General features: G+C 43.3%; 7 protein-coding genes, 1 long non-coding RNA gene and 1 other non-coding gene across 19 annotated transcripts; 5 read left to right on the top strand and 4 right to left on the bottom strand.

Moving 5' to 3' along the window:
• Window positions 1-8509: 8509 nt before the first annotated feature.
• On the top strand, window positions 8510-20610 carry klf11a (Kruppel-like factor 11a). The gene is made up of 4 exons (XM_024377755.2): window positions 8510-8684; window positions 10689-10940; window positions 18780-19743; window positions 19884-20610. The coding sequence occupies exons 2-4, from the start codon at window positions 10698-10700 to the stop codon at window positions 20168-20170; spliced, it is 1494 nt and encodes a 497-aa protein (XP_024233523.1). The 5' UTR covers window positions 8510-8684; window positions 10689-10697; the 3' UTR covers window positions 20171-20610.
• Window positions 12489-13845, bottom strand: LOC121839969. The gene is made up of 2 exons (XR_006079257.1): window positions 13732-13845; window positions 12489-13182 (listed from the first exon to the last, which is right to left on the bottom strand). It is a non-coding gene; the product is annotated as an uncharacterized LOC121839969 (long non-coding RNA).
• A 7171-nt stretch (window positions 20611-27781) lies between the features above and the next one.
• Window positions 27782-33940, top strand: LOC112217461 (ribonucleoside-diphosphate reductase subunit M2). The gene is made up of 10 exons (XM_024377756.2): window positions 27782-28058; window positions 28312-28380; window positions 28980-29123; window positions 29216-29332; window positions 29428-29561; window positions 30162-30256; window positions 30332-30465; window positions 30648-30752; window positions 31297-31410; window positions 33336-33940. Exons 1-10 carry the CDS (start codon window positions 27966-27968, stop codon window positions 33486-33488), a joined length of 1158 nt encoding a protein of 385 aa, XP_024233524.1. The 5' UTR covers window positions 27782-27965; the 3' UTR covers window positions 33489-33940.
• Window positions 33052-33186, top strand: LOC112218144. The gene has a single exon (XR_002948590.1). It is a non-coding gene; the product is annotated as a small nucleolar RNA SNORD94 (small nucleolar RNA).
• A 1498-nt stretch (window positions 33941-35438) lies between the features above and the next one.
• lgals8a (galectin 8a) lies at window positions 35439-44963 on the top strand. The gene is made up of 9 exons (XM_024377757.2): window positions 35439-35591; window positions 36190-36278; window positions 36433-36643; window positions 41217-41336; window positions 41570-41623; window positions 41845-41871; window positions 42369-42457; window positions 42642-42807; window positions 43324-44963. Exons 1-9 carry the CDS (start codon window positions 35553-35555, stop codon window positions 43471-43473), a joined length of 945 nt encoding a protein of 314 aa, XP_024233525.1. The 5' UTR covers window positions 35439-35552; the 3' UTR covers window positions 43474-44963.
• A 5186-nt stretch (window positions 44964-50149) lies between these two features.
• Window positions 50150-107333, bottom strand: LOC112217463 (zinc finger DHHC-type palmitoyltransferase 14). Of its 2 annotated transcripts, XM_024377758.2 has the most exons (10): window positions 106693-107332; window positions 106209-106574; window positions 79774-79934; window positions 67682-67840; window positions 67285-67422; window positions 63635-63683; window positions 62086-62188; window positions 61582-61691; window positions 58787-58889; window positions 50153-51964 (listed from the first exon to the last, which is right to left on the bottom strand). In XM_024377758.2, exons 2-10 carry the CDS (start codon window positions 106451-106453, stop codon window positions 51542-51544), a joined length of 1491 nt encoding a protein of 496 aa, XP_024233526.1. In that variant the 5' UTR covers window positions 106454-106574; window positions 106693-107332; the 3' UTR covers window positions 50153-51541. The 2 variants fall into 2 exon arrangements, with proteins under 2 accessions (XP_024233527.1, XP_024233526.1); XM_024377759.2 differs by having other exon boundaries at window positions 50150-51919; window positions 106209-107333.
• Window positions 107334-116142: 8809 nt separating this feature from the next.
• On the top strand, window positions 116143-124847 carry tmem242 (transmembrane protein 242). The gene is made up of 4 exons (XM_024377760.2): window positions 116143-116272; window positions 116483-116583; window positions 123374-123511; window positions 123662-124847. The coding sequence occupies exons 1-4, from the start codon at window positions 116188-116190 to the stop codon at window positions 123785-123787; spliced, it is 450 nt and encodes a 149-aa protein (XP_024233528.1). The 5' UTR covers window positions 116143-116187; the 3' UTR covers window positions 123788-124847.
• Window positions 124848-124912: 65 nt separating this feature from the next.
• LOC112217314 (AT-rich interactive domain-containing protein 1B-like) lies at window positions 124913-234768 on the bottom strand. 10 transcript variants are annotated; one of them, XM_042300633.1, is made up of 23 exons: window positions 234573-234768; window positions 234357-234442; window positions 215776-215979; window positions 206338-206493; window positions 186083-186193; window positions 157541-157784; window positions 156544-156633; window positions 152896-153072; window positions 148241-148610; window positions 147399-147878; window positions 144233-144399; window positions 143869-143990; window positions 142203-142367; window positions 141417-141626; window positions 140897-141110; window positions 135188-135326; window positions 134862-135037; window positions 134253-134409; window positions 133871-133987; window positions 133667-133760; window positions 129783-130587; window positions 129159-129289; window positions 124913-128676 (listed from the first exon to the last, which is right to left on the bottom strand). In XM_042300633.1, the coding sequence occupies exons 2-23, from the start codon at window positions 234357-234359 to the stop codon at window positions 126913-126915; spliced, it is 6096 nt and encodes a 2031-aa protein (XP_042156567.1). In that variant the 5' UTR covers window positions 234360-234442; window positions 234573-234768; the 3' UTR covers window positions 124913-126912. The 10 variants fall into 10 exon arrangements, with proteins under 10 accessions (XP_042156567.1, XP_042156560.1, XP_042156566.1 ...); XM_042300626.1 differs by having other exon boundaries at window positions 233119-234442; XM_042300632.1 differs by having other exon boundaries at window positions 234357-234446.
• A 26691-nt stretch (window positions 234769-261459) lies between these two features.
• Window positions 261460-264906, bottom strand: LOC112218055 (claudin-20-like). The gene is made up of 2 exons (XM_024378654.2): window positions 264752-264906; window positions 261460-264203 (listed from the first exon to the last, which is right to left on the bottom strand). The coding sequence occupies exon 2, from the start codon at window positions 264050-264052 to the stop codon at window positions 263111-263113; it is 942 nt and encodes a 313-aa protein (XP_024234422.1). The 5' UTR covers window positions 264053-264203; window positions 264752-264906; the 3' UTR covers window positions 261460-263110.
• Between the last annotated feature and the right edge of the window lie 10105 nt (window positions 264907-275011).

Here is a 275011-nt window from a genome sequence, read left to right on the forward strand (position 1 = left end):
CCTAGGGATGCTGACTGTAGGCCTAGGGAGGCTGACTGTAGGCTTAGGGATGCTGACTGTAGGACTCCTGACTGTAGGCCTAGGGATGCTGACTGTAGGCCGAGGGATGCTGACTGTAGGTCTAGGGATGCTGACTGTAGGACTCCTGACTGTAGGCTTAGGGATGCTGACTGTATGACTCCTGACTGTAGGCCTAGGGATGCTGACTGTAGGACTCCTGTCTGTAGGCCTCGGGATGCTGACTGTAGGCCTAGGGATGCTGACTGTAGGCCTAGGGATGCTGACTGTAGGCCTAGGGATGCTGACTGTAGGCCTATGGATGCTGACTATAGCCCTAGGGATGCTGACTGTAGGCCTAGGGATGCTGACTGTAGGTCTAGGGATGCTGACTGTAGCCCTAGGGATGCTGAATGTCTAGTTTGAGAAACAGACGCCTCACAAGTCCTCAACTGGCAGCTTCATTAAATAGTACCCGCAAAACACCAGTCTCAACGTCAACAGTGAAGAGTTAACTCCGGGATGCTGACTGTAGGACTCCTTTCTGTCGGTCTAGGGATGCTGACTGTAGGCTTAGGGATGCTGACTGTAAGACTCCTGACTGTAGGCCTAGGGATGCTGACTGTAGGCCTAGGGATGCTGACTGTAGGCCTAGGGATGCTGACTGTAGGACTCCTGACTGTAGATTAGGGATGCTGACTGTATGTCTCCTGACTGTAGGCCTAGGGATGCTGACTGTATGACTCCTGACTGTAGACCTAGGGATGCTGACTGTAGGACTCCTGATTGTAGGCCTAGGGATGCTGACTGTATGCCTAGGGATGCTGACTGTAGGCCTATGGATGATGACTGTAGCCCTGGGGATGCTGACTGTAGGCCTAGGGATGCTGACTGTAGGCCTAGGCTATGTTGATGATGGTGGCAAACTACAGGTGAGCAAGGTAGCCTTGTCTGTGTGCAGTCTCAAATGGTACCTATTTAGTTTAGTTCACCACTTTTGACCAGGGCCCACAGGGAATAATGTGCCAATTGGGACACATCCCTTCTCCTTGTGTAATCAGAGCCAGTCTCTGGCCTCACTTCACCCCACCCCAGGGCCGTGGGCTACATTCATCCCAGTGTGTTTTAGCAAGGCCTTGTAGGTCTCTGCTCGGGCGCAACTCTCCTGACTGTGTGAATTGTTAGCTGCATGGTCTAACTGGCAGTCACAGTGCTGCCTGCCTGCATGCCTCAGCTAACCGAAAGCGCATGTGAGGGTGTGAGAGACATCCCACTGGGCTAAAACTGGTTGAATCAACATTGTTAGCTGGCCAAAAAAATGTTTTTTAAAAATCAATGCGATGACACTGAATCAATGTGGAAACTGAATGGATTTGAAAAAAGTAATCAACCTAAGTAAATGTAAAAAAAATTTCACCCAATTTGAACCTAAATCCACTGACATGGTGATTTATTTTGCGGATTACCCCTTGAATTTGCATTAGTTGACAACTCAACCAAATGCAAATCAAAACTTGTTGTTAAAATGATGTTGAAATGCCCAGTGGGATGCTTGGAGTGCTGTGTAATTGTTTGGTGTGGGTAAAATCTGAACCAAAGAGATATTTCACCTCATGGGTCAACAGAGAAGCATTCCCTTCTCCCACATACACTTCCACTAAGGGAGTTTGGGGTGAGAGAGAGCGTGGACAGTATGCAATACAGCAAGCATGTTACATCTCAGTGCTTGAGTCAAGCCCTCCCTTTTTTTGGGAGTGGGGTGACCAACATTCCAGAACCCCACCCACCACAACACACTCCACTCTCTGTTAGTTAGGCTGGCTGAAGTGATGTTCATTTTCCTGTGTGCATGTTTGTGTGTGTGGTGTGTGTGTGTGTGTGTGTGAGTTCCCCCTTGGTTGGTGAGCCCACCACTGTTCAGTGTCCCTGGGGGACGTCACATCTGTTGGCCAGAGCTCTCAGCAGCCTCTCTCTTCTCACACCCACCCACTCTGCATTGCCTCTGGGCTCACTGCGGACCAAATTAGTGACAACCTTAAAAGTTTATTTTCTGAAGTCTCTCAATCATTTGGGGATCAGCAGGGCTCTGGTCAAAAGTAGCACACTATATAGGGAATAGGGTGCCATTTGGGATGCAAGCTTTTGTGATGAGTAGGATGAGGATCCACACCTGTGAATATATAGTGCGTATTCTGTAGCATTACACTACCAAAGTTGAAGGATATTGATTGTCTGAGTTCCTGGGCTTTAGAAGTTCTAAAGGGCACAAATGTGGGGTTGGGAGTAGGCTTGAAAGCATGACTTCTGACCTCTGGGTAATGTGCACAACTGCTAGGACAACAGAACGTGACCTTAAGCACCCCTCGAGCATTCCACTCACTAAAGTCCTAATTTGCACACAACCCAACAGGTCAGCTCAATAACTAATGCAAATGATCTATTATAGATAATAAACAAACATTGATGTGGACAGCAGTTAATGATCCCATCCCTTGCCTCCTTCCTTTCTGTTTTTTTCTCACCGTAATAAGTTACTATCCCATCACATGCCAAAACACCAATCAAGTCTCCCCATTAAGTGTAGGTGGAGTCTAGCAAGCAAAGTGTTAGTTTACTCCATATTCCAGCGTTTCCAAGACAACAGCCACCCAATTAGAATTTCCTGTAGCTTGGGGTGATGTCATGTGTTGATGTCATTGTGAGATTTTGGTACATATATATCTCCATGTTCTAGAATTCTCATTTGATTCACAGAAAAGACCATCCACTTAGCTTAACATGACATGCTCCTATATAGTAAAAGCATGACTATACAAGGTAAAACAATTGAAATGTAGGTTGCTCACACTCAGAAACTGGGGTTGACATTTGGCTGTGTTGAACAATGACTTCTTTGTTCGTGAGAAATTGCATGACTTTCGTCTCCTGGCCCCCAAAGGATGTCTTGGAAAACACTACATTTCATATGTGATCCTATTGAGGTCCAAATGAATTTGTTTAAAAGCAAGGCAATGCTTTAAATATTCTGTGGTTAGAAAATACCAGAAGTGTATATATGCTGGGTCAGGAGGTTAGTGGAGGAGCCAGATCTGTTATCCCTCAGTGTATTTTAGCATGGAGCGGCTGTCAGCTAAAGAGGTTATATATGTGCACTACACTATACTACCACCCCTCTACTGGAGTCTGGAGGCATTGTGTGTGTGTGTGCATGAGGGTGTGTGCATGAGCATGTGTGCGTGAAATGAAAGTTCATTCAGTTTACCTCCCCTCCCACCAACCCTCACTCTCTCTCTTTCTCTCTAGGTCTCTTGGCTATCAGCTGCCTGCATAGCGGCCCCTTGGCTTGCAGTGTGGCGTCACCCTGCAACTCCCTGCCAAACAGCTTCCCTGCTCCCTGCCCTACACACAACATTACAATGCCTTCTACACCCACAGCCTCAACAGGTGCTATGCGTTGCCTTAAAACAACACAATCTATAGAACAAACTCACTGTGTGAACAAGGTGAGACTGGATTGATCTGGAACTTAGTGAGAAGAAAGTTGCACAATGAGAGAAAGATATGTGTGTGTGTTTGTTTTAGCGCTACAGTCTAACCCCTGCACATACATCCTCGCATGAACCGCAGGTACACTATATCTACCTGGGGTGGCAGGTAGCCTAGTGGTCAGAGCGTTGGGCCAGTAACCAAAAGGTTGCTGGATCAAATCTCCAAGCTGACAAGGTAAAAATCTGTTCTGAACAAGGCACTTAACCCACTATTCCCCAGTAGGCTGTCATTGTAAACTAAGAATTTGTGCTTACTGACAGTTGAATATCCCTTCTAAGGGTAGCTTTTCCACTCTCTATTTAATATTGCTACTGGGTTCGAAACAGGTCTCCTGCATGTCACAAGACTGTGTTAGCCCACTTAGCTTAGCTAAAGCCCAAAGGGATGAGTTCAGGAAGCTTATACAAATCTTCAAGTCTCCAGCAAGGCTACTCAGCAAAAGAGCGTGGACCTCGGTTACATTTCACCCCCCTTTGACCTCATACTCAGAGATCACAGCACCAATATAACTGACTGGGTTAGAACTCAGGCCTACTGCACAAGAACACCTTCTGTGTCAAACAGAAGCAGAAGGATCTGTGCGCCCCAATGAGAGTGCAAAAGAGGTGGTTTTCTGATCCATGCATTGTGATGAACAACCTTATCGCTTGAGACCTGAAGACATGTTAGTTTGACTGACGGGGTTCTAACCCAGGTCTCCTGTGCGCCAGACAATGTAACTTTTCAGGTCTCCCCTTGCGCAATCGAAGATAGCACGGTGAGTCATTTTTGTCAAGGGTGTCAATAATTGTGGAAACCAAAGACAATGAAATTGCCATTTATTTGACATGCATTCAGGTGTTTGACAGCTTTTCTGTGTTTTAAACGTGTAGATCAGGGGTACTCAACTCTGACCCTACAGTGTCCGGAGCCTGCTGGTATTCTGTTCTACCTGATCATTAATTGCACCCACCTTGTGTTCCAGGTCTAAATCAGTCCCTGATTCGAGGGGAACAATGACAAACCTGTGGTTTTAATTGAACAGAGCAGTCATTAAGTGCATACAAAGGATATCAAGGATTCTGTATGGAGGAATGGTCTAAGATCCTTTCCAATGTGCTCTCCAACTCAATTTTTTTTTAGAAAAAGGCTCAAATCAAAATGTATTCATCACATACAGTTTACAACAGGTATAAAAGGTGCAGTGAAATGCTTATGTGGTAGCTCTCTCAACAATGCAGTACATTCATGAATAACAACAATGAAATGAGTCAAAATAACAAGTAGTAGAAGTAATAGAAGGAGTAGTATGCATAGTAATAATGGATGTATTTACAGTTTGTGGAAGTTTGTGTGGAAGGATTGGATGTGTGGGTAGTCAGTGCAAATAATTTCTAAGGTGTATATAGACTCTCTGGTGCAAATAGTCTCTAAGGTGCAGGTCTGTGACGAGAAACAGCTGGGTTTAGCTTTTCAGAAGTCTGATTGTCTGGTGGTAGAAGCTGTCTTGGTGACTGTTGGTTCAAGACCCGATACTCCGATACTGCTTGCCAGATGGTAACAGAAACAACAGTCCATGGCTCCTTGACGATCTTTCGGACCTTCCTCAGGCACCGCCTGCTGTAGATGTCCTGGAGGGCAGGTAGCTTACCCCGGTTATGTGTTGGACCGTCTGCACCACCCTCTGTAGGGCCTCCTGGTTGAGGGTGGCGCAGTTGCCATACAGGCGGTGATGCCGGTCAAGATGCTCTCGATAGTGAGGCTATAGACTTCTTTAGGATTTGAGGGCCCCATGCCAAAGGTTGAAGTGGCGCGGCTGCAACTTTTTTACCATGTGGTGGTGTGGTTGGACTATGTGAGGTTCTCTGTGATGTGCACACCGAGGAACATTTTATTATACCCTCTCCACTGCAGCCCTGCTCCTACCCGTTTCCTGAAGACCGCGATCAACTCCTTGGTTTTGCTGATGTTATCCTCAAAAGGGGAGGTATTGAAAGGTATTGAAAACAGAGGTATCAATATTTCTGACCCCTACCTTTTTGAAAAAGTATATATATTACATGTTAAACAAAATCTCTTGCTTCTGAGCAATTGTATTAGTATAAAATAATATCATTTCCAAATGTTTTGGTGCATACAATATAGCTCAGTATTTGTATTTATTCTATAAAGACATTTTTGCTCATCTTTATCAAGGGTGTCAATGAATTGGGATCCCACTGTAGATCGAAATGAGGGTTATTTCTGTGAGCTTAATACAACCTCCAGGGAGCCGGTGGGGAATGAGAAAAAGCTCTTTGTCTGCTGCCTCTATCTCAGACTGAATGACTGATGTATTCTCTCTCACCCCTCCAAGATCGCACAACATGGAAGACTTCTGCTGCATTTCTTATTTACACAAGTGGTGCTCATTTTCTGTGGTTCAGTTCACTGTCAAATGGAGCAAAGTCCATTGGACCTGGATGTGCTCAAGCCTGAGCAGCACCAAGTGAAATAAAAAAAAGTTGTTTTAAGGGTTAATGTAATGTACAACCACAACAAAAGGGAGCTCCCTTCCAGGCCCCACCCTGAAATTATTTATAGGAAGCCTGTTACCAACCTCAATGAATAGGAGTCCTTGGGTTCACCAGCTGGAGGGGAGAAAGGAGGGAAAAGGGGGCGGGAGGGAGGGAAAGGGGGCAGGAGAGTGGGGTGCAGATTCGGGATTCAGTCATAAGAGACTGGAGAGGAGGAATACGGCACAGCGCACAGGAAGACAATAAGAGACACAGAAACAGTGTAGGCTGCTGAGGGGAGGACGGCTCATAATAATGGCTGGAATGGATTCTATGGAATGGTATGAAAAACATCAAATACGTGTTTTCCATTTGGTTGATACCATTCCATTGACTCCATTCGAGCCATTATTATGAGCCGTCCTCCCATCAGCAGCCTCAACTGCATAGAATGTATGTATATATATACCTAAACATATATATATATATATATATATATATATATATATATATATATATATATATATATATATATATATATATATATATATATATATATATATATATATATATATATATATATATATATATATATATATATATATATATATATGTATATGTATATACCTAAACACTCACCCTGTTTTACAAAAATGGTTCTACAGACAGTGAGTCATGTGCCCGTGGCTTGCTATATAAAGCAGGCAGACAGGCATTGAGGCACTCAGTTACTGTTCGATTGAACATTAGAATGGGCAAAGCGAGTGATCTAAGTGACTTTGAACATGGTATGATTGTCGGTGCAAGGCACGCCTGTTGTAGTATCTCATAACCAGCCTCCTGGGTTTTTCACGCACGACAGTGTTTAGTGTTTAGGGTTTACTGAGAATAGTGAGAAAAACAAAAAACATCCAGTCAGTGGCAGTCCTGTGGGTGAAAACAGCTTGTTGATGAGAGATCGAAAGAGAATGGCAAGAATCGTGCAAGCTAACAGCGGCCCACAAACCGGTAAATAACGCCGCGGTACAACAGTGGTGTGCAGAATGGCATCTCGGAACACACAACTCGTTGGTCCTTGTTACGGATGGGCTATTGCAGCAGACGACCATACCGGGTTCCCCTCCTATTTGCTAAAAACAAAAAGAAGAGGCTCCAGTGGGCACGCAATCACCAACACTGGGCAATTGATGAGTGGAAAAACAACGCCTGGTTTGACGAATCCCGGTTCCTGTTGTGTCATACTGATGGTAGAATCAAGATTCGGCATAAGCAGCATGGCCCTTTCCTGTCTGGTGTCAACAATACAGGCTGGTGGTGGTGTAGCAGCATGGCCCTTTCCTGTCTGGTGTCAACAATACAGGCTGGTGGTGGTGGTGTAGCAGCATGGCCCTTTCCTGTCTGGTGTCAACAATACAGGCTGGTGGTGGTGGTGTAATTGTGTGGGGAATGTTTTCCTGGCACACGTTTAGGTCCCTTGATACCAATTGAGCAACGTTTCCATGCCCCAAAGAATTCAGGCTGTTCTGGAGGCAGAGGGGTCCGACACGGTACTATATGGGTTTACCTTATAAACTGGCCACTGAGTGTACATTTAACATTTAAATATACATTGAAATAAATATAAATTACATTTCAGTATATTATACGTTCTGTAATTTGTGCATTTTAGAAGTGTTTCAGTGGGCCATTTGTTGATATTTTCTATTCTTCCACACACTACTCTGTGATCCTATTTGATCATGTTGCATAATTTAATTATTTACTTAAAAAATTGTGGGATTGTTTTTGTTTACTATGGGTATTGACGTAATTGTTCAGAATGTCATAACGATGATGCTCCATTTAATATTTCAACATATATTCCCATAGATCAGAAAATGAAAACTATCATAATAGCCTAATTGTATAATCTTATTACTGTATATATAAAATAAATGTCAAATCTGTAATATGAATTTTATGACCCGGATTGATTCACAACATTTATTTACACTTAGAGTAACATCCATTTAATACACCAGATTTTTACAATGCAATTACACTAATCGATAATAAAACAATTTAGACGCTATAAGATATTATCGGATTTATAAAATAAAAAACACAGCTAATTCTTTATTTCGAAGCCAACGTATTGCATTCTGCAGTTTCCCTATTAATTTCTTTGTGCCCATTTTGCGCATGCCCGCTTAGCGCGCGCTCTCGTTCCAAAGCAAGCCAGACGCGTGCAAGTATCTCACGATTCGCCGTTTCAACCTTTCCCCTAGTTCTCGAGCATTGAGTTCACCGGGTTTACTCTGACACCACTGACTCCTTCGTCACGCCTTCCAACAGCCACGCACCCTCTTTGCTCCAATCGCGACGCAGACACGTCCTGATCACGCGCTGCTTGCGATCTGATTGGACGACGTCCGCTACACCTTTGTTTTTGATTGGTAACATGTTACCACCCGCCAGTCTGCTCTGAATTTTGTTTCTGTTTTTTTCGTCTCCCCTTTTGATTCACTCAGCTAAGGCCAGTCTCAACAACTGGCAGCGGGAATACTTGTGTGCTCAGGGCTCGTTGAGTGGTTAAATTGCTACTGTCTCTAGTATTATTGTTTTACTCATACTTTCCATATGGTGACTTTCACATCACCCCCGAATTCATAGCAATCTTGTCGGGTAAGTTGATTGATTTTTACTTTAAATGTTAAATCTTCAGGTATTTCAAGACCATCGATAAGTTACACACACACACACACGCGCACACACACACACACACACACACACACACACACATTACAGCATTATATAACTTGAATTGAATGCATTGAAGCAAGCCGCCCAAGTTCAACGTGATGTTCTTTTAACCCAGGCAGTCTGGTTTATTTGAAGTCAGAATGAAACTAGTGTATCCCCGCGCAACGGCCAGTGTATCAACTGTGTGATCACACATTGCTACATTATATCCGCCTTATATCACTGCATTGTTACATTGTAATAATACTTTTTTCAATATGATACGTTGTTATTTTAAATTGTTACACACACACATTGTTACACAAACACACACATGCGCTCAGAACTCTCTCACACACACACGACGCTGCTATTCTATTATATACTATTTATTCTACTGCGTGACCAAGTCACTGCCCATTTTATATTTTTAAATACAGTCCATTATTAATATGCATACCACCTACTCCATTACTTGTTTTGTTTTTGACTTATTGTTATTATTGATTAATGTACTGCATTGTTGCGGGAGCTAGCGCATAAGCATTTCGTTGCACATGATATTATACCTGCTGTAAACTGTGTATGTGACGAATAAAATATTATTTGATATCGTGTTACATTTAATTGTGGCCCCTAAAAGCCAAATGGAACTGTACATCTCATTTTGCATTTTAGCGGGGCTCAACTAGACTACTGTGTTTGCTGTATTACTATGTGCCATTTATCAGTCTGCTTGGTTGAACATTTTGGACATAAATTGACGATTGATTCATAGATTAGCTAATTGATAAAAGCATGAAGATTGGAATTGGATTATGAGCTGCTTCCATGTGTGTCAATAAAACAAGTGGCTGGTTGTTTTTGCTGGAGAGTGTCCTCAAGCAGTTCAATAAGAGGCGGGGGTTCTCAATTCAACCCAATACTTCCTGATGCGGCCCACACCCCCTCCACAGTTCTTGCATGTTAATCAAATCGACTATTCTGGGTTTTTGTTGTTGATGTTGCACATTACTCACATGTCTATTTTTGGTGATGTCCAATGTTATGTGAGCTACTGGGAACTGGGAGGATTGGATGCACCCACCCACCTGCCCATCCACCCGCTCAAATGGCTGCTGTTAGCTTAGCGTTGCAGTGGGGCCCCTCTCTCTCTCTCTCTCTCTCTCTCTCTCGCCATTCCTCTAAAGCAGCTAGCAGCCTCACTACATGCAGCTGAGCATTCAGCGGATGACAACAAACTGCACTACATAGCTACATGCACATCTAGAAGAATACCCAACCCTTGTTCATTGACTACTGTCAATGTGTTTTCCACCATTTTGAGGCTTATATGGTTCATAACTTGAGCTAAAACCATCTGAGGGAACCATTGCAGTAGTAGGACTCTAGATATATTTAGTGAGATAGATGTCAGTGTTGAAAAGAGTCTGCAGCCATCAGAAGCTATTGAGCTGTAATTGTGATCAAATTGTATTTGTCACATGCACCGAATACAACAGTGAAATGCGTACTTACAAGCCCTTAACCAACAATGCAGTTTCGAAAAATAAGAGTTAAGTAAAAAATAGATAGGCCAAATTTTTTTTTTTTTTAAAGAGCAGCAGTAAGAAGTGGACTGGCTAATGGGCAGTTTGGGCAAATACCAGATGGGCTGGTCCATCTTCATTCCACTGGGCCAGTCTCAATTTAAGTTTTTGCACAGAATTTTCTTTATTTGGGGGGTGGGGGAATAAATAGACTAGAGTGCATGTTAGTATTCCTTAAACTGATTTCTGGTCTGATTAATGGTGCATCCTCGCTATGGACTCATTCTCTCCCACACTCCGTCTGATCTAATGGCCCATAGGGCTCTGGTCAAAGGTAGTGCACTATATAGGGAAAAGGGTTCCATTTTGGGACACAGATGGTGATTGGCGGTGCATTTTCCCTGTGGCCTCCCATCAGGCTGATCTAATGGACATCAGGGTGATGATGATGGAGAGGAACAGGTACGACAGTGAGCAGTCCTGCTGCAGCACCTTTGAGTACCACGACCTGGAGGCCGCCGAGGCGCTCGTCAGCATGAGCTCCTGGGGTCAAAGGTCACCAAACCACAAGCCACGCCCCCTGACACCTACCTCTGACTCCTGCGACTCTCTCCTCCTGCACCCTGAGAGCATGGAGTCCCCCAAGGATCTGATCGCACTCTCATCACTGGTGAGTTGAATCCCATTATGTAGGCCTCAGTGGTTTTGAATTTCTACTGTAAAATATCACTTTTCTATGCTAACGTAGTTAGTCTAGTAGCCTGAGTATAGAAAAATGAGTGGTTGGGACTAACCAGCGGCTGCCATTTTATTCAAAACTACAATCAGCTTTTTGCAATAGAGAATTGAATGGGTTTGTGTCACATTTGATAGTTAAAATGTTTAAAGCAGGGATACGCAGGTGGTGGGCAACCTTATGCCGCCCCACTTCTTGTGTAGTGGGTTCAAATGGAACGAAAACAAGGGGATTGAGCCCTGAGCCGTTTTGGGCTGGCCTTCTGGGCTAGGTGTGTCTGGCTAATCCCGCTGCCCCGGAGCTGGAGAGGAAGTGAAATTCACTTGCAATCTAACATTACAGCTGCCAGACACAAACAGAGCAGACATAGTCAACAGGTATCATTCTCTGTTCTTGGCTCTGAATCAATGACCCCAAAAGAGAAAAAGAAGCGAGAAATGACCAATCCAGAAACCGGATTAACATTGGAGTTAATTTTGAAAGGTGAAAGTGTAACGCCAACATGGCCACCGGTCTCATGGACTGGTAACGTTATGTACAGTGCATTCGGGAAGTATTCAGACCCCTTGACTTTTTCCACATTTGTTACATTACAGCCTTATTCTAAAAATGTATTAAATAGTTTTTTTCCTCATTAATCTACACACAATACCGCATAAAGATAAAGCAAAAAATAAATAAATTAATATCACATTTACATAAGTATTCAGACCTTTCACACAGTACTTTATTGAAGCACCTTTGGCAGCGATGACAGCCTCGGGAGTCTTCTTGGGTACGACGCTATAAGCTTGGCACACCTTTATTTGGGCAGTTTCTCCCATTCTTCCCTGCAGATGCTCTCAAGTTCTGTCAGGTTGCTGCAGCGCTATTTTCAGGTCTCCAGGGATGTTCGATCGGGTTCAAGTCCGGGCTCTGGCTGGGCCACTCAAGAACATTCAGAGACTTGTCCCGAAGCCACTCCTGCGTTGTCTTGGCTGTGTGATTAGGGTCGTTGTCCTGTCTGAAGGTGAACCTTCGCCCTAGTCTGAGGTCCTGAGTGCTCTGGAGCAGGTTTTCATCAAGGATCTCTCTCAACTTTGCTCCGTTCATCCCTCGATCCTGACTAGTCTCCCAGTCCTTGCAGCTGAAAAACATCCCCACAGTATGACGCTGCCACCACCATGCTTCACCGTAGGGATGGTGCCAGGTTTCCTCCAGACGTGACACTTGGCATGCAGGCCAAAGAGTTCAATCTTGGTTTCATCAGACCAGAGAATCTTGTTTGTAACAAATGCTTTAACAAAATGTGGATAAAGTCAAGGGGTCTGAATACTTTCCGAATGCACTGTAAGTGTTAGTTGCATTTTTAGCCTGCTAGCTACATTAGCTGCTAACCGTAGTGTGTTCAGTGTTCAAGCTAGCTAACACATACTTAGCTAGCTAGCTAACATTTTCTGTATTGACATTTTTGGTTGGAAAGGCCATTGACACTTGCGCAAATAAGGATTTCAATTTATTTGAGTGATATGACTTTTTCTTTCCAATCACCATCAACACTGTCAGTGTAACAGAACCATGGATAACTTGGACTACTTTACTGCATGATAAAATGACCACAAATCTGTTATGTAAAAATCCACATTTACATTTGAATTCACAATTAAAAACAAAAATGTTACTGATTTCTAAAAAGAAATGGGACAATTACAATGACAACTGAACACTTGTAGAACTTAAATGAAACACACACACACAAGGCAGGCCATGTACAGCTAGCTACCAGCTCCCAGGAATAAAGCCTCAAATTTGCTGAAGCGGATCACGGGAGGCCAGTACTTTCCACACACAGCAGCTTGGAATAACAACTCTGTTGCCAGGTCCCTCACCTCCAGGCCACAAACTGTTATGTGCTGTTCCTGGTTCCCACCTTTCATCTCCCCTACTAGAAGGTCATCAGAGCCGGTATAACCACAATGCATCCTTACTGCTCTGCAACAGAGGGTAAATTCTCAATGGCTGACACAAAACCTTATTTCTATCTTGAATTGAAATGTTGATTTGGTTGGGTTCTGGTGTAGCAGGTAGAACGTCACATGGACACTGCTGATGGCGACGCATGTATTGTAGCTGAAGGGTTAGGATATTCACATCTATGGCTGACTATGTTTCCTCCATCCAACAAGTCCAAGCTATCCTGTGCATTATAGGTTGACATTGGGAAAACATGAAACAAATTGTTATTTCATAGTACATGGTACAATACGTCATATCCCCATATGCTGAACATCCTGCATATGCCAAAATAAAAAGGGATTTTGATTTGATAACTATACTGGACTCGCCAAATAGCCCTTACCCAGCTATCCAGTTAGCTAAACACTCATTCAAATAACTCAGTGAGAAACAGGGTGCTGTTTTGGAAGTTTACTTGAATCACAGTGTGAAACTGCAACAAACAGTAAAGTATGTTTTCAGTTACAGTAGTATAGAGCACAGAATGTATTCCACAATAACTGCACTAAATATAAGGAATAAGAGTACTCAATCTAGAGTCAAATATAAAATAAAGTTACTAGAATGCAACTGTATGCTTGATATTACTCAGCTAGATGTCCCTGGGGAGAAATAGCACTGAAGCTAATGCAAAGTAGCTAACCGTTAACTCAATTTTCAATCTATTACAGAAGCATGAAAATGATATGTGATAAACATTTATCTTGTGTTAATAAACAAATGTACTTACAGACATGGTGTATTACAAAGCTTATATAGAAGGATGTTGAAGGATTATAACTACTCTGTCAAACATTGCTTCACTTCAGAAACTGCTTCCTGTCACATGACACAAACAGTTAAATTCCACCCTGCTGCACTTAAACTGCCACTAGGGGGTGCTAAACAACTAACAGGTCCAGAACAATAACATAATATTGATAAAATATGAGTACATTAGTGAGAACGTACTAGAGGTCGACCGATTAATCGGAATGGCCGATTAATTAGGGCCGATTTCAAGTTTTCATAACAATCGGAAATCGGTATTTTTGGACGCCGATTTTTGTTTAGATTTGTTTAAAAAAATTAACAAATACATTTTTTACAACTTTATTTAACAAGGCAAGTCAGTTAAGAACACATTCTTATTTTCAATGACGGCCTAGGAACGTTGGGTTAAAACTGCCTAGTTCAGGGGCAGAACGACAGATTTACCATGTCAGCTCAGGGATTCAATCTTGCAAATTTACGGTTAACTAGTCCAACACTCTAACCACCTGCCTCACGAGGAGCCTGCCTGTTACGCGAATGCAGAAAGAAGCCAAGGTAAGTTGCTAGCTAGCATTAAACTTATCTTATAAAAAACAATCAATCAATCAATCATAATCACTAGTTAACTACACATCTTTGATGATATTACTAGATTATCTAGCGTGTCCTGCGTTGCATATAATCGATACGGTGCGCATTCGCAAAAAAAGACTGTCGTTGCTCCAACGTGTACCTAACCATAAACATCAATGCCTTTCTTAAAATCAATACACAGAAGTATATATTTTTAAACCTGCATATTTAGCTAAAATAAAGGTTAGCAGGCAATATTAACCAGGTGAAATTGTGTCACTTCTCTTGCGTTCATTGCACGCAGAGTCAGGGGTATATGCAACAGTTTGGGCCGCCTGGCTCATTGCGAACTAATTTGCCAGAATTTTACGTAATTATGACAACACGTTGAAGGTTGTGCAATGTAACAGCAATATTTAGACTTAGGGATGCCATCCATTAGATAAAATACAGAACGGTTCCGTATTTCACTGAAATAATAAACATTTTGTTTTCAAAGCTGGTGGTTCCTTTTAACATGAGTCTTCAATATTCCCAGGTAAGACGTTTTAGGTTGTAGTTATTATAGGAATTATAGGACTATTTCTCTATACGATTTGAATTTCATATACCTTTGACTGTTGGATGTTCTTACAGGCACTTTAGTATTGCCAGTGCAACAGTATAGCTTCCGTCCCTCTCCTCGCTCCTACCTGGGCTCGAACCAGGAACACAACAACAACAGCCACCCTCGAAGCATCGTTACCCATCGCTCCACAAAAGCCGCAGCCCTTGCAGAGCAAGTGGAACAACTACTCCAAGTCTCAGAGCGAGTGGCGTTTGAAACGCTATTAGCACGCACCCCGCTAACTAGCTAGCCATTTCACATCGGTTACACCAGCCTAATCTCGGGAATTGATAGGCTTGAAGTCATAAACAGATCAATGCTTGAAGCACAGCGAAGAGCTGCTAGCAAACCCACGAAAGTGCTGTTTGAATGAATGCTTACGAGCCTGCTGCTGCCTACCACCCCTCAGGCAGACTGCTCTATCAAATATCAAATCATAGACTTAATTATAACATAATAACACACAGAAATACGAGCCTTTGGTCATTAATATGGTTGAATCTGGAAACTATCATTTCGAAAACAGAATGTTTATTCTTTCAGTGAAGTAGGGAACCGTTCTAACGGATGGCATGTACAATTCTGGCAAATTAATTACGGTCTTTGTTAGGAATAAATGGACTTCACACAGTTCGCAATGAGCCAGGCGGCCCAAACTGCTGCATATACCCTGACTGCTTGCACGGAACGCAAGAGAAGTGACACAATTTCCCAAGTTATAAGAAATTCATATTAGCAGGCAATATTAACTTAATATGTAAGGTTTAAAAATATATACTTGTATATTGCTTTTAAAGAATGGCATTGATGTTTATGGTTGGGTACACATTGGTGCAACGACAGTGCTTTTTTCGCAAATGCGCTTGTTAAAATCATCACCCGTTTGGCGAAGTAGGCTGTGATTCGATGAGAAATTAACAGGCACCGCATCGATTATATGCAACGCAGACACGCTAGATAAACTAGTAATATCATCAACCATGTGTAGTTAACTAGTGATTGTGTTAAGATTGATTGTTTTTTATAAGATAAGTTTAATGCTAGCTAGCAACTTACCTTGGCTTCTTGCTGCCCTCGCGTAACAGGTAGTCAGCCTGCCACGCAGGCTCCTCGTGGAGTGCAATGTAAGGCAGGTGGTTAGAGCGTTGGACTAGTAACCAGAAGGTTGCAAAAACAAATCCCGAGCTGACAAGGTAAAAATCAGTCGTTCTGCCCCTGAACAAGGCAGTTAACCCACCATTCCTCGGCCGTCATTGAAAATAAGAATGTGTTCTTAACTGACTTGCCTAGTTAAATAAAGGTGTAAAAAAAAATTTGTCCACAATCGGTGTCAAAAAATATTACTGGTTGTATGAAAACTTAAAATCGGCCCTAATTAATCGGCCATTGACATCTACTTTGTTTACTACAGCTAGGGGGGGGGGGGCATTACCACCAAATAAGCCAGTCACAACAGTATATTTTACATGCAGTGCATTCGGGAAGTATTCAGACCCTTTTGACTTTTTCCACATTGTTACATTACAGCCTTATTCTAAAATTAAATTAAAACAATTCTATACACAATATCCCATAATGACATATCAAAAACAGTTGATTTATTTTTGCAAAAAACAGAAATACCTTAACAAAAGTATTCAGACCCTTTGATCTGAGACTCGAAATTGAGCTCAGTTGCATCCTGTTGTTTCCATTGATCGTCCGTGAGATGTTTCTACAACTTCATTAGAGTCCACCTGTGGTAAATTCAATTGATTGGACATAATTTGCAAAGGCACACACCTGTCTTTAAGGTCTCACAGTTGACAGTGCATATCAGAGCAAAAACCAAGCCATGAGGTCGAAGGAATTGTCCGTAGAGCTCCGAGACACAATTGTGTCGAGGCACAGATCTGGGGAAGAGTACCAAAAAATGTCTGCAGCCTTGAAGGAACCCAAGAACACATTCTTAAATGGAAGAAGTTTGGAACCACCAAGACTCTTCCTAGAGCTGGCCACCTGGCCAAACTGAGCAATCAGGGGAGAAGGGCCTTGCTTGGTCAGGGAGGTGACCAAGAACCCGATAGTCACTCTGATAGAGCTCCTCTGTGGAGATGGGAGAACCTTCCGGGAGAATCTTCCAGAAGGACAGCCATCTCTGCAGCACTCCACCAATCAGGCCTTTATGGTAGGGTGTCCAGATGGAAGCCACTCCTCAATAAAAGGCACATGACAACCCACTTGAAGTTTGCCAAAAGGCACCTAAAGGACTCAGACCATGATTCTCTGGTCTGATGAAACCAAGATGGAACTTTTTGGCCTAAATGCCAAGCGTCACGTCTGGAGGAAACCTGGCACCATCCCTACGGTTAAGCATGGTGGTGTCAGCATCATGCTGTGGGGATGTTTTTCAGCGGCAGGGACTGTGAAACTAGTCACGATCGAGGGAAAGATGAACGGAACAAAGTACAGCGAGATCCTTGATGAAAACCTGCTCCAGAGCGCTCAGGACCTCAGACTGGGGCGAAGGTTCATCTTCCAACAGGACAACAACCCTAAGCATACAGCCAAGACAATGTAGGAGTGGCTTCGGGACAAGTCTCTGAATGTCCTTGAGTGGCCCAGCCAGAGCCTGGACTTGAACCCGATCGAACATCCCTGGAGAGACCTGAAAATAGCTGTGCAGCAACCTGACAGAGCTTGAGAGGGTCTGCAGAGAAGAATGGGAGAAACTCTCCAATACAAGTGTACCAAGCTTGTAGCAGCATATCCAAGAATACTCAAGGCTGTAATCGCTGACAAAGTACTGAGTAAAGAGTCTGAATACTTATATAAATGTAATATTTAAGTTTTTTATTTTTAATAAATTAGCAAAACATTCTAAACCTGTTTTTGCTTTGTCATTATGGGGTATTGTGTGTAGATTGATGAGGGGAAAAAAATATTTAGGCTGTAACCTAACAAAATGTCAAGGGATCTGAATACTTTCCGAAGGATGTGATGTTGCGCTGTAACCAGTTTAACATGTGTAATGCTAATGTGACCATCCTATGACTTTATGGCCCATAGTCTACCAATGTGTCATGCAGATGAGCCATTGTTAACTTGTCTGACCACGCTGGGTATTCAGTCTTTCTGGTGGGTAGTTCACACTAGGTAGGAATCAATGCTGTATATAGGCAGGCAGTGTGCTCAATAGGCAAACATAGCTAACTATTTTGGTCGAGTACCAACAAAATAACTATTGAATCACAAAGCATAACAAAAAATACCAACTATTTTTCAGTGAGATCCACTATTGGCTCCTTGATTAAGCTAGAAGTCGCTAGATCACGTTGCTGCGATGACATCCCAGCACCAATTTGCCTTGATGCGGCACAGCTGCAGTCCCTGACGTAGCGTTTCACCCCCTCTTCAGCCGCACACCCCCTCCCCTTGTGCTTCTCTGTCTGTGTATGCACCATTGATGTGACTTCTGTTGCACAGACAGTTTCTCCCACTCACGTTTTCAGCAGAATTGAGTGGGGAAAGTCGCTAAATGCTATCAAAACCATAGAAACCCTCTGTGTCAAAACACTCCAAAGGCAGCCTGAAAAGTAGCTGAAATTGTCGCGAGAAACCTTTCCAGAAAAGTTGCAAAATGTAACGACAAAGTCACTAAGTTGGCAACACTGGCTCCGGGGCAGCAGGGTCATTCGAGTAGGCGGTATTAGCGCAAAGACACACCTAGCCTAGAAGGCCAGCCCAGGGCTCAACCCCCTTGTTTTCATTCAAAGTGAAAACACTACACCAGAAGTGGGGCAGCATAGGGTCATGGACGACCTGCGATTCCTGCTTTAATTCATCTTTCTCTTTCTTTTTTCCAGTGCATGACCCCCCCTCAGAGCCCCATCTTTGCCGAGACCTCCACCTCCACAGCTGTCCTCACCACCACCACCTCATTGGCCAGCTCCAGCTCAGGCCCCAGACCAGTCTTAACCCGGCCAAGACTCTGTGCAGGTCTGCCCCACAGGAATGCCCCTCTCCTGGGCCAACAACTTGGCACGGCCCCCCTCTTAGAGAGCTCTGGAGCTCAAGAGCTAGCCAGCAGAGCCATGGTGACCAGCGTTATCCGTCACACTGCTGACAGGGCCCTCTCACAGCACAGTATCAACATTCCACCTCAGTCCCTCATAGGGATACAACACACCTCCTCCAACAGAAACCCTACAGCAGCCTCTTTGGCCGAGACCATTCCCATGCAGACTGAACCACAAAGCTGCAGCACTGGTCCATGTGTTAAGGTAGAGAAGGACGTTAGTCCATCCTCACCTGACAGCAGCACAGGCCCCTCCACTCCTCCCACTGAAAGTTCCCCATCCCAAGCCACAGCCACCTCCCGGTCCTCACTCCCCATCCAAAGCTCCCAGGTCCTCTGCCAGGTGTTTCCAATCAATGGGCGGACAGGGATGATCTCTGCGTTTGTCCATCGGGGTCCGGTGCAGATGCAGACACAGGGGGGGCCCAAGCCAATACTAACCCAGTCACCATCCTCCTTCCCCCAGCCACTGCAGCTGGTGGGCTCCTCAGTGACTCGCGGGACGGTGATGTTTGTGGTTCCCCAGTCCCCTGTTTCCCAGGCCTCGTCATGCCAACAGACTGTCATGACCCTCGGGAACACCAAGCTCCTGCCCCTGGCCCCAGCTCCAGTTTACATGCCCTCAGGGCAGAGTAGTAATGCCACACAAGCTGACTTCTCCCGCAGACGGAACTACGTCTGTAACTTCCTGGGCTGTAAGAAGACCTACTTCAAAAGTTCCCACCTCAAGGCCCATCTCAGAACTCACACTGGTAGGTACTACCTCCCCACCACACTTGTTAGACAATTTACTGGATATTCTAACCAATGGCAATTTGATTAATGGTCATGTTGAATAGGTAGTGGGGTTATCTTCTACTGATATAGTTTCCATTTGTCCCATGCCGTCCAGGTGAGAAACCATTCAGCTGCCACTGGGAGGGCTGCGACAAGAAGTTTGCCCGCTCCGACGAGCTCTCCCGCCACCGGCGAACACACACCGGCGAGAAGAAGTTTGTGTGTAACATGTGCGATCGGCGCTTCATGCGCAGCGACCACTTGACCAAGCATGCTCGCCGACACATGACCACCAAGAGGACCGCCACGTGGCCGACTGAAGTCAACAAGATGGCGGCATCTAAGGGTCCGTCGAGTAACTCCAGCCTTTCTCTCAGTGTGCTGGTCCCTTCCCCTAATTAGCTGGGTCTCAGGCCGTACGGTCATCTCAGGACAATATACCACCACCAACCACACAAGACCAGGGGTTTAAATTAAACAAAAACTATAGGCTGCTACTCATTCATGGACGGAGACAAACTGACCTTGCACTGGATTTTTTTATGATGCTTGTTTTGTACTTTCGATCTGTAATATGTATACAGTATGTAATGTTTAGCAAAATGTATGCACTCTTTTTGCCAAAGCCTTTGCATTGTGCTTTTCTGTTACTATTTGTCTCTGTGATTATAAATATGTATATATTAATATCTGTATATGAATGTTACGTGTATTCCAATCTGCATTTATTGAATATATGTTATTGATATTTTAAAATGTGTCAGTGGACATTTTACCTCACTGTGATACTACCTACTTTCTTGCTTTGCATATTATTTAATAAACATTTGTCTTAAAAAGTGCTGTTTTTGATAGCTTGATTGTTTTTTTGAATTACAGATACAGTATATTATTACTTAATAAATACTTTATAAAGCCTCACCATACTAATAATATGAGTAATCCATTTATGAATGAATTCTATAGATATGCCATGTCCCAATGTGTAGTTTTACTAACTTTCAATGTAGCCAATTGTAATTATTATGAGTCCCATTGTTTTTTCCCATAATAAAATACAAAATAAAATACACTAGTAAACTTGGTCTCTATATTTTCTCAATAACATGATGATGAAACACCCAATCTTGCTATTTCTCATTCTCAGCAGTGTTGGCGGCAATATTAGTATTCTGTTACACAATTGCACTCGATCCCCTTTGATTTTGAATACCAGTCTCATCCCACCACCCAGTAACAACATTCCTCAAATCACATTGCAGTATTTTAGAGTGCTAAGGGGGCGTGACCAATTGGAAAATGTCCTTTCAGCTGGAATATGATCAGAGGATTTTAACTGGCTAACACAGTACCCGCCCATTTGCCTTACTGACCGACATTCACATAAGCAAAATATTGAAAGGTCCCTGTAAGCGCTCCCACTAAAATATAGGCCAACAGCACCACTCAGTGGAAATAAATACTTCACAACGTGTGTGAATAAAGTAAAGCCTTGTCAGGTTTCCAGTTCTTAACTTTATGGACACACGACACACCAGGTTGGGCATCCTCATCAACTGGGCCACAGTGGAGACGCTCAAAAACGTCAAGTTCCTTGGCGTACACATCTCCGAGGAGTTGAAATGTTCAAACCACACGGACATCATGGTGAAAAAGGCACCACAGCAACTCTTCGAACTCATGAGGGTGAAGAAATTTGGCTTGTCCCGGAGGACCCTCAGTGTTCTACAGGAGCACCATCTAGAGCATACTGTCGGGCAGCATCACAGCCGGATACGGCAACTCCTCCGCCACTGACTGCAAGGCGCTACAGAGGGTGGTACGCTCAGCCAAGCACACAATTGGGTGCGCACTGCCTGCCCTCCAGGACACCTACAACATCAGGTGTCGCAGGAAAGCAGCCTCCCCGCTTCCATCACTCAGACACGGGCAGTCATGGCCTCATGGCAAATACTAACAGACTGGCCAATATCTTCTACTCCCAGACCATCAGGCTGCTGAAAAGCCACCACTAGTCAGCTATCTTGTGACACCTGGTGTCCTGTACTCCCTGTTCACCCATGACGGCGGGGCCAAGCACATCTCCAACTCAATCATCAAGTTTGCAGACGACAACAGTAGTAGGCTTGATTACCAATGATGACGAGACAGCCTACCGGGAGGAGGTGAGGGCTCTGGGAGTGTGGTGCCTGGAAAATAACCTCTCACTCAATGTCAACAAAACAAAGGAGATGATCGTCGACTTCAAGAAACAGCAGAGGGTGCACCCCCCTTATCTACACTGACGGGACCACAGGGGAGAAGGTGGAAAGCTTCAAGTTCCTTGGTGTACACATCACTGACAATCTGAAATGGACCACCCATACACAGTATGGTGAAGAAGGTGCAACAGAGTCTCTTCAACCTCATGAGGGTAAAGAAGTTTAACTTGTCACCTAAAACCCTCACAATTTTTTTACAGATGCACAATTGAAAGCATCCTGTCAGGCTGTCTAACCGCCTGGTACGGCAACTGCAACCTTCCGCAACCGCAAGGCTCTCCAGAGGGTGGTGCGGTCTGCCCAACGTATTACTGGGGGTAAACTATTCGCCCTCCAGGACACCTACAGCACCCGATGTCACAGTAAGGCCCAAAAAATCATCAAGGACAACTACCCTAGCCACTGCCTGTTCACCCGGCTATCATCCAGAAGGCGAGGGTCAGTAACAGGTGCATCAAAGCTGGGACCGAGAGAATGAAAAACAGCTTCTATCTCAAGGCCATCAGAGTGTTAAACAGCCATCACCAGCACATTAGAGGCTGCTGCCTATTGGCATAGACTAGGAATCACTGGCCACTTTAAGGAATGGAACACTAGTTACTTTAATAATGTTTACATATCTGGCATTACTCATCTCATATGTATATACTGTATTCTATACTATTCTACAGTCTCTTAGTCACTTAATGTTGACATATCTAGCATTACTCATCGCATGTGTATATACTGTTTTTCTATACTATTCTACTGTCTCTTAGTCACTTAATGTTGACATATCTAGCATTACTCATCTCATATGTATATACTGTTTTTCTATACTATTCTGCTGTATCTTAGTCCGTTCCGCTCTGACATCGGTCCTCCATATGTAAACTCAGCAAAAACTCTCACTGTCAACTGCGTTTATTTTTAGCAAACTTAACATGTGTAAATATTTGTATGATCATAACAAGATTCATCAACTGAGACATAAACTGAAAAAGTTCCACAGACATGTGACCAACAGAAATGGAATAATGTGTCCCTGAACAAAGGGGTGTTCGAAATCAAAAGTAACAGTCAGTATCTGGTGTGGACACCAGCTGCATTAAGTACTGCAATGCATCTCCTCATGGACTGAACCAGATTTGCCAGTTCTTGCTGTGAGATGTTACCCACTCTTCCACCAAGGCACCTGCAAGTTCCCGGACATTTCTGGGGGGAATGGCCCTAGCCCTCACCCTCCGATCAAACAGGTCCCAGGCATGTTTGAGATCCGGGCTCTTCGCTGGCCATGGCAGAACACTGACATTCCTGTCTTGCAGGAAATCACGCACAGAACGGGCAGTATAGCTGGTGGCATTGTCATGCTGGAGGGTCATGTCAGGATGAGCCTGCAGGAAGGGTACCACATGAGGGAGGATATCGTCCCTGTAACGCACTGCGTTGAGATTGCCTGCAATGACAACAATCTCAGTCCGATGATACTGTGACACTCCGCCCCAGACCATGACGGACCCTCCACCTCCAAATCGATCCCGCTCCAGAGTACAGGCCTCAGTGTAACGCTCATTCCTTCGAAGATAAACGCGAATCCGACCACCACCCCTGGTGAGACAAAACCACGACCCGTCGGTGAAGAGCACTTTTTGCCAGTCCTGTCTGGTCCAGAGATGGTGGGTTTGTGCCCATAGGCGACGTTGTTGTCGGTGATGTCTGGTGAGGACCTGCGTTACAACAGGCCTACAAGCCCTCAGTCCAGCCTCTCTCAGCCTATTACGGACAGACTGAGCACTGATGGAGGGATTGTGCAATCCTGGTGTAACTCGGGCAGTTGTTGCCATCCTGTACCTGTCCTGCAGGTGTGATGTTTGGATATACCGATCCTGTGCAGGTGTTGTTACACGTGGTCTGCCACTGCGTCCTGTCTCCCTGTAGCGCTGTCTTAGGCGTCTCACAGTACACACATTGCAATTTATTGCCCTGGCCACATCTGCAGTCCTCATGCCTCCATTCAGCATGCCTAAGGCACGTTCACACAGATGAGCACGGACCCTGGGCATCTTTCTTTTGGTGTTTTTCAGAGTCAGTAGAAAGGCCTCTTTAGTGTCCTGAGTTTTCACAACTGTGACCTTAATTGCCTACCCCCTGGAAGCTGTTAGTGTCTTATCAACAGTTCCACAGGTGCATGTTCATTAATTGTTTGTTTATGGTCCATTGAACAAGCATGGGAAACCGTGTTTAAAGCCTTTACAATGAAGATCTGTGAAATTATCTGGATATTTAGGAATGATTTTTGAAAGACAGGGTCCTGAAAAAGGGATGTTTCTTTTTTTGCTGAGTTTATAGTCTTAATTCATTCCTACTTAGATTTGCGTGTATTGGGTATATGTTGTGTAATTTGTTAGATATTACTTGTTAAATATTAATGCACTGTCAGAGCTAGAAGTACAAGAATGTTGCTACATCCGCAATAACATCTGCTATTCACATGTATGTGACCAATACAATTTGATTAGATCTTGTCCCCCCCAACAGACGTTTACCCTACCCACCGTAAATTGTAAATAAGAATAAAATGTTTCTAAATACTTCTACTCAACTTGTTCTACATTAATGTGAACGCCACAATCATTACAGATATTCCTGAATGAATCGTGAATAATGATCAGTGAAAAAGTTATAGATAAATATCATACTGTACAATAGTGAATTTGTCCCAACACTTTTGGTCCCCTAAAACAGGGTTTCCCAAACTCGGTCCTGTACAAAATGGGCTATAATTTCAAAACGGTTCACCCGATATTGATGTGGATTGAAATACCCTCAAATGAACGTTTATAGTCTGCACTTTAACCTCATAGTCAGTGTATCCTTTCAAATCCAAAGGCCTGGAGTACAGAGCCAAAACAACAAAACATTGCACTATCCCTATACTTTTGGAGCTCACTGTATGTCTCGGAAAACGTACCTCAATCCAGGGATGAGAAATGCGTTGTACTCTGAACTGTCCCATTATCCTATCTGTTACACGGAGAAGATTGAAGTTAGTTTGTCCTTTCATTCACAAAGGGGGATAACCGAGGTTATATAGCGGTTGAGAATGCGTTTGCATAATCATTTCAGTCTTTGTTTTTTCTATGAGGTATACACATACACACCCGGGAAAAAAACAAACTCTGTTCAACAGCACCATTTTGTTAGAAATAAATGTTATCACGATCAAAGTCGAACTGCATATATGTATTTCAATAAAGTAAACAGTGGTAAGACAAATAATACGTCTTTATCTTAGTTTTCAGAGCAACTTTACCTCCCAATCAATGATGAGTTTAATTCCAAACAGGACTTTGGCCAACTTCACTATCTTGACAATATTATGTCTACTTTTTACTCTTTTGCGTCCAGCAGCAGCTGACAAAACAAACAAGCAGTGTCAAAATAGGTACATGAATATGACTTCAATGAAACCAAAATAAATGTGAACAACTGTTTCAATGGAACGTTTTCATATTTATTTGGTTTCATCCAGGTCTAATTATTTATTTCCAACTGTCATCGTGTTTGAGGACTACGGAAAAGATAGGTAAAGGCACAATTGGTAAAGGCATGCCAATCTTGCATTTTGATTTTCGTTTTTTTTTTGGGTGGGGGGTGCTTTGTGCTTAAAATATCAGCAAATTTGTTACAAAGTATCAGCAACTTGGGAAAGTCGTCTTTTGTCTGCCATGTACTGTAAACAAACATCTCCCTGTTAAAAGCTACCAATTTTCATAGATAACAAAACTAGCTAACTACAGCCATTTATTTGTCGACTAATTAAAATGTAGGTTTGCTAAACAAGCCAGCTGGCTACGTCAACAGAATTGATTACATCAGTAGGCAGGAAGATAAACACAACTTGTGTGCAGGTTTAGCCTATTCTTTAATGACCACTTAATCAAAGTTGCAACAAGTAAGTTAACTAGTGTTACGAAATAGCTATAACATGAACTCAGCAAAAAAAGCAATGTCCCTTTCAGGACCCTGTCTTTCAAAGATAATTTGTAAAAATCAAAATATCTTCACAGATCTTCATTGTAAAGGGTTTAAACACTGTTTCCCCTGCTTGTTCAATGAACCGTAAACAATTAATGAACACGCACCTGTGGAACAGTAGTTAAGACACTAACAGCTTCCAGGGGGTAGGCAATTAAGGTCACAGTTATGAAAACTTAGGACACTAAAGAGGCCTTTCTACTGACTCTGAAAAACACCAAAAGAAAGATGCCCAGGGTCCCTGCTGATCTGCGTGAACGTACCTTAGGCATGCTGCAAGGAGGCATGAGGACTGCAGATGTGGCCAGGGCAATAAATTGCAATGTCCGTACTGTGAGACACCTAAGACAGCGCTATAGGGAGACAGGACGGATAGCTGATCATCCTCACAGTGGCAGACCACGTGTAACAACTACCTGCACAGGATCGTTACATCCGAACATCACACCTGCGGGACAGGTACAGGACGGCAATAACAACTGCCCGAGTTACAACAGGAACGCACAATCCCTCTATCAGTGCTCAGACTGTCCGCAATAGGCTGAGAGAGGCTGGACTGAGGGCTTGTAGGCCTGTTGTAAGGCAGGTCTTCACCAAACATCACTGGCAACAACGTCGCCTATGGGCACAAACCCACCGTCGTTGGACCAAACAGGACTGGCAAAAAGTGCTCTTCACTGACGAGTCGCGGTTTTGTCTCACCAGAGGTGATGGTCGGATTCACGTTTATCTTCGAAGGAATGTGCGTTACACCGAGGCCTGTACTCTGGAGCGGATCGATTTGGAGGTGGAGGGTGTGGCACAGCATCATTGGACAAGGCTTGTTGTCATTGCAGGCAATCTCAACGCTGTGCGTTACAGTGAAGACATCCTCCCTCATGCGGTACCCTTCCTGCAGGCTCATACTGACATGACCCTCCAGCATGACAATGCCACACGCCATACTGCTCGTTCTGTGTGTAATTTCCTGCAAGCCAGGAATGTCAGTGTTCTGCCATGGCCAGCGAAGAGCCCGGATCTCAATCACATTGAGCACGTCTGGGACCTGTTTGATTGGAGGGTGACGATGGGGCCATTCCCCCCAGTAATGTCCGGGAACTTGCAGGTGCCCTGGTGGAAGAGTGGGGTAACATCTCACAGCAAGAACTGGCAAATCTGGTTCAGTCCATGAGGAGGAGATGCACTGCAGTACTTAAAGCAGCTGGTAGCCACACCAGATACTGACTGTTACTTTTGATTTTGACTCCCCTTTTGTTCAGGGACATATTATTCCATTCATGTTGGTAACATGTCTGTGGAACTTGTTCAGTTTATGTCTCAGTTGTTGAATCTTGTTTTGTTCATACAAATATTTACACATGTTAAGTTTGCTGAAAATCTTGTTAGTTAGCCACTAGCCAGCCATCCAGCTTGTTAGTAAACTTTTTTTACTTGCTGTTCTGTAGTATTTTTCTACACATTTCTAACTTTATATATGACATTATGTTTTGTAATTCAACGTTTTAAAAACATAGTACAGTCAAAGTTTTTGGGGATAAATAATGGCATAATTCTATTGTTTCACTTTAGCGCGCCTTTCCTGACATTTGAACTTTTTCCTTTCTTGGTTAAGTAACAGTATCAGCAGTTTTCCCGCAATCTTTAAAATGACGCGGGAGAAAAGTGAAATCTGATTGGCTGCACCCTCTTAGAAATTTAAATACCAACAAATGCTTTGACTCTATTGACTGCTTGGAATCGACCGCCAGAAATGCAATAAATACGGGGAACTCGAGTCGTTTGCGTTTGATTGTGGCGTTGATCTAGGCAATGGAATTGTGCTGTTGATAGTTGTGAATATATATATATATTTTTTCAATTTTACTGACGTTTAACTTATCCTCATTGTTTCTGTTGTGTAACTCGTGTGTCTTTTAAAAATGTTTGCAACTCGTTCACCACTCGTCAAGAAAGATGAAAACGCTATCACCACTCAAATGGACAACATTTCACTCGTTGACAAGGAAAACACGGTACGTTTGAAGTCGACGAACTCTATTTATTTTACCTAGCTATTTTTTTTGATGTCCTTGGTTTTATTTAAAAGGTGGTTAGGCAAACTCGCCTCAGCTGGTTAGCTAAATGACGTTACTAGTCGTAACCTAACTAGGCAACGTTAACCTGTCACGTCTTACTTTCTGTCCAGCACATTAATCAATTGAATGTAAATTAAGGAAGCCAGTTATCTAATTTGTCAAAGGTAACGTGTCATTCCTCCCAATGCAGCCTCCCAGCCTGAACATGACCCGGATTCTGGCCTCGAAAACCGCGCGCAAAATCTTTGCAGATTCTGAGGTGCGTGAACAATGGCTACTTTTGCTTGAAGTTGTCAGTTTATGCAGTGCTCATTGTTGTAGCTCATCGACATGCGTAATTAACGTTAACATGGTAATTAGCTAGAATGTGTCCGAGGTGTTCATTTGCCGCAAATAATGTCGCGTATTCTAACTACCTGCCGAGTCATCAGATCATGATGTCGCCTATGTCAAATGTAAGCTAGCAATCGAGGAACTCAAGTCAAGCATATGTTTGAATGGTTAGTTCTAGTTAAACAAGCGGTCTACTCAAGTGTTTCATAAGGCTAACGTCAGTTGCTAGCCAGTAGCCTTCCATTCCAGCCATGTCACGAAAGCCTTTGTCTTGACTAGGTCACTAGCTAGTTACTGCTAACAAGCTAATGTTACATAGCATAACTCAACCGTCTAACGTTGTGTTGTGGACAATCTTAACATTCTACATAAACTGGTATGCCTTTTTGTCTTACTACATGCATGTATTTCTGCTTAAATTATAAGCACATTCTGTTTTTCTAACCATTGAGGAAAGTGTGTTTTTACCTTTGCAACATTTGACCAGTAATGAGATTAAACTATTTTTTTTAAATATTTTGTTAGCCTAAAGATGTAAAGAAATTCAATGCTGAAGAAGAGCCACTCCTGAAGGAAAATCCACGCCGGTTTGTCATTTTCCCTATCAAGTATCATGACATCTGGCAGATGTATAAGAAGGCAGAAGCTTCTTTCTGGACTGCAGAGGAGGTATGTCCAATTTGCTGCATCATTAGTGGTGTTGGCATAAGTAAATGATATGTGAACTTGTTCATGAGATTTTAGTTAATTTTGTTTTCCAGGTTGATCTGTCCAAAGATACACAACACTGGGAGTCTCTGAAGGAAGAGGAGAGATACTTCATCTCTCACATACTGGCTTTCTTCGCTGCTAGTGATGGCATTGTCAACGAGAACCTGGTAAATTGCTTGTGTGTGTACAATACAACAGTCAATATTTAGCTATCTACACAAGAAATCACTGATCTAATGGGAGTCTCCTGTTTCTCTACTAGGTGGAGCGCTTTACACAGGAAGTCCAGGTGACAGAAGCAAGATGCTTCTATGGTTTCCAGATCGCCATGGAGAACATCCACTCTGAGATGTACAGCCTGCTCATTGACACCTACATCAAAGACCCCAAAGAGAGGTCAGACTGTCAGTCAAGCTCTTAGTTGGTAGTGCAGGGAAGTTCTGTATTTTCTGGCAGTGGTAAAAATTGCTGATTTATGTACCTCAGCTTTTAATGGGAGCTGAGTGTAGCTGCTAGTTCTTAGCTCAGTGGGCATGTGGTCTGCTGACTGGGTGGGGTCACAACATGATATAGATGCCAGACTGTGCCTCATGATGATAAAATATACACCACCAATGCCCTTAATTCAAGACCCTACTGCAATATGCAGCTTTTAGGGTTACCTGACCAAATTTGCATAGGAATGAGTTACAGATCAGGAAATTCAAATTTAATGTGAGTCAGTTGCTCTGTTATATTTGCAGTTTCTATGCTTCTGTTACAATTTTAATCTTATTTTCAGTTTTGTACACAGCTTCAAACTGAATAGTTTTAAAGTACAATACTATACGTTGCATGTTTTGTCACATAAACTGAAATTAGTAGAACTTTGTGTTCTTAGCAACCAGAAAATGGCAGTGATTTCTACACTTAACTTTTTTGAAGTCTTAAGCATTTTATAGTTTAGCCTTCTACTTTGTGACAATGTTGCCTAATATACTTTACTTTGTCTTACAGGGACTACCTCTTCAATGCCATTGAAACCCTCCCTTGTGTGAAGAGGAAGGCGGATTGGGCCCTGAACTGGATCGGCAACAAAAGTGCCAGATTTGGTATGTACATAACTTTTTTCCTAACCTGCACATGATTGGGTGGCCAGTTGGTAATGAGCGATGTTTGTATTCCAGGTGAGCGTGTGGTTGCCTTTGCAGCTGTTGAGGGGATATTTTTTTCTGGCTCCTTTGCTGCCATTTTCTGGCTAAAGAAGAGGGGGCTCATGCCTGGCCTAACCTTCTCCAATGAGCTCATCAGCAGAGACGAGGTTGGTGTTTCTATTGCATTGATTTACCTATGATCCCAGCATGCTAACCTAATTGAAATTAAATCATTAAAACTATTTGGTTTCTAAACTGCATGATGTTGGATACCTTTCATGTGCTTGTTTCACTGAAAAAGCAACGCTCTTCATGACTAGTCTTACTAACTAGTTCCATATGAATACAGGGCCTGCACTGTGACTTCGCCTGCCTCATGTTCAAGCACCTGGTGAATAAGCCCTCAAAGGAGACTGTCACTAATCTGATCAGGAATGCAGTGGAGATTGAGCAGGTATGTTGATTAAAAGTGAAGGACATGTTTCCCTGATTGAAAGTCCAATGCAGTTTTTCTATCATTTCTGGGTAACAATTATCTTACTGATTTTCAATTAAAATTCTCAAATGCATGTCTTGGCAAACAGCTATTTTTAAAGCAGAGAATTTGCTGGGAGTGGTCTGGGGGGGGACAACTAGCTGTTGGCAGAGGTTTGGTAGTCTTATTGTTCTAACTAATTTACTGCCTGGTGACATCACTGGGCTGGCCCAAACTCCATTCCACCAAAACAGGCTAACATTTCAGTCTTTTAAAATGATTACACTAAAAGGGCATCATTTTCAGTTATTCCAAACTGTATATTAAACACAGGAATCTCGTTTGACTGCACTTGGCCTTTAAACTTACTCCTGGGCTGGGGCCCAAATGGCACATTTTGACCTAAACTGCAATACTTTTACCAGATCTATGGTTGTGCACTAAGGTGCCGTTTGGGACATTAGCTTTTTGTACCCTGCTTATAATTATTTTATTGTCTGATTGTTAATTTTGTTAATTTCAGGAGTTCCTGACAAAAGCCCTGCCTGTAAAGCTGATTGGTATGAACTGTGACTTGATGACTCAGTACATTGAGTTTGTCGCTGACAGGCTGATGCTGGAACTGGGCTTTGACAAGGTGAGATTATGGTTCATGGCTTTGTCTCCTCATCCCTATGTATTATTATTATTATTTTTTTCACCTTTATTTAACCAGGTAGGCAAGTTGAGAACAAGTTCTCATTTACAATTGCGACCTGGCCAAGATAAAGCAAAGCAGTTCGACACATACAACGACACAGAGTTACACATGAAGTAAAACAAACAGTCAATAATACAGTATAAACACGTCTATATACGATGTGAGCAAATGAGGTGAGATAAGGGAGGTAAAGGCAAAAAAGGCCATGGTGGCAAAGTAAATACAATATAGCAAGTAAAACACTGGAATGGTAGATTTGCAGTGGAAGAATGTGCAAAGTAGAAATAATGGGGTGCAAAGGAGCAAAATAAATACAGTAGGGAAAGAGGTAGTCGTTTGGGCTAAATTATAGGTGGGCTAGGTGCAGTGAGCTGCTCTGACAGTTGGTGCTTAAAGCTAGTGAGGGAGAAGTGTTTCCAGTTTCAGAGATTTTTGTAGTTCGTTCCAGTAATTGGCAGCAGATAACTGGAAGGCGAGGCGGCCAAAGAAGGAATTGGTTTTGGGGGTGACTAGAGATACACCTGCTGGAGTGTGTGCTACAGGTGGGAGATGCTATGGTGACCAGCGAGCTGAGATAAGGGGGGACTTTACCTAGCACTGTCTTGTAGATGACATGGAGCCAGTGGGTTTGGCGACGAGTATGAAGCGAGGGCCAGCCAACGAGAGCGTACAGGTCGCAATGGTGGGTAGTATATGGGGCTTTGGTGACAAAACGGATTGCACTGATAGACTGCATCCAATTTGTTGAGTAGAGGCTATTTTGTAAATGACATCGCCGAAGTCGAGGATTGGTAGGATGGTCAGTTTTACAAGGGTATGTATGGGGCGGCAGGGTAGACTAGTGGTTAGAGCGTTGGGCTAGTAACCGAAAGATTGATAGATCAAATCCCCGAACTGAAGGTAAAACATCTGACGTTCTGCCCCTGAACAAGGCAGTTAACCCACTGTTCCTAGGCTGTCATTGGAAATAAGAATGTGGTCGTAACTCACTTGCCTAGTTAAATAAAGGTAAAATAAATAAAAATGTAGGGAATTGGGGGCCATTTGGGAAACACACCGTGGGAGACTTAAATCCTCTTCCTGGAAACGAGTGTTTGTCAATTAGACGAGACAGTATGCGAATGGAGGAGTGTCCTCTCCTCCTGCTGAGGAAACGAGTATTCTACCGGAGTCATTCGCAGAAGAGGTTTGATCTGCCTCACTCCCTTTGAATCTGCTGAAAAAGCATACACATTTGAAAACTACCCTAATTTTATCTATAAAAGGTCTTGCACAACTAGCTAAATTTGTTTTTCACTTCACACTTAACTTAAAGATTCCACCCCTGTAAATGTAATTTGCCTGATGCATGCGTGGAGCAGGAGTCTTATTTCATACAAGCCCATTTGTTTCCTCTTTGCCCTTTCTCAAAAGGAGGGAGGATGAGGACTGAGTTGAGCCTTAACAATTGATAATCTTGTCCTTTGAGACAAATGTGTCCTTTGACATGACGAGTTTCAATCCAATAAAACCCCATGTTGAGTTCTAACTATTTCCATGGGTCCATGCACTTTGTTTAGAAATTCATTCTGAAATCGGCTAGCAATGATGAAAAGCGCAGGGGTACGTACCTCAGCTGATAATGGGAGCTGAGTGTTGGTGTTCTCAGCTCAGTGGGCATGTGGTCTGCTGACTTGGGGTGCCAACACGATACAGACGCCTGACTGAGTCTTGCCTGTAAAGCTATAGTAAAAGCATGGACATGTAAAATGTAGGAGCTTAAGTCTGAAAACTTTGCTATATGGCAGATGTACAGTATTTCATTTGGATTTGCCTCAAACAGAAGCATTTAACAGACTTTCCACTAACTCTTCCATTTTTAGATCTACAGAGTGGAGAATCCATTTGACTTCATGGAGAACATTTCACTGGAGGGCAAGACTAACTTCTTTGAGAAGCGGGTAGGGGAGTACCAGAGGATGGGTGTGATGTCTGGCACCACAGACAATGCCTTCCGGCTGGATGCTGACTTCTAAAGCTCTGCTAAGCTCTTGAGACATTGACACTTTCAACACTTGAAGAGGACATGGGCCTAGCTACATGTTACTGGACCACCTCATTGTAGCTCCTCATCCATTCCTAAGAATGGTTCTCAAATGGCTCACTATATATTGCATAGCTTTTGACCAGAGCTCCCATGGGTCCTGGTTTTGGGAGGCAGACTAAGTCTTAATTGCTGGGTCCACAGACATCACCATGCACATTACCATTCTCAACCCACATCTCTCCAGTGTCTGGTTTTATGATGTGTTTGTATAGTAGCTTTTTTAATTGTTTTTATCTAGGTTTCTATTTTGTAATAAATGTACAAATTCATCATATGCAGCGGCTATTTTTATAATAATTTTAGCCTAGTGTTTTCTTTTTCAAGTTTACAGATGGTAATACTGAAGAGTCAACTCTTGGAATTAAAGTTAAATTCAGCTGACCCCTGTAATTACATTTGTGTTCATTTGGAGTCGCTAATATTGTTTCAGTGGTGTATCTGTACTTGAATAACTTACTCCACTGAATTCCTAAAGACAATACTTCTTAATTTTCCCTGACTCCAAATAATTTTGAATGCTCAGGCAGGACAGCAATATGGTCCCATTCCACACCATCAATATAATGTTTTGTAATTGTTATTGCCTCACTAAAGCAACTGCATTTTGAAATGATATTTGAGTAACCCTGGACAGTTGTGTGGGGGGAATGGACTCAATTGTCATACTTGAGTAAAAGTAAAGATGCCTTCCTATAGAAAATGACTAGTGAAAGTCACCCAGAAATACTAGAGCAATCATAGATTGTCGGTACTTCAGTACATTAAATATTATTGCAAAAATACATTTCAAATTCCTTAAGCAAACCAATTGGCAAAAAAAATATGGATGCCAGAGCACACTCCATAAGACTTTACAGAGCATGTGTTTGTGTGTCAGATCAGGGGTCGTAGGGATGACATGGGGTGTTGCGTGTGAGTGGACCATTCTATCCTGCTGTGCATTCAAAATGTAACTTCTGGGTGTCAGGGAAAACGTATGGAGTGAAGTGTTCCTAAGGAATGTAAAAAGGTAAATTACAAATGCTCCAAAGCTTAACTTGTAGTACTTTAGTAAAATACCTTAAAGTACTCCACTGCTGTTCCAAAGCAATTGTGCCATCTGGTTTGACATTTTAGGTATAGCGTTTCCTTTTACTATTACTCTGGCATTTTAGTACTTTATCCATCACTGTACTGCATTTAAAACGCTTAGTATTTTTCTGGCTGACACTTAACGGAGTAATTTTCTATTAAGGTCTACTTTTACTCAAGTATGACAAGTACTTTATCCACCGCTGGCGTTTCATAGTGACAAAATGAGTGGCAAGGAACACTGGCATATCACCAAATTTGAGCCAGAAGTTGAGCAGTATAAGCAGGCTACTAAACAGTTCAACATTTATTTTAAACAAATCGTACAATGGATGGGTTGGCTGAAAACTCCAAGAAAGCTGAGCGCTTCCATTTGTCAGAAGTCCGCCTGTTTTGATTTTGGATGGCCAGATTGCTAGCAAGAATGGCACATTTCCAGGTGCGTAATCGTAAAATGGCTCATTTCAGTTTAGTTATTCTTATTAATAAGGTCTTGTTTTGATTGCTTTAATGTCAATGCTAATATGTCTCAAATTCACTAGCTATGATGTATTTGAGACGTGGTCATTGTTCAAACGTATTTGTTTTCAATAAACATTGGAAGAAGATATAATTTACATGTCAATCTTAGCCAACCTCATGTTTTGCCCCATGCTTTTGCGCGTCGTTTTTGTTGCTAAACAAACATATGGACCAAGCCCCCCAAAAAAGAAATTGTTCCAAGAAAGAAAATGTAATAAAGCGCAATCTGAAAACCGTGCCTCGACCCCAGCTGTCACATAGCGAAGGCGGGGCTTTGAATGTCATTGGCTGAAAACTTTGTTTTTACATCGTATGAGGAAGTAACCGGACGGTTAATGAAAAGCTCGGGACGTTGGCAATCTTGGGCCCATTTGAACGCTTTCTGCTGAACCACTCAACTATGTCGACCACGAACCCGAAACAAACTGTTCTGAATCCGGTGAGATGCTTTGAAAATATATATTTTTTAATTGTGATTCATACTTGCCCTTGCTCATACATCAACTAAAGCGAGATAATATTGAATTCAGCTCGGTCAGTTAGCTAGTTATCAGCTAACGTCAGTTATACAAGCGATGTCTCATCATTTATCAGGTTGATATGAAGCTGGAAAACATGGTTTGATGACGTTTGGTACACGAACAGTCCCACAAGTACTGAACCTTTCTGAAGTGTCTATGTAGGTCAGGCGCGTGCGTGCAATGTTTTTGACAGCAGGAAATAGTTCATGGATCTCATGCCGCGTTCATGACAACTGGGAAATAAGCTCAGTGTTTCCCACTTGGAAAGTGTCCGTTTCAACCAGTAGGAAGCTCTATGCAAAACTTGCAAGCACATTTTAACTCGGATGTTCAAGAGTTTCCATATTGTCTTGAATGCTGCATCAGGTCATACTTTCACTTTAGTTTTGTAAAATATGTCTATTATGAGTGTTTCAGTTTAACATAAATTCTAATTTCATGCATTCAAACAACAACCTAGTCTTGCTATCTTGCTATAGTTTTGCTATCAATAAACACATTCTACTCTACTCACAGACCATTCCCTTTGCTGGGACAATCCTGGGAGGTTTACAGCCGGGGGAGATGGTGCTCATTCAAGGCACTGTTCCCAGTGATTGTGAGAGGTATGGGGTTGATTATGGATACACTACACACACATCTCAAGAATGACATCACATTACCGTCACGTGTCTCTAGACATGCAGTCATATGAAAGAACATTTTATGGAAGTTGATGAAGTCGCTTAGGGCAAATTACAGCTGTGTGCGCGTGTCCAGGTTTCAGGTGGACTTCACCCATGGGAACAGCACAAAGCCCAGAGCGGACATAGCCTTCCATTTCAACCCTCGCTTTAAGAGATCTCCCTGCATCGTGTGCAACACACTGGAGAGAGAGAGCTGGGGCAAGGAGGAGATCCTGTATAAGAACGCTTTCACACTGGGGTCAACGTTTGAGATGATCGTCCTGGTGCAGAAAGACGAGTTTAAGGTCAGGATAACTAGTGATCAGATTAGATGCCTTTTAAGCCCATACTCGTAAATCGTCTCGTAGTAGCGGTGTTGATCTAGGATCTGTTTTGTGTATTACTAATCACAGTTAATAAGGTTAAATGGACTATGGGTATCTGTTCCTAGATCAGCACTCCTACTCTGAGATGCTTGATACATACAACTCCAGATTCCCCTGATCTATAATAGCCTTTGCCCTGGATCAATGTTCAGGTCCATAATTATTCATAACAATATTGTTAATTGAAAAGACTGGCTCGTGGTTCTGTGGGAATAGGTGTAGGTGCTTTTTGGCCTTTTTGAGAGTTTTCAACATGCAACATACTTTTCATGTAGAGAAAGGGATGCTCTTGAAATAAATGTTTTCCTCATGATCACTTCCTTTCCCTGTATCAGGCATAAGCCTGTGGACACGTCCCAAATGGCAACCTATTCCCTATTTAGTGCACTACTTTTGACAAGAGCTCATAGGGCCCTGATCAAAACTAGTTCACTATATAGGGAACAGGGTGACATTTGGGACATGACCTGTGACTCAAAGATTCACTTTCATTTCCTTGTTTTTTGTGTCACTGTTCAGTTCGGTGGTTGTATATTAAGCATGGGGGAAGGTGCTAAGTCAGTTTTGCCTGCAAGATGTGTTAATAATTCAGTATAATATATTTTTCACCTCCCTTAGTGGTTGAGGTTGGCTTCAGAAGGGTTCTTATGTTCTTATGGCTAAGGTAAAAGCCAAATACAGTGCATTCGGAAAGTATTCAGAACCCTACCCTTTTCCCACATCTTGTTATATTATAGCCTCATTCTAAAATGTATTAAATAAAGAAATGTCTTCATCAATCTACACACAATACCTGTGAGAGATGGAATCTAAAACAAAAATCCAGAAAATCACATTGTATGATTTTTAAGTAATTAATTTGCATTTTATTGCATGACATAAGTATTTGATACATCAGAAAAGCAGAACTTAATATTTGGTACAGAAACCTTTTGTTTGAAATTACAGAGATCATATGTTTCCTGTAGTTCTTGACCAGGTTTGCACACACTGCAGCAGGGATTTTGGCCCACTCCTCCATACAGACCTTCTCCAGATCCTTCAGGTTTCAGGGCTGTTGCTGGGCAATACGGACTTTCAGCTCCCTCCAAAGATGTTCTATTGGGTTCAGGTCTGGAGACTGGCTAGGCCACTCCAGGACCTTGAGATGCTTCTTACGGAGCCACTCCTTAGTTGCACTGGCTGTGTGTTTCGGGTCGTTGTCATGCTGGAAGACCCAGCCACGACACATCTTCAATGCTCTTACTGAAGGAAGGAGGTTGTTGGCCAAGATCTCACAATACATGGCCCATCCATCCTCCCCTCAATACGGTGCAGTCATCCTGTCCCCTTTGCAGAAAAGCATCCTCAAAGAATGATGTTTCCTACTCCATGCTTCACGGTTGGGATGGTGTTCTTGGGGTTGTACTCATCCTTCTTCCTCCAAACACTACGAGTGGAGTTTAGACCAAAAAGCTGTATTTGTCTAATCAGACCACATGACCTTCTCCCATTCCTCCTCTGGATCATCCAGATGGTCATTGGCAAACTTCAGACGGGCCTGGACATGCGCTGGCTTGAGCAGAGGGACCTTGCGTGTGTTGCAGGATTTTAATCCATGACGGCGTAGTGTGTTACTAATGGTTTTCTTTGAGACTGTGGTCCCAGCTCTCTTCAGGTCATTGACCAGGTCCTGTCATGTAGTTCTGGGCTGATCCCTCACCTTCCTCATGATTATTGATGCCCCACGAGGTGAGATCTTGCATGGAGCCCCAGACCGAGGGTGATTGACCGTCATCTTGAACTTCTTCCATTTTCTAATAATTGCGCCAACAGTTGTTGCCTTCTCACCAAGCTGCTTGCCTATTGTCCTGTAGCCCATCCCAGCCTTGTGCAGGTCTACAATTTTATCCCTGATGTCTTTACACAGCTCTCTGGTCTTGGCCATTGTGGAGAGGTTGGAGTCTGTTTGATTGAGTGTGTGGACAGGTGTCTTTTATACAGGTAACGAGTTCAAACAGGTGCAGTTAATACAGGTAATGAGGGAGCACAGGAGGGATTCTTAAAGAAAAACTAACAGGTCTGTGAGAGCCGGAATTCTTACTGGTTGGTAGGTGATCAAATACTTATGTCATGCAATAAAATGCTAATTAATTACTTAAATCCAGAAAATCACATTGTATAATTTTTCTGTTTGAGATTCCGTCTCTCACAGTTGAAGTGTACCTATGATAAAAATCACAGACCTCTACATGCTTTGTAAGTAGGAAACACTGCCGATTTAGCAGGTTATCAAATACTTGTTCTCCCCACTGTACATAAGTATTCAGACCCTTTGCTTATGAGACTCAAAATTGAGCTCAGGTGTATCCTGTTTCCATTGATCATCCTTGAGACGCTTCTACAACTTGATTGGAGTCCACCTGTGATAAATTACATTTTTGGACATGTTTTGGAAAGGCATACACCTGTCTATATAAGGTCCCACAGTTGACAGTGCATGTCAGAGCAAAAACCAAGCCATGAAGTTGATGGGATTGTCCTTAAGAGCTCCGAGACAGGATTGTTTCGATGCACAGTTCTGGGGAAGGGTACCAAAAAATACATCCAGCATTGAAGGTCCCAAAGAAGACGGTGGCCTCCATTATTCTTAAATGGAAGAAGTTTGAACCACCAAGACTCTTCCTAGAGCTTGCTGCCCGGCCAAACTGAGCAATTGGGGGAGAAGGGCCTTGGTCAGGAAGGTGACCAAGTACCCGATGGTCACTTTGACAGCGCTCCAGAGGTCCTCTGTGGAGATGGGAAAACCTTCCAGAAGGTCAACCATTCATTCAAGGTCTGCCGCACTCCATCAATCAGGCCTTCCTTTGGCCAGACGGAAGCCACTCCTCAGTAAAAGGCACATGACAGCCTGCTTGGAGTTTACCTTAAAGGCACCTAAAGCACTCAGACCATGATTCTCTGGTCTGATGAAACCAAGATTGAACTCTTTGGCCTGAATATCTGGAGGAAACCTGGCACCATCCCTACGGTGAAGCATAGTGGTGGCAGCATCATGCTGTGGAGATGTTTTTCAGCGGCAGGGACTGGGAGACTAGTCGGGATCGAGTGAAAGATGAACAAAGCAAAGTACAGAGAGATCCTTGATGAAAACCTGCTCCAGAGCGCTCAGGACCTCAGACTGGGGCGAAGGTTCATCTTCCAACAGGACAACAACCCTAAGCACACAGCCATGACAATGCAGGAGTGGCTTTGGGACAAGTCTCTGAATGTCCTTGCGGTGCCCAGCCAGAGCCCAGACTTGAACCCGATCAAACATCTCTGGATAGACGTTTTGCAATGGAAAACTAAAACAAGTGTTTCTCATTGGACAAGGTCTTGTAGTCCTTGTCCATCCCTTTTTCAGTCTGCTTTCTTCCATTTGCCTAGTGAATATGTCCCTGGCAAGCTAACTAGCCATCCTGCTGCTCCTATTAGGAATCAGCTTGTTACTTGGTAACCAAGATTTAACATGTTGCTTATGTTAGAGCAGAGAGACTATTGAAGCCTTTTAGAGCATGTGTCAAACTCATTACACGGAGGGCCGACTGTCTGCGGGTTTTCGCTCCTCCCTTGTACTTGATTGATGAGTTAATATCACTAATTATACTGAACAAAAATATAAACGCAACATGCAACAATTTCTAAGATTTTACTGAGTTACTGTTCATAGAAGGAAACAAGTCAATTTGAAATAAGTAAATTAGGCCCTAATCTATGGATTTCACATGACTGGGCAGGGACGCAGCCATGGATGGGGCTGGGAGGGCATAGGCCCACCCACTAGGGAGCCAGGCCCAGTCAACCAAAATGAGTTTTCCCCACAAAATGGCTTTATTACAGACAGAAATACTCAGAAACCCCTTGTCCATAAGACGATCCCACAGGTGCAGAAGCCAGATGTGGAAGTCCTGGGCTGACGTGGTTACTCGTGGTCTGTGGTTGTGAGGCCAGTTAGACGTACTGTCAAATGACATTGGAGGCGGCATATGGTAGAGAAATGAACATTAAATTCTCTGGCAGCAGCTCTGTTGGACACTTTGTGCAGTCAGCATGCCAATTGCATGGTCCCTCAACTTGAGACATTGTGTGACAAAACTGCACGTTTTAGAGCTGCCTTTTATTGTCAAGGTGCACCTGTGTATTGATCATGCTGTTTAATCAGTTTCTTGATATGCCACTCCTGTCAGGTGGATGGATTATCTTGGCAAAGGAGAACTGCTTACTCACATGGATGTAAACACATTTGTGCACACGATTTGAGAGAGATACGCTTTTTGTGAGTTTGGAAAATGTCTGGGATCTTTTATTTCAGCTCATGAAACATGGGGCCAACACTTTCAATGTTTTATATTTTTGTTTAGTATAGTAAAGAACTCATTACCTGGTTGTCTAGGTCTTAATGGAATGAGCTTGACACCTCTGCTTTAGAGGATTCTCCCACTGTTTGTCTCACTGTTATCTACCTCTCTAGGTGGCAGTGAACGGTGCTCATGTACTGCAGTATAACCACAGACTGGACCTGGATAAGGTGGACACACTGGCCATTTCTGGAAAGGTCAAGGTTCAGGCCATCGGCTTCTTCCCCGGCTCTGTAAGTAATTCATCCTAACTTCATTATTATATGTCAGATATGAAACATTTCATATTATCTAGCTATAGCCTAACTGGCTTTATGATTTCAAGGCCTGCAGCCATATGTTATGCACCTTCAAGTTGAATTCTACAGAAGACTTATATGTCCTTGCCGGAGATTTAAGTTCTGAACAACAGTTTGACCTGTTGTGACCCATGGGTGTAAAAAGTTTTTGTCACTTCAAATTGTAGAACTCCGGTCCACCTCCACCTGGTGTTGTGAACAACAGAGGCCCACAAGCCAATGTAAGGAAGTTGCTTTATCAACATGAAATAAAAGGAAATCTATTGTTGCTAAGACTGCTAACGCGGTTGTGGTGCTTTTGGAGGGGAGCCTTTTTGACTCCAAGCGATGGGATTGTTTAACACACTGCATGGACTCTATATGCCAACATGTATAACATTAAATTCAAGTCAAGTATGCTTTGCCTCTAATGAGAGCAAAACATTTACTTTCTTTCTGACAGGAAGTGCTTTCAATGTCAGATGACTTGGTAAGTTGTTATTACATTATATGATTGTAATATGAAGCAGCTGTGCTGCCGATGTAATACATCACACATTTGATTTAGAACAACATTTGTCAACTCGTTTTTTTACATTTTTTAAATTTCAAATCAAATTCAGCCCACTGGTGCCACAACAACTGGGCCTTTGGAAGTTGTCTTATTGACTCACCTATTCCAGACATGGACAAATATCCCAATAGCATTACAGCAGGCTCTGAGGGACTGTGATGTACATGTCATTTTCCACAGCGTCATGGTCATCCGAGTCTGGAAGATTTGGTGCCATGTACTGTACTACCTAGAGCCTTATATTTGCAATACAACGCTCTGCTACTACCTAAGGTTCATCACATGTTACTCTGTACCAAGTCTGTTTTGTGACCATTTTGAATACTTTACTCGTCTGACATGAACTGTGCTATTTATTTGTGTGACCTGCTGACAGAAGTAATTTGTGATTTTTGTTGTTGTTGTTGTTGCAGAGTCTGCCCTTCAGGGGCAAACTGACCAAGGGGTTGAGTGTAGGACACACCATCACAATCAAAGGAGAGACCAGCCTGTACCCACACAGGTATGTATGTAGCAGGCTAGGGGACATGAAAGGATTGTCCAAATATAAAATATAATTCACATTACTCTGTTCAAATTCCACACCATTCTTTATCCACAAATTCTCTGAAACCGTTCAATTAACATTGATGAAATGCAGCGTTTTGTCATTCGCTGCTAAATTTACTTTTGTATTTAACTTGTAGCTTCTTGGTGAACCTGAGAGTCGGTAACACGGAGGACATAGCGCTCCACCTGAACCCCCGTATGAAGGCCGCCGTGTTCATCCGTAACTCCTACCTGTCCGAGTGCTGGGGCCCCGAGGAGAACAACCTGCCCAGCTTCCCCTTCTCCCCTGGGGAGTACTTTGAGGTAACCCTTCCCCAGCCTCTCCCTCTGTACTCCACTGGAGTGTATTCATTATCAAAATGTTAGGCAACAGAAAACATTTTGCGGGTTTCTTATTGGTGAAGTTCAGGTAGTCCCTCTCTGTTTCTTTCCGTTTTCTTCTGTTTGATGTCTAGTGAAACCGATCCTGGATACACTTGGAATGTCTGGGGAAACGCCAGTACCACTTTAGGGTTTCTTGGCCTTGAAGTTGTCTTCTTTCATATCAATAGTCTTAAGACAGAGAATTTTGGTCTGAAACAGTTTTATTGTCTGCCTTGAATCATTTTTGAATGACAGTATCTGCATTAATTCACAGCAAGGCCCAACAATGGAAAGATACAGCATTATACTGAATCATTCTGAATCCCATTGTTTTTTGTCAGATAGCATGACTTTCATTCCATTATGTAGGAGTGATGCTGCCTGATGCAAGACCATGTCTGAATACTACATCTGATTCTACCCCTCATACCCTCGCCCGTTTGTTGCTCATTCTAGATGATCATCCTGTGTGAGGCCCACCAGTTCAAGGTAGCGGTGAACGGGGTCCACCAACTGGACTATAAGCACCGTGTCCAGGACCTGAGCCGCATTACTGAGCTGGAGATCCTGGGAGACCTGCAGCTGCTGGATATCAAGCTGTGGTGATCCCTGACCTTCAAGATCTGTTTTATGTCCCAATTGTATCTCCTTCCTCCCAAAGTGTGCTTTTGTTCACATTCCTTCACTGATTTGAAAGGAAATGACCGGCATGAGAAATATGGTGGTTAACTTCCTCTAGCTAGCCTATGCCTTCATCAATCCAATGCTTTTAAGGATATATTATTAGGACACACTGCTGACCTCCAAGATCTGACCCCAGTCACCCTTAGAATGACCTCCAACTCTGGCTACGTCACAATTCACAACCCTTTTCCAGAAATGTAGTAGCAGTAGCAGACCTTTCACACTCCCCGTCATGGCTTTAAAAGGATTGGTGCAAGCATTGGCTGGAGGAAGTATCCACCATTGTAAAAGCCATGCAAGAAAGTGTGCAAGTGTGCATTTTGGGAGAAGCATAGAGAATGGGCCATAGCCACCTCAGCCAGGGACTCAATATAGCTTTGCTGAAAAGCATCTTCCACTGCATGTCCTCTACCCATTTTATCCTTGATATTCCTCCTATGTGCGTGGTCTGGTTTTAATTTGGGACTCTCAGTACATTAATGGACTACTAATCAAGTATCTGACAACATATCAATTCATTTTGGGGCAGGTTGAATGTAATTGGCAAATTATCTGCGGAAGCAGGTATGGGTAACGTGACAAACGGGTAGGTAAACAGAAACACCTTTTTATTCATTTGAGGCAACGTGGGCAGGGTGTTCAGGTGGCTATTGTGATAGTATCACTATGATCCGTTTTGTAATAATCATTTTCGGCCTAACGCATCAGAATAGCAATTCGTTTGAACCTTTTCATCCCTGGCATGTGAAAGCGTTCCTATTAGCAGGTTATCTCATTTACTAGACTCTACGGCTAAATATTTTACACCACGGGCATGAAATATGGATGAAAGCTGATCTAATTTATTATAGCTCTAAGCTGTTGCACTGCTACCACTTCTCCAATCTAAAAAAATCGCATAATGTGATATGTTATACAATATACCATGTAGTACAAGAGTGAGCTTGTATGGTTTTGAATGACATTCTTGTTTACCCTTTTGCCTAGTTAAATAAAATAAAAATACCCTTGATAACTGAGCAAAAAGGTTTATTTTATGTTTACGATATACTGGGAATGGTGGCTAAACTGACAATGGCTTATATAGCAACTTAACCACTATGTAACATATCTATATAAGCAATATCTGCGCAAATATACAATTTATCAGGGAGCCTCTAACAAAAAGTTGGGTAGTCATCAACTTTCCTATGCAAGTTTCCACATAGATATTCGTGAGCTATCATTTTAAAGGCGGATTTTGTGCATATGCTACTGTGTGTTGAGTATTTTCTGTCCCCAAAACTGAAGTTTTATATTTGAATATCAACCAAGAACAACTGTAAGCATTAGCCTACAAGCTTTACCATAGGAAATGACTGAAGTATGTATAAAGTTGTGTGACCATAATAAACTAACAAATTAAAGTCGCACTCCAGTCTCCTTTTTACTTAGTTTATCACCTGATTTACTTAACAAAAGGCACATCTCAAAAGGTCTAGGTGTAGGGGTGTGTGTGTGGTACCACAGAATGAGTCATAATACCCATAAAACCTCGTGTTCAAACAGAGAAATGGTTATAATCATTTATCCCATAGGGGATTTTAAGAAACACTTCAAATGAGGGCTGTTTTGTGTAGACTTATTTACCCCCCCCAAAGAAAATGAAATGCTAATTAGCTATCATCATAAAGAACTACAAATGCAATGATGGTCTGGACGAGACTGACAAATCGAGACAAAGGTAAGAATCTCTGGATTTAAGTGTCTGTTAGCTAAATGTAGTACATTTTCTTTAAATGGACAATTCTGTGAAATGTCTTGTGCAAGTTTTAAATGAACACTACGTGTTAGCAAAGATGTCAGCTAGAGATGACGTGCAGGAGCTTGCAGAGATTTGTTGTCTTGCATCATGCCTACTTTGATACTAATTAGCATTTTTGAATCTGAGCGTAAATAGAGCTGAAAATATTTATTAAAGTCACCTTGTCCGAGAGAGATTTACCAGTGGTATGAAGTACTTAAGTAAAAATATTTAAAGTACTACTTAAGTAGTTTTTTGTGGTATCTGTACTTATTTATATTTTTGACAACTTTTACTTCACTACATTCCTAAAGAAAATAATGTACCTTTTACTCCATACATTTTCCCTGACACCCAAAAGTATTCGTTACAGTTTGAATTTGAAGCAGGAAAGGAAAATGGTGCAATTCACACACTTATCAAGAGAACATCCCTGATCATCCCTACTGCCTCTGATCTGGCAAACTCACTAAACACACATGCTTTGTTTGTAAATTATGTCTGAGTGTTGGAGTGTGCCGCTAGCTATCAATAAATAAAATAAAAAAATAGAAAATGGTGCCGTCTGGTTTCCTTAACCTCCTGAAGCTAGGGGGCACTATTTTCATTTTTGGAAAAATAACGTGCCGCTAGCTATCAATAAATAAATAAAAAATAGAAAATGGTGCCGTCTGGTTTCCTTAATATAAGGGTTTGTAAATTATTTATACTTTTACTTTTGATACTTAAGTATATTTTAGCAATTACATTTTTTTATTTTTTATTTCACCTTTATTTAACCAGGTAGGCTAGTTGAGAACAAGTTCTCATTTGCAACTGCGACCTGGCCAAGATAAAGCATAGCAGTGTGAATAGACACTTACTTTACTTTTGATACGTAAATACATTTAAAACCAAATACTTTTAGACTTTTACTCAAGTAGTATTTTACTGTGTGACTTTCACTTTTACTTGAGTCATATTTTTACTGTGTGACTTTCACTTTTACTTGAGTCATAATTTTACTCAAGTATGACAGTTGGGTATTTTTTCCACCACTGAAATGTACATGGTTATCAAAACATCACGTCAGGGTAAGCCTGCACGAAACACAGACCTTATTTAAAGTGTTTCTAAAATTCCCTATGGGAAAAATGACTGGTGGAAAATTGATTGGAACCATTTCCCTGTTTAACCGCTAGGCTACATGGGTATTATGACATCTCCACTGTTGGGCTGTACTGTTCCTGCAAGCTAGGAGTGAGGTTGATGATATTAGAGGGCACCTTCAGACCTACTCATTGAATGACTTACTCAATGAAGTGTATAAAAAAAACACTATTTTGCTCACAACACTTTTTTATTTTATTACCCTTGTGTGTGTACATTCCTGTATTTATAGGTGGGACATTCTTTTGCAGTGAGTCTTTAATCCAGCACTACTACCGCCCTTGTGAAAGCTATACACTCCTGTCTGACAGCTACAGACTCCAGAAAACCAATAATGGTGAGGGTGTTACTTGAACATGTGTCCAAATCCATTGTTCGAGTAGATCAGGCAAAGCTCTCACAACATCTGTCTGACATTGAACTGTGTCCTAGGTTTACTAGCCTGGCTCAGCAGCTACACACCACCAGAAAGAAGGCAGAGAGTGATGGCAAATGGCACATTTAGGCCTTGGTCAGAGGTCACCTCTGGTGTGCCACAAGGGTGTGTGGTTTCACCACATCTGTTTCTCCTTCACATGTCCACCCGAAAAGTTGTCTTCAGTGACACTCTAGATACTGGGTATGCGGACAATGTAGGGTTGTCCCGAGGCATACCATTAACCAGCATCCAAGAGGACACTTCCATGGGCTTGGAGGCAAAGCAGCTGGAAGAGTGGACCCCATCCAACTACATGCTCCTGAACGGATAAAAAGTCTGTGGAAATTCTGCTATGTTTTTCAACAGACCCTCCACCTCTAATCCTAGGAGGACAGGAAGTACCAGCGGTAACAATGACCAAATATCTTGGTTTTTATCTGGACTCTAACCTCAGTGGTGACACGTGGCGCAGTCAAGGCCTCAAAACGCCTGCACTTTTTGACTGTCCTTGTCAGAAATGGCCGACCAGATGAATATCTGGTCACAGTATACACTACACTGGTCAAGGCCTTCTCTGGAATACAGTGGAGTGCTGTTAGTTGGATGCAGTAAAAAGCAGCCGGCCCAAATAGACAGGTCGCAGAGGGCCTTGAGGTTCATCTCCAGAGGTTGAGCAGTGCAACTACAGCTCCCGTCACTGCAGAGCAGGCGACAACAGGCTGCAGTGCACGCTTACTTTAAAACTGCACCATTTTCTCTACTCCCCAATGGAAATGTTGTATACTTATTTTTGTTTATCCTCGATGATTCTTAATCAAGTGCATCATTTTGTATGTGTACCTTGTTTTAAATGATCAAATACATTAAACTCCAAAAGAACATGTGTAGAATTGCAGGAAATGTACTTTAAAACTAAAAACTCTGGTGGTCTCCCAACCAAGTCTCGCTTAGGTCCCCAAAAAGGCTAGGGCTGGCCCTGAATTGGCCTGCAAGCATTCAGTCGTACACTTGTGAGAGAGCACGATACATAGTCATACACTTGGTAGCATGGTACAAAAGAAGCTGCTGGAATGGCATTGTCTACTCCAAATCAGTTTTGGTCAACAGATTACAGTTGCAAAAAGCCAGTAACTTTCCCTAAATTCCCAGGTTTTCCTGAAATCCTGGTTGGAGGTATCCAGATGTCCTGCATATTCCTCCTGATTCTGGGAATCTTCCAATTGTGACGTCTGGAAAACCTGGGAATTTTGTCAACAGTTGTACCAGATTTAGCTAGCAGCTAATTTCCGTCTGCAAAGGGTATTCACTGAAAAGGGTATTGGGTATTGTGTTGCATTTCTGCCAAGTGACTGCGCACCTGGTGAAGGACATGCACACTCTTGACCACCCACTGAATGACCTGTTCCCTCCAAAAAGTGGTAAATGTACCACCAGGCTCCTGAGAAACAGCCACCAACTGTCCTGTATAACTGTCCTGTATAACTGTCCTGTATAACTGTCCTGTATAACTGTCCTGTATAACTGTCCTGTATAACTGTCCTGTGTAACTGTCCTGTATAACTGTCCTGTATAACTGTCCTGTATAACTGTCCTGTATAACTGTCCTGTATAACTGTCCTGTGTAACTGTCCTGTGTAACTGTCCTGTGTAACTGTCCTGTATAACTGTCCTGTATAACTGTCCTGTATAACTGTCCTGTATAACTGTCCTGTATAACTGTCCTGTGTAACTGTCCTGTGTAACTGTCCTGTGTAACTGTCCTGTGTAACTGTCCTGTGTAACTGTCCTGTATAACTAACTGTCCTGTATAACTGTCCTGTGTAACTGTCCTGTGTAACTGTCCTGTGTAACTGTCCTGTGTAACTGTCCTTTCAGACTGTGTACCCACTGTCCTGTGTAACTGTCCTGTATAACTGTCCTGTATAACTGTCCTGTATAACTGTCCTGTGTAACTGTCCTGTGTAACTGTCCTGTATAACTGTCCTGTATAACTGTCCTGTGTAACTGTCCTGTATAACTGCCGTCTGATCAGACTGTGAAACACCACTCTACCCACTGCTATCAGACTGTGAAACACCACTCTACCCACTGCTATCAGACTGTATAATAACTCTAGCTCTTAAATGGCCTTTCCTTAAAATTCTCTTTTTAACAATCACACATTAACATTTCAATTTCCATCATGAAAAATGTCCTTTAATGTTGTTTCAAGTGTCCTGTATTCTATTCCTGTCACGTGTTATGTATTTTAAATGAGAGTTTTGTCATTCTTAGTAATGTCAATTCTGCATTTTATCTGTGAGCAAGAATAAATGGAAACTTAATATATCCTTCATTGATTGTGTGTTGTGTATTCTCTTTGACGACAGACTGAGTGCCAGTCTGTTTGTGCTATCATGCCAACTCCCTAGCACTGATTGTCTTGACAACGAGCAATGGCAAGAGCACCAACAGATTTGGGACCAAGCTACAGTACTTTCAGTACAGACGATAAGTCTGAGGGCAAGTGAATCTCAGTCCTCAGTGTATCCACTAGAGAGCAGTATACAGCCTCTATCAGCCCTAAAAATAGCATTCACATCATTATCTCACGAACCATCCAGCCAGCAGCGGATCCCTCACAGCTGGCTTTGCCATGTAGACCTACCAGTACCTACACAATGTAAATAAGATATCAGTCACTGCCGTCAGCTGACTCAGGGCCGGCTCCAGGCATTAGTGATATAAGCGGTCGCTTGGGGCCCCCGGCCGCTAGGGGAATCGCAGGAAATGACTTTAAAACTGCAAAAATATTTCTCCAGACCATGGCAACATGAGTAGAATTGCAGGAAATTAGCTGTAAAACAGCAAACATTTTCTCTCCACCCTATGGCAAAATGTGTAGAACTGCAGAACACTTACTTTAAAACTGCACCATTTTCTCTACTCCCCAATGGAAATGTTTTATACTTTTTTAGTTTATTCTCGATGATTCTTAATCAAGTGCATCATTTTGTATGTGTACCTTGTTTTAAATGATCAAATAAATGAAACTCCAAAAGAACATGGCAAAATGTTTAGAATTGCAGGAAATGTACTTTAAAACTAAAAACTCTGGTGGTCTCCCAACCAAATCTCGCTTAGGTCCCCAAAAAGGCTAGGGTTGGCCCTGAACTGGCCTGCAAGCATTCAGTCATAGACTTGTGAGAGAGCACGATACATAGTCATACACTTGGTAGCATGGTACAGAAGAAGCTGTTGGAATGGCATTGTCTACTCCAAATCAGTTTTGGTCAACAGATTACAGTTGCAAAATGCCAGTAACTTTCCCTAAATGCCCAGGTTTTCCTGAAATCCTGGTTGGAGGTATCCGGATTTCCTGCATATTCCTCCTGATTCTGGGAATCTTCCGACTGTGACGTCTGGAAAACCTGGGAATTTTGTCAACAGTTGTACCAGATTTAGCTAGCAGCTAATTTCCGTCTGCAAAGGGTATTCACTGAAAAGGGTATTGGGTATTGTGTTGCCCTTCTGTCAAATGACTGCGCACCGCCTGGTTGAATAAATAAAACCCTTGTACATAAAAAAATGTGAATTTATTAATTATCCACAGGCATTAATGTATAAAGCTGGAAGTCAATGACAATTTCTTGGCACAGTAATCATATTACATATTATCTACATCCCAAATGGCAACCTATTCCCTATATAGTGCGCTACTTTTGCCAGAGCCCTATAGGCCCTGGTCAAAAGTAGTGCACTAAATAGAGTGTGACATTTGGGATGCACAATGATGTTTTGGCATCACATTTGAACAAAACAAAAATGAAATGCGACTGGCGTCACACAGACACCAGGACTGACTAATGAACACCACCGATTACCGCGTACAGTGTTGACACAATCTCAAACCGGAAGTGACATCATCTGTGGCCAGGGCTAACACTGATTGGCTGTGTCCATTACTACTGTATAAAAGAGTGTCACCACTCAGGACACACAACACACATGGAAACCTATAAACAAGTCCTGTATTTAGTCCTGATTCATGTCTTTCCAGCTAATCAACAGTCCTGAAGAACCAGGGAAGTATCACGCTGTGTGTGTCCTCGGATGTCAGCAAAACAAAATGGCAACTGCCTTGGTAGGTTTTAGCTGAGAGAGAGAAGAGAGATTCAGGTGATTTCCTCTACATGTCATTGGAGAATAAAGCACAAGTCATGAACATTTGGCAGAAGGCTGAACCTGTATCCAGGCCTGGTAGACACCCGGTAGAGCACCAGCTATACTACTGTGAAGAGGAAGTGGGAGTCAGAAGTGTGACTTTGGTCCTGGTCAGGTGCAGTGGAGACTGAGGGTCTGTCTGTCTGTTTGGCACTACAATAGCTTAACTCAACAGGTGGGCGCAAATCTGGGTGGGATGGAGGGAGCGCTCAGGTGAAATGTTAGGGGAAATATGGCTTTGGTCCTGAGTGTGGAGGGAAGGAGAGATAGAGAGGGGAGAGGCTACGTCCCAAATGGCAACCTATTCCCTATATAGTGCACTACTTTTTACCAGAGTTCATGGGCTCTGATCAAAAGTAGTGCATTACATAGGGAATAGTGTGATGTCTGGGTAGTGGTTCCAAAGAGCCAGGGGGAAATGGCAGCGGGGCCCAGTCTCAGACAGAGCTGAGTTTAACCAGGCCCCTGACAGAGTCCTCATGCAGAGAGTCCTGGCTGGCAGGGTCGTAGAGCTGGGCAGGGTGGATGTGTCCACCGTGGGTCATGTGGGCAGCGCAGGGCAAAGTCAGAGGCATAGGGCCAGAAGGCGAGGGAGTCTCCTCAGGGCTGGCAAAGTGGTGGTGGTGGCAGTGGGTGTCTGGGTCCCTCAGAGTCAACATGTCCCCTGCACAGCTCAGCCCGGGCATGGAGGGCAGGGAGGGCTGGCTGGGGGCCAGGGAGGCACAGGGGACCACCAAGGAACTCTTCCCAGGGAAAGGGGGTCCCCCTCCACCAATCATGACGGAGTTGCTGTGGAGCAGTGGGGTGGCGGCAGCCTGCAAAATGAATTTGGTGCTCTGAATGCAGTGCTCTTGGTCACACTGAGGAGACAGGGAAAGTGAAATGGAGAGATAGATGAAGATAAGAGAAGGGGAAAAAGAAACGGTAGGAGAATTATATGTTTTTGATGAGAGACAGGAAATGAAGGAAGGAAATTATAGGGGGAGTGGAAATACACACAAATAAAAAGGTTAACAGACAAAACAGAAAGAGGAGGAAAGAAGAAAAATAACATGAAGTTAACTCACTACTTCAACTCAAACAACTCAACACATTTTGAGATTGCCCAAAATTGATTATTTTAGTTTTTAAAAAATGAATATTTTCAACATCTCTCCACGGGCGTATGGCCAAAGTTACTTGTTCTCACAGCTGCCAGCTTCAAACAAGGCTGTATGCAAATGAGGAACCATCCAGAAGACTATGATTATTCTGCTTGAGATATAAAACACCTATTTGAAAAGCAATGCAGGGAGAGGATCCACTGACGTTGAGGGAATTATATTCATCATTATTCAGCAGAGTACCGGTGATTTAAAACATGGATATATTCAGAGTGAGGGTGATAGGAGTTCCTCATCCGTCACACTTAAAAGCAGAGTGAGAAGTTACACCCCGTTGAATGAATGAATACAAACACATGAGCTGTGTTCATTTACTATTAAATACTGCTCTCTGGATCAGATGGTAAAGCCAACAGCAGCCACCGAAAGAGAGAGAGAGAGAGAGAGAGAGAGAGAGAGCCAACAGAGAGAGAGAGAGAGAGAGAGAAAGAAGTTCAGAGCCCAATAATGGCATGGATATAGACAGATTACTGCTCTCTGTTGGCCTGTAATAACATCAAAGCCTGGTTCAATTTGTCATTTGCAAACGAGAGCCCTTGAGTGAGTTACTGACGTACAGTATTAAAACCTCTACAGGATCGGTGGGTCCCCCGCGAAACGGCTGAGGTAGCGTAGGCTAATGTGATTAGCATGAGATTGTAAGTAACAACAACATTTCCCAGGACATAGACATATCTGATATTGGCAGAAAGCTTCAATTCTTGTTAATCTAACTGCACTGTGCAATTTACTGTAACAATACAGAGGCGGATGCAAGATGCAAGCAACGATGGTTTAATAAATACAGTTTACAGCAGCAACAGGACAGACAGACTGTACTCAGACGGAATCCGACCCAGGGACTAGGGCGCATCTTCCTAAGATAGCGTGCTGAGAAATCCAGGGAGTGTGTCCGGATGGGTAGGAGGAAGCACAGCAGATAATCCACACAAGGGCGGTGAGAGATGAGCACAGACACACGACACAACCTCAGAGAAGTAACAACGATCTGACAACAAGAAACACTGGTTACAGAGCATATAAAGGGAAGATAAGTGATTCCAGCTGGCACAGACAATCAGGCCGAGATTGGGAACCACGCCCACACAAACACGGGAGAGAGAGAGAGAGAAAGAGAGAGAGAGAGAGAAAGAGGGAGGCAGTGGATTCATGAACCGTGACAATACCCCCCCCCCTAGGAACGCCTCTTGGCGTTCCCAGGCGAATTTACCTGTCGATTGAAATCATCGATAAGGGAGTGATCCAGAATGTCCCTAGCAGGTACCCAACTTCTCTCCTCCGGGCCGTAACCCTCCCAGTCCACCAGGTACTGGAATCCGCGTCCCCTCCTTCTAGAGTCCAAAATACAATTGACAGAAAAGGTGGGTTCCCCATCAACAAGTCGTGGCGGCGGGGGAACCGGGACCGGCGGGTTAATACGTGCCTGAAACACAGGTTTTATTTTAGACACATGAAAGGTAGGATGAATTCTCCTATACGCCGGAGGAAGCTTGAGCCGGACCGCCACCGGACTAATGATCCTGGTGACTCTGAACGGGCCGATAAATTTGGGGGCAAGCTTGTTCGAAATGGATCGGAGTGGAATGTTCTTAGTAGAAAGCCACACTCTTTGGCCAACGACGTATACCGGAGGCTTCGACCGGTGGCGATCGGCCTTAGCCTTGGTGCGCGCCCCCACCCGGAGAAGAGTCTCACGGGCTCTGCTCCATGCGTGACGGCACCTCTGGATGAAAGCGTGAGCGGAGGGAACAGTGACCTCGGACTCCGTACTGGGAAAGATAGGTGGCTGGTAACCTAAACTACACTCAAACGGAGAGAGACCCGTGGCTGCCACTGGCAACGAATTGTGAGCGTACTCAACCATAGAGAGTTGTTGACTCCAGGAAGAGGGATTCTTAGAAACCAAACATCGCAACACTCTCTCCAAATCTTGGTTGGCCCTCTCCGTTTGACCGTTGCTCTGGGGATGAAACCCTGAAGACAGGCTGACACTCGCTCCCAGTAACCTACAAAACTCTTGCCAAAACTTGGACACAAATTGGGGCCCCCTGTCAGAAACTACGTCCATCGGCAGGCCATGTAAGCGAAAGACGTGATCCACGACAGTTACCGCTGTCTCCTTGGCAGATGGTAATTTAGGCAAGGGAATAAAATGAGCCGCCTTCGAGAACCGGTCCACCACGGTCAAAACAACCGTCTTGCCCTGGGAGGGCGGGAGGGCGGTAACAAAATCTAGCGCGATGTGGGACCAGGGTCTCGAAGGGACCGACAGCGGTTGGAGTAACCCATCTGGGGGTCGATTAGAAGTCTTCCCAGTGGCACAAACCGAGCAAGCCAAGACAAAACTGTGAATGTCACGAGCCATCAGTGGCCACCAAAAGCGTTGCTTAACCAAAAAGCTAGTGCGGCTGACTCCTGGATGACACGCTACGTTGGAGCAATGCCCCCACCGAATAACATCGGACCGACACCCCTCCGGCACAAACAACCGATTAGGCGGGCAACCGGGCGGAGGCGTTACCCCTTCTAAGGCCGTTTTGACCCTCGATTCAACCTCCCATGTGAGTGTGGAGACCACTAGGGTCCCGGGTAGGATGCACTCGGGAGTGGATGGGCGTTCGGAATGGTCAAAAATGCGAGAAAGAGAATCGGGTTTGACATTCTTGGAACCCGGGCGATACGAGAGAGAGAAGTCAAAACGTCCGAAAAAGAGTGCCCACCGCGCCTGCCTGGAGTTGAGTCGCTTGGCGGTTCTGATATATTCTAAATTTTTGTGATCGGTCCAAACTATAAAAGGTACCCCCGAACCCTCTAACCAATGGCGCCACTCCTCCAGTGCTAACTTCACTGCCAACAACTCTCTGTTGCCAATGTCGTAGTTGCGTTCCGCAGGTGATAACCGATGGGAAAGGAACGCGCAAGGGTGCATCTTGTCGTCAGAAGAGGAACGTTGGGAAAGTACCGCACCTACCCCCACCTCTGAAGCGTCCACCTCCACCACGAACTGACGCGAGGGATCGGGAGCTATGAGGATGGGAGCCGAAACAAAGCGGCTCTTGAGTTTGGCGAATGCAGCCTCGGCTGTATCGGACCACCTGAACGTCACTTTGGGGGAGGTTAAGGCAGTAAGAGGAGCGACTATCTGGCTAAAGTTGCGAACGAAACGCCGGTAGAAATTGGCGAATCCCAGAAACCTCTGTAGGGCCTTACGGGAATCTGGGCTTGGCCAATCCACCACAGCCTTAACCTTGTCAGGATCCATGCGAATACCTTCAGTCGAGACGATGTAACCTAGGAATGGAACGGATTGTGCATGAAAAATGCATTTCTCCGCCTTGACAAAAAGTCCATTCTCCAACAACCTCTGAAGTACTCGTCTGACGTGCTGAACGTGTTCCTGGAGAGAAGAAGAAAAAATCAGTATGTCATCCAGGTAAACATATATGAACTGATCAATCATATCTCTCAGCACGTCATTGACGAGTGCCTGGAAAACCGCTGGGGAGTTGGATAGCCCAAAAGGCATGACCAAATATTCAAAGTGCCCTCTGGGGGTGTTAAACGCGGTCTTCCATTCGTCCCCCCCCCTTATGCGAACCAAATGATATGCATTCCGTAAATCCAACTTAGTGAACACGGATGCTCCCTGTAACCTTTCAAAGGCTGAGGACATCAACGGTAAGGGATAGGTATTCTTCACTGTGATGTTATTCAACCCACGGTAATCAATGCAAGGACGCAGAGAACCGTCCTTCTTCTCCACAAAGAAGAACCCCGCCCCGCTGGAGAAGAGGAAGGACGAATGAATCCAGATGCCAGAGAACCGGAGATGTATCTCTCCATAGCCTCCCTCTCAGGAACAGAGAGTGAATATAACTTGCCTTTAGGCGGAGACTCACCTGGCAATAATTCTATAGCACAGTCATAGGGACGATGCGGAGGAAGAGAAGCAGCACGGGACTTACTGAACACCTCCTTCAGGTCGAGGTATTCAACGGGCACGTTAGACAACTCCACTGCCTCCTCTAGAAACACAGAATCAGACACAGACGAACAAGCAGACACCAAACAGGACTCAAGGCACTTGTTACTCCACATGGATATAGAGTTATGACCCCAGTCAACTCTGGGGTTGTGTTGGGTGAGCCAAGGGTGGCCGAGAACTAATGGTGCAAGGGGTGAGTCCATGAGTAGAAATGATAGTGTCTCAGTGTGATTGCCAGAAGTGATGAGTGTGATAGGTTCAGTGGTGTGAGAAATGTTGGGGAGTTCTTGACCATTGAGAGCGTTGACGGATATCTTGTGCGAGAGTGAGGTGATGGGAATCTGGAGTTTGTGAGCGAGCTTGAAGTCCATGAAATTACCCTCTGCTCCTGAGTCCAGTAAGGCTTGGGTGTCGTGTGTGTGGGTGGCCCATCTTAGTCTTACCGGGAGGAGAGTAGATGATGAGGTCTTCTCTGTGGTGACACCACCCGATAGTAGCCTCATGCTTACTACCGGGCCTGATCTTTTACCGGGCAGGAGTGGATAAAGTGGCCCGCTCTACCACAGTAGAGACAGAGTCCTTGGGATCTCCGCCTCTCCCTCTCTTCCCGGGAGAGCCGAGCTCTCCCCAGCTGCATGGGTTCGTGAGCGGATGCTGAACTGGCCGTGTTCCCGCCGCTGGCATGCCAGCCCTCCGTGTCGTTATACGGTCTGTTAGGGCATGCTCGGCGGCCAATACGACTCAGACGAGCGTCGACCCTCAAGGCTAGTTCCACTAGTCCATTTAAATTCCTGGGAAGGTCCAGAACATAAATCTCCTTCTGGATCCGGTCCTCCAGCCCATGCAGGAACATGTCCCACTGCGCCTCCTCGTTCCACTGACACTCTGCGGCCAGAGTGCGGAATTGGATGGAGTATTCCGATACTGAACGGTCTCCTTGGCGAAGGTCAGCGAGTAGTCTGGCCGCCTCCCTACCCGCCACGGCCCGATCGAAGACCCTTCTCATCTCCTCGGAGAGTGTCTGGAAAGAGGTGCAGCATGGGTCCTGGTTCGCCCACACCGCCGTTCCCCAAAGAGCCGCTTTGCCTGATAGCAGTGTGAGTACGAAGGCTACCTTAGACTGTTCACGGTTGAAGGTCCGTGGCTGCAACGAGAATTGCATGGAACATCTCGTAAGAAAAGCTCTGCAATAGTCAGGATCACCTGAATAACCCTCTGGTGTCGGTAGCCGTGGCTCTAGCTGGGAATCCGGTTCTGGCGGGGCGGGTTGAACTGCCGGTGTAGGTGGCGCATCGAGACCCCTCAGATGTTGTAATTGTTGGGTCAGCTGGGATACCTGCGTCGCAAGGGCTTGTACTGCCCGACCTGTGCTGGAGATGTTCTCCTCTTGTTGATCTATTCTCGTGATACTGCGGGAAATGAATTCGGTCAGACTCGTTGAACTCGCTGCATCCATGGTCTGGTCAGATCGTTCTGTAACAATACAGAGGCGGATGCAAGATGCAAGCAACGATGGTTTAATAAATACAGTTTACAGCAGCAACAGGACAGACAGACTGTACTCAGACGGAATCCGACCCAGGGACTAGGGCGCATCTTCCTAAGATAGCGTGCTGAGAAATCCAGGGAGTGTGTCCGGATGGGTAGGAGGAAGCACAGCAGATAATCCACACAAGGGCGGTGAGAGATGAGCACAGACACACGACACAACCTCAGAGAAGTAACAACGATCTGACAACAAGAAACACTGGTTACAGAGCATATAAAGGGAAGATAAGTGATTCCAGCTGGCACAGACAATCAGGCCGAGATTGGGAACCACGCCCACACAAACACGGGAGAGAGAGAGAGAGAAAGAGAGAGAGAGAGAGAGAAAGAGGGAGGCAGTGGATTCATGAACCGTGACATTTACAGTGGCTATTCCAGTGAAAGACTACCATGCTATTGTTTGAGGAGAGTGCACAGTGATGAACTTGAAAATGTATTAATAAACCAATTAGGGACGTTTGGGCAGTCTTGATACAAAATTTGGAACAGAAATAAAATGGTTAATTGGATCAGTCAAAAACTTTGCACATACACTGCTAGTGGCCGAAATCGAAATTGCGCCTGACTAGAATAATACATTATGGCCTTTCTCTTGCATTTCAAAGATCGTACAATTTTTTAAACCAAAAAACACATCGTTTTTTCCTATGTATTATCTTTTACCAGATCTAATGTGTTATATTCTTCTAAATGAATGTAACATTTCCACAAACTTCAACGTGTTTCCTTTCAAATGGTATCAATAATATGCATATCCTTGCTTCAGGTCCAGAACCTCAGGCAGTTAGATTTGGGTATGTCATTTTAGGCGAAAATTGGGAAAAAAAAGGGTCCGATCCTTAAAAGGGGGGAGTCCGATCACATCCAGCGAAAAATGTATTTGAAAGCGTTTCTCAGCAGATTTAAATACTGAAGTGCCAACTCAGTCCTGTCAAACACTAAACATCTATTTACAGAATGCATAAAGAACCACACATACAACCTACCATGTGAGTGTGAAGCTGGGTGGAGGCGTACATGCTGCTTCCGTTGGAGTGTGACACAGGCTGGGGTGTGTCTGACTGGATGAAGCCTCTTCTGTCAATAAGACTAGGAAGAGAAGACAGGGGACATGAGCAGAGGTCTTGAAGTGTGTGTGTGTGTGTCGGCAAGAGCATGTGTGAGTTTGTTTGGGTGCGTGTGTGGGAAGCCTCCAGGCCCCATCCCTCCATGCATACTCACACACAGAGCAGACTGCAGCCACCTGTTTCCAGATGGAGAACAATCCCCAACTCATTCCCTTGAGGTAACGGCAAACGTGTTAATGATGTGTGAAATTCCCAGTGGATCCAACCCAATGTACAGGTAAATGCCAAAATAAAAGAAACACCAGCATGAAGTGTCTTAATAGGGCGTTGGGCCACCACGAGCCAGAACAGATTCAATGCACTGTGGCACAGATTCTACAAGTGTCTGGTACTCTATTGAAGGGATGCGACACCATTCTTCCATGAGAAATGCAATAATTTGGTGTTTTGTTGATGGTGGTGGAAAACACTGTCTCAGACGCCACCCCAGAATCTCCCACAAGTGTTTAATTTAGTTGAGATCTGGTGACAGATGGCCATGACATTTGGTTTACATCGTTTTCATCCTAGTCAAACCATTCAGTGGCACTCGTGCCCTGTGGATGAGGGCATTGTCATCCTATAGGGGCATAGCCATGGTAGCCAAAACAATGGCTTGCCTAGCATTATGGCTTGACCCTAAGCATGATGGGATGTTAATTGATTAATTAACTCAGGAATCACACCTGTGTGAAAGCACCTGCATTCAGTAAACTTTGTATCCCTCATTTACTCAAGCGCTTCCATTACTCTGGCAGTTACTGTACCTACCTACCGAACAAACCTTACAAATAACTCAACTACTATAACACATCCCATTGCGCAACTCTTCTCAAGTCTGTTGTAACCCATTCATGTAATAGAACTTACTAACGAATCAATGATAAATGTTGCCCCACCAGATGTTTGACAAACTAACCTGATTTTGTATCTGAGGGTATCATAATGTGTATGGAGTCAAATTAGTGGCAAAAATAACATTGACACTAAATTTACACTAATATTACTCCATAAATTTACTGGCGGAACGACATTTTCTCCTCTAGCCAGACCATTTACGCTAAACGTCATAACCAACGATATGTTGTGAGGACGCTAACAACGGAGATGTCCCAAATGGCACCCGCACTACATAGGGAATAGGTTGCTATTAGGGACGCAGAAAATGTGCTGAGCTCATCCCCAATAGCGAGTAAGACAAAGCTAGTTCAAGTTCCCTCGAAAGACGGCAGAAACAGAGTGTACAGTAATTATTCCTGGGTGCGCTGATGGATATCGTGATTGAGTGTGCTGCTTATTAAAAACAGTGGGAGGCTGTGTGATTCTCATAAGTGGAGCTCCTTCTGTCGGTGCTGACTAATGCAGAACGGGAGAGGAGTGGAGGAGGGGGGGGGAGAAGGAGAGAGAGATTGAGAGCTGAATCTAAGATCCCTTATAGCTACAGTTGTGACTGGTGAGGATGCTTAGTGCAGGGTGTGTGCTCATTAGTGCAGAGTGTGTGCTCATTAGTGCAGGTGGTGGGACCAAGTTGCTATTATTAGAGTCACAAGCAAGTCTCAAGTCACAAGTCGAGTCCCAAGTAGAACGGGTCAAGACTTGAATCAAGTCCAAGTTGTGCATTCCAAGAGCAAGTCGAGTCAAGTTCTTCAAGTCAAGTCTCAAGTCAAGTAAAAAAAAAAATCTATACATGAAACGACTTGTTCAACTACAAATCTTTGTCTGTTTATTGAGGCCACCAGACAGCCCTTTTCATTATTTTGTCTACAACACATTTTGATTAACCTATGTAATTGTAAAATAGGGACTTTGTTTATCCAATCGTGAAAGAGTCCTATCATACAAAATATACAAGTAGATTTACAAAATATACACAGACAACAGCCAAAAAGAAGGCCACGTAGCCCATTTCTATGTGCACTGAGGCACGTGCGCTCCTATTACGCACAACACAAATGACAGAGACATAGGACACAGACACACGGAACTTCCGACATAACTTTCAAGCTATTTTTACATTACAAAATACCAGTAAGCTTATGCTAGGAATGGTTACCCCATTGCTGGTGAGCTTGCACAGTTAACGGTTAATAATCACCAAACAATTTTTGGAGTTGCATATTTATTCATTATGGCAATCCTCTCTCCCTACAATTTGATGTTTGCGCTGCACCCGATCCTATAGCTGTACAGTAAATAGGCAATCCGTTTGCTAGCTCACCCGACCTGTGTTGATTGACAGTTTGCTGGTCGAATCAGAGGGCTGAGTGTGCGTTTTACTAGCCAAGGGCGATGCTGCGGCTACTGTCTCTGACTGCAAGTAAAGTCATCCACGTAGACTCTGTGCCAAAAAATGAGTGACAAAACATTACAAAACCTGGCTAGATAATTTAAAGTCATCAGTCTCAAATCAAAGTAGAGTCTTGAGGTTTCAAGTCCAAGTCAAGTGTCAAGTCATTTTATTCTCTAGAAAGTCGAGTTTCAAGTCATCAATTTTGTGACTCGAGTCCACAACTCTTGTGCACACCATGGCAAAAACGTTTTGCAAATGGAAAACAAAAGGCTGAGTTCTCATTTGATACGTTTCAGCAAGTACCCTCCTGTTTCAAAACATTTTCTCCCAACTGAACGAAAACCCAGCCTTACTGTTAGCTTAGCCCTGGCAGAGAGTAACTCACCTGGGTGGAAGAGGACCACAGAGGGCAGCACAACAGTTGGTCAGGATGTTCCCGTAGCTGTAGGGATTGTAGTTGTCCTTCGCCCGTTTGTTCGACCACGAGCCTTTAATCTGGAGAGGGAACATGACCAATCAGTGCAAACACTGCAGCTACCTCGCTCTCCAACCAAGGTTAATGAATTGAGGAGAAAACTAAAGTGAAGAGAAATTTTGAAACTCTTGGGAGGACAATGGAACTTGACCAATCAGACCAGAGAAGACAGTTAAGAAGGATTAGGGACGATTCTGGAGTGTTCAATCTACTAAAACCTCAGCAGCGTAAGTGAAAAAAATCATGCCAGCGACTTCTTACATGGAAGCCCAAGCATGAAATGACCCTTAATGTGAGACAGAATTGTTATCAGCAGTCAAAGTCTGATAGAGAAAGAGGGGGAAGAGATGTGGTGTGTGTGTGTTTTTGTTTGTGTGTACGTACATCTGTGTGCTTGTTTGTGTTCGTACTCACATCCTCATTGGTGGTCTGATTGGAGCTGATCAGGTAGGTGTGGAAGCCCGACAGACCCACAATGGACCACACCGAGAAGAAACACACCAGCACCTCCAGCACAGTGAGACAAACAGTCAAGGAAGAGAGACCACCATCACCATAACAACCTATGTGTTGTCATGGCAATGCAAAACGCATGCATGCCATGTCAAAGCCGTTCTCTGTCCTAGCACCCTAATGGTTGAGCAAGCTTCCACCTGAAACTAGGACAGCAGAGTCCCTGTCCATCTTATAAAAACATCTGAAACCCTACCTCTTCAAAGAGTATCTTAAATAATCCCACAGTGCCCCTCCCCTCAGACCCCCTCCTCAAACCTCTCCCCAAAATAAATAAATAAAATAATTTTGTGAACTAACACGCACACTTTTCCCCCCTTACTAGCTCTGACTTTTCTGATAGTTACTTTGAGAAAAAATTTAATTACTATGACTGTGATATGTGGTTGTCCCACCTAGCTATCGTAAGCTGAATGCACTAACTGTAAGTCGCTTTGGGTAAGAGCTAAATTAATAAAATGTAAATGTTAAATGCATGCATCAATCAATTAGACCAAGTTGAGATGAACGGCATCTAAATGTGGGTGAGAGATGGAGAGAGCTCTTGCACTTGAGTTGGGCATAGTTGCACGGACTACCAGAACATTGTGTTGGGGCCATTGATTTCCTCGGCAATGCTCTAAACATAACTGCTATGTCCTCTATAATGTTACATACCAGCCAATCGACTAACATACACAGTCAATGCATACACACACATCTAAAGCAACGCATGTGCCACACACAAGGCAAATCAATGACTCTCTCTCTCTCTATCATTTATTTAGTGTATTTCAGCCATCTGATTGTGTGCGTGTCAGATCCGTTGCCTGTCTGCAGGCTGACTGGGGGCCTGCGTGTGTGTGTGTGTGTGTGTGTGTGTGTGTGTGTGTGTGTGTGTGTGTGTGTGTGTGTGTGTGTGTGTGTGTGTGTGTGTGTGTGTGTGTGTGTGTGTGTGTGTGTGTGTGTGTGTGTGTGTGTGTGTGTGTGTGTGTGAGTGTGTGTGTGTGATCAAGGCCCAAATGATGCGTGACAGGTACATGATTCTCAGAAAAGCAGCGGGGTGGCTGGATGGGGACTAATGGAAACAGAGGCAGTGCATCTGGCTGCTCCCTAATGGAAATGAAATGCCGGCATCTAGCACTCCCCTCAAATCAAACCAAATCCTGCACTACAATTTACAGTGCAGAATTTACACCCTGAAAAATGGTGTTTATCGCTTCTGAGTGTGTGTTAGTGTGTGTGTGTGTGTGTGAAAGTGAGTGTGTGTGAGTGATAACCTTTAGATGACTCCCACAGTTGGAAAGAGGGAGATTAGGGCAGTGTTATCTGCCATTCAGAGATCATGCTAATGATGTTCTCTGCTAGCTCCTTCCAATTAAAGGGCGAGTATATAAACAGAAATAAAGAAGTCCAACATCTAAATGTGCGCACGCACACATACACACTCTCCCCCCAGTAAAAAAGATATCTGGCAGGGCTGTCTTTGAGTGCGCTGAGGAAGCCTGTCCGGTTGGATCCTGCGGAGAGCAGAGAGAGCAGAGAAACGACGGGGGTTTGTTACATAAGGAGGGGAACATCCAAAGGTCCACGGAGCACCATGATGATGAGCTAGTCAGTACATACACAGCATTACTTCCCACAGAATTAGAGCTTCTCAGTCCTGGTGACGGAATATCTCAGAGCTGCTTCACAGCACCCACAGTAGGACAAGAAGCTGTATGCTCCGAAGGAGATTATTCTGCCTCCGACTCAAACGCCTGTCAATGTCTGTATTTCTCATGTCTGGGAAAACATGTCTACGTGCAGTTGAAGTTGGAAGTTTACATACACCTCAGACAAATACATTTAAACTTTGTTTTTTCACAATTCCTGACATTTAATCCGAGTAAAAATTTTCTGTCTTCGGTCAGTTAGGGTCACCACTTTATTTTAAGAATGTGAAATGTCATAATAATAGTAGAGAGAATGATTTATTTCAGCTTTTATTTCTTTCATCACATTCCCAGTGGGTCAGAAGTTTACATACACACAATTAGTATTTGGTAGCATTGCCTTTAAATTGTTTAACTTGGGTCAAACGTTTCGTGTAGCCTTCCACAAGCTTCCCACAATAAGTTGGGTGAATTTTGGCCATTCCTCCTGACAGAGCTGGTGTACTGAGTCAGGTTGGTAGGCCTCCTGGCTCGCACACGCTTTTTCAGTTCTGCCCACAAATTTTCTATAGGATTGAGGTCAGGGTTTTGTGATGGCCACTCCAATACCTTGACTTTGTTGTCCTTAAGCCATTTGCCACAACTGGAAGTATTCTTGGGGGCATTGTCCATTTGGAAGACCCATTTGCGACCAAGCTTTAACTTGGTTAAATTTTCCATTCCTCATGATGCCATCTATTTTGTGAAGTGCACCAGTCCCTCCTGCAGCAAAGCACCCCCACAACATGATGCTGCCACCCCCGTGCTTCACGGTTGGGATGGTGTTCTTCGGCTTGCAAGCCTCCCCCTTTTTCCTCCATACATAACGATGGTCATTATGACCAAACAACTATATTTTTGTTTCATCAGACCAGAGGACATTTCTCCAAAAAGTATGATCTTTGTCCCCATGGCTTTTTTATGGCGGTTTTGGAGCAGTGGCTTCTTCCTTGGTCAGCGGCCTTTCAGGTTATGTCGATATAGGACTCGTTTTACTGTGGATATAGATACTTTTGCACCTGTTTCCTCCAGCATCATCACAAGGTCCTTTACTGTTGTGCTGGGATTGATTTGCACTTTTCGCATCAAAGTACATTCATCTCTAGGAGACAGAATGCGTCTCTTTCCTGAGTGGTATGTTTATACTATTATTTGTACAGATGAACATGGTACCTTCAAGCATTTGGAAATTGCGCCCAAGGATGAACCAGACTTGTGGAGGTCTACCATTTTTTATCTGAGGTCTTGGCTGATTTCTTTTGATTTTCCCATGATGTCAAGCAAAGAGGCACAGAGTTTAAAGGTAGGCCTTGAAATACATCCACAGGTACACCTCCAATTGACTCAAATTATGTCAATTAGCCTATCAGAAGCTTCTAAAGCCATGACATCATTTTCTGGAATTTTCCAAGCTGTTTAAAGGTACAGTCAACTTAGTGTATGTAAACTTCTGATCCACTGGAATTGTGATACAGTGAATTATAAGTGAAATAATCTGTCTGTAAACAATTGTTGGAAAAATTACTTGTGTCATGCACAAAGTAGATGTCCTAACCGACTTGCCAAAACTATAGTTTGTTAACAATACATTTTCGGAGTGGTTAAAAAAACAAGTTTTAACGACTCCAACCTAAGTGTATGTAAACTTCCGACTTCAACTGTAACTGATGCTAGTCACACTGACCGTACCAAAATAGGTTAAGGTAGGCCTAAATGTGTAGGCTCAATAGGCTAAAATCGCTCAAGGATTTTCTACCAGGAACTCTAGTCTTGATCAAAACACCTCTACTGTGGTTCAGCAGGGAATGTGTGCATCTCAAATGGCACCCTATCCTATAGTGCACTACTTTAACCAGGGCCCATTTGGAACACAGACAAATGACTGACAGATAATGGTTCAGAAGGAGCTCCCCAAACCCCAGCTCTAGCCTACACACAGAAACACTAAAAATAAGAACTTACCAAAATCAATACCCACAACCCGTAAAACTGATGTTGTTAGCCACAGTAATCAATGGGCCGAATGCTGATGACTGATACAGATTAAACCTGAATCCACTCGTTATCGCCGGTAGAAAAGCCATAATCACCCAGAAAAGCCATCGTGGGATTTGTGGAAATGGCTAAGAAAGAAACAGGTAAGTCAAGCCAGGACATGTGTTCGTTGCCTCTCCCTCTCTGCACAGTGAGTGGTGGTCCCCAGACTGGGGTTGCACTGTGCAAACCTCTGGGGCCGTATGTATAAAACTCAGTGTATCTCAGAGGTGGAGTGCTGATTTAGGATCAGTTTATCCTTTTAGATGAGATTACATGGGGGCTGATCCTAGTTCAGCACTGTTACTCTGAGAGGCTTGATACATACGACCCCTGGCCTGTTTCTGCTCTGCCTGATTGATCTGTGTGTACAGTAAAGCACCACAAGCACCGCTCCCTCTCTCCCTCATAGAGAGAGAGACCAGCCGTGTCAGCAGCTTTCCTGACAGCCAGCCTCCACTGGCGCTGGGAAGCAGGGAGAGAGGGAGGGTAGTATTCTGAAGAGGGGTAGAGGTAGAGGGGCGGAGGGGAAGTGGGAGGTGGTGCTGATCGAGATGAAGTGCCCAAGGAGGTAGTGCTGCTCAGGGCTAGCGGCCTTTTGTTTATGGATGTAACGGATTTCCTCCTCTTCGTCTGAGGAGGAGTAAGGATCGGACCAAAGCGCAGTGTGGTAAGTGTTCATGATGATTTTTAATTCAAACTCAGAACACTAAACAGAAAAGAACAACGTGAATTTACAAAACCAAAACAGTACTGTGTGGCCAAAACACTCACAAACCAAAAGTGAAACCCAGGCTACCTAAGTATGATTCTCAATCAGAGACAACTAACGACACCTGCCTCTGATTGAGAACCATACTAGACCGAACACAAAAACCAACATAGAAAAACAAACATAGACTGCCCACCCCAACTCACGCCCTGACCATACTAAAATACTAAATAACAGAACTATGGTCAGAACATGACAATGGGTGGATACTGCTGACGGTGAAATACACCTGAAAACCTGGTTGTGGGTAACCGTCTGCTCAACCGCTGTGTATGGGGTAAGGATAATCAGAGTTACAATTACTTGGACATTCCAGGACTTCAAAGGGCACCAACCGCCAAGTCAATAAACCATCAAGTTAGTTCTTAAAAATAAAATAAAAATTGATACTTGGAATACTTTAAAAAGTGAGCCTATACAAAAAAAACCTGATAACGTGTGAGAGAAATACCAGTGTTATGCATTCACTCATCTTGTCATTGATGATATTATCTGGATAACAAACATGTTCTGGTCACCTGGGGGACATTGTTTGGGGAAAAACAGTGTTGTGTGTATTTCAGGGCATCACCGCTTTGTGTGTGTGTGTGTGTTTCAGTCTCTGGTCGGTATTATACTCACTCAGGATGACGTGTGTGATGACGAAGGCGAATATGAATACAGTGAGGAAGGAGAGGGAGAGGATGAAGAGGTAGAAGAAACGGTAGTTCCTCTTTCCCACACAGTTCCCCACCCAGGGACAGTGGTGGTCAAAACGCTCTGCAGAGAGGAGGGAGAGAGAGAGAGAGGGGAAAGGTACGTTTAGACAAAGGTAAATAGAAAAGTGGTCGGACAGAGGTAAGGGAAAGAGTGGGAATAGAGACATAAAGAAGAAGAGAGAAGCAGATAGAAAGGGAAATAAAACAGTGGAAAGAGAAAGGGAGAGATGGGAGAGAGTAGGTGGTTTAAAAGTCATGCATATGGAGCAGCCATCGAGTCAGTTAGCTTCTCCTATTATTTTCAGGACTACAGTACTCACCCACACAGTTGTCGCAAAGGCTGCAGTGCGAGGCCCGCGGGGGCCTGAAGATCTTGCAGGTGAAGCAGTACTTGAGCTTCACCGTCTGCCCGTTGATGACCACCTCTCTGGTCCTCGGGGGCGGCCTGTACCCTGGACCACTGGGGCCGTTAGCCGCGCCTGAGGAGGACCAAACAAGAGCAAGTCAGATCTGGTTCACAAGGGAAGCATATTCCTTTGTTTTCCTATGGTGGATATTCAGTACAGCCTCAGAGCTGTATCTTATTCCTAAAGCACAGCCAGTCCGTTAGGGGCCAGACACGAGTACCTGTATCCAAGGGGGTTTGAGTTTGGGAAATTTTCAGGCTCTGTTTTTATTTCCCTGTGATAAACAAAGCAAGTCACGCCATCACATTTCAGGGGCTTCTAAACAGCTTCTACCACCAAGCCATAAGACTCCTGAACATCTAATCAAATGGCTACTCAGACTATTTGCATTGCCCCCCCCCCTCTTTTTACCCTGATGCTACTCTCTGTTATTATCTATGCATAGTCACATTAATAACTCTACCTACATGTACATATTTCCTCAATTACCTCAACTAACCGGTGCCCCTGCACATTGACTCTGTACCGTATGGTGGAAAATTTCATGTTATAATACTTTTATTGCATCAAATGGTTGTTTTATGCAACAGAATAGAGGATTCTTATAACTATTGTGTGTGTGTTCTACTTAGGATGGGCCTCTGGGAGAGAACACTGACAGGAGATTTACCATGTCTTTTGGGTGATAAAACCTAAAGAGCATTCCAAAGCATGAGTTAATGTTTCTGTTCTATACCGTACCAGGGAGACATGGCTCCAGTATGGAGTTAGAGGGCCAGACACTGGTCTCTACACAATGAAAATGGTTGACACAGCAGATACTGTCTGCTATGAATTACAGGTGTCTTTCATACAAATCTTAACCTTGTGACCCATTCTATACATCTGTTGTTCGTCATCTAGGTTGAAAGGGGTGTATCTTGGCTATAAAATACCTTTGTACTTTGTCTCGGGGCTCTCAACGAATCACTTGAGCATGAATCGTTGGCCAGCCAACATTATTGTAGAGCACTCAATCGATTCACTTTATATGTGTGTGTGCATTGTATTGACCTGCTCCCTTATTAATAAGCGATTAAAGATTTAGTTTAAGTATAACTCTGACTTGTACTGTAGGTTTGTCTCTCCTCATTTGATAGTAAAGAAATGAACCACCACAACCGGTACCCCCTGTACAGTATATAGCTTCGCTACGGTTATTTTACTGCTAACTTTAATTATTCGTTACTTTCATTCCTTTTTTTTTTTTAGGTATTTTTCTTAAAACTGCATTGCTGGTTAAGGGCATGTAAGTAAGTATTTCACCTGTTTTATTCGGCGCATGTGGCAAATAAAATTTGATTTGATTACACAGGCTTTCGGAGCTTGATATATCAGTCAGCACATTTTACTGGCTTCCTCGCTGATGTATTTTACAGTGGCGGGCCGCTGGGGAACGATGTTTACTTGGCATTACATTATTCATCTGCTCAGCAGGACCTAGCACTCCACTCAGAGATAAGAGGCACATACACACATAGACTCACAAGCAAACACTCACATGCACACACACGCATGCACGCACACACACACACACACACACACGGCCTGCTCCTCAAGCTTGGAGATGGGGGGGCAACACCTCTGCGGCTCTGCATATCGCTCACTCAGAGACACTTAATTCCCTACTCCCGTGACAGGAGGACTTTTAAAAAATTAGATTTTATTTATAACCTTTATTTATTTAGTCAGTTAAGAACAAATTCTTATTTACAATGACGGCCTACCCTGGCCAAACCCTAACCCTCCCAATCACGGTCGGTTGTGATACAGCCTGGAATCAAACCAGGGTCTGTAGTAATGCCTCAAGCACTGAGATGCAGTGCCTTAGACCGCTGCGCCACTCGGGAGCCCCAAAAAACAATACTACTAATAAAATAATACTACTTATAGCTTTTATCGTTTACAGGTAAGGTACTGTAAATGTAATTATAATATATAAAAATAACTCAGCAAAAAAAGAAAAGACCCTTTTCAGGACCCTGTTTTTCAAAGATAATTCGTAAAAATCAAAACAACTTCACAGATCTTCAAAGTAAAGGGTTTAAACACTGTTTCCGATGCTTGTTCAATGAACCATAAACAAACCATTAATGAACATGCACCTGTGGAACGGTCGTTAAGACACTAACAGCTTACAGACAGATGGTAGGCAATTAAGGTCACACTTATGAAAACATAGGACACTAAAGAGACCTTTCTACTGACTCTGAAAAACACCAAAAGAAAGATGCCCAGGGTCCCTGCTCATCTGTGTGAACGTGCCTTAGGCATGCTGCATGGAGGCATGAGGACTGCAGATGTGCCCAGGGCAGTAAATTGCAGTGTTTGTACTGTGAGACACCTAAGACAGCGCTACAGGGAGACAGGACGGACAGCTGATCGTCCTCGCAGTGGCAGACCATATGAAACAACACCTGCACAGGATCGGTACATCCAAACATCACAACCGCGGGACAGGTACAGGACGGCACCAACAACTGCCCGAGTTACACCAGGAACGCACAATCCCTCCATCAGTGCTCAGACTGTCCGCAATAGGCTGAGAGAGGCTGGACTGAGGGCTCGTAGGCCTGTTGCAAGGCAGATCCTCACCAGACGGTTTTGTCTCACCAGGGTGATGGTTGGATTTGTGTTTATCATCGAAGGAATGAGCATTACACAGAGGCCTGTACTCTGGAGTGGGATCGATTTGGAGGTGGAGGGTGTGTCAAGGTCAGGGGCGGTGTGTCACAGCATCATCGGACTGAGTTTATTGTCATTGCAGGCAATCTCAAAGCTGTGCGTTACAGGGAAGACATCCTCCTCCCTCATGTGGTACCCTTCCTGCAGGCTCATCCTGACATGACCCTCCAGCATGACAATGCCACCAGCCATACTGCTCGTTCTGTGCGTTACCTGCAAGACAGGAATGTCAGTGTTCTGCCACAGCCAGAGAAGAGCCCGGATCTCAATCTCATTGAGCACGTCTGGGACCTGTTTGATCAGAGGGTGAGGGCTAGGGCCATTCCCCCCTGAAATATCCGGGAACTTGCAGATGCCTTGGTGGAAGAGTGGGGTAACATCTCACAGCAAGAACTGGCAAATCTGGTTCAGTCCATGAGAAGGAGAAGCATTGCAGTACTTAATGCAGCTGGTGGCCACACCAGATACTGACTGTTCCTTTTAATTTTCACCCACCCTTTTTTCAGGGACACAATATTCCATTTCTGTTAGTCACATGTCTGTGGAACTTCTTCAGTTTATGTCTCAGTTGTTGAATCTTGTTATGTTCATACAAATACTTACACATGTTAAGTTTGTTGAAAATAAACGCAGTTGACATTGAGAGGACGTTTCTTTTTTTGCTTATATATATACAGTGCCTTGCGAAAGTATTCGGCCCCCTTGAACTTTGCGACCTTTTGCCACATTTCAGGCTTCAAACATAAAGATATAAAACTGTATTTTTTTGTGAAGAACCAACAACAAGTGGGACACAATCATGAAGTGGAACGACATTTATTGGATATTTCAAACTTTTTTAACAAATCAAATACAGAAAAATTGGGCGTGCAAAATTATTCAGCCCCTTTACTTTCAGTGCAGCAAACTCTCTCCAGAAGTTCAGTGAGGATCTCTGAATGATCCAATGTTGACCTAAATGACTAATGATGATAAATACAATCCACCTGTGTGTAATCAAGTCTCCGTATAAATGCACCTGCAATGTGATAGTCTCAGAGGTCCGTTAAAAGCGCAGAGAGCATCATGAAGAACAAGGAACACACCAGGCAGGTCCGAGATACTGTTGTGAAGAAGTTTAAAGCCGGATTTGGATACAAAAAGATTTCCCAAGCTTTAAACATCCCAAGGAGCACTGTGCAAGCGATAATATTGAAATGGAAGGAGTATCAGACCACTGCAAATCTACCAAGACCTGGCCGTCCCTCTAAACTTTCAGCTCATACAAGGAGAAGACTGATCAGAGATGCAGCCAAGAGGCCCATGATCACTTTGGATGAATTGCAGACATCTACAGCTGAGGTGGGAGACTCTGTCCATAGGACAACAATCAGTCGTATATTGCACAAATCTGGCCTTTATGGAAGAGTGGCAAGAAGAAAGCCATTTCTTAAAGATATCCATAAAAAGTGTCGTTTAAAGTTTGCCACAAGCCACCTGGGAGACACACCAAACATGTGGAAGAAGGTGCTCTGGTCAGATGAAACCAAAATTGAACTTTTTGGCAACAATGCAAAACGTTATGTTTGGCGTAAAAGCAACACAGCTCATCACCCTGAACACACCATCCCCACTGTCAAACATGGTGGTGGCAGCATCATGGTTTGGGCCTGCTTTTCTTCAGCAGGGACAGGGAAGATGGTTAAAATTGATGGGAAGATGGATGGAGCCAAATACAGGACCATTCTGGAAGAAAACCTGATGGAGTCTGCAAAAGACCTGAGACTGGGACGGAGATTTGTCTTCCAACAAGACAATGATCCAAAACATAAAGCAAAATCTACAATGGAATGTTTCAAAAATAAACATATCCAGGTGTTAGAATGGCCAAGTCAAAGTCCAGACCTGAATCCAATCGAGAATCTGTGGAAAGAACTGAAAACTGCTGTTCACAAATGCTCTCCATCCAACCTCACTGAGCTCGAGCTGTTTTGCAAGGAGGAATGGGAAAAAATTCAGTCTCTCGATGTGCAAAACTGATAGAGACATACCCCAAGCGACTTACAGCTGTAATCGCAGCAAAAGGTGGCGCTACAAAGTATTAACTTAAGGGGGCTGAATAATTTTGCACGCCCAATTTTTCAGTTTTTGATTTGTTAAAAAAGTTTGAAATATCCAATAAATGTCGTTCCACTTCATGATTGTGTCCCACTTGTTGTTGGTTCTTCACAAAAAAATACAGTTTTATATCTTTATGTTTGAAGCCTGAAATGTGGCAAAAGGTCGCAAAGTTCAAGGGGGCCTGTCACGCCCTGGTCGAAGTATTTTGTGTTTATCTTCATGTATTGGGTCAGGCCAGGGTGTGGCATGGGGTTTTTGTATTGTGGTGTGTTTTGTCTTGGGGTTTTGGTGTTGGAATTGGGATTGTAGCTTAGTGGGGTATCTAGCAAAGTCTATGGCTGTCTGGAGTGGTTCTCAATCAGAGGCAGGTGTTTATCGTTGTCTCTGATTGGGAACCATATTTAGGCAGCCATATTCTTTGAGTTTGTCGTGGGTGATTGTCCTTAGTGTCTTCGTTCCTGTCGCTGTGTTAGTTGACACAAGTATAGGCTGTTTCGGTTTTCGTTACGTTTATTTGTTTTGTAGTGTTTGTATTGATTTGTGTTTACGTTTTGTTGATTAAACATGGATCGCAATCTACACGCTGCATTTTGGTCCGATCCTTGTTCCACCTCTTCGTCAGAGGAGGAGATAGAAGAGAACCGTTACAGGGCCGAATACTTTCGCAAGGCACTGTGTATATATATATATACAGTGCTATATATATATATATATATATATACAGTGCTATAACTATATATATATAGTGCCTTTAACTGCCTTTAACTATATATATATATATATATACAGTGCCTTTAACTGTATATATATATATATATATATATATATATATATATATATATATATACAGTTAAAGTCGGAAGTTTACATACACTCAAACTCATTCAAACTCATTTTCAACCACTCCACAAATTTCTAGTTAACAAACTATAGTTTTGGCAAGTCGGTTAGGACATCATGACGAAAGTCATTTTTCCAACAATTGCTTACAGACAGATAATTTCACTTATAATTAATTGTATAATAATTCCAGTGGATCAGAAGTTTACATACATTAAGTTGACTGTGCCTTTAAAATGAAACGGCTTGGAAAATTCCAGAAAAGGATATCATGGCTTTAGAAGCTTCTGATAGGCTAATTGACATCATTTGAGTCAATTGGAGGCCTACCTTCAAACTCAGTTCATCTTTGCTTGACTTCATGGGAAAATCAAAAGAAATCAGCCAAGGCCTCAGAAAAATATTGTAGACCTCCACAAGTCTGCTTCATCCTTATGAGCAATTTCCAAACGCCTGAAGGTACCACGTTCATCTGTACAAATAATAGTACGTAAGTATAAACACCATGGTACCACACAGCCGTCATACCACTCAGGAAGGAGACGCGTTCTGTCTACTAGAAATTAACGTACTTTGATGCGAAAAGTGCAAATCAATCCCAGAACAACAGCAAAGGACCTTGTGAAGATGCTGGAGGAAACAGTTACAAAAGTGTCTATATCCACAGTAAAACGAGTCCTACAGTTGAAGTGTACCTATGATGAAAATTACAGGCCTCTCTCATCTTTTTAAGTGGGATAACTTTCACAATTGGCGGCTGACTAAATACTTTTTTGCCCCACTGTATATATATACAGTACCAGTCAAAAGTTTGGACCCTCCTACTCATTCAAGCACTATTTGGTAAAATACTAAGTCCATATTATGGCAAGAACAGCTCAAATAAGCAAAGAGAGACGACAGTCCATCATTACTTTAAGACATGCAGATCAGTCAATCCAGAAAAGGTCAATAACTTTGAAAGTGCAGTCGCAAAAACCAAGCCCTATGATGAAACTGGCTCTCATGAGGATGGTGCAGACGACCCAAAACTGAGGAAGGCCCGAAAGATCGTCAAGAACTCCAGTTACCCGAGCCACTGACTTTTCATTCTGTTACCATCTGGCGAGTATTGGGTCTCCAACCAACATGCTGTTCTAATATAAACTATTGATTCCACTACCCACTTTATATTGTTAATACAATGTTATAAACTGATAACAGGACATTCTCCAAACACCCGACAGGGCCAACATCCCCGTTATTTGCAAGAGGAAGAAACGCAGGTACAGGGGACACAGAGCGGAATGCCTCGTGAGGACACGCAGAATGCGAGTGGGAAAGCTGCTGTTACCGTCAATACTACTCGCCAACGTGCAATCACTGGACAATAAATTAGATGAGTTACGATCGCAAATATCCTACCAACAGGACATCAAAAACTGTAATATCCTATGTTTCACGGAATCGTGGCTGAATGACGACATGGATATTCAGCTAGCGGGATATACGCTGAACCGGCAAGATAGAACAGCACACTGTTCTAAGGGGGGTCTGTGCATATTTGTATACAACAGCTGGTGCACAAAATCTGAGGAAGTCTCTAGATTTTGCTCACCTGAAGTAGAGTATATTGTATAGCTGATAAGTTTTCAGCTATACTTTTTGTGGCTGTTTATTTACCACCACAGACAGATGCTGGCACTAAGACCGCACTCAGTCAGGTGTATAAGGAAATAAGCAAACAGGAAACCACTCACCCAGAGGCGGCGCTCCTAGTGGCCAGAGACTTTAATGCAGGGAAACTTAAATCAGTTCTATCAAATTTCTATCAACATGTTAAATGTGCAACCAGAGGGAAAAAACGAATTCTAGATCACCTGTACTCCACACACAGAGACGCATACAAAGCTCTCCCTCGCCCTCCATTTTGTAAATCCGATCAGAACTATATCCTCCTGATTCCTGCTTACAAACTAGAATTGAAGTAGGAAGCACCAGTGACTCAGTCTATAAAAAGTGGTCAGATGAAGCAGATGCTAAATTACAGGACTGCTTTGCTGTCACAGACTGGAACATGTTCCGGGATTCTTCCGATGGCATTGAGGAGTACACCACATCAGTCACTGGCTTTATCAATAAGTGCATTGAGGATGTCGTCCCCACAGTGACAGATCACGCTCTCCATAGCCGACTTGAGTAAGACCTTTAAACAGGTCAACATACACAAGGCTGCAGGGCCAGACGGATTACCAGGACGTGTGCTCCGGGCATGTGCTGACCAACTGGCAGGTGTCTTCACTGACATTTTCAACATGTCCCTGATTGAGTTTCTAATACCAACATGTTTCAAACACACCACTATAGTCCCTGTGCCCAAGAACACAAAGGCAACCTGCCTAAATGACTACAGACCAGTAGCACTCACGTCCGTAGCCATGAAGTGCTTTGAAAGCACTGAGCCATGAAAAGCTTTGAAACCCTAGACCCACTCCAATTTGCATACCGCCCAAACAGATCCACAGATGATGCAATCTCTTGCACTCCACACTGCCCTTTCCCACCTGGACAAAAGGAACACCTATGTGAGAATGCTATTCATTGACTACATACAACTCAGCGTTCAACACCATAGTACCCTCAAAGCTCATCACTAAGCTAAGGATCCTGGAACTAAACACCTCCCTCTGCAACTGGATCCTGGACTTCCTGACAGGCCGCCCCCAGGTGGTGAGGGTAGGCAGCAATACATCTGCCACGCTGATCCTCAACACTGGAGCCCCCCAGGGGTGCGTGCTCAGTCTCCTCCTGTACTCCCTGTTCACCCACGACTGCATGGCCAGGCACGACTCCAACACCATCATTAAGTTTGCAGATGACACAACAGTGGTAGGCCTGATCACCGACAACGATGAGACAGCCTATAGGGAGGAGATCAGCGACCTGACCTGGTGGTGCCAGAATAACAACCTATCCCTCAACGTAACCAAGGCTAAGGAGATGATTGTGGACTACAGGAAAAGGAGGATCGAGTACGCCCCCATTCTCATCGACGGGGCTGTAGTGGAGGAGGTTGAGAGCTTCAAGTTCCTTGGTGTCCACATCACCAACAAACTAGAATGGTCCAAACACACCAAGACAGTCGTGAAGAGGGCACGACAAAGCCTATTCCCCCTCAGGAAACTAAAAAGATTTGGCATGGGTCCTGAGATCCTCAAAAGGTTCTCCAGCTGCAACATCGAGAGCATCCTGACTGGTTGCATCACTGCCTGGTATACAGAGGGTAGTGCGTACGGCCCAGTACATCACTGGGGCAAAGCTGCCTGCCATCCAGGACCTCTACACCAGGCGGTGTCAGAGGAAGGCCTTAAAAATTGTCAAAGACCCCAGCCACCCCAGTCATAGACTGTTCTCTCTACTACCGCATGGCAAGCGGTACCGGAGTGCCAAGTCTAGGACAAAAAGTCTTCTCAACAGTTTTACCCCCAAGCCATAAGACTCCTGAACAGGTAATCAACTGGCTACCCAGACTATTTGCATTGTGTGCCTCCCCCAACCCCTATTTTACGCTGCTGCTATTCTCTGTTTATCATATATGCACAGTCACTTTTAACTATACTTTCATGTACATATGTACATACTACCTCAATTGGCCCGACCAACCAGTGCTCCCGCACTTTGGCTAACCGGGCTATCTGTATTGTGTCCCGCCACCCACCACCCGCCAACCCCTCTTTACGCTACTGCTACTCTCTGTTCATCATATAAGCATTCACACTTTAACCATATCTACATGTACATACTACCTCAACCAGCCTGACTAACCGGTGCCTGTATGTAGCCTCGCTACTTTTATTTTACACTGTCTTTTTACTGTTGTTTTTATTTCTTTACCTACCTATTCTTCACCTAATACCTTTTTTGCACTATTGGTTAGAGCCTGTAAGTAAGCATTTCACTGTAAGGTCTACTACACCTGTTGTATTTGGCGCACGTGACAAATAAACTTTGATTTGAAGTACAGTTCATTATTACTATGCATATTATCCCTTGTACATCTGTTCTGCTTTTTTTCTGGAGGAGGAAATTGAACATATGTAGCCAACTCTGTATGGCTTCATTTAAAAAGGAGGATACTTTAAACAGGGTTTCATTGCCATCACTCAGCATCACTGCCTTCCTTGGACAAGTATTTTCATACACTGTGCCACTGGTTTATTGTTTAATATAAACTGAGTGTATAAAGTTAACTATAAAGATTTTAAAGAGGCTGTAAAGTAACTGTGGATCAAAGTTTCAGGCAACCCCATGCGTCAATGTGTGGCGAACATCTGTGGGACTGAGATTTAGCCTAAATATTTAACCACGACTTTGTGTACATGAAAAACAAGACATTGACAGTGGTGGTGACGGCAGTTGCGTTGGGACGGAGCATACATTATGCATATTGGGGAAAGGGAAGGAGATCACTTGCTGTTACTTCAGATGCCGTTCTTATACACAGAGGATTGGGAATGCATTTAACAACAAGACTCCTGCTGGAAGACAGTGCAGGAATGATGAGATATGTATATAAAGGAGAGGAGAAAAACACACACACACACACACAGTGCAAGAGAGAGATGAAGCAGATATCAGACAGAAGGATTTGTTTGACTGCAAGTGAGTTGTGGGAAGCAGCAAATAAAGCAGCTTAGAATTGAAAACATATTGAGCTGCTCGAAAGCAAGCATTTGTTGTGAGCGAGACTGGAGAGAGGGAGCGACAAAGACAAAAGAGAGGGAAAGAAAGTTGTTTGAAGGAGTTTAGAGGTTGCAAGAGCTAGGGAAGGTTGTGAAATAGACAATAGGCCTAGACTACTTCTCCAAAAGATCACCGCTTTTTTCAGTGCAGGCCTGTAATATCACTTTTCATCAATGTTTAATAAACAAAATGTAATTCTTGTTTATAGGTATTGTTTACAGGTATGATTTTGATGGCAATTAGTACCAATTTTGCTGTTTGTAGAGCTGAGCACACAGTACTGAACCTCCAGATCCTCTACTAGAGGATGTGTGGATGTTGTTTCTAGTGCATCACATTGTGACCGGCCACAGACTGTAAACAACCGAATTGAGTAAATATAACAGTGAATTACTTCTACCCTTCCTCAATGGCTGTTTAAAACACTGTTGATGTGGTGAGACATAGGGTTGTGTCCCAAATGGCACCCTAATCCCTATATAGTGCACTACTTTTGACTGGAGCCCTATGGTAGTGTACTACACGGGGAATAGGGGGCCATTTGTGACGCAACCACGAGAGACGCTTTCTCTCCTGCTCTAAGAAAGCTGGAGTTAGATAAACAGAGCAAACAATGCCCAATTTTGGTCATTCTCTTAGTACTGGATATTTTGTGATTGACAAGTCTATTCTGGAATGCTGTATTCACAGAAAAAAACAGAGTTCCAAAAATACATCCAGATTGTTCTGTCTGTATAGCACAGATTTTGCTCATTGAAAATCACTGACTGATTCTTCTTGGTACGCATTGGATTGGACATCTCATAACAAAACGGAACTAGTGGCTTGCTCCTGTGATAGAGGCCTGCATCCCAAATGGCACCCTATTCCCTACATATTGCACTACTTTTGACCAGAGCCCTATGAGCCCTGGTCAAAAGTAGCGCACTATACAGGGAATATGGTACCATTTGGGACTCTGATGAGATATTTTCTAGATTGAACGCTAAAACGAGGCCTTTAGTCAGACTGTTTGAACAACATGCCATTGGTGCTCAGGGCAAAGCGCCTCTCAAAGCTGATGTCATCTCGAAACATAAACAACACTGAATACCTTATAATCTCACACGTGAACACAGACACCAAAGGCGGTTAGAAGTCGCATGTGATTGGCTCGATCCAAACCATTTGACAGTGGTCAGGGGAAGTTCACGTTGACCTCAAATCTATCTGCCTCATTAGCTGAACACAAACAAGGAGAATAAACAGCATCAGAGACTCTGAGTGCAGAGTCCTGCCTGGTCCAAGTCCAGATTGTTCTGTCTGTATAGCACAGATTTTGCTCATTGAAAATCACTGACTGATTCTTCTTGGTACGCATTGGATTGGACATCTCATAACAAAACGGAACTAGTGGCTTGCACCTGTGATAGAGGGCTGCATCCCAAATGGCACCCTATTCCCTACATAGTGCACTACTTTTGACCAGGACTTTTGACCAGGACTACTTTTGACCAAAACCCACCTCTGGTCAAAAGTAGTATACTACTCACATACACTATATAGGGAATAGGGTGACATTTGGGAAACCATCCCCTGGACTCTGGACCGTCAGGAAACGAGGTCGTCTCCATAGTTACCTATTTGTCTCTCCAGGTCGGCAGCCTCGTCGGGCGTGGCGCGGGGCAGGACCCCCGGGTCACTGAAGCTGGCCCTGAAGAGCATCCCCAGCACAAAGAAAAACAACACCCCTCCGATCACTGGGATGGCTGGGGTCAGGTTGGACGCCAGGAACGGACAGCTGCGCGACAGAAGATAAAAAGAAAGGTTTAAGAATGGAAAAGTACGTAGGCCTAATTGGTAGCTGTTCTTAGTGTGGTCTCTGTATTTGAGTGGGTGGAATGTTTACAACTAATAAAACTGTTAGGACAAACAGACATGCACGCACACACACACAAACAGACACGCACAGACAGTAATTATTTGATTAGCTAACTCACTTATCCCAATCCCAGTGTTTTGTTCATGAACAGATGTTGGTCAGTGCAATCACATTAAAGCACTACTGTCATGTCCTTTGTATCTGACTTCATCAGGTGACAAGACAAGAGGGCCAGGGCCAATGAGTAATGGCCTTCCTGGAAAGTGAAAATGAATAGCCTGCTTTTCAGTGGCACAATTCAACACACCCCATAGGGCTCTGGTGAAAAGTAGTGCACAATTTTATCCTTCTGAGACCCAGCATTTCATTTTTGTCTTCTCTAGTGAACGTCAGTTCTTGGTCTGTATCTCTGAGGCCATATAAGCCACAGTATTCAGTGAGATGTGTGTGGGTGTGACCTTGACAACTTTATCTTCTTGGTTCTTAAAAAAATGTCTGCCATCAAAATTAGCATATATTAATAGAAATGTTAAAATAAGTTTGATTAATTAATTACACACACTCCTTCGATATAAAGTTGTTTTTGATGAAAATGAAAATGGACAATTTTGCACATACAATAAAAGATAAATAACATTATTTTCTAACTTTTTTTCTTTGTAAAATGTTGTTTCCCACCACAAACACTTCTTATTCAAAAAATAAATAAATAAGTGTATCCCAAACGTATTTTTTCTTTTGGGTCTCAGGAGGATATAGGGAATATGGGGCCATTTGGAATGCATCCACTGACTGAAATCTACTGGCCTGGGGCTGAGAAGAAAAACCATTTCCAAGCATCTTACTCGACTGGCATCCGTGACAAAGCCATGAAATGAAAGGTACGCCCTCGTGTTTATTTTCACATTATTTATAGATATGAACAGAAGCTCCCTTCTTCTCTTCTCAAAGCCTGCTGCTGTCTGTGTATCTAGTAGCACATTCTATGCATATGGCAATGGTATGGCGCTACGTGAATTTTACCATACAAAGGGCATGACCTTCTGTGCAATTAAAAAATATATAAAGTAAAAGTAAGCCTTGTCTGAGCCAGAAAAGCTCCTGCCCTGTTGGCCAATCTCCTGTTTATAGCGTGAGGTAGCATTATGTACGCTACAAGTACACCCCCTGGACTGGGCGCTTGCCATAAATATGTTATGGCCTTATATACATTTTTCCATTCAAATGGAATGGCCTCCCACAACAACAGTCACTGGATTCAGCTCTAATGCAAATAGTACACTCCAGGAAGCCCCCGATACGATATTATCACGATGCAGGTACGATTTGTATTGCGATTCTATTAGGGCTGACCCGAGATTTCATTTCGTTTGCGGTCGCAAATTTATCAAAAATATGTCATGCCCGATATCCACCAGATGCTGTGTTTTGTTTTGTCGAATGTCTAACCCGCATTTTATGTACCCGAGGCACATGTACTTCGCTTTTCAACTCTCTAAAAGCTAGGTAGTTGGAGTCTGTGTGTACTCCCGTTTGTACCACCGCACGGTAAAGCAACACACAAGTTGAACATATTGAATGAATGTAGTACGCAGCCTAGTGAGGCACCCCGAACGTAATGTTGCGTACTGCTCCATTGAAATTGAATGACATCCGCCGGAAAGCAAGACTATGATGCATCTGGTGGACATTAAGCGTGGACTAATTCATTGCGGAGGCCGCGGGGATGGCTCGGTCCATCTCTCTGCACAAGGCGCGTCTCTCTCCGGCCAGTTTGTGCACATCCATCGTTTCATAACTTAATTGTGTGAATTATTAGCCCTTTTATTGTTAGTGACTATCAATTCCTCATTACATATATCACCAGTAATACATTTACCGTTAATTCCCACATTTTCTCATCTACAATGTTTGTTTGGTTACAGTCATTTCTGTTAATGCATACACTCGTTTACCGTTCTCATCATCGGAGTGGACATGTTGTTTGCAGAGCTCACAACCTATGCTACACTTGTGAGAAACAAGTTTTGGTTTATTTCATTCCATTTACGAGTTGTCAATTTATGAATTGTCTTTTTTTTTGCGCTCCTGTCAATGTTGAGTAAAGACGCGCACCTGATTATGCATGGAAGAAAGCTTAGGCTACCTGGCCTGCGCGCAAATGTACACATTTGGGGATGTCTGATAGTTTTTCTGATTGTCTTAACTCACCACTGCTAATGAGCTGTGGAGCTTCTCAAAGTATTTTTTCTTCGCCTCAAACAGCAAGTAAACCAAGTCTGTTTTTTACATCCATTAAGAATGATATACAATAGCTCCTCAATGTATTTGACAATTCTTACCAGCTCTCTCCCTTATAACCACCAAGCCTCGGTGTGAAAGGGGAAAATATCATGCAGTGAAAACGTCATAAAATACCTGATTAAGCTACTTTCTTATCCATTGCGAAGTTCTGCAAATACAGCGGTGTCTGGCTGGAGCTCACTGCAGTGGTAAACTGAGGGCCCAGAATAGTTGATACAATGTTTCAAGTTTGCTAGAGCGACCTGAGGGACGGACCCAGTTGATAGTTGATATGAATGAACTTGCAGTTTAATAGATGATATGTTTCCAGTTCGACGCGACAGGCAGAGTAGAGAGATGAATGTGATTGAAATAACATGAACAAACCTCCATGTGTAGCCAATGTGATTTAGGGCTATAGGATATTTCTTTTTAAATCATGATATTTTCTACCTACAATGTTTTTATTTGTTGGCTTTATTGAGCCTTTTTTTATACCCATAATAGTACAAAAATACATTATTATAATTGAAGTGTTCCACGGAAATGTGTATATGAAAATGATAACTGGCATGCAGATCGGTTAGAAATTGTAAGATACATTGTGTATGTGGGGGAAAAAAAACGATAAATTGTCAAGTTAGCACTCTCCATGAAAAAGCTTTCCAACCCCTGGTGTAGCCTATTACCAGCAACTTCAGGAGCATAATGGCAAAATCTGTGAAGGCCAGCAGGAGCAGGAGGGTCAGGAACAGTTTTTTTCCTTGGGGTTATCTTGATCTCTAGCTCCCTCGAGTCATTTGTGTGTCTTAATTATTTATTCAAACAGTGCACTTAAAGCATCAAGCTCAGTGCATATAGTTGATTTTATTAAAACACATAGGGTGTGTCTATATATATATATATATATATATATATATATATAAATGGTGCAATTTCGACCAATCAATTGGTCGAAAGAACAGACAACATTTTGGTCTGGGACAGCACTAGATTCTATATGTATTACGATTCGATATGGCAATTTCAATGCAATTCACTGTTCCAAACATTGGTCACTATATTTATCCTGTAGAGGGATAAGAGAGAGTCATGAGAAAATGAGTTTGATCAGTCATGGACATAAGTACTCAAACCATATTAGCTCACCATTTAAAGTGGAAATCTGCAGTTCAAACAATAACAAAGCAGTCTCTAAGCCACTATTTTGGTAGAACACTGAGGGATGGGGCTAGAGAAAGGTAACCATTCTCAAACTCATGGACAGAGTTATGGATACAAGGACCGACCATCCACGATATCAAAATTATACAGTGTTTGTTTATATTTACCTAGTTTACAAACAAAGACAAAAACAAGCTTATATTTTGGGTTCTGATGGGGTAGGACAGTTGAACTAAGCTCATAGGCATCTAAGTTATATTCTTCAAGAATCAACTGGTATATATCATCCATTTAAAGGTCTAAAAAATGGACGTAGCAACTGCAGATTGCCCCTTTAACGGTAACATCTTAGCGAAATAAATGTTTTTTTTTATTTTATTTTTTGAATCAACACTTTGTCATATAAATTGATATCGTAAAAAAATGATACTGCTGTATCAATTTTTCCCACATCACTAATATCTTACCTTCAGCACTCTGGTCGATATCTTTAAAACATCCATTAGTACTGATGATCCATATTCTTAGGCAACCTTACCATTAAGAACATTACCTCTGTCTGCAAGACTGAGTGAGAGGACAGAGCGACTTGTCCTAGGGGTTAGTAAGAACAGCCCCAGATCCTGTTATTCTGGGCTTTGTGGGGAGATTCATCAAATACTCCACTATGGCTCCTCTCACAAGACTTCAGTCATTCTTAGATCATGGCTATCTCCCAAATGGCATCTTGGTCAAAACTACTGCACTGTGTAGTAAGTAGGGTGCCATTTGGGACGCAGCCCATAATATAAATGTTTGGGAAAGATTTGGAATGTTCCTTCCTAAATTAGATTTAGTATTATCTATTATACAACGATTTGATTAGAACAAGGATTGGATGTCCATTCATATTTTAGTGGGTACAATATCCACATCAAAATCTTTCATGAAATAACCCCATGTAGGTTCCCTTAATAAAGTGCTGTATGTGTTGTTCCAATATCAGACATTGAGATCTCCATCATTTCATGGGGGGGTTATGTTGAGCTCAGGTTTGATTCATTGGTTTCAGGTTATAGCCTAGGCAGTGAGGGTAGAGGAGCACCTCTAAAACTATATTAAATCTTAAATGGTAGTAGTCATGAAGGGAAATACCATGCTTTTATCCACTTACTGCTGCATAGTCAGTGTTGACTGATATGAGAGCAGTATAGCTGCCACTTTAGCACTGTGAGGCGGCTACACTGGAATTGAATTAGACCGAAACCCAGAGACCTTATCAGTCCGTCATAATTGGGATTGGAAATAGCTGCAGAAAGTTTCCAAGTAGTAGCTTAGTCCTTCCTTTTTTTGTCCTTCTTAGGAGGAGGTTATCAACCAAGAAGACGTGGATGTCAATTATGGCAGCCCCCCGCACCGTTCTGATTCAGAGGGGTTGGGTTAAATGCGGAAGACATATTTCAGTTGAAGGCATTCAGTGTTATAGTGTTATAGTGTCTCAGCCTCCAGTATTTATGCTGCAGTAGTTAATGTGTCGGGGGGCTAGGGTCAGTTTGTTATATCTGGAGTACCTCTCCTGTCCTATTCGGTGTCCTGTGTGAATCTAAGTGTGCGTTCTCTAATTCTCTCTTTCTCTCTCTCTCTCTCTCTCGGAGGACCTGAGCCCTAGGACCATGCCCCAGGACTACCTGACATGATGACTCCTTGCTGTCCCCAGTCCACCTGACCGTGCTGCTGCTCCAGTTTCAACTGTTCTGCCTTATTATTATACGACCATGCTGGTCATTTATGAACATTTGAACATCTTGGCCATGTTCTGTTATAATCTCCACCCGGCACAGCCAGAAGAGGACTGGCCACCCCACATAGCCTGGTTCCTCTCTAGGTTTCTTCCTAGGTTTTGGCCTTTCTAGGGAGTTTTTCCTAGCCACCGTGCTTCTACACCTGCATTGCTTGCTGTTTGGGATTTTAGGCTGGGTTTCTGTACAGCACTTTGAGATATCAGCTGATGTATGAAGGGCTATATAAATAAATTTGATTTGAAATTTGATTTATACAACTGACTAGGTATACCCCTTTCCCAATGTTGTTGTTGGCATGTTACCCAAAACAGGGATAATTGTCAGAGGGCTTGAATCTGGTGAATCTGGCACACAGTGGAGGGAAAGGTTGGGTAGGGACATTGTAGCGAGTCTTTCAATCTACAGTATATAGCTGCATTTCTCTATCCCACAGCCTTTGTAAAAGGACTGTGCCCTTGGTATACAGACTATGGAATATGGACAGTCTTAGATACTGTACTGGAAAAACAGTCTGAATGAAAGCTTAAAAATACACAAGGACAGTATCTTCTGGACCCCAAATTTCAGGCAATGGTGTTCTGGGCCCTATTATTATAAATGTATCCCCATGAATCAAATGAATGTTTCTCAGCCTTGAGAAGAGGAGAAGTGAAAACATTCAGACATCATCATCTTTCCGTCATTTCATTTTCTGATGCTCTATGCAAAAATCACGAAACAACATGCAAACGTTAACCAGCAGTTGATCCATTCCATGGTTGAATCACAACACATTAATTTGACCATTTGTGCTATGTTTCCCAGGCAAATCCCAGAGCATGTTGGACTATAAACGGATGAATGTTTTGGCTCTTCACTCAGGCTAGAGGATTGTAATTACTTTAGTCTTATCCTTGAGTCAAACACAACCAAGAGAAACCAAGGCTGACTGCATCCAAAATGTCACCCTATTCCCTATGTACAGTGGCTTGCGAAAGTATTCACCCCCCTTGGCATTTTTCGAGTTTTGTTGTCTTACAACCTGGAATTAAAATAGATTTTTTTGGGGGGGGTTGTATCATTTGATTTACACAACATGCCTACCACTTTGAAGATGCAAAATACTTTTTATTGTGAAACAAAGAAGAAATAAGACAAAAAAATTGAAAACTTGAGCGTGCACAACTATCCACCCCCCCCCAAAGTCAATACTTTGTAGAGCCACCTTTTGCAACAATTACAGCTGCAAGTCTCTTGGGGTATGTCTCTATACGCTTGGCTCGTCTAGCCACTGGGATTGTTACTCATTCTTCAAGGCAAAACTGCTCCAGCTCCTTCAAGTTGGATGGGTTCCGCTGGTCTACAGCAATCTTTAAGTCATACCACATATTCTCAATTGGATTGAGGTCTGGGCTTTGACTAGGCCATTCCAAGACATGTAAATGTTTTCCGTTAAACCACTCGAGTGTTGCTTTAGCAGTATGCTTAGGGCCATTGTCCTGCTGGAAGGTGAACCTCCATCCCAGTCTCAAATCTCTGGAAGGCAGACAGGTTTCCCTCAAGAATTTCCCTGTATTTAGCGCCATCCATCATTCCTTCAACTCTGACCAGTTTCCCAGTCCCTGCCGATGAAAAACATCCCCACAGCATGGATGGTGTTTTCGCGGTGATGAGACGTGTTGGGTTTGCGCCAGACATAGTTTTCCTTGACGGCCAAAAAGCTACATTTTAGTCTCCTCTGACCAGAGTCCCTTCTTCCATACATTTGGGGAGTCTCCCACGTGCATTTTGGCAAACACCAAATGTGTTTGCTTATTTTTTTCTTTAAGCAATGGCTTTTCTGGCCACTCTTCTGTGAAAGCCAGCTCCGTGGAGTGTTAGACTTAAAGTGGTCCTATGGACAGATACTCCAATCTCCGCTGTGGAGCTTTGCAGCTCCTTCCGGGTTATCTTTGGTCTCTTTGTTGCCTCTCTGATTGATTAATTCCCTCCTTGCCTGGTCTGTGAGTTTTGGTGGGGGGCCCTCTCTTGGCAGGTTTATTGTGGTGCCATATTCTTTCCATTGTTTTATAATGGATTTAATGGTGCTCTGTGGGATGTTCAAAGTTTCTGATATTTTTTGTATAACCAAACCATGATCTGTACTTCTCCACAACTTTGTCCCTGACCTGTTTGGAGAGCTCCTTGGTCTTCATGGTGCCGCTTGCTTGCTGGTGCCCTTTGCTTAGTGGATTTGCAAACTCTGGGGCTTTTCAGAACTGGTGTATATATACTGAGATCATGTGACAGATCATTTGACACTTAAATAAAGTCCACCTGTGTGCAATCTAACTAATTATGTGACTTCTGAAGGTAATTGGTTGCACCAGATCTTATTTAGGGGCTTCATAGCAAAGGGGGTGAATACAAATGCACACACAATTTTTTGAAACAAGTAATTATTTTCATTTCACTTCACCAATTTGGACTATTTTATGTATGTCCATTACATGAAATCCAAATAAAAATCCATTAAAATTACAGGTTGTAATTCAACAAAATAGGGAAAACACCAAGGGCGTTGGTCAAAAGTAGTGCACTATATAGGGAACAGGATACAACCTAAATCAAACTGGGACTAATCGGTGACTCTCCTCCAGTTGCCTTGCAAGCTGTTGGTTCGACAGGACACAAAGAGCTCAAGAGGAAACTGTTACTACGGAAACGGGAACACTACGGTGCCATGTTTTGGTATGGAATGTGGGAGGAATGAAAGACCACAGAGGGAAAGGTGGGGGATGGGGAGAGAGACAGGAAAATCTCTGTCAGTCATCCCTCGACTCTCTGCATATTACCATTGATGTCAAATGAATGAATATGCATATGATAACATTGGGCCTTTACAAGCTGTCATGAGCAATTCTAATTGAAGACATCTGTGTATGTGCTTAATTGCCTTATATTGGTGACATTTTAGCACTCAATGAGTAGGCCATTGAATTGCAGGCTTTTCAGGCTGATACACTAAGCAAATCCAAAAAGGTTCTTAATTGGAACCCGTTTTGATTGCAATTATGTAAACCTTTAAAAATGACCCTTTGGAAACCTGCAGAAATTAGAGATCGATGGGTTGGACGATCCTTTTCTCCTCAACCATCTTGAAAAAATGTATACTTCAAAACTGGAAATCAACCAATGCTCCATCGTTAAAAACATGGAAAAGTCAAATACTTTATTATCTAAATGTTGAAAGTGCATTGGGCGACTGAGAGAAACAAAATGCTGCAGTTTGAGGCCATGTGGCAGAGAGTGACATGGGTGCTGGAGATGGATGGAGGTGTAAGCAGGTGGGTCTGGGCAGGGGTGATGTTGTGGATGTTTGTATGCGTCTGTTGTCATTTGTATGTGTATGTTTTGTATGGTTTAAATATTTATATTAAAACAATTTGAATAAATAGGAAGCTTAGAGATCTATGAAAACGTTTCACAGACCTTCAACGTGTGAGAAAGGATCACAGAGGATGACTATGAGTCTTGCTGACTTAGTTAACATTTATGTACACTGCATTCAGCCTTTCCTTCCAGCTCTCTGCTGCCAATGACTGGAACGAACTGCAAAAATCACTGAAGCTGGAGACTCATATCTCCCTCACTAACTTTAAGCACCAGCTGTCAGAGCAGCTCACAGATCACTGCACATGTACATAGCCCATCTGTAAATAGCCCATCCATCTACCTCATCCCCATACTGTTATTTGATTTATTTTGCTCCTTTGCACCCCTGTATCTCTACTTGCACACTCATCTTCTGCACATCTATCACTCCAGTGTTTAATTGCTATACTGTAATTATTTCGCCACTATGGCCTATTTATTGCCTTACCTTCCTTAACCTACCTCATTTGCACACACTGTGTATAGAATTGATCTATTGTGTTGTTGTTTGTGTTGCACTACTTTGCTTTATCTTGGCCAGGTTGCAGTTGGAAATGAGAACTTGTTCTTATTCTAAAATTAATGAAATCGTTTCCCCCTCATCATACTACACAGAATACCCCATAACGACAAAGCAAAAACAGCTTTGTAGAAATGTTTGCAAATAAAAACGGAAATATAATATTTACATAAGTATTCAGACCCTGTACTCAGTATAACCAGGATCTCCAGGAGATTTTTCTCCAAGACCTGCGCCACCTGTCTGTTACTGTCCTCATCGCCCCTGGGACTGTGGCATCGACCTGCTTGCAGGCTCTATGCCTCCGCATCTACCCTCTGTTGGTGGCTGAAACCAAGGCCATGGAGGAGTACATCCAGGAGGCTCTCCAACGGGGTTTCATCCGAACGTCCACCTCCCCTGAGTTGGCGGGCTTCTTCTTCGTTGCCAAGAAGAATGGAGATCTACACCCGTGCATCATTTACAGAGGACTCAATTCCATCACCACCAAGTACCGCTACCCTCTCCCGTTTGTGCTGGCCGCGATCGAACAGCTCAGTGGGGCCCGTTTCTTTTAATACCAAATTTGACCTCCGGAGTGCCTACAACTGATCCGCATCCGGGAGGGGAATGAATGGAAAACTGCATTCAGAACGATGTCTGGTCACTATGAGTACTTGGTGATGCCTTATGGATTAGCCAATGCTCCATCAGTGTTCCAGGCATTTGTTAACGAGGTGTTCCGGGACATGCTTGGACACAAGTGGTGGCCATGTATATCAACGACATCCTGGTCTACTCGGTCACCTTGGAGGATTACATCGCCAACGTCAGAGTAGTCCGGGAACAACTCCTGGAGAATCACCTGTATGTGAAAGCGGAGAAGTGCCAGTTGCATCAGGTCGCTGTCTCCTTCTTAGCATCAGTCCATAGGGAGTTATGATGGAGAGGAAGGTCGGGTGCAGTCAGGTCATGGCCAGTCTCAACCACCATAAAGGGGCTACAACGGTTTTTGGGGTTTGCCAACTTCTACCGCCGCTTCATTAGGAACTTCAGCTCCATCGCCTCTCCTCCTCTCCTCCCACCTCAAGAGTGGTCCCCGTAAGTTGGTGTGAAGTCCTGCAGTCAATGAGGCCTTCCGTATACTTCACCTCTGCCCCTTTGCTGAAACACCCAGATCCTACACTGCCCTTCGAGGTGGAGGTAGACACTTCAGAAGTGGGCGTGGGGGCCGTCCTGTCCCAACGTCAAGGTAACCCACAGAAATTGTATCCATGTGCATACTACTAAAATAAACTGTCTCCTGCAGAGATGAACTATGACTTTGGCGACCGGGAGCTCTTGGCGGTGAAGTTGGCATTAGAGGTGTGGAGACACTGGCTGGAGGGCGCCAAGGACCCATTTCTCATCCTCACCGACCATCGGAACCTGGAGTACATACGGACAGCGAGGCGGCTGAACCAGCGCCAAGCAAGGTGGGCCCTTTTCTTCACTAGATTTGACTTCACCTTGTCATATCGCCCAGGTTCAAAGAACATCAAAGCCGATGCCCTGTCCCATCTCTACGATTTGGGAGATGTTTTTCTGTCCTGAGTGCACCCATCATTCTGCCCTTCCGAGTCGTTGCCCCTGTGCTTTGGGACGTAGATGTGGACATTCGCCAGGCTCTGGAGAGGGAACCCGTGTTCCCACAGGGATAAGGGATCGGATGTTGCCCTGGGCGTAGGGCTGAGCGATATGGCAAATAAATTATCACGATATATGTATATTTTTCATTCGATAACGATAATTATCACAATATTGATCAAATAATGTTTAAAAGGTGCATATCTGCTTCAGACTCAAGAATTCCTGAACAAACCAAACACTTTAATGTTTCTTATTTATTGTCAGTAGTAGAATAACTCACAAATAACATTAACTCCACTTTTAAAAAAAAGCTATAAACCCTTACAAGTTGTGAACAGCAAAAAAAAAAGGCAAGGCAATATGCATTATAACTGTTAGCCTAATGGCACATCACAATTGAAGTTGGGGTAGTTGCTGTCTTACAAGTTACAAGCAAGAAAGACAAGTCTGTCTACGATCTCTGGCTTTTTGCCCTATGGCAGGTCACTATGTTGCCACCTGTGCTAAAAAGCGTGCTCTGAGGGGGAGCTGGTCACAGGAATGCACAGGTAGTGCTTTGCTAGGTGGCTGACTTTAGGAACGTTTTTTTGGTGGATCTTCCACCAGTTCAGTGGATTGGTTTCACTGTCAGCATCAGGAGACTGAAGGTAGCAGCTGAGTTCCTTCTCTACCAGCTGGATTTCAGTAAGACCTGTGGTGATGGAGCATGGACTTTTGAAAAAACTTCCCAATGAATTTATCTTTTTAGCTGGCAGTTGTGGTGAAGCAGCAGCAACGTCTCCCTGTGCTGGGCTTTCATGTCCCTCATGGCCATCTATGAGACAGCTCTTGCTTTTATGTGGCCCACCTTCTCCTCTTTGATGTAATGCGTTTTAAACCGAAGGTCAACCAACGAGGCTATGTCCAGGAGGTCATCTGTGGCTAGGTCATCATATTTCTCATTCAGATAGTTCATGACTATCGTTTTGATGGTTTGGGTGAGCTCTGTTTCACCATCAGGTTTCATGACCTCTGTATTGAACAGGTGTAGTACTGGCTTCAGATAAGACACACTGACATAGGACTCACCAGACAGAGCATCTGTGAATTCTAGGAGTGGGGTCAATATCTGGTTGATGGACTCAAGAACATCTACAGTGCCTTGCGAAAGTATTGGGCGTGCAAAATTATTCAGCCCCCTTAAGTTAATACTTTGTAGCGCCACCTTTTGCTGCGATTACAGCTGTAAGTCGCTTGGGGTATGTCTCTATCAGTTTTGCACATCGAGAGACTGACATTTTTTCCCATTCCTCCTTGCAAAACAGCTCGAGCTCAGTGAGGTTGGATGGAGAGCATTTGTGAACAGCAGTTTTCAGTTCTTTCCACAGATTCTCGATTGGATTCAGGTCTGGACTTTGACTTGGCCATTCTAACACCTGAATATGTTTATTTTTGAACCATTCCATTGTAGATTTTGCTTTATGTTTTGGATCATTGTCTTGTTGGAAGACAAATCTCCTTCCCAGTATCAGGTCTTTTGCAGACTCCATCAGGTTTTCTTCCAGAATGGTCCTGTATTTGGCTCCATCCATCTTCCCATCAATTTTAACCATCTTCCCTGTCCCTGCTGAAGAAAAGCAGGCCCAAACCATGATGCTGCCACCACCATGTTTGACAGTGGGGATGGTGTGTTTCGGGTGATGAGCTGTGTTGCTTTTACGCCAAACATAACGTTTTGCATTGTTGCCAAAAAGTTCAATTTTGGTTTCATCTGACCAGAGCACCTTCTTCCACATGTTTGGTGTGTCTCCCAGGTGGCTTGTGGCAAACTTTAAACAACACTTTTTATGGATATCTTTAAGAAATGGCTTTCTTCTTGCCACTCTTCCATAAAGGCCAGATTTGTGCAATATACGACTGATTGTTGTCCTATGGACAGAGTCTCCCACCTCAGCTGTAGATCTCTGCAGTTCATCCAGAGTGATCATGGGCCTCTTGGCTGCATCTCTGATCAGTCTTCTCCTTGTATGAGCTGAAAGTTTAGAGGGACGGCCAGGTCTTGGTAGATTTGCAGTGGTCTGATACTCCTTCCATTTCAATATTATCGCTTGCACAGTGCTCCTTGGGATGTTTAAAGCTTGGGAAATCTTTTTGTATCCAAATCCGGCTTTAAACCTCTTCACAACAGTATCTCGGACCTGCCTGGTGTGTTCCTTGTTCTTCATGATGCTCTCTGCGCTTTTAACGGACCTCTGAGACTATCACAGTGCAGGTGCATTTATACGGAGACTTGATTACACACAGGTGGATTGTATTTATCATCATTAGTCATTTAGGTCAACATTGGATCATTCAGAGATCCTCACTGAACTTCTGGAGAGAGTTTGCTGCACTGAAAGTAAAGGGGCTGAATAATTTTGCACGCCCAATTTTTCAGTTTTTGATTTGTTAAAAAAGTTTGAAATATCCAATAAATGTCGTTCCACTTCATGATTGTGTCCCACTTGTTGTTGATTCTTCACAAAAAAATACAGTTTTATATCTTTATGTTTGAAGCCTGAAATGTGGCAAAAGGTCGCAAAGTTCAAGGGGGCCGAATACTTTCGCAAGGCACTGTATATCAGTATAGGTGGGAGCTAAGTGCCGGGTCTTCTGGTCACTGGTCAAGACCTGCAAAATGGCTTTCTCCTGCTCCAGGACTCTTTGCACCATCTTTTGACATGATCCCCACCTGGTAGGCGACACTGTCTCCAACTTGTGCTGGGGTAAGTTGTAAGAGATTTTAATATAATTTTAAAATCACAATAATCCCCTCAGTTATATACAAATGTAATATTTAACTTAATCAGTTGATAAAAAAATGCACATTTAGTTTCATCTAACCAATCACTTCAATATACACAATTGACAAGGTTACTTACCAATGGCCAAGTGCAGACGATGTCCAAAACATTGCAGTCTCGTCCATTTGTTGATTTGAGCGGCCTTCACCACGTTTGCACCCCTATCCGTTGTAATGCAGACCGGTCTGTCTTGACTGAGTCCCCAGGAGGCGATTCACGTCACGGGTATGGAAAGCCTTCATGGAGAAGCTGGGGGTCACGATAAGCCTCACACCCGGGTACCAGCCTCAGTCCAACGGGCAAGTAGAGAGGATGAACCAGGAGCTGGGGAGCTTCCTTAGGAGTCACTGCCAGGGGGAATGAGCCAGTTCCTTCCCTGGGCAGAGTACGGACAGAATTCACAGCGTCACTCCTCCACCGGGCTTATTGATGGGAGCCCCACCTATGCTGTCAGGTCCCTCCTGGACTCCTGACGTCGTGGGGGTCAGACCAGTACATGGTGGACTGGGAGGGGTACGGTCCAGAGGAGCGCTGTTGGGTCCGGGTGGAAGACATCCTGGATCCCAACATTGCCTGCGATTTCCACCTCCGCGGTCCGGACCAGCCCACTCCTCGCCGTCGGGGCCGTCCCCCTGGTCAGCGTTATCCTGCGGCTGTAGCCGTACGTCAGGAGGGGTACTGTCATGTCTACTCATGCTCTCCTGCTCCGGCGCTCAACGTCGCCGGTCAACTAACCACTGGTCCTGGTAACCCACATTACGCACACCTGGCAACCATCATTGTGCACACCTGCTCCCCATTGTTGCACGCACCTGGACTTCATCATCAACCTGATTATTCTCCCTTTATTTAGCCCTCATTAGCCTCAGTCTTCAGACAGTAGTGGTTTTGTTTACGTTCAGCACGCTACAATTTTGATTATCTTCATGTTTCTTATTTTTAAAATCACCTTCTGACCCTGCTCCCTGACTCCCTGCGTATGTGTTAAATGAACATTTATAATTATGACATTAAGTATTTATTTAGAAACTTTAAATTGGGAATTATTTTTGGTGTATCATGAATTAGGGACATGAGTGACTTTGCTCCCAGTGATTTTAGCTCTCTGGGTCATACAAGTAGGCTATAGTAAAGTGAGAAAGATCATAGGCCTACTTATGTTTTTTGAGCATTTTTTCACATAAAATCCATAAAAAAATATCTACAGTGATCCCTGTTTAGACATTCGCAGAAGTAGCGACTGCATAACACAATCATCCAAACCGGAAAATATAGGCAACATTGGTCCTAGCGCCAACTGAGGAAAGATTGACGTAACATGTCGAGAAACTGTAAAATATGGTGGCGGATCTTTGATGTTATGGGGCTATTTTACTTACACTGGTCAACGGCATGAACTTTACCAAGTACCAGGATTCTGAGACTGGGTCTCAAGTAGATCTTCCAGCAAGACAATAACCCCAAGCACACATAAAAATCTACAAACATATGGTAAATTCACCACAAATAAAAAATCAACATTTTGAAATGGCCATCTCAGTCTCCTGACTTGAAACCCATTAAAAACCAGTGGTTTGAATTGAAGAGGGCAGTCCATATTCACATACAAAGGATATCAAGGATCTAGAAAGATTCTGTATGGAGGAAAGGTCTAAGATCCCTCCCATTGTGTTCTCCAGTCTCAAATAATTGTATAAAAATGCTCAGTGTAGAGTATATTGTATTTTTCAGAACATCAAACTTTGAATTTTAAGAAAATAAAGGTGTACATTTGAAGCGAGGTCAATGAACCCACCACACTTGTCTGTAGATCTGTAGCGTATATGGACAGGAAATATTAATGTATTTTCAGTTAAATTAAAAATGGCAATTCTAATGAGTGTACTATGAAGAAGGGATGTCATTGACCTAACATCAAGTGGTTTTAGATGTACTGCATACGGTGCATTTGGAAAGTATTCAGACCCCACACCTTTTCCACATTTTGTTACGTTACAGCCTTATTCTAAAATTAAATTGTTTCCCCCCTCATCAATCTACACAAAATACCCCATAATGACAAAGTAAAAACATTTTTTTAGACATTTTTGCTAATAAAAAAACAAACAACAGCTTTACTCAGTACTTTCTTGAAGCACCTTTAGCAACGATTACAGCCTCGAGTTTTCTTGGGTATGACGCTACAAGATGGCTGCCATTCTACAGTTTCCTAACCAACTGTGTTTTTTCACGTTATTTGTAACTTATTTTGTACATAATGTTTCTGGATATCAGGACAGCGATAACTCAACTCGTAGTGGACAAAGTTTTTTCTTTAACGAGTCGGACGCGAAGGATTTACTTCAGACACCTGACAAGTCCCAAATCCCAATCATTCGCATGAGAAAGAGATATAGGGGACGTAACTGAACTATAGATGAGCTACGATCACAAATATCCTACCAACGGGACATTAACCGCTAGCGGAACCCCTCGACAACATTCCGCTGCAAAGGCAGCACGCGAAATTCAAAAATATTTTTTAGAAATATGTAACTTTCACACATTAACAAGTCCAATACAGCAAATGAAAGCTAAACCTCTCTAGGGTAGGGGGCAGTATTCTGAATTTTGGATGAAAAGCATGCCCAAATTAAACGGCCTGCTACTCGGGCCCAGAAGATATGATATGCATATACCTGGATTTGGTGGATTTGGATAGAAAACACTCCAAAGTTTCCAAAACTGTTAAAATAGTGTCTGTGAGTATAACAGAACTGATTTAGCAGGCGAAAACCTGAGAAAAATCCATTCAGGAAGTATTTTTTGGGGGGGTTTTGTAGTTTTCTATTCAATGCCATGACAGTATCCATTGACTTAGGCCTCCATTTGCAGTTCCTATGCCTTCCACTAGATGTCAACAGTCTTTAGAAATCGTTTCAGGCTTGTATTCTTATAAATGAGGGAGTAAGACCAGTCTGAACGAGTGGACCCTAACGTGTTGCAGAGTTTTTTCAGGCGCATGTGCATTTCATGTTTACCTTTTATATTGACAACTTTATTGTCCGGTTGAAATATTATAGATAATTTAGGCTAAAAAACAACCTGATTGAATATAAACATCGTTTGACATGTTTCTATGAATTTTACGGATACAATTTTGATTTTTTGTCTGATTGTTTTGACTGAGTTTGAGCCTGTGGATTACTGAAGAAAACACGCTAACAAAACGGAGGTTTTTGGATATAAAGAGACTTCATCGAACAAAAGGAACATTTATTGAGTAAATGAATGTCTTCTGATTGCCACCATATGAAGATAATCAAAGGTAAGGGATTCATTTTATCTCTATTTCTGAATTTTGTAACGCTTCTGCTTGGCTGGTTACTGTTTGTAATAATTTGTCAACTGGGCTAGGTATGTTCTGGGCTAGGTATGCTTTCGCCGAAAAGCATTTTATAAATATGACACAGTGGTTGGTTTAACAAGAAGTTCATCTTTAAACCTATGTAAAATATGTTTTGTTTTCTGAATTTTTAAAATGAGCATTTCTGTAATTGAATTTGGAGCTCTGATAACCTCACTGGATGTTGGCCAGATGGGACACTAGCGTCCCACATACCCTAGAGAGGTTAATCTACACACCGTGTCCGATTTAAAAAATGCTTTACAGCTAAAGCACAACATATTATTATGTTAGATCACCGCCAAGTCGAAAAAACACAGCCATTTTTTCAGCCAAAGATAGGAGTCACAAAAAGCAGAAATATAGATAAAATGAATGACTAACCTTTGATGATCTTCATCAGATGACACTCATAGGACATCATGTTACACAATACATGTATGTTTTGTTTGATAATGTGCATATTTATATCCAAAAATCTCAGTTTACATTGGCGCCTTACGTGCAGTAATGTTTTGATTCCAAAACATCTGGTGATTTTGCAGAAATACTCATAATAAACATTGATAAAAGATACTAGTGTTATTCACAGAATTAAAGATAGACTTCTCCTTAATGCAACCGCTGTGTCAGATTTTTAAAAAACTTTGAGGAAAAAGCATAATCTGAGAACGGCGCTCAGAACCCAAAACAGCCAGAGGAATATCCGCCATTTTGGAATCAACAAAGTTAGAAACAACACCATAAATATTCACTTACCTTTGATTACCTTCATCAGAATGCACTCCCAGGAATCCCAGTTCGACAATAAATGACTGACTTGTTCCATAAAGTTCCATCATTTATGTCCAAATAGCCACTTGTTGTTAGCATGTTCAGCCCAGTAATCCATCTTCATGAGGCACAGGCACTTCCTCCAGACAAAAACTTATGTTACAGTCCATTAGAAACATGTCAAACGATGTATGGAATCAATCGTTAGGATGTTTTTAACATAAAACATCAATAATGTTCCAACCCGGAGAATTCCTTTGTCGTCAGAAAAGCACTGGAACAAGAGGTAACTCTGTCGGGAGCGCGTGTCATGAGACCAAGGCTTTCTGCCAGACCACTGACTCAAAGAGGTCTCATGAGCCCCTCCTTTATAGTAGAATCCTCAGACCTGTTTCTAAAGACGGTTGACATCTAGTGGAAGACCTAGGAAGTGCAAGCTCATCCATATCTCAATGTGTATTCGGTAGGCCAAGCTTTGAAAAACTACAAACCTCAGATGTCCCACTTCCTGGTTCAATTTTTCTCAGGTTTTTGCCTGCCATATTAGTTATGTTATACTCACAGACATCATTCAAACAGTTTTAGAAACTTCAGAGTGTTTTCTACACAATTCTAATAATAATAAGCATATATTAGCATCTGGGACAGAGTAGGAGGCAGTTCATTCTGGGCACGCTATTAATCAAAAAGTGAAAATGCTGCCCCTTATCCCAAAAAGGTTAAAAACTGTAATATCTTATGTTTCACCGAGTCGTGACTGAATGACGACATGGATAACATATAGCTGGCGGGGTTTACGCTGCATCAGCAAGTTAGAACAGCTGACTCCGGTAAGACAAGGGGTGGCAGTCTGTGTATATTTGTAAACAACAGCTGGTGCACAAAATATAACATTAAGGAAGTCTCAAGGTTTTGCTTGCCTGAGGTAGAGTATCTTATGATAAGCTGTAGACCCTACTGTTTATCAAGAGAGTTTATATATATTTTTCATAGCTGTCTATTTACCACCACAAACCGATGCTGGCACGAAGGCCGCACTCAATGAGCTGTATAAGGCCATAAGCAAACAGGAAAACGCTCATCCAGAGGCGGCGCTCCTACTGGCTGGGAACTTTAATGCAGGGAAACTTAAATCCGTTTTACCTCATTTCTAATGTTAAATGTACAACCAGAGGAAAATTAAAAAAAACTCTAGATCACCTTTACTCCACAAACAGAGACACGTACAAAGCTCTCCCTCGCCCTCCATTTGGCAAATCTGACCATAATACTATCCTCCTGATTCCAGCTTAAAAGCAAAAACCAAAGCAGGAAGCACCAGTGACCTGGTCAATAAAAGATGTAGTCAGATGACAAAGATGCTAAGCTACAGGACTGTTTTGTTAGCACAGACTGGAATATGTTCCCGGGATTCTTCCGATGGCATTGAGGAGTACACCACGTCAGTCACTGGCTTCATCAATAAGTGCATCGATGACATTGTCCCCACAGTGACCGCACGCACACACCCCAAAAAGAAGCAATGGATTATAGGCAACATCCGCACTGAGCTAAAGGGTAGAGCTGCCGCTTTCACGGAGTGGGACTCTAACCCCAAACATGTATAAGAAATCTCACTATGCCCTCCGACGAACAATCAAACAGGCAAAGCATCAATACAGCATTAAGATTGAATCGTAATACACCAGCTCTGACGCTCGTCGGATATGGCAGGGCTCGCAAACTATTACAGACTACAAAAGGAAGCACAGGTGAGAGCTGCCCAGTGACACAAGCCTACCAAACGAGTTAAATAACTTCTATGCTTGCTTCGAGGCAAGTAACACTGAAGCATGCATGAGAGCATCAGCTGTTCCGGACGACTGTGTGATCACGCTCTCTGTAGCCGATGTGAGTAAGACCTTTAAAACAGGTCAACATTCACAAGGTTGCAGGCCCAGACGGATTACCAGGACATGTATTCCAAGCGGGCACTGAATTTTGGCCCATTCCTCCTGATAGAGCTGGTGTAACTGAGTCAGGTTTGTAGGCCTCCTTGTTCGCACATGCTTTTTCAGTTCTGCCCACAAATGTTCTATAGCATTGAGGTCAGGGCTTTGTGATGGACACTCCAATACCTTGACTTTGTTGTCCTTAAGCCATTTTGCCACACCTTTGGAAGTATGCTTGGGGTCATTGTCCATTTGGAAGACCCATTTGCAACCAAGCTTCAACTTCCTGACAGATGCCTTGAGATGTTGCCTCAATATATTCACATAATTTTCCTCCCTCAATATGCCATCTATTTTGTGAAGTGCACCAGTCCCTCCTGCAGCAAAGCACCCCCACAACATGATGCTGCCACTCCCGTGCTACGCGGTTGGGATGGTGTTCTTCAGCTTGCAAGCCTCCCCCTTTTCCCTCCAAACATAACGATAGTCATTATGGCCAAACAGTCCTATTTTTGTTTCATCAGACCAGAGGACATTTCTCAGGAAAGTACGATCTTTGTCCCCATATACAGTTGAAAACCGTAGTCTGGCTTTTTAGTGGTGGTTTTGGATCAGTGCCTTCTTCCTTGCTGAGCGGCGTTTCAGGTTATGTCGATATAGGACTCGTTTTACTGTGGATATAGATACTTTTGTACCCGTTTCCTCCAGCATCTTCACAAGGTCCTTTGCTCTTGTTCTGGGATTGATTTGCACTTTTCGGCACCAAAGTACATTCATCTCTAGGAGACAGAACGCGTCTCCTTCCTGAGCGTTATGACGGCTGCATGGTCCCATGGTGTTTATACTTGCATACTATTGTTTGTACAGATGAACGTGGTACCTTCAGGTGTTTGGAAATTGCTCCCAATGATGAACCAGACTTCTGGATGTCTACAATTTTTTTTCTGAGGCCTTGGCTGATTTCTTTTGATTTTCCCATGATGTCAAGCAAAGAGGCACTGAGTTTGAAGGTAGGCCTTGAAATACATCCACAGGTACACATCTTCTAAATCTTCTAAAGCCATGACATCATTTTCGGGAGTGTTCCAAGCTGTTTAAAGGTACAGTCATCTTATTCTATGTAAACTTCTGACCCACTGGAATTGTGATACAGTGAATTATAAGTGAAATTATTATTCTGTAAACAATTGTTAGAAAGATTACTTGTGTCATGCACAAAGTAGATGTCCTAACCGACTTGCCAAAACTATAGTTTGCTAACAAGAAATGTGTGGAGTGGTTGAAAAACTAGTTTTAATGATTCCAACCTAAGTGTATGTAAACTTCCGACTTCAACTGTACATATAAATATATGGATGAGCGATGAGCGAGCGGCATAGGAAAGATGCAATAGATGGTATAAAATACAGTTTACACATATGAGATGAGAAATGCAAGATATGTAAACATTATTAAAGCGGCATTATTAAAGTGACTAGTGATCCATTTATTAAAGTGGCTAATGATTTCAAGTCTGTATGGAGGCAAGCAGCCTCTCTATGTTAGTGATGGCTGTTTAACAGTCTGATGGCCTTGAGATAGAAGCTGTTTTTCAGTCTCTCAGTCCCAGCTTTGATGCGCCTGTACTGACCTCGCCTTCTGGATGGTAGCGGGGTGAACAGGCGGTGGCTCGGGTGGTTGTTGTCCTTGATGATCTTTTTGGCCTTCCTGTGACATCGGGTGGTGTAGGTGTCCTGGAGGGCAGGTAGTTTCCCCCCGGAGATGCGTTGTGCAGACTACACCACCCTCTGGAGAGCCTTGCGGTTGTCGGTGATGCAGTTTCTGTACCAGGCGGTGATACAGACCGACAGGATGCTCTCAATTGTGCAGCTGTAAAAGTTTGTGAGGGTTTTTCTTCAGCCTCCTGTGGTTGAAGAGGCGCTGTTGCGCCTTCTTCACCACGCTGTCTGTGTGGGTGGACCATTTCAGTTTGTCCGTGATGTGTACGTCGAGGACCTTAAAATGTTCCTCCTTTTCCACTGCTGTCCCTTCGATGTGGATAGGGGGGTGTTCCCTCAGCTGTTTCCTGAAGTCCACAATCATCTCCTTTGTTTTGTTGACGTTGAGTGACAGGTTGTTTTCCTGACACCACACTTCGAGTGCTCACACCTCCTCCCTGTAAGCTGTCTCATTGTTGTTGGTATTCAAGCCCACTACTGTTGTGTCGTCTGCAAACTTGATGACTGAATTGGAGGCATGCATGGCCACGCAGTCATGGGTGAATAGGGAGTACAGGAGGGGGCTGAGCACGCACCCTTGTGGTGCCCCAGTGTTGAGGATCAGCAAAGTGGAGATGTTGTTTCCTAACTTCACCACCTGGGGCAGCCTGTCAGGAAGTCCAGGACCCAATACACAGGCTGGGGTTGAGACCCAGGGCCTCCAGCTTGATGATGAGCTTGGTGGGTACTATGGTGTTGAATGCTCAGCTGTTGTCAATAAACAGCATTCTTACATAGGTATTCCTCTTGTCCAGATGGGATAGGGCAGTGTGCAGTGTGATGGCGATTGCATCGTCTGTGGACCTATTGGGGTGGTATGCAAATTAAAGTGGGGCTAGCGTGGCAGGTAAGGTGGAGGTGATATGATCCTTGACTAGTCTCTCAAAGCACATCCTGATGACAGAAGTGAGTGCTATGGGGCAATAGTAATTTAGTTCCGTTACCTTTGCCTTCTTGGGTACGGGAACAATGGTGGCCATCATGAAGCATGTGGGGACAGAAGACTGGGATAGGGAAAGATTGAATAAGTCCGTAAACACACCAGCCAGCTGGTCTGCGCACGCTCTGAGGACGTGGCATGGGATGCCGGCCCAGCCTTGCGAGGCTTAACACGTTTAAATGTTTTTCTCACGTCGGCCACAGAGAAGGAAAGGGGGGGCCCGCAGTCCTTGGTAGCGGGCTGTGCGGTGGCACTGTATTATCCCCAAAGCGGGCAAAGAAGGTGTGTAGTTTGTCTGGAAGAAAGACGTCGGTCACCACATATGTCTCGTGTCTGAGCTGTTGAATTGCCATTCCACTGTCCCTATACCGACATTCTTGTTTGATTGCCTTACGGAGGGAATAACTACACTGTCTGTATTCAGCCATATTCCCAGTCATATTTCCAATGAGCCATATTCCCAGTTCAATTTCCAATGTCCCACTCTGAAGCAGGTGTTCATCAAGGATCTCTCTGTACTTTGCTCCGTTAATCTTTGCCTCGATCCTGACTAGTCTCCCAGTCCCTGTCGCTGAAAAACATACCCACAGCATGATGCTGCCTCTACCATGCTTCACCGTAGGGATGGTGCCAGATTTCCTCCAGACGCTTGGCATTCAGTCCAAAGAGTTCAATATTGGTTTCATCACACCAGAAAATCTTGTTTCTTATGATCTGAGAGTCTTTAGGTGCCTTTTGGCAAACTCCAAGCGGGCTATCATGTGCCTTTTACTGAGGAGTGGCTTCCGTCTGGCCACTCTACAATAAAGGCCTGATTAGGGAGTGCTGCAGAGATGGTTGTCCTTCTGGAAGGTTCTCCCATCTCCACAGAGGAACTCTGGAGCTCTGTCAGAGTAACCACCGGGTTCTTGGTCACCTCTGTGACCCAGGCCCTCCTCACCCGATTGCTCAGTTTGGTTGGCCGGCCGGCCGGCTCTAGGGAGAGTCTTGGTGGTTACAAACTTCTTCCATTTAAGAATGATGGAGGCCCCTGTGTTCTTGGGGACCTTCAATGCTGCAGAAATGTTTTGGTACCCTTACCCAGATCTGTGCCTCGACACAATCCTGGCTTGGTTTTTGCTCTGACATGCACTGTCAACTGTGGGAACTTATATAGACAGGTGTGTGCCTTTCCTAATTTTGTCCAATCAATTGAATTTACCACTGGTGGACTCCAATCAAGTTGTAGAAACATCTCAAGGATGATCAATGGAAACAGGATGCACCTGTGCTCAATTTTGAGTCTCATAGCAAAGGGTCTGAATATGTACAGTACCAGTCAAAAATTTGGACACACCTACTCATTCCAGGGTTTTTCTTTATTTTTACCATTTTCAACATTGTAGAATAATAGTGAATACATCAAAATGATGAAATAACACATATGGAATCATGTAGTAACCAAAAAGGTGTTAAACAAATCAAAACACATTTTATATTTCAGATTCTTCATAGTAACCACCCATTGCCTTGATGACAGCTTTCTTGGCATTATCTCAACTAGTTTCATGTGGTGGTCACCAGGAATACATTTCAGTTGTGCCTTGTTAAAAGTTAATTTGTGTAATTTCTTTCTTTCTTAATGTGTTTGAGCCAATCAGTTGTGTTGTGACAATGTAGGGGTGGTATACAGACGATAGCCCTATTTGGTAAAATACCAAGTCCATATTATGGGAAGAACAGCTCAAGTAAGCAAAAAGAAATTACAACCCATCATTGCTTTAAGACATGAAGGTCAGTCAATCCAGGAACATTTCAAGAACTTTGAAAGTTTCTTCAAGTTCAGTCGCAAAAAACCATCAAGCGCTATGACGCCACAGGAAAGGAAGACCAAGAGTTACCTCTGCTTTAGAGGATAGGTTCATTAGAGTTACCAGCTTCAGAAATTGCAGCCCAAATAAATGCTTCAGAGTTCAAGTAACAGACACATCTCAACATCAACTGTTCAGAGGAGACTGCGTGAAAAAGGTCTCCATGGTCGAATTGCTGCTGAAAAAAAAACACTACTAAAGGACACCAATGAGAAGAAGAGACTTGCTTGGGCCAAGAAACACAAGCAATAGACATTATGACCAGTGGAAATCTGTCCTTTGGTCTGATGAGTCCAAATTTGAGATTGTTGGTTCCAACGTCCGTGTCTTTGTGAGACACAGAGCAGGTAAACGGATGATCTCCGCATGTGTGGTTCCCACCGTGAAGCATGGAGGAGGTGTGATGGTGTGGGGTGCTTTGCTGGTGACACTGTCTGTGATTTGTTTAGAATTCAACGCACACTTCACCAGCTTGGCTACCACAGCATTCTGCAGCGATACACCATCCAATCTGGTTTGTGCTTAGTGGTACTATCATTTGTTTTTCAACGGGACAATGACCCAACACACCTCCAGGCTGTGTAAGGGCTATTTTACCAAGGAGAGTGATGGAGTGCTGCATCAGATGACATGGCCTCCACAATCACCCGACCTCAATCCAATTGAGATGGTTTGGGATGAGTTGGACCGCAGGGTGAAGGAAAAGCAGCCAACAAGTGCTCAGCATATGTGGGAACTCCCTCAAGACGGTTGGAAAAGCATTCCAGGTGAATCTGGTTGAGAGAATGCCAAGAGTGTGCAAAACTGTCATCAAGGCAAAGGGCGGCTACTTTGAAGAATCTAAAATCTTAAATATATTTTGATTTGTTTAACACTTTTTTGGTTACTACATGATTGATTCCATGTGTTATTTCATAGTTTTGATGTTTTCACTATTATTCTACAATGTAGAAAATAGTAAAACTAAAGAAAATTAGTAGGTGGGTCCAAACTTTTCACTGGTACTGTATGTAAATAAGGTATTTCTGTTTTTACTTTTAATACATTTGAAAAAAAATCTAAAAACCTGTTTTTACTTTGTCATTATGGGGTATAGTTTGTAGATTGCTGCAGATTTTTATTTTATCCATTTTAGAATAAGGCTGTAACATAAGAAAATGTGGAAAAGGTCAATGGGTCTGAATACTTCCCGAAGGCACTGTATGTCATTTGGACTGGAAGCTATTGAAAATTAGATCTGTACGTTAATTAATAACCACAGATGTACTAGGCAAACATTTTTGGAGAATCAATTGTGAGGTGTACCTTTGATAAGATATCAAGGAACCCAACATACTTGTCTGTATATCTGTAACTCATATGGACAGTGAGCTATTGAAAATATCAGGAAAAGTTCAGGTGAAAATCAGGGTGGTGAACTGGAATTGTAATGAATGTAGCATGGATGGGTGGGGGTAAGTGACCTCACATTATGTGGCTTTACATCTGCATTTCACCTGGTATATTTGTAGATAGATAGATAGAATATAGCACCCGTAGTAGTTAGAGGTAACTAATAAACATTTTGGGCCCTTTAGCGACTCAAAGCACTACGCAATGTGTAATGTTGATATAGGGCTAACCCTCTTGAATGGGAATGCAACCGATATTGCACTTTTACGATGGCCCCTAAAGCACCTGAGCGCCAGAAATTGCATATCGCCTCCTTTTCGGCTCTGTTAATGGAAGAGTTCGACCATCGGTAAAAAGAAATGGTGTACCTTGCTCTCTACCATCATCTGATTCTAGTTATATAATTATCATCATCCTAGGACCTTGCATCTGAGAGCTATTGACGAATGAACTCCGAATATAATATGATATATTAAAAACAAATTGGCTGCGGTTACATAGCCCACCCCTTGCTCACAAATGTGCTCAGTGCATCACCAGTGAATTACGTTAAGGTCTTGCATGAGCAACTGTAGTGTATAATTTAAACTTACTCGAACGCGAAGAAAAGCCCGCTGGTGACCATGATCAGGACTAGGGTTAGGTAGAAGACCCCGGTCTGCCTCGCCATCATGACCCTTCCATTACAGTAGAATCTATTTCGACCGGGAAAGACCTGCCACTTCCTTCGGGGAATCTTCTTCTTTTTGTGCCCTAAGGTCTCCATAGGTAACGAGTTGCGCGTGCAGATCTGATTATACTGGCATTCCCGCACGGGCTCATCAAGTCCGAGATACATCTGTAAACAGTGCACCTTTTACAACAATACAAAGAATCAAGGGGCAGCTGATAAATGGGGGGTAAAGATGTGCTCCGTGCTTGTTCCAGAGATACTCCTTTGCCACAGAGGTGATGCAATGCTGTCAGAGCAAGAAAAGTTCCGTTACTGAACAATACATTTCCACTACTCAGGTTAGCGGGATAAGAAGAATAAACATCCGGATGATCGTTTATTCAAATAATAAAAACATAGCCTACTTTTTAAATTACGTTTCCTCTTCGGCCTTGCATCCTCCTGAATTTGATCAGATATGCCACTTTGTCTGAGAAAAGAAACATCATTGCCTCAATTGTTTGAATAATACTTCCATTGCGTTTAAAAAAAACTAACTGCCTGTAGCCACCCTAGGCGACCGATGTTACTGTCAAGTGGCCAGATTTATGTAAACACAATGAAAATCAAAAATCTGGAGAGGAAGCGAGAAGAAACCCAGTCATAAATACGTCCTTCGAGTGTCCTTAAAAAGAGAAGAATGCTTTTCACATGCTTTTAGCCACTCAAAGTGTAAAAAATGCAATTCTCCAACGAGAATATCCGACAAATAAATGACGAGGATTTTACTGCAGAATAGCGCCGATTAGATTTCCTAGAAGTGGTGGAACGGCTTTTCTTGCAAGCCGCCAGCGCAATAACGTCGTGCCCTTGCTCTCGAGAACCCAAGGCATTAAACAAGGCATTATGCAAATCACAAAGGTTCTCAGCTATAAACACCATTTACTGATGGGACCATGTAAACTACAATCCCGAAGCTCTGTTTCAACATTTAGAAACATCAATAATCCAACCTGGACTCAGCTGGTAGAGGTAACATAGTACACGTTAATAGTTGTCGCTGGTAGAGGTAACATAGTTGTTAAGATAATGGGCATAATGCCAACCCAGAGATGGCGCTAGTGGGGTACCTATCTAGGATATATAAACAGGTGCATTATGAGTATCTGATTAGGATGTGTGACCTGTAATTTATAATACCTGATTAAAGGATTATGCTAACATTTTTACCACACTCTCTGACATGAGTTATTCCCATATACATAATAACATGGTGTTAGAAGTGGTATGAATATGGAAAATAGGATACGGTATGTGGACAATGTAATCGCTGTCAAATAAACGCAAGTGGGACAGCTGAGCGAGGACAAAGAGCCTGCGATGTCTCTCAGTCAAATTGTTTTTCTGTGATCAGTGGGAGAATTATGAAATCACTACGGGCTTAGATAACATTTTAAAAAGACCTGATTAAAAAAAGACCTGCATGTGTGAGTGGCAACACTGCTTAAGAGAGTGCCATATGCTTCAAAGAATATCCTTGATGTTTTACAAAGACATTTTGAACCCAGTCGTAATGTGATTTATGAAAGATGTATTTTTAACACGTGAACAAACTCAAGCAGAGACTTCTGGTAAAATATGTTGTGAGGCTGCGTCAATTGTCTGATTCATGTTATTTATAATCAATGACAGACAAAATGATCAGAGACAGACTTGTGATTGGGTGTAAAGATAACAGAGTAAGAGCAAGTATGCTGTGCGAACCACAACTTACGCTGTCTAAAGCCATAGATATATGCAAAGCAAGCGAACAGATGCAGATCCAATTAAAAAAGATCAACACTGTCCCTGAACAGGCAGAATCTGTAAATTATGCCACTCAGAACAAATACAGAGACCATGTTGATAAAAAATGGAAACATTCATCGGACAGTGATGTGAGATGGAAAAATACTAAAGATGGTGCATGTACTGTGGATCAACACACGCAAGAGCCAAATGCCCAGCACATGGGGTTGTATGCAAATTCTGTGGAAAAAAATAACAATTTTCCTAAAGTGTGCAGATAAAGGCAAAGTTAAGCTCAGGTTCACAAGTATTACATTTATGGGACATATTTTGACAGCTTAAGGCCTGAAGCCAGACCCCAAGAAGGTGGAGGCAGTACAGCAAATGCCGCCACGTACAGACGCAAAAGCATTTCAGCGACTGCTTGGTTTTGTAAATTACTTAGCCAAATTCTTACCTCCTATGTCTGACGTATGTGAGCCATTGGGTTGGCTGACCAATAAAGAATGTGCTGTGGGCATGGCTTCCTCAACGTGATGATGCATTGGAGCAAATCAAGAAATTGGTAAGCAACCAACCAAGACTGAGGTACTATGACCTCTCTGAAGAAGTGACCCTACAATGTGATGCAAGTGACAAAGGCCTAGGGGCAGCGCTCCTGCAGAAGGGGCAGCCCATTGCATTTGCTTCAAGGACATTGAGACCCACGGAGCAAGGATATTCCTAAATTGAAAAGGAGTGCCTAGCCATAGTGTTCGCCTGTGACCGTTTTGATCAATACCATCATGGCGGGGACTTTATCACGGTGCACACTGATCACAAGTCGCTTGAAGTTATCTTCAAAAATCCTCTTCTGGCCTCCCGGGTGGCGCAGTGGTTAAGGGCGCTGTACTGCCGCGCCAGCTGTGCCACCAGAGACTTCGCGCCCAGGCTCTGTCATAACCGGCCGCGACCGGGAGGTCTGTGGGGCGACGCACAATTGGCCTAGCGTCGTCCGGGTTAGGGAGGGGTTGGCCGGTAGGGATATCCTTGTCTCATTGTGCACCAGCGACTCCTGTGGTGAGCTGGGCACAGTGCGCGCTAACCAAGGTTGCCAGGTGCACAGTGTTTCCTCCGACACATTGGTGCGGCTGGCTTCCGGGTTGGATGCGCGCTGTGTTAAGAAGCAGTGCGGCTTGGTTGGGTTGTGTATCGGAGAACACATGACTTTCAACCTTCATCTCTCCTGAGCCCCTATGGGAGTTGCAGCGATGAGACAAGATAGTAGCTACTAAACAATTGGATACCATGAAATTGGGGAGAAAAAAACGGGGTAAAAAAAAAGCGACTTCAAAGGTTGATGCTAAATCTTCAGCGTTATCAGGACATCACAAGGCTGCTTCCGACTGTTCTACGACAGATGCCAGGAGATGACACTGTCGTAGTCCATGTGGGGTCAAACAACAGGAGGGCTAGCTCAGAACATTTGAAAATTGATTTTAAAGAACTGATGTTAGCATTAAGACTCCAAAAAATGGGCAATCAGTTCAGGTCCATTACCACCGTTGGGCCGCATGTGTGAAAGATTCAGTAGACTGCTGGCATTACACATCTGGCTAAAATATTACTGTAGCTCTGCTGGAGTCACTTTTATTGATAACTTTGACACCTTCTGGAAACAGAAGATACTCTGCAGGAATGACGGAGTCCATCCAAATCATCATGGCTCCTGGACTCTGCCCACACATTTCAAGGCTGCTTTGAAACAATGACTTTTCAATGATCCAAGGCCAGCTCAGTTAGTCCCTACAATTGTGACAATGAGTTGTCATAATGCTGCATCTAATGTACATGATCCTAGAGGCATTGGCAAACACAATGTAAGTAACTTAATTTATGTGACCCTAATTGCACCGAATACCTCTGTTTATCCTACAGCCATTGTATGCAGTAATCATGAACCAGTTACACTGTTAGCACTGAGGTGCTGTGCCCTAGTAGGAAGACCACTTAGTGCAGGGTGAGCTGCACAATCAGCTCCAATATAAATAATATGAGCAAGTGTACTTCTGATGAGGTTCCCAGTAAAGCATTAAAAACAATCAAGCAAACCATAAAAGTGCTTAAAATAGCTCATATTAACATATGCAGCCTGAGCAACAAGGTCCATGAAGTCAATAACTTGCTTGTAACAGATGACATTCATATTCTGACTATATCTGAAACTCACTTAGATAATACCTTTGATACAGTGGTAGCAATACATGGTTATAACGACTATCGAAAAGACAGAAATGCCAACGGGGGCGGTGTTGCGGTCTGTATTCAGAACCACATTCCTGTAAAGCTTAGAGAAGATCTAATATTAAATACTGTTGAAGTAATATGGCTACAGGTTCATCTGCCTCACCTAAAGCCCGTTCTTGTGGGAAGCTGCTATAGACCATCAAGTGCTAACAGTCAGTATCTGGATAATTGTGAAATGCTTGATAATGTATGTGATATAAGCAGATAAGTATATTTCTAGGTGATTTTAAATATTGATTGGCTTTCATTTAGCTGCCCACTCAGGAAAAAAACTTCAAACTGTAACCAGTGCCTGCAACCTGGTTCAGGTTGTCAGTCAACCTACCAGGATAGTTACAAAGAACACAGGAATTAAATCCTTAACATGTATTGATCACATCTTTACTAATGCTGCAGAATTTTTCTTTAAAGCTTTATCCAAATCCATAGGATGTAGTGATCACAATATAATATAATATAATACAATACAATATTTAGAAAAAACAAAGTTCCAAAGGCTGGACCTAATATAGTGTATAAGAGGTCATACAATAAGTTTTGTAGTGAATCATATGTTGTTGATGTAAATAATATTTGCTGGACTGTGGTGTATAATGAGGAGAAACCAGACGCTGCACTTGACACATTTATGAAATTGCTTATTCCAGTTACTAATAAGCACCTACCCATTAAGAAAATGACTGTAAAAACTGTTAAATCCCCCTGGATTGATGAGGAATTGAAAAATTGTGTGGTTGAGAGGGATGAGGCAAAAGGTATGGCAAATAAGTCTGGTAGCCTAACTGATTGGCAAACGTTCTGCAAATTAAGAAATCATGTGACTAAACTAAATAAACTATAATATGAAACAAAGATAAATTATATAAAGAATGATAGTAAAAGGCTTTGGGGCACCTTAAATTACATTCATTGAATCAGATGGCTCATTCATCAAAGCCAACTGATATTGCCAACTACTTGAATGACTTTTTCATTGGCAAGATAAGCAAATTTAGGGATGACATGCCAGCAACAAACGCTGACACTACACATCCAAGTATATCGGACCAAATTGTGAAAGACGGTAATTGTACTTTTGAATTATTTTGAATTAAAGTCAGTGTGGAAGAGTTGAAAAAAGTATTGTTGTCTATCAACAATGACAAGCCACCGGGGTCTGACAGTATGGATGGAAAATTACTGAGGATAATAGCAGACGATATTACCACTCAGAAATTGATACAATTATTGTGGGGGTTGTTAGACTTCAGTGCAGCTTTTGACATTATCGATCATAGTTTGCTGCTGGAAAAACATATGTGTTATGGCTTTACACCCCTTGCTATAATGTGGATAAAGAGTTACTTGTCTAACAGAACACGGAGGGTGTTCTTCAATCGAAGCCTCTCAAACATAATCCAGGTAGAATCAGGAATTCCCCAGGGTAGCTGTTTAGGCCCCTTTCTTTTTTCAATCTTTACTAACGACATGCCACTGATTATGAGTAAAGCCAGAGTGTCTATGTATGCGGATGACTCAACACTATACAGCTAACACAGTGACTGAAAGGACTGCAACACTTAAAAAAGAGTTGCAATTAGTTTCAGAGTGGGTGGCAAGTAATAAGTTAGCCCTAAATATTTCCCAAACTAAAATCATTGTATTTGGAACAAATCATTCACTAAACCTCAACTAAATCTTGTAATAAATAATGTGGACATTGTGCAAGTTGAGATGACTAAACTGCTTGGAGTAACCCTGGATTGTAAACTTTCATGGTCAAAGCATATTTATACAACAGAAGCTAAGATTGGGAGAAATCTGTCCATAATAAAGCGTTACTCTGCCTTCTTAACAACACTAGCAACAAGGAAGGTCCTAAAGGCCCTAGTTTTGTCGCACCTTGACAACTGTTCAGTCGTGTGGTCAGGTGCCATAAAAAAAGGACTTTGCAATTGCAATTGGCTCAGAACATGGCAGCATGGCTGGCCCTTGGATGTACACAGAGCGCTAATATTAATAATATGCATGTCAATCTCTCCTGGCTCTCTCCTGGCTCTCCTGGCTCAAAGTGGGCCTGAGGGCACACAGTGTGTTGTAAAATCTGTGAATGTATTGTAATGTTTTTAAAAATGGTATAAACTACCTTAATTTTGCTGGACCCCTCAAAGAGTGCTAATGGGGATCCATAATAAATACAAACTACAGGTAGTATACAAGAAAGGAGTAGAGCTTCACATTGCAGATTTCTTGTCTAGAGCAGCACTACCAACAGCTAGTTACCTGCAATATCGGACAAATGAGACAGTATATGCTCTACAGGCTGAGGTTGAAGATGTGTACTATGCTACTGATCAAAACATCTCCCCACAGACAAAGGATGCTAATCAAAGCTCATTCAGCAGAGGACAAGACTTCACAAATTCTTCAGTCTTTTATCCTAATGGGTTGGCCAGATACAAGAAAGAGTACACCCATCCTGGTGAAGGACTACTGGACATACAGAGACTAATTCACAATGTAGGAAGAGGTTGTCTACAAAGGCGACAGGGTGGTAGTGCCAGACACTCTACACCCAAGGATTCTCTCTCATACCCATGCAGAGCACTCAGGGGTCGAAGCAAGTATCAGCAAAGCCAGAGACTCAGTATTCCGGCCCAACATGACCCAAGAAATTAAACATTTTGTGGCTGTGTGCAGCATATGTAATGCTAATCTACCTAAGCATCAAAAGGAAACGCTGCACCCACATGACATACCAGCACGTCCTTGGTCTAAAGTGGGAATGGATTTGTTCACAGTAAAGAACGTTCCTTTTCTGATTATAGTGGATTAATATTTTGATTTTTGGGAGGTGGAGAAATTCATTGACACAGCATCAGACTAACATCGAATCAAGCACATCAAGACCGTTGTGAAGAGGGCACGACAAAACCTATTCCCCCTCAGGAGACCGAAAAGATTTGGCATGGATTTGGTTTAGATCCTCAAAAGGTTTTACAGCTGCACCATCGAGAGCATCCTGACGGGTTTCATCTCTGCCTGGTATTGCAACTACTCGGCCTCTGACCGCAAGACACTACAGAGGGTAGTGCGTACGGCCCAGTACATCACCGGGGCCAAGCTTCCTGCCATCCAGGACCTCTATACCAGCCGGTGTCAGAGGAAGGCTCTAAAAACTATCAATGACTCCAGCCACCCTAGTCATAGACTGTCCTCTCTGCTATCGCACGGCAAACGGTACCAGACCGCCGGTCCAAGAGGCTTCTAAACAGCTTCTACCCACAAGTCATAAGACCCCCGAACAGCTAATCAAATGGCTACCCAGTCTATTTGCACCCCCACACTGTTGCTACTCTCTGTTATTATCTATGAATAGCCACTTTAATAACCCTACCTGCATGTACATAATTACCTCAACACTGGTGCCCAGCACATTGACTCTGAACCGGTACCCCCTGCAGGTAGCTTAGTGGTTAGAGCGTTGGACTAGTAACCGAAAGGTTGCAAGATTGAATCCCTGAGCCGACAAGGTAAAAATCTGTCGTTCTGACCCAGAACAAGGCAGTAAACTCACTGTTCCTAGGCCGTCATTTCTTAACTGACTTGCCTAGTTGAATAAAGTTAAAATAAAAAAGTAATACAAATATAGCCCTGCTATTGTTATTTACTGCTGCTCTTTAATTATTTGTTTTTCTTATCACTTACTTTTTTTATATAGGTATTTTCTTAAACTGCATTGTTGGTTAAGGGCTTGTAAGTAAGCATTTCACTGTTGTATTCGGCGCATGTGACAAATAACATTTTATTTGATTATACATTTTTATTTGAAACCCAGGTCCAGCGACTGTCAACCCAACACCTTTAACCGTTACACCAAGATGAGGTCTTGTGTTAAGGTCGCTAGAAGGCAAGGGGTTAAGGTTAGGGGAAGGGTCAGCTAACATGCTAAGTAGTTGCAAAGTAGCTAAAAAAGTAGCAAGTAGTTGCTAATTAGCTAAAATGCTAAAGTTGTCCTTGATGAGACTTAAACATGCAACCATCGCGTTGATAGACGTTTGAGTTATATTCCTACTCATCCACCCCGACCAACCACCCTCCTTTCATTTTTGCCTTAAGTAACCTGTCTTATGTTACCATACCAAACGGATTTACATTGCCCAGGTTTACGTTTACTATGTTACGTGTAATCTATGAGACCTGGCAGAAAATCACTTGGAATAGGGTTTACAAAACATGGAACTTATCAGAAACAATCTTTCAAACTAAAAATATACACTTACTGTAGCAGGTTTGCACAGATCCATAAGGCTATGTGTGCCTCCAGCCTACGAACTACACTTTCGCTAATTGCATCTTTAATTTAACCTTTTGTTTTTGAAAAATACTTATTGCTGATATGAAATATACATTCCTTATGTTTCCAAAACCAGTGGGATGCATGCCAGCAAAGTCACTACACAACACAACACAACACAACACATTACAACACTAAACCATACATTAATTGCAGTGTAATGGCGACAAACGGTGCCCACAAACTGTTAGGGCCAACATAAAGCCATCCCAACAGCAGTCCCAACATCTTACCACTGGCTATCACTGGCCTCTTACACTTGTCATTGACATAAAGTCCCCATGAGTGACAGAACACTGAGCTAATTACGAGACACAGTGCTTTGTATTTTCTGCTCACTTGCCCCAACACCACAGAAAGCACCGAGCTAGGCTGAAACACCTGCATTTTGGAGCTGCCTTACTCAAGAAAACAAAAGAGACCATATTTGTATGCAGCTTTATTAACTCAATGATATATATTATTTTACATTGTTTGCAAACTGATATGTGGCAAGTATTAATGCCAAAATAACATGCAAAACAGGCTCTGCCCCACCTGTTTGAATGAAGGGTCGTCACTGGCTCTTCAGAAAACTCCCCCGACCAGAAGATACTGTATTTTCATGAATAGACGCTACAGGTAGTGGGCTAGTGATGTCCAGCAGGATGCTTTGATACATCTCATATTATCCCAATTATTATAGGACAACATCATAGTCTCGTTGTGGAGCGCATTTTTGTGTTCATTGTTTGAAAGCATGGGACATTTGTATGACTAAAAGGACAGCCCGCCCAGTCTCACGATGCTGCTGCCTATAATGTAATGCAGCTCCTACAAACACATGTGAGCGAGCACACGTTAGTGGACAGATACGAGCGCACGCAAGTAGTGTAGGGGTGGAATAAGTACCCAGTCGTCATACTTGAGTAAAAGTAAAGATACCTCAATAGAAAATGACTCAAGCAAAAGTGAAAGTCACCCAGTAATTTGTGTTTAGTGAGAATTTGTGTTTAGTGAGACAGACCGGTCAGAGGCAGTAACTGTTAGGGATGACCAGGGATGTTCTCGTGATTAAGTCCGTGAATTTGACAATTTTCCTGTTCTGCTAAGCATTCGAAATGTAATGAGTACTTTTGGGTGTTAATGTATGGCGTAAATAGTACATTTATTTTCTTTAGGAATGTAGGGGAGTAAAAGTTAACAAAAATATAAATAGTAAAGCAAAGTGTACATACCCCACAAAAAATACTTAAGTAAAAATACTTTAAAGTACTACTTAAGTACTTTACACCACTGACGTAGTGTCATGGGAATCGTTGTACCCGTACATGTATTTAACTCTCAAATGGAAATATACATTCCCATGTTCAAATGCACAGTACTGAATCATTATACTACGATGTATTGATTCGGTAGCCCTAAAATGGCTTAGATTTTCGTGACAGAACGTTAAAAACGAATTAAATGTTCCTAGCATGTTTCCACCGGAATTCTTTAAGTGACGGACAGAGGCTTGCCTTTTTACAAAATGACAGCTGAGAAAGAAAACACGAGTTTGAATGTCACTACTGCAATTGTGACAGATAACGACGACAAACTACAGCTAATGAAAGGCAAGCGACTGCTTATTTAACAATTGTTTCACTGTTTGCACAGTTAATTCGGTTTTTGTATTGCTGCTGTTAGCTACATTAGCTTGACCCTGACAGACTCACTGCAAATGATTTGAATTATTGGTTAGCTAGTACAGTAGCTAGTATAGTTGATTACTCACCTGATCATTTTTTGAGACCCATAACCAACGTCCCATCGACCTTTTTCAGGTGCAGCTTTCCTGACGACTGTCGCATCTGCTGGGATGATAGCAGGATTCGGTTCCACGTTAGCCTTGGCCAAGAAAAAGAGTCCAGGCTGGTTTAGCAAGGTAGCTATGATTTGATATAGCTACAGCATTACATACAGGTTAAGTTACATTCATGTTAGTCTTGACCCATGACGAAGTGATATTATATAGGGCTGGGCTACATAATGACAATGTCTGAAATGTAAGGCATTAATTGCATTCCATGACCTCCATGTATGCAAGGCAAGCACAACTGTATCTTTATGGCACAGCACAATTGGTAGCAAGTGTGCTTACCCTGTAACTGCTGTTCCTACAAAATGGCTACATTGGTGGGATAATGTTTACATTTTGGTAATTTAGTAGACACTCTTATCCAGAGTGACTTACAGGAGCAATCAGTGTTAAATGCCTTGCGCAAGGGCACATCAACAGATTTTTCACCTAGTCTGCTTGGGGATTCGAACAGTTACAGTATTTAGGACACCCAATAAGCTGTCCTAACCAGTTAAGTTACCAGCAGGTGTCTTGATAATAGAAAATTGCAGCGAGTCAGTGGTTTCTGTCACATGCAATTGCTTTTGAGTTAATAATGTTTTGATATTTTATCAATCCATAAATAATCTAGATTTACATGTAACAGTAGTATCTCTTGACAATTTCACAAGACATATTTTACCTGACATGCCTAAATACTTATAAACACTAGGCTAATAAATACATGATTTTCTTTGGATTATTTAATTACTTAGTTCATGTTATTTCAAGTTATCCATTTGGAACGCCACATCACGTTGTTAAAAATATCCCTCAATTGGGCATGCCTATAAATTATGCAATTGAAGGCATCTGTAGTGCTTATGTTAACTTTGATAGTGTTTGATGAAAATGATGGCCTGTCAACGTTGTATGCAACATTATCGGCAAGTGACTTGATGCCTACCGTGCCAAAGCAATTTAGTTGTTAAACGGGAGTGACGATGAGTGTGTTGATAACGGTAATATTGTGCAAATTACACTTTTAACAACCATAAACATGTGATTAAAAAGGCTATGCATGGCAATAATTAAGATCCTGTCAAGCAAATTTTTTATAAAAAGCTTTATCATTACAACATTTGATGTATGCTCACATTCACTGTCGTGGTCTGAAGTATGCTGTATAGACCCCTTTCTGTGTTTGCAAAGATTTCCACACTAGGGCGATGCACGCAAGTTGGTGGCAGAACAAGGGGGAGGGAGTTCTTACAGAACAGCAGCAAAGAAAAGGCTCTATTTACATGTTGCTTGTGAGTGCATTTCACACTACTTTTGCATTATAATTGGATTTTAAGGATCGTATGAATGTCCTGCTTAGGGCTGTTGCTATGACCAAATTATCGCCACACCGGCGGTCACGAGTCATCATCAAATGTATTTATATAGCCCTTTGTACATCAGCTGATCTCTCAAAGTGCTGTACAGAAACCCAGCCTAAAACCCCAAACAGCAAGCAATGCGGGTGTAGAAGCACGGTGGCTAGGAAAAACTCCATAGAAAGGCCAAAACCTAGGAAGAAACCTAGAGAGGAACCAGGCTATGTGGGGTGGCCAGTCCTCTTCTGGCTGTGCCGGGTGGAGATTATAACAGAACATGGCCAAGATGTTCAAATGTTCATAAATGACCAGCATGGTTGTATAATAATAAGGCAGAACAGTTGAAACTGGAGCAGCAGCACGGTCAGATGGACTGGGGACAGCAAGGAGTCATCATGTCAGGTAGTCCTGGGACATGGTCCTAGGGCTCAGGTCCTCCGAGAGAGAGAAAGAAAGAGAGAATTAGAGAGAGCATATGTGGGGTGGCCAGTCCTCTTCTGGCTGTGCCGGGTGGAGATTTTAACAGAACATGGCCAAGATGTTCAAATGTTCATAAATGACCAGCATGGTCAAATAATAATAAGGCAGAACAGTTGAAACTGGAGCAGCAGCACGGCCAGGTGGACTGGGGACAGCAAGGAGTCATCATGTCAGGTAGTCCTGGGGTATGGTCCTAGGGCTCAGGTCCTCCGAGAGAGAGAAAGAGAGAGAGAAGGAGAGAATTAGAGAATTCGGACAGGAGAAGTACTCCAGATATAACAAACTGACCCTAGCCCCCCGACACAAACTACTGAAGCATAAATACTGGAGGCTGAGACGGGAGGGGACAGGAGACACTGTGGCCCCATCCGAGGACACCCCCGGACAGGGCCAAACAGGAAGGATATAACCCCACCCACTTTGCCAAAGCACAGCCCCCACACCACTAGAGGGATATCTTCAACCACCAACTTACCATCCTGAGACAAGGCTGAGTATAGCCCACAAAAATCTCTGCCATGGCACAACCCAAGGGGGGGGCGCCAACCCAGACAGGATGACCACATCATGAACGCAGTCAATGAACGCAGAGTCATGAATGCAGTCAAATTCCATGTTGCCATTTAGTCACGGTAATTAGGCTTCTCCAAGCTGATACTGCTCATTAGTAGCCTGCCAAACTTGCTAACTGCCTGGTACTCAGCACTCTTGTCCCTCTAATCACCTGACATCAATGCAAATGTAATCGAAAATCGTTTCATGAGCTCATGTTGCGCAACATTTCTATAGGCTATGCAATTGGGCGAGAAAACAGAGTGATGACCTCTACTAAAAAGAGGGTCGTCCCATTAGCTTTCTATAGACTAGGCCTACTATATTTATTTATTTATCAAATTCCTAATATTAAGCACATTGTTTATCTTTACAACAGGAGTATAGCCAACCTGGCTGCATGAAAATAACCCACAGGAAAAGCATCCTCCATTCGTTATTTAAAAGCATAGATGACATGTATTTTATTTCCCACTGCCCCTGTTTCGAGATGGGTGCATGATGATGGGCCACTCTAAATTGAGCATTACAGCCACAAAGGGGATGCCACCGTAAAATTCCAGGCATTATCACATGCTTGTCAAGTTGTGAATGAGAGACTATTGAAATATGTACAGCCTACTCAAAAAACAAAGCAGAGCTCATGCCTTTCAAGCAAGTTTTTTTCAAATCATCATTAGTCTCATCATGCAGCCTTACAATGTATTAAAAATCCAAACATATAGCCCAACGTTTGAAGAACAACTAAAGTTACATTAATAACTCTAAATTAAGCCTATAGAAGTACCTATTTATTTGTTAACCGCTCATTAGAGTAGCCGTGTGTGCGCACTTCCTCAAATCATTTGGAGAAAATATCCTTTCTATTTTATTCAGCTTTGTTCAATTTGATTCTTTATACTTTAAAATAATGCCACGGAATTCTAAGCCAATTTTGTCAGTTAAATTAACTTGTGTAGCCCACAGCCATTTGGCATAGCCACACCAGGACCTAACATAAGAACAACTCAAGAGTATGCTATTCTTCTGAAATAGACTACATTTTCTTCATATCATGCCTCTTTAAACGTGTATAAAATAAATCATGGATTTATTGTGAAGGTTATATTACATGGATTTGTTAGACTTTTAAAAATGTAGATGTTCCAAAGGTCTGCATCAGTGGCTTGTGTCGAAGCCAGGAGATGCTAAATGTGTTTGTTAATAATTAACGGTCAATTACCGTGAGACCAACCGTTATTTGCCTGACAATCATTGGCTGACAAAGTTTTGTGACCGCCCTAGTCCTGCTTAATATAATGTTTGTGTCATCACCGCAAATCAACTGCATTATACTGAAACACTTCAACCAGTAAAATCTCTTTGGCTAGCTTTTGATACAGCCTATATCAATGAGCGTTAGCATTCGAGCTAACAATTGCTACACCCAAAATAGTTATTTTGCAAAGATCAAACAAATATAATCTTAGCGACTATTAAAACAGAAATCTAAACATCATTGTAAGTGTATGAGAACTCCAACAATGTATTTTGTGAAGTAAAGAGTTGTAAATCTATGTTGAATGGGTGCAGATGGAGATGGCTTTCTTACTGCCAGCAAGAGTTGAGCGCGTCAGTGTGTTGTGTACTGGAAAGGGGTCTATAGAGTTCACAGCTGGCGATGCCTCATCGTGATTGGTTATTCCCCATAATTTGCAACAATCACAATGAGGCATTGCCATCTTTCCTTTTGTGGTACCTCAAACGGTCTGATTACCAGCTGAGAAATGTTACTTTGAGCGGAGAGATTTTTTTTAGTCTTTAAACAGGCTTTAACAGGATTCCTAGGAACTTTTCTGAGATGCTTTGTGAGTACAGGCCCAGGGCTCTGGACTAAGTGGTGCACTATTTAGGGAATAGGGTGTCATTTGGGACAGTCACAAGTTCTGAGCTGATATGAAGTTATGAAGATATACTTGGCCCAGCAGCATAGTGGTGCCTTTGTTGGATTTTTAAGTTTATTTTTAAGCCCATAGGGCCATCTTTGTAAACATCAATCTCAGCCGAATATGCCTTGTAAAGTGGTCAAATTAGATTTAGTGCTTTGTAAGAGGTATGCGGTTGTGAGGTCACACTGGCTGGCTGGAGTGCTTCTTTCACAGAGAACAGAGATGGACTGTAGAGATTGTCCAGAACCTGATGAGATTGCTAGACAGTTAACATGTCACTGTTATGTTAATGGAGGCACTGTAAAGAGAAGATACCAAGGCTTGTTTGACATGGAACCAGGGCTGTCTCTGGTATCTCATACATGAATCTGGCAACTCTCATATGTAGAGTTGGCTGGTTTTGAGGAGAGAGTTTGCAAATTAGTGACCAAACTCCATAAGACATGTTTGTAGCACACTCACAGGACCGCTCATACCCATCAGAGCAAAACAACTCGTAAAGGATCAGACGTAAAATAAGACCGTTGGTAACATTATATGCAACACTAGGGATAGGCAGCTGATGTTGATGGACACTGACTAGCCTACATCAAATCAAATCTCTTCAGGCAGCCTTTTAACCATCTAGGAAGAGCTACAGTGAGTCTGGCCAAACTCTAATAATAGCTAATCTAATGAGCAGGCCACATGGACAATAATTACATTAAGAGGTAATAATATTAGTAACCTGCGTCTGGTTTCTAAACCGCTTCTTCAGTCTTGGATGCATCCCAAATGGTACACTTTTCCCTGCATAGTGCATTGCTTTTGACCAGAGGCCTGGTTAAAAGTAGTGCACTATATAAGGAATAGGGTGCCATTTGTGACGTAACCTTGAAATACAGCTCCTCTTCCAGGTTAGGTTTAGAGTTTCTCTTTCAGTTAGATAAATTCCGTTCGCAGGGTGGCTAACAGTTTTTACCTCCTTTAAGATGTTGTTTTCTGCTCACTTTGGGCCCATGTGTAGATCAACTCATGTACAGTGGGTATAATAAGTATTCACCCACTTTTGATTTTTTTCACATTTTGTTATGTTACAAAGTTGGATAAAACATTTAAAAAATATATTTTTTGATCTACACAAAATACTCTGTTGAAGTAGAATAAAAACGTGGATATTGTTTTTTAAATAAAATAAAATACTAATATATAATATATATAACTAATATATAATATGATAAGCTAAGAATTCACCCCATGTTAGAAACACCTTTTGGCAGTGAACAGGGCTGTGAGTCTTATAAGAGCTTTGAACAATTTAATTTGTTCTTCAAGCTCTGTCATGGTTTTGGGTATCATGGCTAGACAGCAATTTAAGTCTTCCCATAGATTTTTAAAGCGGATTTAAAATCTCAGGAACATTCACTGTCTTCTTGGTAAGCAACCAGTGTAGGTTATTGTCCAACTGAAAGGTGAAGTCCTCTCCCTGTGTCTGCTGTAAAGCAGTCTGAAGCTGGTTTCCCTCTTGGATTTTGCCTGTTCTTAAGCTCCATCCTGTTTATTTTTATCCTGAAAAACTCCCGTCTTTTGACAATGTCAAGCATACCATGAGGCAGCCATCACCATGCTTGAAAATAAGGAGGCAGTTACTCAGGGATGGGATGTTTGCCCCAAGCACAAAGTTTTGCATTTATGCCTGAAAGTTTATTCCTTTGCTTTAAAAAAAAATACTTTAGTGCCTTGTTCCATACAGGATACATGTTTTGGAATATTTGTATTCCGTATTCTTTTCACTCTGGCATTTAGGTTAATTATGTGGAGTAACTACAAGCAACAAAGCAATTCTCTACCCTCACCGGAATGCTTTCGCCCTTGGGGCATAGACAGGAAAAAGGAAGATAGGGCGGCGACTCTGGGAATAGAGTGCCAGTACCCTTATGCACGCTCTGTTTTGACAGTTTTTCTTGGAGAAGTGGTATGACTAAACCGATTGTTCCTCCTTACACTCTGTGATACTGGCTCTAGCCACTAAAAAGCAATATTCCTCAGTCTTTCGCTCTACTGCCAGTGGCGTAACCCTAAGCAGACTGTACTCTACCAGCAACTGTTTGTGCCCGCAGTCTGCCCAGGTTAATGTACCTGGCCCCTGTCGACATTCTCATGTGAGATTATGTGAGCTGAATTGGGCTTCCCCTCACTTTGTAATCACCCACCCCCCTCCCTCTTGGTGCATACTCCCTGTTTCGTCTCTGAGGATTGGGACTACCCAGGCTTCGAAGAGCATGTTTTGCAGCCATATCCCCATAGTGATACATTGAAACAAGTAACTCCGGTTCTCTGATGAGTGAGATGTAGCACCGCATTCCCCTGGTTGCAAGAGCGTGAGAAAGAGAAGCGGGAGAGAGGCTCCTTATAAGGAAGTGCCATTCTACCCATCTGTCTCCAACAGATGCTTTTGATAGGTCCTTCGAGTTGGTGATAAAGCTCACTCTACAGAGAACTGGGGTTGCGAAAGTAACCTTAAGTTTGGAACCATGTGTAGAGCAACTCTTGTGTGTATGTATGTGTTCTCTCAAGGGAACAATGGCCACTGCTGCATTACCGGAGACTGGGGCGTCCCTGGCTCTCCGTGCCCTGGGGTGGGGCTCTCTCTACGCCTGGTGTGGAGTGGGCCTGCTCAGTGTCGCAGTCTGGAAAGCCACGGGGGTCCATAGTGTACGTATTAACCATCTCATGGTCTTGCCCTCATCATTCCATCGGAAAAGCATGAAAGACTAACAACACCTTTTAACTAACACTCAGTAAATGTAAACAAATAAAGTCCATGCATGTACTGCTCAAGAAACCTCCACTTCATCTTCACAGCTAACAGAGTTCAGGCAGAAGATGCAGTCTGTTTTCCCAGCTATTCCCAAAAACGAGGAAGGACCTGCCAACTCGGAGGAATGGGACTCCATCTTCAAGTCTAAAGAGAACAACGGATCTAGCTGACATTCTCCCTGTCTGGTTCAGGGCAGCCTTAATAAACCACTGATTTAAACAATTACTGTGGCATGGGCTGAGAAGGAAAGGAACTTGGAATCCAGTGGCTGTACTTGCAGGTTACTGGGCTCATTCACCGATGCTCATCTGAAGTCCATGCAGAGTACTCCTGAACTAAACTAATGGATGTTTGAGGCATCATGGTTAATCTTAATTTCTGATTTGAGGCTTAATATTTAAGATCACAGGAGCACAGGACTGTCTTGTACTAGTATAGGAGTTAGGCTTAGTGCCAGTCTGTGCTCTTGCCAACTCCATTGCTCATTGTCAAGCAAAATATTTTTGTCATGCCAATGAGTGACAATTTAACATGATAGCACAAACAGACTAGCACAGTATTCCTAGGCAGCAACTGCTTTCTAATATTGTAATCTCTGTGGCTGTTTGGATTTCTTCATGGTTCATCATGATATAATTGACACTTCTATTTTTGTTCTATGAAACTAAAAAAGCTAAGTGTGTTTGCAGTTCTGAAGACAGTGAAGGCTGGCCAGCTGAATGTGAGGCACCTGTCTGGTTTCACTTAAAACAGACCCATCATCCAATGTAACACCTATTTAAGTGTTTGCCGTCAGCTATTCCCATGAAAGACGAGTATCAAAGCGAGAACCGACCTGAACTATTTTAAACTGTCCTGCTAGCCGTAGAAATACGTGTGCGTCATCCTAAATGTGCTTGTGACTGCTGCCCCTGATGTTTTCACACACAAAGTTGAATGAGTGCGTCATGCAAACATTTGATGCCACAGCTGTGATGTGGAGCACGGTGTTGGTTACACAGAGAAGTGTCAGTTCAGCTGTATGTTATCTGTTGTGCATATGATCGTTCCTTGCCCGCTGTGCTAAATAAACCTCTGTACTTACCTACAGTCTGATAGGTTGCAGATGCTTTTATCCAAAGCGACTTAGTCATGAATGCATGCATTTTTTTTTTTACATGGTTGGTTGTGATACTTTGTAGAGGAGATTCTTGGACAATGGAAGTGAATAAAAACGTTTGGCCATATTCATTCTGCCACGATTCTCCAGTTTACAATCTCTGGACAAAAGAGTCAAACACCCTTCAGTGCTCAACCAGATTTCATGTACATTTATTCTTAACATGTGGAACATATAGTATAAACATTTTACTGAAAACAATGTTCAAATGTTAACTGTCAATCGGACATGATTTTTTTTTAAACAATTCAATTCCGGAATACAGTTCTTCCCATTGTGATTTATTAGTTAGCTGACTGTACAATCTAAATAAGTGTCAAAACTAGTCAGACTGAAATCATCCCTAAATGTCAAGAGACCTGTGTCAGTCAGTCAACATAATTCTTTTAAATACATAAAATGACTGACCTCCAGTTGAAGAGTCACCAAATATCCATAATTCAAATACAAAGTAATCATAACATCCATTATATTGATCAACTACCATCACTTCTCTATACCACATCTCTCGGAGAAGATACCAAATAGGGCTGTCTGAATATACAACTTCTATATACAAATGGGCTTATATATATATATATATATATATATATATAAAAAGAAAAAATAAGACTGAGGGAAGTACTGCACGTGGGTTTGAGAGTTTACCTGTCTGTTGCTATGGTTACCAGGAAGTAAGTCAGTTGAACAGGGTGACTCATGTCTCCCTCATACTGGTATTGTAATATTATTATGCAATGCTTATTTCATAATCTCCCCCAAACAAGCCAACTAAGGCCTAATTACAATCTGATCAAGCGTTATCCAGCGATAGCCGACACCCGTATAGCTCATGTTTCAGCCGTGCTGTCAAATTGGTGAGCAGCTGCTCTTGTGGTTATTGTCATGAAGCCACACCCATCGAATTGAAAATCATTCAAATGAAATAATGAGGAATTTTCTCTCACATTCCAGTGTTCAAACTTGTAAACAAGGCTGCGTGGGATTTTTCTTAATGCGACTCCATGCAGCCAATGGCAATGTTCACTTTAGGTATAATGCCAGGAGCCGCTTGTAGATTTTATTTTACCAGGTAAGTAGACTGAGAACAAATTCTCATTTACAGCAACGAGCTGGGGAATAGTTACAGGTGAGAGGGGGATGATTTGAGGGCCAGATTGGGAATTTAGCCAGGACACCAGCGTTAACACCCCCCTAAGTGCCAGGGGATCTTTAGTGACCACAGAGCCCCTTTAACATCACACCCTACACAGGGCCAGCCCCCCCCCCGCACCTCTCTGATTCAGAGGGGTTGGGTTAAATGCAGAAGACACATTTCAGTTGTACGACTGACTAGGTATCCCCCTTTCCAATCACTGGCATTGGGAAATAGAATTTTTAGACCAGAGGAAAGGGTGCCTCCTACTGGCCCTCCAGCAGCATCTTGTCTCCCATCCAGGGACCAACCCTGCTTAGCTTCAGAGGCAAGCCAGCAGTGGGATGCAGGGTGGAATCCTGCTGATTTGACAGCTCTAACGCAGTTCCACCATCAAAATATCAGCTATGCGGATGTCGGCTAAAGTGGTTCTGATTGAGTCAGGCCCTTAATCCTTTTGCACAATATACTTTCTCCCCCCCAGAACAGGATACATGATGATCTGTATATTCAGAGTTAAGTCAGTGTTTTTTTCCTTTACATTAATACATAAGAGGTCTATCTACAACATGATTCACAATTTAAATAAGTCTGCTTCTTCCTGCAGAAAACCACCATCAGAAAGATCCCACACAGACAAACAGCCACGGATAATTACCAAACATTTTTTTAAGAGCAAGAGACCCCAAAACTAAAGTACGTTCTCTATCATCGGGTGCCAACTTTGGTTAAAACAAAAAGAACCGACAAATAAAAATAATAGATAAAAATGTAAAATACAAAGTATTAAATATTTGTATTAAAATGATTTAAAAATCCCAAATGAAGGTTGCGAATGGGGCATAGGACCTATATATATTCTATATATTTATTTGTATGTAAAAACATTTTTGTTTTATTTAAATAAAAATATTATACCACGCACACCCATGTTCGTGTTCACTGTAGCTTGGCTGTCAGACCAAGCACCCCCCCTCCCTCTGTGTCTTTGCCTGTGGCTGTCACGAGGAGCGTCCAATCTTAAACAGTACTTCACACATGATGGCCGCCACGGCAGAGCTCAGCACAGAGGACAGAGAGCTATCCAGTAGCCTGCTCTCGTAGAGAACAAACTCTGGCCGGTTCTCCTTCACCTTGGCCATGGCCAGCAGAGCCTTGGCGGCCCTGCACATCATGTTAACGCTGGGGGGTTCGGGGTGGGGGACTGGTGCTGGGTGTAGCAGGCTGTGGGGTCCCTGCTGGTGCTGGGCCATGGCCACGCAGTCCTCCAGGAAGCCGATGAGTGTTCCCACGCTGCCCTTCTGCAGAGCGATGGCACGCGCCGCCGTCGGGTCCCCCTGTGCCAGGTTAGAGAGCACAGCCACCGCCATCTCCCGGCACACCTGGGACTTCCGCTCACCCACGTGGCGCACCAGGGTGGCGTAGAGCTTCTCCTGGCGGCTGAACGGCGGCGTGGCCAGCAAGAGGTCCACGTTGTTGTCCTGGATGCTCAGCTTGCACAGGCACTCCAACACCAATCTCTGAGGTGTGAGGGAGGAGGAGCAGCCCGCCGTGGTGAAGGGGTCCTGGGCCTCGGCAGAGGGACACACCATCCAGTGGAGCAGCCCGTCCAGGATGGGCAGACAGATGCTCTCTGGGTAGAGGGACAGGTCTAGTTGACCTGAGATGTTAGCCAGGGTGACCAGAGTGTTCTCCCTGAGGGCTGACAAACAGTCCCACCACCACTCGTCCTTGCTGCAGGCCCGGCCCTGCTCCTCCTCTCTCTGGTAGCTGGGGGGCGTCCTCCTCCTCTGGGGGTGCAGGTGATGCAGAAGGACCAGCCGCCCCAGGATCAGCACCAGGCCTGGGTGGCGGGACATGTCGTTGTCGTTCCCTGGGATGAAGGAGAGGCCGCGGACGATGTTGGAGACGCAGACACAACGGCGGGCCAGGGCGTCCTGCCAGGGTTCGGCCGTGGAGAGGGGCGCCTCGTCCCAGCAGCGAGGCTCGTCCTCCAGCAGGGTCAAGATAGGGCTTTGGGTCTGCGCCCCTTCTACAAAGGAGAAGGTCCCAGTAAGATCGTTCCTCTCTGACAGAGACTGAGAGCCTGGTCGGGCACTCAGCATTTCGTCCACGGTGGCTGTCTCAGTCATGGTCTTCTCTACAACGGCCCCTTCTTCCACCTTCCTCTCCTCTGTATGCTTGCTGTCCGTCTCTTCGCTGCGTTTCTCGAAGTGTGTCTGGATGTGGGCCGTGGAGTCCCCCCCTCCAGCCTTCCAGTGCAGCAGGCCGGAGCTGAAGCCCCTGGGCAGGCTGAGTCCCTGGCGCTCCTCCACCTGGTCCTCCTCCGCACTCTTCTCCTCCACCTTGATAGGCAGCTTGTCGTACTTACTGGCCTGTTTGGGCCTCGGCTCTGGGGGCCCCTCGGGCTGGGGAGGTTCAGACTGATCCGTGGTTGCCCCCACCTCAGATTCTTCCCCTTCTACCTTCTCCTCTTTCACAGTCACCTCAACAGGCTCCTCCGTCTTTTCGTCTGGGACCGCCTCCTCTGTGCTGCCGTTGGCTGTGGGCTTCTCTATCTCCGCCTCTTCTGGCCTGTTATCCCTCTGCTCTTCGCGTAATTGGCTGCCGAGCTCTGGAACGGTAGGCTCTTCCTCCTGGTCTGCGATTGGTCCTAGCAGCGTTCTCTGTCCCTCTGTGCCCACCTCATACTCATCCAGGATCCCAAAGATGGAGATCAGGCACCGGCGGAAGTACTCCACGATCAGCTCCAGGAAGCCAGGCAACTGGGATAACACAGGGAACAACATATTAGTTGGGTGCATTCTGAAATTATTGTGTGAAAGACTATAGACTATCGCTTAATCATTTGTCCTTCATCCAGTCATGGTCAAATCAAATTATATTTGTCACATACGCCGAATATAACTATCAGTGTAGACCTTGCCGTGAAATGCTTACTTCCAAGCCCTTAACCAACAGTGCAGTTCAAGAAATGGAGTTAAGAAAATATTTGCTAAATAAACTGAAGTAAAAAATCTAATAAAAAGTAACACAAAATAGCAATAACGAAGCGTTATACAGGGGGTACCTGGTACCGAGTCAATGTGCAGGTTGTCAAATATCCACACCACTTGAAGCCATGGTGTGGGCCTGTATCCGACATGGTATAGTATAGATATCGGAGGGAATATCATTGGTTTAGTCCCGTCTCGTGGATAATGGATATCATTGGACATTGGATATGGTTTGTGTAGCACCATCTCACCTGTGCGAGGGTGAAGGAGGACACAGTGTTGTCGTCATACAGCAGGATGTTGATGGTGTCCAGGGCCCACGTGCTCTCCGCCAGCAGACCTGATTTAAGGGACATCATCACGCGCCACGCCTCCGGAGTTCCTGTGGGTAAGAGGTCAAAGTACAGGGGTCGGAGGGGAGCGACCTATATTAGAGCTGGGACTATAAAAGAAACATAAATCAACACCGGCCATACCGATCACAGGCATTTTGCTGATATTGTTCATTATGATAAGTAGCCTATACTAGAGAAATGTCAAGTATAAATGAATTAAGTTTGCTAATATGGGTGATAGTTAATGAGACAATTGACGGCTTACAACAGTCAAACTAGTCGTAGTAGTTTAAAGGATGAAAAAAAAACATGGTGCAGATTGTTATAAATATAAAGTTCTATTAATCGTTATTGAATCAATTTAGGCAATTTATCACGATATGGATTTTTGTCCATATCGCCCAGCTTTGCTCTACATAGTGCAATACTTTTGACCAGGGCCCATAAAGCTGTGGTGAAAAGTAGTGCATCATAAAGGGAATAAGGTGCTATTTGGGAAGCAGCCATTATGAATTTAGTTAGTATGCTTCATTCTCCTACCGGTCTCCTTGGAGGTAAGTCTGCGTCGGGCCTTGAGTTTGGGCAGGGTGGCCTCCACTGACCCCACGGGGAAGCTGATATCTCTGTGGAGAGGTAGAATGCCCTGCCCTGACATCCCTCCGCCGAGTGAGCCTGGCATGGATCCGGGCATCCCTGCCTTCTTCAGAGATGCCATGTAGGGGCCCCCATTGTTGGGGGACAGGGGCCCGGATCCCCCCATGGGCCGGGGGAAGGGCGAGGGGCTGGGGGCTCTAGAGATGTGGTTGGCCATGGCGGGGTTGGATTGGTAGGAGGTGGGCTGTCTGGATGCCATTGGGGGCATGGAGGAGGCAGAGGAGGAGTGGGGTGGATACGGGGGCTGGTGCTGGCCTGGAGGTCCGGGGGGCCACTGCCCATCTGGGGAGTTCCTACCCTCTGGGTCATCCCCCAGGCCCCGTCCCAAACCAGGGTAAGGGGGCCCCTGGCCCAGTTGGCCACGGTAAGGCCCGGGGTAGCCCATGTCTGTCCTGGGGTGCCACATGTTAAGCTGTGGGCCCTCTGCAGAGGCTCCGGAAGAAGCAGGGGGCCCACCACTCATCATGGCGTGTTGCTGTGGCCCCTGGGTGGCCCCCATGCGGTCTCGGCTGTAGGGGTAAGGGTACTGGCCCTGCATGGGCCTGCGCTCTGGCCCCATGTAATTCCCTCCGTACTGGGTGTACATGCCTGGCTGCTGTCCTCCGTACTGCTGCATGCTGTAGGCCTCACCCTCATGGCGCTTAGCAGGGGGACCGTACATAACCTCTGGTCCTACTGGCCTCTTATAGCCCTGAGAGGGAACACAGAACATTACACGTTAGATACTGTAGTCAGTGCATTGCAAAAATGGTAGCTTCTCATTTGCAGGCGTACCTCACTCAAACATACACAGACATTACCGTTCAAAAATGTGGGGTCACTTAGAAATGTCCTTGTTTAAAAAAATATATATATATGCTATCCATTAAAATAACATCAAATTGATCAGAAATACAGTGTTAATGTTGTAAATTAATATTGTAGCATGGAAACTGGCCAGCATTCCAGAGTCACCTCTTTGCTGTTGACATTGAGACTGGTGTTTTGCAGGTACCATTTAATTAAGCTGCCAGTTGAGGACTTGTGAGGCGTTTGTTTCTCAAACTAGATACTCTAATGTACTTTTCCTCTTGCTCAGTTGTGCCCCAGGGCCTCTCACACCTTTTTCTATTCTGGTTAGAGCCAGTTTGCACTGTTCTGTGAAGGGAGTAGTACACAGCGGTGTACAAGATCTTCAGTTTCTTGGCAATTTCTCACAACAAGAATAGTTTCAGAAGAAAGTTATTTGTTTCTGGCCATTTTGAGCCTGTAATCGAACCCACAAAATGCTGATGCTCAACTAGTCTAAAAAAGGCCAGTTTTATTGCTTCTTTAATCAGCAGTTTTCAGCTGTGCTAACATAATTACAAAAGGTTTTCTAATGATCAATTCGACTTTTAAAATGACAAACTTGGATTAGCTAACGCAACGTGCCATTGGAACACAGGAGTGATGGTTGCTGATAATGGGCCTCTGTATGTCTAAGTAGATATTCCATTTCCAGCTCCAATAGTCATTTACAACATTAACAATGTCTACACTGTATTTCTGGTCAATTTGAGGTTATTTTAAAAGGACAGAAAAAAAGCTTTTCTTTCAAAAACAAGGACATTTCTAAGTGACCCCAAACCTTTGAACGGTAGTGTATATATAAATTCACAGCAGAGAGAAATCGGGAGAAAATAGACTTCTTGGATCTTACAATTCACAAAAATAAAGACAACAGGTTGGAGTATACCATCTTCCATAAGCCACAGAGTAGGAATACACTTTTACCCCCAGACAGTAACCACCCGGTCTACGCGGAACATACCGGCAAAGCTAACGATTATGCGGGTATGACAAGCGGGTATGTTAAGAGTGTCATTGAACAGGCCTATAACCCGTGCTAGAGACTGAACGTCAACGCCTACTCACTGGCACTAACAGAAACCAGGACAAAACGCTTGTGTTTTCCCCCACAGAGTACAGCCCAAATCCATTATATTGAAACAATGCAACATCCTCAAAAGTGATCAAAATCGAGGAGAAGTCACAGCATTACCCGCTCACATGTTTCCCCCCACCGACTCCGTTACGCACAGCATGCAGCTACCCAAGAAGCGTGACACTTGGCTCTCGGGCTCGCCCAATGGCAATTATAAGTGTGGCCACTGTGTACAATGTGACAGTACGAGCAATAATATATATATTTTTATTATTGTAGCACCACATATCATATACATGCTCAAATGCGTCAGCGGGGCTGCTTATATTGGTCAAACTAAACAAGCATAGCAACTTTGTGTCGTAAAACATAAGGCTGCTATTTGCAATAAAAACATGGACTATGCCATTGCGCAACACTGCATGGAAGCCAACCATGGCTCATCTTCCTCCTTATACTTTTCACTCATAGGAGGGGATATTGCATGTAAACAAACAGAGGCTGTAACGTAACAAAATGTGAAAAAAGGGAAGGGGTCTGAATACTTTCCGAGTACACTGTATTCACACACAGATACACCCCTTCAATTTAGTGGATTTGGCTATTTCAGCCACAGCCATTGCTGACAGCTGTATAAAATCGAGTACACAGCCGTGCAATCTCCATAGACAAACATTGGCAGTAGAATAGACTTACTAAAGAGCTCAGTGACTTTCAATGTGGCACTGTCATAGGATGCCATCTTTCCAACAAGTCAGTCCGTCAAATTTCTGCCCTGATAGGGCTGCTATTGTGAAGTCGAAACATCTAGAGCAACCACGGCTCAGTCGGGAAGTTGTGGGCCACACAAGCTCACAGAACGGGACCGGAGAGTGCTGAAGCACATCTGTCTTCGGTTGTAACACTCACTACAGAGTTCCAAACTGCCTCTAGAAGCAACGTCAACGCAATAACTTTTACCTCGGGAGCTTCATGAAATGGATTTCGATGGCCGAGCGCACACACAAGCCTAAGATCACTAGCAACAAGACATGTCAGGGGTGAAAGATTTAACTTCTTCCCGGTACGGGACATCTTTGTGTGCACGTGCGTTCCCCAAAAACATTTATGGGCATATTTAACAGGCCTGGCCCTGGACGTTCTGCCGCCCTAGGCGAGACAAAAAAAACTCCAAACCCAGTTAAACTAGAATGGTGTGCAGCAGGGGTCGGCAATAGGTTTGGCCTTGTGGCAATTCTCAGTTAATAGTTGGCAGAACATAACTCTATTCCCTATTCATAGGCAAAAGCATCTGGTTAGTAGGTTATAGAAATCAGTTCAATGTCAATAACATATCCTAATATATTCAATCTGATTACAATGATAAAATCAGCAATGTCTCTATTCAATTTTTTTTTAAAGTAAGCTTCCTGGCTATTCATCTGTTGCTGGACCCAACAACTGAAGTGCTTTCCTGAAACCTGCCTGGGTTTAAACATCTGTTTTCAGAAAGTGAAAAGCGCAATTTCTTTGGTCTCCTACAATAATTGAAGGCCGCAGCTCAGCTTCAGAATGTCAGACTAATCAATATACAGTATCTCCGCACGCATCAGAGTCCCGTCTTTTGTTTGTTTTTAAATCATGCTGTACTAGACAGTTTTCTTGACATTTAGTTGTAATTATTCTGATAGGGCTCATGTTTTACCGGTACGGACCTTACTTTTCCCCCTGCATGATGTGCTGACCATTTCTTAGTAGACCGCTAATCGAGTTGAGTTTAAACTTCACTTTGCATTGAAATGGCTAAGCTATTTTCCCAGGTCACTTCCAATAGATTCAGTAGCTTAAGCACAATGCCCTCTAGGAACGGGAGGCTGGGACTGACCTGTTGCTGTGGATACATTCCAGGCTGGTGAGAGCCGTAGGGCATGGGGCCGTGAGGGTATTGCTGCTGCCCGTAACTCTCATGTCCATGTGGTCTGTGGTGGAGGAAGATGACACCAGTTAGAACACAGATAGATGGGGACAAGGGTGTGTTTCTGCGCAATGCTAAACTGATGATCACCATTAGCCTAGACGGACGTCTTACCTCTGCTGAGGGTATCTGTTGGCAGAGTACATGCTGGGGTCACCGCTGGAAGGTCCCATATTGTTCTGACCCCCAGGGGGAGCCATACCCCCCTCTGGACCCATCACATGGTCTGGTCTGGAAGGTAGGAGGAAACAATTATTTGGGGCATTTATAGAACTCTCTGATCAATGTCTCTGACTGAACCGTTGTGCAATGTTTTATGACTCGTGATTTACAATTAATAATATATTTTTTATAATAGAGTGCCGTGCCTCAACTTTTGATCCAGCATTCGATTTGAAGGTGGCACCTCTACTCCAGTTGTTTGAGCATGAAACACCCCTTTTCCTACAGGTATAACACCCAGCGATGCATCTAGTATGGTTAGCAGAATACACACCTTCTGTCGTAGCCAGGCCCGTAGGGGTACTGTGGCCGCGGGCCGGGGCCCATGCCCATCCCTGGCATGGCTCTTGAGGGAGGACCACGGGGGTACATATCCTGCACGGCACCGCTGGGCATCTGACCTGGTCCATAGGACTCACTGCCCCCTGGCCCTGTGGAGGGAGAATAGACATAGTATTGTATATACTGTATGTGTATGTAGAGTACGTGTCAACACTAAGTCAGCACCCTTTCACCAGGTCAAATTCCTTGGTACGTGTAAATGCACTTTGCAAATACAGGCGATTCAGATGTCATCAGCAATCATAATCATGTCAAGCGTTATCCAAGGCAAGGGTGTGTAGTACATCAGTTGACCACTGGGTGGCAACATAGTCTAAGGAAACAATCATCCCTACAGAGTGTTTTTTTTTTTTTTTACATTGGATCTGATGGCCTAACCAAAAACAAGGACGAAAAAGACGTTTAAAAAGTACCAGACCATATCCTATTCAGACAATAGGTGTATTATGTAGATTTTCATCTAATTCACAGTGCACACAAGCAATGGGGATAATACCAGTGTATGACTGCACTGTGTTTTAAGATCGCCTGGTCCACTCACCTTTCTGGGGCCCTCCATAGAGGTCCTTGTTGGCGTCGTACTGCATCCTCATGGAGGGGTCTGAACTACCGCCACTCTGCTGGTAGGGGGCGCCAGAGGGCATAGGCCCTCGCTTGTGGAAGGCAGGGTCACTGATCTCTGAGAAGGGATCCTGGACACGGATACCACCACTGTTCCTGAGGCAGACACATACAGGAGGGGTGAGGAGGACAAGAAAGGATGATACAAAGGGTATCGATGTGTGTATACAGTAAGACTAAGTAACACACACAGAAACACAGACATCCCTACAACACACTGAGTGCCCCCCGGGCCCTGGCCTCTACCTGTTTCCTGGCTGTGGGGTCATGTGTCCGTGGGGTGTGGTGGCTGGGGTCGGGCGCTTCATACCCTCTGGCATCTCACTCATGGAGCTGCTGCCTGTAGACTGGGGGGTATGGGGGCCCTGTAGGGAGCCGGAGTTGGCTGGGGGGAAAATGAGCAATGGCAGTCAAAATTGTAAAACTAAATAAATAGAGTTCTGGTAAATGTAACAGCTGGCTAATGGAGTAAGATACTGAACACTTTTTGTATTTAAGAAATATTGACTGAATTATACAACAAACATGGGGGCCCTACAGGGAGCCTGAGGGAAAAGACACAGCCATTCAGCATATTTTTTTGCATTTTATTTTTATTTAACCAGGCAAGTCTTAAGAACAAATACTTATTTACAATGACGGCCTAGGAACAGTGGGCTAACTGCCTTGTTTAGGGGCAGAACGACAGGTTTTTTTTTTTACCTTGTCAGCTCGGGGGATTCGATCTAACAACCTTTCGGTTACTGGCCCAACGCTCTAACCACGAGGCTACCTGCTGCCCCATATAGAGATATGTACAGTGGGTATAGAATGTCACCACCCCCTTTCAAAATGTTCACCTTTTGTTGCCTTTTCCCCTTTATTTACACACAGTAACCCACAATATCCAAGTGGAAAAATATACATATAAAAACTCTAAAAATGTATTTGCAAGTAAAACCGTCAAATACCCTATTTGAATAAGTGAACACCCCCCCAGAATTGCAAACTTGCTGGGGTTTAACCAACCACCTTCCAGATCACAAATCAAGCTAATTGGCTTCCATCTGTGATCAATTGTAGTGACTGATTAGTTCAGAATAAGAGCAGTAGTTCAATTCAAAGCAAAGAATCCACTATGGGCGGAAAGGTACTTTCAAATTATCTACGAGATAAAGTTGCGGAAAGGCACAAGTCAGGGGATGGATATAAAAAGATTTAGTCTATCCCTCTGAGCACAGGTAAGACCATTATTAAGAAGTGGAAGGGGTATGGCACCACCCAGAACCTGCATAGATCAGGCCCTCCCTCCAAACTGGATGACCGGGAGGAGGAGGAGACTGATCAGAGTGGCTAAGAAACCAATGGCGACTTTGAAGGAGCTTGTGACCACGATATCACAAGCGCTCCACAAATATGGCGAAAAGCACATTGTAGATTCCGAGACCAAGTGACAAAAGTTTCTGTGGGCAGATGAGACCAATTTTACTTCTTGGCCCGAACGCAAAACTATATGTTTGGCGAAAACCCAATACATCTTTCCACCCAAAGAACACCACGCCTACGGTAAAGACCACCACGCCTACAGCAAAGACCACCACGCCTACAGCAAAGACCACCACGCCTACAGCAAAGACCACCACGCCTACAGCAAAGACCACCACGCCTACAGCAAAGACCGCCGCGCCTACAGCAAAGAACGCCACGCCTACAGCAAAGACCGCCACGCCTACAGCAAAGACCGCCACGCCATACAGCAAAGACCGCCACGCCTACAGCAAAGACCGCCACGCCTACAGCAAAGACCGCCACGCCTATACAGCAAAGACCGCCACGCCTATACAGCAAAGACCGCCACGCCTATACAGCAAAGACCGCCACGCCTATACAGCAAAGACCGCCACGCCTATACAGCAAAGACCGCCACGCCTACAGCAAAGACCGCCACGCCTACAGCAAAGACCGCCTCGCCTACAGCAAAGACCGCCACGCCTACACGGCAAAGACCGCCACGCCCTACGGCAAAGACCGCCACGCCTATACAGCAAAGACCGCCACGCCTATACAGCAAAGGCCACCACGCCTATACAGCAAAGACCGCCACGCCTGCAGCAAAGACCGCCACGCCTACAGCAAAGACCGCCACGCCTACAGTAAAGACCGCCACGCCTACAGTAAAGACCGCCACGCCTATACAGTAAAGACCGCCACGCCTACAGTAAAGACCGCCACGCCTACAGTAAAGACCGCCACGCCTACAGCAAAGACCGCCACGCCTATACAGCAAAGACCGCCACGCCTATACGGCAAAGACCGCCACGCCTATACGGCAAAGACCGCCACGCCTATACGGCAAAGACCGCCACGCCTATACGGCAAAGACCGCCACGCCTATACGGCAAAGACCGCCGCGCCAAAGATACGGCAAAGACCGCCGCGCCTACGGCAAAGACCGCCACGCCTACGGCAAGACCGCCACGCCTACGGCAAAGACCGCCACGCCTATACAGCAAAGACCGCCACGCCTATACAGCAAAGACCGCCACGCCTATACAGCAAAGACCGCCACGCCTATACAGCAAAGACCGCCACGCCTATACAGCAAAGACCGCCACGCCTATACAGCAAAGACCGCCACGCCTATACAGCAAAGACCGCCACGCCTATACAGCAAAGACCGCCACGCCTATACAGCAAAGACCGCCACGCCTATACAGCAAAGACCGCCACGCCTATACAGCAAAGACCGCCACGCCTATACAGCAAAGACCGCCACGCCTATACAGCAAAGACCGCCACGCCTATACAGCAAAGACCGCCACGCCTATACAGCAAAGACCGCCACGCCTATACAGCAAAGACCGCCACGCCTACAGTAAAGACCGCCGCGCCTACAGTAAAGAACACCGCGCCTACAGTAAAGAACACCGCGCCTACAGTAAAGAACACCGCGCCTACAGTAAAGAACACCACGCCTACAGTAAAGAACACCGCGCCTACAGTAAAGAACACCGCGCCTACAGTAAAGAACACCACGCCTACAGTAAAGAACACCGCGCCTACAGTAAAGAACACCACGCCTACAGTAAAGAACACCGCGCCTACAGTAAAGAACACCGCGCCTACAGTAAAGAACACCACGCCTACAGTAAAGAACACCGCGCCTACAGTAAAGAACACCACGCCTACAGTAAAGAACACCGCGCCTACAGTAAAGCACGGCAGTGGCAGCATCCTGTTGTGGGGGTGTTTCTCTTCAGCAGGGACTGGACCACTTGTCAGGATAGAAGGGTAAATTGAACAGTGCAAAATACCGACAGATTCTTGAGGAGAACCTGCAGCCCTCTGCCAGGAAGTTGAAAATGGGGCGATGGCTCACGTTTCCACATGACAATGACGCAAAGTACACCGCCAAAGCAACCGTACGGTGGCTGAAGGACAAGAAGGTGAATGTCCTTGAGTGGCGTAGTCAGAGCACTGGCCTAAATCCCATTGAGAATCTGTGGGATGACTTGAAGAGTGCAGTCCATGAGCGGTCACCATGCAATTTGACTGAGCTTGAACAATTTTGCAAGGAAGAATGGGCAAATAAAGCACAGTCTAGGTGTGCAAAGTTAGTAGAGACGTATTCAGAGACTCATGGCTGTAATTGAAGCAAAAGGTGGTTCTACCAAGTATTAACTCGGGGGGGTGTTCACTTATCCAAATAGGCTATTTTACTGTTTTTATTTTTAATATATTTTCAGAGTAAAAAAAAAAAAAAAATCTTGAACATTGTGGTTTATTGTGTGTAAATAAAATAAAAAAAGTCGGATTTGATGTGTTTTCAACAAAAGGTGAACATTTTCAAGGGGGACGGGGTGATTTTCTATACCTACTGTATGTACAGTATAAGTAAGACTCGTCAGAACCAGAACGCCCCAGAGGGAAGGAGCCCATCTTCTGTTTGTGTAGCATGAGGCAGCTTGTACAAGGACACCCCCTGGACAAAACGCAAGTCTAGAGGTAGAGATATGCATCTAAATCTGTGTTATGTGGAATTTGGGAAAGAAAGATGCTTCGAACTCAATGTCTGAGAAGAACAACATTGTACGAGATAAATATGAGTACTTAAATGTAAAAAAATCTATGATACTTGTACAATACAGCACTGGTACAACAATGTTACCTCTCTGATTCAGGCTAGATGGATCCTCAAGCCGGCTCTGCTATGTATGACGACTGCTTAGTCTAGCAATAACGTCGGCTTCCCAAAAAGTAGTGCGCCATATAGGGAATAGGGTGCCATTTGGGATGCATGCAATTAATTCAGAATTTTACATTCTGGCATCCCCTTATATCAAAATGACTGTTCTCATTAATGATACAAGACCAGAATAAAAGAAACCTGACCATTTTTTTTTTTTTTTTTTTTTTTAACAATTCAAGAAATTATTAAAAACCCTGTCTGTAATAATATGAGGCAGAGAAAGAGAGGCAGAGAGAGAGAGGCAGAGAGAATTGGCTGGCCAGGTCAATGTGTTTGTAAATGAGAGGTGTTTCAAAAGTAAACAATGAAGTGGTTCAGCCACACGCCATCGCTCTCCCCCTCTCCCCTTCTCTCTCTGAGCGTGTGAACCCACATGACCCCACCATAATCAGGCGGGGAGAGAGCGAGAACAAGGGAGAGAGAGACAAAGAGGAAAAAAAAAAAATGCTGCCTCACTGGTCCATCTGTCTGTGGGAAACTAGGTCAGAAGGAGGTCACTGTTGTTTATATCCCAGACAGCCACACCACACTCCTCCCTCTCCTATTCATCTTCTCTAGGGGAAGGGATATTCCCTTGGCAGCTCTACCCCCCTCTTTCGCTCGCCCTCTGACATCAACCACCCCCTCTTTTGCTCTCCCTCTGACATCAACCATCTCGTCTGAGGGGGAGGAAGAGGGGGGAATCCTACAGCTGGCTGTCTGACAGCTCTCCCCTCTCCCTCCCTCTCGCAGTTTGACACAATCACCTGTCAGACAGAAATAGACCCACGTGCTGGGAGGGCGCAGGGAGGGAGTAGCCAGCCCAGGGAGAATGGAGATGGATTAAATGGAGGGCCGGATGACTGAGCAGAGGATGTGCTTAGATTAGACACACCGTACGGGGCTGCCTGTGGATGTATGCATATTCCCCTGTTCATGCCTGTGTATGATGACTATGGACGGGTGTACATATGTCAACCACAACAGCAGGTAGCTTATCACTCTCGTCTACACGCACAGCATTCACACCGTGGACGTACAGCAGGAGTTACACACAATGACTTGTTGTAATGTTCCTATATCTACAGAGGAATGAGTGAAGGGCGGTAAACTCACCGCATGTGGGACATTACAGGTCTGTATTGTACTGCATGGACGGGTTGGTTGTTTAGCAACAAAAAAAACGGGACACGCGCGCAACTATGGGGCAAAACTGATGGGGTTGGCTGTTTAAAACTATATTTTGTCTCCAAATGTTAATTGAAAATATAAATACATTTGCACCATGAGCACTTGTTGTCTCTCAAATACATCGTTACAGTTGTCGGTTAGCTAGCTAAACACTTTAGCCGTATTAGCATTGACATCAGTCAAAACACCTCAAAACAAGACGTGGTGTCAAGAACAAGATACGACTGGCTGAAACGAGCCACCTACGATTCGCCACACGGCAGCTTCTTGTCACTGCGGCTAGCCATCTGGTCGTTCAGAAGCATAACACCAGCACGGCCTTCCGGGCCACATCGATGCGCGCCCATCGTTTTCGTGACGTTGTCAGCCAACCCGTCTGTGTCACAAGCAACAGGTCACAGCTCAGTGACGTGGCTACAGTTCCTAGTAAAGTAAGCCTTGTCCCGAGCCGGCACGACCCAGAGGGCATGAGCCTACCTCCTGGACAACGCCCACCGCTTTACTGATTCAAACAGAATTACAACACACAATATACATATCTCCATCGCTCTACTCACCTGGTGAGGGCGGCTGGATCCTAGCCTGGTGCGCCTGGGCCTGTTTCTTGGTTTCTCCCGGGATCTCCAGCGGCGGCTCCTCTCCCCGCTCCACTTTACACTCGAAGGCAAACAGGTAATGGATGTACTGCTTCTTCAGAGAGCTGGCGGAGCTGCTGGACGTGCCCACGTTGAGGTGGGTAGACAGCTCCCTCCACTTCTTACTCTTGTTCACCTGTAGAGGGAAGGGGGGGGGGGGCATGGCCAACAGGAGACTGAGCAACCAGAGTTGGGTATGAAAGCGTATATGATCTAGTAGCACTAGGATGGATGGGCGACATCGGCCGTAAATAGCGATCGGTGACGTAAGGGGCTGTCTGATGGAAATACGAATTTGAGGTGTAGATGCAGCACACCTACTGCTTAAAGTCTCCAGCCTATCGTTCCTGTGATCAGCCAGCATTTTCCCCACTAACGGTTCAGATTGGGGGAGGGGAAGCTGATCCTAGATCTGTACCTAGGGGAAGCCACTTAGACTCACCATAGCCAAGCCTCCTATCTCTCGGACAGACAGATAGAGGCGGCATAGGTCCAGGGGCTTCTTGCCCACGGCAGGCAGCATGGGTACGGGCGTGCCCCTCTCCTCCATGAAGGCCAGGTAGCGGTCCACCCACATCCTCCTCTCGGGCTCCCCGCCCATCTCATACAGGATGCGGATCTTCTCATTGGTCATGGTGGCCGGGCTGGGTTTCTAAAGGGGTGGGGCATATAGTAGAGGTGGGGAGGTCAGTCAGGGCTACCACTGTTGTCATTGGTTATGGACGCTTACAGACTGATGTGATCAACATCCAGCTTTACATTATTAGACTTTGTTGTTGTTGTATATTCCATTCAAACCCAGTTGAATGGCAGCTATACAGCCAGGTAGGTCCCACGGCTGTCAAACAGAAACGGAGCATGTACCACATCTACCCCATGTGACACAGGATTGGAGAACTTTCTCATTAACACAATCAATCATCCGAACAATAATACGCAATACAAACTAGAGCGTTTCATGTGACAAGAGAATCATTTGAGATATTGTGGGGCAGCAGGACTGCCAGGTAACCAGCACCGTATGGGAAAGAGGTAGGAGGAAAGAGAGTGTTAGAAATGTGTTAGGAATCCTTTGTCCAGCTCCAATTGCATGCATGTCTTAATAAGAAAGTCTCGGTCACAAATAACGACAACACAATCACATTTCAGGCGTCAAAAAACAAAGACACACAAAATAAAATAAAAAATTGTAAACAACAAGCTGAGTAAAAGTGCTTGAGGCACTTACAGGGCTGGTGGGGGTCTTTGGCCAGGCCCCAGCGACAGCAGGGTGGCTGCTAATGATATCTCTGCTGTCCTGCGCCCCGTGACAAGAGGACAGACTAGCAGGGCTGGGGGACAGGGGACATGGGGTGGGGGGCTGGGACATACACTGAGAGGAGCTGTAGCGGTCCTGCGACGGGGAATAGACGGAAACAAAAACACACGCACGCCGCATGCACACGTGATGAGAGATTTCAGGTTTGACTTTCATACACTTTCTCACAAAAACATAGTCAAACAATCATGCAAAACCTTCCCTCAAAGGCATCCTGTGAGTGAGCACTCAGCGGTCTGCAGCCAGCGCGTACGCGTGTGTAACTACCCTACGGAGAAACCCCACAGAGAAACCCGAGCCAGTATGCAACCTATCGCCTGCCTCGCTCGCTCTCTCTCTGCGTACCCCCCCCCCTTTCCTCTCCCCGATGGCCCTTCTCTCAGTCACACCTGGAGTCTTTCAGGCAGGTTTGACTGGCTTCAAAATATTCCAACACAATTGGAAACTACACGGTGGAAACTACACGGTGGAAACTACACGGTGAGAGCAGCCATACAGACGGGTTTGAGCAACAGCATTCTAGGGCAGGCAGCCAAACAGGAGCAGGCGAGGAGCTTTAGCACCAAAGGCCACAGCCGTTATTACTAGTACTCTTATGTTCTCACGAGTTGAAACATGAAGCCATGCTAGCTACTGCTGCGGTCTTTGCCCTGACAGCAGAAACGCACAAAGCCAGGCAAATATAGGAGGAGTGATCATTAACTAGACCTGAGACAGAGCAGAAATAACAGAAGTTCCTCACAGACGAGTTGGGCTGACAGACCTCTTTCAGTTGTTTGTGATCAAGAGGCCTTTCTCACCAGCCGGTAATGAGGTGAACAGACTCAAATGAACGCGGGAAGGAGAAAAAAAAAAAAGTTGTTCACATTCACACAACTATGTCTGGAACTAAGAGGAGGAGTACAAATACCAAACTAAACCAGCGAGAGGGGAATTTGAAACAAGGGAGGGAGGGGAATTTGAAACAAGGGAGGGAGGGGGGTGAAATGAGAGAGAGAGAAAAAAACTGGAAAACCCCAAAAGAAGCTCTGACAAGAGAAATGGGAGCCTGTGAGAGAGAGCATTGTGAACAGTAACAAGTTCTTTGCAGTTGACTGGAGACAGGTTATTTTGGTATGCCTGTCTGTCAGACATCCAAAATCAGTCAAAAAAAGACACTCACTCACACAGTCATGAGTGGGGTAATAATGATGAACAATATGCTGAAAAGAGAGCCTGAAAAGCCTTTTTTAATACAAAATGGCACTGCTATAAAGCAGTATTTATTTTGGCTTCCACTCTCCCAGTAGGCACAGAAGAAGACTATGATAGAGATGGAGAAAGCGAACCGATGTCAGTGCTTCTTCCTTTAGTAAATCCTCACAACGACTCAAGAATGTTTTTCTCAATTCTCTGTGTTCCTTTTTGTCTGCTGCCTCTTTAGATGCGGTGTTTGCTGCGCTTTGCTACATTCAGGTTCCTCATCCAAACACATGCATTATTAGGACATGCTTTCAGAGGCACTGGCAGGAAACGAGTACGTGTAAAAGGGACGGAGAGGAAAAGCGGATGCCTCTGTTAGAGCGATAGCTGGTACCTTGGGTTTAGGTGGTGGTTCGATGGCAGGGGCAGGAGTGTTGCCCTCCCTGTGCTGCTCTGGGGGCCTCCGTTTGGGGTCAGGGGGACCCACCATCCCCTCTCCTCCCATCTGCATGGGCCCTGTGGCGACGGGAAAGGGGGTTAGGCTCTTGTTCACTGTTATACTGGGGCTTGTCTGTCTGGTATACATGTAAAAAGACGTTGGACATTGGGCTAGTTAGCGAGTTTCGACCCAGATCTGTTTGTTTGTGTTTTACAGCCAACTCCTATGGCCATGAATGATCATATGAGTTGGCTATACAACACAAACAGATCTGGGAACAGGCTATTAGTTAGCTGCCTTGTCAGAATGCATGGCATACCTGAGGGTGGGGGTGCGTTGTAGAGCGGGTGGGGCCCCTGTGGGGTCATCCTTCCAGAGGTGTTAGCCCCTGGCTGCTGGCTGTAGAGGCCTCCAGGGCTGGGGCCCACACCTCCGGGGCCCATGGGGTTCATGCCTGGGTGGTGCGGCATGGGGGTCATTCCCTGCCTGAAAACCAGAGCAAGAGTTTGGATTAGTCATTTACCATCACCTTAATACATAACATCATTACCAAAGGCATTATATTCATACAGTACACTCAACTATCAGTGGAGGCTAGTGAGCGGAGGACAGCTCACAGTTCTGGCTGGAATGGAATGAACGGAACCGTCTCAAACACCGGGAAACCATATTCATTCCGGTTCAGCCATTACTAGGAGTCGGTCCGCCGGTTTAAAGTGCCACCAGTCTCCGCTGTTATACAGTACATTCAAGTTGAACTGACGGACAGATGGAAGTATTGGTAGATTGAGGGATTTTAGTTGTGAGCAAGAGACTATATGAATAGTGCATGTCGGTAATGAAAAGCAGTCCGGCAGCAGCTTTTCTCAACGCCTCAAAGAAAACGCGCTGTTAAAACAGAAGAAGGAGAGCGAACATTTACAACACTAAATCCTGGGGGGGGAAATAATATGCACATCTAAAGGCTGGGGAGCAGTGAGAAGAAACCCCCTGTGTTCACTGCTCCCACCCACCCTCAAGCTCCCTGTGCAGCACACAGAGGGTGCATCCTAATAATGTCTCCTTCCCCCCCAAAGTGTGCACTCGTTCACTTCCCTTCACCGATTCAAAGGGAAATTACTGGTATAAGAAATATAGTGGAAACTCCTTCTAGCTCATGCCTACACAAATCCAATGCTTTTAGATTTGTGGGAAGTAGTGAATGAGTGCACACTTCAGGAGAAAAGAAAGATTATTGGGAAGTACTCAAACACAGCACACGCCTCAATTCCTCCCTCTTCATTTCCCTTAGAGGGGAAATTAAATGAGTAACGTCCCCGACCTCTATTGGAGTAACACGTCCATACCCAACCAGTACCAAATGGCACCATATTCCCTGCATGGAGCACCACTTTTGACCAGGGCCCAAAGGGTGTCACTTGGGATACAACCATTGTCTTCTCCCACCCCCGTACCAACATTCATTCCTCTCCCAATCCACTGATGCTAATAATGAGACCATCTACATGACCAATTAAATCAATACTCAACTAATGGAGCTAACAATCCAACCAATGCTACAGGGGATTGGATTTACCTTCCCTCTCTCACTCTGTCTGACAGAAATGTTCCCTCAAATTTTGGGGGCCACTGAGCAAATATCAGGTCTGTGCAACTTCCATCACGCGTTTACTGTGAACACTGAGGCTCTACCCGCTTTAAGTTACAGTTTCAGACAGTGGTCAAGTAGGCTATTGTGGCTATTTGATCATAATGTAGGCCTACCAGAGTGGCCTACTGTCAAAAACAATGTAGAAAATGCATCCCATAATATGTTAACACGGAAATAGCGGTTCTATTGTTCAGCCTACAGTACCAGCCAATGAGTGGTGTTCAATGTAGGCCAACATTCCATGAGACTTTAAGAAAAAAAAACCATGCAGAGCTTGACATTAACTCGTTTATCCACTTGTCCTTCAGACAAGGAGTTGACTGAACATGTTGTTGTGTTTGGTGCAAGAAACCACATGACCATTAATTATTACAGAGAATCAGAAAATGATCCTGCCCTCTGCCTATTGGCTACTTAGCTTATTCAAGCCTGTCTCAAATACAACACTGCTCCTTAAAAACAAAAAAAGCTCTGGCTTTTCAAAGATGTCTAGAAATGTACACGTTTTGTGTTCTCGTAGAAAGCTATGACTCCCCAATTTCTGACTACAAATGATCTATAACTGGGCTAATAACTCACTAACTAACATCTATTATTGAGAAGAGAATTGGATTGGATTCAGCGTTTGTGTACCATGTCTCCTAGAGGTCTGAACCAAGAGTTTGATATCAGACCATTTCTTTCATGAACATGTCACTTTGATTTGTCTTGCCTTCCAGGTCACCTACTTTGTAATTTTGCAAATATATATTATGTTCTGGAACCATTACATGCACCCATCTCGTTGTTATTTCATTATTAGAGATATACATATGTTTTTTTGCACTCACCATGCGTTCATGTATGCAATGGTCATTTGAGGTGAAATGTGTATATTTTGGGATGTGAACCCTCAGTGTGTTTGACCTGATGAAGATCCATTTCGGATGGAAACGTTGAATTGGTGAATTGGGAGCTTTAACAGTGTGCGGGCCTTCTTGTTCTATACAGATCCATATATGGCAATGGTCTATTTACATACAGGTCTACCGTAGCTCTGATTGGTTATGCCGCACCGGTTAGTGTGTAGAGTACGGGCTGAGTGGTGCCTGTCAATGCAATAGAATCCTACTCCGATGCGTTCTGCCTACAAGAAAATCTCTTACATAGTTAGTTTTACATATTAAGTCTTGCATAGTTCCTTTTGTTTCAGAAGGTTGTATTGAAAGTGGCTAATATTGCATTGATTCAATCGCAATTCCCACAGTAAAGGGAAACGTTGATAGTTAACTAAGGGGGGAAAAGTTCAATCTCATGCTTCTCTGCATGGGCTGACATTTCTTCTGTGCGGCAGTCCTGGGGGAGCTGCGCGCCCCACACACGCGCGCAGCTTAGAGGGAGCACTGGCAGTCTCGCTAATAATATATCCAATCGTTTTGCGTTGCCCATGTTTTATTTCAATCAAGTTCTGAATTTCTAATCAGCATTGTTCCCTTTTGACTTTGCAGGGTCATAATATTGCTTGGCCTTTTTCTCTGATTTGTCAAGGGATTTCTTCGACGGTGCAAATAAAGTACTGTACACATCCGCTGGTCTGTGACGAAGCCATGCAGTAGCAGGAGAGAAAACATGCCCTTGTTTACTGGCCACAGTGGCCAGGTTAGTCTCAACAACCCACAGTTGAGGAGTGGGACTCCTGTGCAGCAGAGCCTCAGTGGAGCCCAGGGTTAGTCTGTCTGAGTGAGCGGGGGGAAAGTGTCTCCAGTGTAGCCCAGGGTTAGGTTAGTGATGTGACCAGTGGACAGCAGCATGCAGAGTCTGTATTACAGACTGCAGCCGTGACACTGACACCTACCCGTACTGCTCAGCCTGCTGCTGCTGCATCATGGGATGGATATGGCTCTTTGCACTGCTGACCTGGGGGTGGTAGGAAGGAGAGTGGGGAGGGTGATGGGGTCGGGGATGGGGGTGTGGGGAGGTTTGGGGGTGAGGGTGGGGCTGATGATGGGGGTGGGTGGAGGGAGAGTGATGGGGTTGAGGGTGGGGTCGAGGATGTGGGTGGGGTTGAGGATGAGGGCTGTCTTGGGGGTGAGGATAGGGGTGTGGGGAGGTTTGGGGCTGATAATGGGGATGGGGTTGAGGGTGAGGATGGTGGCTGTGTTGGGGATGAGGTTGGGGGCTGTGTTGGGGATGATAATGGGGATGGGGGCTGTATTGGGGATGAGGATGAGGGTGTGGGGAGGTTTGTGGGTGGGGATGGGGGGAGGGAGAGAGGGGAGGACGGACCCCAGGCCAAGACTGGCTGGGGTAGGCAGGGGAGCGCGCGTAGGGAGGCCTGGAGTGAGGGACGGAAGGAGAAGTCTTTGGTTTCCAAACTCACACAGAGACATGAGGAAAAAGTCTATAGCGTTCTTTAGTACACACCTCATAACCTTAGTGTGTGAAAGATGGGTGGATGCGGGGTGTGGAGGAGTGAATGTGAACATGAGGAACTTAAGTGTCAGTATAGCCCTTGGTTGCATCCCAAATGGAACAATATCCCCAATATCCCCTATGGCTCTGGTAAAATGCACTACATTTTACCAGAGCCATATGGGCCCTGGTAAAAAAAAATAGGGGGTAGTATGTCATTTGGGACGCGCCCTATTAGCATGTATAACCCTTCTGTGGCCCTCCCTGGCCCCTGTCCTGACTCACCGGCCCTGGGCAGAGGGGTTGGAACCAGCGTTTGGACCCTGCATGGCGTTGGGGCCGGGGCCTGCCTCGTGGCCCGGCTTGCGATTAACGTTGGGCAGGGGCGGTCTCATGCCCTGACCCTGTCCGGCAGGCTGCGGCATGCTGGGAGAGGTGGGGGCCATGGTGTTGGTGGTGGCACAGGGGTAGGGGCGCCCACTGGCCCCTGGACCCAAGCCTCGCCCGGCGGGCATGGAGCCACAGGGCTGTCCGGGGCCCTGGCCATGCATGGGGCTGCTGGCGTTCATGCCCAAACTGTTGCTCATGCCAGGGCCGGGGCCGCTGTAGTTGGCACTGGGAGCCCCGCCGTAGTTCGGGGGCCTGGGGTAGTTACCTAGAGACAGAGAAATACAGCTCATCAGGACTGAGAATCATCAGCTTGATTCACAGACACTTCATTCTTCTATCTATGTTAAGACTTTCAAAAGCAGTGGCCCTGGTCAAAAGTAGTGCACTACATAGGGAATAGGATGCTATTTGGGATGCAAGCAATGTGATGTGAACAGAGCATTGCATCATGTTCCTCTGTGCCACTGGATGTTCTCCACTCCAGCCAGACTGGTTACTTTCACAATCTGTTATAGTGTATTTCACAAGAGTGGGGGACACACACACAGAGATGCTTTTGTCATGTGAGACTTCCAAAAAGACTCTCGGCCGTGGCGTTGGAGGGAGAGCTGCCATTTTGGCTCTTCCTGGAGTTATTCTAGGTCTGCCCCTATAACGAGCTCTGTTCAAAGGCAGAGGAGGATGAGAGAAAGAGACCTAGAGAGGGAGGGGATGTGAGGAGGAAAGAGTGATAGAAGAGAGAAGAACAGAAGAGGGGGATGAGAGGATAGGAGTGGGGAAGTGTAGGCCTAAGTCCTGGCAGCCAGACAAACTGTTGAGCATGAAAAAGCCTGCAGTGTCGCAGTTCTTGACACACTCAAACCGATGCGCCTGGTACCTAAATCTTTGTCTTCACCCTCTGAATGGAGCACACACACAATCCATGTCTCAATTGTCTCAAGGCTTAAAAATCCTTCTTTAACCTGTCTCCTGCCCTTCATCTACACTGATTGAAGTGGATTTAACACGTGACATCAATAAGGGATCATAGCTTTCACCTGGTCAGTCTATGATTTGTACACTCAGTGTATATGGAAATGATCTGGCAGCGACAGCTCCTCTGTAGAGTCATGTTATACCCAGAATCCCCCTGAGGAACAGAGGGTGTGACCAGTGATGTTTTTAACCCTGGATTGCTGATGCTATGTATTGGTCAATGAGAGGCTGTGAAACCACTGGTCGGCCATATTGGCACTCCCCAGAAGGTGCAGTCCGCCATAGGAATTCTACAGTATTTCAAGGACAAGATTACATGTATTTAAGTCGTTTTTGTTGTAGTGGGGAAAATAACATGACTTAAAAAAAAAATGTTGATAGCTCAGACATAATTTAGAAGTATGCATTAAGGTGTCTGTAATATAATACATGTTGTACAAACTAAATATAGAAATGCATTTATTAATGTCTACATCTTAAATCTTTTTTCAGTCATTCTAGTGTGTGTGTGTGTATATTCTATCTATAATATTAGACAATATATATATATATGGCTAATATTATAGATATAATATACACACACACTAGAATGACTGAAAAAAGATTTAGGAAGATATAGAAATGCATTTATTAATGTCTACATATATATATATATATATATTTATTAGACAATAGTATATTAGATACTACCGCACTGTTGGAGTTAGCGAAATGCTTGTGTTCCTACACCTGCAATAACGCCTGCTAAATATGTGTATGTGACCGATTTAATTTGATTTATACACTGAACAAAAACGTAAATGCAACATTCAACAATTTTAAAGATTTTACTGAGTTACAGTTTTTTCACCACTGGGAAAACAGATATTCATCTGTTGGTCACAGATACCTTAAAAAAAAAAAGTAGGGGCATGGATCAGAAAACCAGTCAGTATCTGGTGTGACCCCCATTTGCCTCATGCACTGTGACACATCTCCTTTGCATAGAGTTGATCAGGCAGTTGATTGTGGCCTTGTGGAATGTTGTCCCACTCCTCTTCAATGGCTGTGCGAAGTTGCTAGATATTGGAGGAAACTGGAACACACTGTCGTACACGTCGATCCAGAGCATCCCAAACATGTTCAATGGGTGACATGTCTCGTGAGTATGCAGGCCATGGAAGAACTGGGACATTTTCAGCTTCCAGGAATTGTGTACAGATCTTTGTGACATGGGGCTGTGCATTATCATGCGGAAACATGAGATGATGGCGGCGGATGAATGGCACCACAATGGGCCTCAGGATCTCGTCAATGTGTCTCTGTGCATTCAAATCGGCATCGATAAAATGTTGTGTTCATTGTCCGTAGCTCACGTCTGCCCATACCATAACCCCACCGCCACCTTGGAGCACTCTGTTCATAATGATGACGTCAGCAAACCGCTCGCCCATACGACGCCATAGTGGTCTGCGGTTGTGAGGCCGGTTGGAAGTACTGACAAATTCTCAAAAACAACATTGGAGGCGGCTTATGGTAGAGAAATTAACATTACATTCTTTGGCAACACCTCTGGTGGACATTCCTGCCATCAGCATGCCAATTGCCCACTCCCTCTAAACTTGAGACATCTGTGGCATTGCGTTGTGACAAAACTGCACATTTTAGAGTGGCCTTCTGTTGTCCCCAGCACAAGTTGTGCCTGTATAATTATCAAGCTGTTTAATCAGCTTCTTGATATGCCACACCTGTCAGGTGGATGGATTATCTTGGCAAATGAGAAATGCTCACTATAACAGGGGATGTAAACAAATTTGAGAGAAATAAGCTTTTTTTCGTGTGTATTTGCACAGTTCTGGGATCTTTAACTTCAACACTTTACATGTTTATATTGCGTTTATATTTTTGTTTACTGTATACATCTTTGGGTGTGACACGGATCAGAGACTAGGTAAACCCCCCTCCACCTCCCTGAGTGTCCAAGGAAACAGTCTATGGAGTCACAAATAGAACCCTATTCCCTATATGATGCACTACTTTTGACCAGCGCCCACAGGGATCTGTACTGCTCAGGGCTGTTGCATAGATGCTTATAGATAGTTGTGAAGGGGACTCTGTTTTAGGCTTTCTTTAGGGTTGAGACGTTGGAATGTAGTTAATTGAATTACTGGAGACATGCGGCGCGTCGAGAACCCTTTGGTTGACTGGATGAAAGCCTGCTGTGCAGCATTCATCAAGCTACTCTGTTGTTTCAGCTGAGGAAGAAAACCAACCCATGAACCAATGTGTGTGTGTGTGCTGGGTTGTGTGTACTCATCTGGAGCGGGGGCTCACACACACATTGGGTCATTATGGTAATCCATCTCATGCGTTGTGCCTTTATGATGAATGCGTGGCCGATGTGTGTGTGTTTTCATAGCTCTGGTCCTCGCCCCCACCCGCTCCAGAAGCCTGATTAATAGTCCTTGCTTGTGTGTGTGTGCCACTGCTCTGCTCTGTTGCCCTGCTAGGCCTGGAGTAGGCTCTGAACACCACACACTAGACCTGGGTTCAAATACTATTTGAAATCTTTCAGATACTTTTAGCATTTGCCTTAGTCCCTGTAGAGTGCAAGGTTGGAGGGGTTTAGAGTTTTGGGACTATTATTTTGGTTCCATTGAGCCAGGCAAGCTCAATCAAGCCCAGATAAAGTATTTGAAATGATTTCAAATAGTATTTGAACCCAGGTCTGCTGGAAAGCACAGCCAGCCACACAGCTCTCCTCCATTACCCCAGCCCTGACACACACACACACACACACACACACACACACACACACACACACACACACACAGAGGGGGGGAGGGAGAGTACAGTATATGTAGAGAATGGAAAACTTGGAGGTTGATTGGAGATTTACTTAGCTGCGGAAAAAGCCCAGCTCTCTCAACCCTGTAGAAACGTGTTGGAGTTGGGCCATAGGATAGTCATAGCACTGGCACCATTCCACTAGGTGGCAGGTAGCCTAGTGGTTAGAGCATTGGGCCAGTTACCGTAAGGTCACTGGTTCAAATCCCCAACACAACAACATGAAAAAAAATCTGCCGATGTGCCACTGAGCAAGGCACTTAACCCTAATTGCTTCTGTAAGTCGCTCTGGATAAGAGCTAAATGTAAATGTCAAATATAGCCTTCTGCTTCAGGGGCGAGAGTGTCCCCCCTATCCACCCACTAACCCCAGCAGGCTGCTCTTCTCTCATACTGTATATAACTGTTGTTGTGAATTCGTTGTCTACTGTATGCATTGTTCTTGTCCTTTTTCTGAAACACCATTTAAATGTGTACATCACACTGCAACACATTTAAGTAAAGTAAAGACAGTCTTTCTATAGGCCAGACTAGGGTGAAGAAACGGGCTGGACTGTCTTACTGGGCACCGACATACTCATCAGTCCCTTGCACAGAGGATGTTTTACCTCGTGGGGAAGTGCCCCTAGATGCTGATCTTAGGTCAGCTTTGCATTTCCCCTACTAAATGGTTAAGGTTAGGATTGGGGGTGGGTAGGTGATCCTAGTTTTGTACTTCGGGGAAACGTCACCCTGGAGCGGAATATTACCTTGGGGGCCGTACTGGCTGGTCTGGGATCCGTACGAGGGGCCAGGGCCCCCCTGCTGCTGCTGATGATAGGAGCCCGGGTGCATGGAGCCTCCCAGGGAGGGGTGAGGGGACACGGGGGGCCCCTGGCCCGACTGCTGGGGGCCTGGGGTGTTCCGCTGCATGGCAGGTGGGAACCCTGCAGGGAGGGAGAGGGAGATAATCTTAAATGCATTCAAACGGAGACCCGAACTAAAGGAAGGTTAGAATGGGGGTACTTAAAAAATAGACATTTCTAATAATCTCTCACGTACTCAATGATATGAGTACCCAATTGTCAATGTTGCAAGTCTGAACTCACTTCAATTGAATGGTAACACTTAGCCTTGTCTGTTGAAAAGCACTACTAAATGCTATAGCGAACGACCAAATAAACATTTAAATTGATCTGAATAGGGCGGCAAATACCACAAGAGCTAATACATCCGCCCGGCCACTGCAGAAAAGGTCTCATCTGTTATAAATTTTAACTTTTCATCTTGTTTGATCAAAACCACATCTAAGGGCATAGTAGTGAGAAAATCATTTGAATACCGTACCTCACTACCACTTCAAGGGATAGTTTACCCAAATTAGATACTGTTTCCTTACCCTGTATCAATGTTTCCGTTAGCCGGTAATAGCCGGCTTTTCCGTTCAAAAAAATGAAAAGACGATAAATAAAATTGCCACCGGTCAATTGTCCAAGATTTTAAAAAAAGAAGCCCATTGCGAGATAATCAATCAAATGTATTTATAAAGCCCTTCTTACATCAGGTGTAGAAGCACAAAGTGCAGGTGTAGAAGCACAGTGGCTAGGAAAAACTCCCTAGAAAGGCCAGAACCTAGGAAGAAACCTGGAGAGGAACCAGGCTCTGAGGTGTTGGCCAGTCCTCTTCTGGCTGTGCCGGGTGGAGATTATAACAGAACATGGCCAAGATGTTCAAATGTATTTTAGCCAATGAATTGATTAAAATACCAGTTGATGTAGCACGAGAGATGCTGCGACAGCTCATCAAACAGCAGTTTGTTGCTGCTGGAGTGAAACATGTGCTTTAATAAGCCCAATCACTGCGCAAAAATTCTAAAGGCAATTGCATGTAAAAAAACAAATAAAAAAAAAACATTGTCACAATTAAAAAGAGGCCTACAATTTTCTTTCTTCTCAACTGGTGAATTGAAGCACGCTTCCCATTCGCCATTCAAGTGCATTGGCAACTAGGCAGGCTTCAGATTGTCATATTGCAATGAGCTGGAGGCAGTATGCATTTTGAAAACACATACTTAATTGTTTAAAACCTGAACGTTTTACTAACTATTTTGAGGCATGCCTTGCCTTGATAGTAGCCTAGCCAAAATCTAACCAAACGTGCAGGCAATTATTTTAGAAACACTTCCATATGCCATTGAAACAAGTAGCCTTTTTCGCTCATAGTCTTTTGGTTTCCAAATCAACTTTTTCTTTCCCATTGTCCAGTAACCAAAGGCACACTCCTAGTCATATTAGCAACCCGTGCTCCATGTTGCATATTTACATATCCTTTCTAAATTTCAACTGATATTTTCATCTCTGTCACATGAAACCTCTCACAAATGGTGTTTTCCCACTAATTGCATTATGGAACAAACATAATGCAATTAGCGTAGCCTACTGCCTTGTGCGCATTGCTGTGCTTATGAGTTTTACGTTTGGGGAAGCTAATTTTCAGCATAAAAATGCACCTTTATAAAAAATGCATTCCATGCAACCTCACATTTGTAGACCTATGTAAGATAGTCATGATTTAGTCTAATAATATAACTCAATCAAAAAAAAGACTGTTCAATGTCGTACGTAGTGGCGTCCAGTAAGCAGGCTATATCACAGGGAAATGTTGGCCTTTCTTAAACAAATTGCATGCCATTCTACTACATTTTAAATGACTGGACACATTAGCAGAATGTTTTTTTTCACACAATTTACAGGGTAGACTACTCTGGGACTAACAAAAGTGGCACTGACCCAATGATAAAGACAGTGAATATGTACACATCATGGGGGGCACTCTGTTCACAACGTTGACATTAGCAAACCGCTCGCCCACATGCCACCCTACACATGATCTGCGGTTGTGAGGCCGGTTGGACGTACTGCCAAATTCTCTAAAATTACGTTGGAGGTGGCTTATGGTAAAAGAAATTCAATTCCCTTGCAACAGCGCATTTACCGCAATCAGCATGCCAGTGGCACACTCCCCCAAAAACCTGAGACATCTGTGGCATTGTGTTGTGATAAAACTGCACATTTTAAAGTGGCCTTTTATTGTCCCCAGTACAAGTTGCACCTGTGTAACAATCATGCTGTTTAATCAGCTTCTTGATATGCCACACCTGTCAGGTGGATGGATTGAAATGCTCACTAACAGGGATGTAAACAAATTTGAGAGAAGTAAGGTTTTTGTGTGTATTTAATATTTCTGGGATCTTTTACACTTTACATGTTGCGTTTTATATTTTTATTCAGAGTAAATGTGATTCCTGGCATTCAGAGCTCTGTGGGTTGACACCCTAATCGGGTTGCGTAACCAATGCATATGAACCCGGTAAATGTCTTAAATGTTTGTGAATTAAAATGCTCCTGGCCAAATGTCCGGTGCCAACCTTTCCTAACAAAAACCCTGCCCTGTAATCAGTTCATGGACACGGTAAGACAGCAATTCATTTGGGTGAACTATCCCTTTAACAATTTATTCATAGTCTCTATGAGGTCAAAAAAAAACAAACAAACATGACTTTCCCCTTCCCTGGGCTTTCACAGCACTCACAAAACCTATTTTAATTGACTCCCCTCCCCAAACTTGGGCCTTGGAGTGAGTGATCATTTGTATTCATGCCACCACTGTTACAATGATCCCCTTCAGACAGTGAGAAAAAGCTTCTGTCTGGCTGGCGAGGTGTTATTTTGACTACTACTCACAAATATGATTTGATTTGGGCCTTTACTCCCCCCCCCAGCCCCAGTGCTGGACAGCCTCATTGACATGGCCTGACATCACTGACAACCATATTGGCAGCCACTGCTGAGAGACAGGGTTACGGTTCCTCTATGAAGGCGGCGTCTGCGTCTTAAATGGTACACTATTCCCTACATAGTGCATTACTTTTGACCAGAGCCCAAAATCATAGCACTATATAGGGAATGGGTGCCATTTGGGACACAGCCACAGGTCTGGCCCAGTGCTGACAGCAGCCCAGTGGTTTAGAGGCATTGAAGGGAAGATGATCTATGGCTAATCTGTTGTACTAATGATCCTATGGAAAACACCTGCGACTGAGCAGGGGAAATTGACTCCTAGAGGGACATAGGTTCACTAGTATACATCATTAGGGAGGGACTAAAAGCTAGAGTTGCCCATATTCCGTTCAAATATTTCCCTCATAGGGTCAAGATTGTGTACAAGAGGGGAACCTCATTTATCAAACCATCGATGAAATGAAGGGGACGTGCGCAAAAAGCTCCCCCCTCGTACTTGACTTATCCGAGCGTATACCGATTCCCGCGGACTTCATCGTTCACACGCATGGTAAATATCCTGGAGGAGAGAGGAGGATCGTGGTTCCCAAGGTGGTGTGATGTGCAGGAAAATCTCACCTCTCTCCTGAGACATGGGGGACTGGCTCAGGGTGGAATGGGAGCCCACATCAGACATGTTCCCAGGGGTCTGGGGGGCCATCTGGGTGCCTGGGAGAAGAGGGAAGCAAACGTCAGTGGGACACACACACATCCATATCCATCGTGTTAGTGTGTTGGCCTGAAGAGCAGCAGTGTGTCTAGCAAAACGAACCCCTCTCCCTGGGAGCTGTGTGCCTGGTGCCCTTTAATGAGCCCTACAGTGTATGTGTGCGTGTGCAGCAGTTTCTGTGGCGATGGGATGCAGAGGCGATCACAAGTCCGTTGGTACCTCAGTGTGGGGGCTAATGGCTGACGGCTCTCCCAGTAGGGGTGAGAGTGTGTGTAGATGACTAAATAGTCTCCCGTCGACCTCGTTATCACCACCCAGAGTAGCGAGAGAGAAAGGGTCGGGCTATAAACTGTAACTCTGGCCACAAATAAGGACAACTCTCTCTAAACTAGTCCAGCCTGGCGTCAAACGGGCAACAAGGCACTGCACTGTGGGAGAGTAATTGTATTACAGTGACTCCGAACTGCTAACATAGTTTAGAAACTATTTTAATGACTGAGGCCTTTGTTTTGGAGCTGAGGCTAGAGCTCCTCCCCAGCTGCCTGTACGGAACCAATCCCCAGCTGCCTGTACGGAACCAGACTTCTCTCTTCCACTGTGACTAACTACTATAGAGTCGCTAATGCAAAAGAAGTTCTGAAAGAACTGCCTGTAATGAGACAAAGGAGCTCTTTTTCCTCCACAGTTGTGCCAGTCATGACAACCAGAGCTGTGCTGTTCCACTGTGGAGGTCTCAGAACTGCTCTCTGAACTAGAAATGGCTGAAATACTACAAATTCAGTTAGTGTATCAAGCCTGGCAAAATGGCCCTTGTTCCCTGTCTGGAGTATGATATGTGTGTGTGTGAGATGGGGTATAGTGTTTGAAGGTTACTCCTAGAACTAGGTGCAGGGTTTCGTTCTATACCTGGGACGCTGGCGGGGGAGATTGGGCCAGAGCGTGATTGGCTGGAGCCAACAGGTGATCCCACGGGGGAGGGCGAGGGGCCGCTGCGCAGGCCGGGGAGGCGCGGGGATACATGGGGAGAGAAAGGCGACTGGGCCGGGTTACTCTGCTCGCCCTGGCTGCTGGTGGACCCCGAAGCACTGACCGCTGAGCTGACGGCCACCTCTGTGCCCGTAGGAAGGTCATCTATGGTGCCAGACAGGTCCTGGAACAGTAGAGGAGACAAGAGAGGAAGGTTAGTGTGAGGCAAACCAAGGGGAAAGCCAGGGTGGTGTTCACACACACCAAAAGGAATAAGAAAAAAAAACTGAGTGAGTGACTACCTGGACGAGACCAATAACAAACGCAAATTAGTTTCCGGTTGCAAAACATTTTAAAAACGTGTTCCGTTGTGTGCTCTACATTAACATGACCCAGGAGAAATTCTGACTTCGAGCCAGTCTGCTAAGGTCAAGAACACCTTGAAATACAAATTAAGAACCTCCACCGGTAGGTAGTCAAATCTTTACCAGTTACTTGATGACTTGACATAACGTCAAACATAGACGGAGAGACATTGGAGTGTTGGAAATTTCTCTTGAAGTCCAGGAAGGCTTTACCCAATTGAGTTACCGTAAAACCAGGCAGGCAGGCGCATGGTGGAAAATATTCTCCCAGCACTGCAGTTAGGCTAGACTGTCAGTCTGTTCCAAATGGCGCCCTATTCCCTACTTGATGAAAAAAATAACTGGGCAGAAACAACTCAGGTATTTAGACAAATTTGGCCAAATTACACCCATGAGAGAGCCATGCCAACGGCGTCAATGTCTTATCAGGAGTGGAGCCAATGTCTAATAGTGCCAACGAGTTGCCCTCCAAAGTGGCATGGGACCAAGTCATTTGCCTCCCCTCCCACTCAGCTACCGATTCCTGTGGAAACTGTGCAGCCGATGCTAGGGCTGTGGGATGCCTTAAGATCCCAAATTAATACAACCACTCGCATCAAAAAAAATAAAAAACTGTTAAAAGCAATGAGGCTGATGCAACAGCTCAGAACATAAGCTTAAAATGTTGATAAACTATTAGGCTATTTCTTCACATTATAAACGCAGGAAATGCACACACGGCAGTAGGCTATAAGTGGGACTGTTCCAAAATGCAATAAATTAGCTGGAAAACACCATTCTCAAAAGTGACCAGAAATGTGATTATGCATGAAATACTTCACTATAAAAAGGTACTTTTTTACTCGACACTCAAGTGCCACCTTTGTATGCCAGTTAGGCTTACACCCCTTGTAAAGTAGATTAATGTGTCCAGCATCCAGGAGTCACCTCATTGCTGTTGACGTTGAGACTGGTGTTTTGCGGGTACTATTTAATGAAGCTGCCAGTTGAGGACTTGTGAGGCGTCTCAAACTAGACACTAATGTACTTGTCCTCTTGCTCAGTTGTGCACTGGGGCCTCCCACTCCTCTTTCTATTCTGGTTAGAGCCAGTTGCAGAGTAGTACACAGCATTGTACGAGATCTTCAGTTTCTTGGCAATTTCTCGCATAGAATAGCCTTCATTTTCTCAGAACAAGAATAGACTGAAGAGTTTCAGAAGAAAGTTATTTGTTTCTGGCCATTTTGAGCCTGTAATCGATCCCACAAATGCTGATGCTCTAAAGGCGGCCAGTATTATTGCTTCTTTTAATCAGCAGTTTTCAGCTGTGCTAACATAATTGCAAAAGGGTTTTCTAATGATCAATTAGACTTTTAAAATGATAAACTTGGATTAGCTAACAACGTGCCATTGGAACACAGGAGTGATGGTTGCTGATAATGGGCCTCCGTATGTCTATGTAGATATTCCATTAAAAATCAGCCGTTTCCAGCTACAATAGTCATTTACAACATTAACAATGTCTACACTGTATTTCTGATAAATGTGATGTTATTTTAAATGGACAAAAAAAGTGATTTTCTTTAAAAAAAAAAACAAGGACATTTCTAAGTGACCCCAAACTTTTGAACGATAGTGTATATTTACAAAATGACCAAGTAGGTGACCTGGAAGGCAAGACAAATCAAAGTGATTTGTAAGAAATGTAAGAGATGGTCTGATATCAAACTCCTGATTCAGACCTCTAGGAGACATGGTACACAAATGCTGAATCCAATACAATTCTCTTCTCAATAATAGATTATTACTATCTCCCCCCTCCTTAGTCCTAAAATGACATTTGTTTTGGACCATTATCATGCACCCGTCTCGGAACAGGAGCATGGGAATAAAATACACATCTTTACACTTAATTAAATAGCGAATGGAGGACGCTTTTCCCTTGGTTCATTTTCATGCCAGGTAGGCTATACTCCTGTTGGAAAGCAAAGCAATGTGCTTAATATTAGAAAAGTTGAGAAATAAATATAGTAGGCCTAGAAATGTTGGGCAAACATGAGCTCATGGGCTCTCATGAAGTGTTTGATTTAATTTTTTACACATTTGCATTGATGTCAAGAGTGATTATAGGAACAACAGTACTGAGTACCAGGCAGTTAGCAAGTTTGGTAGGCTACAAATGAGCATCAGCAGCTTGGAGAAGCCTAATTACTGTGACTAAACCGTCACGTGGAATTTGACTGCGGTCATGACGTGTGACTGCTGGTGTAGTGGTAATACAGCCCCCACTCAGAGCTGGAGTTGGCGCTTGGCGGACAGGCAGCTCTCACCTACGACCTTTCATTATGACACAATCTGAGGCCATAACAACCACTTAGAATGTATGATCAGTAACTGAAAACACACACACCACACACACAGCAGTGAAGACCATCTCTGCATAAAAAAAAAATATCTTCTGCTATCAATCTTAGCCTACGTCAGCCAATTATACTTGAATGCACCTTACTGTGCAGTGGGATTCTTCTCCTCTCATTTGCACTCCTCTAAAGCTCCAAATGTGTTCCAAAAGTCTTTCTACTTCGCCATCACAGAAGCGGATTGCGTCATTAGAGGCACGGGGGGGGTTGGGGATTAGCCCAGAGCCCTGGTCAAAAGAACTCAGCCAAGGCCTTCCTCTTCAGTATGTGTTACACATTTGCAAAAAAAAGCCTTTATTTCAAAGTTTGAAAGGCATTGGAGGGCCACTTAAACCTGTTTACATATTCCTCGAGACTTGTGCCGCTTGCATGATTTATGGTTATAATTATTCACATTCGTTATGGGCCTCGGCTTACTAAATTGATGAATATAATTATTCAGCCTCATTGGTCTTTCGGGCTTTTACCTCCTTCCCTTCCCTCATCCCCCTTTCCATTCTAGACTCTGCAGTGAAATAGGGGAAGGATAAATAAATGAATGTGGGTTCTCATTGGGGCAGAGAGAGTGAGAGAGACGGGCACAGCAGTAGCGCCCACATGCAGTCAGCTCCTCTCAGTTCACTCTTTCCATGCAGCGTTACCCTCGAGTTTGGGCAGCAGCCATGTAAAAGAAAACAACAACAGAGAACCATGACATTTTCTACAGAAACACTTACAACTCAACTTTAAAACAGCCAAGTACACTTGTACCACAGTGCAGAGGGAGAGGAAGTTGCCATTTTGTTTAGCTGCTGAAAATCTGTTTCTTATAGTATCTTGCTGATTTCCCAGCACTCAGAATGGCTCAGCCTGAGTGTGTGTGTGTGTGTGTGTGTGTGTGTGTGTGCTTGCGCTTGTGATTCATCACAGGCAGCAGTGTGGGGGAGTAAGTACATCCAGAACATTACTGTCCTTGCTACTCATACCCTGGCTATGTGGACACGCCGCACCAGGACCAAGGACTTATAATCAAAGACAAGCCTTCCCAAATGGCACCCTATTCCCTATATAGTGCCCTACTTTTGACCAGAGCCCTATTGACCCTGGTCAAAAGTAGTGCATTATAAAAAAAGGTATTAGGGTGCCATTTGGGACAGACTAGATGAAACCAGGGATGTAAACTAGCTATGACCATGAACACATTCACCAGAGCAGCCGCCATTTTCTTCTTTTTCATCCCCCAGCCTTTTGATTCTGTCCATATAGCTTGATGAAAGAAAAGAGTTTGCCTTTGAAAAATATGCAATTGAGAAAATACTGAAAGCCAAGGAAGGCCAGGGGGACTGCCTGGGCCTCGTCTAGATCTCCCCCCTATCAAAATTGTCCCTGATTGGGCCTCCTGAGAAGCAGTAGGAGGCAGCAGCGGTGGTGGAGGTAGCCCTGAGCAGAAAACTGTGGTGTGTACGCACACAGAGACATTCACAAGACTGATGAGGGGAATCAGACTCTCCCCTACTGTGAAATCTGACAATCTGAAAGGAGCGCTGGCGTATTAGGTTTGATAAGCGCTCTCTGGAGGCTGTGTGTGTGTGTGTGTGTCTGGAGACGGTGGGAACGTGCCTCTGTGCGGAGTGATGGATGGGGGATTAGACAGACAGCCTCTAGAGGGGAGGGCACACACACACACACACACACACACACACACACACACACACACACACACACACACACACACACACTCTCTCTCTCTCTGGGATGAGGAAGAGGCACAGTCATGCCATGTTAAAAAGAGGACTGACTGGCTATTCTTCTGAGGATGAGTTCAGAAGAAACAGCAAACTCAAGCACTGGTGCAGAATGGTAATGTGAACAAGAGTGAGCTTTTGTGTGTTTTAGTGTATGTGATGTGCACAGATGCCAGAGAGAAAGAGAGAGGATGAGGTTCTTCCTGAAAAAACAGTTCATATGCCCACTGTGACTGCACCTTCCAAAGAATACTCCATAAGCACTGCCTTAACAATACCATAATAAAGAAATGATCAATTGAGAGGGGCCTGAAATATAACCTTGTGGTACTCCTTATCTTTCTTCCCTCTCATCCTGTCTGCTATTTAGCCCAAGGGTTAGTGTGATGAGTGAGTCACTCTCCTTCCCGCCATCACAACACAACAAACACATGTACGCCCCCCGGGGGAAAACTCTCACATTCACACCCAATTAAATATTGACAGCCAACAGAGGCTTTTTGTGGTGTCACCATTTCAGACGGCGCCCATCACCGTGGCTCTGGATGCCCCAGTCTCTGTGGAGATATTGCGGGCAGGCTAGGGCCAATCGGCTCCGGGCCTGAATTAGCCAACCACCAATGAGGAATGGCGTCATAAGGAGAAGAGAGGCTTGGGGGAAGGAATAGTCGCTAGCAATAGAATGAAACGTACCCATCCCAAGGAGTTCTCTCGGAGGAGTTGAGGAGAGAAGCATCAGCATTTGCAATCATGAGTAGCAGTCAGACGACAAACATGCAGGGCTGTGCTGGGAAATAATTGAGACTTAATGATAGCGTTTAAGAAATAGTGGGGAACGGGGACAGCAGCAATTTGACTGATTTCTCTAAGGGTGCCTGTGTGTGATTGAGGCTGGGCGCGTGTGTAAAAACCAAATATAGCTGAGCAGTACAATTAAAACAATATATTCCTAATTTGGCTTGAATAGAGGTGCGGGACATGTTTGAGGGAGATGGGAGTTTGTGTAGAATAGATTTACCAATACGATCTGGAACAAAGGAAGAAAGCGTGGAACACGAAAATAAAACCCGCTGGCGAATTTGAAACCTGTCCAAGACTTTCATTATCTTTGATGTTGTAGATGGGAAAAAAAGCGCAATTTAGTCAGCATAATTGCCTTCTCCCTTCGCTCTCTCTTCCTCCTGCTAATCAATGAGGGAGTGAGGGACAAGACCGAGAGCAAGAGAGGATGAGAGCAAGAGAGGATGAGAGCGAGAGAGATTGGGGGAGCAGCAGACGTCACCACTGGCTGCCTGATCCTGATCCCGCCACCCCTCCTGCTCTGCCACTGCAGTTGGCACGGCGCCAGCTGGCACCTTTGTCTGCCACCGTGGTAACCGGCAGTGGCAGCGGTTAGTGCCCGTCTGGTGATGGACAGGCAGGCGCAACAACTGCCCATATTCTAGTCGGAGTCCCAAATCGCACCCGATTCCCGATTTAGTGCACCACTTTTGACCAAGGCACTACATCAGGATTAGGCTATTTAGGGCACTATATAGGGGAAAGGACACCATTTGGGACGCATCCCTAGCCCCCATCATGGCCCATTCCTCCGTTTATCAAAAGGTCTAGACGGAATATGCCACACACAGAACCTATAATCTGCCACCCCACACACAGCCACTCTGGGAGGATGAGAAGACAAGCCCGCCTGACTGTATTCTAGTGATCGTCCAGGACATCCCAAGCCTTCAAACCAAGCACATATGTTTATTTCATGTTTGATCATTTTGCCCATGAACACATTTCTGTTTGCAGCCCATGGCTGTATTCATTAGACACTGAAAGGAAGAAAACCAACAAACTGCGTGGGACTACCTGAACTTGAAACTTGTTGCAAAACATTTTTGCTATGGTGTACACTATTGAATACAACCCATGTGTTCCACTGTGAAATGGACTGGATGTTTAATTTGACCCAGAGCTGTAATCTCCCTGGACACCTTTTGTTCTTGGTTTATCCTCATGGTGATGCAGTACGGTGAGGAAAAAGGGCTGGAGAGAGAATGAGAAAGACAGAGTGAGAGAGAGAGAATGAGAGAGACGGAGAGAGAGAGAAAGACACAGAGAGAGAAAGAGAGAAAGACACAGAGAGAGAAAGAGAGAAAGACACAGAGAGAGAAAGAGAGAAAGACACAGAGAGAGAGAGAGAGAGGGTTGAGGGCTAGAGAGAGAGAGAAAGACACAGAGAGAGAGAGAGAGAGAGAGAGAGAGAGAGAGAGAGAGAGAGAGAGAGAGGAGGGGGTTGAGGGCTAGAGAGAGAGGGGGGAGGGGGTTGAGGACACTCCACCTCAAGAGCATCACTTCTGCTCCGAATGAAAGAAGCTTTGCTTTGAAATGGAAACTACTGGCTCAGCAGATGCTTTGAGAGATGAGATTGGTAGAAAGATGAGACAGAGAGAGAGAGAGACAGGCAGAAAGATGAGAAAAGAAAGAGAGGGTGGGGGGTTGGATAGACTGCAGGTAGAACAGACAGAGTAGCTGGTTTGAGAACACACTTCTCGTCCTAGGTTTTAGAGAGAGCGTGTGAGAATGAGAACGTGTGCTAGACGACAGATAAAGCTGACGGCGGAACACAGACTGCATCCCAAACGGCACCCTATTCCCAACATAGTGCACTAGTACCGTCATTGTAAATAAGAATTTGTTCTTAACTGACTTGCCTAGTTAAATAAATAAAAAATTTTAAAAAATTAAACCTATGCACTATACAGGAAATAGGGTGTTTCTGTGACCCGCTAATCTGATCTCTGGTAAAAAATAAATAATAATAATTCAAAAACGCATGTTACTCTTCACTTTCCAGTGGAATGGCATGGGCCCACGTCTCACCCCATGGCAACATCTCATTGGCAGACACACCTGTCTGTCAAGAGTCTGGAAGAGGACGTCTTAAAAATTCTGGGGATACGGTGTGTAACCGGAGGGAGATTTTCCCCCACATGCAATTTATTCTGGCGCGAATGCGATCAACGTTCACCCTCGTCAGACTGCTCTAAACTCTAATTCACATTAGCGAGGGTACTAAGTTATCCCGCATCTCCCCGATATAAATAACCATATAGGAGACTTGGGGTGGGAGGGTTACTTTTACTGAGAAATATAAGTTGGTCACCCACCACCTGCTAACCCCTCTTTACGTTACTGATACTCTCTGTTCATCATATAAGCATAGTCACTTTAAACATATCTACATGTACATACTACCTCAATCAGCCCGACTAACCGGTAGCTGTATATAGCCTCGCTACTGTATGTAGCCTCGCTACTGTTATTTTTCACTGTCTTTTTACTGTTGTTTTTATTTCTTTACTTAACTATTGTTCACCTAATACCTTTTTTGCACTATTGGTTAGAGCCTGTAAGCATTTCACTGTAAGGTCAACTACACCTGTTGTATTCAGCGCACATGACAAACTTTGATTTGATACCAAATTTAAAAGGTGTGTCATTGATCATTTCAGTATATGTCTATACAGCTTAAACCAAGCCATGCCTCTACGGCTTAATAATGGATAGAAATACTGCTTCAATCCTGTAGTAGTCTGTGCACAACCTTACCTCCAACAACTAATGTTTCAGCTTATATTTCATCTTGCAATGCAGTCTACGATCTAACAGCACAGCACATTGACTGCTAATGATATAAAGATCAAGAAATGGTGGGGAGGGAGTCTTCCCCTCTAATTCTTCACGTACGCACACAGCGGGTAAAAACAGACAGGCCCTGTGATGCTTTTCCACCTCAGCGCTGTGGCGGGCTTGATGAGCTGTTGCTGAACGGAGCTTGGCTCCCTGTAGAAGCTCACAGAAGAGAGGAGAGCAGAGCAAAGAGGAAAGAAGGAGAGCTGAGGAAAGCAGAATATAGGAGAGGAACACTGCACTGGAGCTCCCATCCTCTCTCCCCCATCTGCCCCTGGGACCCAGGCCAACCAATGGCAGCACGGCAGCCCATCCCCCACCCCCTGCCAACTGCTCAGCCAACCAGCTCCCAGCTCTGCCTGCCTCGGCAGCACACACCCCCACCTCGCTCTCTGCCTACTTTACTCTCCCTTCCTCCTCCCTCTCTCTCTCTCGTTTTCCGTCCCCCTTGTGCGCATTCTAATTATGGGGAGTGAGCCGCAGAGCACGAAGGAGAGAGAGAAGAATCAAAGGAGCTACGGAGAAAAAGGGAGAGGAGAAATGAGAGCGAGAGGATACATTCTAGGGCTCAAGAGAAACACTCCTTTCAGCCTGCAAGTAAATTAGAATGCAGTGTATGTGTGCGTGTAGGGAAACACACACACTGCATTCTAATTTACACCCTGCATTCCCACACTCCCCCTTCACTCCCTCAAATACCATAGCCCCACTATCAAAGCACGGGCACAGGGGAGAGGACGGGAGCCCAGACATTGAAAGAGAGAGAAAAAAAATTCAGAAGATGGAAAAGAGAGAAAAAAAGGGAGAAAATGAATGTATGTGTAAGGGGAATGGAAACAGCAGAAAGAACAAAAATCATTGAGGAACGGGAAAGAGGGGGGCTGGTTGTTTCAGAGAGCAGGATGTAGCTAATGAACAGCAGACGAAGACAGAGCAGAGAGAAGAAGGAAATCACAGAATGCAGGCTTTTTGCGTTCTCTTCCCGCTCTACTCTGCTATAATCTTTCAAACTCAGCAGCCTCCCCCTTGCCTTGCTGGTTTATTTATTGCGGTGCATTTTTCTGCCTCTGAAACGAGTTCTGGGCTCAAAGCCCCCACTAGACCTTTTAATCATCTTATGCCTCATATTCTCTGTTGGTTCTCTCTCTCGCTCCTCACTAACTCACTCTTTGAGCTGCACTTGCTCCTATTCTCCCACAAGTAAACATTAGTCAGTTCTATTGTTTTGTAATACAAATATTTCTCTTTCCTTAACCTATCATTTTCACAAAATGGGCTCTTGATAGAGAAAGAGAACAGCGTGGGCAAATAAATACACACCAAGAGGCACTGCCTGTCTCTGTGTGTGTGTGTGTGTGTGTGTCGCATTTCCATCTACGTGGGCTGGTACCCGTGTCTCACTGGGCCATGGCTCCAGAGGTCCTGCTCGAACTTGGAGCCAAGGCAAAGTCCTGGGTACTTTTCAGCTGGCACTTACATAATGACTTCACAAAGCAACAGTCTTTAATGATGCAGAGGTCGTTGATTCCGCTCGCCCAAAGTCTTTAGTGTCACACTCCTGATGGAAACACGATTACACTAGAGCTTACATGAACATAAAACACTGACGACACCCCCCCACCAAAAAAAGCACCAACCTACACAAATCAGGTGCTCCTAAAGCCTTCTGTAGCTCCTGATTGGCTCTGCTGCTAGAATCTGGTGATGGTGCTAGGGAATATTGTGTCAACCACTATGTCACACAGTGGATTTCATAATTTGTCTCTCAGTGTATTAGTAACACAACTGATCTGGTGTTATTGTAGATGCTCTTCCCGATAAGGGATTCCTTTGAACTTCAGTTAACCCAGTGGCCGTGTCCGACTACCCATACTAGCGTACCACATGCTTAAAACGGCATACTATTTAACATGTACCGTTTAGTGCAAAGTGTAAAGTATGTCAGGGCCGCAACACAGTAGCTACTCCTGATTGAGTAAGTGGTGCGGGGCTGAGCGCGGGTGGATTTTTTCCAAATTCAACAGACATGCGTTGCATTAACCAGCTTGATAACAGCTCATTTCCAATTCAATGAATGTCTCTAAACTCTGAACAAGGGAGGAATGGAGTTATAGGCTTACTCAGGCTGGTTATAGGCAGACTATCACATTCAACCTAAACCGTAGCCCATCTATCCTATTGATGAAGGACTGCAGACAGAAACAGATCATTTCGTTCCATATACAGTATTTATTTTGTGAAACCAAAGTGCTAAAACATACAGTACCAGTCAAACATTTGGACACACCTACTCATTCAAGGGTTTTTACTATTTTATACATTGTAGAAGAATAGTGAAGACATCAAAACTATAAAATAACACATGGAATCATGTGGTAACCAAAAAAGGGTTAAATCAAAATGGATTTTAGATTTGAGAATCTTTAAAGTAGCCAGCCCTTGATGACAGCTTTGCACACGCTTGGCATTCTCTCAACCAGCTTCATGAGGTAGTCACCTGGAATGCATTTCAATTAACAGGTGTGCCTTGTTAAAGGTTTGTGGAATTTCTTTCCATGTTAATGTATTTGAGCTAATCAGTTGTGTTCAAGTAACAGACATCCCAACATCAACTGTTCAGAGGAGGCTGCATGAAATCAGGCCTTCATGGTCAAATTGCTGCAAAGAAAACACTACTAATAGGACACCAATGAGAAGAAGAGACTTGCGTGGGCCAAGAAACACAAGCAATGAACATTAGACCGGTGGAAATCTGTCCTTTGGTCTGATGAGTCCAAATATGAGATCGTTGGTTCCAACCGCTGTGTCTTTGTTAGACAGAGTAGGTGAACGGATGATCTCCGCATGTGGTTCCCACCTTGAAGCATTGGGTTGGAGAGATGGTGCTTTGCTGGTGTCACTGTCAGTGATTTATTTAGAATTCAAGGCACACTTAACCAGCATGGATACCACAGCATTCTGCAGCGATACGGTTTGCGCTTAATGGTACTATCATTTGTTAATCAACAGGACAATGACCCAACACACATCCAGGCTGTGTAAGGGCTATTTGACCAAGAAGGAGAGTGATGGAGTGCTGCATCAGATGACCTGGCCTCCACAATCACCCAACCTCAACACAATTGATATGGTTAGGGATGAGTTGGACTGCAGAGTGAAGGAAAAGCAGCCAACAAGTGTTCAGCATATATGGGAACTCCTTCAATACTGTTGGAAAAGCATTCCTCAGGAAGCTGGTTGAGAGAATGCAAAGCTGTCATCAAGGCAAAGGGTGGCTACTTTGAAGAATCTCAAATATAAAATATGTTTGTTTAACACTTTTTTGGTCACTACATGATTCCATATGTGGTATTTTATAGTTTTGATGTCTTCATTATTATCCTACAATGTAAAAAATATGTAAAAATAAAGAAAAGGCCTTGAATGAGTAGGTGTCCAAACTTTTGACCGGTACTGTATATCAATTAAACACCAACACTTTTCAAACTACTTGGCCAACAATTAAACACCACAGCAAAATCTTTGCTATTTGCCATATTACTTGAAAAGAACTAGGGCCTATAACGTGCAGCCCACCTCTTCATCTGTATTGTGGAAAAGTGTGCATTCATTTCTACTAGAAGAAGAGCCGAAATGAGCAGAACCTCCTGGCATTTAAACCATACTCAAGTTTAGAAAATGCACACTCCATTTTCGCACATTGAGAACGCATCGTGTGTGATTGCGTCATTTCCCGTTATTCGTTGTTCAGGGTGTCATTCCTTATTTAGGCACCAGCATCGCCATTAGCCCCTGGTGCAGAGGAAGTATTATCTGTGTGCCTTGAGTGTGTTTGATTGGAATGTGTACACTTGCAAGTAGTGTAATTAATAGCCGGCCGTGTTTGATCATCCCCGTAATAAAGGGAATTTGAAATATACCCCCCCCCATTCATATTTATTTAAAATCAACCAGTCTTTTTAAATAAAATAATACAAATAAAATAAACATGGTTAGCCTCCTGGCGGTAAATGGGCTTCTCTTTTTTTCGTGGTCTTTTCTTATGCCTTAACGAAGGATGAGTCCAAATGGCACCCTATTCCTTATATAGTGCATTACTTCAGATCAGAGCCCTACGGGCCTAGTTAAAATATAGTGCACTTTAAAAAGGAATAGGGTGCCATTTGGGCTGCATCCCAGGCCTCAGAGGTTTAAGGGCAGGGAGGCAGCAAAAGGAACCCTGTTGTTGCTGTGTGGTTGTGATGTCTGTTCTGCGTGGTTACAGACACATGCTAATGGAGCTAGCGCTAGAAACCAAAGCCAGGCTCACTAAGCCTCTCTCCTGCTGAGATACACACTAATACCTCATACAGACTCCCAACTTCCTGCCACATAGGTTTCACTCATTATTTACACTGATTGATGCGTGTGTAGCTGGTCACCATAAGGACAATTGCTATTTTAGGCTTAGGAGTTAGGGGGGTTGGGGTTAAGGTTCAGGGGTTAGGGAAAAAAGGATTTTGAATGGGAATCAATTGTTTGGTCCCCACGAGGACAGTAAAACAAACATGTGTGTGTGTGTGTGTGTGTGTCAGAGAAAGATAGCTAATGATGTATGTTCTTATTTTCCTAGACCTTGTTACGCTTTCAGGGCACACACACACACACACGATTCCCCTTAGACAGTATAGACTTTGTCCCACTATGTTTAAAATAGCTAGGACAAAGGCCAACTGGACAACACAGAGTCACAAGAACAAAGCTACCCCTTTAATACAGAAACATACTTTCCACCAGCACAAACAAATCTACATTTACTGGCCAAAAGTCCCTCTCGTCGCCACTATTTAACCAGACAAGTGGTGCATCTCTGACAAGGAGAAAATCATCACCAATAATAATAACTGAACAAAAATATAAACGCAACATGTAAAGTGTTGGTCCCATGTTTCATGAGCTGAAATAAAAGATCCCAGAAATGTCTTACACGCTCAAAAAGAATATTTCTGTTTACATCCCCCATTAGTAAGCATTTCTCCTTTGCCAAGATAATCCATCCACCTGACAGGTGTGGCATATCAAGGAGCGGATTTAACAAACAAGCACTTACACAGGTGCTGGGGACAATAAAAAGCCACTCTAAAATGTGCAGTTTTGTCACACAACACAATGAAATAGATGTCTCAAGTTGAGGGAGTGTGCATTTGGCATTCTGACCGCAGGAATGTCCACCAGAGCTGTTGCCAGAGAATTGATTGGCTGGGCCTGGCTCCCCAGTGGGTGGGCCTATGCTCTCCCAGGCCCACCCATGGCTGTGACCCTGCCCAGTCATGTGAAATCCATAGATTAGTGCCTAATGTATTTATTTCAATTGACAAATTTCCTTATATCAACTGTAACGCTGTAAAATCGTTGAAATTGTAGCATTTACATTTTTTGTTCAGTGATAGTTCCTTAATTCCTTAAGCCGTTTAAAATGTGGCACGGTCGGATGTGGGGTGATGTAGTGAATAACGCGTGGGCCACTTGGCTCAAGGGTGTGACAGTGAGAGCCTTTGCTCCGTTTCTCTCTCACAGACAGACACACCACACAGTTTGAATGTCTTCTCCTGCAGAATGAGAGAGCAATAGTCATTAGGGGATGTGATACGCGGGCAAAGCTATGCATGCCCTGTCATGTCGGTGGGCTGCCTCTCCTCTGCCTTTCTCATGCTGCTTTCTGACAAATAAGGGCAGTGTGGACAGGACCCCACATGTACCTCTAACACACACACAGTGTATGACAGTAATCCCCCCTTGTGGGTGTCCAGTGGGGCGCTTGTCATCTTGTGTGTGTGTGTGCGGTGTGATGTGTCAAGACGACAGCGAGATCACCTACGGGGGGGGGTTAACGTGCCTCGTATTCAGACAGAACTGGCAGATTTCCCCCCCCGCTGAACAGACACGTGTCAAACAGAGCGCGTGTCTTAAATGGCTCCCAATTCCCTTTATAGTGCATAACTTTTTTTTTTTTTTACCAGGGCCCAGTAGTGCACTATAAAGGGGACAGAAGAGGCCATTTTGTCTGGGCTCCATAGGGAACACCTAGCTGACTGAGAAGAGAGGACAGTGTTAGGATAGGCGCCCATGGCCACTCATATACCTCAGCTTTAGAATGGAACTGGAACGGTTGTGAGCAGTATCAGTGATAAAGGCTCATTCACAGCCCTCGCTGCTCTGGGAGGGGCAGGGCTGTAAAAGTCCATGGGAGGAGACTGAGGAGATAAACAACACAGTGCACACAAAAATCAGCTGTTCACCGGGCGGCGTTGGTGATTCATGAGAAATTAAGCAGTATGGGAGAAATTGGGGCCGATGCGAGCTGGACAGAACTCAGCATTAACGCTTGTTCTTCTTGCCTGGGCCAAGTAAAAATAAATGTCGGACCAGCAGGTTAAGTTGTCCGAATGGACGAGTAGAAAATATTACGCAAAAAAAAAAAAAAAATATCACAATAACAAAGTGTTCTCCGGATACAATGTCATCCCAATCTCTGCAGAGTGCATCTTTCAATCATGCAGTCGCAAGATGCATTTTGAGATCAAAACAAGGCTACAGCAAACATTTGTTGGTATTAATTACCAGTTAGCATGTTATTTGCCCAGTTAGTTAATCCTGGAAAAGTCACGGTGTGTGCATCACCTGCATGTGTTACCAGTGGACCGTTGCCAAAGGAGAGCGAACGAGAGAGAGACACATTCACACAGCAGGTAAAAAAAGGATATACAATAAACTAACTAGATAGCCAATTCAAAACATAGTGTAGTTTGGCTGGTTAACTACTGGCATGTATTCATGTCATTGTCTTTCCCCCGGCACTCGTGTATAACCGCAAATGCCCATCACACAGTTGATACGGGCGCATAGTTGATTAAACTAAACAGTCTCTCAAGCGCTCATAATTGGCAAGGATTCCCCTCTATTCAATACTGGCAATGTACCGTGCCTTGCAAAATTATTCATCCCCCTTGGCGTTTTTCCTATTTTGTTGCATTACAACCTGTAATTTAAATAGATTTTTTATTTGGATTTAATGTAATGGACATACACACAATTGTTTAAATTGGTGAAGTGAAATGGAAAAAATAACTTTAAAAAATATATATTTGTATTTTTAATTCAAAAAGTGGTGCATGCATATGTATTCACCCCCTTTGCTATGAAGCCCCTAAACAAGAAGTCCTTCAGAAGTCACATAATTAAAGTCCACCTGTGTGCAATCTAAGTGTCAAATGATCTGTCACATGATCTTAATATATGAGACCAAACAAGTCAGGGACAAAGTTGAGGAGAAGCACAGATCAGTGTTTGGTTATAAAAAAGTATCCAAAACTTTGAACATCCCACTGAGCACCATTAAATCCATTATAAAAAAATGGAAAGAATATGGCACCACAACAAACCTGCCAAGAGAGGGCCACCCACCAAAACTTACAGACCAGGCAAGGAGGGCATTAATCAGAGAGGCAACAAAGAGACTGAAGGAGCTGCAAAGCTCCATATCTGTCCACATAACCACTTTAAGCCATACACTCCACACAGAGCTGGGCTTTACGGAAGAGTGTCCATAAAAAAGCCATAATAAATAAGCAAACACATTTGGTGTTCGCCAAAAGGCTTGTGGGAGACTCCCCAAACATATGGAAGAAGGTACTCTGGTCAGATGAGACTAACATTGAGCTTTTTGACCAGCAAGAAAAACACTATTTCTGGTGCAAACCCAACACCTCTCATTACCCCGAGAACAGCATGAAAACATTTTTCATCGGCAGGGTCTGGGAAACTGGTCAGAATTGAAGGAATGATGGATGGCACTAAATACAGGGAAATTCTTGAGGGGAAACCTGTTTCAGTCTTCCAGAGATTTGAGACTGGGCCAGAGGTTCACCTTCCAGCAGGACAATGACCCTAAGCATACTGCTAAAGCAACACTTGAATGGTTTAAGGGGAAACATTTAAATGTCTTGGAATGGCCTAGACAAAGCCCAGACCTCAGTCCAACAATTGAGAATCTGTGGTATGACTTAAAGATTGCTGTAGACCAGCGGAACCCATCCAACTTGAAGGAGCTGGAGCAGTTTTGCCTTGAAGAATGGGCAAGAATCCCAGTGGCTAGATGTGCAAGCTTATAGAGACTTGCAGCTGTAACTGCTGCAAAAGGTGGCTCTACAAAGTATTGACTTTGGGGGGGTGAATAGTTATGCACACTCAAGTTTATTTTTTTTGTCTTATTTCTTGTCAGTTTCACAAAAAAATATTTTGCATCTTCAAAGTGGTAGGCATGTTGTGTAAATCAAATGATACAAACCCCCCAAAAATATATTTTAATTCCAACAAAATAGGAAAAATGTCAGGGGGTGTGAATATTTTCACAAGCCACTGTAATCCTGGCAAAGTTACAAAATATTCTTAGATTGACAAGTAACTCCTTTGCTGTCAAGATCTCCCCTGAACACTGCATATTTTAACCATATGTTAACCCTTATGAGTCAAACTGAACATCACTAGTGTACAGGGTTCACAAAAGCGAAGGCTAAGTGTTTACTGTAGGAGCCGTAGAACAGAACACATGCGGGAGAGGAGAAAAACAAACAGATGGAAACCTGGAGGATATAGGTTATAAGGGCAACAAATCAACAGAAACTCCTAGTATGGATGTATGAGTGTGTGCTTATGAAAGAGAGAACAAGAGACAGAACGAGAGAGAGCAAGGGTTGATGAGACAAGAGGAGCAGAAACACATTAGTGGAAACCAAGACTGTTCTCAGGGCAGACCTGGTTGTAGCTAGATATGTTTGAGTCGTGTTGGGGACAATTTTAGCTAACCCGAACCCTTTTCCTAACCTGCCACGTGAATTCTCCTAACCTGCTGCGCAAGTTCCCCTAACCTGCTATGAAAAGTCACTTCTGCTAGTCAAAACCGACAGGCCTCCCCTGAGACCAGTCTGAGTATCCACTAATGCATTACAGCATTAGAGGGCTGAATGCGTCACCATTTCCATCCCAGCACCCCACCACCGTTCTCTTCCGTACTCGGCCTCGCCAGTAGTTTCCCCTCATCGCCACTGATCTCCATCTGGGCCAGATGTATCCCAAATGGCACCCTATTCCCTATATATTGCACTACTTTTGACCGGGGCCCATAGGGACTATATAGGGAACAGGAGGCCATTTGGAACAATGATGGAGTACAGCGCGAACTCCCAATGCCTCTCATAAAGCAGATGAGAAATAATGTTTCTTTCCCCTAATGGATCTGATGATCACTCCAGGCGAGCTTACAGTTAAGGATGACTAATCAATCTCCCATCTTAAGCTGACTTCGGAGAAAGAGATGAAAGGGATAGAAGAGGCCTTTGAAGGCCCGTGATGAGAGATCAGCTGAAGAACTCAGAATACTTCTCTCACCCAGTGAACAATGCACCAAACATGGGAGAAAGTGTAGCCTAAGCTGTTCTTATTCTGGGCACCTAACGCTATGGGTTCTGTTGATACTCGTCCCAAATGGCACCTAATTCCCACACTATACAGGAAATAGGACACCGTTTGGGACACAACCATGAGTGAATGTGTATCCTACGCAGTTTTTTTCCATTCAGGACACTTGAATAACTACAGATTTGATTGAGTGTAACTAGCCAGAGGTTTATCTGAAGCGGAGGTTCATCTGCGAGGATCTGCATTTTGAATGAATGAGACTTGCTAGCCACACACATAGAAGCCACCGGTGTCCACCTTTCCAACCATATTGACAAAACAGACTTACGTCTATGCGAGCTCACTTCAAATGAAATGGCATAGAGGCCCAAATATTTTGAGACCACACAGTGTGTAAACAGTGCACCAAAATGGCACACAGTTCCTTATATAGTCCACTACTTTTGATCAGGTGCAATAGTGCTCTGGTCAAAAGCAGTGCCCTATATAGGGAATAGGGTGCCATTTGGACAACATACTGGGCTTACATCCCATGCTTCCACCAGTCTGTCTTTATGAAGAGGCCAGAGTAGGCATAAAGCAGGCCTGATGACATTCAGGTTGGCTGAAGGGACTGGCAGGATGCAAATGCACTTAGTGCTGAGAGACTATCAGTCACTCAGTGAGACAAGCCACTCTGTACCCTCTCCCCACTAGATTAGTGGCTACTGCTGCCTGCCTTCATAAAACAGAGAAACACCGTGTCGGCGTCCCAAATGGAACCCTATTCCCTAATCAAAAGTAGTGCCATTTGGGACACAACCAGAGGGAAACAGAGGAGTAATTCACTTAGATCCATCTGGCCTCACTCTGCTCCCTCCCATAGAGAACCAGGTGCTGTTGCCAGACATTTCTTTTTACCATTGGTTTATACTTAGACACCACTAGTAAATAAAACGATCCATAATCCTTCCTCATGTGTGTTGTGGCATACTAGGAATGGGACAGGGCTTTTTCTTGAACAAAAAAAGGCTAGTTATTGGGGCAAAATGCCAGCTTATCACTAAAGCAGCCATGTTTAAAGTGGCTATGTAGACACCGCAATCTAGCCAAAATGACAGTTGCTGCCTGCTGCATATTTTATACTGGCAGCTCAGCCACGTGACTCTTCCATCATGTCTTGTGTCACTGGTTGTAACTCCTGTTGTGGGCTAGATCCACTATCCAGCTCTGTTAGTAGATTGTAACTATCTCTCCAAAAGGTGTGGCATATCTATTCCGTCATGGTCATTGATGGTAACTCTCTTGTAAAGGTGAACGGCGACATCAATTGTTACAGCTCTGTATGTAAACGTTTCATGACCTGTCTATTGTTATCACATGCAAAAGAGAGCACTGAGTGGTAGGAAAACCATTCAGGCTGTGAAACAAACTCACAGTACTACTTGCAAACTCAGACACTACTATGACACGCAACACACACACACAGTGGTCCAGCGCTCGAGCCTGGTTCCCGAGCTCGGAGTCTGAAAGCCTACCGTGTGTGTCTGATAGCCCAGAGCAGTGCTGCGTAGGAGCTGTTCTAATACGGTATCAAAGTGACACTTCCTGGATCCTGGTTTTGTAAGCCAAAAACAAATCTCAAATTTGCATCAAAGAAATTTAAGATGTTAAAATGTATGTGTTTCCGAGTGAATTTACCTCCCATATGCCAGTTTTATAATTATTTGATGGCCAAGAAGAAGCACAAAGCCAAAAAGTTGGAACACACATGAACTACAACTACTAATTCCCACTAGATGTATAAAGTATCACTTGAGACAGCCTGCCAGTCTTTAATTTATTTTTACTGGTTGGCAACATTTAGTAAAATATATATATATGAAATAATATAAAACAAACGGCCTGTAATTAACAGGTTCTTACCCTCCTGTGAGTCCTCAACTCGAGCAGGCACGATCCAGCATACCAACACGGATGCAGGAGATGTAGTTCAAATTAGACTAACTGTCGGTGAAGTGTCTTACTTCTTCAGCTTCAAATATTTTAATAAAAGGCATTGAGTATGAGCAAATTTATACACAAATACAATCTTATATATCTTACATTACCTTGTTTTCTTAAATTTGATTATATAATCTCGATGATATAATCCTAGTCAAGAGATTATGGGACACGACCGGGAAGTATGACGTAGGAACCAGGGGTGGAAATGAACACCTGCCAAAAGTGGGTAGACTGGCAGGTAAGAAGGTCTATTTCACCAGCCACGTTGGCAGGTGTTCACACAGAGCATTTGGGAACAGTTTTAGAACATTTATCTGTAGGCCAAATTGACAAGAAAGGCTACTATAAAGTGTGAATTTGTCCTAGTGTTTCTTGTCCAGTTATCCCATTTTATTCACACACTTGTTTTTCAATGTTAGTTTGAGTTTGTTGCAACTCCCTGCTACTTGGAAGGAATCACAGTCAGATTTTTTTCATTATAGACAAGCCAGTGCCCAAGTTACCACTAACGGCCCATCCCTTAAATGGGCAGCTGAACATTTTTGTTGCATCTAAGGATTGTACTTGATTGAGCAGGGATCACTCCTAAAAACATTCATTAACTTTTAGGCACTTCTTATCATTAAAGATGCACTATGCAGAAAATCACTCTGCCATTTTCTGGTTGCTAAAATTCAAAAAGTTTGCCTAATTTCAGTTTGTGATAAAACAAGCTAGTGTAGAGAATTACATTTACATAAGTATTCAGACCCTTTCCTCAGTACTTGTTGAAGCGCCTTTGGCAGCAATTACAGCCTCAAGTCTTCTTGGGTATGACGCTACACGCTTGGCACACATGTACTTGGGGCGTTTCTCCCATTCCTCTCTGCAGATCCTCTCAAGCTCTGTCAAGTTGGATGGGGAGCGTCGCTGCACAGCTATTCTCAGGTCTCTCCAGTGATGTTAGATCAGGTTCAAGTCTGGGCCACTCAAGGACATTCAGAGACTTGCCCCGAAGCCACTCCGGCATTGTCTTGGCTGTATGCTTAGGATCGTTGTCCTGTGGGAAGGCGAACCTTTGCCCCAGTCTGAGGCCCTGAGCACTCTGGAGCAGATTTTCATCAAGGATCTCTGTGTACTTTGCTCCGTTCATCTTTCCCTCGATCCCAACTAGTCTACCAGTCCCTGCCGCTGAAGAACATCCCCACAGCATGATGCTGCCAGCACCATGCTTCACCGTAGGGATGGTGCCAGGTTTCCTCCAGATGTGACGCTTGGTATTCAGGCTAAAGAGTTCAATCTTGGTTTTACCAGACCAAGGGAATCTTGTATCTTATAGTCAGAGTCATTTAGTTGCCTTTTGGAAAACTCCAAGCGGGCTGTCATGTGCCTTTTACTGAGGAGTGACTTGCGTCTGGCCAAACCAACATGAAGGCCTAATTGGTGGAGCGCTGCAAAGATGGTTGTCCTTCTGGAAGGTTCTCCCATCTCCACAGAGGAGCTCTGTCAACAGTGACCATCAGATTCTTGGTCACGTCCCTGACCAAGGCCCTTCTCCGCCGATTGCTTAGTTTGGTAGGGTGGCCAGCTCTAGGAAGAGCCTTGGTGGTTCCAAACGTCTTTTATTTAAGAATGATGGAGGCCACTGTCTTCTTGGGGACTTCCAATGCTGCAGAAATGTTTGGGTACCCTTCCCCAGATCTGTGCCTCAATAATTCCTTCAACCTCATGGCTTGGTTTCTGCTCTGACCGGTGTGTGCCTTTCCAAATCATGTCCAATCAATTGAATTTACCACAAGTGGACTCCAAGTTTTTAGAAACATCAAGGATGAAACGGAAACATGATGCACCTGAGCTCAATTTCGAGTCTCATAGCAAAGGGTCTAAAAGAATTATGTAAATAAGGTATTTTTTTATAATACATTTTGTAAAATTGTTTTTGCTTTGTCATAATGGGGTAGTGTGTAGATTGATGAGGGAAAATGTGTCTTTAATCCATTTTAGAAGGTAAAACAAATATGGAAAAAGTGAAGGGGTTTGAATACTTTCCGAATGCACTGCACATACCAACTGTTTGCTCACAACTCACCTTGAGATGTATTGAAAAAGGTGACGCGGAGGCCGAATTGAGTAAAAACAACATAAAACCTATTTTTTCAACCATCCTAAGACTTGAAGCAACCACGCCAAATCCTCACAGCTGTCTTTTATTGTTTGTTTACAGAAAGCCATGTTTCTGAGCTGTGTGTGTGTGTGTCGTCTTTTTCTCTGTATTAGTGCCGTTTTAAGGGGAGCCATGATCACCCAGGCTGAGAGAGTGCCTCCCCCCAAAATGGCCCCATATTCCCTCCGTAGTGCACTACTTTTGACCAAAGCACTATGGGTCCTGGTCAAAAGTAACATGCAATATAGAGAATAGGGTGCCATTTTGGGATGCACCCAGAGCAGAGAGGCCAGATCAGCCCACGCTATGCTGTGCCTGTGCCTTGGGGGGGTGGAAAAGATTTAAGGGTGCTGTTCAAAGCCTGGCAGTTGCCGCCTCCCTCCCAGTTCCCGAAGGAGCATCCAGCATGGCCTGTTTACACCGGCGCCAGAAAGGACGAGGTGGATTTGATTAGGCCTTGAAAAGAAAATGTAGATGAAACCCCAGTTGCCGAGAGAGTTTAACATCAATGTCTTCAATTAAAATGTGTGACACTTGAAAAACAAGGGGCAGCGTGGCAACACTGGTTAAAACCAGATTGTAAATAAATATCTAAGTGGAACACACCCCTCAACCCTTTCCAGAGAAATTGTTGATTTTTAATTTTATGGTTTCAACTAGTAATTTAAATCAACATTGTGGAACTCCAATACCAATCATATTCTGCATTGTGTCCAAAATCAGCAACATCCAATCAGAGAATTCCATTGGGAATATTGATGACAGTAAGAAAACTAGGTGGTGGTGAAATGCTTTACTGATAAAATACACTGGCCCAGATGATTCACTGGCAGTACAAAATGTTCTTCAAACTATATAATATACCACATTTGGGCTCAAATGCTGCAATACACAAAAATATAAAACAAGCAAATCGGGGTGGGGGGGGGACAACGTCAATAATAACAAATACCATATGAAGAATAATGTGATTAGTACATCAATCAGTTGCTTTAATATGCATATTTTTGAGGGGGCTGTTTTCTCAGCCCTGTCGCCATGGCAACACCAGTGGCGGTTAACTTCAAAGGCAGCCTGAGGAGGAGTGGTAAACAGCGGCAGCAGCGGGCAGAGTAGAGAGGAAGAGGGAGAGCTGAGGTACAGGCAGGCAGCGGAGTGTTGCTTCAGTACTGAGTCCCAAATGGCACACTATTCTAAATGCAGTGCATTACTTTCGACCAGGGCAGGCGGAGCCCTGCTCAAAAGTAGTGCACATTATATGGAATAGGATGCGAAGGGCTGGGAATTGACAGGGACCTCACAATATGATATTATCCCGATACTTAGGTACCAATACGATATGCATTTAGATTCTCACTATTTTATATGTATTGCGATTTTAAACTTAGATTTTATTGCAATTTGATGTTCCAGTTCATTTGAAAGGTATTCAGACCCCTGGACTTTTTCCACAATTTGTTACAGCCTTATTCTAAAATCCATTAAATAAAAACATTTCCTCATCAATATATACACACACACACACAGCTCACAATACCTCACAATGACAAAGCAAAAGCTGGTTTTTAGAAATGTTTGCATTTATTAAAAATAAAACAGAAATACATTATTTACATACGTATTCAGACCCTTTGCAATGAGACTCAAAATTGAGCTCAGATGCATCCTGTTTCCAACTTGGAGTCCAAATGTGGTAAATTCAATTGATTGGACATGATTTGGAAAGGCACACACCTGTCTATATAAGGTCCCACAGTTGGCAGTGCTTATCAGAGCAAAAACCAAGTAATGAGGTTGAAGGAATTGTCCGTAGATCTCCGAGACAGGATTGTGTCGAGGCACAGATCTGGGGAAGGGTTCCAAAAACATTCAGCAGCATTGAAGGTCCCCAAGAACACAGTGGTAACCATCATTCTTAAATGGAAGAAGTTTGGAACCACCAAGACTCTTTCTAGAGCTGGCCACCCAGCCTGGTCTGATGAAACCAAGATTGAACTCTTTAGCCTGAATGCCTAGCGTAACGTCTGAAGGAAACCTGGCATCGTCCCTACGGTGAAGCATGGTGGTGGCAGCATCATACTGTGGGGATGTTTTTCAGTGGCAGGGACTGGGAGACTAGTTAGGATCAGTGGAAAGATGAATGACGCAAAGAACAGAGATTCTTGATTGCAAAAGCCTGCTCCAGAGCGCTCAGGACCTCAGACTGGGGCAAAGGGTCACCTTCCAACAGGACAATGACCCTAAGCAAATAGCCAAGACAACGCAGGAGTGGCTTTGGGACATGTCTCAATGTCCTTGAGTGGCCCAGCCAGAGCCCGGACTTGAAACTGATCAAACATCTCTGAAGAGACCTGAAAATAGCTGTGCAGCGATGCTCCCCATCCAACCTAACAGAGCTTGAGAGGATCTACAGAGAAGAATGGGAGAAACTCCCCGAATACAGGTGTGCCAAGCTTGTAGCGTCACACCGAAGAAGAATCGAGGCTGGAATCGCTGACTAATGTTCTTCAACAAAGTACTGGGTGAAGAGTATCAATACTTAAATGTAATATAAATTCAATAAATTTCGCAAAATTGTCTACAAACCTGTTTTTGCTTTATCATTATGGGGTATGTGTGTGTAGATTGATGAGGGAAGAAAAACTATTCAATCTATTTTAATGTAACAAAATGTGGAAAAAGTGAAGGACAAGAGAGAGACGAGAGAGAGCGTGAGAAAACATGTTTATCTGTTATGGAAATAAAAGTGCTGAAAACAAGTTGACTCGTTATTTAATACGGAGAACAAGCTATAGGGTGAAAAATATCTAAGTTTTGGTGCAGGTACAGCCGACTAGTGCTACTGTAGCTAACGCTACCTAGCAGAAATAAATAAAATATACATATCATTTTTTACAAATCAATACTTTTAGTCAAAGTATCTATATAATATCGTCAGAAATAATACTGCGGTATGAAACTTGATCGATTCTTCCCCCATCACTAGGCCGGTGGTTCCTGGATTGGCAGCTGGTGATTAACTAAAGACCCAGCTGGGTTGCTGGTATCTGTAACAGGGTGTGCTTCCCAAACGGCACCCCATTCCTTATATAGTTCACTATATAAGGAATAAGGCTGGCTGTGGCAGTGACAGGATGAGCTACCACGATACAGCTAGAGACACTACACTTACCCTGGGGGTGGGATCACTGCTATATCGAAGGAGGACAAGTGTGCTTTGCCTTCACATAGACAACCCAATGAGAAATCAGCAGAAGCATTGGAAGTATCAGCATGCAGGTCTGGTCCAAACAAGTTTCAACAAAATTACCTTTTGTAGTCATAGACCAGGGGTTCCCCAAGGCATCCTTTATCACATTTAAAACATGACAAATGTTTTTGTATATCAAAGACAGTGGTGTCAAGAACGTAATAATTTTTACTTAAGTATTTTTTGGGGGGCATCTGTACTTTACTTTTGATATATTTGACAACTTTTGCTTTACTACATTCCTAAAGAAACATTGTACTTTTTACTCCATACATTTTCCCTGACAACCAAAAGTACTCGTTATATTTAAATGCTTAGCAGGACAGGAAAATGGTCAATTTCGAGAACTTATCAAGAGAACATGTGGTCATCCCTACTGCCTCTGGCCTGCTGGACTCACTAAACACAAATGCATCTTTTCTAAATCATGTCTGAGAGTTGGAGTGTGACCCTGGCTATCCATACATAAAAAAATGTAAAAAGAAAATGGTAATAAGGAATTTTAAATTAGTGATACTTATGTATATTTTAGCAATTATATTTACTTTTGATACTTATTTTACTGTCTGACTTTTACTTGAGTAACTTTCTATTAAGGCATCTATACTTTTACTCAAGTATGACAATTGGGTACTTTTTCCACCACTGATTAAAGACAACACCGCCTTGTTTATTTTGTTTTATTTGAGGGACACACAAAAATGTTGTTTTGAAGCTCATTTCCTGCGATTATACGTAGTTTAACAAGACTCATGACATCTTTTAGATAAGTTATTTAAATGATAATAATGGATAAGGAAAATAAAGTCTCGACCTGATTTCCCTTAATGTTGAGCTACCGAATATGTTTTATAATTATTATAAACCCTCAATTTGATTATACATATTCTCTTTTACAGAAAGTGATTCGATCAATTGATAGCGACAGAGTCACAGATTGTAGAAGATTGCTTCCCAAGCAAAGTCCAATTTCTTTGACTCTTCGACTTTAGGTCGTAGCTCAGCTTCTGAATGTCTTGGAGACAAACCAAAGATATTCCCATGTGGAGAGTCACGTCTTGCCAAAAGTGAGAGCCAGTTTCATCATACCGCTTGATGGTTTTTGCGACTGCACTTGAATAAACTTTTTAAGTTCTTGAAATGTTCCGTATTGACTGACCTTCATGTCTTAAAAGTAATGGACTGTTGTTTCGCTTCGCTTATTTGAGCTGTTCTTGCCATAATATGGACTTGCTCTTTTACCAAATAGGGCTATCTTCTGTATACCACCCCTACCTTGTCACAACACAAGCGATTGGCTGAAACACATTAAGGAAAGAAATTCCAAAAATTAACTTTTAACGAGGCACACCTGTTAATTGAAATGCATTCCAGGTGACTATCTCATGAAGCTGGTTGGGATAACGCCAAGAGTGTTCAAAGCTGTCATCAAGACAAAGGGTGGCTACTTTGAAGAAACTAAAATAACATTTTTGGGGGTTACTACACAATTCCATGTGTGTTTTTTCCTAGTTGATGTTTTCACTATTATTCTACAATGTAGAAAATAGTAAAAATAAAGAGAAACCCTGGAATGAGTAGGTGTGTCCAAACTTTTGACAGGTACTGTAGGTATAAATAATCGCGAGTTGTAAAAAACAAAAACAAATGTTTTTCTCGTCAAATCAAGGAAAATTCCGCTCCCCCCAGCAAACGTTGCCGCCCTATATGGGGGTGCGCCTGCAGTTTGGGAACCCCTGACATAGACAAATATTAAAGTGTGGACAGGGTTACGAACAAGATTTTTTTTTGTTCTGAAGAATATTACTGTAATATAACACTACTAAATAATACCTGTGAGAGTCAAGGACAAGCGTGCAAGCAACAGTGGACAGTCAGTGTAAAAAAAAAAAATATCTTGGAATTTGTATTCTTTGGCGGGGTTCCCTATGCCATTGTTCCGTGATGACACAGCGAGTGCTTTATAAATAAAAGGATTCTGCCTGCACACACTCTGCATGTCATCAGTCTGCCCAAAGCCGCAGGTCACGCAGCATGTCTACAACACTCAGTGGTAGGCCTCTTACGGTCCTCAGCTAACCCATCAGCTATCCATACAGAGACACACACTGACTGAGACACACACAGGTTTATCAGGCGCTAAGTGCATGACTCCAATGTGAGATGATAAATAAATACTAAAATGTGTCTCCAGTCTGTGTCTCAGCTGGAGATCTTTAAAGAGCTAGCTGGAGATCTTTAAAGAGCTGGCTGGCGATATGCCATCAACACAGTTGGACTCCCATGCTTTCTATTTAGAGCACAGAGAAAGAAGGGCATCTTTAAACCCTGCCTGAATGTTGCCCAGGAGAATCATGAGACCAAAACAGGATAGCACACTGTAATCAATCCAAATTACTCTTTGAAATCGTATCCAGCGATGAGATTCCCAGTGTACACCTCGGCTGCCCGGACTGGCCTTACATTTTTTTTTGTGCTAAAATTACTCTTAAGTTGACCTCCATAATGATTTTTCCCTCTCAGGAGCAAAAGAGGAAAAGTGGTGGGCGGTGTCTATTCTAGCTATGCTTATTGGTACAAGTCCAAACATTAACAGCTAAGCATGGTCATTAGCAATAAAATGAACAGTAAAATCTACTAGTCCTGTTCTATGACACAGAAGGGGGGTTTCATGGGAGCAACGAGGAAGAGCGCCGATTGGCTCAGAGAGCCGTAGGCCCACCCTGAATGACATTCCTGTGCTCCAATGGCGTGCCGACAGCTCAGTGGAGCACTGAAGAGCCGCAGAGGAGAGACTGCAGCAGGGAAAGAGGAGTAACGTTAGAGGAAAAAGGCTGAGAGCTGAGCTCCTCCATGAGAACGCAAATAAGGCCTGAAATGAGGCCTGTGTTAGCAAAGTCAGCTTAAAAGCCATGGAGAACCAGCACTCAGTGGGAGACTGGCATTGAAGAACTAGGGTTGTTTCCCAAATGACACCCTAATTCCCTACATCATGCACCACTTTTGACCAGAGGGACCCTTTTCAAAAGTAGTGCACTTTATATGGAAATAGGGTGTCATTTAAGACTTAGTCCAGGTTTCCAGTCACTGTGGGGGAATCTGTCCCGTGCCTCAGTAATAAGTGACAGCGTGAAGAGTGGTGTTTTACAGACTGAGCCTGATGTTGGGCCCAGTTGAAGCCTTGTGGTCTTGTTAAAGCAGTGGCAAGGACCCAAAAGGTCATGTCAGCCCAGACAAGTGTCAAGGACATGGCTCCTGCCCTGCAATAAATATGCAATGGGTGGGCTGACACACAGATTGTGTGTGTGTGTATGTGTGTGTGTGCGCATAGCTTTTCCCTCAGTATTGAGCACCTTTTGTGGTGCTGTGCTTCGCAAGATGCTTTTCCAGTGGCTGTGAAGCAGAATTACAGCAGATTTTGCAGTGTGTATGACTGAGGTTTTCTGGTGTTTTTCCAGATACTGTGAAGTGGACTTACAGGTAGACTGGAAGGTCTGTCCTGCTGGCTGAGGCCCATCTCCTCATGGTTGGGCTTCCCAGGGGTCATAGCAGACTGGCCCCTGTTGCCATAGCCCTCCTGTGACACATCCTATACAGACAGAGAAAGGAGGGGGGCGAGATCGGAGATAGGGAGGCGGCGAGAGAGCGAGTGAGACAGAGCGTGAGAAAGAGAAGAGGAGGGGGGTAAGATAGAAAAGGTAAAGAGAGAACGAGAGTTGAGGGTTTGCAGGGAGAGGGAGAAGTGAAACAGAAATTAAACTTTGGCCTAATCCATTTCTGCTGACATTTGAAATGCCCCACCCCACTCCTCCCTATGAAGGCATGTATCACGATTCTTCCTCTGGTTCGGTAAGCAGGACACACACTGGGTTATGCATGCCACTCTCAAAGAGAAGGCAGAGAGTGGTGGTAACACTATCCCATAGTCTCCAGCACAATCAGTGTAAAGCCTGTAACTGGGTCTGGGCATGTCGAAGGAAAAAAATCACTGGATTTAACGCCGCAAGTATCATGATACTGTTTTAACATGGTAAATACTAGGGCTGGGAATTGCCAGGGACCTTACGATATATTATCACGATACTTTGGTGCCGATTCAATACTGAACAAAAATAAATGCAAAATGCAACCATTTTAAAGAGTTACAGTTCATATAAGGAAATCAGTCAAATGAAATAAAAATTAATTAGCCCCTAATCTATGGATTTCACATGACTGGGCAGGGGAGCAGTTATTGGTGGGCCTGGGAGTGCATAGGCCCACCCACTTGTGAGCCAGGTCCCACCCACTGGGGAGACTGGCTGAGCCTGTAACAATGAGTTTTTCTCCACATAAAGGGCTTTATTACAGACAAAAATATTCCTCGGTTTCATCAGCTGTCAGGGTGGCTGGTCACATACGAGCCGGATTTGGGGGTCCTGGGCTAACATGGTTACATGTGGTCTGCGGTTGTGAAGCCGGTTGGACGTACTTCCAAATTCTCAAAAAAGACGTTGGAGGCAGCTTATGGTAAAGAAATTAACATTAAATTCTCTGGCAACAGCTCTAGTGAACATTCCTGCAGTCAACATTCAAATTGCACGCTCCCTCAAAACTTGAGACATCTGTGGCATTGTGTTGTGACAAAACTGCACATTTTAGAGTGGCCTTTAATCGTCCCCAGCACAAGGTGCTACTGTGTAACAATCATGTGGCTTAATCAGCTTCTTGACATGCCACACCTGTCAGGTGGATGGATTATCTTGGCAAATGATAAATGCTCACATACAAGGATGTAAACAAATGTGTGCACAAAACTTGAGAGAAATAAGGTGTATGGAACATTTCTGGGATCTTTAATTTCAGCTCATGAAACATGGGAACAACACTTTTCATGTTGCATTTATATTTTTGTTCGGTGTATATGTACAGTGCCTTCAGAAAGTACTCATTCCCATGAACTTATTCCACATTTAGTTGTTTTACAGTCTGAATTCAAAATGGATTAAATATATTTTCCCCTCTCAACCATCTACACACAATATACTCCATAATGACAAAGTGAAACATGTTTTTAGAAATGTTTGCAAATTTACTGAAAATTAAAAACAAATGTCCAATTTTTCACACCGAGTAAATACTTTGTAGATGCACCTTCTGCAGCGATTACAGCTGTGAGACTTTACTGGGTAAGTCTAAGCACACCTGGATTGAGAAATATTTACTCATTCTTTTCAAAAAGTGCGTCAAACAGGTTGTTGATCATTGCCAGACAACCATTTTCTAGTCTTAGATTTAAATCAAAACTAACTTGGCCACTCAGGAACAGTCACTGTCTTTTTGGTAAGCAACTCCAGTGTAGATTTGGCCTTGTGTTTTAGGTTATTGTCCTGCTGGAAGGTGAATTCATCTCCCAGTGTCTGGTGGAAAGCAGACAACCAGGTTTTCCTCTAAGATTTTGCCTGTGCTTAGCACCATGCAGTTTATTTTTTTATCCTGAAAAACTCCTCAGTCCTTAACAATTACAAAGCACACCCATAACATGATGCAGCAGCCACTATGTTTGGAAAAAAAATGGAGTGGTACTCTGTTGTATTGGATTTGCCCCAAACATAACATTGTATTCAGGACAAAGTTAATTGCTTTGCCACTTTTTTGCATTATTACTTTAGTGCCTTGTTGCAAACAGGATGCATGTTTTCAGAATATCTTTATTCTGTACAGGCGTCGTCCTTTTCACTGTCAACTAGGTTAGTATTGTGGAGAAACTACAATGTTGTTGATCCATCCTCAGTTCTATCACAGGCATGAAACTCTGTTTTAAAGTCACCATTGGCCTCATGATGAAATCCCTGAGGGGGGTTTCCTTCCTCTGATTCAGAAGGGTTGGGGTTAAAAGTGGAAGACATGTCAGCTGTCAGCTTTCCCTCTCTGACAACGGAGGTAGGAAGGACGCCTGTATCTTTGTAGTGACTGGGTGCATTGATACACCATCCAAAGTGTGATTAATAACTTCACCATGGGATAGTCAATGTTTCCTTTTTTTACCCAGCCAGCAATAGGTGCCCTTGTTTGCGAGGCTTTGGAAAACCTGTGTTTGAAATTCACTGCTCAACTGAGGGACCTTACAGATACTGTAATTGTATGTGTGGGGAACAGATGAGGTAAAAATAAATGAATGTTTAATTAAAAATTAAATGTTTAAAACACCATTATTGTACAGAGTCCATGCAACTTATGTGACTTGTTCAGCAAATGTTTGCTCCTGAACAGTATTTAGGCTTACCATAACAAAGGGGTTGAATACTTAATGACTCAAGAGATTTCAGCATTTCATTTTGTATTATTTTGAGAGAAAAAAAAAAAATCTATAAAACATTACACTTTGACATTATGGGGTATATTGTGTGTAGGTCAGTGATACATCTTAAATGCAATCCATTTTAAATTCAGGCTGGAACACAACAAAATGTGGGAAAAGTTAAGGGGTGTGAATACTTTCTGTAGGCACTGTATTGCCATTTGATACTGGGATTTTATTTGGGAAACATATAGCTCACCCATATGTCTGCTGCAGAGGGACAGGAAACAGCCATGAGAAAACCAGTTTGGATCAGCCATGGAAATATACCTGGACTATTTAGACTATCTGGACTATTTAGCGCACCTGAATATAAACCGCACCCACTGAATTAAAAAATATATATGTATTTTGTACATAAATAAGCCGCACATGTCTATAAGCCGCAGGTGCCTACCGGTACATTGAAACAAATTAACTTTACACAGCCTTTAAACGAAACACGGCTTGTAACAAAAAAATTAAATAAAAATAGCAGTAAACAGTAGCCTTCCAAGAAAGTCATTGGTCACTATCTTCCTCCTCCTGTGCACTGAAACCACTGAAGTCATCTCCTTCGGTATCGGAGTTGAATAGCCTCAGAATTGCTTCATCCGATGTTGGCTCGCTGCCCTCTTCAACACGCAGCAGTCCAGCCTTTCGAAACCCGTTGATGATAGTGGATTTTTTGACAATGCTCCACGCTGTCAGCAGCTCTATCTCCTTTTCCAACAGCCAGATCGATCGCCTTCAACTTGAAAGCGTCTTTGCCATGATGAGGGTGACAAAATGACTACCGTAATCAGAATGAGGTGAAATTTGAGCGTGCTCGATTTACGTCACATTATGTGACGGTGCTCAGTTTTTTGGCGGCATGAATCTTGTGAAAGCGGGAAAAATCCATAAATTAGCCGCGTCATTGTATAAACCGCGAGTTTCAAAGCGTGGGAAAGTAGTAGCGGCTTATAGTCCGGAAATTACGGTATTTAAAAAATGTCACATTATTACATTTTAGTCTTTTAGCAGACACTTTTTAGTATTTTATCCAGAGCGACTTACTGTAGTGAGTGCATTCATTCTTGCTTGTTTCATAGCGGGCCCCTGTGGAAATCGAACCTACAACCGTGGCGTTGCAAGCACCATGCTCTACCAACTAAGCCACACAGGATCACAATATGGAAGTAGAGATCCCCCCCATCAATAGTAAATACTGGATTCAAATGGTAAATGATGTGTTAAAATGTTAAGCACTGTAGTCTCAGCCAGGAAGGTGACTACAACCCACCAAAATAAACTGCCTTCAATCCCAAAGAGCTCAAACATGGAACAGAGAAGGGATGATTTGTACTTTTTTGTTTATGTAAATCATACAGATTAATATGAGCTGGCCTGCCACCCAGTGACTTAGAGGATATTAAATCTTCTGCGGTTAATTTACTTTGTAGGATTTCCTCAAACGAGAGCCCACCATTTCCTGAGGTAAGCAAATACTCAGGAGGAGGAGGGGGGGAAAGTATTGAAAAGTATGACTGAGGGCTTTCTATGCTTAGCATACATCTGAAAATGTGCGTGTGTATACAAACTGCACCTAACCAATAACCCACAGCCAGTTCATCGAGAATCCGAGTCTGTTTGAAATGGGGTGCGGAGAAAAAGTGAAGTACAAACTAGTGCCGTGCGGCTGTTAGCCTGGTGAAATGTTTACAGACAGGCTGGCGAGGTTTACTCAAGTGGAGTGCCGTGATCGCTGGGTCATGGCCAGGTCAGTGTTAACACTGACGATATCAGTGCTCTGGTGTGCTCGCTGACACGCCGATCGTATGGAACAGCTGCTCTGGCATGATAAAGAACACTAACAGGCAGGAAGGACCAGAGGAGAGGAGCAGGCAGTGTATTGTGTCTGAGTGTGAGTGAGTGTCTGGGACGGGTGCACGCGCGAAACGCATCATAGTGAAAGTATGCAGCCAGCAAGAGGCCAACTCTACACCCAATGTCTACTGGAGTTCTGCATATATGGGGATGAATATGGGTTTCAGCTGTAGATGCATCATCAGCTGGATTTGGGGTTTACACGCGTAATAGAAAAAAATAGAGATGAAATTCAGCCGTGTCAGTTGTTTCCATTATTTTAATGTTTCCCGGTCATTTGAGATGTTCGTACTGTGTAAATGCATAGAAGTTTTACCAGGCAGACTGGCAGAGAGCGTTATTACTCATAGCTTACACATGAAAGATGATTCCTTTGCTTTTGAAAGGCTTGGCTGCAACAGTAATGAAATATGTTCAGAGGGAATTTGTTTGAAGTACGGCAAGGGATGCATGATGTAAGGGAATTAAACAGAATTCATCCTGTGGCAACAGCATCACAGACTATGGCTGCATCCCAAATGGCACCCTATTCCCGACATAGGGCAGGCACTACTTATGACCAGGACCCATAACGCTCTGGCCAAAATTAGTCTACGGTGTAGGGAATAGGGTGCCAGTTGGGATGCAAGCTCATCAAAGCGGCAATGCCGAGCCATGGCCAAACGTGGCAGTAACTCTGGCTGACGGGCACTTTATGCGTTTGAGGTATAGGGGACATACATTAGAAATGTATGAGCAATAAGAAGTGTAAAATACACATGCTATTATTCCCCAAAGCAGCTGTCCTCTGGGTGCTCAAGAATACGTCATAAGCAAGCGCCCTGTTCATCATTTAATCGTGATCATTTCGGAAGTATTTAGTAGTTATTAGGCTCTCCAATTAGCTACTGCAGAGGCAGCAGCTACTCTTGCTGGGGTCCAAATAGGAAACTCGACAAATAAAATACGTAGCAGTACATTTACATTACAACTTAGCCATTCAGCAGAGCTACGCACAGCTACTGCATTCATCTCAAGATAGCCAGGTGAGACAACCACGTATCACATATTACTACATAACGCAATGCAAAATACATAAACGTTTGTGTGTCTTCACAGTCCCCGTCGTCATCGTGCCGTATTGTGTTCGTTTATCTGGTTTTATTGCTGTCTTGAGTTACCTGGGGTGGCAAAGGGATCTATTTAGTCATGGCTTTATTGAATAATGTGTTTTTCCCAGCCTCTGTTCTGGACCTGGGGACTGTGAAGAGACCTCTGGTTGCATGTCCTGTGTGGTACCAATGAGTGCCCGAACTGTGTGCCAAAAGCTTGAACAGACAGTTCGGTACCTTCAACAGCTCACACAAAAAGACCAACAGTGACTCAATCTCTCCTTAACTTTGAGCCAGGAGAGATTGACATGCATATTACTGACATTCGCTCCCCGTGTACATCGAAGTGTAGTACGCGCTGCTCTGTTCTAGACCAACTGCAAATTTTCCCATGTCCTTCTTTGCAGCATCTGCCCACACAACTGGGCAGTAGTCCAGGTACGACAAAATTAGGGCCCGTAGGACTGGTCGCCTTAAGCAACGCCTTATCATGGGCAGACCTAATTCCCATTTTAGCAGACATGACCATGACCGCTTGCTATCTACGATTACACCCAGCAGTTTAGCCTCAACTTTCTCAATCGTCTCATTATTGAATAATATATCTATATGTTTAGAGTTGAGCGAGTGATTTGTCCCAAAAACAATGCTTTTCGTTTCTGCGATATTTAGCACCAGCCTATTGGCAGTTACCCATTCTAAAACTGACTGGAGCGCTATGTTAAAGGTGCCAGTTATTTTATTTTACTGTCCTAGCTGACGTGTATACTATTGAGCCGTCAGTGTACATAGACACAAGCTTTATCCAAGGTCAGTGGGAAGTCAGTAGTAAAAACAGAAAACAATGGCTCAAGCCAGTACACCACACTTTTTAGATTTAGCCTAGTCTTAGTCATTTTGACTAAAATTTTGTTACGTCTTAGTTACATTTTTGTCATTTGGATCTGATGACCCATACCAGGTTATGTGGTGCCTTCTTCACAACTGTCTTGGTATGTTTGGACCATGTTAGTTTGTCGGTGATGTGGACACCAAGGAACTTGAAACTCTCGACCCGCTCCGCTATAGCCCTGTCAATGTTAATGGGGGCCTGTTTGGCCCACCATTTCTTGTAGTCCACGATCAGCTCCTTTGTATTGCTCACATTGAGGGAGAGGTTGTTGTCCTGGCACCTGGCCAGTTCTCCCTATAGGCCGTCTCATCGTTTTCGGTGATCAGGCCTACCATTGTCGTCATCAGCATACTTAAGGATGGTGCTGGAGTCATGTTTGTCCACGCAGTCGTGGGTGAATATGGAATACAAGAGGGGAGTAAGTACACACCCCTGAGGGGCCCCAGTGTTAAGTATCAGCGTGGCGGAGTATCAGAGTGTTGTTGCCTACTCTTACCATCCCGGGGGCGGCCCGTCAGGAAGTCCAGGATCCAATTGGAGAGGAAGGCGTTTAGTCCCAAAGAGTCATTAGCTTAGTGATGAGCTTTGTGGGACCTATGGTGTTGAACGCTGAGCTGTAGTCAATGAACAGCATTCTCACATAGGTGTTCCTTTTGTCAAGGTGAGAAATGGGCAGTGTGGAGTGCGATTGAGATTGCGTCATATGTGGATCTGTTGGGGCGGTGTGCGAATTGGTGTGGGTCTAGGGTGTCCGGGACGATACTGTTGTTGTGAGCCATGACCAGCCTTTCAAAGCACTTCATGGCTACCGACATGAGTGCCACGGGGCGGTAATCATTTAGGCAGGTTACCTTCGCTTCCTTGGGCACAGGGACTACGGTGGTCTGCTTGAAACAAAGGTATTACAGACTCATCAGGGAGAGGTTGAAAATGTCAGTGAAGACAGTTGGTCCGTGCATGCTCGGAGTACACGCCCTGGTAATCCGTCTGGCCCAGCGGCTTTGTGAATGTTGACCTGTTTAAAAGGTTTTGTTCACATTGGCTACAGAGAGCATTATCACACAGTCATCCAGAACAGCAGGTGCTCTTGTGCATGCTTCAGTGTTGCTTGCCTCGAAGCTAACATAAAAAGGCATTTAGCTCGTCTGGTAGACTTTCGTCACTGGGCAGCTCGCGTCTGGGTTTCCCTTTGTAAACCGGTAAAAGTTCTCACGCCCTGCCACATTAAGCTGGTGTAGTAGGATTCAATATTAATCTGTTATTGACGCTTTGCTTGTTTGATGGTTCGTCTGAGGGCATAGCGGGATTTCTAATAAGCATCCGGATTCATTTGAAAGTGGCAGCTCTAGCCTTTAGCTCGATGCGGATGTTGCCTGTAATCCATGAATTCTGGTTGGGATATGTATGTACAGTCACTGTGGGGACGACGTCGTCGATGCACTTATTGATGAAGCCTGACTGTGGTCGTGTATTCCTCAATGCCATTGGATGAATCCCAGAACATATTCCAGTCTGTGCTAGCAAAACAGTCCTGTAGTGTAGCACCTGCATCATCTGACCACTTCAATATTGAGCGAGTCACGGGTACTTCCTGCTTTAGTTTTTGCTTCTAAGCAGGAATCAGGAGGATATAATTATGGTCAGATTTGCCAAATGGAGGGCGGGGGAGAGCTTTGTATGCTTCTCTGTGTGTAGAGTAAAGATGGTCTATGATTTTTTCCCCTCTGGTTTGCATGTGACATGCTGATAAAAATTTGGTAAAACTGATTTAAGTTTGCCTGCATTAAGGTCCCCAGCCACTAGGAGCGCAACTTCTGGGTGAGCATTTTCTTCTTTGCTTATGGCCTTATAGAGTTGGTTGAGAGCGGTCTTAGTGCCAGTTTCGTTCAGTGGTGGTAAATAGACGGCTACGAATAATTTAGATGACAACTCTCTTGGTAGATAGTGTGGTCTACAGCTTATCATACGGCATTCTAGCTCAGGCAAGTAATACCTCAAGACTTCTTTAATATTAGACATTGCGCACCAGCAGTTGACAAATAGACACACACCCCCACCCCTCATCTACCAGAGGTACCGTCTGTTCTGCCGATGCATGGAAAATCCCGCTAGCTCTATATTGTCCGTATCGTCTTTCAGCCACGCCTCGGTGAAACATAAGATGTTACAGTTTTTGATGTCCCATTGGTAGGATAATCTTAAATGGTAGGTCATCCATCAATTTTATTTTCCAATGATTGCACGTTAGCAAGAAGAACAGATGGCAGTGGGAGTTCACTCGCTCGCCTACAGATTCTCAGAAGGCTGCCCGATGTGCGGCCCCTTTTCGTGAGTCTTTTCTTCACACAAAAGGTGTACATCTGGGCCTGTTCCAGTGAAAGCAGGATATCCTTCTCGTTGGACTCGTTAAAGGAAAAAGTTTCTTCCAGTCCACGTCAAGTAATCACTGTTCTGATATCCAGAAGTTATTTTCATCATAAGAGCAGCAACATTATCTACACAATAAGTAAAAAAACAAAATAGCACAATTGGTTGGGAGAATGAAAAACGTCAGCCATGTTCCTCGGCGCCATCTTTGAATAGAGACGTAATTCCTTAATCAACATAGAGACGCATGTTTGTTCTACATAGCATATTTCTATCTGAATGTTCACCGACCTCCATGTGCACAAATATACATAGCCTTGTCCTAGCAACATATTTTTCTGTATAACATCCTATTCTCTTCCAACAGCAGAAATATGACATATACAAGAATATATTAATTATCTGGTCATTTAAATACCTAAACCAGCCTAAATACTGTAGATCTTGCACAGACACACACACGCAGAACGAGTGAACGAAAGAGAGAAGTAGCACAATCACCAGACGGTGCAGCAAAGTATTTGCAAAGTAGTGTGGGTTGCCCCTCCGTCACTCGGTCATTGCCATTGTTATCAACGTTCCACAGGTACCGCAGCCACATTGGTGTCTAATGACTGAACAAGAGCTACCTACTGGGCAGACGTCAATTCAATGCCTATTCCACGTTGGTTCAACGTCATTTCATTGAAATGAAATGTATTCAACCAGTGTGTGCCCACTGGGTAATGACTGTTTCACCCAGTGATGTAGTTGAGTCACAAACTCGAGCCCCCTGTGCTCAAGTCCGAGTCAGAGACACGAGTAACTACCTATGGCTAAAGTCCATGCCCCGGTGCTCGAGTCCTGGTCGAAGTGCTCAAATCTGAGTCACTGGGTCCACATTAACTCAACATAAAGTGATTTACCCAGTCAGATATAGTGTAGTGGCAAGAAGGATTTAGTCAATAAATTGCTTGCCATCCCTTTTCCTTTCTTTCTGTGCCACCAAATGTTTGCATATAGGATACTGGTAATGTTATCAGGGCCACGTTTCATTGCAAAACGTTTTCGAACGTCCATGAAGAGACCCCACTCCTTAATCAACATGTCAGAGAGACACACGTGTGTTCTACATAGCATATTTCTATCTGAATGTTCCAAAATCGTTGCGTCCAGCTGAACCCGCCCCAGGTTGTTAGCTATAGCTAGCCTGGTAAAATTATTGAACAAGTTGTCTCCTAAACAAATGGTTAATGGCCCGGTCCGCAAGTAGCCTAGTTTTAGAACAGCCCACAATGTGCTTCATGAATGTAAAATGTGGTCTATTTAAATGCATGATAAAAAAAAAAAAAAAACACAGCGTCAGTATTATGGGTCATATCTTTTGAATGGCAAGGGCTAGAATCAAGCAGTCTTCACAGAGGAAACAAGGGAGACTTTGCTACGTTGGCTTCAGAACCTGGCTATGAAATGCAGTGCAGAAAGTGGGAGGGTTGAGCGAGACTACAAATTCAAAGACCGCCTACTTTTCTATACTCAGGGGAGAGAAACATAGCGAGACAGTCGTTTTACTATTAAACTCAATGCAGCTATTATTTTGAATTTAGTATAGCAGCGTGTGTTTCTTAACCATGTAAAGGGCAGCTAATTAGAAGGCTGGTGGTGACTGGTTAGCTACGGAGAAGAAAGGGTCGTCTGCGCAATAGGTCTAATCGGAAGGGGAAACTGTCTGCCCACACTCATCGCTTGCTCCCCCGCAGTTCACTAGCTGATGTCGGTGTGTGTTCCAGGTGTGGAGTTTCCTTCCCACTGCTGAACAGAACTGTGCATCTGTGCTGCAAATAATTGTGCCTATCACTGAAAAGCTCTCAATCTCTCCAAAAACTCTTGTCCAGTCCACTTTGTCAGATTTATTTACAGAGATAATTGTCTCGTCTTAGTCACCTGAAATGAAATCATTTTGGTTTGGAATTTAAGATGTAAGACCTTTAATAACATTTGAAATGCAATTCAATACCAATTGAGGTCTGTGTGCGCCACAAACCTGCTAATATTCCCATATTTATAGAAAACATTAGCTAGATCACTACCTCTAAATGTACACTGAACAAAAATATAAAAACAACATGCAAAGTGTTCCCCCAAAAAATAAATACCAGAAATATTCCATACACACTAAAAGCATATTTCTCTCAAATTGTGTGCACAAATTTGTTTACATCCCTGTTAGTGAGCATTTCTCCTTTGCCAAGATAATCCATCCACCTGACAGGTGTGGCATATCAAGAAGCTGACTAAACAAGCATGATCATTACACAGGTGCTGGGGACAATAAAAGGCCACTCTAAAATGTGCAGTTTTGTCACACAACACAGTCTCAAGTTGAGGGAGTGTGCAGTTGGCATGCTGACTGCAGGAATGTCTGCCTCCCAACAGCATTTTAGAAAATTTGGCAGTACATCCAGCTGGCCTCACAACTGCAGACCAACACCTCCACATCCTGCTTCTTCACCTGCGGGATAGTCTGAGAGTCAATGAGACCGATGTGCTCGTAGAGACCAATGCGCTCACAATGGCAAATGCTCATTTCGCGCACTCCATATCTCAAATCCATCAATTTCTTGGTTGTAAAATATACCTGCACAAAGCTGAGAACATCCTCTCTTCACCTGTGACAAGTAAACTCAGCAAAAAAATGAAATTTCCCCTTTTCAGGGCCGTGTCTTTCAAAGACAATTCATCAAAATCCAAATAACATCACAGATCTTCATTGTAAAGGGTATAAACACCGTTTCCCATGCTTGTTCAAAGAACCATAAACAATTAATGAACATGCACCTGTGGAACGGTCGTTATGATACTAACAGCTTACAGACGGTAGGCAATTAAGGTCACAGTTATGAAAACATAGGACACTAAAAAGAAGCATTTTTACTTACTCTGAAAAACACCAAACACCTGCTCATCATCGCGAACGTGCCTTTGGCATGCCGCAAGGAGGCAAAAGGACTGCAGATGTGGCCAGGCCAATAAATTACAATGTCCGTACGTGAGACGCCTAAGACAGTGCTACAAGGAGACAGGACAGACTGCTGATCGTTCTTACAGTGGCAGACCACGTGTAACAACACCTGCACAGGATCAGTACATCCAAACATCACACCTGCAGGACAGGTACAGCACGGCAACAACTGCCCGAGTTACATCAGGAACGCACAACCCCTCCATCAGTGCTCAGACTGTCCGCAAAAGGCTGAGAGAGGCTGGACTGAGGGATTGTAGGCCTGTTGTAAGGCAGGTCCTCACCAGACATCACCGGCAACAACGTTGCCTATGGGCACAAACCCACCGTCGCTGGACAAGACAGGACTGACAAAAAAAGTGCTCTTCACTGACTGATTTTTAACACCCCCCCCCCCTTTGTTCAGGGACACATTATTCAATTTCTGTTAGTCTGTGGAACTTGTTCAGTTTATGTCTCAGTTGTTGAATCTTGTTATATTCATACAAATATTTACACGTAAAGTTTGCTGAAAGTAAACTTAGTTGACAGTGAGAGGACATTTTGTTTTTTGCTGAGTTTATTACCAGGGCCTAAAATATATATTTATTTTTAAATCTACCTGCCACAGTGGCTGGTATACATACAAGTTTGTATGTATTTTATACTGATAACAAGTTCAACAAGTTCAAACAGGTGCCATTAATACAGGTAACGAGTGGAGGACAGAGGAGCCTCTTAAAGAAGAAGTTACAGGTCTGTGAGAGCCAGAAATCTTGCTTGTTTGTAGGTGACCAAATACTTATTTTCCACCATAATTTGCAAATAATTTCATTAAAAATCCTACAATGTGATTTTCTGGATTTTTTCCTCTCTCATTTTGTCTGTCATAGGTGAAGTGTACCTATGATGAAAATTACAGGCCTCTCATCTTTTTAAGTGGGAGAACTTGCACAATTGGTGGCTGACTAAATACTGTTTTGCCCCACTGTAAATAGCCAAGAAACACGAGGACAAGTCTCTTTAGTAGACTTGAGTAAATTAGACCAACGTTTATGCCTGTGCCCATTGCTTCTAAAAACGAATCTTTAGGATTCAGATTTCTTTGTGCATTTCCAAATATGAAACAAAAACGACAGAAATACTTTGAAAACAGCTACTGCAGCATTTATTTTGCTATAAGTCACAACTCACTTTTGGCAATACTTGACTATTTTTCCTAATTGCTCACATTGTAGAGCCCAGAGTGTTACCACGCGCTATCGTGGATGGTAGATTAGTCCTTCTTACGCACTAATGCCGAAATCTACATGTGGTATATTGTCAATATAACACGGCTTAGGGCTGTTCTTACAACGCAGTGCGGACTGCCTAGACACAGCCCTTATCCGTGGAATATTAGCCATATATCACAACCCTCCCCCTCCGAGGTGCCTACTTCCTACAGGAGCGCAGCGGGAAAGTCAGTAAAAAGTGGCTCGCTCATTACCACTGCAGCAGGCCCCAGCGAAACAGGTACATGGGCAGGGCAGTCACTTTCTTTTGAGGAATTATGAAGATAATGCACTTTGCTGTTTGACCAAATCATTCAATAGCTAAATGGTTAGCTAGCTAACGAGTGAGCTAACTAGCCGAGCTACAAGCAATGTTTAGACTTGGCTATCCATTTTGTACACAGAGTCGTAGGCTACATGAGAAGCGCTGTAGCATCTTGAAAAGGAGTAGGCTATAATTTGAGCGGCGATGGCAACAATTTAACAGCTGCACAACATTGCTGAAACACCGTAGTCATCTCCCTTCGCATTGTTTAGGACAATAAGACATTTAAGGCCTTTCATTTAGATAAATGAATGTAAGGACCCGCGTACACCCTGGTTTAGTCAATTTCTTTCATCCAATCATCAGTCATTTGTGTCAGTGCCCTTCATTCATGTCGAGTGCCCTTCCCTATAAGAATGCGGAAAGTCTTCATTTGGTTTCTGGAAAATAACACTATTTGGTTAAACAGTTTTTCCCAAAAGATTGATAAGCACCGGTATGATGCTGATTGGTTGGCTGTTTGAACAATTAAAGAGTACTTTGCTATTCTTTGGCAGCGGTACGACCTTTGCTTCCCTCCAGGTCTGAGGGCGCACACACCGTCTTCAAGGCTTAAATTGAAGATGTGGCAAATAGGAATCAATTCAATTTTTATTTGTCACACGCGCCGCTACAACTAGTGGCACCTTACAATGAAATGCTTACAGGAGTCGCAATGTATTTCACTACCAACCTCAGTAATTTAACATCCAGGTTGTCAGTACCAGGTGGTTTGTCCTTATTTGTAGATGCTTTCACCTCTTCCATGCTAGCTTTGCAGGATTCAAAACTACAGCGCTCGTCTTTCATTATTTGGTCCGTTATGCATGAATATGAAGGCTCCGTACTTGTGTTTGTAGGTCATGCCTAAATTTGCTAATCATCTTGTCAACGAAAAATAAAGTGTTGTTATGAACAACCCATCTGCCTCAATGCTTTTTTGTCTAGAATTTCATTTAAGGTACTCCAGAGCCTTTTACTATCATTCTTTATATTATTTATCTTTGTTCCAAAGTAAAGTTCCTTCTTTTTGTTTAGTTACGTGACTTCTCAATTTACTGTATGTTTGCCAATCTGCTGTGTTGTCAGACTTATTTGCTATTCCCTTTGCCTCATCCCTCTCAGCCATACAATTTTTCAAGTCATCATCTACCCATGGGGATTTGTTGATGGGCACATGCCTTTCAGTAACCGGAAGAAGCTATTTAATGAATGTTTCAAGTGCAACATCAGGTTGTTTCTCTCTCATATCTTCGACATAGGAATCATTGCAAAACCTCTTGCATGAACGCTTATACACAATTTTAGGTCCAGTCTTTCGAACTTTGTTTTTCTAGATGTGGTTACTATATGATGATCACTACATCCGATGGGTGTGGATACTGCTATTATATGTGGTCAAGATAATTTAGTTCCTGTTCCGTTTGTAAATACCCTAGTAGGTTGACTTGAACCTGAACCAGATTGCAGGCATCAGTCACAGCTTGAAGATTACTTTTGAGTGGACAGCTTGATGATAAACAGTCAATATTTAGGTCTCACAGAAAATATACCTCTGTTGATATCACATACATTATCAAGCATTTCACAAATATAATAAAAATACCAACTTTTAGCACTCTGTGGTCTATAGCAACACCCTACAAGAATAGGCTCTTGGTAAAAAGGAAACAGGTACACAAGTATATTTATGCACAGTAAAACGAGTCCTATATCGACATAACCTGAAAGGCCACTCAGTAAGGAAGAAGACACCACTCCAAAACTGCCATAAAAAAGCCAGACCACGGTTTGCAACTGCACATTGGGACAAAGATCGTACTTTTTGGAGAAATGTCCTCTGGTCTGATGAAACAAAAACAGAACCGTTTGGCCATAATGACCATAGTTATGTTTGGAGAAAGAGAGGGAGGCTTGCAAGCCGAAGAACACCATCCCATCCGTGAAGCACGGGGTGGCAGCATCATGTTGTGGGGGTGCTTTCCTGCAGGAAGGACTGCTGCACTTCACAAAATAGATGGCATCATGAGGTAGGAAATGTAGGTGGATATATTGAAGCAACATCTCAAGACATCAGTCAGGAAGTTAAAGCTTGGTCGTAATGGGTCTTCCAAATGGACAATGACCCCAAGCATACTTCCAAAGTTGTGGCAAAATGGCTTAAGGACAACAAAGTCAAGATATTGGAGTGGCCATCACAAAGCCCTGACAACAATCCTATAGAACATTTGTGGGCAGAACTGAAAAAGCGTGTGTGAGCAAGGAGGCCAACAAACCTGACTCAGTTACACCAGCTCTGTCATGAGGAATGGGACAAAATTCACCCAACTTATTGTGGGAAGCGTGTGGAAGGCTACCTGAAACGTTTGACCCAAATTAAACAATTTAAAGGCAATGCAACCAAATACTAATTGAGTGTACATAAACTTCTGACCCACTGGGAATGTGATGAAAGAAATAAAAGCTAAAATAATTCTCCCTACTATTATTCTGACATGTCACATTCTTAAAATAAAAGTAGTGATCCTAAATTACCTAGGACAAGGAATCTTAACTAGGATTAAATGTCAGGAATTGTGAGCAATGTATTTGGCTAAGGTGTATGTAAACTTCTGACTTCAACTGTATATGCTAATTTGGAATTTTTGTTGTCCTTTTTCTGGGTTGCTTGTTTATTTATTAGTGCTTTTCTGATTGGCTGATCCAAGACATACATGTCAGTGACATTTGCATTTGAGCCAATGGTACTGAGTGGGCTACCCACAGTGGGCTTCTTCCTAGGGCACACAGTATCAGTGCAAACAGTGGAATTAAACTATGGGCATATGCTTATTGCTGACAATACCCTCAGACCTCACAGTTAAAGGAATATAGATTAGGTTATTGAAAATTCCCATGTCCTCTGTTGCTTATTATGACAGGGAGGACTGGAGCACTACCAAACCCAGGCAATCGGTCTCTTAAGCAGTAGCCCCCCAAAAAATTAAAAATAAAAATAAATTGCTCTAAAAAAAGTTTGCCCATTTTAAAAGGGATTTGCATCTGACCAGTGTGTGCCTGCCCTGCCTGGTGAATGCTGGTCATTTTACATCCCCGGTAATTGATATACTAGCAGGCTTGAGCGTTTTTTTTTTTTTGGTTAAAAAATAGGAGCCGACACTTAATCACCAATTAATTCTAGTGAATCATTTGAGAAGAAAACACTTGTCAAGTTGCAGCGGTCTGCAAGGCTGTGCTGTTACCATAGAGAACAAGACAATGAGAGTAGAAGGGCTGCCTGAACGGGTTCAAGACTTCTGGTGAACTACAGGCCTACAGCACATTCAGAAAGTATTCAGACCCCTTGACTTTTTCTACCTTTGATTACAGCCTTATTCTAAAATGAATTACATCTCCTCCCCTCATTCTACACACAATACCTCAGGTCTGTGCCGAGACAATTCTGTCCGGAGCTCTAAGGACAATTCCTTCGACCTCATGGCTTGGTTTTTGCTATGACATGCACTGTCAACTGTGGGTATATAGACAGGTGTGTGCCTTTTCTAAATCATGTCCAATCAATTGAATTTACCACAGGTGCACTCCAATCAAGTTGTAGAAACATCTCAAGGATGATCAATGAAACAGGATGCACCTGAGCTCAATTCCGAGTCTCATTGCAAAGGGTCTGAATACTTCAGTATACAAGGTTGTTTTTTTATTTTTTTATAGATTTGATTCAAATCTAAACCTGTTTTCGCTTTGTCATTATGGGGTATTGTGTGTATATGGATGAGGGAATTGTTTTTATTTAATCCATTTTAGTGTAAGGCTGTAACGTAACAAAATGTAGAAAAGGTCAAGGGGTCTGAATACTTTCCAAATGCACTGAATATCTAGTCAAATGGAGCTGAGGGAGAAAAGCTACTCTACTTTCAAGCCGACTAAGGTCAAAACCATCTTTCCTGCAGAGTGTAATGTAACCTCCAGTCCAGCTCCATCACAGCTGATAAAAGGCTCCTTGGCTTGTCTGAGAGTAGCATTAATATTCTCAGTGAAATACCGGGGAAGGCTTGGACCCTGGCAGCTAGCTTGGAGGATTTTTCCTACTCCCTCACTCGAGACCGTTTTTCACAGAGATACGACACAACAGCCAGGCTGCAGTTACCAAACACAGGGTGCGTTCCAAATGACAACATATTCCCTATAGAGTGCACTACTTCTGACCAGAGCCCTACACCTTATAGGGAATAGGGTAACATTAGGGACGCGCTCACACTCACTCCTCATCAATGAAAACCCATGTCCGAGAGGGGAGCCTCCCCCCTCTTTCTGTTCCTTTCTCCCGGCTTCATTGTATCAAACACACACCCGTTTCCCGGGGTGTCCGCTGACTCATTGTCTCAGGAAGGCAACACACACACACAAAGCTAATTAAGGCTGTCGGAGGAGAGAGACTGAGTCACGGGGGAAACACGCAGAGCTCAATACAGACTGCCACTGATAAGCTCTTCATCACTCGCACAGGGTCTAGAATCTGATTGGGATTTGTGGCTGCTGGAACAATGTGTAGGGATCCTATAAGGAGATAACTTAGAAGCGCCCCCTCGTCTTGTTTGGTGGCCCCTGACAGAGTTCACACACACTGTTGTTAGCAGCCGAGCTTCATCATTACAACCCCCAGTTTCACCATAAACACTGGTCTAACAAGCACGCTGGCGGCCATCTTGGGACTGTGGTTTTAGCAGGAACCGTGGCAATCGAGGGCAACAGTCTCATTTCACCTGCATATTTCCCCCATCCTCTCTGTCAAAAACAGTGGGAGTGGACAGAAATTGAAAATGTTTCTCTATCAATCTTGCCGTCATCTAAGAGAAAATGAAAATGATACAGTTAGGAGTGTGGGAATAAAAAGAAGCTTAGCAATATGATGGAGCAGCTCGCTGCAGTGCGTGTACCGCTCTCCTCAGATATCACACTGGAAACCCCAGAGAATTTTACTCAAGGTCAATCTCTCATTACGCCATCCAGCCAGCACCACTATACACTCCCTCCCTCCCTCCCTCTTCCCTTGCTCGCTTTGTATTTCTTCTCAGAGGCGCTCTCTCATCAAATGAGCCCCAGGTATTACATCAATATCCCTTTCAAACATGAGACAAAACCCCATCAACTTTGGCATTCCGACAACTTTTCTTCATATCTGAAAGGTATTGCCGGTGACAAAGCCTGTACTTTTATTTCCACCAACCCCTAAAAGGGGCTCCTGAAACGTCACCTTACCGTCTTCGGTACGCATTAAATCATGAACGTTCCATTGTTGTTGTACGACATCAAACTTGTCCTTGTCATTATGAAAAAGTACAAACACAATAACGGTAGTGTGCATGACATCGCAGCAGCCTGGTCCAATTAGCAATGTTACCTGCTCTATTTTTTTTTGCACCAAAAAAAAACACAGCATTTTAAACATTTATTTAGGATATGTCAATCTAGCAAGCCAGGCAACTAAAAACAACTTTCTAGACAATGTCTCGGTTTGTTGCTAGCTTGTTAGCCATCTAGCCAGCTCATATAGTTACCAGAACATATCTGACAACATTGAGTTAAAATGTAGGCTAATGTTTTTTTCACCATAACAGGACAATTTAACACATTACAAGATACTTATTAACAATTATGGCGATCTGCAAACTTACTGTTGTGAATGTGAAGAATTGAAACGAGTGCATTTCTGTCTGAGGAATTTAGAGCTTGCTGTCAGGGCAGGTTACCATGACAACAATTGCAACAGGGTCAAAGTTGAATGTCTTGCTCAGTTGTGGCTAAGCAATGGCTATAAAAAGCAAATTCCAAGAAGAATGTGTTACAAATTTGGCTGTTTGAAAGAGGACCATACAAACATTGCCCAATACTTTTTTCAGGCAACATACCGAAAATCCTATGTGAATCAGGTAAACAAATCAGGGTTTTCCCTTCATCCAAGGACTCCCTGAACGGTAACTCTCTGCTCCGCTGAATGCAAAGCACTGCGGCTGACCTGCTGCCTCCACCTCAAAAACATGAGCAGCCAAATCGCTGACTCAATATAACAACCAGAGAGGGTGGACTTCATTAAAGCCACTGGCCCCTGTATGACATTCCAAGGTCTGCCTCTCAAATGGAACCCTGTTCAATATATAGCGCACTCCGGTTTCTAGTCGTGCACTACAATAGGAAATAGGATGCCATTTGGGACGCAGATACAGAGAGGATGGAACAGAGGAAGTGCAGATGGAACAGATACCGGCCCACTCTAATCTCTGGAGAACACTACAGCGCAGAATTAGTTTAATGTATTGCTCTTTTCGTTTTTTAATTTAGCTAGAATAAACAGGGGCCACCCAGGTCCATTAGCTAACAAATGAAAACAGACAATCCTAGTGAACTTGAAACCCTAAACAATGAGCCCCTACGTTCCAAAAAGGAAGGTCTCTCCACTTGTGTATTATGCATGCTTATAGAGTGAACACTACTTTGGTTACACTCTCCCACACCGGTATCAAGGACACGGACATGAACTAACCAATAAGCACTGCCGAAAAGTCTGTCAAACCCAAGTCCTCACAAACTGCTGCTCAACTTCCTCACGAGCAGGGTATTGTGGGGGTTGTAGTCTTACCTGTTGTGGTGGTGGTGGGCGTGGCTGCATGTAGGGGGGCTGTGTGGGGGCGGTGGGCTGTTGCTGGGGAGGGCTGAAGTACGGGGACTGGCCCTGCGGCTGGCAGTACCCACCCTGCTGCCCCTGATGCTGCTGTCCATACTGGGCTACCATCTGCTGAGAGACACAGTAAAGGGAGACCTCAAGTCAGGTATCATAGAAATACTCCTTAAAGCATCTCCCTGTCAATGTCCACAAATCTGCGAGTCGTTCTCGACCAATGGCCTTTAGTTCACTATTACTACGCCATCTTATCAGCGGTCAATAAAGAACACCAATCCCAATTCATATCAGAACTGAATTTGATTAACTACACTCACAATCACCTTGGTGAAGTAGGCCTATAGCCTAAAAGATCTCCACTCAGTCCCAAGTACGCTAACTAAGTTCTTCACCTTGAGTCTGGGGTTGACTAAGTGAGAAGTGACAAGCAGGAACTCAGGTTTTTCTTTTTTTCCAGCCTTGGGACATTACTGTTGTGTTGACGTCGATAATACACACAGCAGCTGCATCCCAAATGGCACTGTATTCCCTATAGTGCACTACTTTTAAACCAGGGCCCAAAAGTAGTGCATTATAAAAGGGAATAGGGTGTCATTTGGGACGCAGACACAGGCTCTCCCTCCTTCCTTTCACTGCGTCTTATGTAAGACGTTTTGGGGAACAGCTGTTATTGGCTCATCCCTCTCTCTGCCTCATCTGGAGTCACTTACATTAGGCAGCAATGTGTCGAAGTCTTTATTATTTATTTAAAAAAATTAAAAAGCCTAAACCATCAGCGGTTTTTGATCAATGTACAGAACAGCAAGAGCGATATCTATTCTAGAGTATACCATCTCGAAAATAAGTTTTAAAAAATAAATCATAACATTTCTGCTAGAGGCGGAATTCAGCTTGAAAGACGTTTATTTTAATTTCTGTGTAGGTGATAAAATGATTCAATGCAAAAGCCGAGCACAACAACACTAGCCTTGTCAATATATTAAATATCACAGATCTAGGAAACCTGAGAGGAATGTGTGTCTATGTCCTAAATTGCACCCTATACCTTATTGTGCACTACTTTTGACCAGAGTCATATGGGTCCTGGTCAAAAGGGATAGGGTGCCATTTGGGGCACACATAAGAGCAATCAATGAAATATAGCTGGGTTATTTCCATGTCCTGACCTTAAAAAGGCAATTCCTCATTCATCATCTCCAGCATCATAGCAGTGTCTACATATGTGACAACGGCGCACAACAGTGGTTGAAAGGGGTCTTAAATCCTACTCTGTGACAAGTTTTTAGCCAGAGGGAGGGAATTTTCTTGCTCCCTACGTCACCATGAATCTCAGTATTTGAAAATCATTGTTTTTAAATGTCATCGGGTATGACTTTGTTTACTACAAAATATAGAAATATGTCGCCGTCACATATGTAGACACTGGTATTGTGCTGGAGATAATGAATGAGGTTATAAAGTGATGGAATTGCCCTTTAAGTTCCACACCATGTAGATATAATTTTCTGTAAAAAAAAACAGCATTTCACTAGATCAGATCGATAAGAGGCCTCAAACTCCCAGATATATAGCCCGAAAACGACTCGCAGAGGTGTGGACATTGACAGTGAGATGTTTTACTATTCAGCAGGGCCCATGGTAAAAATAAGTACCCTATATAAGGAATAGGGTGCCATTTGGGACACAGCCCCAGAAACATGGTTATTCGACTGCATCGAAAGGGAGGACACCGACGAGGAGGCCCATATAAAATAAATGTATTGTAGTGCAGCAATGAGCGGTCTTACAATCCAATAGCTGTATGCAATGCTCATTGCCCAACCAGCCAGGAGCTCCTTAAGCTCTGAGGGCGGCGAGGCTGTTTTTCCACACATGAGCTCATCACTCTGGAACCGAGACACTGATATCTGGGAGCCTAACTCAACCTCCCCTAGCTCACTGCCGCTCTCCATGCCTCGCTCTCCTCTCCGAGCTGGGAACCCTTTCTTTTTAACAGAGGGCATCACAATCTGTTTTCCCCACGATTGCAAAAATGGTTGTGCGTTGACTGCATGTCAGAATGCGTATTTCCCTCCCTGTGCCACTCGTAATGTAAATGTGCCTCGAGAGTAATATTTATCTTGCATAGAACACACAAGGTAAATAGATTATCTATTCTATTATGGGGTTGTCAGATTTTTCTATTCATTACACCTTTTGCTTGCAGATGAAAAGTTCATATGGACTGTTCTAGCATCTTCAAAGTGCGCCTCAGCAGATATTTTAAACCCATAAAAGCCCGGGGGGATTTCTACTAAGCTATATGGAATTGTTTAAAGGCCATACTAAGGATCATTTTACTATTTGATTTTTAAGACCCCCCCCAAAAAATAAATTGATGAAAAATGGTATTTGGCCTTACTGCTATTAGCCCATACAAACACATTGAATAACAGATAGTCCCCCCCAAAAAACCTAAGGAAGTTCTTCTGTCCTATATCTAAGAGAAAGATCAGGAAACATTTATTTTTTAACCCCTTATTTTTGGTATTAAACCATCTCCATATGTTCTGAACTTCCATACATTTTTTAACCGGGAGACATTCAGACGAGTCACGGCCTGTGGGCGTCCTAGAGCAAAACAACCGACATGTACAGTACGTGTTCGTGAGAGTCTCACCTTAATATAGAGATGTCATATTAGTGTGTAGCCCAAACTGCTCGGCCGCTACAGACAGAGGTTGGCAGATCAGATGAGTCCTGAGACGCTGTGGGTGTCATAAAGCAACACAGAACACCATCGTGTTTGTGAGAGTCTTCTCTTTCCATAGAGGGGTCATAATAGTTTGTAGGCCAAACCGTTCAGAGGCTACAGACAATGTTGTGAAAAGACAGATTTGAGGGATGTCTCATGGTCTGACAAACACAGCTCTAGCTCTGGAAGTGCGACATCGGCGGTCGCGGTGGATTTAGACGCATCCACGGTTTTAATTATTTTATTTTTTTAAATTAAAAACTGATCTAGCCTAAACAGATTTTTTAACTGGGTTTTTTTTTAATAAGCCCATGTGATTTCCGCTAGGGCGCGGACATCGACTCGTGGTTTAAATACTAAAAGACTGCAGCTGATTAGCCAATATGTATAAAGTTGGAGGCATGGCTTAATCCTGCTATCACTTCAGTAGGCTTAGACCTAAAAAAAAAAATTAAAAAAATATTATTATTATTATTTTTTTTTAAATCAGGTGCTGCTGCCAGTGCCACAGTCTCTCAATGCGGCTCATTTACTAAGAACAGACTGACAGCTACCAACAAAAAAAAACACGGGATAGGCACTAGGAAGACCTTTGCTTAAATTAAGTGTTGGTCACTGAGACATTACAATACCAAACCATACACAGGGTAATGTAAGTCTCAAAGACATCTTAGCTACATCTTAGTGTGTATGATCTATAATCAAATCAGCATGGCCATCAAGAGTTTTGGCAGATGCAACATGCTTAATCCTCAGGTTAACGGTCTGAAACGCCTTCAGACCCCCCACAAAGAGCAAGGACAGATGACACCAGGTCTCAGTCCCATATGGCACCTATTTTTTACCAGGCCCTATAGGGTACTGGTCAAAACAGTAGTTCACTATAAGGAAATATGGTACCATTTAGGACAGACCAAAGACTGCAGGATATGAGGAAAGACACATTGAATAGGAAAGCCAGCCTGCATAATTGACAGAGGAAAATCAATTCCTAATTATCTTGAAATATTAAGGTTGATCTCCGAATGGCATCTCTAATACGGTCTTGTCTGCTCTGTTGCAATCTCTTCTCTCCGTGGCGGCCATCCTCTCTCCCCCCGTTTGGCCACTTGTTCTACGGGAGCGGGGAACATAATCGTTATAAAACAGCACAGCAGGGTACCGGTGGTATCTGACCAGTTGAAACATCCAATTTCAGGCGGGATCCGTGAGGTAATAAAGAAGGCGTCTCAGGGCCATCTGGGGCCCGGTGCAGATAAAAGTCATTACATGCTCCATCCCTCTTGGAGATGGAAAAGCAAGCAGAGCTGACAACACTGACAGAGTCTTCAGTGCAAACAGGAAAATTCTGCCGATTTCTAACGATGTAATGGGTCGTTTTCTACTATCGTTGTGATGGCGGTTCTATGGGCAACGTAATTTTTGTAATTTTCAAAGCTGGTGTTGTGAATATTTACTTTTCGGTAATTTAGCAGATACAGACTAAGTCGCACTGGATAAGCGTATGAATATGGTATATGATAGAGAAAATGGTTGTATTCGCTCATCTTCCTTACAGTAGCCAGCTAACAGCGAACTTATCCTTGTAAAATGACTCACTGGTCTGTTAACTCCGGCTTGTAAAAGGGGAGGTTAGCTCAAATTGAGTGACTTTTTGATTGGTTCTCATATGCACGCCATTTGCATGCGCAACGCCCCCCCACACTCCCTCGTCAATTTGCTACACCCTCACTGGAGGTAAACAAGCCAAGCCAAAGGCTAGCTAACTAAAACAGTGGAGAGAAAAACTGACAAGAGTTTTCTAAAAAAGGAGATAGTAACAATCAATTTGTGCGAAGGCAGGATGTATCGGCGGTCTTTGAGGGAAAGCCTCATTTACCAGCTAGCTACCTAGTTCTAATCTTCAAGAAGATAGGAAAACAGCCTCCACTTCTGACAATCATGTCTGCGCTAAAAGCTGTGGCGGACAGATGACCAAATCCGAGAGGCAACAGTCCTGGGTCTCAGAGTGGCGGTTGTGGAAGAAGACAAGAATGCTATATGGGAGGGTATATGCGGCCACTGGTTGGGGAAGACCGCAAGAGCCTCAGTCCTATACAGCGCACAAAAAATGGATCAAGTCCATACGACTGAAAAATGGTACGTACAATGACCTAGAACTGTACTTCGCCGGTATAGAACAGCACTGCGGTGGATACATGTAACATCCAAATGGAAATTATAGATGTCACACATGAATGATTGAACATTTTTTGTATTTGCACAAACATAATGAGTAAATCAATGGTTGTTTGCATGACAGGCCTAAAAACAAATAAAGTGATAAAACTGTATCATCAACGCCTGGGTGATAGGCAGCATACGGGCTGAATGAGGCACCACAGAAAGTACACTGAACAATAACATCAACGCAACATGTAAAGTGTTGGTCCCATGTTTCACGAGCTGAAGTAAAAGAGACCAGAAATGTTCCATAAGCACAACAAAACTCACATTTTGTGAAAAACAAAATGGTTTACATCCCTGTTAGTGAGCATTTCTCCTTTGTCAAGATAATCCAGCCACTTGACACGTGTGGCATAAAGAAGCTGACTAAACAGCATGATCATTACACAGGTGCACTTAGTGCTGGGGAAAATAAAAGGCCGCTAAAATGTGCAGTTTTGTAACACAATGAAACAGATCTCAAGTTGAGCAAATGGGCAATTGGCATGCAAGAATGTCCACCAAAGCTGTTGCCAGAGGATTTAAATGTTCATTGCGCTACCATAAGCTGCCTCCAAAGTCCAAACGGTCTCAAAAATCACAGACCACGTTACCTGCGCCAGCCCAGGACCTCTACATACGGCCTCTTCACTTGCGGGATTGTCTGAGACCAGTCACCCGGACAGCTGATGAAACTGTGGGTTTGCACAACCAAAGAAGTTCTGCAAAAACTGGTGGGGTTATGGTATGGGTAGGCATAAGCTACGGACAATGAACACAATTGCATTTTATCGATGGCAATTTGAATGCAGAGAGATAGCGTGATGAGATCCTGCAGCCCATTGTTGTACCATTCATCTACCGCCATCACAAGTTTTCGACATGATAATGCACAGTCAGCCTTGCGACATATGTACACAATTCCTGGAAGCCGAAAATGTCCCAGGTCTTCCATAGCCTGCATACTCAGACATGTCACCCATTGAGCATGTTTGGGATGCTCTGGATCGACACGTATGACAGTGCATTCCAGTTCCCGCCAATATCAGTTCCCGCCAAGAGTGGGACAACATTCCAGAAGTCCACAATCAACAGCCTGATCAACTTTATGCAAAGGAGATGTGTCACGCTGCATGAGGCAAATGGAGGTCACACCAGATACTGACTGGTTTTCTGATCCACGTCCCTACCTTAATTTTTTAAAATTTAAATTAAGTATCTGTGACCAACAGATGCATATCTGTATTCCATAAGTGAAAGCCATAGATTAGGGCCTAAAGCATATATTTCAATTGACTGATTTCCTTATATGAACTGTTACTCAGTAAAATCTTTGAAATTGTTGCATGTATATTTTTGTTCAGTGAACTTTTACTGGATTAAACTACGAGAACCCTGCACAACCTTTTCTTATATTGTTACCAATTATACATGTAGTCTGAATGAGAATGAAGAATCTATAGCCTACTTTTTAAAACAGTCGGGACTGTACAAACAGTATCTTTCTGTAGGGGTCCAGGCTCAAAATGAAAACCTGCCTTTCGGGAGAGTTTCGGCAAGCTTGGAAAACTGCATTATTTGAAAGAAGATGAGATTACTGATGTTAGGGAAGATGAGCACATGATGTTCAAAAATGACAGACATCAGGAGGTATCTACAGTGTATTCGTTAGCTATTCAGACCCCTTGACTTTTTCCACATTTTGTTACGTTACAGCTGTATTCTAAAATGGTTTTACATGTTGCATTAGATAGACATTCTCTTTTGGTTTGGTTGGTCATACTCGCTGTACTCTGATCTTTTTGGGCAAGACTATGAACTATTATTTTTTTAGGGTACTTCATGCTCATGCATTGCAAAATTAGGGGGCAGGGAGGAAACTTGACAGAAGTGAACATGGGTAGTACAGTAGTAGCTAGCTGGAATGCATGGGTGATTCATATCTTTGCCCTACTATGTATACAGAAGAGAGGGCGATCCTATGTAAAACAATAGATCATGATTCATACAATTAGAAATGGGTATATCCAACCAGTGTAGGGTGTTGCCGAAGTCTGAGGGCACAACCCCTTCATTATCATCGCTTCGTGCTGACACATCAAAGCAACCTTTCCAGACTTTCAAGTCAGGGACGTAGAGAAGCTGGTGTTCGGGAGAGCAAGGTTAGTCTTGCTGAGTGAGAGAGGTGCACATTTTGACAGACAGTCCAACAACAAGTCAGAAGGTTTATTTCCCTTTAAGAGAGGGAAAATTATTGTATTTGCTGTCATCGTGGTTTCTGACAACTTCAGTGACAGAGATACTAGCATGGTGATGAGGACTGATGACAGTAATGGACACCGTAAGACCGTTCGTGATGTCATGCTGTATCACCACCATCACACGGACTCTGAGGGCATGTCTGTGTGCATGCGCTCGTCACGCAAAGTCCTTGCCTTCAGCCAAAGTGGAGGGCATAGTAAGCTATTATCCATTAATATCAAAATGGGTTTTCATTACAATTTTTTCCCATCACTTGGTGTTGGATCGATAACGGAAGGAATGAAATGGGGGCCATTGTGAAACAGAACAGCAGCTAAGTCCAGGCATTTTACTTCAAATCGGCAAAACACTAACAAATAAAGGATGATATAGCATAAACAGTGTGTGTGTGTGTGTGTGTGTGTGTGTGTGTGTGTGTAAGAGAGAGTGTGAGAGCTCGCATGGGAGTGTGTGCGCATTGTGTGTACTACACATAAATATTACTGCTGAGACCAAGTCCTTATTAACGGCCATTACACGTCGGCAGCCTAGTCCCATGGGAGTGCCACTGCCAGGCCATCTCTGGAGGAGCATTAGAGCCAAACCCAGCAGTCTGGGGGCTAAATATAGCAGCAGGGTCGTCTGACTCCGCACCCAGAATAGACTGACCCAACCCAGCCTGTCCTGGCCCACGCTCTGACAGCCATGCTGCATGTCAACAGCTCCCTCACATTCACTCACAGCCCTGTCCATCGGCACAGGTGCTGTGTCCCAAATAGCACCCTATTCCCTATATAGTGCATGACTATTGACTAGGGCCATAGGAAATATGGTCCCATTTGGGACAGACTTACAGATTAGGGTTGAATGGCGGGAACCCGTTTACCGAGATTTACTGCCTAAAACCACTCCCTTTTCCCGGGATGATAATAAGAAATTATTAATATGAAGAGAATAGTGTGAAAATGTAACTGAAAATATGCGAAGTCTAAACCTGGCTCCTCTACGCCCTCTGCATGATGACTCATCAACGCTCAGGGTGGGGACAGACAGCCCATCTCAGTACGGAGCGCAGTTCACAATGCATGTAGACCTCTCGTCATGGTAACTTTATTTCTTGTGACAGGTAGGCCTACATTTGCGGCAGCATAGTCTTTGCTACGGTAATCTAAAAACCGAATGTGCATCTAATTGACCCATCTCCATCTAGCTTTCGGGGGCCAACTTAATTATTTTGTTGTAAAGATGCATTTCTTTTTTTATTGCAGCTGTAGAGTTTTAAAACAGCCCATCACTCGAATATAGCTGCTTTAAAATCAGTGTACGTGTGAGCACTCAGTCTTTCCCTCTCCATCAATTCCATGCAAAATAGATAATCCTGTTCTAGATTAATATATAGCCCTATACACACACACAGATATATATATAAATAGAGAGATATATACATCTATGTCCTAGCCTACCTCTAAGGTAACAAATGCTATCCAGTATTAGCCTTATATTTAGCTAATTAATGATGGATGCATATTATGCATAATAAGCTTCGAACTCATAGCCTCCGTCTCTTGTGCAATATTCACACACACCTGTGCTCCGCTTGAATCTCTCCTTAAAAAAAAAGCCTTCTTAGCTCTTAGAGTCCCATGCATGTCATTAGAATAAGGACATTGAAACTTATTTCATTTAGGGTAACAGTTGAAAGCGAGGAAGGAATAAAGTAACAAGAGCGAGAGAAAGAGGTAGGCAGGCTAATAACATTAGGGGAAATATTATGAAAGATCTACTCATTCAAGGTTTTTTTTAATGTTTTACCATTTTCTACATTGTAATAATAGTGAAGACCTCAAAATTATGAAATAACACATTTGGAATCATGTAGTAAGCAAAAAGTGTTATATCAAAATATTTTATATTGGAGATTCTTGACAGCCTTGCACACGCTTGACATTCTCTCAACCAGCTTCACCTGGAATGTTTTTCCAACAGTCTTATTTTACAGACCCATGCCGTGTGCCGTTTGCGATGGGACAGCAGGCTGGGGATTGACGAGCCCTCTGCCTTTCAGTGACTGTTGTCACCAATGAAAGGGGTCCCGATGTTTCTAGTTAACGCGTAATGTGATAACTACTGCATGCTGGCAGTAGCCCAGTCTGTAGAAGAGTAGCCTACTCTGGGCAGATATTTAGGTAGGGGTAAAATGACTAAATGAAACATACCTGCTGCTGTTGAGGATACTGCATTCCACTCATGCCCACCTGACCCCTCCCGTGCATTCCCATTGGATAGCGGTGAGGAGAAGGCGATCCATATGGCTGGCCAGGGTAAGACCCGCCCCCGCCCTGTTGTTGCTGGGAGTAAGGGTTGTTGCCTATGCCGTAGAGCTGAGAGCGCTTCATGGCCATGGCGTCCATGGGTGGCACCTAACAGAGAGAAAGAGGATGAGTTGGAACATGGTAGGGCTTGTGTTATAAACAATTAACAGTTGAAGATAGACATTTTAAATTTGCAAGCTATATATTAAACTGGGCATACACTACACAACTTCTAAAATCTTAACTTCGATGTGCTCACATTTCCCGATTTCCTTGTCCCAAATCTTTCATTCCATCCATCCTGAACTCCAGGACGGGGGTGCTCACATTCCCTAGTTAATCTTGCCCTGGTTTCTCAGTTGTCGTAGTAAATAAATGCAGACAAACAGTGATCTGCTTTATTAGTGTGCGGATTATTATGTGCTAAAATATCACAAAAGGAGATGGGGATTTTATTGATTTTACCGTTATTTAACTAGGCAAGTCAGTTAAGAACAAATTCTTATTTTCAATGACGGCCTAGGAACAGTGGGTTAACTGCCTTGTTCAGGGGCAGAACAACAGTTTTACCTTGGGGATTTGATCTTGCAACCTTTGGTTACTAGTACAATGCTCTAACCACTAGACTACCTGCTGCCCCGAGGTGCAGAATAAGGAATCATCTTTTTGGTTTCTGTCATGGTAGGATGCAAATGTAGTATTGGTGGAGTTTGTTTTGCAAGGCCCGGTGCCCCGTATGTATGGGTGGAGATTTTGTTTATGGAATGGTCTAAAATGAGCAAACGCCACCCATCCGGGGCACCGGGCAATGTAAAATGAACTCGCCCATCGAAAAGGCAGCCATGTTCTCTCCACAGTGCCACCAATCGGTCTTCCATCACCTTGGTCCACAAGGTGCGTGTTGTTTTTCTCTTCACCACACACACATATATATATATATAAAAAAAATGGGGGGTCTGTTAGGACTTGCCAAAGAAAAATGATAGCAACATGGTCCAATCCTGGCTATCAATACTCAAATTCCAGTATGAAAGCTGCCCAGTATTGAAGTAGACCTATTCCCCATGTCCTGCAAACTACAAAAGTATTTATTTTTATATATCTCAATGAAATCAGCGCTCTCCATCACTTCAGCAGAGCCCTATCAACTGGCATGAGGATGGCAGACATGGGTCTAGTGGTTGGTAAAGATATCCAGGCTAATGTGCCATCAAGTGCTTTGAGAGTCAGGTTATTCTCGAGAGACTCTGCAGGCTGTGCCCAAAAAAACAAAAAAAAGCGCAATTCAAGCAAATCTTTTTATGTCACTGCCAAGTTCAGGCCAATTGAAGCACCACTTACAGAAACTGTGAGCAAATCGAGAAAGCCTGAGAGGCCACTTTAAACGAGCAGTCTAAGTGTCAGCAGTCATGCCTGGGCACCCTGAGTTAACACACACACGGGTAAGGTAGACAGCCTATTCTGAAAAAAACCCACTAAAAAACTCAGAAGGGATTCTTGTCAATGAAAGCATGTGGAGGATGTTGCACTAACATTGTCTTTTGTAAAATTACTGTACATCTGGCAGCATCCAAATTAAATCTATTATTGTTGGGACTAAGAAACAAAAAGACCAAAGCAACCACCAATCAAATGTCCATTTCCCAGAATCCAGCATGGTAAGCACAAATGGCTAACAGTTGAAAAAGAAAAACGTCTACTAAACATGATCTAAACATAATCCCAAAGACCCAAACCCTACACTTTTTAGACCAAACACGTACGCAACACTTCTAATGAGGTCGAAAGCGAAAGAAACATGTAACCCACTTCCAAGGGTGCTTCCGGTGTATACGGTGAAAAACACTGCTGCTTCTTTATGGGACCAAACTCTTCCAAAACTTTTTTAATTTTTATTTATTTAAACGTTTTCAAAGTGTAAAACAAAGATCAGCCCGTAAATGGAGGCAGCTGAAGGCTGAATCCTGTGAGGGTGAAAGAGTCAATTGACAGACTTGTTGGTGAATGTTTGGCCAGCCTAGCTATAAAATTAGCTGGTTATCTACCTTGAATGGAAATAACAGAAACACTTAACCGCTAAAACATATAGACTCCGGTAGAAATCTACGCAGTGGTGAGAAAAGCATGGAGCCAAATCTCATGGAGATAAGGAGCCTAGCTACAAAGATGGAAAAAAAATTGACAAAATGAAGGTGAGTATTGAAAAAGGACTGAATAGTAAAGTAGACAGCTTACATGCATCTTTGGAGAAAGCCATTCAGCATAATCATACAGCTATCCTGACTCAACTGGAGAATAATAACAAGCAGCTACAAGACCGCATAGCTCTTGAAGTTGGACGTCTGGAGTCCCGTGTCTATCATAGTGGCAGGACTGCCATCTGATGAAAAAGAGGACCTAATCTCCAAAGTGAACCAGTTGATATCGTTTGGCCAAGGCTGCAAAACAGGTGATTGCAGTTGAGAGGATGAGGGAGAGGGGTAAAGGTTTCCGGGGTTGTGAAGGTGGAGTGTCTGTCCGTGGAGGACAAAGTAGCTATGTTATGGGAAAAACAAAAGCTTGCGAGGCCATCCTGAAGTCTTCCTTCGATCGGCCAAGTCCCACACCGATCGCATTCTAGAACTGCTCTTCAAGACGCTCCTGGGGGAAATAACAGGAGGAAAGGACTATTTCGTCATGGGAAGTGGACCGGTCGTGAAACGAGACCAACCAGAGAGACATGTATGGTATGGACACAACAGAAAAACGAATGTGAGTGCCCCTTGGGGCTCTGGGGGAGTGGGAATGTGTGTAAAGTTGAGTGTTTTCATGCTAACCCAGTCCACATGGGTTAGAGATACATCCTCCTTCTATAGTCATTTGTTAAGTCAAGTATACCTATATTCAGAAGCAGATGCTATTACAGTGGGGAGAACAAGTATTCGATACACTGCTGATTTTGCAGGTTTTCCTACTGACAAAGCATGTAGAGGTCTGTAATTTTTTATCATAGGTACACTTCAACTGTGAGAGACGGAATCTAAAATCAAAAAAAAAAGGAAAAAAATCCTGAAAATCCCATTGTATGATTTTTAAGTAATTAATTAGCATTTTAATGCATGACATAAGTATTTGATACATCAGAAAAGCAGAACTTAATATTTGGTACAGAAACCTTTGTTTGCAATTACAGAGCTCATACGTTTCCTGTAGTTCTTGACCAGGTTTGCACAGACTGCAGCAGGGATTTTGGCCCACTCCTCCATACAGACCTTCTCCAGATCCTTCAGGTTTCGGGGCTGTCGCTGGGCAATACGGACTTTCAGCTCCCTCCAAAGATGTTCAATTGGGTTCAGGTCTGGAGACTGGCTAGGTCACTCCAGGACCTTGAGATACTTCTTATGGAGCCACTCCTTAGTTGCCCTGGCAGTGTGTTTCGTTGTCATGCTGGAAGACACAGCCACGACCCATCTTCAATGCTCTTACTTGTTGTCCAAGATCTCACGATACATGGCCCCATCCATCCTCCCCTCAATACGGTGCAGTCGTCCTGTCCCCTTTGCAGAAAAGCATCCCCAAAAATGATGTTTCCACCTCCATGCTTCACGGTTGGGATGGTGTTCTTGGGGTTGTACTTATCCTTCTTCTTCTTCCAAACACAGCGAGTGGAGTTTAGACCAAAAAGCTGTATTTTTGTCTAATCAGACCACCTAATCAGGTCATTGACCAGGTCCTGCCGTGTAGTTCTGGGCTGATCCCTCACCTTCCTCATGATCATTGATGCCCCACGAGATGAGATCTTGCATGGCGCACCAGACCGAGGGTGATTGACCGTCATCTTGAACTTCTTCCATTTTCTAATAATTGCACCAACAGTTGTTGCCTTCTCACCAAGCTGCTTGCCTATTGTCCTGTAGCCCATCCCAGCCTTGTGCAGGTCTACAATTTTATCCCTGATGTCTTTACACAGCTCTCTGGTCTTGGCCATTGTGGAGAGGTTGGAGTCTGTTTGATTGAGTGTGTGGACAGGTGTCTTTTATACAGGTAACGAGTTCAAACAGGTGCAGTTAATACAGGTAATGAGTGGAGAACAGGAGGGCTTCTTAAAGAAAAACTAACAGGTCTGTGAGAGCCGGAATTCTTACTGGTTGGTAGGTGATCAAATACTTATGTCATGCAATAAAATGCAAATTAATTACTTAAAAATCATACAATGTGATTTTCTGGATTTTTGTTTTAGATTCCGTCTCTCAGTTGAAGTGTACCTATGATAAAAAAATGACAGACCTCTACATGCTTTGTAAGTAGGAAAACCTGCAAAATCGGCAGTGTATCAAATACTTGTTTTCCCCACTGTTTGTGGGGATCTTAAATTGGGAAGTTGGATGACTATATAAATTATATTGATGATATTACATGGCCTGTTGCTTTGGATTACTTTGTTAATCATCATGGGGAAACCCTATTAGAATTCCATCGGGACTACCATTTGTATAATTAAAGGAAGGATATGCCCGTTAAGCGATAACTTTACATCCATACAGTATCTGTCAAAGGAAAAGCTGTGATGGACTTCATAGTTGCCGTCCACGACTGTCTAGAAAAACTTGCTTGGCATTTAAGGTGTTCTCCTACACAGGTGGTTGAAGAATGCAGATGTTTTGACTTAAACTGGAGAGAAAAAGTAGACTTCCTGATTACTCTTTTATCCCTGATATTTTCTGGTTGGCCACAAACTTTCTCAGCCAGGTATTACTGTGAATCATTCGGAGCAAACGATACAGGCTTAAATGTAATTAAAGAAAAGCGCCAAATTACTTTCTATTAGAGGTCGACCGATTAAATAAGGACGATTTCAAGTTTTCATAACAGTCGGGAAATCAGTTTTGCCCATTTTTTTTTTTTTTTTTTTTTACACCTTTATTTAATCTTTATTTAACTAGGCAAGTCAGTTAAGAACACATCCTTATTTTCAATGACGGCCTAGGAACGGTGGGTTAACTGCCTCGTTCAGGGGCAGAACGACAGATTTGTACCTTGTCAGCGCAGGGATTCAATCTTGCAACCTTACGTTTAACTAGTCCAATGCTCTAACCACCTGCCTCACGAGGAGCCCGCCTGTTATGCGAATACAGTAAGAAGCCAAGGTAAGTTGCAAGCTAGCATTAAACTTAATCAATCATAATCACTAGTTATAACTACACATGGTTGATGATATTACTAGTTTATCTAGCATGTCCTGCGTTGCATATAACCGATGCAGTGTGCATTCATGAAAAAGAACTTGTCATTGCTCCAACGTGTACCTAACCATAAACACTAATGCCTTTCTTAAAATCAATACACAGAAGTATATATTTTTAAACCTGCATATTTAGCTAAAAGAAATCCAGGTTAGCAGGCCATATTAACCAGGTGAAATTGTGCCACTTCTCTTACGTTCATTGCACACAGAGTCAGGGTATATGCAACAGTTTGGGCCGCCTGGCTCATTGCGAACTAATTTGCCAGAATTTTACGTAATTATGACATAACATTGAAGGTTGTGCAATGTAACAGGAATATTTAGACTGATGGATGCCACCCGTATTTCACTGAAAGAATAAAACGTCTGGTTTTCGAGATGATAGTTTCCGGATTTAACCATATTAATGACCTAAGACTCGCATTTCTGTGTGTTAATATGTTATAATTAAGTCTATGATTTGATAGAGCAGTCTGACTGAGCGATGGTAGGCACCAGCGGGCTCATAAGCATTCATTCAAACAGCAGTTTCATGCGTTTTGCCAGCAGCTCTGCTGTTTGACTTCAAGCCTATCAACTCCCAAGATTAGGCTCGTGTAATGTGATGTGATGTGAAATGGCTAGCTATTAGCGTTTCAAACGTCACTCGCTCTGAGACTTGGAGTAGTTGTTCCCCTTGCTCTGCATGGGTAACGCCGCTGCGAGTGTGGCTGTTGTCGTTGTGTTCCTGGTTCGAGCCCAGGTAGGAGCGAGGAGAGGTACAGAAGCTATACTGTTACACTGGCAATACTAAAGTCAAAGATATATGAAATACACATGGTATAGAGAGAAATAGTCCTATAATTCCTATAATAACTACAACCTAAAACTTCTTTACTGGGAATATTGAAGACTCATGTTAAAAGGAACCACCAGCTTTCATATGTTCTCATGTTCTGAGCAGGGAACTTAAACGTTAGCTTTCTTACATGGCACATATTGCACTTTTACTTTCTTCTCCAACACTTTGTTTTTTGCATTATTTAAACCAAATTGAACATGTTTCATTATTTATTTAAGGCTAAATTGATTTTATTGATGTATTATATTAAGTTAAAATAAGTGTTCATTCAGTATTGTTGTAATTGTCACTATTACAAATAAATGTTTTATTTTTTATCTAAAAATCGGCCGATTAAATCGGTATCAGCTTTTTTTCTCTTTATTATCCTCCAATAAATCGGTATCTGCGTTGGAAAATCTTTTTTAAAAAATTTATAAAATCGGTCGACCTCTACTTTCTATGTTCTAAAATGGCGTGTAGAGCTCTGGTGAAACTCATCGAAACCCTGCAAAGATTCCAAGAAACAACATTTGATTTTGTTGTGTGGTATGAAAAATTGTGATGTTATATACTCTGAAATGCGGGGAAAAAATGAAAATAAAGAATAGACCCAAGTCCAGGAAAGATTACAAGCCTTATTGGAATAACTAAATCAAATCAAATTTTATTTGTCACATACACATGGTTAGCAGATGTTAATGCGAGTGTAGCGAAATGCTTGTGCTTCTAGTTCCGACAATGCAGTAATAACGAACAAGTAATCTAACAATTCCAAAAAAACTACTGTCTTATACACAGTGTAAGGGGATAAAGAATATGTACATGAGAAAATATGAATGAGTGATGGTACAGAGCAGCATAGGCAAGATACAGTAGATGATATTGAGTACAGTATATACATATGAGATGAGTATGTAAACCAAGTGGCATAGTTAAAGTGGCTAGTGATACATGTATTACATAAGGATGCAGTCGATGATATAGAGTACAGTATCTACGTATGCATATGAGATGAATAATGTAGGGTAAGTAACATTATATAAGGTAGCATTGTTTAAAGTGGCTAGTGATATATTTACATTTCCCATCAATTCCCATTATTAAAGTGGCTGGAGTAGAGTCAGTGTCATTGACAGTGTGTTGGCAGTAGCCACTCAATATTAGTGGTGGCTGTTTAACAGTCTGATGGCCTTGAGATAGAAGCTGTTTTTCAGTCTCTCGGTCCCAGCTTTGATGCACCTGTACTGACCTCGCCTTCTGGATGACAGCGGGGTGAACAGGCAGTGGCTCGGGTGGTTGATGTCCTTGATGATCTTTATGGCCTTCCTGTAGCATCGGGTGGTGTAGGTGTCCTGGAGGGCAGGTAGTTTGCCCCCGGTGATGCGTTGTGCAGACCTCACTACCCTCTGAGAGCCTTACGGTTGAGGGTGGTGCAGTTGCCATACCAGGCGGTGATACAGCCCGCCAGGATGCTCTCGATTGTGCATCTGTAGAAGTTTGTGAGTGCTTTTGGTGACAAGCCGAATTTCTTCAGCCTCCTGAGGTTGAAGAGGCGCTGCTGCGCCTTCCTCACGATGCTGTCTGTGTGAGTGGACCAATTCAGTTTGTCTGTGATGTGTATGCCGAGGAACTTAAAACTTGCTACCCTCTCCACTACTGTTCCATCGATGTGGATGGGGGTGTTCCCTCTGCTGTTTCCTGAAGTCCACAATCATCTCCTTAGTTTTGTTGACGTTGAGTGTGAGGTTATTTTCCTGACACCACACTCCGAGGGCCCTCAACTAGTTAAGGGATCTATGGTCAGTAAAATTCTGACCACACCGCTTGCATCGCACGCGTGAGCGTTGCAAAATAAAAGTACACATACATGCTATTCAATCATTGCACTCACACCGCTCGCCTCTTGCATAGTCTGGCGCTAAAATAGAACTTGGTTCTATTTGTGACGTTTGACGGCCTGCAAGTCCCGTCTCTCCCATCTCCTCATTGGTTTTTGAGGAGCATATACCCATGTGGGTGATTGAAAGATCGACTGGAGTGTGGACCTCAGTTTGAGGTGGTAATGCACCTTAAAGTTGGTTGCCAACCGCCATATGAAGGCCAAAGAAGAAGCCTGAAGGAGGAGAGATTACTAGAAACTAACTAACCCTTTTAACTGTGGATTAATTGTCAGAGTAGATGACCTTGTGCATTTCAGGTAAAATAATAACCAAATGTTTAAATCCCAGGACAAATTAGCTAGCAACAGCAAGCTAGCTAGCTAAATTGCCATCAATGTTTAATGCTTTTCGACCTGTCACCAAATTAATATAGTTGGTTCAGAGTGTTTTGATATTTCAACCTGCGTGTCCTGATTGCGTCTGGGGTGGGTGGACAAAAATCAACATGCGGGCGTAGGCGTGCGAGCGGTCTGGTCAGCATGTCATACACAAAGCTGAATACGTATTTTTACAGTGTAAAGACAGAAACACAAGAGAACATTTTAGGAAGGAATTTAAGAAAAACCAGCATGTTTGATTAAAGACTGTGCCTATTCAAACGGAGATATCAGAGAGGGCAGTTATTACACCTTGAAGAGATTTATTTTCTACCTTTATTCAGTTAAGAATTTGTTCTTATTTTCAATGATGGCCTAGGAACAGTGGGTTAACTGCCTTGTTCAGGGGCAGAACGACAGATTTTTTTTTTTTTACCTTGTCGGCTTGGGGATTTGATCTTGCAACCTTTCAGTTACTAGTCCAACGCTCTTACCATTAGACTACCTGCCGCCACAGTTACAGGAAACCTCAACAGTTTGAGCCTAATAAATAAGTTAGGACCAAAACGACATGAGAAAATTCCAATGAAAGTCAGGGAAGAGCAGGGGGGGTTTGAACTCTGATATTACACAGGTACTTAAGGACTGGGAGAAGTGGTTTGCTAGTTTGTTCTTGGGTAACAAAAATGTGGCATATTTTGAGGAAGAATTGTATTAAGACATATGTTCCCTGAGAACTAAAATGCAATGTTAAAACCCGCTGATCAACACAGAGGTGGAAAAAGTACACAATTGTCATACTTGAGTAAAAATAAAGATATCTTAATATAAAATAACTCAAGTAAAAGTCTAAAAGGTATCAGATTTGAAATGCACTTAAGTGGTGGTGGGGAAAAAAAATTAAGTAAAAGTAGAATTCCTTAAATCAATTACATTTAACAAACCAGACAGCACAATTTCCTTTTTTATTACTTTTGAAAGCCAAGGGCACACTCCAACACAATTTACAAAGGAAGCGTTTATGTTTAGTGAGTCCACCAGATCAGAGGCAGTAGGGATGACCAGGGACGTTCTCTTGATAAGTGTGTGAACTGGACCTTTTTCCATGTACTGCTAAGCATTCAAATTGTAATCAGAACTTTTGATTGTCATGTATGGAGTAAAAAGTACATTATCTTCTTTAGGAACGTAGTGAAGTACTAGTAAAGTACAAAAACCCACAAAAATGACTTAAGTAGTACTTCACACCACTGAATACAGTGGATTCGGAAAGTATTCAGACCACTTGACTTTTTCCACATTGTTACGTTACAGCCTTATTCTAAAATGGATTTAAAAATAAAATCATAATCCTCAGCAATCTAGACACAACACACTATAATGACTAAGCAAAAACTTTCACAAAAGCATTAATAGAAATGCCTTTACAAAAGTTCAGACCCTTTGCTATGACATTCAAAACTGAGCACAGGTGTATCCTGTTTCCATTGATCATCTTTGAGAAGTTTCTACATCTTGGAGTCCATCTGTGGTAAATTAGCATTGATTGGACATGATTTGGAAAGGCACACACCTGTCTATGTAAGGTGCCACAGTTGACAGTGCATGACAACCCAAGCCATGAGCTCAAAGGAATTGTCCGTTAAGAGTTCGGAGACAGGATTGTGTCGAGGCACAGATCTGGGAAAGGGTGCAAAAACCATTCTGCAGCATTGAAGGTCCAAGACCACAGTGGCCTCAATCAATCAATGGAAGAAGTTTGGAACCACTAAGACTCTTCCTAGAGCTGAATGCCCAGCCAAACTGAGCTATCGGGGGAGAAGGGCCTTGGTCATGGAGGTGACCAAGAATATGATGGTCACTGTGACAGAGCTCTAGAGTTCCTCTGTGGAGATGGGAGAAACTTCCAGAAGGACAACCATCTCTGCAGCACTCCTGGCCAGATGTAAGCTACTCCTCAGGAAAGGCCCATGACAGCCCGCTTGAATCTTGCCAAAAATATCATCTAAAGAATCTCATACCATGAGAAACAAGATTCTCTGGGCTGATGAAGCCAAGATTGAACTCTATTGCCTGAACACCAAGCATCACATCTGGAGGAAACCTGGCACCATCCCTACAGGGAAGCGTGGTGGTGGCAGCATCATGCTGTGGGGAAGTTTTTCAGCAGCAGAGACTGGGAGGCTAAGATAAGAGACTGGGAGGTCAAGATCGAGGCAAAAGATGAACGGAGCAAAGAACAGAGATATCCTTGATGAAAACCTGCTCCAGAGCTCTCAGGTTTACCTTCCACCAGGACAACGACCCTAAGCACAGAGCAAAGACAATGCGGGAGTGGCTTCGGGACAACTCTGAATGTCCTCGGGTGGCCCAGCCAGAGCCCGGACTTGAACCTGATCGAACATCTCTGGAGAGACCTGAAAGTAGCTGTGCAGCAAAGCTCTCCATCCAACCCGACAGCGCTTGAGAGGATCTGCAGAGAAGAATGGAAGAAACTCCCCAAATACAGGTGTGCCAAGCTTGTAGCATCATACCCATGAAGTCTCAATGCTGAGAAGTAAGTACTAAGTACTGAGTACTGAGGTAAATGTGATATTTCCGTTTTTTAAAATATTTGTAATAAAGTTTCTAAAAATATATATATATATATATTTGAATGTTTTTGCTTTTTATTATGGGGTATTATGTCAATAGATGAGGGGGAAAAAAAATATTGAATACATTTTAGAATAAGGCTGTAACGTAACAAAATGTGGAAAAAGTAATGTCTGAAAACTTTGACGGCACTGTGTGTAACCCATACTTTAAGGAGCTTTTCTGTGGCAGAAGTTAAGGTGATTGACGCTGCAACAAAAAAAATGGGAAAGTTTGACATTGATGAACTGCCTAATTAAGTTTTAAAATCCAAATTTGTTTTGAGTACAGTACACTACCATCCATAAGTCTATAGTTAATTCCATTCTTAAATCTTCAAAACAATGTGACTGAATTAGAGGCATACGTTTATGAAATATAGTCTATAAAATGATATTCATCCATCCTCAACAATAGGCTAATTCCCTTTTGAGAATCAAAACATTCTAGTGGAAGAACAAAATGGTTTTGGTAAATCCAGAGCCTCTATAGATCATATCTTCTCCGTCTGTACAATAATCAGACATAGATTACACAAAGCCTAAGTAATATTTTAGCCTATAGTTTGTTAAAGACAGGGGTTGATGGGAAATTGTATCATGCAGTCCAGTCTCTTTACGAAGTACCAATTGCTTGTGTGCGTGTTAATGAATATCGTACAGATTGGTTTCCCAAAAGGTAAAGTGACTATGCATGGATAATAAACAGTAGCAGCAGCATAAAAATGGGGGCTGGGGTCGGGACTAGAGGTCGACCGAATATGATTTTTCAAAGCCGATACCGATTATTGGAGGATCAAAAAGCCAATACCGATTAATCAGGGGGGAAATGTAATAATGAAACATGTTCAATTTGGTTTAAATAATGCAAAAACAAAGTGTGGGAGATGAAAGTAAAAGTGCAATATGTGCTATGTAAGAAAGCTAACGTTTCAGTTCCTTGCTCAGAACATGAGCATATGAAAGCTGGTGGTTGCTTTTAACATGAGTCTTCAATATTCCCAGGTAAGACGTTTTAGGTTGTAGTTATTATAGGACTATTTCCCTCTATACCATTTGTATTTAATTTACCTTTGACTATTGAATGTTTTTGTAGGCACTTTAGTATAGCTTCCTTCCCTCTCCTCGCTCCTCCCTGGGCTTGAACCAGGAACACAACGACAACAGCCACCCTCGAAGCAGCGTTACCCATGCAGAGCAAGGGAAACAACCACTGCAAGGCTCAGAGCGAGTGATGATTGAAACGCTATTAGCGCGCGCTAACTAGCCGGTCATTTCACTTCGGTTACACCAGCCTAATCTCGGGAGTTGATAGGCTTGAAGTCATAAACAGTGCAATGCTTGATGCACAACGAAGAGCTGCTGGCAAAATGCACGAAAGTGCTGTTTGAATGAATGTTTACGCGCCTACTTCTGCCTACCACCGCTCAGTCAGATACTTAGATACTTGTATGCTTAGTCAGATATGCAACGCAGGACACGCTAGATAATATCTAGTAATATCATCAACCATGTGTAGTTAACTAGTGATTATGATTGTTTTTATAAGAAGTTTAATGCTAGCTAGCAACTTAGCTTGGCTTACTGCATTCGCGTAACAGGCAGCCTCCTTGTGGAGTGCAACGAGAGAGAGGCAGGTCGTTATTAGGTTATAATAGTTAACTGTAAGGCTGCAAGATTGGTTCCTCCGAGCTGACATGGTAAAAAATAAAAATGCTTAACTGCCTCGTTCAGGGGCAGAACGACATATTTTCACCGCCTGCCATGCGGTAGCAGAGAGAACAGTCTATGACTAGGGTGGCTGGAGCCCTTGGCAATTTTTTGGACCTTCCTCTGACACCACCTGGTATAGAGTTCCTGGATGGCAGAAAGCTTGGCCCCAGCAATGTACTGGGCCGTACGCACTACCCTCTGCAGTGTCTTGCGGTCGGAGGCCGAGCAGTTGCCATACCAGCCGGTGATGCAACCAGTCAGAATGCCCTCTGGTGCAGATGCTTCAGAGTTCAAAAGTCACATGAACAATAACTGTTCAGAGGAGACTAAATGAATTTGTATTTATTATGGATCCCCATTAGCTGCTGCCAAAGCAGCAGCTACTCTTCCTGGGGTCCAGCAAAATTAAGGTAGTTTATACAATTTTAAAACATTACAATACATTCACAGATTTCACAACACACTGTGTGCCCTCGGGCCTCTACTCCACCACATATCTACATTACTAAATCCATGTGTATGTATAGTGCATATGTTATTGTATGTGTGTGTGTGTACATGCATGTGTCTGTGCCTATGTTTGGGTTGCTGCACAGTCCCCGCTGTTCCATAAGGTGTTTTTAAATCTGTTTTTTTTTTTTAAATCAAATTTTACCGCTTGTGTCAGTTACTTGATGTGGAATAGAGTTCCATGTAGTACTGTGTGCCAGGCCTTCATGGTCAAATTGCTGCAAAGAAACCACGACTAAAGGACACCAATAAGAAGAGACTTGCTTGAGCCAAGAAACACAAGCAATGGACATTAGACCAGTGGAAATCTGTCCTTTGGTCTGATGGGTCCAGATTTTTGGTTGCAACTGTCGTGTCTTTGTGAGACGCGTAGTAGATGAACAGATGACCCCCGTATGTGTGGTTCCCACCGTGAAGCATGGAGGTGGTGTGATGGTGCTTTACCGATGACACTGTCAGTGACTTATTTAGAATTCAAGGCACACTTAACCAGCATGGCTACCACAGCATTCTGCAGCGATAGGCCATCCCATCTGGTTTGCGCTTAATGGGACTATCATTTGTTTTTCAAAGGACAAACACACCTCCAGAGTAATGTTTTCTTCACCTCAAACAAGCAAAGTCTGTTTTTACATCCATTGAGAATGACAACAGTTCCACAGTGTATTTGAAAAACAACTGTGTGAAAAGGACAAATGTCATGCTCTGATTCAGTGGAAACGTCGTAAAATAGACCTACCCAATTACTTCGTATCCGTTGCGCAAATAGTCTACAGCTGTGTCTGTCCTGAGCTTACTGCTGTGGGAAACTGAGGGCACAGAATATTTTATAGTGTTGCAAGTTTGCTAGCATGAGCTTCAGGCCAGATCCAAGTTAATAGCCACATGACAATGATTGAGATAAAGATGTTATCATAAATTAAACCTTTCCACAAAAATGTGCATATGAAAATCATAACTGGCACGCAGATCGGTAGAAATGGTAAGATAAATTGGCATATCACGTGATAATGGTCGCCGACTCCTCGTGTAGCCTATTACCGATAACTTCAGGAGAGTAACCGCAGAATCTGCAAACGCCAGTAGGAGGATGGTCAGGTTAGGTTTATCTTGATCTCTGGCTCCCTCAAGTAATGTATGTCTTATTTTAAACAATGCGCGTAAAGCATCAGACAAGCTCAATGCATTTATAGTTAATTTTATTAAAATACATAGGGTGTGTCTTCATGGAGAAATACACATTTGAGAAATTTGACCAATCGATTGGTCGAAAGAACAGATGTCTTTCGGTTGAATAAGATCATTCTTTGGTTCGGGACAGCCCTATTTTTAGACAAAGCCTTTTCAAAAAAATTAATAAATAGGGCCACCTCCTCCGATAACCAGCGCAATTCTGACAAAACTATGATAAATATGCCAGCAGTGTAAAAAGTGTTTTGAACACCAAATGTCAGGTTTGTCTGACTCCAAAAAGGCATGGGACGAACCCTCTCTAACCCACAATGAAGTGGCCAACGCACTGACGTCCAGGCTTGTCATGAATAGAACCATCCTGCACATTATAGGCATTAAATATCTGCATTTAGCAGAGAATCTTGCTATAGGCCTATATCCACAAACAGCATCTTTGTTGTAAATATACCCAATTGATTTGTCAAAATATACCATAACTAGATCGTTTGATAGCATGGTCAAAGACCAAAGCGAGCATCAAAGCTATTTTGGTGTCTCTCCTCCGTATTTCTTCTGAAGCTCCAAAGTTTGTGTGCTCAAAGCCCGAATGAGAGCGAGCTGCTAGAAAAACAGGGCACGTCCTCTTTAATAAGCCTAATTTAAGATTCAATTACAATACCTCTGAAGATCATTAACTTCCAAATTAGACATTTACTGTAGGCTTGTCAGTGACAGAATCTCAATCTGATGGAGACAGCGGGTATGAGCTGGTAAATACACAAAGTGTCGTCTATCTGAAACCTATTTTCTACACTGGTGTGAGGTAGAAATTTATTATTCAAATTTTTTTCCACATTACAATAAGACAACGATGCTTTGAAACAGATTTTTAGAGCAGGTTGTCACAGGGCAGGCCTGGCCAGTGCACACAGCGGAGGTAAATAGCTGGCTGATGGTGGGATCAGGCACATGGCTAATCTGCATGTGTGAAGGTCAGGGCTCAACCACTATGGGAGGTGAGACCACATAATGGGCTCCCTGCCAAAAAGCAGGATCACATCACTAGATAAATGAAGCAAGCAGCCAGTGTTAGAGATTTCATTACACAATGTAAACAGAACACAATCCTGAATCCTACCCCACACCATTACTGAAGGGATTAAGAAATTAGGCAAGAACACAGTAGACATCTCTATTTACATCAGCAGTGGAAATACACACATTTGATAGATGGTAAGAACCAATCAGATGCAATATTATGTAAACTAGGCAGTAGCTGTCAAATGTCACTCCAATTCTCAAAACTTCCAAAATGCCCTCGGAAGTGCAAGCTGTATACTAGCCAAATATTGGACTACAGGAGCCTAACGTTACTCCTTAGTCCAAGGACCTTACATGTTCTGTTTAAAGTGAGAATTGGCGCTGGAAGCCAAAACAGCGAAATACTCTTAAGTTAAAATGGGAATCGAATTGCAGTATTGTTCTAGAAACATAAATCCCTCTACTTTCACAATAATTTCATAAATGCAAAATACACATACTATACACTGTTTTAACAGAGTTGCAGCCGACAGTATTGTCCACTGACAACACGTTTGTAGTGTATGTCTGCCATTTACACACAGGTGTTCGGGGACTCAGAGACAGCCAATTAGCACATTACGTTTCCTGTAAACAAGCGCTATAACATGGAAATATAGCCATGTGTGAACCTTAACCCTAAAAATGTGTGTATCAATTGAATGTATTATTCTTTGTAAATATATTAAAAGGTCCTTATGCTACCAAAACCGTACACACCGGCGATGCGTGTCAATGTCCAGACCACGCGTCACAGCTCTTAATACAGAAGACGCCTTCCTCCAATGACTTACGTAATGGAACTGAAAGTCATGATCAAGAGCTAGCTGGACACCAGCTATTGACATCTCTTGATTGAACCAATTGATTGCAACATGGGAACATAGCTAGCTACTAGCATAATATATTCCTTAAAGGCGTTGGTAACTCTTTATGCACAATATGGGCCAAGGAGCATATCTAGCTAGCCAACGCGAGGCCCTCAAACTAGTGTTACAAAGCTAAATGTTATCAGGCTATGCTATAGCTAGCATAAAACAATTTTAGAGTGTATAATAAATAGTTCGCTGGATATCAACAAACGAATGCTAGCGTTAGCTAGTAAGAATTGTGCTTGTTCAACATACGTTGATATGCTTTTTGAGATTTGAAATGGATACTTCAATATCTCAGCAGTTGCACACATTCTGACCGGACTACTAGCTAGATAGAGCCAGCCTTGCTAGCTAGCAAGTCAATGCTAGTTAGAATGCTCCTTGGTTTTTAAGCAAGCAGAACATTAGATGGAAGGGTCGACGATATTTTTTGTAAGTCCACAAGTGCAAATAATGTTTTTTAAATTAAATCAGCACGCGAATGTATAAGTTTACTTGGAACTATGTATAGCTAAAGTGGTTTTAAAATGTTGGAGCATAGACTATAGAAACTAGGACGCAAACTAACTGAAACGGATCACTTTGTTGTCCCCAACCGGAAGCCACATTTAATGCCAACTTCAAGCAGCCGTAAACATAAGTTTGCTAACTGCCCATATGGCTGTTGAATTCATAAAATGACAACGTGGATGTTATCTCCGCCTGCATGTGTATATATTATACAGTACAATGTTAGGTACTGTAATGTAGCTACACAAATATACAGCCAGACTCAGAGAAAATCTCTCATCCTAGCCGCACTGGCTGACATATTGGCATAACGTTCGCTAACTTGTCTCTCTGACCATAGCTACATTAATTTAGCTAGGGTAACGTTAGTTAACTACAAAACCGCCTGGAAAGCGTAGTTAGTTTGGCAAATTAGTTTTAAAAAAGTGACATATGAATGTATAATTTACCTGTGATCTGCCGCTTCCTTGTCCGTTGTTTCCAGGGCTCATGGCAGGGTGATTTCTTTGTTGTCCTCCCCAAACATGTGTAACTGAACCGTATTGGGGGTTTATGTCTTTGGTCAGCCCCATGCTTGATTGTTGTTGTTGAGCAGAGGGATTAGTGTAATCTTGATAGCCACCGCCATAGCCCCGCATCATAGGACTCGGGGATGTCAGTAGCTGGTTTAGAGTTGGGGTAGCCCCCGAAGGATGTTGCTGAGTTTGCCCTGGAAATCTCTGAAACCCTCCAACATTAGCACCACCAGAAGAGGCAGCGGCCATGGCAGCTTTGCTATGATTAGCAGCAGCCGTGTTGCTGCCTAGGCCCATCATGTTGTTCCCCTGCCGAGAGGGACTCATCATCCCATATCCACTATTACCGTAGCCAGGTCGGTAAGCCGGGTAGTGGTTGTACGGGTTGTTGTGGTACCCTTCGTGGGAGTTTTGTTGAACTTGATCCATATTCTGTTGTACCGAATGCATTATCCCAGACCCAGGGCTTTGTTGTCCGCCATGTTGATCAAAGCAAGGCCCTCCTTTACCATTTCCATAATAACTATTAAACTCCGAAACCGAGCTGGTACCACCTTGGGACGTGTTGATGTTATTTGTTGGTCCCGAACTGGCATGCTCGTACCTGCTGTCCAACCGGTCTTCCGTTTTGCTCGGTTGGTCGTCCTCATTTTTATTCAGCATTTCCTGTTGCTGATGGCGTTCGACTGTATTCCCTAAAACAACATTCCCTTTTCCTCCATGTTGGCGGTTTCCACTTTCCCCATGTTGGCGGTTTCCACTTTCTCCATGTAGCGACTGCTGGTTGTTGTTCTGAATTTGGCGTTGTTGGTGCTGAAGGAATTGGTTGAATGGCTGTTGCTGAGGAGGTGTGTGGTGGAGAGATGGAGTATCTTCACCACCAACATTTTTCACTTTATGACTAACAAACATTCCCGTCTCCATGCTAGAATTTGAAGTCGAAAAAGACGCCGATCTAGAATCTCTACTTTCCTTCTCACGTGGATTCGAATCGTTGTTTGCAGGAGAAGCTCGAGCTCTACTGGTCGGGTTCAGTTCATGGCGTTCTACATTATTCATAGCATGAACGTTAGTCCCATTTCCTACCCCAAGCACAGCTCCACCAACTACTCCAGACTTGCCAGATTTCAAATCTTGACTCAAGCTACTAGCTAAATTCGACCTTTTCTTACCATTTGATGTTGGGGCTGTTGCCACTTGTGCGGCCATGATCAAGTCCACATCTCAGGCATAAAGTCCAGTCGAGCTAGCAAGCTAACTGGCTAATGAAAAAAAAGAGGAAGAAAAGCAGAACACAAAAGAAGCCAGACAGCTAACGTTAGCTAACAAGAAAACGACGTTAGCGTAAAATGAAAAAGCGCAAGAGTATCGAATATCCGCATAAATACCGTCTTTTAGAGCAAGCTCATGTTATACGTTTTCAGACAGACATGAAACTTTTTTCCTTCCATGTCTAACCCGGATACAGGCAAATGCCTTTTCTCTCCGAAGCCCCTAGCCCAGCATGGCATCAGCGAAAACAGCGAGCGTTGAGAATCAAGGGCTCTAGCCAATGATGGTGGATAAATGAAGATGTCTACTCAAGCAGTTTACCGTTTAAAAAAATGGTCAAGGTTCCTGTCTGTGTAAGTGGGTGTTCCTTCTCTCGCGTGAGCATGCTTTCCCACGTGAGACCAATGGTGGAGTTCGGTTTGCATGGCCAGGTGTCACGGGTGGGTGGAGATGTCTTGTAATGACAGGGGTGAAAGTAGGCAAAATACATATCAGGGTAAGCCATACTGGTAAAACATCAAATCAAATCCAACTTTGTCACATGCTCTGAACACAACAAGTGTAGACCTTACTGTGAAATGCTTACTTACAAGCCCTTAATCAACAGTGCAGTTCAAGAAGAGTTAAGAAAATATTTACCAAATAAATGAAAGTAAAAAGTAACACAATAAAATAAGGGGGCTATGTACAGAGGGTACTGGTACTGAGTCAGTGTGCGGGGGTACAGGTTAGTTGAGTTCATTTGTCCATGTAGGGAGTATGTATGCAAATTATGAGTTGTAAAGAATGAATGGTATTGAAGGTAATACATTGTTTTTTATAAAAGGATTTGTCCATGTAGGTAGGGGTGAAGTGACTATGCATTGATATTAAATAGCGAGTAGCAGCAGTGTACAAAACAAATGGAAGGGGGGTCAATGTAAATCCTCCGGTGGCCATTTGATTAATTGCTCAGCAGTCTTATGGCTTTGGGGTAGAAGCTGTTAAGGAGCCTTTTGGTCATAGACCTGGCACTCCGGTACCGCTTGCTGTGCGGTAGCAGAGAAAACAGTCTATGACTTGGGTGACTGGAGTCTCTGACAATTTTATGGTCTTTCCTCTGACACCGCCTATTATGTAGGTCCTGGATGGCAGGAAGCTTGGCCCCAGTGATGTACTGGGCTGTACACACTACCCTCTGTAGCGCCTTACGGTCAGATGCCAAGCAGTTGCCATACCAGGTGGTGATGCAACCAGATGCTCTCGACATGAGCCTTTCACAATAATTAAAACAAAATGTCAAGAAAACTGTAAGATATTACACCATTATTTAGAATTACCACATGTCAGAGACATGAAAAATGGACTTAAACGGGTGGTATACCAACCTACGAGCCAAAATGCAATGTGCCAATCGCCAAATGTCATTACACTTTTTGGTGTTTGGTGTACAAGATGTCTCTTTCCATTCACCACTGTTTAGAGGCTGGAGATATTTTGTGAGTGGATGAATGCGCGCATGTAGCCTAGTAAAGGAGCCCATTTTATTTATTTTATTAAACTATTATTTAACTAGGCGAGTCAGTTTAGAACAAATTCTTATTTATAATGACAGCCTACCAAAAGGCAAGTGATTGTTTGAGAATCTGATGATCTGAACATCATGACTTATTGTGGCATAAACACAACCAAAGGTAATACATACAAGTTAAAGCTACAATATGTAACTTTTTGGTGACCCAACCAAATTCACATAGAAACATATGTTATAGCTCTGTCATTTATTGAAAGCAAGTCTAAGAAGCGGTAGATTTGTTCTATGTAAGGTACTTCCATGTTTCCCGTTCTTAAGTGTCGTTTTTGTGAAACTGAAATGCACAATTTGAATGCCTGAATTGGAAAACAAGGAATGGATCCTAATGTATTTCACACTATCATACCAGGTGGAATTTAAATGTTTACCAAAAAAGTGGCGGGGTAAACGCGTTGAATCCCATATTACCCCTTTAATCATCAGTAGATGTATTCAATTAATTAGAAATAGGCCTGTGTTTGAGTATGAGAGGCACAGACCTATTTTTGTGATGAATTGAGCCATTGTTTTTCCTGCTTTCTTTACAGTTTGTTTGATTGAATTCATTTCATATGTGGGACAATTGTTGACTGTAACGGTACTCATTCTTCTATATGCTATTATGTTATTAATAAAGTACAAGAATGGAAAGAAAAGGATCAACAGAAAAGGAAACAGGCCATATGAGAACGTCTGTGTGTTTCTACGTAGGCCTAAATGAGAGCGAATATACATGAGCGAATTGTTAGTCTGTGTGCAGATGAGGGATTGACTCACTTGAGGGACTCAGTGGCCTGTTCAAGGGGAATCGACTGGGCCCTCCCCCAGCAACGGCAGCAGCAGCCCAGTCAAGTCAAGCAGGGAAAGTGGGTCAGACAGAAAACCCCCAGAAAGCAGTACAGCACAGCTCTCAGTAACACACTGACACCACGCGCCTTGTATTTTTTGTACAAGAAAGGAAAAATTCTGCTCTAACACAGTAATTGTGAGTCAAATGCAAGAATATTCCCTTGATAGTGCACTACATTTGGCCAGTGCCCGGTCAAAAGTAGTGCACTATATACGTAATAGGGTGCCATTGGGGACGCACACAATGAAAAGAGCCAAATTTAAACACACCTTGCTATACAGACACTGGCCAGACCAATGTGTTAAATTTCAGGGTGGAGTAAATAACAGTTTTACAATTGATTTGTTTACTAGGATGGCTTCAGGTTTCTCAACATGCAGTGTATAAAAGAGTGACTGTGTTCCCAAATGTGTCTTGAAGACTGACCCCCTCAAGTTAAACTGATCCATTTTGTATGATATGTTACGAATTGAAATTCTTACAATACGTTACGAATTTGCAAAGTGTACAATATGTTACGAATTTGTAAAATGAATAACATGTTACAAAATTCAAATCGTTTTTGCAAACGTTAGTTATGCTAGGAGTTAAGTTTAGGGTTAGGGCAAGGGTTAGCTAAAAGGGTTATGGTTAGCTAACACACTAAGATATTTCAAATTAGCTAACAATTAGTATGTAGTTGCTTATTAACTAAAATTATAAAGTTGTACGTGATGAGATTTGAATACGCAGTCTTTGGGTTGTTAGATGTTTGCGTTATACGCCCGCCTTAAGTAACCATCTGTCTTATGTAACCATACCAAATGTAACATATACTAATTTCAGTGTCCTGGATTTACATGTACTATGTTACGTCTAGTCTATGAGACCAGGCTGTGTATTTTCCATCCAAGTTCATGCCTATTTCACTGGATAAATGTAAGCAACCAAGGGCATCTTCTCAAACCTCTGACAGCAAATACTTTGTGGATGGAGGTAGAGATAAGAGTAAATCACACTTATTGATCTCAAATCGCAATGCATTGCTGAAATTATGCTAGTACAGAATATAATTACATAATATAGAATGTTACATTATAGGTCTCTCACTGCATAATTCCACCAACACCATAACACTATGATTCAACAAAATGTTGTGTCAACCTTGTGTTCAATGCTTTGCACATTAGCAATAACAGCTTATAATATGATTGCTTCAAACATCAACAAATCAGTGAAACCTATGGAACAAATCTAATGAGCAACAGCTGAACAGTGACTTTTCATAGTGGAAAGCATAATCATTCCCATTAATGCATAATAAGGCAGGGTCTATGCATGCAATTAGTCCATAAATGTATTATGATGTAAGGTTGAAGTACACAGAACAGAAACAGAGATGTAGCCTACTCAGCACTAACCATGTAACAAAGGAATTACACCATCTGCATCTCAAACAGCACCCTATTCCCTATATAGTGCCCTACTTTATGAACCCTGGTCAAAAGTAGTGCCTTACATAGAGAATAGACTCAGCCCATGACAAAATTATCATTTTCACCCATTGTCCATTACAATCCAGTCTACTGCATAGAGAGCCTATTATAGTGTTAAAGGGGGACTGTGTCATAAACCCTCTAAGTTCCATAAGAGGGCCAAAATGGCTCCCATTTTGGTCAGGGAGAATCCAAAACCAGTCTAATTGGAATTAATGGCAGTAGAGGCATTTCCAGCTTTTACTTTTGCAAGAAAATAAAAGTATGACATGATGCATCAGAAATTGTGTATGCTATGAGTGCTATTATATGATACAATATCAGTACTAGTTGCATTTACAAGTTGTCGAAGTCCAATCATCAACTGATTTCAGCCAGTGTATGGCTTTGGATTGTTTGAATAGAATGTTGGCATATTGGCAGTCAATCAAAAATCAAAAATAATTGGAATCATTCCTCTAAAATCATTCCTCTTGGCCCGCTAGCTAATACACATACACTGCAGATAAACTCTTCACATTCATTGTTTAACACAATATCTTATCACAGCACTGTCAAATCATGGTTTACCAACTCCTTGACCAACATGGCTGACCTTTGGACCATCATAAGAAGGTTCTAGTATTCTAATTCCCAATTCTATGGTCTACTGTCTGTGAGCATCATCACTTGACTCTTTCATATTGACCCTCTACCCCACAGCTACTTCTCGACCACCCAGACCCCTTTTATCACCCCACTTAAAGCATCCATGTGACAGCTGGCTTTTAATGAACAATTTCCCTGATGTGCCTTAGGTTGGAGCTGGCAGGGACCCAAGCAGGAATTGGTCTCTGGGTCTGGGTCTGAAATGGCACCCAATTCTCTACATACAGTAGTGCACTAGAAATGGAATAGGGTGCCATTTGGGATGTAGCCACAATGAGACGAGTGACACTGATTGCGTTTCCCCAAATTAAACCTCACCTGACCTTGGCAGAGGTAAATCATTAGTTCCCCGTTGTAATCATCACACGGCCGCAATTATACTCCATTGGACCTCCATTTGCATTTAGACGTAGCTCAGGCCATGCCAAAAAGAAAATACACGCTGACAATGTCAGAGAAACTCAGGGACAGTGGTTTGCAAGCCAAAGGGATTGCATGATTGGGGCATAGTTATACATACAGTACAGATAAGTAACCACAGAGCACATATTTTGTGGGCAACCCTTCTAAACAAGTCTACCTTACAACAACACTCTAATTTAAGAATATTCAACCATAGCGAGAGAGCCATTTGAGTTTACATTACTTGAAATGCAGCCCATAACCGAGAAAAAAAGATAATCAGGGAATTACTTGCATCATTAGTAATTAATTACTTTAGTAATAAGGTGTTCTTTCTTACTGGCAGCTGTCTTACTGAACTAAGGGGTTGCCTAGCAATCCCCATTACACACTGGGTGACATCATTCATGGCTGAATCAATCCAATCTCTTTCATTCAAATGACCAAGCTGACCATGTAGCATTATTTTCATAAATGTGACCTTCAAAGTAAGTCAGAAAACGTGAGCCCAGTGAGGGTGTGTGGGAAATGTATCCAAGTCAGATTAGTAGGGTGAAAATGTAAAATGCTGTGGTCTGCAAAATCATTGCTGAGATTCAATTTTACCACAGGGTAGGCACAATAGGCGTGACTTAATTTCCTCTGAAACACGCCAACCATGCTGTAGTAGACAGTGAAGAACAAAGAACAAAGCAGCCTGAAGTAGAGCACATCATGGCTACAATACTGACGCCAGCAGGTTTAATATAATAATAATCTCCCTTTGTAGGTTGGAAATAGAACAATTGTGTGTAATAGTATTAGTAATCTACAGCAGGGGCTCCCAACCTTGTTTTTCACAGGGCCTCCTTTTTCACATTTGAAAAATGTCACCCCCTCCCTTTTTAGAATTGTTCATTGAGATACCCCATGTTAAATACACCACCAAAAGCTTGATTCTGTTTAATTTGAGGGACCTAGGATTTAAAACTTTTTTTTTTAAAGATCATTTCCTACAATTCTCATGACATCTTTTAGGTAGGCTATTTAATAATGATCATAACAATAATAATAATGGATAAGGAAAGTAAACTCGACCTGATTTCCCCAAATGCTATTTAGCTACCAAATTGTTTTATTATAATCCATATGAACCCTCTTTCACAGAAAGAGAATAGATCGAATGATAGCGACAGAGTCACACATTGTATAAGATTACTTCCCAAGCAAAGTCTTGTTTTTTTACTCCTCTACATTAGGTCAGCCTCAGATATCTCCGTGTGCTTCGGAGTTGTGTCTTCCTCTGGCATTTAATAGCTTGTTTCTAGCCTAACGTAACGCAGAGTTATGCGTCGTTATAGATCGGTTTATACAATTGCGAATTTGTAAAGCCCTAGGTTGGGAAACCCTATTCTAAAGTAATTTAAGATACGTCCCATAGGCCTTTCTTCAGAAGCAGTGCATTATAGGGAATAGGGTACCATTTGGGACTAAACCCTTAGTGTCAGGGACAGCATTCTCACACTAGACACAGAGCCTATGTCCCGACAATTCAGGTCTTTCAATCCATTAGGGATCACCACTAATCATTTAGCCAGCAGATTGGCGAGTCAAGACCTGGGTTAATTTGTCCTGGCACACAGTGAAATGGGGCTGTGCATTACAAATGGCACCCTATTCTCTTTATAGTGCACTACTTTTGACCATTGCCCTTTGGGCCCTTGTGAAACATAGTGCACTATAAAGGATATAGGGTGCATTTGGGGATGTATTGATGCAGACTTATACACACTGTTCTCACTAAGTCTGGGATATGATCTATAGATTCTGTCTGAAAACTAGTTTTTAACAGACACATTTTTCTGGGTATTTTCTTATTGTGCTAATTCGATTTCCGCAGGTCACGGAAATCGCCTGTACGGCTGTAAAATAGCAGCATGTGTTTACAGAGGAGGGAAGGAGGTTCAAAATCAATGAGCCATCTCAGTAGGTAAATGTGTAAAAAAAAGTCACATTTATAATTTGTGGTATTAAATTAGTATAAAATACAATAAGGTAAAACATTGTATATAATGGTGCACTTCCACTAACAGATCGGTGGACTATTAGTTTATAAGCAAGAATGTTTTTATAAAAAAAACGATTTATTGTGTGTAACAAAAAAAATACATATTTTCATAATAAACAATGGAAATTGCCTGAGTCACTTGAGTCAGTCTACTCTTGGACGCAAGCGCATTAGTGTTTCTCGTCTGAAAGCTGTATAAAACTCCTCAACAACTCAAAGTAACATTTCCATTAAACAAACTTTGAATGTTGTTAGCTATGTACAACTCACATTTAACATCTGACATTTATGCTTGCATTTCCCCGCCCTGCCAGTCATTTAGACATTTTTAATTAGAAGTGTTCCACTCTGTTTTCCCTGGACTCCTATTTGCTGTGCCACTTTGTCCTTTATTAGCACAATTGCCCTGGAATGCAGGCCATGTTAACGGAACTAAATGATTAAACCACATTTTCAAAGAGAAAAAGGCTTGTTTGTGGCCTGGCCACAGGATGTCTGTGATGCCTCTAGTGCAGTAGTGTAGTAGGCAGTTAGTGCAGGATAGTGATGGGTGATGCATCCTTAAAGGGCCTGAGGATGGACCTTTGAATTCCGCAGATGGTTCAGTGTCAGTAGAGGTAGAAACAGCAGGCTCTGTGTCACCAACTAAGAGAGATACAATGCAACAAGAACACAACGCAACAAGAACAGAACAAATCAAAGTTTATTGGTTGCGTACACGGTTGTTATCGTGGGTACAGCGAAATGCTCGTCTTACTAGCTCCTAACAATGCAGCAAAAATATCAAACAAGTACACAAGTAATAATCAAAAGCAAAACAAATAAAAAAATCACAGGACGAATCCAGTTAGCAACCCACATAACACTGTATCAGTAATCCAAATGCAACCTATGCGTATATACACCAAAAAGATACACAGGAGCAAAAGACCACGTTTTTTTTGCCAACCTTACACCAACTTCGATTTTGGACTGATTAAAAGGAAGCCTGGACAGTGACAGTTGTTCAGTATTGAACCAAAATCATCACCATCACCTGCTATGAAAAAAGTGTGTGTGTGTGCTGTGTGCTGCAGTGTGAACAGATCAAGACACCAATTTATGAGGAAATGTGCAGAACAAAATACACCTTGAAATGTACGAAACAGAAGAGCTTTCCATTGCGTCAGCTGTGTATACTAAGACCAGATGCTGCAGTGTGGACAGACGGAGGACTTAGTGACTGTCACAGAGAAGGTTGGAGCAGGATGTGGGGTGCTGGAGGGTCACGTGGCTGATGAGGGCCTCCAGCTTAGGGAACCTCTGCAGCGCGGTCCAGTAGGCCTGGATGGACAGGCTGTAGAGGCGGCAGAGAGTCAGCGCCGTCATGTTGGCCGAGTGCATAGCATCCGTCACCAGGCACAGCTCAGAGCGCAGTCGGACCAAACCAGAGACAAACAAAAAGACAGGTCAGTAGTTTCGATGTGCTAGCGTTGCTAAGAATGGAATGGGGTGCTCATCTGGGTAAGGTCATGTATTCCACAAAAGAAAAGACGATGGTACCTAATGGGTTTCCATCAGTCAAATACAAAACAAGTAAGAATTTAGCAGAAATATCAACCTTGAGCAGCAGCCACTAACAATGGCTGAAACTAAGTCAGTCTTAATTACACAGCAACGTAATAACATTTCTATGGAGCAACCTAAATGGAAGTGTTCATTAAGGGTGGTGTGAGCTACTTTGATCTTCAATCTTTTCATACACTAAATGTGGCTCAGTTGGGAGAGCATGGTGCATGCACCACCAGGGTTATTGGTTCGATTCCCGGGACAACCCGTACGTAAAATGTATGCACGCGTGACTATAAGTCGCTTTGGATAAAATTGTCTGCTAAATGGCTGAAATCACATAAATATGGTTGTTAAAGACAAGACTTTGTTAGGTTTGCTGTCATGTTTTTTGTTGTTGATTTTTTTCTCCCCAATTTCATGATATCCAATTGGTAGTTACAGTCTTGTGCCATCGCTGCAACTCCCGTACGGACTCGGGAGAGGCGAAGGTCGAGAGCCACGTACCCTCTGAAACACGACCCTGCCAAGCCACACTGCTTCTTGACACACTGGTCGCTTAACCCAGAAGTCAGCCGCACCAATGTGTCGGAGGAAACACAGTAAAACTGCAGAACGAGGTCAGCTTGCAGGCATCCGGGCCCGCCACAAGGAGTCGCTAGAGCTCGATGGCACAAGGAAATCCCATCCGGGCAAACCCTCCCCTAACCCAGACGATGCTGGACCAATTGTGCGCCGCCTCATGGGTCTCCCAGTCACGGCCACTTGGGAGGCCATTTTCATGTTTTTTTATAATAAAATGTAATTACCATACCATGCATGTACATTGTGTTGTTCACGTAAACATCAAAGAACAATCATATTACTATGATGTCATTCTCTAAATCCCTTTAACAATTTGCATGACAATCCTGAATGTAGCATCTGTTTATGCTACATTCACCTCAGATTCCTTGATTACCAACCCAAAACAAATATTGTAGAATAAAGACGGAAACAAATGGCTTTTGACCATGCAACTACTTATGCCATCAGCAATGATCCCATTTATCTAATTAGAACAAACAACAAATTAGACACCTATTATAGCATGAGTATAAAAGCATATTATAGCCAACTTCCTGATTGAATATCTGGCACATCTCATCAGTTATGATCATCATGTTCACCCCTGCTGAGGCATCCCTCAGTGCCTTTCATTTATAATCTCAACACTTTGAGCAGTGATCAGCTACTGTCAGGGGGACTCTGCAGTAGTAGGAAGGACAGGGAGGAAGACCGTCTTAAGCCAGTGCCATTATGACCTACAGTTGAAGTCAGAAGTTTACATACACCTTAGCCAAATACATTTAAACTCAGTTTTTCACAATTCCTGACATTTAATCCTGGTAAACATTCCCTGTCTTAGGTCAGTTAGGATCACCACTTTATTTTAAGAATGTGAAATGTCAGAATAATAGTAGAGAGAATTATTTATTTCAGCTTTTATTTCTTTCATCACATTCCCAGTGGGTCAGAAGTTTACATACAGTGCCTTGCGAAAGTATTCGGCCCCTTTGAACTTTGCGACCTTTTGCCACATTTCAGGCTTCAAACATAAAGATATAAAACTGTATAAAACTTTTTTGTGAAGAATCAACAACAAGTGGGACACAATCATGAAGTGGAACGACATTTATTGGATATTTCAAACTTTTTTAACAAATCAGAAACTGAAAAATTGGGCGTGCAAAATTATTCAGCCCCTTTACTTTCAGTGCAGCAAACTCTCTCCAGAAGTTCAGTGAGGATCTCTGAATGATCCAATGTTGACCTAAATGACTAATGATGATAAATACAATCCACCTGTGTGTAATCAAGTCTCCGTATAAATGCACCTGCACTGTGATAGTCTCAGAGGTCCGTTAAAAGCGCAGAGAGCATCATGAAGAACAAGGAACACACCAGGCAGGTCCGAGATACTGTTGTGAAGAAGTTTAAAGCCGGATTTGGATACAAAAAGATTTCCCAAGCTTTAAACATCCCAAGGAGCACTGTGCAAGCGATAATATTGAAATGGAAGGAGTATCAGTCCACTGCAAATCTACCAAGACCTGGCCATCCCTCTAAACCTTCAGCTCATACAAGGAGAAGCCTGATCAGAGATGCAGCCAAGAGGCCCATGATCACTCTGGATGAACTGCAGAGATCTACAGCTGAGGTGGGAGACTCTGTCCATAGGACAACAATCAGTCGTATATTGCACAAATCTGGCCTTTATGGAAGAGTGGCAAGAAGAAAGCCATTTCTTAAAGATATCCATAAAAAGTGTCGTTTAAAGTTTGCCACAAGCCACCTGGGAGACACACCAAACATGTGGAAGAAGGTGCTCTGGTCAGATGAAACCAAAATTGAACTTTTTGGCAACAATGCAAAACGTTATGTTTGGCGTAAAAGCAACACAGCTCATCACCCTGAACACACCATCCCCACTGTCAAACATGGTGGTGGCAGCATCATGGTTTGGGCCTGCTTTTCTTCAGCAGGGACAGGGAAGATGGTTAAAATTGATGGGAAGATGGATGGAGCCAAATACAGGACCATTCTGGAAGAAAACCTGATGGAGTCTGCAAAAGACTTGAGACCAGGACGGAGATTTGTCTTCCAACAAGACAATGATCCAAAACATAAAGCAAAATCTACAATGGAATGGTTCAAAAATAAACATATCCAGGTGTTAGAATGGCCAAGTCAAAGTCCAGACCTGAATCCAATCGAGAATCTGTGGAAAGAACTGAAAACTGCTGTTCACAAATGCTCTCCATCCAACCTCACTGAGCTCGAGCTGTTTTGCAAGGAGGAATGGGAAAAAATTTCAGTCTCTCGATGTGCAAAACTGATAGAGACATACCCCAAGCGACTTACAGCTGTAATCGCAGCAAAAGGTGGCGCTACAAAGTATTAACTTAAGGGGGCTGAATAATTTTGCACGCCCAATTTTTCAGTTTTTGATTTGTTAAAAAAGTTTGAAATATCCAATAAATGTCGTTCCACTTCATGATTGTGTCCCACTTGTTGTTGATTCTTCACAAAAAAATACAGTTTTATATCTTTATGTTTGAAGCCTGAAATGTGGCAAAAGGTCGCAAAGTTCAAGTGGGCCGAATACTTTCGCAAGGCACTGTATACTCAATTAGTATTTGGTAGCATTGCCTTTAAATTGTTTAACTTGGGTCAAACATTTCGGGTAGCCTTCCACAAGCTTCCCACAATAAGTTGGGTGAATTGACACATTCCTCGTGACAGAGCTGGTGTAACTGAATCAGGTTTGTAGGCCTCCTTGTCGCACACACCTTTTCAGTTCTGCCCACAAATTTTATATAGGATTGTGGTCAGGGCTTTGTGATGGCAACTCCAATACCTTGACTTTGTTGTCCTTAAGCCATTTTGCCACAGCTTTGGAAGTATGCTTGGGGTCATTGTCCAATTGGAAGACCCATTTGCGACCAAGCTTTAACTTCCTGACATGTCTTTAGATATTGCTTCATTATGTCCACATAATTTTCCTACCTCATGATGCCATCTGTTTTGTGAAGTGCAAGCAGTCCCTCCTGCAGCAAAGCACCCCCACAACATGATGCTGCCACCCCCGTGCTTCACGGTTGGGATGGTGTTCTTCGGCTTGCAAGCATCCCCCTTTTTCCTCCAAACATAAGGATGGTCATTACAGTTATATTTTTGTTTCATCAGACCAGAGAATATTCCTCCAAAAAGTATGATCTTTGTCCCCATGTGCAGTTGCAAACCGTAGTCTGGCTATTTTATGGCGGTTTTGGAGCAGTGGCTTGCAGGGAATGAGCTATTTCATCCTACCTGTCTGGGGGGGTTCTGAGAGCTCAATGAGAATGGCCTTTTCATCAAACCTCTTTCCCTGGTAAGAATTCTCCAGGTGGTCAAAGATGTGCTGGCGGAAGCTGCCAGGGAGACGGTAGTGTCACTTATACTTCTTCAGGTCACTGTGCTAGATGGAACAGTAAATGTTTGAAAGTGTAAGATATAAGATCCAAATTTTATTAGACTGAATCGTGCATCTATACTTCCCTCTGGTGGGGATTGTATGTATACAACTTCCATAATTATTTTACACTGACTGGACCAATGCAACAAATGCAAATAATCCTGCATATATATATATATATATATATATATATATATACACACACACACAGTGGGGAGAACAAGTATTTGATACTCTGCCGATTTTGCAGGTTTTCCTATTTACAAAGCTTGTAGAGGTCTGTAATTTTTTATCATAGGTACACTTCAACTGTGAGAGACAGAATCCAAAACAAAAATCCAGAAAATCACATTGTATTCATTACTCAGGTGCACCTTGTGCTGGGAACAATAAAAGGCCCATAAAAGGCCCAGATTTTCATCTGCTGCCATCACCTCATGTTTCAGCATGATAATGCATGTTCCCATGTCACAAGGATCTGTAGACAACTCGTGGAAGCTGAAAATGTCCCTATTCTTCCATGGCCTGCATACTCACCAGAAATGTCAGTAACTCAGTAAAATCTTTGAAATTAATGCATGTTGCATTTATATTTCTGTTTAGTGTATATATCAAGATATGTTAAATAGCCTAGGTGTAATCATATAATTACATAGGCCTACAGAATCCCTATTCCCAGTCATGTGAAATCCGTGGATTAGGGCCAAATGAATTTATTTCAATTGACTGATTTACTTACATGTATATGAACTGTAACTCAGTCAAATCTGTGAAATTGTTGCATGTTGCGTTTATATTTCTGTTCAGTGTATATATCAAGATATGTTAAATAGCCTAGGTGTAATCATTGAATTACATAGGCCTGTAGAATCCCCCCTATTCGTTTCATATATGATCTCTCTGGGCCTAGTAGCTATCCTAGACCTAGTTAAGATTTGTCATATCACTTTTAACCTTTTAATGTGGCATAAACACAACCAGTCATGATGTTTTCATCTAACTGTTGTCAAACGATCACTGTAGGCTACCCGCGCACGTTGGTACACAAAAAAAAAAAAAAATCCTGCATCCAAACAGTGCCGCCTTGTCAGCGCGTCTTGGTCTCCACCTTGGCTAAATGTAAGTGGTCTCGTCGAACCTCAACTCAATTTGGAGCGTAATACCACCCGGTTTCAAGTCAATTCGCTTTTTTTTCTCTTCATGCTGCTGACATGCGGTAATGTTAAATAAAGATGTAATATCCTAAACAAATCTGGCACCACATAGCTAGCTAACTGGAGACGAACTGCATTGGTTTAACAATCTGCCACCGAGCTTCTAGGTAGCGTTTCCGAGCAGCCACTTGAGAGTAACATGCGTTACAATGTTTGAAGTGTATTTTTTGTTGTAGTACTGCGTACTTTTCTTGCTATTTAAACGGATTAAAGCATGGCTCTGATAACGATGGATTGTACAAACATTTTGGAATACTCATTGCTTTCTCTACGGACTTACAAAAAAACATGCACCGCATATTGGATACAAACTTCAGTGCTTCGGGATAATGCCCGCAAGAAGCCGGTAAAGGCAGACTGAGGAACATACTGACAATAGAAGGTAGCAGATCTAAATTACATAGAAACTATAATCCCTCACGTGAATGCAGAGTTCTAAACTGAAGTATGTGATGTCGCAAATCAAGCTCGTTGATAAACAAAGTGGATAAATGTAAACTGCTTCTTCAATCAGTAAATGCAGACATTGGATGTGTCACTGAAACTTGGGTCCACGAAAATATCCCAGATTTAAAATATTTCCATACAAGACTATCAGCTGTTCAGTAATGAAGAGGGGATGAAGGTGAATGACAGTGTGCAGGCAAAAAGAAGAACTGACCTGGAGAAAGAGGAGTTTGAGTGTATGTGGCTTCAGCTTCATCCTAAACAACCCGGACTCAGTTTCAACTCTGAAAGTGGGAGTACCATCCACCAATGGCAAATGAGAAAACACTTCAGCAGAACACTGTCCATGTGATCAGGATGTCCTCTCCCCAAATGGTTTTCATCCTGTGTGGAGACTTTAATCCGTCCTAGATCTGATCATTACAAATCTGAAGTTTCACTATAACACACTCACTGTACTTGCTCCTCTCAGATCTGATGATCACATGTCTGCTGTTCCCCCCATACAGCATCAGGAGGGAGAAGCGCGGTGCAGCGGAAAGACGGACGTCTGGTAACCAAGAACAGAAAGGAGGTCTTGGCATGGCGTGTGTGTGTGTGTATATTTAACTAGGCAAGTCAGTTAAGAACAAATTCTTATTTACAATGACGGCCTAGCAAGAGGAAAAAGACCTCCTGCGGGGACAGAGGCTGGGATTAAAAATACAGATGTAGGACAAAACACAGATCACAACGAGAGACGACAACAGCGTGGCAGCAACACATGACGACGTAGCATGGTAGCAACACAACATGACAGCAACATGTTAGCAGCACATGGCACAAACATTACTGGGCACAGACAACAGCACAAAGGGCAAAAAAGGTAGAGACAACAATGCATCACGTGAAGCACCCACAAGTGTCAGTAAGAGCGTATGGCCAGTACTGACTGGACTGCCATATGAGGTGGAGAGCAGTGATGCAAAGGTGGAGAGCAGTGATGCAAAGGTGAAGAGCAGTGATGCAAAGGTGGAGAGCAGTGATGCAAAAGTGGAGAGCAGTGATGCAAAAGTGGTGAGCAGTGATGCAAAGGTGGAGAGCAGTGATGCAAAAGTGGAGAGCAGTGACGCAAAGGTGGAGAGCAGTGATGCAAAGGTGAAGAGCAGTGATGCAAAGGTGGAGAGCAGTGATGCAAAAGTGGAGAGCAGTGATGCAAAAGTGGAGAGCAGTGATGCAAAGGTGGAGAGCAGTGATGCAAAGGTGGAGAGCAGTGATGCAAAAGTGGAGAGCAGTGACGCAAAGGTGGAGAGCAGTGACGCAAAGGTGAAGAGCAGTGACGCAAAGGTGGAGAGCAGTGACGCAAAAGTGGAGAGCAGTGATGCAAAAGTGGAGAGCAGTGATGCAAAGGTGGAGAGCAGTGATGCAAAGGTGGAGAGCAGTGACGCAAAGGTGGAGAGCAGTGACGCAAAGGTGGAGAGCAGTGACGCAAAGGTGGAGAGCAGTGATGCAAAGGTGAAGAGCAGTGATGCAAAGGTGGAGAGCAGTGATGCAAAAGTGGAGAGCAGTGATGCAAAAGTGGAGAGCAGTGATGCAAAGGTGGAGAGCAGTGATGCAAAGGTGGAGAGCAGTGATGCAAAAGTGGAGAGCAGTGACGCAAAGGTGGAGAGCAGTGACGCAAAAGTGGAGAGCAGTGACGCAAAGGTGGAGAGCAGTGACGCAAAGGTGGAGAGCAGTGATGCAAAGGTGGAGAGCAGTGACGCAAAGGTGGAGAGCAGTGACGCAAAGGTGGAGAGCAGTGACGCAAAGGTGGAGATGTTAAAACTCCTGCATTCAAACTGCACTTGATGTACAGTATGCATGCCAATCAGAAATAAGAAAACAACAGCACTGGACAAGCCCTGGATGACTAAATGAATAAAGGCTGCCATCAGGAAAAGACAGAAGACTTTCAACAGGTGGGGTGAAAACAATGAAATGGAGAAAATACAGAAACACAGTGCAAATGCTTATCAAGGAAGCAAATGAAAAACTACTACAAAACGGAAATCCAGAATCTAAAGAAGGAAAACCCCTAAGGAATGATGGGACTTCGTTTAACAAAGAACATCCGGAGGTAGAATACAGGTCGAGAGAATTGAGGACGACGGCGGGGCTGATGTTTTGAATGGCTTCTTTGCTGAGGCATGGACAAGCACCATGTCTACAAGGCTGGTTGACCTGTGCAGCATTGGCCAGATAAAGCAAGCTCTGACCAGACTCAGCCCACGTAAAGCTTGATGGTATTCCAGCCTGGCTACTAAAAGAGCATGCAGAAGATCTAGCCCCTGTCATCACACACATTGTCAACACCACCTACTGGCAGGGGACTGTTCCTGCTGCCTGGAAGATGGCCAATGTGTGTCCCCGTACCTAAAGTGTCAACGAGTGACTGGAGGCCCATCTCTCTAACTTCATGCCTTAGAAAGCTCCAGGAGAGATTTATCATTAAAATGTAAAAAAAACCTCATGCCAAACGTTCTATCCGAGTGCATGAATCAGTATGCCTACTTCCCAAAGTCCAGCACTACTACTGCCCTTCTGTTTCTCCTTCACATGTCCACCTGAAAAGTTGTCTTCAGTGACACTCTGGACACTGGGTATGCTATTCATGTCAGGTATTATGTATTTTAAATGAGAGTTTTGCAATTCTTAGTAATGTAAATTCTGCATTTCTTCAGTTTTATCTGTGAGCAAGAATAAATAATCTCAAACTCATAGTTTTCTTGGCATTTTGTGTTAATTGTAATAGGCTCACATTTTACCAATATGGCGTACTCCCACTATTTATTTTTCCAAGACACCATACTGTACTGGCTTACTTTCTCCGCTGGTTAAAATAATATATTAATGCATCTGCATCAATCATCATAATAATACTCTTTGGCTGGGGTTGGAGCTGCTTGTGAGTGCAGTTGTGTACTCCGGTTCTCGCTAAAACATGATTGTTCCAGCCGCCTTGCTCACAATAACCACCCAGATTTCTGAAACCCCTGGGATGAAAAGAGAAGAAATGAGTGCCTCTCCACCCTCACCCAAAAATGCTGTACTGTTTTTTTTTTTAAAGAGGGATGGTTTTCCGGATACAGATGAAGCGTTATGTAGTTCTAGACTAAAAAACACTTTCAATGGAGAAAAGTGCTTTTTAGACCAGGACTAGGCTTAATCCATGTCCGGGAAACTGGCCCTTAGTGTTACAAATCAAATTAGAGTAGCTGACCATGAGATAAAGCTACCTCAGTGTCTGAAGATGCATTACTACACTCCCATAGTTAGGTGTCATCATGTGACACAGAGCTCGAAACTTGTCTATCTGTGGTGCCTCTATTACATTAACCACAGAATAATGACCAAATCTTGATTTAAGGAAACAAATTGCTCTCACCTCCATACAGTTGCGAACATACCGTAGTAGCCGAGAGAATCTGAGCAGGCGCAACAGGCTGAACACCCCGGTAATTCTGATCAGACACAATTTTGATCGAACTTCAGTTCTGTGGAGGGCACATCAATGACACCTGCAGCCTGAAAAGGACACGCTCAACAAGCCCTGGCTGTACACACACCCTTCAGCCAGTGGGAGGCACTGGCACCATGTTTTTCCTATCTCAAGAGAAGCAGATACATCGTATTTCGAAAAGAACGCAGCATTTCAGAGCCGATCCAAAAACAAACAAAAAAGATTTTCCAAAATAATAGTTGATTAGTAGCATAATGGAGAGGGCACCCATAGAGAGTTTAATTTTGACAAACATGACAAAATCCAAGCCTGAAAGAAGGAGTGGGAAATGTGGTACATACTGCACTGATCACCCACAGCCAGAAGGTCTGGAATTAACCAAGCGCTTAGGTAGTGGTTCCTGACTTTTCTCAGGTCAAATGTCTATCTCTCATAATGTACCGCAACAAAATGTGTCTACAACAACAGAAAGAAGAAGACAACAATGAAAAATACATGTATTCTACTCCAAATCTCGTTTTAACGTTATAATTTCACTTCATGAATGTTGAATCTTTCTTATTAAAACTGTTAATCATGTTCTGTAAATGAGTTCATGTTAACAAATCCAATACATATGTTTAAAACGATTTTCAGTAAACACAACTTTTATTTTGAAACTATCAGACCAGGGGTTGCATTTATATTACGCCTGTTATGTAGGGGTGAAAAAACAGACTGCTGTAACCTGACTTGGTTAAGGCTATATGCAACATGCGGGAATAGCATTTTGGTGGAAATGTTGTTTCATAAAGAAAGCAGGCGTATTTCAAATCAAATCTAACTTTATTTGTCACATGTGCCAAATACAACAGATGTAGACCTTACCACGAAATTCATACTTACAAGCCCTTAACCAACAATGCAGTTCAAGAAAGAGTTAAGAAAATATTTACCAAATAAACTAAAGTAAAAAATTATAAATAACACAATAAATAAGAGTAACGAGGCTATATACAGGGGCTACCGGTACCGAGTTAATGTGCGGGAGTACAGGTTAGTCAAGGTAATTTGTACGTGTAGGTAGGGGTAAAGTGACTATGCATAGATAATAAACTGCGAGTAGCAGCAGTGTAAAAACAAATGGGGGAGGGGACCTTGGGACCCATGACAAATATTTTCAGTCTCTTGGGGAGGAAAAGGTGTTGTCGTGCCCTCTTCACGACTGTCTTGGTGTGTTTGGAACATGATAGTTCGTTGGGGATGTGGACACCAAGGAACTTTAAACCCTCGACCTGCTCCACTATAGCCTTGTCAATGGTAATTGGGGCCTGTTTGGCCCACCTTTTCCTGTAGTTCACGATCAGCTTCTTTGTCTTGCTCAGACCTACCACTGTTGTGTCATCACCAAACTTAATGATGGTGTTTGAGTCGTGTTTGTCTCATTGTTGTGTAATCAGACCACCACTGTTGTGTCATCAGGGGACTTAATGCATGGTGTTTGAGTCGTGGGCCCCAGTGTTGTCCCAGATCAGCGTGGCAGATGAGCTTTGTGGGCACTACCGTTGAACACCTGGCTGTGGCCTGTCAGAAAAAGTCCAGGTTCCAGTTGCAGAGGGAGTGTGTTTAGTCCCAGGATCTGTTGGGGCGGTATGTGAATTGCAGTGGGTCTAGGGTATCCAGGATGACGCTGTAGATATGAGCCATGGCCAGCATTTCAAAGCACTTCATGGCTACTGACGTGAGTGCTACTGGGCAGTAATCATTTAGGCAGGTTACCTTCGCTTCCTTGGGCACAGGGACTATGGTGGTCTGCTTGAAGCATGTAAGTATTACAAACTCGGTCAGGGAGAGGTTGAAAATGTCAGTGAAGTCACTTGCCAGTTGGTCCTCGGATGCTTTGAGTACACATCCTGGTTATAATTAGTCTGGCCCCGCGGCTTTCAATGTTGACCTGTTTAAAGGTCTTGCTCACAATGGCTACCGAGAGTGTTATCACACAGTCATCCGGAACAGCTGGTGCTCTCATGCATGCTTCAGTGTTGCTTGCCTCGAATGGAGCATAAAAGGCATTTAGCTCATCTGGTAGGCTTGTGTCACTGGGCAGCTCGCGGCTGGTTTTCCCTTTGTAGTCCGTAATAGTTTTCAAGCCCTGCCACATCCGACGAGCGTCGGAGCCGGTGTAGTAGGATTCAATCTTAATCCTGTATTGACGCTATGCCTGTTTGATGGTTTGTGTTTTCCATTTGTTTTCCGTCATCTCGCCATTAAATCGAGTTAAGGAGGCAATCGAAGCCTTAACAGCCTGAATGGATAATGTTTTAAATATGAACCGGTCGCGGATGGGACACAAGTGTACTACCGGCTGGGCACATTAAGCCCAGACGATAGTGGAGATCCATAGCGCCCACTGCAGCTGCCCAGGCTGGTGGTTGATCAGCTGTGGTTGAGCTCTAAACATCTGATGTTGCTCTATGTTTCAAGATACCACATGGACCAGGGTTGTTAGTGTTCATTCTGCTAGTCTTTGAAACGCACTGACAATGTGTATCCACTGCGAAGACTCAAAACGTTTCTTCTATTCAAAACCGATAACTTGCTACCTGGTTAGCCTGGTTCTAGTTAAATATGACCAAAATCCTCTTTAAAAGTTAAACAATTCAACAAAACGTTTTATGTGAGGAGGTAACCATTGCTATGAAGGCTAACAAGCCCGTCTTACTGAAGCATATATCAGTCGTTGGCCTTTCCCTCTATACTGGTACAGATCTACTGCTCACACAAATCAGCCCCCTGGGCACTCCTTCAATTAACACATACCGCTTGTTTCCCCAATACTACAAATTCCTTTGTCTCATGCACATCTGCACACTTCTCACACCTAGGAATCTCCCTCCTTCACACTGCTGCCACATGCCCATAAGCTTGACACCTGTAACAACATAATGGATTTGGCACAAAAGCTTATAAGGGACACCTTAAATAACCTAACATCACTTTGTCAGGCAAAGACTCAACATCAAAACTCAAAAGATCAGACAATGACTATACTATTTCACCACTCACGCTACCCTGTCTGCGTCGCACCAAACGACGAGCATCACAAACACCTGGAATCTTCCCCTTCAGTTGGTCTACTTTCACATGTACTGCTTCCCCAGTAATCACTCCTTTCATGGCGCCCTTATTGCATGCATTTTCTGAATGATTTCTCTTTTTCGCAAATCTCATGGGCCGTGGCTATATGGGATACAGTTTATGTCAAATTGACTTCAAATGTTGATATTTGTTTTGCATTTTTAGCTAACCCCAACCCTTTTCCTAACCTTAACCTAGTTCTGCTAGCCTGCTACATGAATTCTCCAAACCTACTGTGTAAGTTCTCCTAACCTGCTTTGAAAAGTAAATTCTGACATAAGATATAGCTTTTCTAGCCAAAATCCATTACACTTGTGGTCACTGCACTGAGGTATAATAAGAACGGATCACTGCCCGAAATGTCATTTAAGTAGGTATCTTCCACCACCATGGTGTGCTGGTTAAGTATGACAAGGTTGCTAACCTTGCTTACCTTGTATATAACCTTGTTCCTATAGTTCAATGGTCGCTAACTTTACTTTGGCTTTCAAAATTTGACCAAACTGATCTAATATCAAACACAGTGGCCACCGTGTCATTATTTTCAGGATTTTCTGATCGAGTCATGTAATCAGGAGATTTGTCTGATTGATGCCAGAGAGTATGAGGCGAAGCCAGTATAATAGATCCGTGGGTGTGTTATTGGGTGTGCAAAAAAGTGCATGCAATCAAGTAAGTCATGCCTCAATTTTGTTTTAGATTCAAGAGGACTGCTCAGAGAATGACAGAGAGCAATGAGAAATCAGCAGTAAACATGGCTTCAACCCACGAGTGATGCAACGGGAATCTGCAGAACACCGGTAATTCCATCTGAAGGTTTTGAGCCTCTGTGTTTTCCTGTAGCCAGGTTGGATTAACTGGAGTAGCATTTATTAGGCTATACGTGCTTGTTGTTTCCCAGGGTTTAATTTGGGGATTAAAGCCATATGTTCAAGAATGCATTGGAAATGTTATCGGTGAATTGTAAGAGTTCTTGGTGAGCAAGAATCCAAGATGTCCTCCAGTATCCCCACTAAATGGAAGTTGCTCAATTAAATGTATTCATAAAGAACAGAAACAAAAGAGACATACAAATATATTTGTGTAGTGGTGGTATAAAGTATATAGGGCATCAAGTTCTCTTATACTGAATAGATGCATTTCGATTTGAGTCATATAGAATTTGCTGACTCACATGTTTTTGCTTCTCTTAATTCCTCCAGTTTTAGTTGGGGTCATTCAAGATACCAAATGCTTAGGAGCAAGGCTTCACTACGTTGGCATCGTCATGAAATGCCCCAAGGGTGAGCAGAATCTCAATATACCACAGTGCTACAGTAAGTTAAAAAAATAAATATTATATGCACTGCCTTGAGAATGAAATACAGACATAGTGTAGGCAGCAAGAACATCTACGTTTAAAAAAATTTAAGATGTGTTTATTAACTGCTTCTTTGATACATTGCATGCATGGGCACTGCACAGTTATTGCTGTTGTCTGTCATAGTGGAACGTCCACAGAACTAGAATTCTATTTCTGTGGGAACATCAGACCTCAACAGAGAATTATCTTGACACTGTAGAGTTGTGGTGGTTGCAACTTGCAGTCCATTACCTCAATCCTGTTCACTGTGAGGATCTTTTCCAATGGGGCTTTCACTTCAATGCACTAAAACAGTTGATAATGGCTAACTGTTATTTGGTTTCACGCCTTTGCTGTTATGCAGAGCTTCCACAAAATGTACTGCTGGTGTTAAAATCTGTGTGATTGTATTAGTTTAGTAGACTTGTGAACACTAAGATGTATGGTGAAATCCCAAGGGATGTTATTGATGAATGAACTGGTGAACTGGTGATGTCTTCTCATAGGTGTAATCATACGTTTGTCTACTTTTTGGATGTGCTCGGTGTGAGTCATATGGATTGAGATATATATTTTTTTTTTTTTGGGGGGGTTAAAATGCCTAAATAATTGCTTTAATTATTATCAAAGAAAATGACAATAATACCTCTTTGGTTTCACCTAAGTATTGTTTGTAGGTGTTAGGGCTGGTAGATCATTAGAAAACAACACAGAAGAAACGTATCTAGGGGAAAAAGGAAAATAAACCTTATGGCACAAAGTCAATCTAATTGGTTAATTAGATGGGCATAGCACTAAGCGAGATGAAGAACCATAAACGCTCTGTGTGTGTGTGTGTGTGTGTGTGTGTGTGTGTGTGTGTGTGTGTGTGTGTGTGTGTGTGTGTGTGTGTGTGTGTGTGTGTGTGTGTGTGTGTGTGTGTGTGTGTGTGTGTGTGTGTGTGACATGGTGCTCAGCTGTTTGTGCATTGAGCTGATTTGATGCCTGAGGGAACCCACTGTAAGAGTATGTAGATTTTAGTTTGGACAAGCCTTGACTCCCAGCAGAGCCCACCGCCTGACTAGCCTCACATCACATGCTCCTATTATCTGTAGGTGTTGGAAGTCAGAGCACGGACAGACAACAAAGAGCAATATTAAAGGGAGGGAAGAAGTTTGACAGAATCTGATGATGTGCATGTTTTCTTATGGGGGAAACTGGGGGCGTCAAGCTACTGAAACTGCTTGGAAATCAGAGGAACATAAGATTTTAAATTGAAATCACATCCTTTTATCTGGTTGTCAAAAAATTAAGTATTTGCTCCCTTCGCGTATGGATTTATACCCGTTCTTGTACAGAGAAAAAGCAGCAACTTTATTTGTTTTGCCCAGTAACAGGCTTTTTGCTTTAATGAAACACACGGCCTTTTGCTTTGTTGCACTGATCCTTATGCCCATGCACATCCATTGTGTTGAGCGAGGGAGGCAGACTAGGATGTTGCAGTCATTATGTTTTGTTAGAGTTATGTACATCCCATTCATCTTCATTGTAGGAAGCATTGGTATCTCTGACATCCTTTACGGAACATGTTGACAGCTTAACAAATCTTTTTCTTCTTTTTTTGTGCAATTTTTTAGCAATTAACAATCCAAAACATTCTTAACAATCGCTAAAGTTGAAATGACTTGTGGATTGACAATCACATGGAACCATTATTTTAATAAGAACCTGATATACACAGTAAATTCACACTCATCAAAGTTATGCCCTTAATCATAATAAAGCAGACCATTCTCAAAGAGGAAAAATACATGTAAACCATATTTAATCATCAAATAGTTCATATTCCCTGTTTAAAAAGTGAAAGCACATGCATTATCAAGCATTGTTTTTAAGCATTATTCTAGAATCTAGCCTAGATATTTGTATTCCATGTTGCTAACATGAGTATCGATTGTATTGGTTCTCCGAGGCATCAAATGTACTTAGACTTTCCTCTCTGATCAGAGGCATAATTACATTTATGATTTTTTTTTGGGGGGGGGGGTCAGCTTTGTGAAACCTTTTCCTAGTGGAGCCATTGTATTTATTTTTGTTCTCTCACATACAGGTAGGGAAAAAACAGAGCATATGTCCTGTCAAGTGAGGTAAACACACAATGACACAAAAAACGTACAACAAAAATTCTGGATTTTTATTGCCATGATGTCTCTTTTTCAAAACAAGAGCAACACTGCAATCTAGGCCTACAATCTTAGAAAAAAGAGTTCCAAATGTTTTTTTTTGTCTGTCCCCAAAGGATAACCTTTTTTGGTTCCAGGTAGATTTAGAACCCTCTGTGAAGGACACATGCTGTAAAGATTATTGGGTACAAGACCCTTTTAGCCTCACAGCTAGAGAGGGAGGGAGGGAGCTAGGGGGCGAGGCAGATAGAGGAAGGACGAGAGTGTGTAACTGTGTGTGTGTGTTCAGGGGGGTGTGCAGTAAATGAGTAGTGTGCATCTAGCCGTAGCGAGGCGATAATGGGAAAGCAAAGAGGATCATTATCTCCGACAGCCTGCGCTGCCATGCACTGGCGGACTTACCATTAGGCAGAAGAGGAAATTGCCTCAGGCCTCACATCATTGCTGGGCATTAAAAAAATATATATATATATTTTTTTAAACATACTTTTTCCCTCCCTCCCCCCATGCTCCGCTCGAGGCATAACCCCCCAAAAAATCATACCAATCAAAATCCATCTGTTTAAGCAAGAGAGATTTTTTTTTTGCATGGGCTGCGTCTCAATCCACCACATCCGCCACTGGTTTTAATGTCTATGATCCGCCAGCCTTCCGCAACTGTGGTGGAAGGTGGCCGACCTACAGCGGTGTTTGTCAAACCGTGAGACATCATGAAAATCATCTTCTCACAAAAACATCTGTAGTGTCCGAGCAGTTTGGGGTACACACTAATATGGCCTCTATGGAATGATGAAACTCACGAACACTATGGTGTTTTCCATTTTGCTCTACCCCGTAAGTGTCACAGGACTCGTCTGAAGGTAACCCGGTACCTGGCCAAAATAGTAATGGAAGTGAACTGGGCATTTCCACGTAAAAGTTTACTGGTAATTCCACAGTAAATCTTTTTTTTTCTCTGATGTTTCTTATATCTCTCAGACATAGGACAGACACTTCAAAACATACACTGAGTGAGAGAAAAAAAAAACATTTAAGGACACCTGCTCTTTTCATGACATATTTTGACCAGGTGAATCCAGGTGAAACCTATGAAAGTTAAATCCACTTCAATCCGTGTAGATGAAGGGGAGGAAACAGGTGAAACATATGAAAGTTAAATCCACTTCAATCTGTGTAGATGAAGGGGAGGAAACAGGTGAAACCTATGAAAGTTAAATCCACTTCAATCCGTGTAGATGAAGGGGAGGAAACAGGTGAAACCTATGAAAGTTAAATCCACTTCAATCCATGTAGATGAAGGGGAGGAAACAGGTGAAAGAAGGATTTTTAAGCCTTGAGACAATTGAGACCTGGATTGTGCAGCTCAATATTAGGAGCTGGGAATCGTTTTGATACTTTTTTTACGATCTATTTTTCTATGGGGCGGCAGGGTAGCCTAGTGGTTAGAGTGTTGGACTAGTAACCGGGAAGGTTGCAAGTTCAAAACCCCTGAGCTGACAAGGTACAAATCTGTTGTTCTGCTCCTGAACAGACAGTTAACCCACTGTTCCTAGGCTGTCATTGAAAATTGAAGAATTTGTTCTTATTTAAATAAAGGTAATATAAATAAAAAATGTGTATGAATTTGTTATTCAATGTGTTTCTGTTGGCTAGTAGCAGTAAGGCTATTTAAAAAAATATATATATAAAGACCCTACAAGGGGTCTTTAAAATTCCAAATCAAATAGATAAATTATCCTTGGTATGACCATGTCAACCATCTTAAAACAATTCCATATGTTAGCTTAGTAGAAACCAAGCCTGGGCCCTTTGACTCTGGGGGGATACTAATACACATTTCTTCAGTAAAAAAGACAGATGCTGCTGATAATACTGCTCTCATCGTCAAGGCAGAGGACATGTATGTGTAGCCCATGTACAGTGCCTATAGAAAGTATACACCTCCTTGAAGTTTTTTCACATTTTGTTGCATCACAAAGTGGGATTGAAATACATTGAATTGTATATATATATATATATTTATATATATATATATATATATATATATATATATATATATATATATATATATATATATATATATATATATATATATATATATATATATATATCAATTGATCTACACAAAATACTCCATAATGTCAAAGTGAAAAGACAATTCTACACATTTTGTACAAAATAATCAAACTTAAATAACTCAAATATAGTCGTTGCATTAGTATTCGCCCCCTTTGTTTAGGAAAAACCTTAATTAGTAGAATTTGGCTTAACAAATCACATAAATCACATAACTTATTTCACTCACTCTGTGTGAAATAATAGGGGTTGGCATGATTTTTGGATGACTACCACATCCTATGTCCCCCATACATACAACATCTGTAAGGTCCTTCAGTCAAGTATTGAATTTCAAGCACAGATTAAACTGCAAAGACCAGGGAGCTTTTCGAAAGCCTCACTTAAAAAAGGCAGTGAGTGGTAGATGGCTGTGATGGGAGAAAACTTGGATGGATCAACAACATTGTAGTGACTCCACAATAATGACCTAAATGACAGTGAAAAGAGGAATACAAATAAACAGAATAAAAATATTGCAAAACATGCATATGTATGCAACAAAGTACTACAGTAATACTGCCAAAAAACGAGGCAGAGGAAGGAAAGTTTTGGCCTAAATGCAAAACCTTATGTTTGGGGCAAATCCAACACAACACATCACTGAGTTACTGCCTCCTTATTTTCAAGCATGGTGGTGACTGCATCATGGTATGGGTATGCTTGACATCTAGGGAGTTTTTCAGGATGAAAAGAAACGGGATGGAGCTAAGCACAGGAAAAATCAAGGAATATTAGTGTTTACATTTTATGTAATAAAAAATTACAGAGCAATTTGTGTTGATTTTTTTGTCAACAATTACATCCATTATAATCCGACTTTGTAACACAATAAAATGTGCAGAAATCCTAGGGGTTGTCGTCTTTCTATAGACACGGTATCTGATTTTGCCTGGATAAAAAGATTGTCATGTCATACTCTTTTTGTCTAGACAGCATCAGGTACATGGGTTACATATAGTAAGACAGAGGGGTGCTGTATTGCTCGCTCGGACGCTTTCTCTGGTGAGATCGTTTTAGCCACTTGCTAATTTAAAGGAAAGTTGGTGTGCGCACTGTGCACTTTTCGGATGCTGGAATTATTTTGGATGAACGTGCGAATGGACCCTACTAAGCGATTTGTTTGACAATCAGATGGAAACATCATGACTGGTTTCATCGCACATTAAAAGGTCATCGCACATTAAAAGGTCATCGCACATTAAAAGGTCATACATTTTTCCAGTTAAAATTACAGGAGAGGGGCTCAGACTGGCCTCTGCCTGGGGCCTCCAAATCACTAAGTCTGCCCTGGTGCCATGTACCTTATGCTCCTCCAAGATGGACTGGATGTGTGTGTGTGGTATTGGTGGGAATCTGAACTCCCTTTTCATTTCTTTAGTCTTCTGTAATTCTCCTTTACAAACAGTTGAAGTTCTACAAACACATTTTAGGCACATGCTTTGGTAGCTTCGTTTTGGTAACTACTCTCCATTCCACTGCATTATTTAACAAGCTACAGATCATTTAACGAGCTGCATTATTTAACAAGCATGCTAAGAAGGCTGAATATCAATCAGTCTGTTTGTCTTTTGAAAATAGGATTGAGTATGATTATTTTAATCTCACAAGGCAAATGGGGTCGAAGAGATGCAAGCTTGCGAAGAACATCTTCGCTTTTCAGACACATCGACACTACTCAATTAAACGTCTATTCCAAGTTGGTTCAACGTAATTTCATTGAAATGACATGGAAACAATGTTTATTCAACCAGTGTGTGCCCAGTGGGTAACTTACTATGCAAAAGTAACGATGTCATATTATTAGAAGCTAATTATCATCAGCAATGTTTTCCCATTGAAACACTTTGGTATGGAAAAGCCTCCGCGTCTGTTTCTAAAGGAACTTGTCACAGGATATACAATACTTGTGCTGCGCGTGTGCATTTTTATGACACCTCTCCTCTACCCTACCCTTACCCTACACTTGTGTCTTTCCGCGCACCACAGCAGCAGTCAAGGTGGCATTTACCCCAGGATTCTGGATCCACAAGCTGCCTTTCTCCAAGACTTTGGGAATACCTTTACTGCTTGCACTTGCAGTAGCAAGAGAGAAGAGATGAGAGGAGGCGATAAGGCTGTCAAAGTCATTACCTTCCTCCTTCCTCACCCTTTTTTTTCTCTCCTCCACTCTCTCCCTCTCACAAAGGCAGCCAGTAGATTGGCCTCAGGATTCTCCCTCCACCCCACTAACAATAGCGGGGTTTAGGGATAAAACATATTAAACATAGTCCTGCAGGCTGTAGCCTGCCCGGGCGTCTTTTGGAGGGACTCTGGATGGAGAGTAGAACTGTTGCGTTCCCTTGTCTTCATGTAGAGGCTTCTCCTGTAGAGGCTCCTCCTGCTGGATTTCGTCCGCTTCGTGGGCCTCATCCTGGGGCCCTTTGTCACCCCATTGAAGCTGCTCACGGCTTGACTGCTCATTAGGCGACGTCTGCTGTTCAAAGTCCTTCTGCCCCCGTTGCAGTTGCTCCCGCAGTATCAGGTCACGCTGGAGCTGGTCGCGCTGTATTTGCTCCTGGTTTATCTGCTGCTGCAGTAGTTTGTCAGGAAAGGTGGTAGAGGTGGATGTCGACGTATAATCCAACTGCCCCTCTCTTTTCCCGGGACACGACAAACAAAAGATGACCCCACCGGCCAGCAGTAGGCCGGCAGAGACAAAGGTCACGTACACGGCCCCCCCAGGTTCGTATTTACTGCTCTCGGGTATGTTGGAGTCCAGGAAGGTAGTGATTACCTCGTTGGTGAACCAGGAAGCGGGCACCAAGCAGAGGATGCCAGCCAAGATGAAGCAACCCCCCGCCCCGATGGCTGCGTGTCCCTTTGCCCGGTGACTGCCCCCCCAGCGGGTACATTTGAGCCCCAGGGCAGCGAGACAGAGGCCAAGGCAAGCCATCATGCACGACAGAACCATTGTCGTCCGGGCGGTCTGCAGGTAGGCGGGCAGCGACAGCACGGAGTACTTCAAGGTGCAGCTGAACACGCCGGTGCTGTACCAGGTGCAGTCCATCCACAGCCCCTGCATCTGGGAGATGGCAGTCATGATGTTGGAGCCCACGTCGGCACTCACCTTCCAGTTGGGCAGCAGCGTGGCCACAGTGGCGCCCAGGACGCCCAGTAGCGCCAGGGCAAAGGCGAGGATCTGCATGGCGGAGGACGCCATCGGCGAGTTGTGAGTCTCCTCCTCTCCGGGACGGCGGCACCCTCACCTTGCGGTGGCCTGAGCCTGGCTCCTTGGCTCCGTCTCTCCCTATCGCCCTGGTGCAGGCGCGGGTCCTGACAGCAGATAATTCCTCAGTGCAGGCTCCAGTGGGCTGTGATAAAAAGCGAAATGAGAATTGAACTGAGCGAGCAAGCGTGACGATCAGACGGATGAGGCACAAGGGCTGGTAATGTGGGGAGAGGAGACTGCGCTTTGCTCTTTTTTTCTCCTTCTTTTGAGGGGAGAAGCCTGTGTGAGGGTGCTTTCTGTTTGCCTGCATTTTGACTCTGCATCCCTGGCTTTGTGTGACTAAGTTTTGTGGTGTTCATTTAAAGGCTCAATTATGTGCATTTAAAGCTGCAGTGTCCTTCCTCTGAAAGTAGGTTACTTTCTTTTTTTTTACAGCAAGCAGCTAGTTTACCTCACTTCGGCTGTCAGGTAAATTCTATACAAAAATGGAATATACAATATTTCTAATTGAAACATGCATAAGCTATTTCTTGTAAAATAATGTGTAATTTCTTAAATGCTTTACTCTGTCTTCTTTATGTTAGTGACGTTCTGACATTGATGCTAATGTAAATGCGTTGTTAAAGTGAATAAGTGCATAGTTTGTCTGTAATGCAGTGTTTGAGGAAAAAAAAAAAAAAACATCCTTACCTTTTGTGTGTCTTGGACAGCGTGCCATGGTGCGTCAGTCTCTTCTCAATGTTGTCTGGGCACAAAAGAGAGAAAAAAACATAACAATAAAATAGGGTGAGCAGCTTAGCGAATCGCACTTCCTCCTTCCATCTCCTTAGCAACAGAACATACAATTCCATCCTTTTCAGTGTCCCAATAAAAGATGTGCCAGCCACACATCCTTGTTGCCTTTGAGCTACAGCACCACTAAGAAGAACTGAGTGGTGGACTGAGAGAAATGTGGTGTGAGAGTGGTTAAAGAACTAGACTAGACTAGACTAACCTGAAGGTCATTGATTCAGATCAAGCTAATGTCCTCTCAGCAAATGGGCAGCCTGGGAATGTGATTAAAGACCGTAATAAGCTAATATTTTTCATCACGGCATATTTGAATGTCTGACTGAAATGAGCAGTTCAAGATTTGTTGGTGTTCCTTTTAATTGGTTCAATATATCATTTAGACAGCCGAGAGTTTTGAGGTTTGATTTGACATTGGTGGTGGCTTTGTGTGTTTCGTCAATCGTCACTCAGAGCACAATAGAAACCGACTGATGACAAAGACCTGCATCCCCATCCTTTTGCCCTGCAGCCGATACGAAGGTGTCGCCCTTCAAGTGACCGCATGAACTATGGCCGACTGCAATGCACAGATAAGACTGTGAACAGCCCCCTCCTTTTGTGGTTGATCGAACACACACAGCAGTATCCCAACAACAGTTACACAACCTTTCCTCGTAGTAATCCTATGTCTATATATTCACACACTGTGACAGCAAAAAGAAAGTACCCTATCGTAGCAGACCTGCCCCAACAGGAACCATTACCAGAGGGCTTAAAAAAAGGTATATAAACCATAAAGGTTGCCCATAGGGCTTTGACCAAATGAAGTGCACTACATAGGGAATAGGATGCCATTTGGGACGCAGAAAAATATAAATGAAATATAAATGAAATATAAATGTTCCTACCTTCTCCCCAGGCCCCTACACTTCACTTCTCTGTCCTGTGTGGAGAGAAAGACTACATTAATTTGAAAAATAGGAAATATAATATCACTGGAAGAGAAGAGATCATTTGACCTTAGCCAGTCCATGTATTCCCATTAGCCCATTACATTATCTGTTCCAGACCGGTGATGGCAGGTACCGTAGCAGGGAGGGAGTGTGGAGAGTAAATGCCACTGTGATCATTACCACAGCTGTAGTCCTCATTAGGAGACCCCTAGCTCTATTTATGCGCCCATCCATTCCTGAAGGGACACAGCTCCTCTACGTCCCACCACCACCCTACTCCCAAGAACAGCAGCATCCGGAGGTGAATGACTGCAGGTGTGGGTTTTAATGGACCCCCTAGAGTCGATGTCCGCGCCCCCACGGAGATCGAATAAGCATAATAAAATACCAAAAAATCCCCATAAAAATCTATCTGTTTAAGCTAGAGATGGGCTGCGTCTCAATCCACCACATCCGCCGATGTCATCCATCCGCATCTGCGGTGAAAGGTGGCAGAGCTGCAGCGGTGTTTTGTCAGACCATGAGACATCTCGAAAATCGGCCTTCTCACGAACATGTCTGTAACATCCGAACTGTTTGGCCTACAAACTATTATGACCCCTCTGTGGAAGGGTGATACTCTCATGAACACGATGGTGTTCCACGATCCCCACAAGCGTCACGTCTGAAGTCGGTACCGCTGAACTGCCAACTTCTGTCTGTAGTGTCCGACTCTCGCAAATCCGTACGGGAGTTGAATATCACGAAAATTGGGGCAAAAAAGGGGTAAAAAATAAAATAAACATTTGTGAAAGTAGTTTAGTGTTTAAAAAAGGGGATAAATATGTGTACAATATACAGTTGAAGTCGGAGGTTTACATACACTTAGGTTGGAGTCATTAAAATTTGTTTTTCAACCACTCCACTAATTTCTTGTTAACAAACTACAGTTTTGGCAAGTCAGTTAGGACAACTACTTTGTGCATGACACAAGTAATAACAAGTAATATTTCCAACAATTGTTTACAGACAGATTATTATCAGGAGGAATGGGCCAAAATTTACCCAACTCATTGTGGGAAGCTTGTGGAAGGCTATCGGAAATGTTTGACCCAAGTTAAACAATTTAAAGGCAACGCTACCAAATACTAATTGAGTGTATGTAAACTTCTGACCCACTGGGAATGTGATGAAAGAAATAAAAGCTGAAATAATCATTCTCTCTACTATTATTCGGACATTTCACATTCTTAAAATAAAGTGGTGATCCTAACTGACCTAAGACGGGTAATATTTAACTAGGATTAAATGTCAGGAATTGTGAAAAACAGAGTTTAAATGTATTTGGCTAAGGTGTATGTAAACTTCCGACTTCAACTGTACATAAATCATTTCCTCATCTTTTTTATATCTCACAGATATAGGACAGACACTTCAAAACAAACTTCCTTTCAATATAATTTTTGGACAATTTGTTTTTCCATGTATGAATAATATCTTCAATGTGTTTCTATAGGCTAATAGCAGTAAGGCCAAATTCAATGTTTCATCAAATATATATATATATATTTTTTGGATACCTAAATGAGTCCTAAAATTCTAAATCAAATAGCTAGATCATCCTTGGTATGAGCATCTTAAAACAATTCCATAGGTTAGCTTAGTAGAACCCTCCCTCCCGCCCCCCCGGCTTAGACTCTGGTTGGAGGACCAACTTTGGGCCTCCTGCCTCAAACAGAAAGTCACATTGAAGTCATTAAAATTGTAGAATTGTAACCTTTGTGTGTGTGTGTGTGTGTGTGTGTGTGTGTGTGTGTGTGTGTGTGTGTGTGTGTGTGTGTGTGTGTGTGTGTGTGTGTGTGTGTGTGTGTGTGTGTGTGTGTGTGTGTGTGTGTGTGAGATGTGAGAGGACATGGCAGGCTATTATAAGCATGCAGTTCCATATATTTATCCCTTCTCCTTCCGGGCACCGAAGTTGGGCTTGATACAGAGCCTGTCTACCGAAAGTCAAAGGGAAAACAGTCGTGAATTTTACATGCTGCATGCATCGCACTACTACTGTGTGCCATATTCCTTTGTACAAAAACTGTATGGTCTTTCACTACCCAAATATGGTCACGTCATGAATGGAAAAAAGTCATAAAGAGCTCTTTAAGACCTGACCAGATAATCTTTTGTCATCATTATTTACATGAATATTACTGGTACTCTTGGGAATTACTTCTAGCCTGTTGTCTCATTATTGCACATGACATGAGTCAATGAGACTGGAAAGAACTGCATTTCTCAAAAATACAGACTTGGATTTGGAGTTGTCATCTAAAATGTGTTTCTTCCCAAGGCAGTATACTGTATGGAATTCTCCTCCATTATGTTGCCAAGAGTTTACTAAGTACGCAGGCAGGCAAGGTCATGCAGTTTCCCAAGAGTAACTCTAAGGAGAGTATCTCTAAGTAAACATCTACTAACGCAACACCGCTACAAGGTGAACAGAACGTTCATATTAATATTATGTGATATCTGTGGTTAATAGGATATTTTTAATAAACTCCTTTTGATAGATATTGAATATATGAGCAGACTATAAAGTCCTTTACCAGCCTAGCCCTTTGAGTGTGTAGTGTAGTGTATTTGATGCATGTTTAGCCTGGGCTGCGAGGGGAGCGTGGGAAGAGGAGGGCTGCATCCCAAATGGCACCCTATTCACTCTATAGTGCACTGCCTTTGACCAGAACCCTGGTCAAAAGTAGTGCACTAGAACGTGAATAGGGTGTCGTTTGGGACACAGAGGAGGAGGGAGATGGGAACCAAGGCAACTCTCAGTAGAGCAGTGTTATTCTAGGTCTATTGCATGGCCTCCACTAAGTGGAGAAGTAGCTGCTGATGTGTAGGCTAGTTTTCGAAAGGAACATTCTACTACTCCTTGTTTACTTTTCCCTCCCATCATTCCTATGGGACAGTAGTAATGTGTTGTACTGAGGAGATGTTGTTAGGGATGGATGTAGTGCTTGAGGCATCACTACAGACCGAGTTCGATCCCAGGCTGTGTCGCAGCCGGCCGAGACCGGGAGACCCATTTGGCCCAGCGTCGTCCGGGTTAGGGAAGGTCTGGCTGGCCAGGATGTCCTTGTCCCATCGCGCTCTAGGGACTCCTTGTGGCGGGCCGGGCGCATGCACGCTGACTTCAGTCGCCAGTTGTACGGTGTTTCCTCCGACACATTGGTGCGGCTGGCTTCTGGGTTAAGCGAGCAGTGCGGCTTGGCAGGGTCGTGTATCAGAGGACGCATGGCTCTTGTCTTTCTTGCATCAGTGTTCTAGAGTCAGTTTCTTTTAGGCTATCGATGTGTCCGATGCCGCCCTTCATCTCTGATTCTCTGATTCTGCAGTGTGGTCTCAATGAAAGGATCCAATGATGAAATGATCCATAAATCTTGAAGCAGCATCGCGTTTCCCAATCAATCTGAAATGGACAGCTCATGGCGCTGAAAGTAGGCAAGTTTGAATAGGCATAATGCATTAAAACCGTCTTCATTTTAATTCAACTTTACTAAGCAACCAGAGGGTTTTGTGTTGGAGCCTACATGTATTTCTTCCTATTTAAGATGAGCCTACCTGTTTAACAGATGATGTTAGGCCATAGGCTGAAATATCCATAGGTTTGTCGTTGATTTCCTCCATCCACCATCCACTCTTTTAAACAGGCTACCTCTGTGTCAGTGAAGGGATGTTAAGTTAAAACCATCGAATTGAGGCAGTATGCGGGGGGGGTATGCCACCTTTTATTGAATAAAATGACAAAAAGCACAGCCCTACCCCTTGTTTGCTTAAAATTTTGAAGCAAAGAAAACATCTGATTATATAATAAAATGTATAATAGTTGAATTTTTGCACAATCTGATTGGGTGGGCCTGGCTCCCCAGTGGGTGGGCCTGTATAGACATGCCTACACCCCCTGTAATAACAGTACATCGACGGGACAGTAGTGAATAGGGTAGAAAGTTATAAGTTTCTCGGCGTACACATCACGGACAAACTGAATTGGTCCACCCACACATACAGCATCGTGAAGAAGGCGTAGCAGCGCCTCTTAAACCTCAGGAGGCTGAAGAAATTCAGCTTGTCACCAAAAGCACTCACAAACCTTTACAGATGCACAATCGAGAGCATCCTGTCGGGCTGTATCACCGCCTGGTACGGCAACTGCTCCGCCCACAACCGTAAGGCTCTCCAGAGGGTAGTGAGGTCTGCACAACGCATCACCGGGGGCAAACTACCTGCCCTCCAGGACACCTACACCACCCGATGTCACAGGAAGGCCATAAAGATCATCAAGGACAACAACCACCCGAGCCACCTGTTCACCCCGCTATCATCCAGAAGGCGAGGTCAGTACAGATACATCAAAGCAGGGAGCAAGAGACTGAAAAACAGCTTCTATCTGAAGGCCATCAGACTGTTAAACAGCAATCCCTTACATAGTATGTTGGCAGCAGCCACTCAGTCTCAACTCCAGCCACTTTAATAATGGAAAATTGATGTAAAAAATGTATCACTAGCCACTTTAAACAATGCCACTTAATATAATGTTTACATACCCTACATTACTCATCTCATATGTATATACTGTACTCTATACCACCTACTGCATCTTGCCATCTTTATGTAATACATGTATCACTAGCCACTTTAAACTATGCCACTTTTATATTTACATCCCCTACATTACTCAACTCATATGTATATACTGTACTCGATACCATCTACTGCATCTTGCCTATGCCTTTCTGTACCATCACTCATTCATATATCTTTATGTACATATTCTTCATTCCTTTACACTTGTGTGTATAAGGTAGTTGTTGTGGAATTGTTAGGTTAGATTACTCATTGGTTATTACTGCATTGTTGGAACTAGAAGCACGAGCATTTCACTACATCTGCTAACCATGTGTATGTGACAAATAAAATTTGATTTGATTTACTGTAGTCCACAATGCTGTATTCTAGGAACAAGCTATAAAATACCAGAGAAATACGTTACTCCGATACATATGGGAATATCATTGTTTAGTTTATTTGACATTCAGAGGCTGAGCTACAACCTTCTATAGCCGAGGAGACAAAAAATACACTTGGGAAGTCATCTAATTCTGTCACTATCAATTGATTAAGCTATTCCCTTTCTGTACAATATAAGATATTTAAACCCAAGACAGCTTTTAGGGAAACACTTGTGCCCTTCTCTCGTTGGGTTAAGCCACAGAAGAAGAGTAGCCAGCATTTGAAGCGTACATTTTTCTGCGTCGGTAGGCCTCCTCAGGCCTGCCCAGACAAACTTTTGAAAGTACCATGCTCAGATTCCTAATGTATAATGTCTCAGATGTAATAATTTGCGAACAGGGACTGTTTCGTTGGAAACAAGACATGCCGATTTGGCATGGGAGAAATATGAGAAGATGAACACATAGGCCTATCTCTCTGTCTTTTCTTTAGCCTGTAATTTCGGTAATTTGTGTGGTAGTTTCTGCTAATATGTCAAAATGATATAGATTTTCCTGAAATGTTTATAAAAGTAAACATTTTCTCATACCTGCAAGTACGATGATAGATTCACGCAATGCTTTTACTATAAAGGAGTTTTTCCCACCCTCTACTCTTGTCCATGGTGGTCTGCAAATCCTTAACCATCTGGCCCGCAGCCCTGTGCGCTATCAAAAGGATTGTGTTGCCATATAATGCTTGCAGGACGAAGAACAGTTTCTAAAACTGCATACAGTATCTAAGGTTCTGGTCTGTACTAGGACTGAGGCAAAATGGTAGACATGTTCTCTGCTATCCACTTTTGTTTTAATTATTACTTTGGGTACAGAGGAGGGTCACTCGGTTTGTTTCAAGCTTTCAGGGGGTGTTCATGTAAATATATATATATTGCTGACAGGAGTGCCATCCATTTTCTCCATGCAACCCTTATTATAAATAACGTTCACCTCCTTATTGCTCTTCCCAATATTTCTCTTTACTGTGTACTCATCTCAGATTCATAATGTTTAATGATGGAGGATGAGCATAACTGAGGACTATGGTTTGGCAGAGACAGACTGTTGGCAGTTATTCTGTTGGCACTTCCGAAGAGGAATACAAATTCAAAGCCAGAGGTACACTTCTGTAATGATGGTATAGAAGGGGGTCCTACCCAGAATTCTTTTAAAATTAAAATAAATATTATTCATGTGAAATGGCAACGCTTTCATTGCCTGTTTGTTTGAAGTCTTTAAAAAAAAAAATATTTAAGAAATGTTGAAATTGGTCACAGCCAAATCATTTTTATAGGCTTGTAAATGAAGATACTGCAACGTCTAGTCTGGTATTAATTACAGGTTTCTGTTCTGCTTGTTGTTCTCTCTTTAAAGCCTTGTTCATACAAGCACATAAAAAAACTGTGTTGAGCTCATTTAGCAAATGTATTTCCAAAGGGAAAAGTTATGAGCAGAGGAGACTAACAAAGACCTAATTGAAGTATTTTAGCTAAGAGACAAATGCAAGAAACATATTTTCTTCTTAGATATCCCTTTATGTGCAGGCCCTATGGTCTGGTGGTCTAGGCACATGTATGCAACCCTGGAGACTGGGATTCAATCCCTGTCTCCACCCTTCCTAATCTATCTCCCCTGCTGTTTCTGATCTAAAATGCCATAAAAATATATATTATTAGAAATACCTTTATGATTACCGAATTTACTGATGTTTGCTGGGATGACAAGCTGTCCAGCAATGAGAAATATTGCATTGGAGTGCTGTTCGAATATTCATTTGCGATACTAGGCAACTAGGCTTTCCATTTTCATTGCTAAACTACCCCCAGTCTCAGATGAAGTAGGAATAGCAAAACTCCGCAGTAAGAGAAGGGGGAAAAGGTCACTTCTTAAGTAATAAGGATGAACTAAAGGCATTAAGCCTTATCACCCTATCGCAGTAGACAGAACACCAGGTGAACTGGGATATCTGAGTTGAGAATTCATTCCATAGACTGAAATATTTGAGTATGAGCAGCCAGTATACTGACTACAGCCTGGAAGAAGCAACCCTCCCAAAATCATCAAACAGACAGGAATATAAACCACCTATTTACTCCCACAGTCAAGAGGCAATGCCCTCACTATTACCTGCCAGCAGTTGAGTTGACGCTGTGTTTTATCACCAGTGAGGCATCACCGTGAAATTATTAACGGCAGCTTCCTAAGGTAACTGACTGTTTTTGCACAGCATGTACAATCAATGTGGATGGTTAAATAACTAGGTGTTTAGAAATTCTATTCTCGCTGAAAAATGTCATTCGTTGCCATGACATCGGAGTAATGGAATGATGAGGGGAAAAGATGGAACCCATTTCCGGCTACCTGATTGGACAAGCCATAATAAGGACGGTACATGAGCTGCGATGGAAAGTGCAAATAAACAAGCTGTCGACAAAGTTATTAGAACGAGGATCGTGTAAATCGATCGGGTGTTACTCGACATGTCCACGTTGCTAACAGATGTGCTCGTGTACACAAACTGTCACCCATAGACATATCTCAGTCCAACTGTAGATTACTGTCGCTAGATGTGGTCCATATTATCTAACGGAAGTCTACCTAATGCGTTGTAATCAGTCTCGCATGACGAGAGAAGGAAGAAGGAAACACTTGCAGCGCACACTTACCACTATTCTATCCATCCAGTGGTCATCCAGTCGCACAACTCACAATGGAACGTTTCTCCCGTGTCTGAGAGATTTGCAGACACACACACACACACGTGTATGTGAGTATGTCAGGTCAGCGAGTGCTAGTTGAGTTTTGAACAAAGAAAAAAATATCCCGAGTTGCTGAATTTCCTCTTTTCACTTCAGTTTGCTCCTCAATTCATGCACCTCGGCGAGGTAGCAGCAGAGTTCCCTTCCCTTTGCGCTGTAGGTCCAGGAGGCCCCAGGAGGATCCCAGTCATATCATGGATGAATGGCAGGAGGCAGGCTGATCCACTGATGGCTGAAGAGACCCAGCTGTGTTGGAGCATACCAGAGAGCAGAGCACACCTGCCTGCCTGTGGGTCTTCCACTGCAGTCTTTGTGGAACGGCAATCCCCCTCTATTGGTCTGGGCAGAGAAAAGAGCACGAGGCTGGCAGACAAGAGAGTCTAGTGGTACTGAAGTAGGCAGGCAGAGGGAGTTTTGAGAGGAGAAAGTGGAGGAAGTGGTGGACCAGGCACTGCCTTCAACCGTTTGTCAGTTCAGAGGAGCTGCTGACAGTGGGCTGTGGTATCTGTGGAGCCCAGCCTCCAGTCCTCCTGCACTCTGCCCCCAGAGATAGATCTAAATTCAGCCATTCCCCATTCCTCTGTCATCCACTCCTTCTTTAATCCACCCACTGCCGAGACCAACATTTACTTCTTTTTCAACACAGCTTCTCTTCCAAGGCCTTTTTCTTGTGAAGAGTAAGCAGTAGGCACGCTGAAGTGTGTTTCCTCTCTCCTCAAGGCTGTCAGGCGGCAGTGTGGCAGTATGTTCAGTGGTGGAGGCTCATGTTGAATTTATGTGTGTGTGTGTGTGAAGTAGGCTGTGTTTATGGCCCTTCACAAAAGGTGTTACTGTGGCAACAGGAACTGAACCGGCTTGCCATCACACACAGCCTCCTGTTTTCCCTTTAACGCAATCTGTTACGCACATACCTTAAACCTCTCCATCTCCTGAGTGTGTGTCTTTGTTTCGTGTGTGTGGTCTCCATCTTTGTTGTGTGTGTGTGTGTCTATTCTCCTGTCTGTCTATCCGTCCGCATGTCTGTCTGTCTTTTGTGTCTGGCCCAGGAAGGCTGTGTCTCATCCTTCAGATCCAAGACTGTAGCTAAAGTGACCAAGGACATTCTCCCCTTAGAGAACTGCACCAACTGAGTGGAAAATACATCTCCTTCCCTTCTAATTTCTACTACTCCCTCCATTCCTCCATTTTATGTGACGGAGACTGGCTGACGCCCTTACACCTAATTAACGCTGTCCACAGACCTGTGAACAAAAAGACCTGGAAAGCGGGCCAGCAATTATGACTCGTTGTGTTGGTGCTGATAGACTGGATTAAAAAAAAGATCTCTCCCTGCGCCAGCTAGCTACAGTGTCTGTATTCACCAGAGCCTCAACTCCACTGTCTGAAGGAGGAAGAATCTGTGTGTCACACACACGCACGCACGCACACACACACACACACTGAGGCTCGGGT

The sequence above is a fragment of the Oncorhynchus tshawytscha genome, linkage group LG18 (genome assembly GCF_018296145.1).
Source record: "Oncorhynchus tshawytscha isolate Ot180627B linkage group LG18, Otsh_v2.0, whole genome shotgun sequence".
NCBI lineage: Eukaryota > Metazoa > Chordata > Actinopteri > Salmoniformes > Salmonidae > Oncorhynchus > Oncorhynchus tshawytscha.

What these genes read in the sequence shown, in the direction of transcription:
- klf11a (XM_024377755.2), top strand. Translation starts at nt 10,698, where the DNA reads ATGGACATCAGGGTGATGATGATGGAGAGGAACAGGTACGACAGTGAG. An exon ending in TGATCGCACTCTCATCACTG is followed by an intron (nt 10,941 to 18,779) that starts GTGAGTTGAATC and finishes TCTTTTTTCCAG; the next exon opens with TGCATGACCCCCCCTCAGAG. An exon ending in CCATCTCAGAACTCACACTG is followed by an intron (nt 19,744 to 19,883) that starts GTAGGTACTACC and finishes CATGCCGTCCAG; the next exon opens with GTGAGAAACCATTCAGCTGC.
- LOC112217463 (XM_024377758.2), bottom strand. Translation starts at nt 106,453, where the DNA reads ATGTATCTCGGACTTGATGAGCCCGTGCGGGAATGCCAGTATAATCAG. An exon ending in ATCAGACCACCAATGAGGAT is followed by an intron (nt 61,692 to 62,085) that starts GTGAGTACGAAC and finishes TTCCCTCTCCAG; the next exon opens with ATTAAAGGCTCGTGGTCGAA. An exon ending in CCCAGCTTCACACTCACATG is followed by an intron (nt 51,965 to 58,786) that starts GTAGGTTGTATG and finishes CTGTCTCCTCAG; the next exon opens with TGTGACCAAGAGCACTGCAT.
- LOC112217461 (XM_024377756.2), top strand. Translation starts at nt 27,966, where the DNA reads ATGTTTGCAACTCGTTCACCACTCGTCAAGAAAGATGAAAACGCTATC. An exon ending in TCGTTGACAAGGAAAACACG is followed by an intron (nt 28,059 to 28,311) that starts GTACGTTTGAAG and finishes CTCCCAATGCAG; the next exon opens with CCTCCCAGCCTGAACATGAC. An exon ending in TGGAACTGGGCTTTGACAAG is followed by an intron (nt 31,411 to 33,335) that starts GTGAGATTATGG and finishes TTCCATTTTTAG; the next exon opens with ATCTACAGAGTGGAGAATCC.
- lgals8a (XM_024377757.2), top strand. Translation starts at nt 35,553, where the DNA reads ATGTCGACCACGAACCCGAAACAAACTGTTCTGAATCCG. An exon ending in TCGGCTTCTTCCCCGGCTCT is followed by an intron (nt 41,337 to 41,569) that starts GTAAGTAATTCA and finishes TTCAAATTGTAG; the next exon opens with AACTCCGGTCCACCTCCACC. An exon ending in TTTCAATGTCAGATGACTTG is followed by an intron (nt 41,872 to 42,368) that starts GTAAGTTGTTAT and finishes TTGTTGTTGCAG; the next exon opens with AGTCTGCCCTTCAGGGGCAA.
- tmem242 (XM_024377760.2), top strand. Translation starts at nt 116,188, where the DNA reads ATGACAGCTGAGAAAGAAAACACGAGTTTGAATGTCACTACTGCAATT. An exon ending in CAAACTACAGCTAATGAAAG is followed by an intron (nt 116,273 to 116,482) that starts GCAAGCGACTGC and finishes GACCTTTTTCAG; the next exon opens with GTGCAGCTTTCCTGACGACT. An exon ending in GTCCAGGCTGGTTTAGCAAG is followed by an intron (nt 116,584 to 123,373) that starts GTAGCTATGATT and finishes TGTTCTCTCAAG; the next exon opens with GGAACAATGGCCACTGCTGC.
- LOC112218055 (XM_024378654.2), bottom strand. Translation starts at nt 264,052, where the DNA reads ATGGCGTCCTCCGCCATGCAGATCCTCGCCTTTGCCCTGGCGCTACTG.
- LOC112217314 (XM_042300626.1), bottom strand. Translation starts at nt 234,393, where the DNA reads ATGGCCGCACAAGTGGCAACAGCCCCAACATCAAATGGTAAGAAAAGG. An exon ending in ACAGACCTTCCAGTCTACCT is followed by an intron (nt 157,785 to 186,082) that starts GTAAGTCCACTT and finishes CTACTGTTCCAG; the next exon opens with GACCTGTCTGGCACCATAGA. An exon ending in CAGCAGGCTGAGCAGTACGG is followed by an intron (nt 144,400 to 147,398) that starts GTAGGTGTCAGT and finishes TCTGGTTTTCAG; the next exon opens with GCAGGGAATGACCCCCATGC.